The sequence below is a fragment of the Schistocerca americana genome, chromosome 3 (genome assembly GCF_021461395.2).
Source record: "Schistocerca americana isolate TAMUIC-IGC-003095 chromosome 3, iqSchAmer2.1, whole genome shotgun sequence".
Classification (NCBI taxonomy): domain Eukaryota; kingdom Metazoa; phylum Arthropoda; class Insecta; order Orthoptera; family Acrididae; genus Schistocerca; species Schistocerca americana.
This window is the reverse complement of record NC_060121.1, coordinates 243,283,231-243,515,985: the sequence shown is the minus strand read 5'-3', so window position 1 is coordinate 243,515,985 and position 232,755 is coordinate 243,283,231. Positions and strand designations below refer to the sequence as shown.

Genomic DNA, 232,755 nt, shown 5'->3' with positions numbered 1-232,755 from the left:
GTGACTCTGTACGAAGAACCAGGATTCATCTCAAAAGACAATGTCGTGCCACTCTTCAGTCTAGTGTCGGTGCTGGGCCCATCACTGTTAGCTCACCTCTCTCTGCTGATATGTCAAGAGAAGCCGCAAAAGTGGTCACCTTACTGATGGCCAATGATTCTCCAGATCCTGTCGCACTGTCTGTATGGATACTTGTCTTGCTGCACACAACTCCACTTCCTGATTATCACGTCGATGTACAACACTGCATGACTGAGCAAATTGTATGGCTGTCCTCTCGTGCACTAGTTGCTCGGGGCCACTGATAACCTACATGGTGCTGAGTATGGTCCTACTGAACCTATCGATTGTATATTCTCATGAACGCTGTGTGACCTCTGACAACACATGCAACAATATCGAGGAACGATAAACCGTCGTCTGGGCAGGCCACGACTCTGCCATTGTCAAATTTTGGCATTTGGTGGTAGAAGTTTCTCCTTCTGCAAGCAGGCGTATCACACTGTTCTCAGAAAAAAAAAATGGTTCAAATGGCTCTGAGCACTATGGGACTCAACTGCTGAGGTCATTAGTCCCCTAGAACTTAGAACTAGTTAAACCTAACTAACCTAAGGACATCACAAACATCCATGCCCGAGGCAGGATTCGAACCTGCGACCGTAGCGGTCTTGCGGTTCCAGACTGCAGCGCCTTTAACCGCACGGCCACTTCGGCCGGCTGTTCTCAGAAACAACCAACATTCAAATGCTATTTCGGAATGAGAAACTAACTGTAAAATCTTTCCTTATGTACAGAATGAAAATGTCATTGGTTCTATCTAACTTGTGCGGTTGTACTGAAATGCATAGTATGTACATACTCAAGCATATAGTACACGTCATGCCAATTTGATGATTGTTACATTTCATCTTCATGATACTGGAATTTCAATTGACAGTGTGGATTGTCTGTTACGAGGGTTAAACGAAAAGTTGTTGCAACCTCTTTGTTACAAGTGTTGTACCCTGAATAGCTCCAATACCAGGAAAAAAGCAGGTTGTTCAGTACAATAGATTGTTGGACAGCTTGCGTAAGTGCAATGCTGAGGACATGGATGCTGTTTCCGCAACTGCCAGGGATTTTATTTGTTGCGAGAATTGGATGGCCTGCACTCAGTCTCGTGATGTCAACTGAAGAGCTACTTCGTTGTGAAGTTGCGGCTCCAAGGTCTGAAAGCCGACAACGGCTGGGAGAGAGGTATGCTGCCCCCGTGCCCCACCACACCGCAACAGAAGAAGGCCATATGGCAGGTCGGTATCGCGTGGTCCACTTGGACTGATCCCTATTCCAGTACATGTCTGATAAACGCTTTTTAAGTATGCAGGATAAACATAAAATCTCTGTATCTTTCTGTGGATACACAAGATTATGAAACATGTGCGATACTGGAATTATAATACTGCATACATCATAATAGAACCACAAATTGGTACATCTCAGTGTGATGGCCCTCCAACTACAGGCATGGCTGCCAGTGCTTTTCCACAGACCGGAACATTCTGGTCAACAAAGGTGGAGAGAGTTGATCAGTTGAGTCTCTCTGATTCGTTGTTTCAATTCTGGAATGCTGTTAATCTTCACCTGCTGCAGTCTGCACTTAATAAACCCCATGGAAAGAAGCCTGTGTAGGTATGTCCTGAAGAGTGAGGGGTGGAAGTCTTTGAGAATCATGTCAAACCCACCTACTGGGAAAAAACTGCAGCCAGGTAATTACTGCAAAACGACTGAGCCCTTAATTCCATCTTGTACCAACTGTGGCTCCACAAAAATTTCCAAGATATGTGCCCACTGCTATTGCTTTACAACAAACTTAAAAGACCCTTGGATGGAGGTCCTGGTCATACCTAACCACACATTCACTTTGGAGGTGTCACGTTACCACTCTTGTAGCGTGTGTGTGGTAGTTCGTTCACTATGATTCCGCAATTATTTATTCACATGCCCAAAGGTGTAGAATGTTGCCTCATCACAGAACCCCACATTTACCATGATATTCTCATTTCCCACAGCCTGCAACAGGTCATAGTGTAGAGCATGAGATATACTTATGCTTTCCTCTTTTGAAACTTGTTCAAATGTGTGTGAAATCTTATGGGACTTAACTGCTAAGGTCATCAGTCCCTAAGCTTAATTAGCTAAATTATCCTAAGGACAAACATACACACCCATGCCCGAGGGAGGACTCGAACCTCCGCCGAGACCAGCCGCACAGTTCATGACTGCTCCGCCCCAGACCGCTCGGCTAATCCCGCGCGGCTTTTGAAACTTCCTGGCAGATTAAAACTGTTTCACATCAGGGAACACTCCGCTGCACAACGAAAAGTCATTCTTTGCTCCTTTGTTTACAAAAAGCGAAACCCCATCAGGGATTCTCAAATCGCAGACATCTGTGGATAAACTTATTTTGTGGTTAACAAGTCTGTGTGGCCATCCTCCGCAGCAAGCACAAAATTATTTACAAAACAAATATTAATTTGTGATTATTAGTTTGTCCAAGGTTGCAGGACTACAGATGCATTTTATGTTTGAGTTGATCTTTACTTTACAAAACATTATTAGAAGACTACTCCATTTTCCAACTTGCCTGTTATACAACCACTGTCATTTACTTTACGTGATTGGCTCATTAGAGCACTGTGACATTTTCAAGTGCTACTACTATCGTCGTAATTTTACCCCGTTACCTTGTGTGGGTGTATAAAATATGCATCTGTCATTTTAACTCTTTTCACTAATTATTCTTGGCAGTGCAGTAGTACATATCTGCCTCCTGTCTGACAGTTACCGACCGTACTTGATATATTTCCAGCCCAGAGCTCTGTAATCCCTGGCAAAGACAATTAGGGAAAGCATGGTCCGTAATGTCAAAGAAGGTGTCATATGGGGCAATTTGTTACAATTTCTGTGCGGTAGTTGTTTGATACTTATCTGTAACCAAACATTAAGTGGTAATGTACTTAGCAATCTTTTACAGTTTGGTTGGGGCTAGTTGGGGCGTCAGATTCAGGTGCTAGAACCCCGTTTGAAGACGGAAAGAAAAAAGATTAGGGTTTAACATCCCATCGACATTGAGGTCATCAGGGACGGAGCATAAGCTGAGATAGTTGCAAGAATGGGGAAGGAAATCACTCATGCCCATTGAAAGAAACCACTGTAGCATTGGTCTGACTGTGCGGCGGATCCCGACGGAGGTTCGAGTTCTCCCTCGGGCATGAGTGTGTGTGTTTGTCCTTAGGATAATTTATTTTAAGTAGTGTGTAAGCTTAGGGACTGATGACATTAGCAGTTAAGCCCCATAAGATTTCACACACATTTGAACATTTTTTTGAACATTGGTCTGGAGTGATTTCAGGAAATTACAGTAAACCTTAATCTGGATGAATGCATATGGATTTAAGCCAGTGTCCTCCCAAATGCAAGCCCAGTGTGCTAATCAATGCACCACCTCACTTGGTGATACTATTTGAGATCCAGTAGCTGACATCCAGCCAGGTTGTTGCAAACGTGCACTGTCAGTTCATGGTGTTAGAACACTATTTGAGATCCAGTAGCTGAGAGGTTATATCCCGTTCCCTGTTAGCTTTTGGTATTGGAATAGGAGCTGGAGCTAGTTGTTACAGTGTAACGTGCTACCCCATGTCATGTGTATGGCGCTATGTGGGGCAATTTGTTACCACTTTGTGGAGGATAGATGTTACAGTGTCACTGAATGTGTATTAAATTCAGATGTTGAAACCATTGTCAAGTACGTCATTTCATTGAAGTGTCATATAGTTTTTACTGTGCAACCACATACCACAGCATTATCAGCAGAAGATGACAAACTTTTGTACTGCAATATAAAGTTTTAACTCCAGAGTGAATTTACTATAACTGAAACTTCTACGTTTAATTCTGAAACTGCTGAATGCTACTGAACCTTCTTAGTCTTTACCACGAGATGAATTTGCTGAGTGCAACTGAAGCTACTGTCTCTTTGCTTTTTTCTATCATTTTAGCACTGACCCACAGAATTTTCCCAGACACGGAAGACCCACACTATACACAACGCAGTCTAACTGCAAATAGTTAACGCAAAAGAATGGCCCTGAATTAGAAGAGATCCTAACAATAACCCATACATTTCATAAGGCACTTACCTCACAGAAAATCTCCGTGACACGAACTACAGCAATTACAGCAAGCAGCAACTACAGCCAGCTAAATAAAAGATTCTAACTACTGTAGGCTCTAACTACTAATGGGCATGTGGTTAGCAAAGGAAAGATTTTGTTGCAGAGCAAACAATGTATTTAGCAGATTTTACCTTATTCATGTGACACCCACTTCCAAAAATTATATAATCGTCCATAATTCCATTGTCCAAGCATTGGCGAATACATCAATCATCATTTTACAACCCATTTCCTACCAACATTAAGTCTCCTTGACGGACTCGCGTCCAGACTGTCCACTCACTCACTGCTAACCTCCAACACTGCTTGCTAACTACCAACTTACAAGTGCAAGTCCGACCAGCCACAGAAACTCTTAGCGAGAGCGCACAGCGCTGTCAGGGATATTAATGCAGTCTACGGCGCTGCCAACATACAAACATATAAACGGGCTACTTACATTATATCTGGCAGACTTTGAAGTGTATTTGAAAGTGGATAGTTAAAACCGCTATAACGCACTTGAACCACTATAATGTTTTGGTGACTCTGAAAAGTAGTTCAAAGTGGTGTGTTGAAAGTACAGCATTTATTACATATGTGAACGTGCGTTAAATTTATGTGTTAAAACTAGTGTTCAGCACGCTGTTTCATCGAAGTGTCAGGGAGATTCCAGTGTCTGACAGCATAAATCAGCCCTTGCCAAGTGTACTTCAACCTGTAAGTTGTATCAGTAGTCCCAATAAACGACAGATACGTGTTTGTACTGTTCTAGAACAAATCTTTACGCATTTTGATAAATACATGGGTTTAGAAAACATCGTTCCTGTGAAACACAACTAGCTCTTTATTCACATGAAGTGTTGAGTGCTATTGACAAGGGATTTCAGATTGATTCCGTATGTCTGGATTTTCGGAAGGCTTTTGACACTGTACCACACAAGCAGCTCGTAGTGAAATTGCGTGCTTATGGAATATCCTCTCAGTTATGTGACTGGATCTGTGATTTCCTGTCAGAGAGGTCGCAGTTCGTAGTAACTGACGGAAAGTCATCGAGTAAAACAGTCAGGCATTCCCAAAGGTAGTGTTATGGGCCCTTTGCTGTTCCATATCTATATAAACGATTTGGGAGACAACCTGAGCAGCCGTCTTCGGTTGTTTGCAGATGACGCTGTCGTTTATCGACTAATAAAGTCATCAGAAGATCAAAACAATCTACAAAACGATTTAGAAAAGATATCTGAATGGTGCTAAAAGTGGCAGATGCCCCTAAATAACGAAAAGTGTGAGGTCATCCACATGAGTACTAAAAGGATCTCGTTAAACTTCGGTTACGACCGATGACCATCGCAGTCTGGTCCCTTTAATCCCACAACCCACAAACTTCGGTTACACCATAAATCAGTCTAATCTAAAAAGCCGTAAATTCAACTAAATACCTAGGTATAACAAGTACGAACAACTTAAACTGGAAGGAACACATAGAAAGTGTTGTGGGGAAGGCTAACCAAAGACTGCGTTTTATTGGCAGGACACTTAGAAAATGTAACAGATCTACTAAGGAGTCTGCCTACACTACGCTTGTCCGTCCTATTTTAGAATACTGCGGCACGGTGTGGGATCCTTACCAGATAGGACTGACGGAGTACATCGAAACAGTTCAGAGAAAGGCAGCACGTTTTATATTCTAGAGAAATACGGGAGAGAGTGCCACAGAAATGATACAGCATTTGGGCTGGACATCGTTAAAAGAAAGGCGTTTTTCGTTGCGACGGGATCTTCTCACGAAATTCCAATCAGCAACTGTCTCCTCCGAAAGCGAAAATATTTTGTTGACGCTGACCAACATAGGGAGGAACGATCACCACTCTAAAATAGGGATTTCAGAGTTCGTACGGAAAGATATAGGTGTTTATTATTCTTTACGCGCTCTATACGAGATTTGAATAAGAGAGAATTGTGAAGATGGTTCGATGAACTCTCTGCCAGGCGCTTAAATGTGATTTGCAGAGTATCCATGTAGAGGTAGATGTAGATGAATATAGACAATTTCTGGTTTCTTTAAAGCGTTGTACAGAGATCGAGGTAACGTCGTTGACAAGAGCTCTTCAACATGTCAGTTAGATCATCAGCACCAATAAACGACGAATGTGTGCTTTTAATAGTTGCAGAAGAAATCTTCATGTATTTTCGTTTCTGGATAGAGATCTATGTGGAACCTTGTCCATCATTGTCTTTGATATACACAAACCGGCCAGTATTCCGTGCATTTCGGAGTTGCACTAGTGTTTATAGGGTGAATCACGTAGGGCACAAGACCCTTTATTTAGTGAATGGTTCCAGATATCGAAACGAGGTTTCCGGCAAATGATAGTACTTTTAAGGGGCACGTACTTTTGTTACGTGATAAAGAGTGGTAACTCTTGTATCGATCGAGATATTGAAGTAAGTATAATTTTTTTAAATAGAATGATATGCTTTTTTTAACGGCATCCGAATGGGCTTGGAGAGGCGAGTACAATTAATTTTTAAGTTGAAACTATTAGTAAACGATTCCGAGAAATGTTTCAAACATTGAAAGACAAGTCAACCTGAATCACTACTGCATTGTAAATGCACTCATGCCGTGCTATGTCCCTCTATCAAGCTCTTCGACTGTTTGAGTGTCTGCACTGCAATACCAGCAGGAACTGTGTCGTCTATAGGTAGATCATTTCTACTTAATCATTCCCTTCATGCTGACATATACATCAATGAGATGAAGTTTGGCTTGCTACCTTTATACGGCGAATGCCAAGAAAATGCTTTCGAAAATGTACAGCGGTATAAGGACTTCTATGCTGATTGTCGCACAAGGCATTAGTGCAAACAGGCAGCTTCAACGTCAAACGGAAGACTGCAACTGACAGAACACACGAAGAATTTGTTCGGCTACGAACAATCCATATGGTGGCACGAGACGTGTTGCCAAGAAATGATCAACCAAACGACTGTAATTTGCATTTTGCATCGATATAAATTCTGCCCGTATCATCTATCACTACATCAGACATTCGGACGTCGAGATTTCGAAAGTTGTGTAGAATTTTGTCAGTTTGGTATGCAGCGCCTGGGAGACGACACTATGTTTTTGCAACGTGTGGCCTTCACCGGAGAAGTACGGGGTGTTCAAAAAGTCTCTCTGCAGTGCTGTAAGACTGTTAGCCGCGCGTGCCGTATGATTGTTCGCCTGCCTGGGTTACTTCCCTTCTAGTGGACTCTCCCAACATTCCACTGTTTCGTTTATCTCAGCCAGCGTCAGTAGTATCGTCAGTGTGTGTCGTTACGTGTTCACGTGAACGTTCAAGTTTAGTTCCTTTGTTCGTTTGTTTCGTTTTTGTCACTGTTAAAATGCTAACCATTGAATAACGCGTGTTTTTCGTCGAACAAGTGTTCAAAGCTGGCGGTAAATACACAATTTCGGTTCGTCAAAGATTTAATTCAGTTTTCCCGGAGACAACGCTCCCACATCGCGATACTGTGCGAGATTTGATTAACAAATTTCGAAGTGCGGGTTCAGTGACAGATGCACCGAGAAGTGATCGTCCTAGCGTTTTGTCTGAGGATAAACTACTCGATATTTCCGATAAAATATCCATGAGTCCGAACAAGTCAGTAAGAAAACTCGCCCAGGAAATCTATGTTAGTGTCCGAAAGGCCCACACAGCTGTAAGGAAATAATTAGAACTTCTCCCATACAAAGTGACCGAAGTGCAAGAACTGAAAAATACTGATCACGGGAAGAGATTGCATTATTGTCAATGGTTCAAAAATTTCGTTCAGCAAAATGGGAGGGATATTCTCAATGAAACGTTTCTCGCTGATGAGGCGTGGTTTCATTTATCCTGGTACATGAATTCGCAAAATTCTCGTATGTGGGGTACTGCAAATCCATTGGGTATTCATTAGTAACCACTTCATTCTGTGACAATAGGAGTTTGGATTGCAATTTCTAGACGTCGGATTGTGGGTCCCATATTTTTCAACGAAACAATAAACGCACAACGATACTGCAGTGATTTCTGTACCCACCCATAGGAGAACTTGTGTTAAGTGAAATACTGAACGGTTATTTTCAACAAGATGGTGAAACCGCGCATACAGCTCGCGTTTCAGTGTCACTGCTTGCTGATGTTTTTGGTGATCGCATAATTTTACAGGGACTTTGGCCTCCACGGTCACCTAACCTAACACCACCTGACTTTTTCTTCTGGGGTGCAGCGAAAGCAACTGTCTAAAAAACAGTCCAAAATCCATCGATGAATTGACAACTGAAATATTCACTTTCACTGCTTCTGTTGCAGAAGAAATGTTACAGCTTGTGTTTGGAAACACGATTAGATGAATTGAATTGTGTATTCAACAACAGGGGGGGACACTTTCAACATTGAATGTGAAAATCTGTAAGTAAAAATGAATATTCAATAAATTAATAACTTGTATTTCACTGAGTTTCATTTTGGTATATTCACTGCGGCATACGGCATGCGCTGGCAACAATCATACGGCACTGCGGAGAGCCTTTTTGAACACCCCGTAAGTTTACGAATCACTGTATTGTTAAATTAGAATTTTGACAGTTTGCTCTGCTGCGTTTGGGAGATGACACTCCGTTTTTGCAACGTGTGATCTTTGCCGATGAAGGAACAGTTACGAACCACGCTAATGTAAATTTACGTAACGTGCACTGCAGAGTACCTGAAAATCCACTCCTGCTTCGTTAGGTACAACTCCAACGACCGTGGAGTGTAATCGTATGGCGCCGCATCAAATGGTTCAAATGACTCTGAGCACTGTGGGACTTAACATCTGAGGACATCATTCCCCTAGAACTCAGAACTATTTGAACCTAACTAACCTAAGGACATCACACACACATCCATGTCCGAGGCAGGATTCGAACCTGCGACCGTAGCGGTCGCGCGGTTCCAGACTGAAACGCCTAGAACCGCTCGGCCACACCGGCCGGCGGTGCCGCATCGTAGGAAATTCCATTGCGGGACCTTACTTCATCCCAGGGGTGTTAAATAGGAATACATTTACACATGTTCTTACGAACGTTCTACTTCTTCTAGAAGAGGTACCACTGGATTTGCGACAGTGTATGTGATTCCGACATGACGGCTGCCCAGCTTACTCTCCCCGGGTTGCAAAGTAAATACTGAATGAAAAGTTTCCTGACCATTGTATAGGACGGAATGCTGTAGTACAATGATGAGCCAGGTCCACTGATTTAATTCTTCTTAATTTCTTTCTATGGGGACACTGAAATGCAGTCTATCCTGAAGCCCCAACTACGCCAGACGATATGCACTGTCGAATCGCCACAGCATGCAATGGCATACAACTTAATGTACTGTCAGGTATTCATTTATTTTTCGAATGGCAGTTGCGAATGTGCTTTGCAGTCTATGGTAAACAAAATATCAGTCGATGGTAAACAAAATATTTAGGTAAAGCCTAAAACTACGTTTCCTTAAGAAAAGTATTTATTAGGAAGGATCCAGGTTCGATTCCCGATCGGGTCGAAAATTTTCTCTGCTGGTGAGTGGGTGTTGTGTTGTCCTTATCTCCGTAAACTCACACCTGACAAGAGTGAAATGAAAGGCATGTAGCGTGAAAAACTGGTTCATATTGCTCTGAGAACTATGGGACTTAACACCTGAGGTCATCAGTCCCCTAGACCTTAGAACAACTTAAACCTAACTAACCTAAGGACATCACACACACCCACGCCCGAGGCAGAATTCGAACTTGCGACCGTAGCTGTCGCGCGGTTCCGGACTGAAGCGCCTAGAACCGATGTTGCGTGACTCACAATTTATATGCTGTTTAAGTGCATTAAAGGTATCGCCAAAACACGCTATTTTTAATATACTTTGTTGCAGTGAAGTGTCGGAAATATGACGTCGGTGGATAAACATGCAATAGATACTGATATTATTCAGTAGTATTGGTATTATTTAGTATATAGACTGTGTACACCAGTGGAACTGAACCACGGGTAGGCAACAAAAAAACTACACTGAAGTGACAATAGTCATGGGATGCCTGTTAACATCTTATCGGACCTTCTTCTGCCCTGCCTAGTACGACAACTCGACGTGGCATGGACTCAAGTCGCTGGAAGTCTCCTGTGGAAATTTTGAGTCATGCTGCCTCTGTAGCATCCATAATTGAGAAAGTGTTGCCGTTACAGGATTTTGAGCACGAGCAGACTTGTCGAATACACCCCATAAATGTTCGATGCGACTCATGTCGGGCGATATGGTTGGCTAGATCATTCGTTCGAATTGTCCTGAATGTTCTTCAAACAAATTACGGAGACCCGGTCACGTGGCGCACTGTTATCAATAAAAATTCGATCGTTTTTTTTTGGGGGGGGGGGGGGGGGAAATGAAGTCCATGAATGGGTGCAAACTGTCTCCAAGTGGCCGAACATGATTATTCCCAACATTGATCGGTTTAGTTGGACCAGAGGGCCCAGTGTATTCCGTGTAAACACAACCCATACCATTATGGGGACAGCACCAGCTTGCACTGTAGCTTGTTGAAAACTTGGATCCACGCTTCATGGAGTATGCGTCATACTCGAACCCTACCATCATCTCTTACCAACTGAAATCGGGTCTCATCTTACCAGGCCGTGGTATTCTAATCGTCTAGGGTCCAATCAATATGGTCACGAGCCCAGGATAGGTCCTGCAGGCCATGTCGTGCTGTTAGCAAAGACACTCGCGTCGGTCCTCTGTTGCCATAGTCGATTAACGCCAAATTTCACCGCTTATCCAAACGGATACCTTTGTCTTACGTCCCACATTCATTTCTGCTGTTCTTTCAAGCAGTATTGCTTGTCTGTTAGCACTGACAACTATACACAAATGGCGCTGATCTCGGTCGTTAAGTGAAAGTCATCGGGTACTGTGCTGTGCGCGCTGACAGGTAATGCCTGAAATTTCATATTTTCGGCACACTGTTGACACTGTGAATCTCGGAGTATTGAATTACTAACGATTTCCGAAATGGAATATCCCCTGCATCTAGCTCCAACTATCATTCCGCGTTCAATGTTTGTCAATGCCCGTCGTGCGGACATAAGCATGCTGGAGACCTTTTCACATGTACACATCTGAGTACAGCTCTGCCAATGCACTGCGTTTTTATGCCTTGTGCACGCTATACTACCACCATCCACAAACACTGAAGCGCCAAAGAAACTGGTATAGGCGTTCGTATTCAAATACAGATACAGTATGTAAACAGGGAGAATACGGGGCTGCGGTCGGCAACGCCCATATAAGACAACAAGTGTCTGGCGCAGTTGTTATATGGGTTATTGCTGCCGAAATGGTCGGTTATTGCTGCTGAAATGGCAGGTTATCAAGATTTAAGTGACTCTGAACGTGGTATTATAGTCGGCGCATGAGCTATGGGATACAGCATCTCCAAGGTAGTGATCAAAGTGTGGATTTTCCCTTACGACCATTTCACGAGTGTACCGTGAATATCAGGAATCCGGTAAAAGATCAAATGTCCAACATCGCTGCGGCCGAAAAAAGATCCTGCAAGAAAGGGACCAACGACGGCTGAAGACAATCGTTCAACGTGACAGAAGTTCAACCCTCCACAAATTGCTGCAGATTTCAACGCTGGGCCATCAAAAAGCGTCATCGTGCGAACCATTCAACGAAACATCATCGATATAAGCATTCGGGGCCGAAGGCCCACTCGTGTACCCCTGATGACTGCAGCACGAGCTTAACGCCTCGCCAGGGCTCGTTAACACCGACAGTATGCTGTTGACTGGAAACATGTTGCCTGGTCGGACGAGTCTCGTTTCAAATTTTATCGAGTGGATGGATGTGTACGGGTATCGAGATAACCACATGAATCCGTGGACCCTGCGTGTCAGCAAGCTGGTGGAGGCTCTGTAATGGTGTGGGGCGTGTGCAGTTGGAGTGATATGGGACCCCTGATACGTCTAGATACGATTCTGACAGATGACATCTACGTAATCATCCTGTCTGATCACCTGCATCCAGTGTTGTCCATTGTGCATTCCGACGGACTTGGAAAATTCCATCAGGACAAAGCGACACCACACACGTCCAAAATTTCTACAGAGTGGCTTGAGGAATACTCTTATGGGTTTAAATACACTCCTGGAAATGGAAAAAAGAACACATTGACACCGGTGTGTCAGACCCACCATACTTTCTCCGGACACTGCGAGAGGGCTGTACAAGCAATGATCACACGCACGGCTCAGCGGACACACCAGGAACCGCGGTGTTGGCCGTCGAATGGCGCTAGCTGCGCAGCATTTGTGCACCGCCGCCGTCAGTGTCAGCCAGTTTGCCGTGGCATACGGAGCTCCATCGCAGTCTTTAACACTGGTAGCATGCCGCGACAGCGTGGACGTGAACCGTATGTGCAGTTGACGGACTTTGAGCGAGGGCGTATAGTGGGCATGCGGGAGGCCGGGTGGACGTACCGCCGAATTGCTCAACACGTGGGGCGTGAGGTCTCCACAGTACATCGATGTTGTCGCCAGTGGTCGGCGGAAGGTGCACGTGCCCGTCGACCTGGGACCGGACCGCAGCGACGCACGGATGCACGCCAAGACCGTAGGATCCTACGCAGTGCCGTAGGGGACCGCACCGCCACTTCCCAGCAAATTAGGGACACTGTTGCTCCTGGGGTACCGGCGAGGACCATTCGCAACCGTCTCCATGAAGCTTGGCTACGGGCCCGCACACCGTTAGGCCGACTTCCGCTCACGCCCCAACATCGTGCAGCCCGCCTCCAGTGGTGTCGCGACAGGCGCGAATGGAGGGACGAATGGAGACGTGTCGTCTTCAGCGATGAGAGTCGCTTCTGCCTTGGTGCCAATGATGGTCGTATGCGTGTTTGGCGCCGTGCAGGTGAGCGCCACAATCAGGACTGCACACGACCGAGGCACACAGGGCCAACACCCGGCATCATGGTGTGGGGAGCGATCTCCTACATTGGCCGTACACCACTGGTGATCGTCGAGGGGACACTGAATAGTGCACTGTACATCCAAACCGTCATCGAACCCATCGTTCTACCATTCCTAGACCGGCAAGGGAACTTGCTCTTCCAACAGAACAATGCACGTCCGCATGTATCCCGTGCCACCCAACGTGCTCTAGAAGGTGTAAGTCAACTACCCTGGCCAGCAAGATCTCCGGATCTGTCCCCCATTGAGCATGTTTGGGACTGGATGAAGCGTCGTCTCACGCGGTCTGCACGTCCAGCACGAACGCTGGTCCAACTGAGGCGCCAGGTGGAAATGGCATGGCAAGCCGTTCCACAGGACTACATCCAGCATCTCTACGATCGTCTCCATGGGGGAATAGCAGCCTGCATTGCTGCGAAAGGTGGATATGCACTGTACTAGTGCCGACATTGTGCATGCTCTGTTGCCTGTGTCTATGTGCCTGTGGTTCTGTCAGTGTGATCATGTGATGTATCTGACCCCAGGAATGTGTCAATAAAGTTTCCCCTTCCTGGGACAATGAATTCACGGTGTTCTTATTTCAATTTCCAGGAGTGTACTTCCGCTGGTCACCAAACTCCCCAGACATGAACATTATTGAGCATAGAACTACTTAAACCTAACCAACCTCAGGGCATCACACACATCCATGCCCGAGGCAGGATTGGAATCTGCGACCGTAACAGTCGCGTGGTTCCAGACTGAATCGCCCAGAACCGCTCGGCCACCGCAGCCGGCTCAGAAGAGATCTCCACCCCTTCGTACTCTTAGGGATTTATGGACGGCTCTGCAGGATTCATGGTGTCATTTCCCTCCAGCACTACTTCATATATTATAGTCTATGCCACTTCGGTTTTGCAACACCTCCGTGTGCTCGTGTGGGGCCTACACGATATTAGGCAGGTGTACCAATTTCTCTGGTTCTTCTGTGAATATGCATACTGCTATCCCATAGCTTTTGTCACTTCAGTGTATATCAGCTTGTCAGTAAATAGTTCGTTTTTGTACCACTAGAAGCATAGTTTCATTCAGCTGTTACTGCATGCCCGCTTAGCATGTTATTTTAACCACATTTGTTTCGCACTGTTATAGCACAGCAATGTAAATAATTTAGATGTGGAAATAGCATTGCGGAACTTAGTTTGAGAGTCAATAGTCACGTTTTACGGGTAAACTGTATCTTAACCTGTAAATTTTACAACATTGTACTCCTTTGTCAGCTGACACCCCACTGTCAGCTTCTCGTGTTAGAATACTATTTCAGTCCTGAATGCCTATTTGTTTGTGTCAGCTATCATTGCTTTGCCTGCTTACTATATTATTTCAGCATGTGTTATGTGCAATTATAGAACAATAATATAGACTGTCACTATCTTGCCCGCTTAGCATATTATTGTAGCCAACATGTGTTTTGTACAGTTACAGAATAAGGTCGCAGACTGCCTATTAGTTTGAAACCGTAAACCGTCACTGCCTTACCTGCGTAACATATTACTTCAGTTAACATATTTTTATTATAGTTATAGAAGAAAAATAGAAATAACTTGTTGTTTGTTGTTGTGGTCTTCAGTCCTGAGACTGGTTTGATGCAGCTCTCCATGCTACTCTATTCTGTGCAAGCTTCTTCATCTCCCAGTACTTATTGCAACCTACATCCTTCTGAATCTGTTTAGTGTATTCGTCTCTTGGTCTCCCTCTACGATTTTTACCCTCCACGCTGCCCTCCAATGCTAAATTTGTGATCCCTTGATGCCTCAGAACATGTCCTACCAACCGGTCCCTTCTTCTTGTCAAGTTGTGCCACAACTCCTCTTCTCCCCAATTCTATTCAATACCTCCTCATTATTTATGTGATCTACCCATCTAATCTTCAGCTTTCTTCTGTAGCACCACATTTCGAAAGCTTCTATTCTCTTCTTGTCCAAACTAGTTATCGTCCATGTTTCACTTCCATACATGGCTACACTCCATACAAATACTTTCAGAAACGACTTCCTGACACTTAAATCTATACTCGATGTTAACAAATTACTCTTCTTCAGAGACGCTTTCCTTGCCATTGCCAGTCTACATTTTATATCCTCTCTACTTCGACCATCATCAGTTATTTTGCTCCCCAAATAGCAAAACTACTTTAAGTGTCTCATTTCCTAATCTAATTCCCTCAGCATCACCCGACTTCGTTCGACTACATTCCATTATCCTAGTTTTGCTTTTGTTGATGTTCATCTTATATCCTCCTTTCAAGACACTGTCCATTCCGTTCAACTGCTCTTCCAAGTCCTTTGCTGTCTCTAACAGAATTACAATGTCATCGGCGAACCTCAAAGTTTTTATTTCTTCTCCATGGATTTTAATACCTACTCCGAATTTTTCTTTTGTTTCCTTTACTGCTTGCTCAATATACAGATTGAATAACATCGGGGAGAGTCTACAACCCTGTCTCACTCCTTTCCCAACCGCTGCTTCCCTTTCATGCCCCTCGACTCTTATTTTTTTATAATAACTTAGACGTGGAAATATCTAATTTGGGTCTTCATTGAGGCTTGCAAATAGTTTCGTACAAATATTGAAGTTTGCTCGTTGTCAAGAGCAGCTTAAACTATAAGCTAGATCAGTAGTGTCTCATGTGCACAACAGTAATGCAGACTGCCTATTTGTATGTTGCTTAACAATATAGATATGTCAATCATGGATTTCTGATAAGTAATATGGTCATTTTAGACGTGGAAACAACATTGTGGCAACATAAACATCGTGTATGCGCGAGCGCGCGAGCGCGCGCGTGTGTTTGTGTGTGTGTTTTGCTGATGAAGTTGAAGTCGGTTTGTTATAGAATATTGTAGCCTGTTTTATTCTCTCATATTATGACATTTCTGCAGACCGAAATCTCCTCTGTAGGAATCAACATGGGTTCCTAAAACAACGATCGTGTGAAAACCCGCTCGCTCTGTTTGTGCACAAGACCTAGAAAGCAGTAAATACAGGCACTCAGGCAGATACTTTGTTCCTGGAATTTTGGGAATGTTCAGTGCAGTTCCATAGTCCTGCCTAATGAACAAAATACGAGGGTACGGAATATCAGACCAACTCTGCGACTTGAGGAAGAGTTTCCAGTAAAGAGAACGGAGCAAGCCATTATAAACGAAGGGAAGCTTTCAGAGGTGTTAGTAACTTCGGATGTGACCCAAAGCAATGCTTTAGTGCCACTACATTCCAGAATGTACATAAATGACACAATAGATTTCGTCGGGCGTTCCATGAGACTTTTTGTGAATGTTGCTCTTGAATACCGAGAAGTCGCAACTCTAGAAAATTGTAGTTAAATGCAGGAAGACCGGCCGAGGATCGACACGTGATGGAGGAAGTGCCAACTGTCTCTCAACATAAAAAAATGTAATGTACTGCGAATACATAGAAAGACCCTTTGTTGTATAATCACACGAGTGCACAGATATCACTGGAAGCAGTTACTTTCATAAAATATCTAGGATTGTATGCGTAGAGCCATCTGAAGTGAGACGACCGCATGAAATTAATCGCGGGGAAGGCAGATGCCAGACTGAGATTCACTGAATGCTCAGGAAATGTGGTCCGTCAACAACAAAGGTACGCTCGTTCGACCAATATTTGAATATTGCTCGTCACTTTGGGATCTATATCAGATAGGATTGACAGGGGAAATAAAGGAGATCCGAAGAAAAGCGAAAGTCTCCTTACAGGTTCATTGAGTAAGTGTGAAAGCGTCACGGAAATGCTCAGGGAATGTCAGTGGCAGACCCTGCGAGACAAGAATTCTGCATCATCGTATGGTCTACCGTTAATGTTCCGAGACTGTGCCTTCCGAGAAGAGTGAATCACTATACTGAATTCCCCTGAAAAGACCAGTAAAATAAAATCAGATAGATTCGATGATGATGATGATGATGATGTTTGGTTTGTGGTGTGCTCAACCTCGTGGTTATCAGCGCCCATACAAATTCCCAACCTTTGCTCAGTCCAATCTCGCCACTTTCATGAATGATGATGAAATGATGGGGACAACACAAACACCCAGAGAGATTCGAGCTCAGTCGGCAGCGTACCAATAATCGGTCTTCCCGCGAACTATCCGAGACTGGAACAGGAAAAGGGGGAAGCTGGTACACAAAGAATCTTCTGTTGTGCACCGTAAGGTGGCTTGTGAAGTATAGGAGTAGATGTAGTCTACATATGTTTCATAAATAACCCTGACTTTTAGACATGGAAATACGTACTGTAAATTTCACCAATATTGTCAATATCTTTACATGTTTTTGAGAAATAATTCAGGTCGTTTAGATACTTTAGTCCATGAAGCTAATTTATGCAGTACAGGCGATTCGGATAATTTTTAACTTGGCGCCAGTTTATCCAATTTATCTCGCTCCAATGTCTTTGAACAAGGTGCCAATTTACGCAGTTCAGGTCATTCAGACACTTCTGAGTACGATGGCGCTTTACACAATTCAGGTCCTTCAGATTCTTTTGAAGATACCGCCACTAGCAGGCCAACATGACCGCCGACAGCAGCGACAAGTGGGAGCTTCCTCACTCGCTTTCGTAGCAACGAACTGCAGCACCGGAAAGTGAAGGCCACCTGTGTTCGCTGGAGTGTAATAAGAACGGTATGGTACTAAGCATATGTACTGTGGACCAACACTTTGCTGTACCGCGTATTTAATTTGGGGGTCCATTATGGCTAGTAAGCACCAAGTGGATACGAAGATGGAAGAATAGTCATGTTTTCATGCAACCTTAACATCACAGATGTAACAGTAATGCTAATAAAGTGAGCCATGCGTGTTTTGTACTATTGCAGAACAAATATTCATGTATTTTGATAAATAACATCCACAATTTTTTGTTTATTTAAAGTTTTACTTTACTCTGGTACAAGGATCAAACTATAGTCGTATTTTGAAACCAAATGCATCTTGACCTGTAAGTTACAAAAGTAAAGTGTTATTTTACTTTGACACAAAGATCAAATTATAGTGTTTTGACAACATGTGTATCCTACAACACTACTGGCCATTAAAATTGCTACAACAAGAAGAAATGTAGATGATAAACGGGTATTCATTGGACAAATATAATATACTAGATCTGACATGCGATTACATTTTCACGCAATTTGGGTGCATAGATCCTGAGAAACCAGTACCCAGAAGAGCCACCTCTGGCCGTAATAACGGCCGAGATACGTCTCGGCATTGAGCTGTACAGGTACAGCTGCCCATGCAGCTTCAACAGGATACCACAGTTCACTAAGAGTAGTGACTGGCGTATTGTGACGAGCCAGTTGCTCGGCCACCATTGACCAGACGTTTCCAATTGGCCACCGACCTACTATGAATATAAACCTGTCCAGGCGATAGCAACGTCACCTGGCGAGGAATGACTGCTAGTCAGACACATGAACGGTGCTTGTAGTAGCAGTGAGCATGTGTCCCTGTAGAACGGGGAAGGTACGCGACCTATCAGTTTGACCGCGAGCAGATTGTGATGGCCCGGAGGCTCGGCAAGAGCATTTCGGAAACTCCACGACTTGTCGGGTGTTCGAGGAGCACTATGGTGTGTGTCTTCAGTACCTGGCTAAACCAAGGTGAAACAATGTCCAGACGTTCTGGCGATGGGCAGCCACCCCTCATTACATACACCAGACGTTTTCAATTAATGAGAGATCTGGAGAATGTGCTGGCCAGGGCAGCAGTCGAACATTTTCTGTATCCAGAAAGACCCGTACACGACCTGCAACATGCCATCGTGTATTATCCTGCTGAAATGTAGGGTATCGCAGGGATCGAATGAAGTGTAGAGCCACGGGCCGTACACATCTAAAATGTAAGGTCCACTGTTCAAAGTGCCGTTAGTGCGAACAAGAGGTGACCATACCATCACGCCGGGTGATACGCCAGTATGGCGATGACGAATACACGCTTCCAATGTGCGTTCACCGAGATGTCGCCAAACAGGAATGCGATCATCATGATGCTGTAAAAAGAACCTAGATTCATCCGAAAAACTGACGTTTTGCCATTTGTGCACCTAGGTTCGTCGTTGAGAACGCCATCGCAGGCGCTCCTGTCTGTGATGCAGCGTCAAGGGTGACCGCAGCCGTGGTCTTCGAGCTGATAGTCCATGCTGCTGCAAACGTCGTCGAACTGTTCCTGCAGATGGTTCTTGTCTTGCAAACGTCCTCATCTGTTGACTCAGGGATCGAGACGTGACTGCACGATCCGTTACAGCCATGCTGATAAGATGCCTGACATCTCGACTGTTAGTGACTCTAGGCCGTTGGGATCCAGCACGGCGTTCCGTATTACCCAGCTGAACCGACCGATTCCATATTCTGCTAACGGTCATTGGATCACGACCAACTCGAGCAGCAATGTCGCAATACGATAAACCGCAATCGCGATAGGCTACAATCCGACCTTTATCAAAGTCGGAAACGTGATGGTACGCATTTCTCCTCCTTACACAGGCATCACAACAACGTTTCACCAGGCAACGCCGGTCAACTGCTGTTTTTGTATGAGAAATCGGTTGGAATCTTTCCTCATGTCAGCACTTTGTAGGTGTCGCCACCGGCGCCAACCTTGTGTGAATGCTCTGAAAAGCTAATCATTTCCATAACACAGCATCGTCTTCCTGTCGGTTAAATTTCGCGTCTGTAGCACGCCATCTTCGTAGTGTTGCAATTTTAATGGCCAGTAGTGTAACTTGTAAGTTACAACAGTAGGAGCAATATCTTTACATGTTTTGATAAACAATGCAAACAATGGTTGGTTTCTGTAAAGTGGTATTTTTGTTTGGTACTAAGGTCAAACCACACCTTGTGTTCTGACCCCGAGTGTGCCTCAAACTGTAAGATGCAGCAGCAGTGTCATTGAAGTGAGCCACACATGTGTTGTACTGATACTGAACATATTTTTACATATTATGATGAATAACACAGACAATTTAAACGAGGAATGAAGTGTGACATTTAATCTGACGGTCCACTGTGCCTTTCACGAAGAAGATAGAAAGCTCGAACAAGTGTCGGGTTTTGGAGTCAAGTGAAAATACAAAAGCACGATGGCTATCTCTCTCTCATTCTTTTTTATTTTTTTATTTATTTACTTTTTTTTACAGCGGTGAAATACAGAGGTGTGATTGGTAGTACAAAATGTATGTATAGTATGTGCGTGTGTCGGCTTAGGAGCTCTTTGATTGGCCTGTTTCCTAGACAGAGGTGGGGGTTTGGAGAGCAAACTATGTGTGTGTGTGTGTGTGCATCCTCCAACTCCATTTTTATGGATGAAATTGGTGACAGCATCGAACAGCGCAGGTCAAGGACCTATTGAATCTAGAGGATATTCGGCGAACAGACTGGATTACCCGTTTCCCCGACTTATATCCTATCGAGCGCCTTTGGGATGTTTTTGGAAGACACACTTCAAAATAGTTCAAATGGCTCTAAGCATTATGGGACTTAACATCTGAGGTCATCAGTCCCCTAGACTCAGAACTGCTTAAACCTGTCTAACCTAAGGACATCACACACATACATGCCCGAGGCAGGATTCGAACCTGCGACCTTAGCAGCAGCGCGGTTCCGGACTGAAGCGCCTAGAACCGATCGGCCACAGAGGCCGGCGGAGACACACTAGAGCACGTCCACATGAACCAGCGACCATCCAACAGCTGTCCACCGGCTTGATGGAGAATTGAAATATCCTACCACGAGGATTCCATCACAACACTGCGGCCTGCATGGTAGCATGCTGCTGAGCATGAATTCCCTATTAATAACCACATCCCGCCTTGTCTAACGTCCAGGGGACTACTATAAATCGCGGTGACTTAACTGTAATTAAATAAAAGTTTCATTTCTGTTCGTCTCACTGTGTACTTCTTTCAGCTACCTTCTGTACTATACTGTACCAGTTCTTTCCATTTATGGTTCAAATTTAATCGAAGCATTTTAATTGATAGTGACACATCATGCAAAAGTTACTTTCGTCCCTAAGTTTCTCACCATTTTCCATAAGGGAAAGGTCAGCTTGAAAAGAATTGCGGTAACTACATAACTACATAGTTAGGAAACAGTTCGACAACAACTTTTACAACATTTTTTACGGAATGGAGGTAACACATGCAAATGTAAATAATACAAGTAATAACTCACGCAATACGTGGTTTACAACCACACGCGAAAAGTTTTATCAGAAGATCGTTGAACAAGAATAGACAGTTGCAGGTAAATGCTTTTGTGTAGTGTTGTTACTTTAGAGACATCCTTAAAAATGAATTACCCTAATAAGAGTAAAATTCACGAGAACAAATTCGGAGCTAGTTTTTAACTACAATAAACAGTTAATATTCCAACTACAATACAGAGTAAATACACTTATTGGATGAAATCAAGAAATTAACTCCTAAATCAATTTGCCTACCATTTTTTGGGTCCTGTACATCAGTCTCCAAAAACGGACCTCTAGTATCACTTTGTTGTCCGTCTGTCTGTCCGACTTTTAAAAACTCTTTTTCTCATATAAGGGTAGAGCTATCACACTGAAATTTATGCCGCTTAAGGTCTCTTGGCTGGGTACAAAATTGAAGTTTCTAACTCAACGAAATCAAAAGATACGGCCATTTATGATACATATTTTCGTACTCGCAAACTCACTCTTCAAAACCTATAGGGAACTTTCTGTTGACTAATAATCATGACATTTGACAAGAAGGAAGGTTTCAAAGTACAACTAAAGAAAAAAACCAAAAACTATTAAATTGTAAGAATATCACACGAAAAAAACTGTTTTTGTCATTGGTTATCCTGTGTGTCTGTCCGTTCCTCTGTTAAGACCTCGTCTTTCCAGGGACGGGTAGATGCATCAAGTTGAAGTTCATGCCACGTACTGAGATCTAAGGTAGGCTGGCCGTGTAATAAATATAAGCTACCAAGTCAATGTAAGGAAAAGGATACGGTTATTTATGCCATATATAGTGATACTCGCAACCCACTCATTAAAAACTGTAGGGTACTTTCCCTTAGCCTAGAATCATCTGTTTTCGCAGGAAACAAGATTCATAAAACAAGTGAAGGAAAAAATCCAGAAATTATTAAACTATAATTGTTGTTGTTGTGGTCTTCAGTCCAGAGACTGGTTTGATGCGGCTCTCCATGCTACTCTATTCTGTGCAAGCACCTTCATCTCCGAATACCTCCTGCAAGCTACATCATTCTGAATCTGCTTAGTGTATTCATCTCTTGGTCTCTCTCTACGATTTTTACCCTCCACGCTGCCCTCCAACACTAAATTGGTGATCCCTTGATGCCTCAGAATAAGTCCTACCAACCGATCCCTTCTTCTAGTCAAGTTGTGCCACAAATTTCTCTTCTCCCCAATTCTTTTCAATACCACCTCGTTAGTTATGTGTTCTACCCATCTAATCTTCAGCATTCTTCTGTAGCACCACATTTCGAAAGCTTCTATTCTCTTGTTGTTTAAACTATTTGTCGTCCACATTTCACTTCCATACATGGCTACACTCCATACAAGTACTATCAGAAACGACTTCCTGACACTTAAATCTATGTTCGATGTTAACAAATTTCTCTTCTTCAGAGACGCTTTCCTTGCCATTGCCAGTCTACATTTTATATCCTCTCCACTTCGACCATCATCAGTTATTTTGCTCCCCAAATAGTAAAACTCCTTTACTACTTTAAGCGTCTCATTTCCTAATCTAATTCCCTCAGCATCACCCGATTTAATTCGACTACATTCCATTATTCTCGTTTTGCTTTTGTTGATGTTCATCTTATATCCTCCTTTCAAGACACTGTCCATTCCGTTCAGTTGCTCTTCCAGGTCCTTTGCTGTCTCTGACAGAATTACAATGTCATCGGCGAACCTCAAAGTTTTTACTTCTTCTCCATGAATTTTAATACCTACTCCGAACTTTTCTTTTGTTTCCTTTACTGCTTGCTCAATATTCAGATGGAATAACATCGGGGAGAGTCTACAACCCTGTCTCACTTCTTTCCCAACCACTGCTTCCCTTTCATGCCACTTGACTCTTATAACTGCCATCTGGTTTCTGTACAAACTGTAAATAGCCTTTCGCTCCCTGTATTTTACCCCTGCCACCTTCAGAATTTGAAAGAGAGTATTCCAGTCAACATTGTCAAAAGCTTTCTCTAAGTCTACAAATGCTAGAAACGTAGGTTTGCTTTTCCTTAATCTATTTTCTAAGATAAGTCTTAGGTCAGTATTGCCTCACGTGTTCCAACATTTCTACGGAATCCAAACTGATCTTCCCCGAGGTCGGCTTCTACCAGTTTTTTCCATTCGTCTGTAAAGAATTCGTGTTAGTATTAGCAGCCGTGGCTTAGTAAACTGATAGTTCCGTAATATTCACATCTGACAACGCCTGCTGTAATTATACCACAAAAATATTTCTTTTGTCCTTCGTCATCCGATTTCAAAATTAAAATTGGAACATTCTCGAACGTCTTGGAATTTCCGGGACCGATACCTTGGCAAAATCTGTGTCGATAACAGACAAATATCGTCGAGATTCTCAATTCCCGGAATGAATGAAATGTTTCTATACATTAAGTTTGTACGGAACTACTAGTCAAGGCTAGTCCCACGCACAGCTGGCCAGTTTTTTGTTACTCCAGATCAACAAATGTCCGTGGAAACCCCACCATAAAACGTTCTCTCTGACTGCAGGCTGTATATCTGCTGTTATATATAAGGACAAGCGAACGCGTCTCTACCACAGACGTGATTCTGTCAAAATTAGTCAACTGGGAGAAATGAGTGAACTAGAGCGGAATATGATTGCCGAGTTACTGTCCTATACATAACTATTTACTGCCTAAACTGCTCGTCATTTTCATCTTGCTACACATTTTCAGACACAGGAACGCGCGAGGCAAACTTTTACTTTCAATCAGTCTTACAAATATTACCTTCGTTCTTTTTTTTATAACACAGCGTCATTTTTGTAGCAGATTACTTTGTATTGCTTTCATAGTTTGTTTTTCGTAGATATGTCATTAATTTCAACTCATTTTGGTATTTGACATGACTGATACTGAAAGCTGGCAATTACATTGCAACTTTCAGTATTTAATTTGCTATTTCACAATTCAACCATTTTTGAGTTACAATTACTGCAAAGACGCCATTTTGTACCTAATATTGGGTACAAATAACTTAGTTATCTTCAGGGTTAGTTTGTAAGCCACCCTCGAAGTATTCTTCGAGTGCCAGGTGAGCGAAACAATTAGGTCGCTGTGCACTTGCTGAGAATGATGGGGCATGGATTTAAGTAAGTACACTCGCTTGTTTTCCGTTGTGTAGAGAGAAGTACTTGGTTTCGAATGCCGCCGATTGCTGTGTTGCTATAGGGAGAGGTGGTGACATGTAGCCTGGATGCGTGCAGGAAATGCACACACGTAATGTGATTACATTAATAATACACAACATATTGTAGTTCCTTATTAACTTCCTTATTAACATGCACGTGTTGGGCTCGCATCTCGCGTATAGTTATCTGTTCTTTGATCTTTGTGAGGCGTGTATGTTTCGAGACTTGGTACAGAATCTGCGTGTTATTAATTCATCCGAGCAGTGATACTGTCAGTTTAGTCAATCTCTATTAGTAAATCTTTGCAAGTGTTCTGCAGTTTATATTGGATCACGCTTTTGTTAAATTTTCGTACATTTTGCCTATATGTGTGTGTCACGTGTTCTCTAGTCGCAAGTCATACCGTTGTCGTTGTGACTCATTCATTCTTCTGAGATCAGTTATTTGAATTTACATTTAACATCCTTTCAAATCTTTCTCCTTCCAATGAAGCGGGCGTGGCCAATTTGTACTCAACAGTTGATATACGGTAACTTGATTTGAAACGTGTTACTTTCCTACCATCTCAACTGATTTAGACACCCGATTGTGGGCGCTTGTTGTCACTGCGTCCTAAGCCACACTGGCGAGGGAACACGGCCCAGAGCATCTTGCAGTTGCCACTTGACAGCTGCTCGGAGTGGTGCTGAGGCAACGAGGATGGGGACAGCTGAGGCGGCAGCCGGTGCATCCTGATGCTGTCGGAACTCCGCGTGTGGCCAAGGCCGGCTCAACACAGCATTGCATTGCACAGGTCGCTGGGGTGCTTCCTCAGCATTGTGGGGCCCTGTGACGCAGACTGAGGTGAACGAGGGCACTGTAGTTGGAAACAATAAATCACTTAGAAAGCTTGAACGAGTCTTAATACGGTGCCTTCTACCTGTTCCCGCTACATTTGGTCATCCTGACACATTCAGTGGCCAGTAATGGATGCCAGTAATGGATGCCAACATGAATGCAGATGCTTGCCAAGACTGCAGATTGCTCTATTCTATTTGACCATGGACGGCACCTGTGCAGCTTCCTCATAATGTTTCAAGTGTCAGTCATGGTCAGAACAGTGTTTTCTGTAGTTGTAAGTGCACTGTGTCTAAGCTAAGTGAATTCGAACCTGAACAAATTATTAGTGCTCGCATGGTGGGTGGTTCCATAACCAAGGTACCCAATGTGTTTGGAGTTTCAAGGGGCAACGTGTCGAAGATTTATACTGCATACAGGGAAAGCTGAAAAACATGATCCACTCAGTCACAACACAGCCGAATGTGTGTCCTGAGTGAAAGTGACAGGCAGTCATTGAAGAGGACTGTGACAGAAAAGAAGAGGACGATAGCTATAAAAGTCGCCACAGAACTGAATGTTACATTCGGGAATACTGTCAGCACCAAAACAACGTGACTGGAGCTCCATAAGTAGGAAATTGCATGGCTAGCTGAAATTCCAGAACCATTCATCAGTGATGCAAATGCCTGTAAGAGGCTGCAGTCATAAAACACTGTTCTGACCATGACTGACACTTGAAACGTTATGAGGAATCTGCACAGGTGCTGTCCATGGTCAAATAGAATAGAGCAATCTGCAGTCTTGGCAAGCATCTGCATTCATGTTGGCATCCATTACTGGCGGTATTTACACATTTGTAGCGGCAACTTCTGCCACCGAATGTATCAGGATGACCAAATGTAGCGGGAAGAGGTAGAAGGCACCGTATTAAGACTCGTCCAAGCTTTCCAAGTGATTTATTGTTTCCAACTATAGTGCCCTCGTTCACCTCAGTCTGCATCACAGGGCCCCACAATGCTGAGGAAGCACCCTAGCGACCTGTGCAATGCAATGGAAGAAATTTAGTTGGGTGGACGAGACTTGTTTCATTCTGTTTCAAACTTCTGGCCAAATTTACTTCCTAAGAGTGAAAGATAGCGGGGTATCCATGATAATTTGGGCAGCCATATAGTGGTATTCCTTGTACCTCATGGGTAGCCTGCAAAGTCGCATTCCTGACAAGGATTATATGACAATTTCCATTCTGTAGATCAGTATTCGTTCCCCAATGGTGATGTTGTGTCCATGACGTCAGGACCCATGTTCAGACAGCTAGCATCGTCCAGGACTGGTTTTGTGAGCATGAGGATGAACTGTCGCATCTCACGTGGTCACCACAGTCACCAGATCTCAATATTATTTTATGGCTAGCTTGGTACCTAAACAACACTGATTTCATTTTCAACATACACGTTGTCATCACAGATGAAATTCTATTTCAAAATCTTATAGCTGGACTGACAGAGGCATCTGAAAATTACTCACTGTAAGAACAGAGAAATTTCCATCTGGCTAAGTGATAATTGCGAGCCAAGCAACTACTTTCCAATTAATAGTGCTGCCTGCAGTTTGTGCAGTCATTAAATGACTTTGATACATTATCAATTTTTTTCCATTTCTTCTCTGTACTTTCTTTCATTTCATCGAAAGCTCTGCAAGCTAACGGTTATATAGTACGATCAGTAAAACCATGGCAGAACGTATTTTGTATTCTTGCCCAACCGACACAGTAGGTGATGTGTGTTTTCTTTGAACCTTAAGAATAATGTGTTGTTACTTATATGGAGCACAGTCTCCTACAGTGTATGAAACAATTTGCTTGTAACTGTTCCTATACACCAAGTATTGAATAAATGATCTTGAATAGTTCGAGGAATGAAACATAAATTTATTGCTATGTGTATAATCCATTTCCTTCTTACTTCGCTGCAGCCGACTTTGGGGCACTTAAGATGAATCTCTTTTTAATGTTCTGTGCGTTCCTTCATCAGCCACATATTGTTTCACTCTTTCTGCTCTTGCTTTTGGTTCTTCTTCAGAGATCTATGTCATTCATTTGGTTTTGATTTTGAATTGGAACCTCTTTTTCTAGTCCTTTTTTTCTAGTTTTATCTGTGAGCATCGTGTGATTTGGAGCTCTTTTAAGTCCTTTTCCGTTTTCTTAAAATGATTTGGTTTCTTTTCCGGAAGTAGTCAAAACATTTTATTTGGTTAGTCTATTTAAGTTCATTCTGTGGATGCGTCCATAAAAACCAATTCTTCTCTTCCTCATTGAGTCAGTTTTTCAGTTGTTTGGTAAAGGATTTCGGTTGTGATGTGGATTAGTTTCTTGTCATGAAATTTGGGACCTAGTCCTGTATAAGAATCTTCTGATTTTTCTGGGTACTGAATACATGGAAGCAAAAATAATCTCATTTCATCTACGTATTTTAAACTTCCCTTTAAAAATGTAATGGGAATCGATCACAAACTGCTAAATTTTATATTTCTAACAAAAACAAGTGTTCTGAGCATTTAATAAATGAGGTTGTAGAAAAACGTTTTTAAGTGACAGGAACAACTTTTTCCGAGTATGTAGAGTTTTACTATGCTTTTCTTTCGGATTTGTGGTGTGTGGCAACCAAAGATTTCTTTATACACACACAAAAATAATCAACGTTTCACTCATTTAGTTGGAGTTCATGCAATGCTTTTCCAGCAAGTCGAGGAACATGGATCCAGAAGGTTGTTAGCTTGGTTGTGTGGGTTCTGTCATCACTTAAAATGTCCTGGTCTTGAAACTTTTGAATTTTATCTTCCTTCCACTACGAAGGCCATATAGAGTTTTTGTGACGAGAAAGATGACCCGAACAGCAAATATAACATGTGCCACGATAAAATAATCTTCACCACAAATATTGTTGACGCCGAGTGCTGCTTATATCGACTCATTTTCTGCATGTAGCGCCCAGTACACTTGTTTGGTTACGTTTTTATTCAAAACAAGAATTTTAGTTTTATTTAACTAACTACACTAAACAAATACTGTTACAATACACAGAATGATTTTTATGTGCTCTATTCTATTTGACCATGAACGGCACCTGTGCAGTAGTGATGGGGAGCTCGTGAATGAGTCGTTCAAATGAACGCTTCACTCCAGTGAAGTGTGAACTAACCACTCAATTTCAATGAACTGGTACTTCAAACTCTTCACAGATAGCACACTCCACACTTTTTTCTAGTTCACTCACTCTCTTCCCCTCTCCCTCTCCCACAACATCGGCGCAACGTCACTCATTCTCCCTTCACTTCAGTCTTCCCTCTACTGCCTGTCGACGAATCGCGCGGTGTTTGTGGGGAACGATAGGTTTACGAGTGGTTGGGGAGGTGAGGGGCGAGGGGAATGCAGCGTCAGCTGCTTCCTGCAATGCTGACGTCATTACCAGTGACTATTTGTGCAGTTAAACTTCGCGTCTACGGGTAGCCTACCGTTGGCAGCACTTGCAGACAAATGAATATTAAAGATACAAACGAAGAGGCTGGCTGTGTGAGCACGCACAGCCAACATGAAAATAAAAGGTTTTTTTAATAACACTGAAAGACGGATTTTACCTGAAATCGTACCAATGACTACAGGTGACAGTTAACGTTTTGAATGTGGAGGGTTATTATTTTCAACAAAAATAAAATCTACAGGAAAACTTCTGAATAATTACTTAACGTAGGTATATAGACTTTGTGACAGTGGTAAACATACTCATTCTATTTTGGATTAAATTTTAAAAGGAACATACAATTGGACTGCATTTCGTTGGTAGCCCTAGTTTTCAGTCCATGAATACAACAAATAATGTTTCATTTGGCAGATAAAGACTTTTTTGGGCGCTTCATGAGAAAATGTCGAGCAAGATTAAGTGTAATACCTTCTTTATATGTGACAGGCATCTCTGTTTATCTTTCCTTTGTCCCCTTCGACCATGTTCTATTTAAGTTAACTCAGACGCTGTATGAGCGTAAAACGTTGCGTGCACGTTACTGCATAGGTCGGCCATCTGTTGGTAAAATTATAAAGCATTACGAAGCTTTATTGTACGAGCGAGGCGAAGCGAGCGTAGCCGCGGCTGAGCGGCGAACTGGGCAACTTCACCAGGCTTCCGTACTTCATGAATGAACTACTTCATTTGAACGCTTCACGGCAAAGAGTGAAATGAATGAAGTAGTTCACGGGAATGAACGCGTTCGACCCATCTCTACTGTGCAGATTCCTCATAAAGTTTCAAGTGTCAGTCATGGTCAGAACAGTGTTTTGTGTAGTTGTGAGTGCACCCCATTTCAGAATTGTAGCGTAAGTTGTATCCTAAAAGAAAGTTCATTTAGTGGATGAAGACCTTCAAAAATATGTTTCTTAAAAGAGCAAAAGAAAAAAAATCTAAAAATTCAGAGGATATTCACCAGAATGTCATTTACGATGGTAAAATGCCATTTCTCTATGTTTAAAATAACGGTAGATGACAAAATGAAGTTAATTAACTATTAGAAAAAGGGAATCGTGGATTTGGATCACATCTTGGATACGGGTCACTGTCTGTGCTCAATATGCCCATATATGTACGTCTGATTACACAATGGGTGTATCATTAAAATGAGCTGGATGTTTGTCAGTGGAACATTCAATCTCTTTCTTGCGCTTTGGTTCATGAAAGAATACAAAATGATTTACTACATTCAAGTGTGACTTTCTGGTATAGTTATTCAAGAAGAAATATAGAACACTTAAGGAGTATGTTCAAATCCCAGTGTGAGTCTCAACTAGTTTTCACCAGCAACACAAATTTACTTTGGAATATGTTTTTAAGTCAATGATCCACATTCTGTACGAACCTGTATTCTTCATAATTGAGGGGGTAATCAGAATAGGAAATCAAAGAAACACAATGGTAAAGAGATCTGACAGGACAGCCCACTTTATGATTGTGGATGTCCTATGTCTAATGAACCAAATTCTGTATGGAAATAATTTCGCCACACATCCAACTTAAAACTCATTTAACTGTGGACTTTTGAAGGCTAGAAGGTATGCATCTCCACAGTTATTTAATGTGAAAGCATTTTAGCTTCATGAAAAGTATTTTATTCTTGCTCTTACAGTCATTCTCAAATAGGACTAGGTGTTGAACCCTATTGATAAATTTGTGTCAGACAATGACTCACACTCTGATCTATGACTTTAGTGATCAATGCTGTCAATCTGAGACGCCAATTAACGCAATATGTGGATACTCGTTGAGACTTCTTTGTCCTGTACTACTGATATATTCATGGTAACAGACTGGATGTATCTAAGTCCTAACTGAACCTTGATCATGATCGGACCACATTAACAACAGTATACATACCTGAAGGAATATTATTGGAGAATGTGAAAATATATGTAATCAAACAATCAAACTGTAGAATAATTGATATAGAGAAGCATGTGCCCTATAAACTTTTATTATTTATTATGTTTCACATAACTGACATTTCGTTTCACAAAGAGAAGTTATCATTTCTTGCTTGTTTGTAAATATAAAGTATATTGATGTGGTACATTATTTTGCAATAGTTCTTGCCAACCTTAATAAAGTCACAAGGATCTTTGCAATTTATGAGTGTGTAGGTTAACTAACTATTCAAACAAAGTACTCATTATTTATGATCTGAAATATTTATTAACCTTTTCCATTAATGTTGAATAGAGCAGAACGTATAGAACTAATTTTGGAACAATTCTGTAGTCCAATAAAATCGATACAGCAATCTGAAGGCATTAGGTAAAAGACGTTTGAACAATTTTATACTGGTGTAGGGTGTGTTGATACTACAAAAGCCATAAACTCCGAATCATCTAATTAGGAGACTCACGATGCGTCCTAACGAAAAATCAGAGTCCAATAACAGCTTAGTGTACGTCTGTGGTGTTACTATCCTCTATTACTGTGCACTGAGTGCGGTGTGGTCACTGAGCATGTCAGATGCAGGTAGAGATCATTCTTCAGATTAGCTTTGCTGCTGATGAAACAGTTTTGTTCTGGTACAGAGGTAAGACTGACGTTCTGATCCTGGAATACAGGCAAAAGTTCAAAGTGAGCATTTGGAGAGACGCTTATTGTACAGCAATATCGAATTCAGTACTCGTTGGACAAATTTTGTTTCTACTTTTATGTAGGTCTGTGCTGAAACTGCTAGGGTCGACAGCACCATTTCACATTAATGTTGAATAGAGTAGAACTTTACGCACCAGTTGCTTTTTATAGTTGGAATGTCTTGATTTTCAATTAAACATTAACACTTCAAGCGAATTCTTGGATCCACAATGCTTCTTAGAAACATGAAAAGCTAATGTGGTTCAATTTGTCACTGTAACTATTGCACGTTAGTGTGAGTGTGAACTGATATGATGATTCAGCCCATTAATCTTGAAGTGCAAATTGAAAATAAATTTGCAGCAGGAATATATTCATGGTAATATATTCTTTGTGAAACGATCGTGGTGCTGTTGTAAACAGTAGTTGATAAAATGGGTTTCATACTCAGCTACCATTGTGATGAAACATTCTGCTGTATACTAGATGGTATGGCCAAAAGTAGTATCCAAGACCTGTGGGAGCTCTATCGGATGGATGTTAAACTCATTCTGATCATTGGCACAGAAGCCAAAACACACTGTGAGAGTTTTAGAGATGTCAAGGGTATTCAGCATAGTGGGCTTTAAAATTATTTTCCAGGGCGGAAATCGTATTTCACTTTTCAGTATTCATGATTGTACAGTAGCCTTATAAGTTGAAGGTAGACAATATCAACTACAAATAAGATAGCATGACAGTGTTGAGTTTAGTGTCAGCTGAAAATGTTTCTCACATTACTGTATTGATAGGATTGTATTACTGGAAGCTCCAGTTATGAAGAAGTGCTTAAATCTCAGTGCCGCCGATCTGGCGTCTAGGCTGTAGCTCAGATCTTCCGATTAACTGAGCTTATCACAATCTGGAGCAATTTCGTATTGACGTGAACATGAGTATGGTAATACAGCATTTGAAATATTTTTGTGTCTTAGTAGATGATGAAGGAGAAGTATATTGTGAAGATTCACAATGCAATCTAAGAGATCATAGTAGCCGTGTATTCAGCAATTGAGAGACATTGTGTATAAGGGTGGACATGGATGAGCAGAACTTTCTGGTTCTGACCATGTAGTAATGGATATAACTCTTGAGTGGCTAATGCCGAGAATTCCTTGGCGTGGCCAACAGGTAGTTGAGTGAGACAGCAAAGAAAAAAACTGATGTAACTTCATGGCGGTGTACTTTTTTATTCGCTGTACATTCACTGAAATAGTTTTCCCCTTTAAAGTAGATGCTGTAGATATAAGAGGCTCCTTATAGACATTAATAATGCTTATCGAGTTCAACCCGAAGACGATCTGATGTTCACTACAGTAGTGGACTGTTGCAAATAATTAGTGTGGATGTCACTACACAGTCACAGTATGTTAAAAACTGGTAATGGTAGCGATGAATATAGTAACAAATGAAACCATTTTAACGAGAGGCAGACCAAAATGCATATCACGGTGTTTTTCTTCGTCACTGGAATAATTCAAATGAATGAGCATATATGTATGTAGATCTGCATACTGCAGTCATGCAGCATGTCTGTAAATTTCAGTGTTGCACTGAGAGACCAGTACTACATTTCTTTTTGAGCCCAAAGATTGTTATATGTGTTGTATATAATACATACTGTAGTAATTTCTTGTTTTCATGGATGTGACACTGTATTTCAGTGAGTTATTACAGGATGATACTTAAGGAGGTGTCACGTGGTGGTTTACACTTAATCAAAAATTAAGCCTAAATGTCAGAGTAGATCTAAGTTCAATAGATCTGGAAGAATTCACATTAGTGTGCATAACAATGACAGGCTGTGATGTCATTCGCGATAAGCACTGGTTGTGCAAGAAGTCCACATCAAGGTGGTGGTATGGCAGATGCTATCGGTGGAGCAGTTCCTCCAAGAGACCATTATGGGGATTAGACTTGACGTAGAGATACTAGCAGCTTGTGAAACAGTTTCATATTGTACAGATGTTACATTATATTGTTGCTAGAATGAGTCCCTACGTGGGATCATTAGAAGACGTCGGTGTAGAGCTGATGGTAGTGTTGCATGAAGTAGGTGTCAGCAATATTTAGATCACACGGCATGTTGGACGCTGAGTCTTGCACACAACACTCAGAGCAGCCAAGTAGTGCTGAGTGGTGGATGATTGCACATTGGTTTGATGGAGAGTACTCACAAGCTTTACTAATTCAAAACGTATAGATGATTTGTAGAACTGAAGCTCTTTGGTCGGCTAACGTCATCACGGGACCAAGCACAGGAGCGAGGGAGTATTTTGATATTGGGGTGGATGTGGACACTGACGTTAGATAAGGGTATCTTGAATCGACTGTGAAGTACGTCAGACTCGGTTTAGACTACTGACGGCAGTAGATGGTGAAACTGTTTCATACTGGTGAAAATGCAGCTCTAGTAATACATTATTCACACTGCGTGTCGGCTGTTCAGTGAGGCCATATCAGGATAGTGGTATGGGGGACGTTATTGGTGGAAATAATTCGTCCAAAAGGCTATCAGAGGACATCAGTCTCGCCTAGAGGTGATGGTAGGTGCCAGTACTGTGGCTAGGTCAGGCGCGCGGCCCAGCCAGCAGCCCAGAAGCGTGGATCTGTGGCGCCCCCGGCACCGCGGCGGCCAGCTCCTGGGCAGAGCAGCACGTGACGCGCCCCTTGTTGGGTCGGTTCCACTTGCGCCTCGCCCACCCCGCGTCGCCGCAAACGTCGGGACACAGTTGCGATTCTGCCGTCGTGCCCGCGGCGAACGGGTTGTTGACACCCACGAAGGCGATCGCCGTGCCCGACTTCGGGTCGTGCACCAGCTTCCAGAAGAACAGCGGCACCGCCATGCGCTCGCCCTCCGCCAGGTACAGCTCCTTCTGACGGCCCTCCGTGTCGTTCAGAGTCAGCACGCCGTGCGTCCCTGTCCATACCTGCACAACACAAAGAAAAATTCGCCATCTTTATTTAGACGCCAGCTACCCACCAGGGTAGCCGAGAGCGCTAATGCGCTGCTTCCGGGACTCGGGTAGGCGCGCTGGCTCCGGATCGAATCCACCCAGCGGACTAACGACGACGGCCGGTATGCCGGCCAGCCTGGATGTGGTTTTTAGGCGGTTTTCCACATCCTACTAGGTGAATACTGGGATGGTCCCCTAGTTCCGTCTCAGACACACGACTCACAGACATTTGAAAACGTTCGCACTATTTCATGACTTACACTAGCCGCAGACGGCTGGGGTACACTACTTCCGTCCCAGAGGGGTTCGGGGTGGCGTCAGGAAGGGCATCTGGCCACCCTCTGGAGTTAACACTGACAAATCCGTAATAAAACAAAACCGAGCCCGTGTTGGAGCGGGACAAAGGCCCGAGAAAGAAAGAAAGATTTAGACACCAGCTAAGTACCCACCCTTTCCCTGGTATGTGTGTATTTCAATTCTGTTGGTCCATCTCTTCTGTCTTTGTTCCTCTCTCTATCCACCTGCTACTCCCTCCTCTCCCTCCCCCTCTCTCTGTTCATCTTCTACTTCCCACTCTCTCTGTCAATCTCCTTTGCTCCTCTGCCTGTCTGCTGCTGCTCCCCCCCTCTCCCTGCCTATCTCCTTCTCCCCACTCTCTGTCCATTTCCTCCTATTTCCATGAACACCTCCTCTTCCTTCTCTTCTTGTCCATCCCCTCCTCTCTCACATTTCTCTCTCCATCTCCTCCTTCTCCTGCCTCTGTCCATCTCTTTTCCTCGTATCTCATGAACTAAACTAAACTGAAGCGCCAAAGAAACTGGTACAGACATGCGTATTCAAATACAGAGGTATGTGAACAGGCAGAATACGGCGCTGTGGTTGGCAACGCCTAAATGACACAACAAGTCCCTGGCGCAGTCATTAGATGGGTCACTGTTGCTACAATGGCAGGTTATCACGATTTAAGTGAGTATTAACGTGGTGTTAAAGTCGGCGCAAGAGGGATGGGACACAGCATCTCCGAGGTAGCGATGAAGTGGGGATTTTCCTGGACGACTATTTCACGAGTGCACCTTGAATATCAGGAATCCGGTAAAACATCAAATCTCCGACATCGCTGTAAGAACGGGGCCAACGACGACTGAAGAGAATCGCTCAACGTGACAGAAGTACAACGATTCCGCAAATTGCTGCAGATTTCAATGCTGGCTCATCAAGAAGTGTCAGCGTACGAACCATTCAACGAAAGACATCATCTTTACGCCAGTGACTGTCATACGTTTTTATTACACTATTGCAATTTCGGCCTTAGGCCATTATCAAGTGCTGATATTGTGGCTTTAAGCCATGTAAACGTAATGTAAGCTGACACATTTGTGTGTCGTTGGCAATCCTGCTAAATACATTCGTGTCGTTGTTACATAGTGCGAGCACACGTATACAAACAGTGTAAAATAATATAATCTGTAAATGTACATGTTCATTAACCCATCACTAGTCACACATGAATTAGACCACAGCTGCAGACTACTGTGACAAACAGTAGTCTGCAGATGTGCTCTAACAAATGGTTCAAATGGCTCTGAGCACTATGCGACTTAACTTCTGAGGTCATCAGTCGCCTAGAGCTTAGAACTACTTAAACCTAACTAACCTAAGGACATCACACACATCCATGCCCGAGGCAGGATTCGAACCTGCGACCGTAGCGGATGCTCGGTTCCAGACTGTAGCGCCTAGAACCGCACGGCCACCGCGGCCGGCTGTGCTCTAACACATCAAGGAATAACTTCCAAGGTATTACAGGGAGCGGTATAAGGTAAATGCTGTACAGGAAGACAGAGATTAGAGTGCTTAAAAATAGACATTTTCAATAAATTTAGAGGCTATCAGAATCACAACTATTACCCTTTCTGTCTGCATTTGTTTAATACCTCGTAATTTAAAAAATTGTATTATTATAAAATTGCCATTTTACTACGACATTGTCATTTTACAGTTTTCTACACTTCATATTTTGGCTTTATATATGCTGAAAACTATTAAACTATTTGTTATACATGAGATACTTCGAGGCGACGGAAGTCACGGAATAGCAATATCCCTGTGTACAGATGCTGTAGTATACGCATTATATAAGGACATTGCACTGGCGGAGCTGTGATTTATACTCAGGTGATTCATGTGAAAAGGTTTCCGACGTGATTATGTCCGTACGACGGGCATTAACAGACTCTGAACGCGGAATGATAGTTGGAGCAAAACGCATGGGATATTCCATTTCGGAAATCGTTAGGGAATTCAATATCCCGAGATCTATCAATACTCTGATATCTACAGTGTCAAGAGTGTGCCGGGAATACCACACTTCAGACATTAGGTCTTACCACGGACAACACAGAGACCGATGACTTTAGCTTAATGACCGAGAGCTGTGGCGTTTGTGTAGAGTTATCGATGCCAACAGGCAAGCAACACTGCATGAAATGACTGCAGAAATTAATGTGGGGCGTACGGCGAACGTATCCGTTAGGACAATGCGACGAAATTTGGCGTTAATGGCCTCTGGCTGTAGACGACCGACGCGAGTGCCTTTGCTAACACCGCCTGCAGCGCCTCTCCTGGTTCAAATGGTTCAAATGGCTCTGAGCACTACGGGACTCAACTCCTGTGGTCATACGTCCCCTAGAACTTAGAACTACTTAAACCTAACTAACCTAAGGACATCACACACATCCATGCCCGAGGCAGGATTCGAACCTGCGACCGTAGCGGTCGTGCGGTTCCAGACTGTAGCGTCTTTAACCGCTCGGCCACTCCGGCCGGCGCCGCTCCTGGTTCGTGACCTTATCGGTTGGACCTTAGACGACTGGAAAACAGCGGCCTCGTCAAATGCGTTCCTAATTTAGTTGGTAACAGCTGATGGCAGGGTTCGAGTGTGGCCCACGAATCCATGGACCCAGGTTGTCAACAAGGCATTGTGCAAGCTGATGGTGTTTCCATGTGAAATGGAATTGAGTGGCTCCTCTGGTCCAACTGAACCGATCATTGACCGGAAATGATTATGTTCGGCTACTTGGAGATCATTTGCTGGCACTCATGGACTTCATGTTCCTAAACAACGACGGAATTTTTATGAATGAGAATGTGCCATGCCACCATGCCAGAACTGTTCGCGATTAGTTTGAAGAACATTCAGGACAGTTCGAGAGAATGATTTGGCCACTCAGATCGTCCGACATGAATTCCATCGAACATTTACGGGACATAATCGAGAGGTATGTTCGTGCACAAAATCCTGCCCCAGCATCACTTTCGCAATTGTGGCTCAATATTTCTGCAGGGAACTTCCAAGGACTTGTTGAGTCCCTGCCACGTCTGGTTGTTGCACTACTCCAGGCAAAAGGAGGTCCAACACGATATTAGGAGATGTCCCACGACTTTTGTCACCTCAGTGTACAATAGTTAAAAACTGTTTAATTTCATTGTTTTCTCGCAAAAAAGTTGGTAAATTTCTAATAAAAATCAAATCAGCATAACTTATTGGAGATTACATTTCTATTAAAATTACCTGAATAAGAATGCGCAACTTCATACCTGTACACGCTGTTGTAGAGAGATACTTTTTACCGTGTAAAATTTAAACAGAAAACTGGCTAATATTCACATACATGTTCAAGTCTTTCAATTTTTAGGCTCATACTACCGTATCTCCTAATAACATATTGTAATTGGTTTCTAGACTCAGTATATAAACATATATACGTCTTCTTTTCAAGTTTTTGTATAATTCTGTGATATTACCGATCGTGGCTGAAGTGTGTAATTATGTGTCAATATCAGCAGAGCTGTACTCAAGAATAAAAGCCAGAAGTGAATATACTGAAATGGTGTCAACTTCGACGTTATCCAGAAGTTTATTTATTGATCTTGTAAACAGTATTGCTCCTGTAACAGTCTCTTGGAGTATGCCTGAAGCTACTTTATCTACACACCTACATCTATATGATTACTCTGCAACTCACACTTACGCATCTGGCAAAGGGTTCATATAATCACTTTCAAACATTTATCTACCGTTCCCCTCACGAATAGCATATGAGAGAAACAAACACCTCTATCTTTCCATACGAACTCTCTCTTATTTTATTACGATGATCATTTCTTTCTATGTGGGTGGGAGTGAAAAAATATTGAATTTCGGATGAGAAAGTCACTAGTTAAAATTCATGAAAAGGTCTCGCCGCAACGAAGAACCCTTTTGTTCATATGATTGCTACCCCAAACTCGCATATGACATCCGTGAAGATCACTTCCCCGTTTCCTGATAAGACAAATGAGCTGGCCTGAAAATTTCTCTCTTTTAAGAGTGACACAGTGTGGTTTATTTCCAAAGAATTCATCGCTCTACTCACAAAGCTGGTCTGATATTCTGTACGCAAGTATCTTACTCATTAGGCGACAGTGCGGCACTGTATCAAACGCCTTCCAAAAGTCAGGGAATACGACATCAATCCGGGCTCCGGCATCTGTTGTACTGATAATTTCGTGAAGAAACGAAACGAGCAGGATTTCATCGTTTGCGGCAACCATGTTGATTTTTACTGAGATCTTGGCCTCCGGGGACGTCATTATACCCGACCATAAAATGAGTTCCAAAATTCAGCAGCAGTCTGACCTCAACGATAAAGGCCTACAGCCGTGTACATTTGTTCCACGGAAATCGGTCGCTGGGCCCTGCGGTTCTAGGCGCTTCATTCTGGAACCGCGTGACCGCTACGGTCGCAGGTTCGAATCCTACCTCGGGCATGGATGTGTGTGATGTCCTTAGGTTGGTTAGGTTTAAGTAGTTCTAAGCTCTAGGGGACTGATGACCTCAGTAGTTAAGTCCCGTAGTGCTCAGAGCCATTTGAACCAAATCGGTCGTTGTTGTGTCGCTCGACTGTGACCCTCCCTGCGCACAACACGCCATCGATGCCTCGTAAGTACGCATTCTCGTCCGGGTACAGAAATCAGGATTGCATATTTGTACAATATAAGAGACCGTCAAAAGCAGCTCGTGGTCGTGCGGTAGCGTTCTCGCTTCCCGCGCCCGGGTTCGATTCCCGGCGGGGTCAGGGATTTTCTCTGCCTCGTGATGATTTGGTGTTGTGTGATGTCCTTAGGTTAGTTAGGTTTAAGTTGTTCTAAGTTCTAGGGGACTGATGACCATAGATGTTAAGTCCCATAGTGCTCAGAGCCATTTGAACCATTTTTTCGACCGTCAAAACTATGAAGGTGACGAGATTTTGCATAGCGGACAACAGAGGCCAGGGTTCCTTAGCAAGCCTAAATAATTGAGGGACAATAAGGACACCAAAAATACGATCCTATATGGAAGACGTGTTTACCATACAACAAATTAATAAAAAATGTAAGAATTAAATTTGGAAACAGCTTACTTATAGTGATTTAATTACAGCGTTTGATACCATGACCAAGGAGAAACTGTAAGACACCCATAGCATGTGCGGTGATAAGGTTCCAGTACTGCCCACGACATTATTTAATACACTCCTGGAAATTGAAATAAGAACACCGTGAATTCATTGTCCCAGGAAGGGGAAACTTTATTGACACATTCCTGGGGTCAGATACATCACATGATCACACTGACAGAACCACAGGCACATAGACACAGGCAACAGAGCATGCACAATGTCGGCACTAGTACAGTGTATATCCACCTTTCGCAGCAATGCAGGCTGCTATTCTCCCATGGAGACGATCGTAGAGATGCTGGATGTAGTCCTGTGGAACGGCTTGCCATGCCATTTCCACCTGGCGCCTCAGTTGGACCAGCGTTCGTGCTGGACGTTCAGACCGCGTGAGACGACGCTTCATCCAGTCCCAAACATGCTCAATGGGGGACAGATCCGGAGATCTTGCTGGCCAGGGTAGTTGACTTACACCTTCTAGAGCACGTTGGGTGGCACGGGATACATGCGGACGTGCATTGTCCTGTTGGAACAGCAAGTTCCCTTGCCGGTCTAGGAATGGTAGAACGATGGGTTCGATGACGGTTTGGATGTACCGTGCACTATTCAGTGTCCCCTCGACGATCACCAGTGGTGTACGGCGAGTGTAGGAGATCGCTCCCCACACCATGATGCCGGGTGTTGGCCCTGTGTGCCTCGGTCGTATGCAGTCCTGATTGTGGCGCTCACCTGCACGGCGCCAAACACGCATACGACCATCATTGGCACCAAGGCAGAAGCGACTCTCATCGCTGAAGACGACACATCTCCATTCGTCCCTCCATTCAAGCCTGTCGCGACACCACTGGAGGCGGGCTGCACGATGCTGGGGCGTGAGCGGAAGACGGCCTAACGGTGTGCGGGACCGTAGCCCAGCTTCATGGAGACGGTTGCGAATGGTCCTCGCCGATACCCCAGGAGCAACAGTGTCCCTAATTTGCTGGGAAGTGGCGGTGCAGTCCCCTACGGCACTGCGTAGGATCCTACGGTCTTGGCGTGCATCCGTGCGTCGCTGCAGTCCGGTCCCAGGCCGACGGGCACGTGCACCTTCCGCCGACCACTGGCGACAACATCGATGTACTGTGGAGACCTCACGCCCCACGTGTTGAGCAATTCGGCGGTACGTCCACCCGGCCTCCCGCATGCCCGCTATACGCCCTCGCTCAAAGTCCGTCAACTGCACATACGGTTCACGTCCACGCTGTCGCGGCATGCTACCAGTGTTAAGGACTGCGATGGAGCTCCGTATGCCACGGCAAACTGGCTGACACTGACGGCGGCGGTGCACAAATGCTGCGCAGCTAGCGCCATTCGACGGCCAACACCGCGGTTCCTGGTGTGTCCGCTGTGCCGTGCGTGTGATCATTGCTTGTACAGCCCTCTCGCAGTGTCCGGAGCAAGTATGGTGGGTCTGACACACCGGTGTCAATGTGTTCTTTTTTCCATTTCCAGGAGTGTATATACAGTGTGATCCATTGATCGTGACTGGGCCAAATATCTCACGAAATAAGTATCAAACGGAAAAACTACAAAGAACGAAACTTGTCTAGCTTGAAGGGAGGAGCCAGAAGGCGCTATGGTTGGCCCGCTAGATGGCGCTGCCATAGGTTAAACGGATATCAACTCCGTTTTTTAAATAGCAACCCCCATTTTTTATCACATATTCGTGTAGTACGCAAAGAAATATGAATGTTTTAGTTGGACCACTTTTTTCGCTTTGTGATAGATGCCGCTGTAATAGTCACAAACATATGGCTAACAATTTTAGACGAACAGTTGGTAACAGCTAGGTTTTTTTAAATTAAAATACAGAACGTAGGTTCGTTTGAACATTTTATTTCGGTTGTTCCAATGTGATACATGTACCTTTGTGAACTTATCATTTCTGAGAACGCATGCTGTTACAGCGTGATTACCTGTAAATACCACATTAATGCAACAAATGCTCAAAATGATGTCCGTCAACTTCAGTGCATTTGGCAATACGTTTAACGACATTCCTCTCAACAGCGAGTAGTTCGCCTTCCGTAATGTTCGCACATGCATCGACAATGCGCTGACGCATGTTGTCCGGCGTTGTCGGTGGATCACGACAGCAAATATCCTTTGACTTTCCCCACAGAAAGAAATCCGGGGACGTCAGATCCGGTGAACGTGCGGGCCATCGTATGGTGCTTCGACGACCAACCCACCTGTCATGGAATATGCTACTCAATACCGCTTCAACCGCACGCGAGCTATGTGCCATACATTCATCGTGTTGGAAGTACATCGCCATTCTGTCATGCAGTGAAACATCTTGTAGTAACATCGGTAGAACATTACGTAGGAAATCAGCATACAATGCACCATTTAGAATGCCATCGATAAAATGGGGGCCAATTATCCTTCCTCCCATAATGCCGCACCAGCCATCTGGTTTCCCCCTTCAAGCTAGACGATATTCGTTCTTTGTAGTTTTTTCGTTTGATGCTTATTTCGTGAGATATTTGGCCCCGTCACTATCAGTGGACCACCCTGTATATAGATTAACATGTATGCAGATGCAAAATGTTGGCTACTAGAGGTATAAAAGTTATCTAGATACGTTTCTCAAGTTTTTAGTACTTGCGGGCGATTTGCTATACTGCAGGATAAAGAAGATGGTCTACCAAGATCGTGGTATTTCAAAAGACAGAGTCAACAATAAGTAAAATCTTCATATATAAGCCTCTGGCAAAGCAGGACAGAAGATGCAATTATTCATTTTTGACAGCAGTCAGACTGTAATTACGAGACCGTGCTGTAAAGTAATGCCTGCGATTTTTTATGTGAAAAATTCCCAATTTTTTGATAAAACAAACGTTATTAACATTCCACATCTTTTGTCTTGATGTCTACATATTTATTTCTCAAAATGATCATCCTCCCAACATGAGACGAGTTCGTTGATACCGTCGCTGTAGAATGTTTGTTGACGGAGGCATAACCTCGCCTCTGCTTGTACCGCTGCATCACGATCAAATTGAAGTCCTCGAAGGTGTTCTTTAAGTTTTGGAAATAGATTAAAATCGGACGGAGCCACGCCAGGACTGTATGGAGGATCATGGTTGACAGTGAACTCAGGGAGTCGGATTGTTACGGATGTCGCAGCACTTGTGTGTGGTGTGCTGGAGGAGAGGATGCTCCATGTGTGGACGATCTCTTCGAATCCGAAACTAAGGTTTCAACACACTTTTTCTCACACACCGACATCGTTACGTTCCACACCGCCATGTCACAGATTACAATTCGGAGCCCTCTAGCGCCAGAGATCTGCAAATATACAGATGTCAAGAATAAAGATGTAGAATTTTAGTAACGTTTGTTTCATTTAAAAACCTGTAAGAGTTTTCACATAAAAACTTTGAAGGGGTTACTTACCGGCACGCCTTCGTAATCAGACACACAGGATTCAACACACAGGTGGCATGACGCGAAATCACTCAAAAATAAAATAAGAAAAATACAAATAAAAATCTGTAGAACAATAGCATTGCCATCTCGGTAAATGACAGTGAAGCTTGAGTATTAACTAAAACAGTGTCTTCCGAGTTTATTGTTACAATATTTAATCTTTTAATATACACTCATGCTCATAAATTAAGGATAATTGCAGAATGTGGTACCACACAACGTGGCACTACGTAAAACTAGCGCTAATAGCATAGGCACATAGGGAACACACACGACACAGATCTATAAGCCCACGGTATTGCTGACAAGTTGAGAAAACCGTCCCGAATCACATATGCTACAAAACGCCACTGTTTCCTGCACATGTACCAGGACATCAATATGGGATATGATCACCATGCACACGTACACAGGCCGCACAACGGGTTGGCATACTCTGGAGCAGGTGGTCGAGCAGCTTCAGGGGTATAGCCTCCCATTCATGCACCAGTGCCTATCGGAGCACCTGAAGTGTCGTAGGGGTTTGAAGACGTGCAGCGATACGTCGACCGAGAGCATGCCACACGTGCTCGATGGGGTTTAGGTCTGGAGAACAGGGAGGGCACTGCATTCGTCTGATATTTTCTGTTTCAAGGTACTCCTCCACGATGTCAGCTCGGTGGGGCCGTGCGCTATCATCCATCAGGAAGAAGGTGGGACCCACTGCACCCCTGAAAAGGCGGGCATGCTGGTGCAAAATGACGTCCCGATACACCTGACCTGTTACAGTTCCTCTGTCAAAGACATGCAGGGGTGTACGTGCACCAACCATAATCCCAAACCACGACCTCCATACAGGTCCCTTTCAAGGACGTTAAGGGGTTGGTATCTGGCTCCTGGTTCACGTCAGATGAAACCCTGGCGAGAATCACTGTTCAGACTACACCTGGACTCGTCCGTGAACATGACCTGGAACCACTGTTCCAATGACCATGTACTGTGTTCTTGGCACCAGGCTTTACGGGCTCTCCTGTGACCAGGGGTCAGTAGAATGCACCTTGCAGGTCTCCGGGCAAATAAACCATGTCTGTTCAGTCGTCTGTAGACTGTGTGTCTGCAGACAACTGTTCCAGTGGCTGCGGTAAGGTCCAGAGCAAGGCTACCTGCAGCACTCCGTGGCCGTCTGCGGGCACTGATGGTGAGATATCGGTCTTCTTGTGGTGTTGTATACTGTGGACGTCCCGTACTATAGTGCCTGGACACGTTTCCTGTCTGCTGGAATCGTTGCCATAATCCTGAGATCACACTTTGTGGCACACGGAGGGCCCGTGCTACGACCTGCTGTGTTTCACCAGCCTCCAGTCGCCCTAGTATTCTACCCCTCATAACGTCATCAATATGTATTGTTTCAGCCATTTTCAACACACAGTCATCTACAGCACGTCTGAAAACGTCTGCACACTTACTCGCTGCACCGTACTTTGACATGCACCAACACATCTCTGCGTATGTGGACTGCTGCCAGCGCCACCGTGCGACGACCGCAGGACAAATGCACCGCATTGTCATACCCCGAGGTGATTCAAACCCGCAAACCGCCCACCAGAGCGTTGTTTCACCATGTATCAGCATTATCCTTAATTTATGAGCATGAGCTGGGTCTTATAGTATTTCTTGTACACGAAGCCATGTCGAAGCCATTTAAACAAATGATAGAGAAACACAAAATAAAAAAATTAAGAGAGAGAGAGAGAGGAGCAAGGATTATTATATAGGAAAAACAGCAAACAGAACACGACGGTTACAGAGTCTTTAAAAGTTAACGCTATGACTGAAGGGTATAAGAATAAGTGGAAGACTCATATGTTACACATGGAAGACTCCAGAATCCCGAGGCTGACGTATGATTACAGCTCTGTCAGACGACGACCACTGAGAAGATAACGCGAAAGGTGGCGTGACAGCCGGAAAAGGTCGACAAGCCAAATTCTTGAAGTGGAAGAAGGAGATTCCTTTCACGTATATCTCACTAATGTGTTTCTCTTGATAAATGTACAACCAAATAAAAGCTCAAAATTACACTGAGGGAATCCGGCCAGAAATTCATATAAGGAAGTGTCCCATTTAACGTAACATCTTTGATAGAGAATAACGTATCTGTTTACAAATGTTTCAATTATATGAGAAAAAAACAAAATACAGGGTTAACATAAAACCGACAAACTTCAAGGGCGGATTCCTGACTGGAAATGGAAGGAAAAAGGTCCTACGAACATGTGTTCGGAAATGGAGAGCGTGCGAGCAACGACAACAAATCGTCCCGGAACACAGAACAGAGCTGCATCGCATCCATGTCACGAAAGGTGCTCGAAGTGGCCTCTATGGGATGCAATGTAATGCAGGATACACATAATCGTCTTTGGCTTCCACCATGTAGATAGGCGACTCGCCTGGAGCTTGTACTAGGGTTCGTCTCAATATCCTGTCGAACCGTGTCCTCCAAATCTGTTGCACTTACAGTCCACCGCCTCGCTGCACGTTTGTCTGTCTGAAAGGACGCATGATCACACAAACTCCCAAAAAGGATTTGAAATGTTGCGTCATGTGGTTGGTATCTGTGAGGGTAATTGTTTTGATATAGCCGTGCTGCCTCTCGGCCATTTCCATCTGCTAGCCCGTACACAAACACCATCTCGGTTTGTTCCCGACATGTACACCGGACCATTCTGTTGCTTACAGTACGCTGGGTCAATCACACAGCCCGCAATACACGGCACGTGGTTATTCGTCGGTGCCATCTACCATGGCAAAGATGTATTTCGGAACACATGTTCATAGAACCTTTTCTGCCTCATTTCCAGTCAGGAATCTGTCCCTGCATTTGTTGCTTTTAACAGTTTTCACCTTGTATATCAGTATTGTGTTGATTAAGTACCTGTATAATATTTCTTTTTTTTTTTTTTCCCGGCTACCAGTGTGAGTAGAGAAGGAAGCCTACAACCGGCTCATTAGCGATACACGTGCTAACTTACTCGGCTTCCACTCGTGTTGCGCCAGACTCGTGCGTCATCTTCATTTGGGGTCACTTGCTTGCAACATGCTGCTATCATGAGAGATGTAAACACACAGGCGCACGCCGAGTACACTACCGCAAAGATATTGTGACGGTCATTTTTTTGTAAAGGAGCTAAAGAACGGCTAACAGCGAACCAATTATGCAATGGGTAGGGCAACTATGCGGCATGTACCTTTAGTTAAAGGACTGTCAATTTCATTTCACCACTTTTCACATGGCTGAATTACAAAACAAAGTCGATAATTTGAAAGCATTCTCGCCAAATGATCGTCATTTAGGCACCAGGTAATGAAGCAACGTATTACAAGCACTAAAATTTCCTGTTGGGGCCATGCCTGAGTTTGATTCGTAAAATAAACCGGAAAAAATATCTGACTCCAGTAGAAAATCGAGGTTTGTATCAAGCTGCACTATGCGTTTCGAAGCTTGAAGGCTCGTTTCCAGATGCCTGACATCAGTATGTAGTTACCGTTTGCACGTAGCAGTTCCCACTGGACCGGTTCTAATATTAATTCAACTGGTTTGAGGTGTGAGTAATTTATACAGTTTTTGCATATTACATTCGCTTATTTAGAAACATTAACATTCTGAGCTCTTGTGTTGGCAACAAAACTGAAACGAATATTCTTTTATCAAGAGAGATCAGCATTTTTCCAAAGACCTGCAACTATAAACATCCAAAAATCATGTCATATGTGTACGCAGACAAAAAGTCCCGTGATTAATGGTGATAGTAGCGCCGAGCATACAATGGAATCATCCATACCCAAAAACCAACGGATGACATACAACATCTAACGAAAAATATCCTGGCAATCCATATGAAACGTGGAACTGGCCACTAAATGTCACGCGAGGCGGACCTGCCAGTATAAAAGGAGGTGAGGAATATCGTGGTTAAAGGCGCTGCAGTCTGGAACCGCAAGACCGCTACGGTCGCAGGTTCGAATCCTGCCTAGGGCATGGATGTTTGTGATGTCCTTAGGTTAGTTAGGTTTAACTAGTTCTAAGTTCTAGGGGACTAATGACCTCAGCAGTTGAGTCCCATAGTGCTCAGAGCCATTTGAACCATTTGAATATCGTGGTGTCACTACAGAAGCAGTAATAGCAGAATGAGACAATCGGGAGAGGTCTGTGACTTTGAACGTGGACTGGTGATTCGATGTTACCTGAATAACAAATTATCAGGGACATTTCAAATCTTCTACAGCTGCCTAAATCGACTCCTGATGTGATTCTGACGTCGAAACGCGAAAGAACAACCACAAACTCAACCAAGACCAGGTAGATCTCATGCACTGACAGACAGAGACCATCAAGCTTTGGGAGTGTGGATTGAAAAAAGTCGCATGAACTCAGCGTAAGGAATCACTCGTGAGTTGCAAAGTGCTACAAGCATTCCAGGTCGAACAGCTCCTCATGATCCATACAGGCAATGATAGGAGACGCTTGAATTGGTGTAAAGAGTGATGCTACCGGATAGTGGGTGATTGAAAACGAGTGGTTCATTCTGATCAGTCACGCTATACCCTGTGCTAATCCGCTGGAACGGTTTGAGTTTGGTGAGAGCCTGCAGAACGTTATCTGCCATCATTTATAGTGGCAGCAGTGAAGTACGGAGGAGGTAGTGTTACGGTATAGGGGTGTTTTTCGCGGCTAGAGTGAGATCCGCCTACTACGCTTAAGATAACGCTAAGTGCGGAAGGACATGAACATACACAGAGGTGACAAAAGACATGGAATAGGGATATGCACATATACAGATGGCGGTAGTACCGCGTACACAAGGTACACTCCTGGAAATTGAAATAAGAACACCGTGAATTCATTGTCCCAGGAAGGGGAAACTTTATTGACACATTCCTGGGGTCAGATACATCAAATGATCACACTGACAGAACCACAGGCACATAGACACAGGCAACAGAGCATGCACAATGTCGGTACTAGTAGAGTGTATATCCACCTTTCGCAGCAATGCAGGCTGCTATTCTCCCATGGAGACGATCGTAGAGATGCTGAATGTAGTCCTGTGGAACGGCTTGCCATGCCATTTCCACCTGGCGCCTCAGTTGGACCAGCGTTCGTGCTGGATGTGCAGACCGCGTGAGACGACCCTTCATCCAGTCCCAAACATGCTCAATGGGGGACAGATCCGGAGATCTTGCTGGCCAGGGTAGTTGACTTACACCTTCTAGAGCACGTTGGGTGGCACGGGATACATGCGGATGTGCATTGTCCTGTTGGAACAGCAAGTTCCCTTGCCGGTCTAGGAATGGTAGAACGATGGGTTCGATGACGGTTTGGATGTACCGTGCACTATTCAGTGTCCCCTCGACGATCACCAGTGGTGTACGGCCAGTGTAGGAGATCGCTCCCCACACCATGATGCCGGGTGTTGGCCCTGTGTGCCTCGGTCGTATGCAGTCCTGATTGTGGCGCTCACCTGCACGGCGCCAAACACGCATACGACCATCATTGGCACCAAGGCAGAAGCGACTCTCATCGCTGAAGACGACACGTCTCCATTCGTCCCTCCATTCACGCCTGTCGCGACACCACTGGAGGCGGGCTGCACGATGTTGGGGCGTGAGCGGAAGACGGCCTAACGGTGTGCGGGACCGTAGCCCAGCTTCATGGAGACGGTTGCGAATGGTCCTCGCCGATACCCCAGGAGCAACAGTATCCCTAATTTGCTGGGAAGTGGCGGTGCGGTCCCCTACGGCACTGCGTAGGATCCTACGGTCTTGGCGTGCATCCGTGCGTCGCTGCGGTCCGGTCCCAGGTCGACGGGCACGTGCACCTTCCGCCGACCACTGGCGACAACATCGATGTACTGTGGAGACCTCACGCCCCACGTGTTGAGCAATTCGGCGGTACGTCCACCCGGCCTCCAGCATGCCCACTATACGCCCTCGCTCAAAGTCCGTCAACTGCACATACGGTTCACGTCCACGCTGTCGCGGCATGCTACCAGTGTTAAAGACTGCGATGGAGCTCCGTATGCCACGGCAAACTGGCTGACACTGACGGCGGCGGTGCACAAATGCTGCGCAGCTAGCGCCATTCGACGGCCAACACCGCGGTTCCTGGTGTGTCCGCTGTGTCGTGCGTGTGATCATTGCTTGTACAGCCCTCTCGCAGTGTCCGGAGCAAGTATGGTGGGTCTGACACACCGGTGTCAATGTGTTCTTTTTTCCATTTCCAGGAGTGTATAAAAGGGCAATACATTGGCGGAGCTGTCATTTGTACTCAGGTGATTCATGTGAAAAGGTTTCCCACGTGATTATCACCGCAGGACGGGAATTAATATGGACTTTGAACGTGGAATCGTAGTCGTAGCTAGACGCATGGGACTGCATCTCGGAAATCGTTAGAAAATTCAATATCCCGAGATCCAAAGTGTCAAGAGTGTGCCGAGAATACCCAACTTCAGGCATTACATCTCACCACAGAAAACACAGTGGCCGACGGCCTTCACTTAACGACCGACAAAAATGGTTCAAATGGCTCTGAGCACTATGGGAACTTCTGAGGTCATCAGTCCCCTAGAACTTAGAACTACTTAAACCTAACTAACCTAAGGACATCACACACATCCATGCCCGAGGCAGGATTCGAACCTGCGAACGTAGCTGTCGCGCGGTTCCAGACGGTAGTGCCTAGAACCGCTCGGCCACCCCGGCTGGCTAACGACCGACAGCAACGGCGTTTGCGTAGATTTTCAGTGCCAACAGACATGCAATACTGCGTGAAAGAACCGCAGAAATCAATGTGGGACGTATGACGAACGTATCCGTTAGGACAGCGCGCCGAAATTTGCCGTTAATGGGCTGTGGCAGCAGACGACAAACGCGAATGCCTCTGCTAAAAGCGCGACGCCGCCTGCACTGCCTCCCCTGGGTTCGTGAGCACATCGTGTTGAGGCTAGACGACTGGAAAACCGTGGCCTGGTCAGATGAGTTCCGATTTCAGTTGGTAAGAACTGATGGTAGGGTTCGAGTGTGGCGCAAACCCCAAGAGGCCGTGGATCCAAGTTGTCAACCAGGCACTGTGCAAGCGGGTGATGGCTTCATAATGGTGTGCGCTGTGTTTACATGTAATGGACTGGGTCTCGTGGTCCAACTGAACCCATCATTCATTGGAAAGGTTATGTTCGGCTATATGGAGACCATTTGGAAACATTTATCAACTTCATATTCCAAAACATGTCACCAGGTCACAACTGTTGGAACTTGGTGTAAAGAAAATTCTGGACAATTCGAGCGATTGACTTGGTCACACAGATCATCCGACATGAATCCCATCGAACAAGTATGAAACATAATCGAGAAGTCGCTTAGTGCACAAAACCTTGCACCAGTAACACTTTCGCAATTATGGACGGCTGTAGAGGTAGCATGGCTCAATATTTCTGCAGTGGACTTCCAACGAGTTGAGTCCATAGTACATCGAGTTGTTGCATTATGCCGGGAAAAAAGAGGTCTGACACGATATTAGGAGGTATACCATGTCTAATGTCTACGTACAGTAGAGGAACAGCTCTGAGTTACTGATCATATCATAATGACAACGCATCTGGTCATAAAGCAACATCTGTGAGGCAATGGTTTGTGGAGAATAACATTCCTGAAATGAAGTGGCCTGTTCAAATTACCATTCTGAACCCAATCCAACACCTTTGGTATGAATTAGAACGTCGACTTTCATCCACAGCCCAGCGTCCAACATCACTACCTTCTCTGGTTTCGGCTCCTGAGGAAGACTGGGCTGCCATTACTCCACAAACATCCAGACACGTCGTTCAAGTGCCCCCAACAGAGTTCAATCCATCATAAAGGCAAAAGATGGACATATAAAATATTTATTTCCACTGAAAGCTGTCCAGATACGTTTGATCCGATACTTTAAGACAGAAAGAGTACGAAAATTTATGCGTAAGTGGCGGCTGAGAGGCAGATTCATTGAAATTACAATAATATTTATCCACAAAGAAGGTTGTTTACAAAGGGCCAGCTCTTTCGATTAATAATTTTTGTTTCAGTGGGGGGATCCATAACGAGCTGGGTTAACGGTAGAGGCACAGAAAATTCGAAAAAGGACACTTTTCCTCGTCACGTTGTTACTTAAACAACGTTAGAACGGCACAGAAATGATCAACCAGTAGGAAACGCTGTAGGAAAAACACTGTGAGCCACATCAAAGTTTAACGTTAAAAATAGCGAGCCTCTCGTTTCGAGACGAGTCAAGAGACGCAGTCACGTCACGTACTGACCATGACGATAAAGTTAGAGGAATTCTGTCTTAGAGACAGGTGCAGCAACAGCCATTCATTCCGTTCACCATACGCGAATGAACCAGTGCAGCGGTAGAATGATACTGTTTACACCACGTTGCTGTTGGCAGAGTGTAGATCCCCCGCCGAGAAGTGATTCAGAAAGTGAAGTAATCAAACGGCCACCAAACAGCTGCAGAGGCCCCAAAAGAGTAAATACGAGGGCAGTTCAATAAGTAATGCAACACATTTTTTTTCTGAAACAGGGGTTGTTTTATTCAGCATTGAAATACACCAGGTTATTCCCCAATCTTTTAGCTACACAACACTATTTTTCAACGTAATCTCCATTCAATGCTACGGCCTTACGCCACCTTGAAATGAGGGCCTGTATGCCTGCACGGTACCATTCCACTGGTCGATGTCGGAGCCAACGTCGTACTGCATCAATAACTTCATCATCCGTGTAGTGCTTCCCACGGATTGCGTCCTTCATTGGGCCAAACATATGGAAATCCGACGGTGCGAGATTGGGGCTGTAGGGTGCATGAGGAAGAACAGTCCACTGAAGTTTTGTGAGCTCCTCTCGGGTGCGAAGACTTGTGTGAAGTCTTGCATTGTCATGAAGAAGGAGAAGTTCGTTCAGATTTTTGTCCCTACGAACACGCTGAAGTCGTTTCTTCAATTTCTGAAGAGTAGCACAATACACTTCAGAGTTGATCGTTTGACCATGGGGAAGGACATCGAACAGAATAACCCTTTCAGCGTCCCAGAAGACTGTAACCATGACTTTACCGGCTGAGGGTATGGCTTTAAACTTTTTCTTGGTAGGGGAGTGGGTGTGGCGCCACTCCATTGATTGCCGTTTTGGTTCAGGTTCGAAGTGATGAACCCATGTTTCATCGCCTGTAACAATCTTTGACAAGAAATTGTCACCCTCAGCCACATGACGAGCAAGCAATTCCGCACAGATGGTTCTCCTTTGCTCTTTATGGTGTTCGGTTAGACAACGAGGGACCCAGCGGGAAAAAACCTTTGAATATCCCAACTGGTGAACAATTGTGACAGCACTACCAACAGAGATGTCAAGTTGAGCACTGAGTTGTTTGATGGTGATCCGTCGATCATCTCGAACGAGTGTGTTCCCACGCTCCGCCATTGCAGGAGTCACAGCTGTGCACGGCCGGCCCGCACGCGGGAGATCAGTCAATCTTGCTTGACCTTGCGGCGATGATGACACACGCTTTGGCCAACGACTCACCGTGCTTTTGTCCACTGCCACATCACCGTAGACATTCTGCAAGCGCCTATGAATATCTGAGGTGCCCTGGTTTTCCGCCAAAAGAAACTCGATCACTGCCCGTTGTTTGCAACGCACATCCGTTACAGACGCCATTTTAACAGCTCCGTACAGCGCTGCCACCTGTCGGAAGTCAATGAAACTATACGAGACGAAGCGGGAATGTTTGAAAATATTCCACAAGAAATTTCCGGTTTTTTCAACCAAAATTGGCCGAGAAAAAAAATGTGTTGCATTACTTATTGAACTGCCCTCGTATTTGCTCCGGGGAGACTCCTTGGTGAGCGTATCCTTTTAAAGCCGTGGACGCACAACACCCGTTCATTTACGCGTGTGAAGCACACCGTTACGCACTACGGTGGTTTTCGCCTCAAGTTCAGTATTCGACTTATATGCAATTACGACTCTCACTCTGCTTTGATCTATGGATATCTCGGTTCGCAACTTGTCATATGAAACACGCATTCATCCACTGTGGGGGTTATTCACTGGGCTGGCTAGACCAACATTCTAGTGCTAGGTCAATAACTGCCATCCGAGGACTGGAACTTCCCTTACTATCGGGAATACAAGCGTGTGGGATGCTCCCAGACTTGCATTCACGATCTGGAAAAAGCTTCCTGCCATCACCTTCCCCATCGCCAAAGCACTGTGTCGACTACTGTCAACGGCGTTTTCGTGCCAACGTCGTAGCCCCCTGTCATCTTCACAGTCTTCGTACCGCCTTTCTCACCATCTTTCATCTCGTCAGTTCTCACTCCGTCCTCATCTCCGTCGTCTTCATCGCCCTCTAGCACTTTCAGTCAGTCATTTATTAGCTCGTATTTCACACCACCTTGATCAATATGGGTGTTCCAGCACCCAACACTTTCGCGGTCGCCTATACTCACCTGAATCGAAATCCCACTCCCACAACCACATACATATTTATCCACTAGTCATTCTCCCAAATGTTTGTTTCCACATCTCCCACTTTCCCAACAACTGGGATGTCCCTTACCTCCCCTCCCCTCGCTCCTCTTCGGATGTTCAATATAAAATGAAAATTAAAACATGTGCAGCCGTCTCTTCTGTATTTAACTTATTTACGCAACCAGTTTGGGTGTTCCATTACAGGTCCCTTGACCAACGTAAAATGCGAGGAATCCAATATCGTGTGCAATCACGAGCCAATATTAAGCAACCGGCGTCTGTAGATCTTTGGTTTACATGACACTACCCCCTTCGTTCATCAAGCAATATCCTGAGTCTTCAGTTGATGAATGAAAGGATACTGTGTTGTAAACCAGAGATTTACGCGCACTGGTTATTTAATATTTCTTTTTGTTAAGATTGTACATGAGATTAAATTCCTCCCAAATTACGGTGGTCAAGGGACCTAAATATCGTGGGATCAAACACTGGAACTAGTTCCATCAATAAATTAAATGCAATAAAGAGGGGTCCAGGTGTTTCAATGTTCATTTCTCCTTTTCATTCACCACAGCCTCAGCTACATAAACTTCGCCATCAGCACCCCCTACCACACCAGCCTTATCTCAGATTGCCCTCCAGGTAAACCACTCCGCTACAAGTTCCAAGCAACAGATCGACTCACTTCCTTGTAAACATCATCCAAAGGGACCAAAATAGTGAAGAAATCATCTGTAACACTCTCATAGATTTTAAATCAATCAACCCCGGAATCTCACTCCTAACCATAGACACAGGAAAACACAAGCTCTCATATATAAATTGTCATGCTCCAACCGAAGAAAGCAATGACATCAATAAAGACATTTTCTATGAGGAACTAGAAACGGTTTTAGACAATGTGCCAAGTGAACATTACAAAATCATCCTTGGAGATTTTAATGCGAAAATAGGGAAAGAAGCAGCCTGCACGGGGATCATCGGGAGGGTCAGTTTACATGATCTGAGCAGCGATAACGGCACTAGGCTGGTTAGCTTTGCGAATGCAAAAGGCTTGTTTGTAAGTAGTACTGATTTCGACAGGAAGAGAATATATAAAGGAACCTGGGTGTCTCCGAATGGGAAGACAGTGAACCAAATTCACCACCTAATTGTAGAGACGAGAATAAAGAAGTGGATATAAAATGTCAAAACGGCAACAGGTGCGGAATGTGGATCAGACCACTTCCTTGTCATGGAAAGGATGAAAACAATACGGAGAGCCAGGAAGTACAAAAGAATGCAAAGAGTCATTTGATGTGACCTGGAGAGCCTGATTAAAGATAACATAAGAAGAACTTTCAAGGTAGCACTGACAAATCGTTTTGAGGCTTTGAATGAAGGCGAAGGAGATACTGTGGTAGCTCAGAGGCGACTGCAGAGACCATTAAAGAAACAGCCAAGAAGTAATCCCAAAGCGAACTAAGGGAAAAAGAGTGTGTTTCGATGAGGAGTGTGAGGAAGCTATCAGGGAGAGACAACGGGCTAGACACTGTGGATACAAAGTAATATGCAGGAAGAAGAAAAATCAAAGTTCGAAGAAATACAATGGCAGACACAAGCCACATTGAGGAAAGTAAAGAGGAAATATGTGAAAAGCACCATGAAGGAAGCTCAATAAGCCTTTCATGGAAATATGTATAAAGAACTTTGAGCTTTGCTGGGAAGCCAGCGGTGGAGAGAAGAAGTCTTCAGTTTTGAGCTCCCAAGTTTGACAGTCGCTCAGTATCAGCTTTTGTTGGCACAGATGGACTTGCTGTCCTTGCTCTCAGGAGATTTTATAGTTAGAACGGTTAGGCACTGTACTGGCGAACTTATACGATTCTGTACTTCGCCTACGGGTAAGGTGCCGTCGTTGAGTACGCAGCGTTCAGTGATTGAGAGCACTTCTGTGTATACTCACGTAGAGACGTTATCTGAATTCCGTCCTGGTGACTGGGAGTTCGCGTTTCTTGTCTGTATAGCACAGAGAGGAAAAGACAATATTAGATCATACTAGTCAGAGGAGCACCTTCTGCCGTCCTACCGTTCGAAATACACTCCTGGAAATGGAAAAAAGAACACATTGACACCGGTGTGTCAGACCCACCATACTTGCTCCGGACACTGCGAGAGGGCTGTACAAGCAATGATCACACGCACGGCACAGCGGACACACCAGGAACCGCGGTGTTGGCCGTCGAATGGCGCTAGCTGCGCAGCATTTGTGCACCGCCGCCGTCAGTGTCAGCCAGTTTGCCGTGGCATACGGAGCTCCATCGCAGTCTTTAACACTGGTAGCATGCCGCGACAGCGTGGACGTGAACCGTATGTGCAGTTGACGGACTTTGAGCGAGGGCGTATAGTGGGCATGCGGGAGGCCGGGTGGACGTACCGCCGAATTGCTCAACACGTGGGGCGTGAGGTCTCCACAGTACATCGATGTTGTCACCAGTGGTCGGCGGAAGGTGCACGTGCCCGTCGACCTGGGACCGGACCGCAGCGACGCACGGATGCACGCCAAGACCGTAGGATCCTACGCAGTGCCGTAGGGGACCGCACCGCCACTTCCCAGCAAATTAGGGACACTGTTGCTCCTGGGGTATCGGCGAGGACCATTCGCAACCGTCTCCATGAAGCTGGGCTACGGTCCCGCACACCGTTAGGCCGTCTTCCGCTCACGCCCCAACATCGTGCAGCCCGCCTACAGTGGTGTCGCGACAGGGGTGAATGGAGGGACGAATGGAGACGTGTCGTCTTCAGCGATGAGAGTCGCTTCTGCCTTGGTGCCAATGATGGTCGTATGCGTGTTTGGCGCCGTGCAGGTGAGCGCCACAATCAGGACTGCATACGACCGAGGCACACAGGGCCAACACCCGGCATCATGGTGTGGGGAGCGATCTCCTACACTGGCCGTACACCACTCACTGGTGATCGTCGAGGGGACACTGAATAGTGCACGGTACATCCAAACCGTCATCGAACCCATCGTTCTACCATTCCTAGACCGGCAAGGGAACTTGCTGTTCCAACAGGACAATGCACGTCCGCATGTATCCCGTGCCACCCAACGTGCTCTAGAAGGTGTACGTCAACTACCTTGGCCAGCAAGATCTCCGGATCTGTCCCCCATTGAGCATGTTTGGGACTGGATGAAGCGTCGTCTCACGCGGTCTGCACGTCCAGCACGAACGCTGGTCCAACTGAGGCGCCAGGTGGAAATGGCATGGCAAGCCGTTCCACAGGACTACATCCAGCATCTCTACGATCGTCTCCATGGGAGAATAGCAGCCTGCATTGCTGCGAAAGGTGGATATACACTGTACTAGTGCCGACATTGTGCATGCTCTGTTGCCTGTGTCTATGTGCCTGTAGTTCTGTCAGTGTGATCATGTGATGTATCTGACCCCAGGAATGTGTCAATAAAGTTTCCCCTTCATGGGACAATGAATTCACGGTGTTCTTATTTCAATTTCCAGGAGTGTAGTTTACTTTATGACTGGAGTTCTTCCATTGTCGCAGACGTGTACGATAACCATCACTCCGACGCACCGGACGCAGTACATACGGTGATATTGCTATAATATCTAATGCTATTATTACTAGGGCTATAAGGATAAATAGCTGTGATCACGTAAGTTTTATTTCCACTGAGGTTGCACACCACTGTAGATATTCTTTGAAAGTAGTGTCTTCTAATTTTTGGTACATAGATGATGTCAGTCATCTCGCGTTATTTATATTAGATCGCGTAGCCATAAAAAGGGACAAATTTGGACAATTGATCACTAATATTAGTTAGTTAGGAAATTCATTTGTGTCTCTTTATGTCCACTGGACATTGATATATAAACATTTGTAATATATAAAGGGGTTTTAATCTACAATAAATGTACAAGCAGAAACAACCTTTATCATTTTATAGTTGTTACTCCCCTTAAGAATGGTAAAAGTCCAGGAGAGGACGAAATTCCCGCTGAACTTCTCAACGCTGGAGACCTCTGTTTCAAGATCCACAAGCTAATCGAGCAAATTTGGGCAAAACACGAAATACCAGAGGAATGGAAGGTAGCTGTGATATGCTCCATATATAAAAATAAATCAGTATGTGACAACTATAGGAGCATAGCGCTGTTATAAGATCTTCTCCAACTGCCTATTAGAACGAATAAAACCTCTAGCAACAGAGATAATTGCAGAATACCAAGGAGGTTTTCAAGCAGGACGATCAACCACGGACCAGATTTTTGTCTTAAAACAGGTCTGAGAAACAATGTACGAATAGAGATACATCTCCTGTTTGCAGACTTCAAGTAGGTTTACGACAGTATACATAGACCTAGCCTGATTAGAACTATGACAGAGTTTGGTATACCAAAGAAATTGGTCAATCTGGTAGAGGTATGCCTAAAAGACACAAAACCTGAGGTTAAGGTAGGCAATAAAATGACAGAAAGCTTCCCAGTTGTAATAGGATTACGCCAAGAAGATGGGGTATGACCTGTCCTCTTCAGCCTGGCACTTGAGAAGGAAATGCGGGCTTTCAACAAAGAAAACTTCCAGGGCATTCAAACTGGCAATACATTACATATCTGGGCTATGCAGACGACATTGCACCATTAGCATGCACACAAGAAGATCTGAAAATAAGTATACAGACCTTGGAGTTATTGGCAGCCAGGCTCGGTCTACAAAGCAGCTGAAAAGACTGAGTATATGACCATAGGAAGAAAGATTCAAAACTCTCAAGATTTAATTGTATAAACATGTGAAAGAGTTTAAATATCTTGGATCAATTTTTACAGAAGTAAAATCAACCGAAGCAGGGATAAAAGCACGACTGCAGGTGCGAAACAGATGCTATCACTATCTAGACCCTATATTAAAATGTAGAAGTGTCTCTCGACAACTAAAACTACGGTTGTATAAGACATTAATAATGCCAGTAGTATTTTATGTTTCTCAAACCTGGACTACTCGAAAACAAGACCTTAATCGACTGCTTACATTTGAAAGGAAGGTCCTCAGGAAAATATTTGGACCAGTCCGAGATCAGACTACTGGAGATAGGAGAAGACGACATAACACAGAATTAGAAGAGCTGTACAAAGAGCCTAACATCTTGGGAGTGTCCGACCCGATACCTGAGTGGTCAGCGTGACGGATTGCTATCCTACGGGCCCAGGTTCGATTCAGGGCTGGGTCGGGGATTTTGGACTGGGTGTTGTGTTGTCTTCATCATCATTTCATCCCCATCCGGCGCGCAGGTCGCCCAATGTGGCGTCGAATGTAATAAGATCTGCACCAAGGCGGCCGGACCTGCCCCGCAAGGGGCCTCCCGGCCAATGACGCCAAACGCTAATTTCCAACATCTTGGGAGTGATGAGAAGCAAAAGACTGCAATGGGCTGGACATGTAGCTAGAATGGAGGCAACAAGGTGGCCCAAAATTTCAATGGACTGGATCCCGTCAGACAGCAGGCCAGTGGGTAGAAAGTGGTGGATCGGTGGAGTGAGAGAATACTTGTTGCAGCTGGGAGTCTCGGAATACTGGAGACAGATAGCAGAAGACAGAGACGGATGGAGAGCTCTAACTGTCGTGGCCTGGGTCCACTGGGCCTGATCACGTGAACGAATGAATGCTGGTATCAGCGGTCACGTGAACATTCTCATACCCATAAACGAGATTCTGGACGCCCATGCAGCACAAAAGCCCGCCAGGATCACCGTATTGAACAGGCAGCAGTGGCACATCGTACAGCTACCACAGCACAGGAAAGAGGGCTTGAGAGCCCAGACGTGTTAACATGACGAGTAGCGAAACAGTCATCAGCAGTGGGACTACGGGCAAGAACAGCTGTATCTCGTCTTCTTCTCACGCCACAGCTTCGACGTTTCGTCACAGGATCACTTGGAAGATAGAATGGCGCACCGTAGTCTTCAGCGACGAAACTACATTCTGCCTGCACGCAAGTGATAGTCGTTTGCGCGTACGACGTACACCTCGTGAACTCTGTCTCGTAGAGTGCAAAAGTCCATGACACTCAGGCCCCATCCAAGGATTTCTGGTCTGGGATGCGATAAGCCACAACTCTCGTTCACTTCTGGCGTTTCTGGGGGACGTTAACCAGTGTTTGGTACGTGCAAAATGTTGTTAGACACGTTCTTTTGCCGTTCTTCCAACAGGAAGCTGTTGTGCTGTTCTAACACGATAATGCTCATGACACGCTGCTTGTGAAACTCAACGAGCTCTACAAGACGTGCAGCAACTTCCCTGGCCAGCACGATCTCAATCTTGTGTCCCATCGAGCAAATGTGGAATATGATGGGTTGAGAAGTGACTCGCGCGACTCACCAACCAACTCTTCAGAATTACGTGAACAGTTCGAGCTGGCGTGGCATAACGTATCCCAGAATGTTCGCCATCTGTCCGATCGACAGTATGCTAGCACCTGCACTTCCGCCCGTGGAGGCTACATCACGTGCTAATATTGTGTTTTACGTGGATCGATACCTGCTACCTGTAGTGCTATTGATCTGTAAACGTTATCGTTCGATGTACTTCATATGCACTGTTAAAACAATAAATCTTGAGTGAATTGGAAATCTCTAAAAGGGTGTAATAATTTTTATTCTGGAAGTGTATGTATGGCGGTGTAACTCACCTCCAGATCCAGTAACTGCTGCTGTGCGTGGTTGCGCAACACCGATTCGACGGACAGCCAGTTGCCCTCGTTGAATATCTGCCACTGCGGCGCCGCGTTCACGTAGAAGAAGGAGGCGTGCTGCTGCGTGTTGAGGATGAAGTCTGCGGAGGGCGCGAGGTGGCCGCGGCTCAGCGTCGTCTGGGCGAGCAGTTGCCTCGCCTTCTCCTCCGACCCCAGCGTCGTCGATAGAGTCTGCTGGACGGCGGACGGCGAGTACGCGTTGCTAGGAGACACGCCCAGGAACAGCTCTCCCGACTCGCAGCCCTGGGTGAATGTCGGTCGCGGCTGCGTCTGCTGTCGCCGGAACCGCAGCAGCGACCTGAGGACAGTGTTGCCAACTCATTTCCAAACATGTCCCTACACGACATGTGAAAAGTACCTATGTTCACCTTGAAAGTGCCTGTTGTTGTTGTTGTGGTCTTCAGTCCTGAGACTGGTCTGATGCAGCTCTCCATGCTACTCTATCCTGTGCAAGCTTCTTCATCTCCCAGTACCTACTGCAACCTACATCCTTCTGAATCTGCTTAGTGTATTCATCTCTTGGTCTCCCTCTACGATTTTTACCCTCCACGGTGCCCTCCAATGCTAAACTTGTGATCCCTTGATGCCTCAAAACATGTCCTACCAACCGATCCCTTCTTCTAGTCAAGTTGTGCCACAAACTTCTCTTCTCCCCAATCCTACTCAATACCTCCTCATTAGTTACGTGATCTACCCACCTTATCTTCAGCATTCTTCTGTAGTACCACATTTCGAAAGCTTCTATTCTCTTCTTGTCCAAACTAGTTATCGTCCACGTTTCACTTCCATACATGGCTACACTCCATACAAATACTTTCAGAAACGGCTTCCTGACACTTAAATCTATACTCGATGTTAACAAATTTCTCTTCTTGAGAAACGATTTCCTTGCCATTGCCAGTATACATTTTATATCCTCTCTACTTCGACCATCATCAGTTATTTTACTCCCTAAATAGCAAAACTCCTTTACTACATTAAGTGTCTCATTTCCTAATCTAATTCCCTCAGAATCACCCGACTTAATTTGACTACATTCCATTATCCTCGTTTTGCTTTTGTTGATGTTCATCTTATATCCTCCTTTCAAGACACTGTCCATTCCGTTCAACTGCTCTTCCAAGTCCTTTGCTGTCTCTGACAGAATTACAATGTCATCGGCGAACCTCAAAGTTTTTACTTCTTCTCCATGAATTTTAATACCTACTCCGAATTTTTCTTTTGTTTCCTTTACTGCTTGCTCAATATAGAGATTGAATAATATCGGGGAGAGGCTACAACCCTGTCTCACTCCTTTCCCAACCACTGCTTCCCTTTCATGCCCCTCGACTCTTATAAGTGCCATCTGGTTTCTGTACAAATTGTAAATAGCCTTTCGCTCCCTGTATTTTACCCCTGCCACCTTCAGAATTTGAAAGAGAGTATTCCAGTTAACATCGTCAAAAGTTTTCTCTAAGTCTACAAATGCTAGAAACGTAGGTTTGCCTTTTCTTAATCTTTCTTCAAAGATAAGTCGTAAGGTTAGTATTGCCTCACGTGTTCCAACATTTCTACGGAATCCAAACTGATCTTCGCCGAGGTCCGCTTCTACCAGTTTTTCCATTGGTCTGTAAAGAATTCGCGTTAGTATTTTGCAGCTGTGACTTATTAAACTGATAGTTCGGTAATTTTCACATCTGTCAACACCTGCTTTCTTTGGGATTGGAATTATTATATTCTTCTTGAAGTCTGAGGGTATTTCGCCTGTCTCATACATCGTGCTCACCTGAAAGTGCCTGACGGCGCAAAAATCTTGTACAGTTACGACAAAAAAGGATCTAATGACGTACACTGAACAGTCCTGCCGGTCGGAGTGGCCGTGCGGTTCTAGCCGCTACAGTCTGGAGCCGAGCGACCGCTACGGTCGCAGGTTCGAATCCAGTGCGGCTGGTCCCGGCGGAGGTTCGAGTCCTCCCTAGGCATGGGTGTGTGTGTTTGTTCTTAGGATAATATAGGTTAAGTAGCGTGTAAGCTTAGGGACTGATAACCTTAGCAGTTAAGTCCCATAAGATTTCACATACATTATTATATGAGCTTGACAAATGACAGATTGTGATGACCTGGAGGTTTGACACTAGCATTTCGAAAATTGGACGCCTTCTCAGGTGTTTGAGGAGTGCTGTGGTGAGTGTCTTCAACAAGTAGTGAAACCAAGGTGAAATCACGGCCAGACGTAGTGAATTTGGGCGGTCACCCCTCATGATTGTTCTGATTGTGGTGGTAAGTTCCTATGGGACGAAACGGCTGAGGTCATCCGTCCATAGGCTTACACACTACTTAATCTAACTTAAACTGACTTATGCTAAGGACAACACACACACCCATACACGGGGGAGACCTCGAACATCCGACGGGGGAAGCCGCGCAAACCGTGGCATGGGGCGTAGACCGAGCGTCTATCCCGCGCGGCACCCCTCATGACAGATGTCGGACGTCGTCGGCTGGGCAGACTGGTAAGACAGGACAGGTGGCGAACTGTGGCGGAACTAACATCACACTTTAATGCTGGGTAGAATACAAGAGTGTCTCAACACACAGTGCACCCAACAATCCTAACGACGGGCCTCCGCAGCTGACGATCCATGCATGTGCCAATATTGACACCACGACATCGACAACTACGACTGAAAGGGGCATGTGGCCATCGGCATTGGAGGTTGGCTCAGTGACAGAGCGTTGCATAGTCCGATACCTTCTTCATCATGCCGGTGGAAGGGCGCGAATCCGTCGTCTTCCAGGAGAACAGCGTCATGGCACCTGTGCTGTGGGATGGAGACAAGCTGGTGGCGGCTCCATTGTGTTCTGGGGAAGATTCTCATGGGGAACAATGAGTTTAGTGAAGCTCGTGCAAGGCACCATGACGATCGAGGAGTATCATACACTGGTTGCACACCACGTAACCCCTTCTTGACGATCATATCTCTCGTCAGCTGTGGTACTTTTCAATATATGCCATGTCATAAAATAAGGAGTGTGGTGGAGTGGTTCGAGGAGCACAGCAGTGAGTTCCAATTGACGTACTGGACTCCCAACTCGCCAGATCTGAACCCGCTCGAACACATCTGGGATGTGATTGAACACGGCGTCAGAGCTCATCGCCCCGCACTCCGGAATTTAAGGGAATTAGGTGACTTGTGTGTGAAGATGTGGTGTCAGCTCCCTCCAGTGACGTACCAAGGGCTCATTGCTTCCGTGTCACGACCCGTCGCCGCTGTTTACCGCGACTAAGGTGAACATACCGGCTGTTAAGTAGGTGGTCATAATGTACTGGCTGATCAGAGTATGTGATCTGTTGTTGACAAAGATAGTGAACGCTCAACAACTGGGGTCGCGAATCATATTTCTGCAGCTTTGGTGTCCTCTCCGAGCTTAAGATTTGCAGTGCACGTAATAGGTTGATGCACCCACGATGAAAGCACTGAATGTTTATTACATTGTGACACTAGATTTTTGCGCGGATCGCTATTTGCCTGTTTCGAAAGTTCGCTTCTTCCAGCACACAAACTAATGAGCACGATGAATATCCTTGGGATCAACAGTTAACCACCCTTTAAATTGTTCTTCCTTATGTAACACACCGCTAAATTCCTGTTTTCGGCTTTGACTTTCTCTCTTTTGTAACCCTCTTTTCTTTTTCGGTGCTGAATCTATTATAAAACAATACTAATACTATAGTTACGCATCCCAAAAAAAGAAACTATAGAAGCATATGTTAAGGCCAAAGGAACTGAACTGATCTATGCGGCTGTGCAACCTTTATTTTTAATATGTGATCACACAAAAAAGACAGAGTCGCCGCAGAAGTTAAGAATGTAATTGTGGAAGTAACAATGGTGTAGAGATAATAGTAGACGCGCTAAATTTTGCCTGATGGTCCCTTGGTTTGGGTCATCGCACGTCGGACCCATTTGGAGCACTTCGCGTAGATTGTCGGACCGATTCGGAGCACTTCGCGTCGATTGTCTTGTATTCACGATTGTTACTACAGTCCGTGAGACGAGTGATTGGTACTGACAGTTCCGGCTGGCAGACGGCGCTGTTGCCGAACGTGGCTCACAGCACGCGGCGCCCTGTCTGCTACACGCATTCTCTAGCGGCAGAAAGAAAAGCGAGACAAAATACAAGTCGTATTGGTACGCGTGAATTATTTAAAGTTGATGCTTGAAATATATTAACTCGAAAACTGATAAGAGCTATTTAGTACAAGTATCTAAGATGCTGAAACATAATAAAGTTATTTGTTAAACTTCACAGCTGAAATGAAAACTATTTTCGCAAGTTGTTGAACATTAGCAGTTTTGGTTTCCATTGTTAAGTATTATCATTATTAATTTGTTCTACTACAAGCTACAGAATAATTGGTCAGTGTATTAAGAGTCATAATCTGAAGAAAGTACTCACAATATGATGATCTGGTTGTAGATCGATAGCAAACTCCCTCCTTACATTCCTGAATACGTTGTAGTTACTGTAATGGAAAAACACCACTCACATCACTGTCAGAATCTGATTTGACATTGTCTTCCTCAGCACTACTCGAACTATCACTGCTCTCTGCCAGATGTATAATTAAATTTTCGATGCATTCTTCCACAACCCCATCGGTTTTGGCCGCCTCTCTGATGGCACTTGCAGTGCTGTTTACAATTTTAGCCCACGTCTCGCTTGTCACTTTATTGATAGCTGCTGGAAGGAGAGTTTCCACTTCAGAGATCGTGAATTTTTTATTGTTTGCAGCAATGTAATTTTTTATCTGCGCCCACACTCCTTCAATTGCATTGAAGTGACAGTGGTATGGAGGAAGCCGAACGATTTCATGCCCGTGCCTTTTAGCAGTCTCGTCAATTACATATGTTGGAAATTGGGGTTTCTTTTGTGCCACAATTTCGAGCAGTTCCGCCTTCCTTAAATCTTCTCTGAAATCTACTTTTCGCCGTTTCAACCACTGAATGATATCGTCTTTTTTTGTTACCAAGGTTGGTGCCTTATCGTGAACAACGGAATGATAAGGCGCATTGTCCATAACAATCACCGATGGACTTGTCAGATTCGTCATAAGCGATGTCTCGAACCATTCTTGAAATACTACACTGTTCATTTCTTCATGGTAATCTCCCGTCATTTTCAAGCAGTTTGGCACAAAACCTTTCGATGTTCCTGCATGTAAGACAATAATACGCCCTCCTTTGCCAACAGGCACTGCCATTGTCCCCTCGGGCGTTCCATCATTCCAACCTCTACGTAAAGACTGGCTGGCATTGACCCAAGTTTCATCTAACCACACTATACTTTCGAATTCCACACCCATGATCCTGCGCAGAAATCTGGACCGCCATGCAACTACATCTGTCCTTTCCATTAATATTTTGCGTCCGTTAAACAGTGAATAGCTGAAGCCTATGTCTTTCAACACTGTACGCAATGAAAATTTGCTCCCTTTCAAAAGATCGTCTTTCTGAAGCGACACCTGTAATTTAGATAGAGTGGGATGTTCCCTTCTCTTATAATAGCTGTATATATGACGACGAATAGCGTCTTTCTGAAAATCGTCCAAAGCTGTCACCTGCTTATTTCTCGGTCGCTTCTTTCCTGGTGTGTGCAGCTTTGTTGTGCCACTCTCGTCACAATCTACACTATACTGTTCTTTCCCTATCTTTACAACAGTGTTCTTACTTATTTTCAATGCTGCTGCAGTTCTCTTCACAACCTGAACAACTGGAATTAAGGGCCCACCTTTGTCCTTTTCTTTCTCAAAGTAATCCCTCACAGAGCACACGAATTCACGGGCCTGGGTGTGTAGCACACTTTTCTTCCTCCGTTTCACTTCTTGTGTTGGGCTGGTACTACCCGCCGCACTAGACATTGTTTACAACGAAACATAAACAAAGAAATACTAAAAACAACAAAAACGAAATAAACTGCGAATTCAACTTCAAACGACGAACGACCGCACCGCCTGCACGCGAGACACAGGTAAGTTTCATAAGCGCGCGCGACCGGGTTTCGGAGCGGCAACGTGGCCCTTGCTACCCGCTCAGGCCGTCATTGGCTGTCTGCCTGCGGTCGCTAGGCAACGGAAAGACGCTACCGAGCTGACAATACCAAAGACTCGTCTCCCAGACTATAGCGTCATAGTATCCTCAACAGTGGCAATTTTTCTTCTAATCACTATGTTGTATTACAACAACTTTAATTTACGCTTTTTGCTACAAATAGGTACCGCATTTGAAAAAGATTGTCTCGTAATTCGGATACCAGGATCTATGTTACTTCTGTGCGCAGTTTGTAGCTTACGAGATAGCAGCTCATCGGCACGAGGAGCGCTACGCAACAAACACGTCAGTATTTCCGCTGTCACGGACCCTCTCCAGAAATTGAGTGAGATGAAAAGTCTAATGATCGACGTAAACGTATAAGCAGAACTCCTTGCCGTGTATATTGAAACATAATTAAATATTTTCATGACGATTATTTGACAGTTAAGACTCGAACAGCGCTTGATATAGTATTGAGAATATGGGAAGGGCATCCAATTCCTTCTATATTTTTTCTTACTTCTCCTTTAATTTTGTAAAACACATTCCGCTGGCCGCGTCGATGAAGTCCTCCGAAGTTGGTACTGCTTTTGTCTTCACAAAAAGCGATTAATTTATCTAATGGAATTTGAAGTTGTCTTAAAGAATCCAGACAAAACTTTTCAATTGTCTCCGATGTTTCGTAGTTCAGCAAATCAAACTTCGACAGCTATCTGTTGGATTCCGTCACTTTCAGTAAAGTATTGAATAGCTAAAGGAAACATCATCTCATTCTTATGGTTCGATGCGTCGGTTCCTATGCCGTAAAATGTCACTTCTTGCAATTGTTTTATGCATTCGAACACGGAGTGTGGTGCGATATTTCCACAATCGCTGTAGCTTTGGTCCTGGTTGCAGACTGCTTTGCGGCGACTTTGGAGTCAGGATGCAATGCGGTATTCAGTTTTACGGTGATTGACAACTTTATAAGCTGTTGATAGTTTTGCAACAGCAACGAGCAATTCTTCCTGGTTATCTTCTTTAATAACGAATGTAGCAATAGGCTTTGATGTCGACACTACCGCGAATCTATTTGTACGATTCTTCGTAGAAATGTGTTGCCTCACATCTGCCTCAACTCCGTGAGTTATTGAGATGAAACATGTACAAATCTCACACAACGCTTCCTGATCCGTACGTCGGGCCTTGACATAAGACCACTCTTTTGTGCAATCATCCGAAACGTGACAGTTTCCCTTTCCATTCTTAGAAATTTTTGTAAGCTATAACAAGATAAGTTAGTAAACTAGAATAAGATAAGTAAACAATCGACAATAACACTCTAATCATCGAAGTAGACGTCAATATTCACTTCACGCCCTATACACCTGATGGAAACACTTCAGACATTACTGACTTGCCCTCGTTGTTTTTATTAGGTTTAGAAAGAACCGTCTTATCGCATCGCTAATCAAATGGGAAATGCCCGATTCTTGCGGGTGGCGCAACTTAAATACGAGGGTAATCCCAGAAGTATGGTTCAAAAAAATGGCTCTGAGCACTATGGGACTCAACTGCTGAGGTCATTAGTCCCCTAGAACTTAGAACTAGTTAAACCTAACTAACCTAAGGACATCACAAACATCCATGCCCGAGGCAGGATTCGAACCTGCGACCGTAGCGGTCTTGCGGTTCCAGACTGCAGCGCCTTTAACCGCACGGCCACTTCGGCCGGCCAGAAGTATGGTCTCCTATTTTTTTACAAGTACATGGATCTGTTTACTTCTACAATGGTTTACATCAGTTCACAGCTTGAACATTTAGCTATTTTTCGACATAATCACCATTTCTTTCGATAAATTTTTGTAGACGCTGTGGCAGTTTTTGTATGCCCATGTCATACCAGCTCGCCGCCATGCTGTTCAGAAAGTTATGAACCTCTTCTTTTACCTCGTCGTCACAGCTGAATCGCTTTCCGGCCAAATGTTGTTTTAACCTAGGGAACACGTGATAGCCACTAGGCGCCAAGTCAGGACTGTAGGGTGTGTGTGTGACTATGTTCCACTGAAACTGTTGCAGGAGAGCAACGGTTTGCCGAGCGATGTGTGGGAGAGCGTTGTCATGGAGAATGTGTACGCCCTTGCTCAACATTCCTCTTCTCCGGTTCTGAATTGCCCGTTTTGAGTTTTTTCAGAGTCTCACAGTACCTGTCAGCGTTAATTGTGGTCCCAGCAATTCAGCTCCGACGACGAGGTGAAAGAAGAGGTTCATAACTTTCTGAACAGCATGGCAGCGAGCTGGTATGACATGGGCATACAAAAACTGCCACAGCGTGTACAAAAATGCATCGACAGAAATGGTGATTATGTCGAAAAATAGCTAAATGTTCAAGCCGTAAGCTGATGTAAACCACTGTAGAAATAAACAGGTCTATGTACTTATAAAAAAAGTAGGCGACATTACTTTTGGGACTACCCTCGTAGTTCCAGCCCCTCACTACTGGAGAAGTCTGGTATTTTCTCGAATGACGGCGCTAGATATAGATCGTGCTTGCATCGTCGATAACAAATACGCAATATGCAACGCTATCTGTGAGACATAAACATTTACATGTTGCGCGAACAGATGTCGTTACTTCAGTATCTGAGCCAAGCTGATAACAGTATTTTGCCAAATCTGGACAAAACTGGGTCTTGTCTGAAGGCTGGGACAAAAAGGTCCATAATGGTAAGGCTCCCGACATAATGCAATGGATGGCAACACCATTGTCGGTATAAAAGGAATCGGGGAGCGTTTTGCCGACAGTAACATAGCAATTACAGCAGAACGGGTCGGTCATGAGAGCTCGCTGACTTCTAACGTGGACTAGCTCTTGGACGTCACTTGAGTAACAAATAAATCTATCAGGTTTATTTCAACCCTGCTCCAGCCGGCTGTTGGCGATGTGATTGAGAAGTGGAAACGGAAAGCTAAATAGCTACATCAAGACCAAGGAGACCTAAAGTACTTAGAGACGCAGACCAAAGTGCACTGCGCAGGGTGGTTGTAAAAATCGGATGAAATCTGCAGAACGAGTCACTCGTGAGTTCCACGCTGCTAGCGGATGTCCAGCTAGTACGATGTCTGTGGGCAGGAAACTAAAAATGGGGTACAGTGGTCCTCGTAAACCAAACATTTCTGTAGTCAACGCTAAGCGACAGTTGAGGTGATGTAAAGAACGACGCCAATGGACTGAGTATGACTGGAAACGAATGATTTGGAGGGATGAATGATGCTGTATCCTGTGACACTCCGATGAAAGGTGGATGGGTTGGCGAATGCTTGGGGAACGTTACCTGTCTTCGTGAGTAGTCCAACAGTGAGACACGGAGGAGATGGTGTTACGGTGTGGGAGTATTTTTCGTGGTTAGGGAGTTCGCCTTATTGAGGTTAAGAAAACGCAAAATTTCAGAAGAATATGTACAGCTCTGCCTACTGAGTACAGTAGAGGAACACTTTCGAGACATGCATGCATGTCCGAAGGAACCTGCCATCGCATTTCTGAATAACACGGGCACTGCAGTATCGTCTCCACGATGACTGTGGACTAACTGATTTGAGCACGCCACCTAGCGGTAACGTCAGGAACTGTGTTAGGCGGAAATAAAACTTTAAAATACGCTGCATTCAATGCTCTATCAAACATTTCTGTAAATTATTTACGCTTTCCACAATTAAAGCTTACTTCTGTATAACTAATTTATAAACACACTGTATGGTTTCATCTAGACCGCTTACAGGTACAGCAAGTCACACATTCTGCCACGCGCCTTACAGTAGTCCTTGTTTAGAAAACCGTAGTGAGCTAACTAGGACGGATCAACTGTAAAGTAAGTTGGGAAACACTGACAGATGAACGTACTGTACGACTCCGGCAAGTTCACGCGATTTCATCTTGAGCCAGGACGAACTGTCAATTGTAATCGATAAGTTACTTCCGGCGATGACAGGAAATGACGTCTTAATTAAAGGGTATGAGGAAGGAGGCAAAGATGATTCAAAGTTAATTTCCCGTTGACGTCCGTGCAGACTGAGCAGCATTTCATATGAACGTGAAAGACGGGAGGGGGAGGGGGCAAGGGAGAAGGAAGAGGGGCCTTCAACCGAAGCTTTATGCGAACAATTATCCCAGTATTTTGCCACAAAAAAAATGGCTCCGAGCACTATGGGACTTAACATCTGTAGTCATCAGTCCCCTAGAACTTATAACTACTTAAACGTAACTATCCTAAGGACATCACACACATCCATGCCCGAGGCAGGATTCGAACCTGCGACCGTAGCAGTCGCGCGGTTCTGGACTGCGCGCCTAGAACCGCTAGACCACCGCGGCCGGCTTGCCACAAAAGATCTAGGAAATATATATTTGTGTACTAACAGTCGTTCGGAAATAAGTCAGTAAGTCGATCCATGTTAGTAGAGCGAAGAACATACGATTCATCAGGATGGTGTGTAAATAACTGACAGACGAGTCAGTAGTCCATATCAGTAAAATTACTATCATCACATCTAGAACAATTTTTCAGATCCTTAAATCGAGAAAACGAAATTGGTATTTTAACCTATCTGAACTACTTGAGCCTTGCTGATGACATCGCGCTGCTTGTGATTAGTGCAACCAAACAACAAGAGCGTTTGGAAGCTGAAAAGAGTCAGGAGTCTGTTTCATCAACAGTGGTCTTGTTGGTCTTAGAGGAAATCCCCAGATCCTAAAGGTGGGAAAAGTGAGAAGGAATATGTACTAATAAAACCTCTCCGAATCACTTCTGTGTCTACTTGCGACACCGCTCTGTTGTCTCTAGCGCAAACAAAGTACAACAGCGAAACAGTGCAAATTTATAAGTAAGCCATAAAATGATATTTAAAAAAGTAAAATGACGTATAAGCAGAAAAAATCACAAATGAATAACAAAGTTACAGAATCTATCGTTGTATGTAGGACAGTCGAAAACAAATAGATGGACAACAAAAGAAAAAAACACAAGAGTAAAAGTGACCTGGAATGCCAACTAAATAGAGTTTTCAAAACAAATATTCCAATGTGTCTAAATGGAAAGTTCACGATCAGTGCAGATTTCCAATACTGACATCTCAGTGATGTACTGCACGGACTTTTAATGCGATAACAATTCGAAAACTGAGAGCTGCTGAGCAGTCAGTGGTTGGGTGGTTGGTTGATCTGGGAAGGAGACCAAACAGCGAGGTCATCAGTCCCATCGGATTAGGGAAGGATGGGAAAGGAAGTCGTCCGTGCCCTTTAAAAGGAATCACCCGACATTTGCATGAAGCGATGTAGGAGAATCACGGAAAACCTAAATCACGATGGCCGAATTTAGGTTTGAACCATCGTTCTCCCATGTTACGGCGTAAAGTCGAGCGCCGGCACGCCACTCGGGGAACAATAGAGGAGAGAAGGCTGTGAGAAGGGGTCAGCCAATCGCACGCTGACCAACCTCCAGGACGACAACGCGACAGCAGCGGGCCCTAGGTGAAGAGGACATAAGCGCCATGCCCGACTGTTGGCGGCCAATTTCAAGAGCAGCTTCAAGATTAGCCACTTGGATATCAGCGTCAACGATAGCTACTTCGCCAGCAGTTCAGAACAGACTTTGGTCAGTTAGAGATCAGCAGTCACTGCAAAGACTGATTATGTCGCCCTTTGCTTGAGACACATCTGTGTAATTGACAAAGTTAAGTATTGTAATTATCTTATTGTAATAAAACTCATTAATCCGAGTTGTCTGATTGTTTGTCTAGCGAACCGATTACGCAGGAATGACGAAGAGACTGTCCCGAATGCGAGTCCAGTGTGCTAACCACTGCACCACCTCGCTCTGCTGAGCGAACAATGAAGCGTTAAATGTTGGCACCAAACAGGAGACGAGAAAACAAACAAATGACTCAGAGACAGTTATTAAGGCTTCGATGAAAAAGAAATAGAAGTGTGCTGGCACACGTATCCAGTTGAATACATGGAGGACAGACCAAGAGCGTTTCTTGCTGGATTCCAAGAAATAAGATATTAGACAACGTGCAGAAGAAACTTGGCTGCGTAAGCGTTGAGGACCTATATGCGTAGAAGAGTCTAGAGGGAGCAACAGTGGTTGTATAATCGCTGATAGTAATAAAGCTTGCAATATTTTTATCTGTGTATCCCGAAATATTCAGAGACGTGCAGCTATTCCCAGAACTCCTGTGTGGGCTATCATTTTCGTATGGCACCGAAACTTGGAAGATATTCTAACGCGTTAATGCAAAACCGATTTACGCTGGAAAAAATTAGTTATAATTTTGGTCACTAATTGCAAATCTGGCGCTGTGAAAGCAACAAAGACGTATAGAAATGATATCATATGTAATAGACTAGGAACGTGACGTGGGCAGAAAAGGTCAAACAAGTGAGAAAGGTATAGTGTTGATTTTATTATCAATGGTTAACGCTTGCCAAATGACAGCATGGATGTCATACTGTCATACAAACGGTGTAAAGCGCCAGATTTGTATCTCGTGGCCGAAACTAATTTTTTTACAGCATATATCGGTTCCATATTAACGCATTGGAATATCTACGAGGGTAATCCCAGAAGTATGGTCTCCTACTTTTTATAAGCATATTGACGTGTTTATTTCTACAATGGTTTACATCAGTTTACAGCTTGAACGTTTAACTATTGTTCGACATAATCACCATTTCTGTCGAGGCATTTTTGTAGACGCTGTGGCAGTTTTTGTATGCCCATGTCGTACCAGCTCGCCGCCATGCTGTTCACAAAGTTATGAACCTCTTCTTTCACTTCGTCGTCGGAGCTCAATCGCTTTCCATCCAAATGTTCTTTTAACCTAGGGAACAGGTGACAGTCACTGGGTGTCAAGTCAGGACTATAGGGTGGGTGGGTAATATTCTAACGCTAATGTTCCAGTGAAACTGTTGCAGGAGAGGAACGGTTTGCCGAGCGATGTATGGGCGTGCGTTGTTATGGAGAATGTGTACGCCCTTGCTCAACATTCCTCCTCCGGTTCTGAATTGCCCGTCTGAGTTTTTTGAGTCTCACAGTACCTGTCAGTGTTAATTGTGGTCCCAGCGATACAGCTCCGACGACGAGGTGAAAGAAGAGGTTCATGACTTTCTGAACTGCATGGCGGCGAGCTTGTACGACATGGGCATACAGAAACTGCCACAGCGTTTACAAAAATGCATCGACAGAAATGGTGATTATGTCGAAAAATAGCTAAATGTTCAAGCTGTAAACTGATGTAAACCATTGTAGAAATAAACAGGTCTATGTACTTATAAAAAAAGTAGGAGACCTCACTTTTGGGATTACCTTCGCTACCATACGATACCTGCAGCGCACAATGGATGTCCGTGATTAGCAGCACTTTAATTATAACCACCTGGTGTTTACCAATGAATAGCTTAATTAATGCTTTTCTGCTGGTTTCAACTAACTGTGTTCGAGTTTTAAAGGAAAGTGACGTCACCCGTCTGCGTAGGGACTCGCAGTAACGAACGTTTACTTCAGGCAGTAGCGAGCCAGGGTCCAAATTGGAGCTTCACAGAAGCTATAATCCCATTTGCAGATGTTCCTGAAAGATGGGGACGAAGCTTTGAAATGCTGCTACAAATTAATTTGGGTGCGGCATAAAAAATGTTCAAATGTGTTTGAATTCCTAAAGGACCAAACTGCTGAGATCATCGGTCCCTAGACTTACACACTACTTATACTAAATTAAGCTAAGAACTACACACACACACACACACACACACCAATGCAAGACGGAGGACTCGAACCTCCAGCGGGAGGGGCCGCGCAATCGGTGACATGGCGCCTCTAACCGAGCGTCCACTCCGAGCGGCTCGAGCACGGCGTAATAGCCCGTGTTATTTTAATAGATGTAATCTACAGTATGTGCATAGCGATTTCTCATTGTATTTATATCGGGAACCAGTGTTGCGTGAGCGACGTACCCGAGCAGCTGGTGGTGCGAGTAGAAGGTGCTGGCCTTGTCGGCGTCGTGGCACGCCTCTATGACGGGCAGCCATTGGCGGGAGACGTTGAAGCCCAGCTCGAAGACGCGCAGCTTGCCCGACGGACCGCACCGCCGCGCCGTCTTGTGGGCCTCGGCCAATGGGCGGTTCTCGCACCACAGGTTACCAGCCGTAACGCGGCCGCCGGGCGCCTGCAAAGTGTCAGTCATCTTCACAGCTCCTCTGTGCGCACTACGCGGATGGGAAAATGCAAATGCAGCACGAAGTGTACCTGCAAAGTTTGGAGTGTGCATGGAGAGCAAGTGTTAGGCAGTATGACATGTAAGGGGTCTGCCACGTGAACACAAATGTAAGAACCTTCAACATCGCAGCGCGTCAGCATTCGTTGGTTAACATATTAAAAAACTAAAAAGCCGCCTCGATTGCGAAAAAAGCTCCTAGAGTTAAGTGTTAACCCAGGTTTCGGCGTAGATAACTACACCTTCTGCATACTTTATGGCGGGTCATGGCCCATCGAACATAGGCCGGTGTGAGGTGGAGCGTACACCACTAAGTGAAGTAGTGGTTTTGACTTTGTACATATGTACTGTTTGGGTTTTCCTTTTCTTTTTCGTTTAAAAATGTATAGCTATGTTGTTCTTTTAACCATTGAGAAAGGTCTTCTTACGCACTTGTGGGTTTTATTGTTGTTCTGAAGAAGGTGTAGTTATCTACGCCGAAACCTGGGTTAACACTTAACTCTAGGTGCTTTTTTCGCAATCGAGGCGGCTTTTTAGTTTTTTAATACAGATGTAAGACTTTGACAGTTTGTTTAAACACTGGAGCTCAAAAAAATAAGAGCTGTATGTCCATGTAGTGCTTACCATCTTTTAACACTGCAAGTAGGCTGTTACGGTTTTTAGGTTGGTAACGCCACGTAGTGCTCTGTATGAAAATCGCTGACTGCGCTGTGTGCAGTCTGTGGCTGGTTGGACTCATTGTTGGAATATTCGCTTGTGTAGTGTTGGGCAGTTGTATGTGAACAGCGCGTAGCGTTGCGCAGTTGGACGCGTGAGCCGCCAGCAGTGGTGGATGTGGGGGGAGAGATGCCAGAGTTTTGAGCGGACGATCTGGACGTGTGTCCGTCAGGAAAAGGAAATTTGTTTAATTGGATGTCACTAAATTATATATATATATATATATATATATATATATATATATATATATATATATATATATATATATATATATATATGAACGCTATTAAGGTAAATACATTGTTTGTTCTCTATCAAAATTCACTTGCTAACTATGCCTATCAGACCTCAAATCGATTCGCGTCTTGCGTCGGCGACGTACATCAGAAGAAGACGACAAAAGGGTACAAAACAAAAGAAAAGAATGACATAGATTAACAAAGAATGTGAGATAAATATTGTCTCTGTTTTGCATAATTATCATCTTTTTAAGAAATAATTACAAAATTGAATGAATATTATTGAGTTACGTAATTTTCCACATATTCTACTCGTCACATTATAAGTAAATATATATATATATATATCGTGGATGTTATAGTCCGCCAGGTCGCCCATCCAGCGCTGCCTTGGTCGTCCAATGGTGCGTTTGGCGTTTGGTTTCCCTGCTAGTGCCATCTTCGCCTGTCTTCCATCTGGCGTATGGGCTACATGGCCCACCCATTGTATTCTTTTGCTCTTTATCTTCTATAGGATAGTTGGCTGTCGCATCAGAAGGTAGATTTCCTCATTTTTCCTCCTTCTCCAATCTCCGTTATCTAAAACTGGTCCCCATATCTTCCTCATTACTCTTCTTTCAAATATTAATAGTTCTTCCTTTCTCGATTAGTCATGCTCCATGTTTCTGAACTGTACATTACTGCTGGGCATATCACTGTGTCGTAGATTTTCATCTTAGTGTTCACTGAGATCGATTTAGAGCCAAGCGTTTCTCTGAGGGAATGCATGCATTTCGTTCCCACTGCTATTCTATCCTTGATGTCCATTTTTATGTTGTTAGTAGGCTGTTTAGGGTTTTCTGTTGGTAACGCCACGTAGCGCTCTGTATGAAAATCACTGACCGTGCTGTGTGAAGTCTGTGGCTGGTTGGCATTGTTGGAATAGTCGCTATTGTCGTGTTGGGCAGTTGGATGTGAACAGCGCGTAGCGTTGCGCAGTTGGAGGTGAGCCGCCAGCAGTGGTGGATGTGGGGAGAGAGATGGCGGAGTTTTGAGAGCGGACGATCTGGACGTGTGTCCATCAGAGACAATAAATTTGTAAGACTGGATGTCATGAACTGATATATATATTATGACTTTTGAACACTATTAAGGTAAATACATTGTTTGTTCTCTATCAAAATCTTTCATTTGCTAACTATACCTATCAGTTGTTAGTGCCTTCAGTACTTACAATCTTTTATTTAGCTGGCAGTATTGGCGCTCGCTGTATTGCAGTAGTTCGAGTAACGAAGATTTTTGTGAGGTGATTCATGAAAGGGATAGGTTATTGTTAGTCAGCCCATTCTTCTGTAAGGATTATTGAAAGTCTGATTGCGTTTCGCTAAAAATATTGTTTGTCAGTTTAGTGATGATCAGAATAAGTAAAGAGAGAAATGTCTGAGTACGTTCAGTTTTGCTCGGCTGTTTGAAAATCAAATAACGTAAGAGGCTTCCAGTACAGTCATGCTTAAACTTTCTAAGGGGACGTTTCAACACATCCTTTGAAAAAATGTTGATGTACGAACCATGGCTTTTTATCACACGCTCTTTTCTGAATTGCATTTTGTGACTCTAGTGAAATAAAGCATATTACTTTTATATTTACAGCATAGAACACATATCACAAAATGAAAACAAAGCGAAATTATATTTTTTGCTTGGAGTTCTTTACACAAGTATTTTTAATACAGATCTTTAAAAAGGATGTTGCTGTCATAAATAATATTTCAAAAACATTTCAATTAGGCTTATCAAGAATTTTAGTAATTAGTAAATTTAGTTTTTGTTTAAAAAATCCTCAATTTTCGAACTTAGGTCATAAGAATTGACAAGTTTTTATTTAAGTATGTTTTAAGACATTATATGAAATTGCAACACTCTTAACAGTTTTTAACTGACGTGTACCAGATCACTAAAAAAGTGAACTTTTGAGAAATTCAAGTAAAAGTTAAAACTTTTTTCTGTCTAACCGACTTAACATTAATAAATCCAACGTCCATGTTGATCTCGATGTTGATGTTGTTCTGCTTCTCTTTTCTTTTTCAGAATTCTGCTTTTCGTTCATGTTTCTTTGGGGGCTTCAACTTTGATTTCTCTGTTTCAAAGGATCTCCTACGGCCATTGGCAAATAATGATCTTTGCATGTTTGACGAGTACCTTTTTCAAACGTATTCAATGCAGCCGTGGTCAAAATACAATTCAATGTGTTGTCATTGCAGTTGTGATATGCTCTTTAACGCTGTTGAGTCCTATTGTGTCGTTTCGTGCTCTTTCCTATAGTAATTTAGTGCTGAAAAAACATGAATCGGATTAAATAGTATTATGTAAAACGCAGCCGATGGTTCAAAAGGTACTATGTCAAGTAGTATTTCCCAGCCTGCGTTACTGGTCTGCTCGTTTGTTGGCTGTTCCATTATTTTGATCTTGCAGCTCAGAATGTGGTGTTGATTATGACTGTGCTCACTCGATCACCACTGGTTGGGGGGGGGGGGGGGTGATATTTACCCGTGACCAATCAAAAGGATAGAATGAGAATCACAGCTGCGAAAACTAAATGACAGCGTGAGAAGGAAGCTCAGTAAGAAATAACACCTGATGTGCTTTACGAATTACGATGTTTAGTGAAATGTCGGTGCATTGATGTGTTATTCGTGTGGGAAAGATTGCATAAATTTAGGTTTTAATATTCTGATTGAGCTTTACTATCTGTAGTTATGATATGAGGAGGTGTATTTTTCTTTAGGTAGAGTCCAGATTTGAGTTAAATTAAGCCCCCTTGTACTCACAAAGAAGGCAGATTCAAGTGTGAACCATCCCAGTATTCCACCTGGCGAAAGCAAAAAATAAAGTTTACAGTGTACCGAAGAAAGTGGAACAAGATTTCAAAATTTTAAACATGGCTGTAGCAGCAACTGTTGAAAATCTTCACGGTAAATGATAACAACCAAACAGTTGCAGGATAAAGATTTATTAAATCCTTGACCACAGTTTCAGCATATCTAAATATACCTTCATCAGAAGCAAAAATACACCTGAACAGGAAGATACCTTCACTAGGAAAAAACTTTTCACCATAACTGAGATAGAAGAAAAAAAATCACCACTTATAATTTTAAGTAACCATGAAAATTACCAAAGTATTACAAGCACAAAAACTTTTGGTCACTTATTAAAATCACATCCTGCAGTGGAGATACATAAAACAATCGTGCCAAAAGGCGTCGTCAGTAGTTAAAATTAAAATATCACCTCCATCTGTATAGCATAATTATGAAGAGGTGGTCGATGCGAACACGGCATATTATAAGTACTTAGGCTGTGAACTAGCGTGAAGAGGGTGTGGAAGCATTAGGGCAGACAGTTTTATCGAGAGAGGGCACTTGTGGTATGCGCGAGACACTCGCGCACATTAAAACCCAGCGATACATGCTCAAGCGCATCAAAATTTTAAAGGTTGTGCTAGTTCAAATCCTCTGTCTTAATAAATAAAACATATCAAAACCATTTAAAACACCTACATACAATAGAAAATATGAACACCAATTTGCCTGTGTCCTAGTTTCAAGTAGGTGAAGCTTGCCCTAAGGAACACATCTAACAAGAGAGGGCACTAGCGTTATGCGCGAGAATCTCGCGCAAATTAAGGACTAGGATACATACTAGCGAAAACGAACAAAATGTTATAGTAAATCGAAACCATCTGTCGTCATGAATAAAAAACGTAACAGAATCATTTAAACCATTCATACACATCGAAAACCGCGAATAACAATCATCAAAATACGTAAAATCCCAACAAGTCAGGAAAGGAGCATCTAACTTCTAGTCTGCCAGACTATATTACGTTAGAGAAAGAAGGGGTTTGAAACTATACAAAAGATTTTTGTTTCGAAGCTGCACCTGTTCGTTGAGAATAAATCCATCCTTTTAAAATAGTTATGGTGCTACGTTTTTTGCTAATGAAGGTGTCTTCCTGTTCAGGTGTAATTTTCCTTCTGATGAAGGTATATTTAAATATACTGAAACCGTGGTCAAGGATTTATTAAATCTTTGTCCTGCAACTGTTTGGCTGTTATTGTTGTGTAGACTGAAGAGCCAACACCGTGTTACTATTGGAGGTCGAAATGCACGCGTTTAGCTCACGCAGGCTGGCGTGAGGAGGGAAGGACTATACTGACATGAGGTCTGGAACATGACAAGGAATGAGAATTCAGAAAGCGGACGTAATTAGTTTGATACTTAACTTTAATCCATTAACGATGAACGTCGCTCTTGACGATACATGAGTCACAATATTCTCTATGCAGAATACATTCTTGAAGAATATGGCGCCTTGCTAGGTCGTAGCAAATGAGGCAGCTGAAGGCTATGCTAAACTATCGTCTCGGCAAATGAGAGCGTATGTAGACAGTGAACCATCGCTAGCAAAGTCGGCTGTACAACTGGGGCGAGTGCTGGGAGTCTCTTTAGACTAGACCTGCCGTGTGGCGGCGCTCGGTCTGCAATCACTGCAACGAGTTAAAATTTCATAGAGTGGCTATAGGTCCGCCATGTTTGAAGCAAATTGAAGTTCTGGCCGCCATGTTTTCTTTAGTCAAGGCATTCGTCTGCTGTGTCCCGCCCCCTTGTAACTTCGTTTGACTTACTTGAAATAGCCCATACTAGCTTTATTTTTTCTAAAACAAGCAATAGACAGCAGTGATTTCAGTGTACACTGACAGCAAAAAGGGATGTTTTTGTCGAAATATGGCTAAACTTTTCGATGTAGATAACACTACAAGACAACTCAAATAAGTCTGTCCATCCACTATAACGTTACTTGTTGCCCATAAATTAATGCAATTAGAGCAGGTACCACCAGAATATTACGGTGAAACTTCTAAACATGCTGTGGTTAACTATTAGAAACAGTAACGGGCGCAGAAATGCGATATTTTTGTCGCTATTTCAAAGTAAACAGTCAAAGCCTCAAAAACCAGTATACTGTGAACGAGAATTTATTTGAAATATGTGTTACAAGTAGTTAACACAAGCATAGTAATTCAATAACAAAGTCGAAGCGTTCTTGGGTGGGGTAATTTCACAAATTTTCGTAAGTAGCTGTATGCCTTGGCAGAATAAAAGTGTAGGGTCAGGGCAAATTTCCTTATTTGCTGAGAATAATGGCATACTTTAGCACTGTACTGAAGTTCCAATAGCTCCTTCAACAAACCAACTACATGTTCACTGTTTAATATATCAGAAACTGAACTACATAGCCTTCTTCTCAAACCGCCAACTAAAGTCTGTAACTGCACTATTGTTCTCTTGTGTCGTACACTAAGTTGCTTCATTTGCTTTATCCGCTTCTTTAGTCGCACATTCTCTGCTTGTACTCTGTTATATTGTGTTTTCAACTTCTTAGGGCTTGGTAGACAGTAATTGTGGTCAGCAGAAACAGATGTGGGTCCGACAGGCACTGAAAGAATGTAGTTACATCATAAGTATATAACAGAGTTACACCATAAGATTATAATAGAAAGTATGTAATTCAAAGTAATAAGAACATGGAGTAAAATTAAATTATTGACTTACTTTGTGCTAATGATGTCACTGTAATAGCACTATCTTGCAAACTGTCGAAAGATCGCTTTCTGGGTTGTGGTCGTAATACTTTATCTTGCTTTTGTAAATGTGGTGGAAAGTTAAAGATAGTAGGTACTGGTTTTGACAAAAGGCGCCTCTGGACATTTGTGTGGTACATATATTTCTCTTCAAAATGAGCTGAACAGAGGTAACTGGCTGTAGTAGGAAACCAGTTTTCTCGCTCCATATTTATAATCCATCTTTTTGTAATTTCCTTATCTTTTAAAGGAAATCTGTGATCAACGATAAATAAATTACTTCCTGCATTTGTCTTAAGCATAATTACAGTTCCAATGCAAATGACTCTTTAATAAACATTAAAAAACGTGTGTCGTACTTCGGTACTAATATACTTACTTATAATATGAAATGTTTGTTGTTTTATCGCTGCGATTTGTGCAGTTGAACTCTGAACACACTGCAGGCATGTTGACTTTATATTTTGTAACAAAAAAGTCAACTAGAAAAGTTAAATATTGCAATAATATCACAACAGCTGACACACTGGCAACACAAACAACAGTAACGCTTTCCTAATGTTTTGACTAAGGAGAACATGGCGGCCGAGTTAGCGTTGGTTGCCGCTAGGAGCGCTGTAAGTAGTATCTCCGCCACTCTATGAAATTTTAACTCGTTGAATCACTGACAGTGGCGACACGCGGGTCCGACGTGTACTAACGGACCGCGGCCGATTTAAATGCTACCACCTAGCAAGTGTGGTGTCTGGCGGTGACACCACAGTTATCATTTACCGTGTGGAACAAGACTGCAGACTCGGTTATATGATGAAAGTTACATCTCCGAAACTATGAAGAAATACAAAGCATTATGCAGGACACTGCTGTCGAAATTCTATTGTTATGTCGTATGAGATAGGTTACAATGTTGTTTGCACTGATCAGCCAGAACATTATGACCAGCGACCGGCTATCGATATAAGCCTGTCCAGGCGATAGCACGTCACCTGGCGAGGAACGACTGCTAGTCAGACACACGCACGGTTCATGCTGTCCCTATGGAATAGGGAAGGCGCGAGACCTATCTTGATTTTGACCGCGAGCAGATAGTGATGGCCCGGAGGCTCGGCACGAGCATTTCGGAAACTCCACGACTTGTCGAGTGTTCGAGGAGTACTGTGGCGTGTGTCTTCAGCACCTGGCGAAACCAATGTGAAACAACGTCCAGACGTTCTGGCGTTGGGCGGCCACCCCTCATGTCGGACTCGTAGGCTGGACAGACTGGTAAAACAGGACAGGCGGCGAACTAACATCAGGCTTTAATGCTGGGCGGAGTGTGCCTGAACATACAGTGCACTGCAAACTCCTAACGAGGGCGTCGACAACTGAAGACCCATGCATGTGCCAATGTTAACACCATGGCATCGGCAACTACCACTGAAACGGCACGTGACCATCGGCACTGTACGTTGGCACAGTGGCGGAGCGTTGCATGATCTGATAAATCCCGATACCTTGTCAGTCATGCCGACGACAGGGCGCGAATCCATCATCTTCCTGGTGAGCAATTCCTTGACACCTGAACTGCGGGACAGAAACAAATGGCGGCGGTTCCCTTATGCTCTAGGGAATGTTTATGTAAACATCCATGGGTCCAGTGGGGCTGGTGAAAGGCACCATAACGGCCAAGGCGTATCGTACAGTCGCCGCTATTATCCGTGCCAAATGTGGACATACCGGCCATCAGGTATCATAATGCTCTGGCTGATTAGTGTATAACATTGCTATTAAAGCGTTAAATTCTTGTGGTGTTTTTGAGACATCATTATCATTCTGCAGTAAAGAGCTGAGCAGCTCATTATTGCAGAACGATAACAGTCTGGCACCTGATCCTTCTCTTGCACAAGCTAGAAGAAGTGCAAGAATGTAACACATCGATCTACTGTCTCCAGCGTGTTATCTTTCTTTTCTTACGTCATGGCTTGTGTTCAACAATAAAATCAATAAAAAACGAAATGAACGTTTCGGACCATATTGTGTGAAAACATGATCTGATCAAAACGTATTTTGTTGGGTATATTAGTTCAAAACGTATTAAGCGTGAATTAAAAACTAAAATGCACTGGGAAATGATTTCCATCATGACTAATTCTGTAACATAATCTGAATATTTAGGTCATGTCGTCGAGAATTTTGACATATTTCCTTTGGTTAGGAAGCGAAAAGTTTTTTCCCATATAATTGTGATCTGTGCACTTAATATGGTTTGAAACGTTGCTCCTCATTTAGTACAACAGACATTCCCATCAATTCCATAAGCTTATACCTTGACACTGCACCATTACTGAACACAGCAGGGCATTCTACGTACTGTCGAATTATTTAGTCCTAACAGAACAGTTTTTGGTATTCATTCCCATATACTGTTGTTAGAACATTCATTTGGTTTTTTAGTCCTACCATTTAAACACTTCTCTAGTAATCTTGTTTCACTAATATCCAAAATATACGTTTTAGAATTTCCACTACAGCAATGGCAAAAAATGCTTACGGTTGTATGTCTTACCTTGAATAATGACCCTCTAGTAGCCACATCATGACTCACTACCCGGTGGACGCTTTATAAAAGAAGGTAGTCCACTTTGTCTTTCTCAAAGGACATAATTTCATAAAGTTTAAAAGATTTCCATGACTACTGAAATACACAAAAAAAATCCTGAAGTTTTTGCTCTAATAGATACTAGGACAACACCTGTTACTGTATCATATATGTAGTACAGATAACATCATCAGTTGGTCTCATAGGTGCGCATTCAGTTTCGGTATTAGGGGGTGCTCCCTTTTCAGGCCCCTCTATGATTCTGGGTGATCACACTGATTCTGGAAATCATTACTAAATTTTCTGTAGAAGGTCCAATGCATCAGCGTTCGGTAAAACGACGCTTCTCAACATTTATGGTGTATACGGTGGCAGAACATCAACTCTACTGTTGACAAGAAGTCCAATGGTCAGATCTCGGAATCTTCCTGAGAGTGGTTAAACGCCCATAGGCCACTTAATTATTGACTTCGGAGTAGAAAGAAGTGTAACTCGGTCTCGTGGATCAAAGCACAGCTTGCGACCGTACTTTGTATTGTCAGTCTTCTGACTGGTTTGATGCTGTCTGCCACGAATCTCTCTCCTGTGCCACGCTCTTCATCTCAGAGTACCACTTGTACCCAACCTCCTCAATTATTTTTCGAATATATTCTAATTTTCGTCTTATTTTACAGTTCTTCATTTCTACAACTCCCTCAAGTACCGTTGAAGTTATTCGTTGATATCTCAACATGCAGGACGTTTCAGATAAAGTGTTTCTTCCTGTAATTCACAAAATAATTAGAGGAAGAAGTATTTACTTAAATAGGTAAACTTAAATCCGTTAATTTTTCTGCCGAGTGATGAATATAGTTTAATTTTTTCCAGGAAGCTGTATCAATGAACTATAATTTTTAGACAGAACATGTAACTGATGTATCGAAAGCAACCGTGCACAAAACAGTTTAAATCAAATTTCCATCAATTTTAGCTAGAGGGATAGAAACTTTCAAAATTTTGGAGGTGGATGCAATGTGCTGTGTGTGACTGGCTCAGTGCAGATGGATGTTCTGGCAGCGGAACGTTCAAACGTGTGTTCATTTTGCTGAACGCACAACTCAACGCACCTTCTAAACGCCCCGCAGGGATTGCAGATGAGATGTAACGTTGCTGATGTCATGGGGCAACAGACTTCCTGGACATGCTGTTTGTCATCTTCGGTTAGGTTCTAGAATGTATGTTTACACTGCAGTACTCAAGACAGGTTATTTATTTCTAGATGGCTGTAGGTGCTATCCTCAAATGCGTCTGCTGTAATTTGTTCATACATATAGTTTATTTATACACCTACATAAGATGCACTTTAAAATTTGTAAGTTACATAAAGATATAAACAGAGTTACATATACAGATACAAGCATTCAAAACAAAAATGAAATTAAATATTGATGTCTGAGTCATTTACGAGGACCGTTCAGAAAGTAACCTCCGGTTGATTTAAAAAAATACACCAAGTTAAATAAAAATATTTTAATATATGCATCTTACAACTACATCTTTGCACTATTTTTCTACATAGTCTCCATAGCGATTGAGGCACTTATCGTATCTCTTCACAAGCTTTGAAATTCCTTCTGCATAAAAATCACCCGCTTGTGCCCGGAGCCAGCCTGTGACCGCATCTTTGAGCTCTTCGTCGTCATCAAACCGCTGTGACCCGAGCCATTTCTTCAAATGCATGAAGAGGTGATAATCACTTGGCGCCAGGTCTGGGCTGTAAGGTGGATGGTTGATAACGTCCCACTGGAAGGACTCAAGAAGGGCCGTTGTTCTGCGAGCAGAGTGAGGACGGGCGTTATCGTGCAAAAAAACGATACCGGAAGTCAGCATACCACGGCTTTTGTTCTGTATAGCCCGTCGTAACTTTTTTATTGTTTCACAGTACACGTCTTGATTAATGGTCGTACCACGTTCCATGAATTCAACCAACAACACCCCTTTGGCATCCCAAAACACCGTTGCCATCAGTTTTCTGGCAGAAAAATCTTGCGAGGCTTTTCTTGGTTTGGTAGGCGAATTTGAATGTGCCCACATCTTTGATTGTTCTTTTGTCTCAGGGTTCACGTACTTAATCCAGGTTTCGTCACCGGTTACGATTCTGTTTAACAATGGTTCTCCTTCGTCCTCATAACGTGACAGAAAGTCTAATGCAGAGGCCATTCTTTGAGTTTTGTGGTGGTCGGTAAGAATTTTGGGCACCCATCGTGCACAGAACTTACGGTAACCCAATCTTGCTGTCACTATCTCGTACAAGAGAGTCTTAGAAATCTGTGGAAAACCAGTAGACAAATCCAACATTGAGAAACGTCGATTTTCACGAAATTTTGCATCAACTGTCTGAACGAGTTCGTCAGTCACCAATGATGGTCTACCACTCCTCTCTTCATCATGAACGTTTTCTCGTCCACTTTTAAATAAACGTACCCATTCACGGACAACTCCTTCACTCATAACTCTTGGTCCGTACACAGCACAAAGCTCACGATGAATAGCTGCTGCAGAATATCCTTTGGCTGTTTTCACATTTGGCGGGGTTTTCTATTGCAGCACACATTTCAAACTGCCACAAAAACTAAACTAGCGCAGGTACGACGTTCACTCGACCACGGCTTGATGCCGACTGACCTGTTGAGTGCGTGAACGCACAGATGGCGTCGCTACTCCCCCCACAACCCGCACTGTGACCAATCGGAGGTTACTTTCTGAACCGCCCTCGTAGTTAGATTCCTTTGATGTGATAAACATATATACATTGTACGTATACAGATATAAACATCGACACAAAATCAGATCAAATTTTCAGATTCGAGTCATCCCTGTTATGTGAGATATCCTTATATCATTCATACTTAAGAGGACAGTAATGGTTGTAAATATTGACACCTTCAGCTCGCGGTATAATTTCCCTTGCTGTGTGCGTCCCGCTATTACATGTTTAAATCGTCTTCTTTCTCACTGCAACAACCACGCACTGGTGAAGCTACAACTTTAATTTGAAAATGGCTACTATGGTAACATCCACGTCCCAACCGCATCCGTAGCCCTGGTACCGTTTACTCATCCCGATTCTGGTATAACACAGTTTCCTCGGCAGGTTCCACCCGCAGTTCTGGCTGAATACGGGCGTATGAAACAAAGAAGACGAGAGAGTGTCAAAAAATGGACGAAAAAGAATTTCGTGTGGTGATTAAACATTACCTTATGAAAGGCAAAACGCCTCAGGAGACTGAAGAGAAGCGCGATAAACATTAAGGTGACTCGGCACTTTCGATTAGAACAGTTTATAATTGGTTTCAAAATTTTCGGGGTAGCCATATGGGCACAAGTGATGCTGAACTTTCTGGACGCCCTGTGGAGGTTACGACTCCAGGAATCATTGATAAAATCCATAATATGGTGATGGATGGTTCAGGAAGAATCCGCAGGACTTTAAGCGTCGTTTCGTCTGTGCATGAAACATGGATACATTACTGTACTCCTGAGACCAAACAACAATCTAAACAATGGGTTACCAAGGGAGAATCTGCAACCAAAAAAGGCGAAGACCATTCCTTCGGCCGAAAAGGTTATGGCGACTATCTTTTGGGATTCGCAAGGGATAATCCTCGTCGACTATCTGTAAAAGGGTAAAACTATTACAGGTGCATATTATTCATCGTTATTGGACCGTTTGAAAACCGAGCTGCAAGAAAAACGCCGGCGATTGGACCGAAAAAAGTCCTTTTCCATCACGACAATGCACCAGCACACACATCAGCAGTTGAAGTAGCAAAATTAATGGAAATAGGATTCCAACTCGTTTTACATCCCCGCTATTCTCCAGACTTGGCTCCCTCGGGCTACTGTTTGTTCCCCAATTTGAAGAAATGGCTGGCAGGACAAAGATTTTATTCAAACGAGGTGATTGCAGCAAGTAATAGCTGTTTTGCAGTCTTGGACAATTCTCATTATTCGGCAGGGATCAACAAATTAGAGCTGCGTTGAACGAACTGTATAAGTTTGAAAGGAGACTATGTCGAAAAATAAAAAAGGTTTACCCCAAACACGTAAGTAGTTTTTATTTTTGCTCGGACTTCTCACACGCCTCTTGTAGGTTGCTTTTATTGTAGGAATTGATGTAGTCGCAGCATTATGATAATACTAAAAATTCATAATACATTTACAACGGTGACAATGATGTGGATAGCGTCTTAATCCGGTCCTCTATTGTTCCTTGATATTTGATCCTGTCTGTTATTGGTTACTTTCTGCTTTCTTGATGGGTTCTTGGACATTCGAAGGTAATGTTGAGCTGTGTTATGGGTTATAAGCTTCTCCGCAGACTCGCACGTGCACGCGCGTGAACTGTCGCTATCTCGAAATGCTGACTAACTACAGCGCCTCCACACTGAGTCACTCGTCGCCCGCTCGCGGTAAAGCATGGCGCGGACGCGGAATACGTGTCTTCTCGGCTCACTATGGAGCGTTTCTCGACGAGTCCGTAATCACCTGGTGCTAGGGCAACAGTCTCGGTGATGGTCGGTCTGTGTAGCGCACGCGGTACTATAAACTGTTTTTAGGCATAAACGGATGAAGGCTACCGTTCCTCGCGCGGCCAATGCCTAATCCCGAAAAATAGCACGTGGGGTCTTCAGCCGAGGACACAAACCCCCTTATAGTTGTCTGTATCTCTACGGCATAGTGACCTGATCCCAAGGGATAGTCGCAAAAATTCCACTGGAGACCCACAACGAGCTTTGGTGAATACAGGATTATGTCCATAGCGGACAGGCATTCTTCCGGTTTCGGAATCAATGTTGGCGTTCTATCATCAAGACCGAAGTCACCCATTATGTCAAGTAAAGATGCCCCATAACAGTCTTGGCAGCCACATCCCCAAACATAGCTGTGGGCATTAAAATCTTCGCAAATAATTGAGGGCGGTTATAAATGACGCATTAAATTGTGCCATTCACTTCTTGAGTTAGCTATTCTCTGTAGGCAATACAATAATGCTACCGATATTTCTTTGTCGATTATTCGGGCCCTAACAGCCACAGCTTGAAGACTATTAATGATCTAGAAATCGATTTTTATTTAAAGACAAATGTGAACTTAGTATGTATGTAGCATGTTCCCGATCACCTCTAAACACACATGAGCTTCTATAAACCGAATATCCTAACTTGAATCACATTACAAATATATGTCTCTTCCAATTAATTCACGCCACATGGCATCTTTATTTGCACCCACTGAACGAGCATTGCACCGCAAAATTTTGTATTTCATAATTAATACGTTTCCTTGTTCGTATATAAGAAGTTAGCAAGCAATCGGCGGATGTGAATGGCACCTGATGGCATGGACTTAGCTTCTGCAATTATATTTACTATAAACTCTGTATTTTTTTATGCAAAGGATTCGCTCATATTCGGTGAGATTGTGAGATTATGAAGTTCAGGTGCATATGGATTACGTAAGGTAGAGTGTATGGGCGACGATGTTGCATATAAATTTTTTTATTCATCTGTGCACAATCCTGGCGCCATTCAATTTTACAGCTGAGTGATTTAGGCTGGTTTCCAGGGTTTACCGGTCGGCACGATAGCTCCACAGCTCATTGCCTATACTGTTGTTGCCCTGACTGTCGTGCGGTATGCTATATTTGCTGTAATTGTTGCCGTTTATGTTATGTTATTGCCTGCCCTACGTCAGGCGAACGACGTTGAGCTACAGATGCTCTCATTGTTTGCTACACACGTGGCTGTAGGGGTCGATATTCCGGGTAACTGTCATATGCAGTAGGCTTATTTACGGTTATGTGTTCTGTTGTTGGAATGTATTTATCGTATTTCTGCTGTCGTACCCTGGGCCAAACCGTCTTATGTTTCCTATTGGCATGAGACGCGGCAGAATAAACTTCACGGCACTGGGATTTTTTGCGTGCAAACATCTACTGAATTCGGTCCGCCACCTTTACTACGCCTAGTTTGACTTCTGCACTGCGGGGCGAGATGGTTAAATAGTAAACAATTCCTGCATTGTATGAGCAAATAAGGTTGTAGCAAGCATCTTGTACCCAAGATTATCACTTGATGTGGTAATATTTGTGACTTAAATGCAATCTTGCATATCGCTAGTGGCACATTTCTTTCTGGGTCTGTACCAATTTTCCGCATGTATCGATTGACGCTAATAACTGGGTATTCACTTAGTATTTCCGTGTAGATCTCTATGTCTGTTACAGTTGTATCAATCTACGTGTACATATCTCCAATCCACGTGTATACATCTCGATTAGAGTACTCCACGACTTCCCTAAATCACTTTAGATGGAAGTCAACTGGGCCCTTCAACAAGGTCAAAGCCAGTCGCTACACTCTAACGTCACTACTTTCGATTTATTTCTTCCTTGTGTTTGTTTGATTCTTGCATTTATAACGAAGACAGAGAGGTGGTGTCTGTCTAATCACTGGGGTCGCTTCATACGCGTTGACCGTATTACTCTTCTCAGTCAATACAATCAGCGAAATCTGAAGTCTTTTCGAAGAGACGCTCCTGTTACACATTAATTTCATAGCGAGCACGAGATCCAGAAACAAAACTATGTACAGGGTTTCATCATACATTCACCGAACTGAAGACCGTGCTGGCAAAAGAAAGAGAAGAAAGTGAAAGCATTCAGCGTTTTTGGAACTTTCCGGCATCGATAGGAAGGGCCAGTCACGTTAACAGGTCACAGGCACCTGCTGCAAACATATGATGCGCACACAAGGTTACTCTGTTTTATTACCGTGTGTGCCACGCTCACTTGTGAGCAGCTGTGTTCGTTTTATAGCTTGCGTCACTGATCTGCGACGAAAACAACGGCGACTCCTTGTTTTTCGTAAACAAAACAAAATAATTTGAAATCTTGTAGACAACACGAACTGGTTGTGAAGGGAAGCCGAATATTTAGAATTAACACACCTTTTGGAATTGAACTGAAAGAAATTCCTTCGTTAATTGGGCAGTTGGCTTCACTTAAGTGAATGATACGAGTCAAAGGGTGCACCGACAAGGCTTTCGCGGTGGTTAAGAGGCTGGACCTGTATTCAGGAGGACGGCGCTTTTAATTCCGGTCTGGCCAGCCATATTTTGATTTTCTGTGTTTTCTCCAAAACACTACACGAGTATTGGACAAAAATACGCAAACACGAAAAACACGTCTATTACGGCGAAGGAAAATCGTTCGCATTCAAAACACCTTCCAGTCGTCTCGGAATTGATAAATACAAGGTTCTAAACGGTTTTAAAGAGTGTCTTACACCAGGTAACAATGCTGGAGATGGAGAGTGATAACACACCCTTCTCTACAAAGTAGACCACAAAGGCTCAATAATACTGAGATCTGGTGACTTTGGTGGCCAGGAGAGAAGCTACAATTCATCATCCTGCTCGTAAAACCAGTCCTCGAATATGCGAGCTGTGTGAAAGGGGGCCCTCTCGTCTTGGAACACAGTAGGGAACCAACACTTTACCATGGGATGGACCTGATCACTCAAAATGGTACACGATCCTTGGTAGTGATGCGACCTTGCAGAGTAACCATGGAGTCCATGGAATAAGGCGATATGGCTGCCCAGATCACCACCGAATTCCCGCAATGTTTCATTCGTGGGGCGTAAACTCAGTCACAGGTCGGATACAGTGTGAAACAAGATTCATTCGACCAAATGACTTTCCCTCATTGCTCCATAGACCAGGCTTTATGGCTTCGGCACCACGTTTTTAATTACGTGCATTTGCATCACTGATGAGTGGCTTTGGAATTCCAGCTCGCTTTGCAATTCACTCCTTACGGAACTCCCTTCGTGTTGTTTCGGTGCTGACAGCGTTCGAGAGTGCGACATTCAATTCTCCAGTGTCGTTCTTCTATTTTTCGTCACGATCCTTTTCAATGACCGTGCGTCAGGCCCACTCAACACGCTCTTTCAAAAAATGGTTCAAATGGCTCCGAGCACTATGGGACTCAACTGCTGAGGTCATTAGTCCCCTAGAACTTAGAACTAGTTAAACCTAACTAACCTAAGGACATCACAAACATCCATGCCCGAGGCAGGATTCGAACCTGCGACCGTAGCGGTCTTGCGGTTCCAGACTGCAGCGCCTTCAACCGCACGGCCACTTCGGCCGAACACGCTCTTTCGTCCGCGTTGTGACTTAGTATGGTATGACATATATGCAGTGTGAATCACCTAAAACTTGTGCCACAAATATTGCAGAAATGGAAAGTGCTATTGATGTGCGGTTTTTACAGAATGGTTTGGTAGTCAGAGGCTCGTACTGTTAGCCAATCAACAGATTGTAATAATATAAAGGGTACTTTTCTGCAAACTTAAACTTTTTAAATGGAACAACCCATACTGATATTATCAAATTAAAAGCAGGGTACATTAGAATGTCAGTGGCGTTTGTTGCAAGATTCTAATGCGAGTCGTTTACGAGATGTCGTATTTTTAAAAATTTCCACTCCTATGCTTGTTTATGCCATTCAACATGCGTAGTTGCTAGGTACGATGTAGTCATGTGTGCTTAAAGTTTCCCTGTGTGTTCCTTGAGTGTAGTGCGACTTGCTAGTCAGTTAGTGTGTGACAGTCCAGGCAGTAGGTAGTGAGTGGAAGGTGGGAATTACAACTGTGGAAAAAGCCGACATGCTCATGATGTATGGACACCGTATGAAGAATGCAGTTCGTTCTTGAACAGCGTATGCGGCAAGATATCCTAACAGACGACAACCATCTCGGTAATTATTAATCAACCTCTTCAACCAGTCACAGAATAGTGGTAGGGTAGCACCTAAACTATGTGACACAAGGAAACGTGAGGACAGAAGAGGGGGAAATTAACGCTCTAGCAGTTGATCCGCACGTTAGTTCCCGCGCTGTCGCATGAAGAAGCGGCATGAGTCAGGTAAGTTTCCTACACATTCACCGTCGAGATAGGTTCCATACTTGTCACATATCACTCCGTCAAAGCTACATGGAAGAGATTATGAGGCCACATTTCCCGATCTTGGCCATGTAAACAACCGAAACACATACTATTGGACTGTTGACAATCCCCACTGCCCCCATCAGGTGGAACATCAGCGTCCATGGATTGTACACGGGATAGTGAACCATCACCTCATAGGCTCCATTTTCATAGACTTAACACTGAGCGCGCACAACCTCCTAAAGGACCATCTTCCACTGATGCTAGAAGACTAGCAACTAGGAGGAAACTTTGATACCAATATAATGGCTGTCCACCTCATAGTGCACGAAGTACTTCAGCATGTCTTCACGAAATGTTTCCAAATCGTTGGATTGGACGTAAAAGATCTGTACTTTGGTCGAACCGTTCCCCAGATTTGGCGCTTGCAGACGTTTTTTGTGGAGAAAGTTTAAAGACTATTTAACGCCTGTAGACGTTTTTTGTTGAGAAAGCTGAGAGACGCTGTCTACAAGGACATACCAACCACACCCGACGATGTGCTGCCCGCTCGGATATCTCTGCTGAGATGTTAGCACGTGTGCAGCAATCGTTCCACTCCAGACTGGAAGCGTGCACTGCCGCTTTCGGTGGTCATTTCTAACGCAAACTGTGATGGTCAATTGTCTCGTTAATGGCCAGAATCCAGATAACTTGTGTATGGACTTGTGTTGTTCTGTAGTATGTTCTATCACTGGCATTGTACAAGTGCCGTTGTGCGAACTTTTCCCAATACGATACTTCGTAACCGACTCGCACTAGCATCCTGCAACGAACACAGATAACATTCTAATTTACCCTGTTTTCAGTTCTTTGATGTCAGTATGCATTGTTCCATTTTATAAAAGTGTATATTTGTACAAAAATTCACTTATTACAATCAGCTGAGTGGCTAACGATATAAGCCCCTAACTACTAGTCAGTTCTGTGAGAGCCACACATCAATAGCACTTTCCATTTCAGTAATATTTGCGGTGCAAGTTTTAGGTGATTCACTATGTATAGGGCGATCCATTGATCGTGACCGGGCCAAATATCTCACGAAATAAGTGTCAAACGAAAAAACTACGAAGAACGAAACTCGTCTAGCTTGAAGGGGGAAGCCAGATGGCGCTATGGTTGGCCCGCTAGATAGTGTTGCCATAGGTCAAATGGATATCAACTGCGTTTTTTTAAAAATAGGAACCGCCATTTTTATTACATATTCGTGTAGTACGTAAAGAAATATGAGTGTTTTAGTTGGACCACTTTTTTCGCTTTGTGACAGATTATCCTTCCTCCCATAATGCCGCACCATACATTAACCTGCCAAGGTCGCTGATGATCAACTTGTCGCAGCCATTGTGGATTTTCCGTTGCCCAATAGTGCATATTATGCCGGTTTACGTTACCGCTGTTGGTGAATTACGCTTCGTCGCTAAACAGAACGAGTGCAAAAAATCTGTCATCGTCCCGTAATTTCTCTTGTGCCCAGTGGCAGAGCTGTACACGACGTTCCAAGTCGTCGCCATGCAATTCCTGGTGCATAGAAATGTGGTATGGGTGCAATCGATGTTAATGTAGCATTCTAAACACCGTCATTTTTGAGATTCCCGACCTCGCGCAATTTCTCTGCAGATTAGCCGCGACAGCAGCTGAAACACCTACTTGGTAGAGCAACATCATTTGTTGCATGTCGTGGTTGACGTTTCACATGTGGCTGAACACTTCCTGTTTCCTTGAATAACGTAACTATCCGGCGAACGGTCCGGACACTTGGATGATGTCGTCCAGGATACCGAGCAGCATACACAGCACACGCCCGTTGGGCATTTTGATCACAATAGCAATATATCTACACGATATCGACCTTTTCCGCAATTGGTAAACGCTCCATTTTAACACGGGTAATATATCAGGAAGCAAATACCGTCCGCACTGGCGGAATGTTACGTGATACCACGTACTTATACGTTTGTGACTATTACAGCGCCATCTATCACAAAGCGAAAAAAGTGGTCCAACTAAAACATTCATAATTCTTTACGTACTACACGAATATGTAATAAAAATGGCGGTTCCTATTTAAAAAAAACGCACTTGATATCCGTTTGACCTATGGCAGCGCCATCTAGCGGGCCAATCATACCGCCATCTGGTTCCCCCTTCAACCTAGACGAGTTTCGTTCTTTGTAGTTTTTTCCTTTGATGCTTGTATTTCGTGAGATATTTGGCCCGGTCTCTATTATTGATGTCAGGGGCCGGCCGAAGTGGCCGTGCGGTTAAAGGCGCTGCAGTCTGGAACCGCAAAACCGCTACGATCGCAGGTTCGAATCCTGCCTCGGGCATGGATGTTTATGATGTCCTTAGGTTAGTTAGGTTTAACTAGTTCTAAGTTCTAGGGGACTAATGACCTCAGCAGTTGAGTCCCATAGTGCTCAGAGCCATTTGAACCATTTTGATGTCAGGTTATAAGTAACACTGATTAAGAGGCCAAGTCAATATGTAGAAGCAGCTCTTTTTTCTTCTCCATGGATTGACAGCACTCACCTAACAATGACATGCGTTAACCTTGCGATTGTTTCTGTACGTTACATACGTAGGTTAAATGGAAAGATCTGTTGATTCCGACCTCTGGAAAACCTCCCGTATCCTGATGTTCTCCAAACCCAACAAGAATCCATCTGATGCCTCTTCCTATTGTCCTATGTGTCTCACATCGGTGTTCAGCAAGCTCTTGGAATCCATTCTTTCCTGGCGCATCCATCACCACCTCCGCCAAAACCACCTCCTCCCCAACACCCAATGTGGCTTTCGACCTTCCTCCTCTGCCAATGACCAACTCCTCCGCCTCACTCATCTCCTCTCCCTCCAGCTTAACTCCCGTCGCTCCACCATTTTTGTCTCCCTCGACCTCAAAAAGGCCTTCGACCGTGTCTGGCATCCCGTTCTCCTGTTTAAACTCCACACCTACGCCCTTCCTGTCAACTACATCCATCTGATGGCCTCCTTCCTGTCCCGCCATAATGCCAATTCCCACACCTTCTACCCCTCTGCAGGTGTGCCCCAGGCTCTGTCCTCTCCCCTTTCCTCTACATCCTGTACACTGCAGATATGCCCACCCCCCACCAGTACACCTCTTGCAATATGCCTCGCCCTCGCTCCTACCCTCCAACAGTTCCAACGCCTTCTCCAGAATCACCTTGACCTTTTTGCCGCATGGTGTAACAAGTGGCTCCTGAAAATCAATCCTTCCAAAACCCAGGCAATCATTGTAGGTCGTACCACTCGCTCTTCTGGCTCCTGGATTTCTCCCTTACCATCTATGCCCGTCCTGTCCACCTCACCTCCACCCTCACCTACCTTCGCCTCAACGTTGACCATCACCTCACCTGGATCCCCCATCTCCGCTCCATCTAATCCAAAGCCCACAATCGCCTCTGACTCCTCAAACTCCTCTCTGACTGGACATGGGAGTTGCACCCCTCTACCATCCTCCACACCTACAAATCCTTAATCTGTCCCATCCTCTGTTACCCCAGTCCCGCCTGGATATCTGCCCCCCCCCCAAATTCTATGTCCCTCCAGATCCTTGAGCTTCATGCACTCTGCCTCGCCTTCCATATATGCCTCCCATCCCCCATGCGGATCCTCTATGACCTCATTCCTTTCCCCCATCTGCTCCTGTTCCTCGAACATATCTGCATACTCTACACCTCCCGCCGCCTTGATACCCCTCACCCCCTGGTTGCTCCTCTCCTCTCCCATCCCTGCCCCCTGCCACGTCTTCAGTATTGTCCCCCCCCCCCTACCCTCCATCTCTACACCCTTCATCTCCTTTCCCAAGGTGGCTTCCATCAACTCCCCCTCCCGGATGATGTCCCCTCTCCCTCCATCTATCCCTCCTATCAGCTCTGATCCCCATCCCCCCTCGTTTCCTCCATCCTTTCCCTGGGCTCCCTCTTCCCCCCCCTTCCATCTTGTTTTCTCCCTACCAAACCTCTCCCTACCTCCCTTCTCCCCCCCCCGAGTCCTTTTGTATTCCCTCTCCCTGCCTTCCCCACTCCCTGTCGCATCTGCCCAGCATCCCCCCACCCCTCTTATGGATCCTCATCCTCCATCAGCTCCTTTCCCGTCTCCCCCCTTTGCTTTTCCTCTCCTTCCCCCCTTTTTTATTTTCCCATCATCTGTCCAGTTTCCCCCCCACCTGCTCTTGGCTGTGGTATGTCACATTTGCCAACATTTTAGTGCAGTGTCCCAGTGACTGTTCAGTGTTGTTCGTCTTTCTCGTGTTGCGAACAGAAACCATGCTGTCGCTAGGTGTGAATTTTATGTCTTTTGCGAACAGAAACCACACTGTCGCCGTGTTTTTTTAATTGTCTGTCTATTGTTTTACCTGTCTGCTTCGTATGTATTTTATTAGCATCATCATCCCTCTGTTCTTTGTTTTAAGTTCCACGATTTTTTTTCGCCATGTTACTCTTTAAGTCTCCGATTTTATCGCCTATTTTTATTATTTATTCTCTTCATCTTTTTAACAAAGTCTGTAGGCTGAAGAGCGGCATACTAAGCTGCTGCCAGCCCGCCCCCTTCGGGGGGAATTGAAATTCAATAAAGAAAAAAAAGGTCTGTTCGAAGAAAGTTCATTGCATTTAATTTTAAGTGCCCCATGCTCCATATGCACTAAAGAAGAGATGAAGGACGTGATTCATTTTATGTACCGGTACTTTGAAGGGGCTAAAGATGCAGAAATTATTTGCAGAACGCAGCTGCAGTGTAGTGAACGCTGTCTTCGTGAAATAAAAATTTACAAGTGGATAACTCTCTTTAAAACTGGACATGCATCTATATCCAACGAAGTGCCTTCTGGTAGACAGTTGACTTCGAAAGAACATCGAAACAGAGGAGCAAATGATTCACGATGATCGGCATGCCAGAACAGATAACGTTACGTATGAATTGAACATAAGTGACAGTTCAGCACTTGCAATCAACCATGAATCTTTCAAAATGGGCGATAGTTAGTTACATGTTGCGCATATCATTTAATCGATTCTTTTATCGAAATGATGTTTACAGGATATATATTATTAATTAGTGTTAAAGTTAATGAACACATTATAATTTTGTTCCTAATCATGAAACTACACTTAAAAACAAGTTTGGTTGTTGTTACCAGTTTTAAGTAGAAATTCGTCAATGGAATAGATGGAGCTGTTGAGGAGAAATGATTTTAGATTAAATTTCCTTCGCTACCTGTTAGACATTTTATGTTATTGGGTAAATCATAAAATTTTTTTATTGTTAGATATTGAACTCCTTTGTGAACCACTGACATTGCTGGGAACACTTTCAGTGAGTTATCTCAATATCAGGAGAAGAATGGCAGCCCTTCTTCCCCCAAGACCAGAGGAGCTAGTAATGCAGGACGTCTCCAGACAGTTACTCTATTGTACACAGAACACAATTCTGTAAATTTTGTTCATATCCTTTCGCATTTAGGTGTTTTCTTAAGCGTAATAATGAGGCCACACTCTAACCATGAAAAGCATCATCATACCAAAAGACCACATCCTCCTTACTGCATTGTTGGCGCTATGCATGACAGCTGGTAATGTTCTACAGGCATTCGTCAAAGCCAAACCCTTCCCTCTGATGGTCACAGGGTATAGGGTGATTAATTTTGTCTTTCCCACCTTTTTAATTCTTCTTATTCTTTTACATCTATCGTTGGTTGACAGACTCGTTATCATTGTTCTCTCTCCTGATATTTTATCTTGTTCATGTTGCTAGTTTTGTTGTGGTAATGGAGGGTATAGAAACACTGGCCCAATGCACTGGTCACATAACATGTCCTGGGGAACTCCATTTGCCTTCTGGGCTGGACAACATTCCCACCTTCACCATTTTACAATTCTCTCACTTCAACTTGCTTCTACCTCTTGGTTCTCTCTATTCTCAGATACAGTCGAGTCCATTGGAATTTGTCTTTTGTGTCCTTCCTCTCTTGGGACTATTCCTGACTTAACAAACAAAGAACTAAGGGACCAATGACCATATAGTAGTTTGGTCCCTTTAACCTCATCAGTCAATCAGTCCATCCACCCATCCATTCCCAACTTCACCTTTTTACAGAGCTCTCACTTCAATTTGCTTCTGTCTCTTGGTTATCTCTATTCTCAGATACAGTCGAGTCCTTTGGGATTTGTCTTTTGTGTCCTTCCTCTCTGGGGACTATTCCTGGCTTGACAAACAAAGAACTAAGGGACCAATGACCATATAGTATTTGGTCCCTTTAACCTCATCAATCAATCAGTCCATCCATCCATCCATTCCCTGCTTCACCCTTTTACAATGCTCTCACTTCAACTTGCTTCTATCTCTTGGTTATCTCTATTCTCAGATACAGTCGAGTCCTTTGGGATTTGTCTTTTGTGTTCTTTCTCTCTGGGGACTATTCCTGGATTGACAAACAAAGAACTAAGGGACCAATGACCACTTCAAGCATCACTTAGCACCGACTACAGAAAGGTGTGGCTTAGGATGAGCTTCCCAAATATTGTACCCTATTCTTTTAATGTTCAACGCACAGTCACTGAGCTAGCTGGTGTGATAAACCTTTTGCATTTTCTTTATGTTTTCGTCTTCTTTAAAGGCAAAGAGAGAAGATGAAGCGGTAGCCCATCATAGAGCCTATGCCTACCGTCATGTATTTTTTGACTTTCAGTTGTTAAAAAACAGAGGATTTTTGTGGTACCAGTAGGAGGAAGGAAGGATTCGCGCTCAGCTAGTGAACGAGTGAGAAGCACGCCATTTTTAGCGAGTAATCGTAGACCGCCATTTTGGGGTCGCTATGAATAAGTGAGGAGTATGTATTTCATATGTGCACCGTTTCGAAAAATACAGTATTGTTTTATTAACAGAAAGGTCGTGTGAGTTGTTATTTCAAATAGTACAATAATTACAAGAACTGAAGCCCACCTGTGTACTTTGGAAAATTACGAAGATCCGATAAGCTTAATGGGAACACGGTCAAGACTTCAAAGGTGAACACGGCGACCAAACGTAGCATTATAAAGAATGGTAAGCACAAATCTACAGCGGAGAAAGAAACTACTTCGCCCTGCAAAATAATATGAACTAATACGAACTTATTTCCAGGCATAGCTCAGCTCAGCTTGTCATTCATGCCGAAAAGTTAATCTCATTAATTCAATACATTTTTAAAAAGCCACGCATTTCAACATTTTATTATCGTCTATTCCATTATTTTATTATATTATACTGGACTGCTGGTAACACTCTGAAACTCACAAGAGATTCTCTCTGCTTATTTCAAGAAATTTGTTACAACCACCTTCCACAATGCTCGATGGCCCCTGTTTGTCAGTACATAAGATGTGCCTGGTCTTCGTTTAATTGGGAATTTTTTTTTTCGTGCCTACATTTCGGAATCACATCGCCAACAGTCGACTTGGGCAGTTTTAAAAGGGTTGAAATGTTCCAGAGGCATTTGTTACTCACGTGCCAGCCAATGACTAGTCCACGTTCGAATTCACCGAGTTCTCCTGACTGCCTCTCTACTGACAACATAATTCTCATTGCTTCCTTGGTCATGCTGCTTGTTCGCGCGTTGCTGCTCACAGGGTCACTAAGACGAAGAGCAAAGAGTGGAAATTAATTAGCTGTCGTCCACCCTTTATTATTAATCATTGAATTCCTTGTGTTTATTGATGAAGTTCGACCAGTGGTATTTTTCTGCCTAGTGGCCGCTAACGCCCCAGTTACCTGCCCTGGAGGTTAGCTTATTTTCGCGGCAGTGTACCTTTCCTTGCCTTGCCACTGCTGTCCAGTAAGGTGTGTAGTTAGACAGCCAACTTGATTCTGGTTCGGATATTTGTTTCTTTTGGACTACTTTGGTCGTAGTGGATCCTTCTGCTTCTGGATGTTCTAAGCACTGGATTCAGAACACACCGTGCTGTCCGCCGATTCCGCTTTGCCTGGGTTATTCCGTCATTGTGATGGATATCAGACATTAGATAGAAGTTGCAAGAGTGTTCGACGGCGTTTAAGCTGTCACTAGTTTGAGTTCCCATCTGGTTAAGTGAATACAACTCTTGGCTGCCTGTCCCATCGTTTACGAAGTTGAGCGACTTTCCCAGGTTGATCATTGGAGCACTGTCTGAGGCCCACTTCTCTCTTGATTTGGTCAGATTGTGATGATTGTCAATAAGACCTTCAGCTGTGAACGCAATTTGTCTTAAAAATTTTTAATTTGATATTCCCTCTTAATATGATCGTCCTTTTTTATAATATTTTAGCAAGAATTTGCTATCTTGGCCTTCAGCTGTCAAATTGTTTTTTGAGTTATTACTATTGAGGCCTTCAGCTGACAAATAATTTGAATTTCTGGTCAATGAGGCCTTCAGCTGTGAACGCAATTTGTCTAAAGAATTTTAATTAGATATTGTCTTAACAATCAAAATTGATAATTGTTCCTTATTGCTAACCTTATACGCAATTCGTTCCAAATAAAGTGTACGCAATTAAAAAAAAAAAAAAAAAAAAACTGAGCAACCAATGGCAAGGCCCAATCCACACCAAAATATGCCATTCCCCAAGTACCAACGTCTTATTGCGAGTGGTCTTCTTTGACACTATTTTGCCAGTAGCCTGGCAATGAACCGATGCCTGTCTACGGCATTACCTACAGTTGAGCCAATGTGGTCACTCCATTTCATATCCCACATGTTTGCTAATGTGAAAAATGTCCATGTGCAAGATGATTAAGAGTCCTCATTAATCTGCAGGTGCTCCTATAAATCGCAGGGTAAGTCAGACCAAAGCTGGAGGAAAACAAGGGCATACAATCTCCGATACAATGATGTATCATAAAATACTTTAGTGTACAAAGGAACTTTCCTGTTTATGATTGCTTCACCCTTTTTGAAGCCATCTGACACACGTGTACATTGCACAGTGTGGGAAGGAAGGAAGAAAGAAAGATTAGATTTTTAACATTCTACAGACGGCACTGCCATTAGAGACGAAGCAAAAGCTCGGGTTAAGAAAGGATGAGGAAGGATATCAGCCATGGCACTGTGAAAGGAACCATTCTAACATTTGCCTCGAGTGATTCGGGAAAATCACGGAAAACCTAAATCTGGATAGCTGGACGGATATTGGAATTGTCGTCCTCGTGAGTGTGACTCCAGGGTGCTAACCACTGCGCCACCTTGCTCAGTCAGTTGCTGAATAGGCAGCGGTGTGGCGCCAGCAGATAGAGCAGTATAGTACCTGTAGGGAGCCGGTCGACGTGCAGGAGGCGTTGACGTGGGGGAGTCCTTTGTCCAACTTAAGGCTGTTGCCGGCCCCGGGACAGCCGGCTAGCACGACACCACCACTGGGCAGCAGCAGCTGTCCTGTCTCGCGATCCGGCAGCGCCAATGCGCCACCCACCGCCAACACCGGCTCGTGTCGGCTCTTCACGCGCCACACGTCCACCGAGCAGCCCGCTGCAACACAACACACACACCATCAACACTCATATGCCTCCTGCTCTCACCAGACTATACAAGAAACAGAGCCTATCTTCCTCAGTGTGCAAGGGTCGTTCTGGAAATGGTGCATCCTGTATTTTTGTGATAACTTTGAGGAGCCGAGCCATATTACACTGATAACCCAGAACATTATGACCACTGCCTGTCGCGAATTTGAATCCCACATTGTGACACTCCAGGCATGTGTCGTAGTAAGAATGGTAAACTGGAAACGATTATCTCGGAAAAGGCCAATGTCATGAGCATCTATATTAGGGTCAAAGGATGGTGAGCTCACCCATTGGGAAGATTGGTGACTTACCTGTTCTGTAAAGCGTGACAGGTGTGATGTGTGGCGGATCTGAGGATAGAGTACAATAGAGTGCAGGCACAAGTATTCTGGAGTACACCATTCAGCGCACATGAACATGTGGCACCACATCAGGTGATCCCTATGTGTTCCATACTGGTCCAATGACATAATCAATTACAACTGCACAGATTGCAACTGGCACAGGTCATCAAGACTGGGCAATGGACCAGTTCAAATGATCGAATAAATCACTTTTGTTACTACACCAGGCTGATGATTGTGTTCAGATTCACCATTGCCCAGTCGACTGGCAACTCAGAACATACTGGGGACATTCATCTGGGTTCCTATGGGATGCGCTAGTAATAAAAAGCACAATGAAGGCTGTGGAGTACTTGAACATTAGTGCAAACACCCTGCATGCTTTCACGCATGATGTCTTCCTTGACGACGATGGCATCTTGCAGTGGGATAAATGTCAGTGTCCCTACGCCAGAAAGGTCGATCATGGTTTGAAGAGCACGACATTGCATTCGTACTGATGTTTTGGCCACCACATGCGTTGGAACACCTCTAACCCGCCAGGGTAGCCGAGTGCACTAACGCGCTGCTTCCTGGACTCGGGACTCGGGTAGGCGCGCCGGCCCCGGATCAAATCCGCCCAGCGCATTAACGACGAGGGCCGGTGTGCTGGCCAGCCTGGGCGTGGTTTTTAGGCGGTTTTCCACATCCCGATAGGTGAATACCGGGCTGGTCCCCACGTTCCGCCTCAGTTACACGCGTCACAGACATTTGAAAATACGTTAGCAGTATTACACGATTTACACTAGACACGGACAGTTGGGGTACACTAACTCCGTCCTGGGTGGTACAGGGTGGCGGCCAGAAAGGCATCCGGCCACCCCTTACCATTAACATGCTAAATCCGTTTAACCATGGCCAACCCTGCGTCACCGCAGGATATGGCGCAAGCGATAGATAGATAGATAGATCCGTTGGAACACATCTCGGACAGTATCACGCACCATCTCAACGTCCACAAACCACTGGCCTGCAGCTTACGAGACTTATGAAAACATTTGGTGCCACATATATGTCTGGAAACTTGTCGAATCTATGCTATGACAAATACCGCTGAAAGCTGAAACAGCGCATCACTAAGCAAATGGCCATAATGTTTTAGCTCACTACCCTTCTAAAGCGAAAACACAGCTGGATAACGGAAGTATAATCTAAAATGTGAGAGGGTATCAACATAGCACCCATTTTGGAAGACGTAATCTTGGATGCAAGTTGTAATTTTCAAATGGAAAGTGTGTCAAGTGACGTACCAAATATTTACAGAATGTTACAAGAAAAAAAGTGGTGTCTTTCATTTGAATATACACTCCTGGAAATTGAAATAAGAACACCGTGAATTCATTGTCCCATGAAGGGGAAACTTTATTGACACATTCCTGGGGTCAGATACATCACATGATCACACTGACAGAACCACAGGCACATAGACACAGGCAACAGAGCATGCACAATGTCGGCACTAGTACAGTGTATATCCACCTTTCGCAGCAATGCAGGCTGCTATTCTCCCATGGAGACGATCGTAGAGATGCTGGATGTAGTCCTGTGGAACGGCTTGCCATGCCATTTCCACCTGGCGCCTCAGTTGGACCAGCGTTCGTGCTGGACGTGCAGACCGCGTGAGACGACGCTTCATCCAGTCCCAAACATGCTCAATGGGGGACAGATCCGGAGATCTTGCTGGCCAGGGTAGTTGACTTACACCTTCTAGAGCACGTTGGGTGGCACGGGATACATGCGGACGTGCACTGTCCTGTTGGAACAGCAAGTTCCCTTGCCGGTCTAGGAATGGTAGAACGATGGGTTCGATGACGGTTTGGATGTACCGTGCACTATTCAGTGTCCCCTCGACGATCACCAGTGGTGTACGGCCAGTGTAGGAGATCGCTCCCCACACCATGATGCCGGGTGTTGGCCCTGTGTGCCTCGGTCGTATGCAGTCCTGATTGTGGCGCTCACCTGCACGGCGCCAAACACGCATACGACCATCATTGGCACCAAGGCAGAAGCGACTCTCATCGCTGAAGACGACACGTCTCCATTCGTCCCTCCATTCACGCCTGTCGCGACACCACTGGAGGCGGGCTGCACGATGTTGGGGCGTCAGCGGAAGACGGCCTAACGGTGTGCGGGACCGTAGCCCAGCTTCATGGAGACGGTTGCGAATGGTCCTCGCCGATACCCCAGGAGCAACAGTGTCCCTAATTTGCTGGGAAGTGGCGGTGCGGTCCCCTACGGCACTGCGTAGGATCCTACGGTCTTGGCGTGCATCCGTGCGTCGCTGCGGTCCGGTCCCAGGTCGACGGGCACGTGCACCTTCCGCCGACCACTGGCGACAACATCGATGTACTGTGGAGACCTCACGCCCCACGTGTTGAGCAATTCGGCGGTACGTCCACCCGGCCTCCCGCATGGCCACTATACGCCCTCGCTCAAAGTCCGTCAACTGCACATACGGTTCACGTCCACGCTGTCGCGGCATGCTACCAGTGTTAAAGACTGCGATGGAGCTCCGTATGCCACGGCAAACTGGCTGACACTGACGGCGGCGGTGCACAAATGCTGCGCAGCTAGCGCCATTCGACGGCCAACACCGCGGTTCCTGGTGTGTCCGCTGTGCCGTGCGTGTGATCATTGCTTGTACAGCCCTCTCGCAGTGTCCGGAGCAAGTATGGTGGGTCTGACACACCGGTGTCAATGTGTTCTTTTTTTCCATTTCCAGGAGTGTAGCTTCATTCATTCTCGAGTCATGGCTGATGTTTCTTCTTTGCTGGCGACAAGCCGAGCGTACTGAGATCGTCCTGATACTAAGAGAGAGGAACACCCATGCTATCCCAGAGGATTTCAACCACATTACCAAGACAACGCAGTACCCATACTATGGTGCTGAAACTTCTCGCGGAATTCTGTGAAACAGACTCTGTCGCATACAAACGGAAAGTTGGCACGATCGAAAACGGCTACAGCAGGCCGCAGTGGCCGAGCGGTTCTAGGCTCTTCAGTCCGGAACCGCGCTGTTGCTACGGTCGCAGGTTCGAATCTTGCCACGGGCATGGATGTGTGTGATGTCCTTAGGTTAGTCAGGTTTAAGTAGTTCTAAGTCTAGGGGACTGATGGCCTCAGATGTTAAGTCCCATAGTGCTTAGAGCCATTTGAACCATTTTCTGAAAACTGCTACAGATGAATCAACATCCACTGATGTTGTGGTGCCGCCCAGTGAGAGTGCAGGGCGCAGTAATTGCTGCAACAAATGAATCACTGAGACAATTGGTATTGTTTATTTCTGTCAATCTTTTTTGATTGACTGCTGTAGCAGTTGTCAGCGCAGCGCACAACCTACCTCATTCTCAGAAAGGAAAGCTAACTAATACACACTGACAGTAGACACTTTTTTTTTTTTTTTTTTTTTTTTTTTTTTTTTTTTTTTTTTTTTGTCTACTGACTGGTTTGATGCGGCCCGCCACGAATTCCTTTCCTGTGCTAACCTCTTCATCTCAGAGTAGCACTTGCAACCTACGTCCTCATTTATTTGCTTGACGTATTCCAATCTCTGTCTTCCTCTACAGTTTTTGCCCTCTACGGCTCCCTCTAGTACCATGGAAGTCATTCCCTCATGTCTTAGCAGATGTCCTATCATCCTGTCCCTTCTCCTTATCAGTGTTTTCCACATACTCCTTTCCTCTCCGATTCTGCGTAGAACCTCCTCATTCCTTACCTTATCAGTCCACCTAATTTTCAACATTCGTCTATAGCACCACATCTCAAATGCTTCGATTCTCTTCTGTTCCGGTTTTCCCATAGTCCATGTTTCACTACCATACAATGCTGTACTCCAGACGTACATCCTCTGAAATTTCTTCCTCAAATTAAGGCCGGTATTTGATGTTAGTAGACTTCTCTTGGCCAGAAATGCCTTTTTTGCCATAGCGAGTCTGCTTTTGATGTCCTCCTTGCTCCGTCCGTCATTGGTTATTTTACTGCCCAGGTAGCAGAATTCCTTAACTTCATTGACTTCGTGACCATCAATCCTGATGTTAAGTTTCTCGCTGTTCTCATTTCTACTACTTCTCATTACCTTCGTCTTTCTCCGATTTACTCTCAAACCATACTGTGTACTCATTAGACTGTTCATTCCGTTCAGCAGATAATTTAATTCTTCTTCACTTTCACTCAGGATAGCAATGTCATCAGCGAATCGTATCATTGATATCCTTTCACCTTGTATTTTAATTCCACTCCTGAACCTTTCTTTTATTTCCATCACTGCTTCCTCGATGCACAGATTGAAGAGTAGGGGCGAAAGGCTACAGCCTTGTCTTACACCCTTCTTAATACGAGCACTTCGTTCTTGATCGTCCACTCTTATTATTCCCTCTTGGTTATTGTACATATTGTGTATGACCCGTCTCTCCCTATAGCTTACCCCTACTTTTTTCAGAATCTCGAACAGCTTGCACCATTTTATATTGTCGAACGCTTTTTCCAGGTCGACAAATCCTATGAAAGTGTCTTGATTTTTCTTTAGCCTTGCTTCCATTATTAGCCGTAACGTCAGAATTGCCTCTCTCGTCCCTTTACTTTTCCTAAAGCCAAACTGATCGTCACCTAGCGCATTCTCAATTTTCTTTTCCATTCTTCTGTATATTATTCTTGTAAGCAGCTTCGATGCATGAGCTGTTAAGCTGATTGTGCGATAATTCTCGCACTTGTCAGCTCTTGCTGTCTTCGGAATTATGTGGATGATGCTTTTCCGAAAGTCAGATGGTATGTCGCCAGACTCATATATTCTACACACCAACGTGAATAGTCGTTTTGTTGCCACTTCCTCCAATGATTTTAGAAATTCTGATGGAATGTTATCTATCCCTTCTGCCTTATTTGACCGTAAGTCCTCCAAAGCTCTTTTAAATTTCGATTCTAATACTGGATCCCCTATCTCTTCTAAATGAGACTCCTGTTTCTTCTTCTATCACATCAGACAAATCTTCACCCTCATAGAGGCTTTCAATGTATTCTTTCCACCTATCTGCTCTCTCCTCTGCATATAAGAGTGGAATTCCCGTTGCACTCTTAATGTTGCCACCGTTGCTTTTAATGTCACCAAAGGTTGTTTTGACTTTCCTGTATGCTGAGTCTGTCCTTCCGACAATCATATCTTTTTCGATGTCTTCACATTTTTCCTGCAGCAATTTCGTCTTGGCTTCCCTGCACTTCCTATTTATTTCATTCCTCAGCGACTTGTATTTCTGTATTCCTGATTTTCCCGTAACATGTTTGTACTTTCTCCTTTCATCAATCAACTGAAGTATTTCTTCTGTTACCCATGGTTTCTTCGCAGCTACCTTCTTTGTACGTATGTTTTCCTTCCCAACTTCTGTGATGGCGCTTTTTAGAGATGCCCATTCCTCTTCAACTGTACTGCCTACTGCGCTATTCCTTATTGCTGTATCTATAGCGTTAGAGAACTTCAAACGTATCTCGTCATTCCTTAGTACTTCCGTATCCCACTTCTTTGCGTATTGATTCTTCCTGACTAATGTCTTGAACTTCAGCCTACTCTTCATCACTAGTATATATTGTGATCTGAGTCTATATCTGCTCCTCGGTACGCCTTACAATCCAGTATCTGATTTCGGAATCTCTGTCTGACCATGATGTAATCTAATTTAAATCTTCCCGTATCTCCCGGCCTTTTCCAAGTATACCTCCTCCTCTTGTGATTCTTGAACAGGGTATTCGCTATTACTAGCTGAAACTTGTTACAGAACTCAATTAGTCTTTCTCCTCTTTCATTCCTTGTCCCAAGCCCATATTCTCCTGTAACCTTTTCTTCTACTCCTTCCCCTACAACTGCATTCCAGTCGCCGATGACTATTAGATTTTCGTCCCCCTTTACATACTGCATTACCCTTTCAATATCCTCATACACTTTCTCTATCTGTTCATATTCAGCTTGCGACGTCGGCATGTATGCCTGAACTATCGTTGTTGGTGTTGGTCTGCTGTCGATTCTGATTAGAACAACCCGGTCACTGAAGTGTTCACAGTAACACACCCTCTGCCCTACCTTCCTATTCATAACGAATCCTACACCTGTTATACCATTTTCTGCTGCTGTTGATATTACCCGATACTCATGTGACCAGAAATCCTTTTCTTCTTTCCACTTCACTTCACTTCTTACAAAATATGTTTACTCTGCGGCACTAGTCTCCCTAGGTACACTTGCTTCACCTACAAGTTGCACTTTGTAATGGTTCTTTATTTACGTCACCATTACAGCACTCTAACCCCAGTTCTCGATACTAGTAATATCGTACTACTTTTCTGCAAAGTAACAGACATATTTTTGTGACAATATTCACATTTGGTTTTATTAATGTATAGGTACTGCGATGCATCGATATATTACAGTGATAGGGTTCTTGTGTGTATTCATTTCTGTGAGACTGTCATAACCTTTGGCTTACTTGTAACCGTTTTGGCGCGAATGCGCACAGAGCAGTCTTTGTTTCACTTTGCAGAAGTTAAGTTGTTATTTCGCTTTGAAAAAGAACAGTCAAGTCTTGTGTTTGGTTAAAGTGGAAATCAAATATATGAAGATTGATACAAAACTGTTTTCTAGATGATGTGACAATTAAGAAGGAGTATATGTGAATTTACAAGAAGTTTAATAAAAATGTGGATCGTGAACACCAAGTCAAAAATTATTTCTACCATACCATTGTTCTGATCTGGGATTGTTTGATCATTAAGAATTTCCTGAAAAACGCATTTTTCAGGTCTTCAAATATTACTAAAATACAGATCTGGACCTTCTAGCAATCAAAGTGGAATCATCCGAGAATCAACAAGATGAGCCATAACAACTTCGACGAAATCTACGTGGGCATCTATTCAAGATAAGTGCCAAAATTAATGACTTTTTTACGGTGACTTCATTATTTCCATTCTGACGATACCATCCACAGTCAATAACTTTGTTGTTGCCCGATAAAGCGAAGATATGCTGCGTGAGCAACGTTATTAATCTGATTTCTAACCTACTTTGCAAGTAGAACCTCTATTTAAAATGAATCAAATTAAAACGCCTGCACCATACGAGGTGCATTCAAGTTCTAAGGCCTCCGATTTTTTTTCTAATCAACTACTCACCCGAAATCGATGAAACTGGCGTTACTTCTCGACGTAATCGCCCTGCAGACGTACACATTTTTCACAACGCTGACGCCATGATTCCATGGCAGCGGCGAAGGCTTCTTTAGGAGTCTGTTTTGACCACTGGAAAATCGCTGAGGCAATAGCAGCACGGCTGGTGAATGTGCGCCCACGGAGAGTGTCTTTCATTCTTGGAAAAAGCCAAAAATCACTAGGAGCCAGGTCAGGTGAGTAGGGAGCATGAGGAATCACTTCAAAGTTGTTATCACGAAGAAACTATTGCGTAACGTTGGCTCGACGTGCGGGTGCGTTGTCTTGGTGAAACAGCACACGCGCAGCCCTTCCCAGACGTTTTTGTTGCAGTGCAGGAAGGAATTTGTTCTTCAAAACATTTTCGTAGAATGCACCTGTTACCGTAGTGCCCTTTGGAACGCAGTTGGTAAGGATTACGCCCTCGCTGTCCCAGAACATGGACACCATCATTTTTTCAGCACTGGCCGTTACCCGAAATTTTTTTGGTGGCGGTGAATCTGTGTGCTTCCATTGAGCTGACTGGCGCTTTGTTTCTGGATTGAAAAATGGCATGCACGTCTCATCCATTGTCACAACTGACGAAAAGAAAGTCCCATTCATGCTGTCGTTGGGCGTCAACATTGCTTGGCAACATGCCACACGGGCAGCCATGTGGTCGTCCATCAGCATTCGTGGCACCCACCTGGATGACACTTTTCGCATTTTCAGATCGTCATGCAGGATTGTGTGCACAGAAACCACAGAAATGCCAACTCTGGAGGCGATCTGTTCAACAGTCATTCGGCGATCCCCCAAAACAATTCTCTCCACTTTTCGATCATGTCGTCAGACCGGCTTGTGCGAGCCCGAGGTTGTTTCGGTTTGTTGTCACACGATGTTCTGCCTTCATTAAACTGTCGCACCCACGAACGCACTTTCGACACATCCATAACTCCATCACCACATGTCTCCTTCAACTGTCGATGAATTTCAATCGGTTTCACACCACGCAAATTCAGAAAACGAATGACTGCACGCTGTTCAAGTAAGGAAAACGTCGCCATTTTAAGTATTTAAAACAGTTCTCATTCTCGCCACTGGCAGTAAAATTCCATCTGCCGTATGGTGCTGCCATCTCTGGGATGTATTGACAATGAACGCGGCCTCATTTTAAAACAATGCGCATGTTTCTAACTCTTTCCAGTCCGGAGAAAAAAAATCGGAGGCCTTAGAACTTGAACGCACCTCGTACTTAATGTTTGCAAATCACCTGATACCTGGCCTCACTACTTCTGAAATGAAAGGAACTGGAAGACTTCGTGTTGCCGATGCTTTGTGTCTGACCACTATCACCACTAATAATAATAATAATAATAATAATAATAGCAATACGAGGGCGGTTCAGTACACTATGCAACTCCTTTTTTTTTTCTCGGCCAGTTTCGGTTAAAAAGATGCGGAATTTGTTGTGGGCCATCGTGGAATATTTCCGCGACAGCCTCAACAGTTTCATGAAGTTCCGGTAAATGGTGGGGCTATATGTGGCATTCAAAATGGCGTCTGTACCGCAGGTACGTTCCAAGCAAAGAGCTGTCATTTAGTTTCTTTTGGTGGAAAACCAGAGAATCGGAGATATTCTTAGGCGCTTGCAGAATTTCTATGGATATCTGGCACAGAACAAAAGCACGGTGAGCCGTTTGTCCTCATCACAACGAGGTGGGGCAAACCTGTCTGATCAGCCGCGGGCTTGCCGCCCGCACACAGTTGTGACTCCTGCATTGTTGGAATGTGAGATACTCTCGTTCGAAAAGATCAACGGATCGCAACCAAACACGTCCCTGTCCCACTGGACGTCTCTCTTGGTACGTGCTGACACTATCGTCCACCAGTTGGGGTACTCAAAACTGTGTGCCCGCTGGGTCCCTCGCCTTCTGATTTACAATTATTTTGTCCAACGAAGGATGCACTCTGCAGGGGAGGCAGTGCGTGGATGATGGGGAGGTTATTGATGGAGCAAGACGTTGGCTCTGAGGTCACCACTAGAGTGGGAACATGTAGGCACACAGGTATTCGCAGTAAGGTGGTGTAAGGCGGTCTCACTGAATGGAGACTATGTTAAAAAAATAGAGTTTTGTAGTCAGAAGAATGGGGAATAATTTGGTGTATTGGAATTCTGAATAAAATCAATCTGCTTAATGTGTCGCATTACTTGCGGGACGCCTCTCGTAATAATGCTGTGTAGGTCCTACAACAGTGTAGTGGCCATTATGTAGTTACTGCTGTGTTGTACTGTCAATTTGTTGCTTTATTGTTACCAAATAAATAATTAAAACAAATCCGATCTATTGTGCGAAATCTCTACAACTACGAGAAATCATTTTTCATAAGAGATTTAAGCCGGCCGCTGTCACTGAGCGGTTCTAGGCGCTTCAGTCCGAAACCGCGCTGCTGCTCCGGTCGCAGGTTCGAATCCTGCCTCGGGCATGGATGTGTGTGATGTCCTTAGGTTAGTTAGGTTTTAGTAGTTCTAAGTCTAGTAGACTGATGACATCAGATGTTAAGTCCCATAGTGCTTGCAGCTACTCGTATTTAAACCATTTGAAGAGATTTAAACCTATGTGATACGCAACATGTATCAGGAGGAATAGTCAGTATCAGGGATATGACATTAAATCCCAAGTAAAAGTGTAAACATGAGTTATGAAACGCACATATTAAGAGCTATGAGGACTTTTTCATCTTAGACACAATGAAACAAACCTCTTCTACTGCAAGCTTTTTGCTATCCATATTTTAAGAGGTGGTACTATGCAGCAAAACAAGAAAATATACTTACATGGTGTCTGTCCTTTCGGACATGTCCGAAAGAACAGACACCATTGATGACCAGCAGCCAGCTAGAATGAAATTAGAATTATATATTTACACCTTCAGCTGCTGACGGGCGTAGATACATATCAACGGGGACGGGTGAAAATGTGTGCCCCGACCGGAACTCGAAAAGAGGATCTCCTGCTTGCACGGCAGACGCTCTATCCATCTGAGCCACTGAGAGCACAGAGGATAGTGCGACTGCAGGGACTATCTGGCGCACGCCTCCCGCGAGACACACATCCTCACCTTATATATCCACACAACACACTAGATTCATAGTATCCCTACCCAATACACATGTCCGAAAGAACAAACACCATACCCATATAAGTACATAGTTCCGCCATACCGGCCATGACCTTCCTCTCCTGTGCAGAACTCTTACGGGACTTGGTAAGAATGTCTTACACGAGTAATGAGTGTGTTGCGTAGGGACACTACGAATGTGGTGTGTGGACCTATAAGGTGAGAATGTGGGTCTCGCGGGAGGCGTGCGCGAGATAGTCCCTGCAGTCGCACTATCCTCTGTGCCCTCGGTGGCTCAGATGGACAGAGCGTCTGCCATGTAGGCCGGAGATTTTCACCTGTTGCCGTTGATATATATTAACGCCCGTCAGCATCTGAAGGTATTAATACATAATTCTAAAACAAGAAGATGTGAGATAAACATTGACTCTAAAGTGCACACTTTAAGATCTACGAACACTTGTTCACATTCGCTACTCTGAGACCACTCTTGAACTGAACAAGAGCTCATACGCTAATAGCTCTTAAGGTACACATTTTAGGACCCATGTTTACTACACCGTTTTACTTCGAACTATAATTCCTGTCATGCGCCTGAATATTGATCATTCCTCTTGGGACACCCTGTGTATGTTTACTGTCATAGATGCATGGTACAGAGAATGTGTGTAGTGCGTGGACTGTGTGCGGAAAATATTCTTACATTCTCTTCACGCGCTGTAATCTCTACTACAGTCTCACGTGCTAATGCTTGCATTTGAAAAAAAAAAAAATCCAGATAAGTGCGAGTAGAGCTCGCGCACGGAGGGTTCCATAATTATGTGCATAGGTAACTTACCCATCCCGTGAATTGAGAATCTCTACATTCTTGTCCGTCCCCGATAACAATAAAGACAAGATATACGCCTACACATTCTTGAGCAAAATGGGTCTTAAAAAAAGGACATACAGACTTTCAGATAACAAATGACCAAAAAAATATTTTTACCTGTGATACAATTACAAAATATTAATTTTCGGATATTTCCTTTGCTTTTACTGTGAAACATTGCTTCTTCCCAAATATCATGATTGTAAGTCAATGGGAAGTGCTCTAAGAGAATTAAATGTCCGCATCTTTTGATTGCATTGCTTTAGATCCTTAAATTCAAATTCGTTCAAATGGCTCTGAGCACTATGGGACATCTGAGGTCATCAGTCCCCCAGAACTTAAAACTACTTAAACCTAACTAACCTAAGGACATCACACACATCCATACCCGCGGCAGGAATCGAACCTGCGAGCGCAGCGGTCGCGTGGCTCCGGACCGAAGCGGCTAGAACCGCTCGGCCTCAGCGGCCGGCCCTTAAATTCCATACACCGCCAAAGAACCGCAGACCTTTGTATGTGACACGAATTTCAACTAGACATGTCTATATGTTTCTGAGAAATAGGGCTCTTACCAGCTGGGCAGACAGACAGTCGGATACCAATTGATAAAAAAAATGTGTTTTTCGTGAGACATAATTGTTGTTGTTGCGGTTTTCAGTCCAGAGACTGGTTTGATGCAGCTATCCATGCTACTCTATCCTGTGCAAGCTTCTTCATCTTCGAGTAACTACTGCAACCTACATCCTTCTGAATCTGCTTAGCGTATTCATCTATTGGTCTCTCTCTACGATTTTTATCCTCCACGCTTGCCTCTAGTACTAAATTGGTGATCCCTTGATGTCTCAGAATGTGTCCTATCAACCGATCCCTTCTTCTAGTCCAGTTGTGCCACAAATTCGTCTTCTACCCCAATTCTGTTGAGTACCTCCTCATTAGTTACGTGATCTACACATCTAATTTTCAGCTTTCTTCTGTAACACTACATATCGAAAGCTTCTATTCTCTTCTTGTTTACACTGTTTATCGTCCATGTATCATTTCCATACATGGATAAACTCCATGCATATGCTTTCAGAAAGGACTTCCTGACACTCGATGGTAATTAATTTCTCTTCTTCAGAAACATTTTCCCTGCCATAGCCAGTCTACATTTTATATCCTCTGTACTTCGAACATCGTTATTTTGCTCCAAAAATAGCAAATGTCTCATTTCGTAATCTAATTCCCTCAGCATCACCCGACTTAATTCGACTACACTCCATTATCCTCGTTTTACTCTTGTTGATGTTCATCTTATATTATCCTTTCAAGACACTGTCCATTCCGTTCAATTGCTCTTCAAGTCCTTTGCTGTCTGTGTCAGAATTGTAATATCATCGGCAAACTTCAAAGTTTTTATTTCATCTCCATGGATATTAGTTTCTACTCCAAATTTTTCAATTTTTTCCTTTACTGCTTGCTCAATGTACAGATTGAATAACATTTGGGGTAGGCTACAACCCTGTCCCACTCCCTTCCCAACCACTGCTTCCCTTTCATGCCGCTCAACTCTTGTAACTGCCATCTGGTTTCTGTACAAGCTATAAATAGCCTTTCGCTCCCTGCATTTTATCCCTGCCACCTTCAGAATTTGAGAGTATTTCAGTCAACACTGACGAAAGCTTTCTCTACGTCTACAAATGTTAGAAACGTAGATTTGCCTTTCCTTTATCTATCTTCTAAGATAAGTCGTAGGGTCAGTATCGCCTCGCGTGTTCCAACATTTCTATGGAGTCCTAACTGATCCTCCCAGAGGTCGGCCTCTACCAGTTTTTCCATTCATCTGTAAAGAATCGTGTTAGTATTTTGCAGCTATGACTTATTAAACTGATAGTTCGGTACTTTTCACACTTCTCGACACCTGATTTCTTTGGGATTGAAATTATTAAATTCTTCATGAAGTCTGAGGGTATTTCACCTGTCTCATGCATCTTGCTCTCCAGATGGTAGAGTCATGGCTGGCTCTCCCGAGGCCATCAGTAGTACTAGTGGAACGTTTTCTATTCCCAGGGCCACGCAATATCATAGCTCCCGTTTCACCTTCATTTAAGTCCTCTTCAATTTCCATAATACTGCCCTCAAGTATATCGCCATTGTATAGTCCCTCCATACACTCTTTCTACCTTTCTGCTTTACCTTCTTTGCTTAGAACTGAATTAAAGTACTGAGAACACCGGCGGTTTGTGCGGGGTGACGGCAGCTGGACGCCTGAAGATACAGATCTGTATGTGTGGGGTTTCTATACACCGAACGTCCCGAAGACCCATCATTCTTACGTCGTTTATCGGGCGCATGTAATATCGGATGCTGATAGCTTTCACGAAAAATTAGCGCATCTGGAGAAGGTTTTTAAAGAGAAGGACTGTACTTCGCATCAAATACGGAAGGCTATCCACAATTATAATAACGAGAAGCAACGCTCTAAGGAGACTGATGACGACTATAAATCAACTGCATTCCTTCCATGTGCCGGTGAACGTGTCTTCTAAAATAGGCAAATTGCTTAGGAAGAATAATATTGATATCATCTTCCGTGCACCAGCAAAGACCAGGGACTTAGTCGGAGCCATTAAAGACGCTTTACCATTGAGGAAGGCGGGTGTTTATAAAATTCCCCGTGAGTGTGGCTCTGCATATGTATAGGTCAGACGACAGGAACCGTCCAGGAATGCACTGAAATACAAAGCTTTGAAATCAGCAGTAGCAGAACATTGCATTTTCGTGGGACATTCAATGGAATATAATAATTTTAGCAGTGGTTTCCAGCTTCTGGGACTCTGTAATTAAAGAATCCGTGGAAATACGTCTTGCTGATAATTTAATGAATCGTGATAGCGGCTTTCAGCTGAATAAAAATTTGAATCTAATTATTAAAATTATGGGCTCACAACGGAATCGATGTTTTCAGTCGATACTCAACGATTAGTTTGTTCTTACTTCACGCCTCGCGCATGTGACCTCCTAACGCATGCTCCGTAAACCGCCAGTACGATTCGCATGCGCGGAATTCGCTATAAACACCACGACTGCATCTGGTCTCTTCAGTACTTCGTCTACTCACCTGAGGATGGCCGGACGTCTCTGGTCCGAAATATCGTGGCATGATGTTGATGGGAACCGGCTGCAAACCCGAAAATTACTGGTACGAGATAAACGCCGGGGAAATTTCAGAATTCACATTACGGCTGTAGTTTCCCATTGCTTGCAGCCGTTCGCAGTACCAGCATTGCAAGGCTGTTTTGATTAATGTTACAAGTCAAGACCAGTCAATCGTCCAGACTGTTCCCCGTGCAACTACTGAAAAGGCTGCTGCCCCTCTTCAGGAACCACACGTTTGTCTGGCCTCTCAACAGATACCCATCCGTTATGGTTGCACCTACGGTATGGCTATCTGTCTCGCTGAGATATAACTACAAACTAAAAATTTTCGGATTTATTCCTTTACTTGTACTGTGAAACTTTTCTTGCTTTCGAGTCTCATGATTCTAGTTCAACGGGAAGTACGCTATAAGTTTTAACGGGTGAGTTTGCGTGTATAATGAAATAATAAGCAACCAGTTGCATAAAAGCAACTAGTTGCTTATTATTTCATTATACACCACTACAGTTGTTGAGGATGGATGAAATACTAGAGTTTGCGTGTATGAAAATATATGACATAAATGGCCGTTACCTTTTGATTGTAACTGACTTAGAAGGCTACATTTTTTACACCACTAAGGGACGGCAAATAACATGAATTTCAACTTCAGGTGCGTCTACCCGTTCCTGAGAAAAAGGGTTTTTAACAGTCGGACAGACAGACAGAAAGACGACGGACGGACCACGAGGTGGTCCTATAAAGTTTCCGTTTTTACCGACTGAGGTACGGAATCCTAAAAAATGTAATTACTGGTAACTTCTGTACTCAGAACCACAGTCTTATGAAGTGGTGATAACAGCTATGAGCTTTTACAAAAACTAGTTTTGTGGCCGAAAAACAAGTGACCAATTTCGTTTTTACCCCTCAGAAAATTTCATTTTACCCCACAGTGGGTAACTGCCCCCATGTTGGGAACATGGCGGTGCTGCCCCAGCCCCTTTAGACGTCGGGTGTACGCAGGGCCGTTTGTACCTTTACGCAAGACTAGGTTGGCATCTAGGGCGACAAAATTTTAAGGGCGGAAAAAATTAATTCTGAAACAAACATTGCCGGCCGGAGTGGCCGAGCGGTTAAAGGCGCTACAGTCTGGAACCGCACGACCGCTACGGTCGCAGGTTCGAATCCTGCCTCGGGCATGGATGTGTGTGATGTCCTAAGGTTAGTTAGGTTTAAGTAGTTCTAAATTCTAGGGGACTTATGACCACAGCAGTTGAGTCCCATAGTGCTCAGAGCCATTTTTGAAACAAACATTGAAAAAACTGAGGATAAGAAAATGAAAATGAGGAAACATTCAAACGCTGAATTGTTTTCAAAAGCATACGAAACAGTTACTTAATAAGTCTTTACTCACTTTGACGAAAGTAAACACAATTCCTCAACCTACCTTAAAACTAAAGCAGGTGCTACTGAGTACGGAACATAAACAAACATGACACTGACTCATCTCGATGAAGCGGTGAAGCGGACAACGTGCGCTGGCTTGCGACCATGTTGCGACTTGGTACTAGGACTACTGAGATTTTTAAAAATATTGTGAATTCGATATATCGATATTTAGAAACATATCATTATCGGCTTTCGAGATACAGAAAAAAGTATCGACGTACAGGCCTATAAAATTATCGGCTGCACATTGCTGCACATTGTACATATATTGCCGGTTTTAGAGCTGTATATTTAAGTATTGATTTATTATTAGATATTCCGTAAATCAATAAGCTAGCAGCCTGCTTATGCCCCTTAGAGCAATAACTGAAAGGGGAAACGATGCGCGTTCACGCTTGGCGATAACCGCTTTGCTAACAGTGGTAACACAGCATGTAAATAGCACAATGAAAGGTATACGGCGGGGCCATCGTTCGTTCGGTATCGTCACGTATCGAAGTTGTCTGGAACACTTCATATCGACTTCCCTGTCTCTCTCTCTCTCTCTCTTTTTTTTTTTTTTTTTTTTTTTTTTTTTTTTTTTTTTTTTTTTTTTTTAACGCCAGCGAGCTGGCAGCCGTAGTGTCAAAAAAAATTGCGTGGTGAACTTAAACGTTGCAGTTTCTGTTGGTAGCGCTGAGCGCCGAGCGCTGATTACGTCAGCTTTTCCTCTCACACGTCTCCGCCCACCGCAAAGGCCACGCTTGTCATTTACATTTTTGTTCATCATTTTGGTGTTTTTGAAGAAATCAGATCTGCAAAAATAGCACACTACTTGCGATAGAAATTGTTTTATAGTTAATTGCCGGGCTATTTCTTCACATCGGAAATCTTGTTGTTCCACTTATATAGCCACAGCCAGGGCAATAGGACTTCTTCTTCGTGCCACCTGCACTTGCTTCACATAGTCAAAGAGAAAGACTGGACGTGATGAAAGCTCAGAAAGTATGAGGGTCACTCCAAAACAAATGCACATTAGTTTTGTAAAAATACAGTTTTCATTCTTCATGTGTGAAAGTTTTGCAGTGCGTAGATACATCCTTCCCGCTTGTTTTGAAACTTAGTTCAAACTGTTCCCGTGAGTGTCGCCGTCACAACATGTCTTCAAGGTGGCTGCTACACTTGACATTCGCCAGAAGCAACGTGCTGTCATAGAATTCCTGTGCTGTGAAAATGAGACAGTGGGAAACATCCACAAGAGGTTGAAAAAGGTGTATGGAGATTCTGCTGTCGATCACAGTACAGTTAGTCGGTGGGCAAGCAGGTTACGTGATGAAAGCGGGCACGGCAATACTGAGGATTGTCCTCGCAGCGGCAGGCCTCGTACTGCACACACTCCAGACAATGTGTAGAGAGTTAACGAATTAGTGATTGCTGATAGACGCATCACAGTGAACGAATTGCCACGCTACGTTGGGATAGGAGAAGGAAGTGTTTGCAGAATACTGAAAGTGTTGGCTTTAAAAATGGCTTGTGCCAGGTGGGTTCCCAGGATGCTGACAGTGGCTCACAAAGAAACAAGAAAAACGGTATGCAGCGAACTTCTGAACAGAAAGAGAATGGTGGAGATGAATTTCTTGGAAGAATTGTGACAAGTGATGAAACATGACTCCATCATTTTTCACGAGAGACGAAGAAGTAATCAATGGAGCGGCATCATGCAAATTCACCCAAGAAAAAAAATTCAAAACCACACCTTCCGCTGGAAAAGTTACGGCTACGGTGTTTTCCGATTCCGAAGGACTCTTGCTTGTGGACATCATGCCAAGTGGAACCACCATAAATTCTGATGCATATGTGACGACACGAAGAAACTTCAAGCTCGACTGAGTCGTGTTCGACCACATCGGCAAAAGCAGGATGTTTTGCTGTTGCACGACAATGCACGGCCACATGTCAGTCAAAAAACCATGGAAGCGATCACAAAACTCGGATGGACAATGTGGTGTCACCGCCAGACACCACACTTGCTAGGTGGTAGCCTTTAAATCGGCCGCGGTCCATTAGTATACGCCCGACCCGCGTGTCGCCACTGTCAGTAATTGCAGACCGAGCGCCACCACACGGCAGGTCTAGAGAGACGTCCTGGCACTCGCCCCAGTTGTACAGCCGACTTTGCAAGGAAAGGTTCACTGACAACTACGCTCTCATTTGCCGAGACGATAGTTAGCATAGCCTTCAGCTACATTTGCTACGACCTAGCAAGGCGCCGTATTCAATTGATATTTATTATGTGAAGCATGTATCATCAAGAGCGATGTTCTACAAATGTGGATTAAAGTTAAGTATTACAGCAACTGCGTCCATTTTCTAAGTTATCATTTCCTTTTAACTGTTCCAGACCTCACACCAATCTGCGTGAGCTTAACGCGTGCCTTTCGGCTTTCTCTCGTTGTGACTTGTCTGTCTTGCTAAGTCACAACAGACAACACTGAAACACCCGCCTTACAGTCCTGACCTGGCTCCATGTGACTATCATCTCTTTGGAAAACTGAAAGACTCTCATCGTGGAACAAGGTTTGAAGATGATGACTCACTTGTGCACGCTGCCAAACAATGGCTCCAACAGGTTGGTCCAGAATATTCTACCACAATTTCAAAAGAAGAGCTTCAAATATTTCCCGAAAATTCCGAAAAAAAATAATGTAAAATAAAAATATCTACACTCTATATTGCTATCTCGATATCGATATATCGGTAGAAAATATAACGCCGTTATATAGCTATGTATCCTGGAGAAAATATCGATATATCTATTTATTTTCAACAGCTCTATTTGATACCAGCCCCTTTTTTGCTTTTGTCTCTGCAGATCAACTGTCAAGCGTCAGTTGAATTGAATGGTACTGTTCATGTTTCTAGTTCCACTATTATATCTTCTAGACAATGTATCGCGTATTCACAAGCTAGGTTTTGTACTTGTCTTTCAACATATCTAAAAGGAGTAAAAGGTAAGTGCAGTTCATCATTTCCATACATAGAAATGAGTCGGTGTCTGTAAGTCTGTCTCCATCTGAGTGTCCCAAGAAAATGAAGACTTCTGGTTGATGACTGGAAGAGTTGCGATGCTGTGCGGTTGGATGTTGGTGGTGGGGTGAGGGGGGGGGGGGGTATCGGGGAGACCGATTGAACTAAAAAAAGTGTTCCATTTATCAGTTCTCGCCTATGGTGGCAATATACCTAGCAACGGCCCTGGGTGTACGAAACTACCCTGAGAGGATGGCACGTGATCGGGGTATGGCGTGCACGGAAACGGACGCTCTGCCCGGATGTCCTCGGTGCCGACAGCGGCAGGGACGAGGTCAAGAGGGCCAGAGAGCTTCCTGCGACAGCGCCGTCCGCCCACAGGTCACAGTTCCTGCGTGCCCGCTGCGAGCTTCTGGCGTGACCAGCGCGGGGACCCTGTCTGCCATAGCGGTACCCGCACAAACAGCTGCGAGCGGGCTGCTCGTTATCTCGCCACGGCACTGATCTCCTTACCGGTCACTGACTTGCCGCGCGAGGCGTCTTCTCGCTAGAGGCGCACTGCGCACTAGTTAATGTGTTTACACAAGACGCAAATGCAAATGGCGCTCTAAATACTGAAAACGTGACAGTGGACGTGACTCACATTCACGGTCATCATCAACCACAAGAAGACAAAAGTGAACTAGAGGGTGACACAGGGAACTAATGAGGTGCATAGTGACCGCCATATACAGCTGACAGCACTGCGGAACTGTGACCTTGAGGTGCAAACAACTTTGCCATTTATAGTGGCCGCTTGAAAATAGGCACCTCACAATCTTTCCCTCTTATAGCATTGCTAGTTAGTGATAATTTCAGAAGTTCTTAAAAACTCCGAAACATTTTTAGATGCCTCTATTTTTACTCTAGAATGTGATGCAGTACTTCCTAAAAGAAAATTCTTGTCAGCTGCTACGAAAAGAGTAAAAAATAATTTTACAAGAGATTTTAAGGAAAATTGATTTTTGATTCAAGTTGTTGATTAAGACACAACCACCGAATTATTTGGACTGAAAAAAAAATGTATTAACATTCGGAAATTTTATAGATGCATATGATACATGTTTGCCGGCCAGAGTGGCCGAGCGGTTCTAGGCGCTACATTCTGGAACCTCGCGACTGCTACGGTCGCAGATTCGAATCCTCCCTCGGGCATGGGTGTGTGTGAAGTCCTTAGGTTAGTTAGGTCTAAGTAGTTCTAAGTTCTAGGAGACTGATGACCTCAGAAGTTAAGTCCCATAGTGCTCAGGGCCATTTGAACCATTTTTTTGATACATGTTTTATCGTGGCACTACAAAAGCATACCGAGCTGAAAAATAAAATACCGTAACAGGTGTGGAACTGTTCCGCCTGTGTTAACGAAAAATGTCGTCGCTGATGAACCTGCATACTGTTGGAGCTTGTAGAAACTTCCCCAGGGAGAAAGTAGTTGTTGTTGTTGTGGTCTTCAGTCCTCAGACTGGTTTGATGCAGCTCTCCATGCTACTCTATCCTGTCCAGGCTCCTTCATCTCCCAGTACCTACTGCAACCTACATCCTTCTGAATGTGCTTAGTGTATTCATCTCTTGGTCTCCCTCTACGATTTTTACCCTCCACGCTGCCCTCCAATACCAAATTGGTGATCCCTTGATGCCTCAGAACGTCCTACCAACCGATCCCTTCTTCTGGTCACGTTGTGCCACAAACTTCTCTTCTCCCCAATCCTATTCAATACTTCCTCATTAGTTATGTGATCTACCCATCTAATCTTCAGCATTCTTCTGTAGCACCACATTTGGAAACCTTCTATTCTCTTCTTGTCCAAACTATTTATCGTCCATGTTTCACTTCCATACATGGCTACACTCCATACAAATACTTTCGGAAACGACTTCCTGGCACTTAAATCTATACTCGTTGTTAACAAATTTCTCTTCTTCAGAAACGCTTTCCTTGCCATTGCCAGCCTACATTTTACATCCTCTCTAATTCGACCATCATCAGTTATTTTGCTCCCCAAATAGCAAAACTCCTTTACTACTTTAAGTGTCTCATTTCCTAATCTAATTCCCTCAGCATCACTCGACCTAATTCGACTACACTCCATCATCCTCGTTTTGCTTTTGTTGATGTTCATCTTATATCCTCCTTTCAAGACACTATTCATTCCGTTCACCTGCCCTTCCAAGTCCTTTGCTGTCTCTGACAGAATTACGATGTCATCCGCGAACCTCAAAGTTTTTATTTCTTCTACATGGGTTTTAATACCTACTCCGAATTTATCTTTTGTTTCCTTTACTGCTTGCTCAAATACAGATTGAATAACATCGGGGAGTGGCTAAAACCCTGTCTCACTCCCTTCCCAACCGCTGCTTCCCTTTCATGCCCGTCGATTCTTCTGCCATATGGTTTCTGTACAAATTGTAAATAGCCGTTCTCTTTCTATATTTTACCGCTGCCACCTTCAGAATTTGAAAGAAAGTATTCCAGTCAACATTGTCAAAAGCTTTCTCTAAGCCTACAAATGCTAGAAACGTAGGTTTGCCCTTCCTTAATCTAGCTTCTAAGATAAGTCTTAGGGTCAGTATTGCCTCACGTGTTCCAACATTTCTACGGAATCCAAACTGATCTTCCCCGAGGTCGGCTACTACTAGTTTTTCCATTCGTCTGTAAGTTGTCAACAAAACTATAAAATTAACTTTGGTAACTTCTAAGGCATCATTACTGTATCGTGTCATCTCACTGAAGTGCCAAAGAAACTGGTATAGGCATGCGTATTCAGATACAATGTAAACAGGCAGGGGTTGGTTGGTTTTTGGGGGAGGAGACCAGACAGCGAGGTCATCGGTGTCATCGGAGTAGGGAAGGACGAGGAAGGATGGCCGGATGTGGGATTAAACCGTCGTCCTCCCGAACGCGAGTCCAGTGTGTAAACAGGCAGAATACGGCGCTGCGGTCGGTAACGCCCATATAAGACAACATGCGCCTGGCGCAGTTTAGATCGGTTACTGCAATGGCAGTTTATCACGATTTAAGTGTTATTGAACGTGGTGTTACAGTCGGCGCGCCAGAGACGGCACACAGCATTTCCGAGGTAGCGATGAAGTGCGGATTTTCTCGTTCGACCGTTTCACGAGTGTACCGTAAATATCAGACATCTGACATCGCTGCAGCCGGAAAAATATCCTGCAAAAACGGGACCAACAACGACTGAAGAGAATCGATCACAGTGACAGATGTGCAGCCCTTCCGTAAATTGCTGCAGAGTGTCAGCGTGCGAACCATTCAACAAAACATCATCGAAATGGGCTTTCAGAGCCGAGGGCCCACTCACGTACCCTTGATGACTTCACGACAGAAAGCTTTAACCCTCGCCTGGGCCCGTCAAAACCGACATTGGACTGACTGTTGATGACTGGAAACGTATTGCCTGGTCGGACGAGCCTCGTTTCAAATCGTATCGATCGGATGGACGTGCACCGGTGTCGAAACAAACTCATGAATACATTAATCCTGCACATCAGCAGGAAATTGTTCAAGCTGGCGGAGGCTCTGTAATGGTGCGGTGTGTGTGTAGTTGGAGTGCTGGGGGATTCCTGATATGTTTAGATACGATTCTGACAGTTGACATGTACGTAAGCACCCTGTCTGATCACCTGCATCCATTCACGTACATTGTGCATTCCGACGGACTTGAGCAGTTCCAGCAGGACAATGCGACATCCCACACGTCCAGAATTGCTACAGAGTGACTCCAGTAACACTCTTCTGAGTTTAAAAACGGCCGCTAGTCACCAAATTCCCCAGACATGAACATCATTAAGCATGTCTGGGATGCCTTGCAACATGATGTTCAAAAGAGATCCCCATCCCCTCTTACTCTTACGGATTTATGGACAGCCCTGCAGAATTCATGGTGTCAGTTACTTCCGGCACTACTTCAGACATTAGTCGAGTCCAAGCCACGTCGTGTTGCGGCACTTCTGTGTGCTCGCGGAGGCCCTCACTATATTAGGCAGGTGTACCAGTTTCTTTGGCTCTTCGGTGTATGAACACATTTTGTTCGCATGAGACTCAATGCGCGGCAGTGCCAAGTACTTTTGTGGGACTTTAGTTCCGACGGCTCGTCTTAATACAACAGTGAATATTCCCTTGCCTCCCGAAAATTTATTATTTGCGGCTCTTACTACACTTCGTCACTACACCCATCACCCAAATCGCCGATATACGTATACGAAACTCGGTACTTTCAGGCCGCTACTTCCGTTTGATGTAGACCAAAATATATTTGTGCGTATGCTTTTCTGAAAGCTCTGTTTCCTCAAAGTACACTACAAGACTATTCTTCTCAGCAAGCAGTTAAGTGCATTTTACGCAAAACTTCGTTCTTGCAGCTGCAGTGTCTCTGTATTCCATTGAAAATTTTCGTCCAGCATAATACTTTCTGACTCAAAAACCATGTGAGCGGAGAAGACAAAGTACGCAGGTCTCTGAACCAGAACAATTGTTTTCACTGAGATCACTCTCTATCTTTGTAGCCGTCGGGTAGTCTCATCGTGGTATCTAGGTACAGTTTTACGAACTAAAACGTTTTCGCAAAATTGTCAGATTCCATAGATTTCCGTCTTCGTTTACATCCCTTTCTTGGAGATTCAAAACACAAGCCCAAATCTAGAGGTTTTGCCAACGTTACAGCACTGTTAATGTGGAATACAGCCGCTCCCGATATACCAAAACGTTTTGTTGTCATTTCGTGAACTTAACGCAAAATTTATCGTTGCGGTAGAAACTTCTCACGAAATTCCAGTCACCGACTTTCTCCTCCGAATGCGAAAATTTTTTGTTGACGCCGACCTACATAGGGGAAACGATCGCCATAAGGGGAAACGACCACTATGATAAAATATGGGAAATCAGAGCTCGTACAGAAGGATACAGAAGTTCGTTCTTTACGCGCGCTTTACGAGATTGGAATAACAGAGAATTGTGAAGGTGGTTCGATGAACCCTCTGCCAGGCACTTAAATGTGATTTGCAGACTTTCCATGTAGATGTAGATGCAGAAAATTTTATATTATTCCGAGTTTCTGCACTGTTAGCCAGTTCAGTAAAATACAACAATTTTAGATTATTTTCGAAAGTCCTTTTCGCCCTCTATGCAGGCAGTTGCTGAGCCATGCTGCGGCTCGCGTTGGTGCTGTTTGTAGGTTTCTGTCCTCTGTTGGCGGCCACACCGTATCGTTTAGTTGGCATGGTTGCGGTTGTTTGTCGTCTTCTCGTGTTGACTGGCGCCACTTGGTTTCGCAAGCTTTGCCTGTCTGCTAGTAGCAGCAGCGGCGGTTATTGATATGTAGTAACTGTAGCCCTGTGTTTGGGGCGACGTCGTGGTTATTCCTGGTCCTGTCAGTGTTCAGTTCGGTTTGGGACTCAGGAGGAGGAGCCAGGTCCACACAGTGCGGGAAAACGCCTGGACTGCTGGCAACGTGCATGGACTGCCGGATCGAAGGCCTGTGGCCACGAGGGTGCACGACCTCGTCGTAAATCGGATCCTGCAAGCTTTAAGATGAGTGCATTTGGATTCAAGTAGAGTAACCTCCACCATTGTGAGATCTTGCGATTCACCAGTGACTTGGGTTCGTGTTGCAGCTCGTAGTGTTGCCGAGGCGAAGACCAGCGAGTGGAGCACTTGGGAAAGGCGGATGTGATTAGCTTTCCTGGACTTGTAATGACTATTTATTGTGTTCAGTTTGTTGCTATCTGTTAGGTCCAACCTGCGGTATTTTTTTCCTGCCCCGTGGCCGCTAACGCCCCAGTTACCTGCCCTGGGGGTTGGTGTATGTAACAGCAGTGTACGTTTCCTCGTCTTGCCACTGCTGTCTGGTGAGGCGCGTAGTTTTGACAGTTTTCTTGATTGTAGGTTGGTTGGCGATTCTTCTACTCTGGTGGTAGTGATTCCTTTCTCGTTCCGGGCGCTCTAAGCACAGTATTCTGCGGGCGGAGTCCAAGACTGCCAGTTCCGGCTTTTGCGTATTTTTACATTTAGTTTATTGGATGTCAGGTAGCCCCAGCAAGATTATCATTAGTCATTCATTAGACTGCCACTAATCTGAATTACCATCTTGTGAAGTGAATGCAACCATTGACTGCCTATCTCATCCTCGCAAAAGTGTTTTTTTGCCGGACCTATTCAGAGGTCGATTCCTGGTGCACCGTCTGTGACTGGCCCTTGTGTTTTATTATTGTATTTGCTGTTGTATGTTTCTAAATTTTTTATATAATTACCATTCTTGGCGTTACAGCAGGTTTAAATGATTGTGCTACCAAGTTTACCATCATTTTGTCTCACCTGTTTGGCGATCAGCTGCTTGTCCTTTTAAATTAACCTTTGCATTGGTGTTTTACAGCATGTTTGTAAAATTTTGTTATAATTGCCGTTCTTGGCGTTAAAGGCCTTCAGCCGTGACCTTGGTTACTTTGGTCACATTGGCTTGTTTTTAAAACATTATTTGCTGTGTCTGTATTTTATTCTCATCTAGTAAATTGTAACGCACTGAAATCACTATTAATTACACAGTTGTTTATTCCTTCATTAATAGCGTGTGACATCTTTATTTATTGCTGAGTCTGGAATTACCGTTTTAAAATAAATGTGTGTAATTGCAAAAGGGAACCAATGGTAACTGATTACGGCCACGTCCACAATTGTAACCGAATCCTGTCTTCCTTGACTACCAGGTTTCAGTTGCTTCTGCATTTCGCTCACTACCGAACGCAGGCACTTACTTACTAGTGCATTTCGCTCAGTACTAAAGCACCAAACAAGCCAATGCACCGTTCCACGGAAGACTGAAACTACACGTGTACACACGATATCGGCGGAAACAAGGAACCTGGCGCTGACCCACTGCACTGTTAAGTGAACATGCGGCAACGAAACTTTGAGGCGGACGAATCACAGCGCTTAACGCCTATGTACTACAGGCAGCGGGTGTGACAAATGGCACTGAGCACTAAGGGAGTTAACATCTGAGGTCGTCAGTCTCCTAGAACTTAGAACTTCTTAAACCTAACTAACCTAAGGACATCACACACATCCATGCCCGAGGCAGGATTCGAACCTGAGACCGTAGCATTCTCGCGGTTCCGAACTGAAGCGCCTAGAACCGCTCGGCCACCACGGCCGGCGCGGGTGTGACCCTGAGGTGTGTAATTTTGTGATGGCCACTCTAGTATTCACGGATCAGTAGAACGGCCAACAGCGTGCTTTTGCATAAAAATGTTTTGATAGTTTTGAAATTGTACAGAGGGAGTTCCTACGTTTTTTTCAACTTAGGGCCTCATCGTCGGATTCGATCTTGGGTTAAGAAGTTTGAAGAGACTGGAGCTGCTGTAAAAAAATGAACCAACAGGATGCCCGAGATGTGTTCATACGCCACAGAATATCGAAGTTGTAGGCGTTTCAGTCTCACGGTGACCACGAAGTGTAGGTGGTAGGCAAGCAGCTCCGGGCAGTGTGTCCCGGAAGTGACTTCGCCGAATACTCCATTTTTAATCAAAATTCCATCCTCACAAGTTGCGTATCGTGCGGCATCTGAAGGAGAACGATTACCCGTTGCGATTAAGATTCTCTCAACAAGTTATAACAAACATAAACAAGGACTGCGGACTTCTGGACATGCTATGGATGTCAGATGAGGCGGGTTTTCATCTCACAAGTAACGTGAAGAAACAGATCCTCCGTTAGCAATCCTAATGAAGTTCATGATCATCATTCACAGGTCTACAAGGTGACAGTTTGTGCGCAGTTTCGTCACACGTGGTCATCGGGCCTTACTTTTTCGTAAATGAAGAACGAATCACAGTGAATGCCAGTTCGGATCCGTATTTTGGAAAGTTCCCATCTTTTGTTGCACCTTGTAATTGGACACCCTCCTCTGACATTACTTTTCTTTATAGAAATAGCCGATACAAGGGATGTTTTCGAATCTCGTATAGGTGAACATTATCTCGGCTGTTTCTCTGAAAGAATTTCATATGATTTTGTATACGATGTGTTGTATTTCAGGCTAAAATGTATAAAAAGAAATTAATTTGTTACTAGCTCTGTTTGTATAGCTAAAATTATTCTTCTTTTACAAATATTTGAAATTACGAGATATCTGGCATACTTAAAATTCATATTACTCAATTAATTGCACAATCTAACGTTAATTATTAAATTTATTTCTGGATTCTTTTAAAAAACAATGATATAACTTAGTGATGATTCTTCTTTTCTTAAGAAAGTTTGTAAACTCTTTAGTTTTGCAAGCTCTTTGGAATGTGTTAGTATCGCAGAATGAGTTGGTGGTAGTGGGCAGGCCTCTGGTGCAAATTTTAATTTTGGCAATAATAACGTAATTTTTTGTTTTATGAAAATGGAGATTGTGAAGTCAGTGTTATATAGAAGAATAGACTAAAATAAAAAAGTCATAGAAACAAAGTACTTCATCAATTATTATGTCAACTGGAACCCACAAAGTCAAAATTGCAGCCTCACGAATCTACTCGTAGACCCACTGCCAACAACGAGAAAATGAAGATACGTAACAAAATTTTTTGTATATCTTACGTCTCTCGAAGATTTTGAGGCTTATGAAGAGACTGAAAATTTAATGGTGATGTATGGGAAAGTAAGATTACAACCTGCATTGAAAAATATAACACAACTTCACGAGACGTGGTTTCAACAGCGTGTTACGACATCATGCACTGCAAGGGAATAAATGGCAGCAGACAGAGAATTGTTTAGTAACCGTGTCATCCCAAGGTTCAGTCACATTCCCTGGCCGTCAAGATCACCGGGTTCGTCCGTTTGTGGTTTTCTGTTGTGGACTACCTTAAGTGTCGAGTCTACACGACTCGGCCAAGAATAATGGCTGAATTGAAACAAAGACTTCAAGGCGAAATTCGTGGTATTCCATCTGAGATGTTGCAGCACTCAGTGAGGTAGTTATCCGGAAGGTCGGCGCCCGAGCCCTGTTCGTGCCGGGCGAAAAAATTAGGATCCAACGTTATGCCTCCTGTCCTCTGTTGGTAGCCACGTATACTGCACAGGAAAGGGCCTTTGGATTGTCCTACCAAGCAGTTTTCGGATTCTGAAGTAACTACGCTTCGCAAAGACGCTTTAAATTATTTATGTTCTGTGTTGTGTCCCTTACTGCTTTCGTTCGGCTTCCTCTGTATTTGTTAGCCCAGTGCTCGCGCTCTAAATACTTTTGACATTGGTAATTTCGACGAAGCGATGTTTTCAATGGCCTGGAAGGCGAAATCGAATATTCTGCTTTATTAGGCGAAGTGGATCATACATTTATCAACCCAACATTTTTTTTTCAACACATACTAATCGTACAGGAATGAATGAGGTATCATTACAAAGGTTTTTTGTAACTTTTTAACCGTCTTCTGACATTGCATACCGATTTTGCGCTAAAACTTACTATTTGATGAGAATTTTAACAACAAAATGTATTACAGGCAAAAGGGCATATTTTACGAAACTATCTCATTAATCGCTTTTCATATTGTCTTATTACAAATACCATTTTAGTTCTGTTAAGGATAATTTGTATACCTTATTGGCACAGATAATAACCGTGACCACTGCGGTAGTCCATTATTACTGCCCGTCGTACTTTTCTAAACGAATATACCTTCCGAAACGGCAAACATATTTGTCATTGTTGCCAGCTACCCTCATCCCAACGACTACACTTTTCCAGATACTGTCATTATTTACAACTGTAAAAATTCGAAAGTCTTTCACCGGTTCCTTGTTTACAATTAATGCCCAGCTGTTTGACACCGGGAAAGTTGCTGTAGTACCACGGGTAAACTGATCCAAGCATGTCTTTGACCAGAAGACAATTGCTTACTAAAAGTGCATTTGCGATCGTTATAAACAGGATTGTGTTTGAAACTTCCTAGCAGATTAAAACTGTGTGTCGGACCGAGACTCGAACTCGGGACCTTTGTTTGTGTTTACCAAATCCCGTCTTTACTTAAGGGCAATTTTACATGCGTAACCTTTTCAAGGAAAACTAAATCAACTAACATTTTTGTAGCCCTTAAAGAAAACGAGCAGCGCAGGGTAGCCGCGCGGTCTCAGCGTCTTGCCACGGTTCTGAAAATTATATCAGATAACATGTCGTATCTAGTATAACCAACTGTTATTCCTCCAAGAACGCTAATGGAGTGTAATTAAAACAAGAGACACCCACAGAATCACGATAATATATGGATGTCAAACCCATCTGACATACGTAACAAATTTTATAGTCACATTTTCTAATTAATATTCACCTGTAATATTAGAAATATTTTACAAGAATTAAGTGCCATTTACTAACAGATAATCTGGCGATGGCTGTGTGCCGAAATAGGCCTATTGTAACGAATAAAACGATCTGACTTAGCTGCGTTTGTGAAATCGTAATGACATAATTTAGTTTTTTGTCAGTCGGTCCTATAATCGTAAGAAATGAAATGAAATGACAGTGTGCAACGAACGATGTCAGAGAACAGCACGCTGTCTGAGCTTGAAGGATAGTGCAGGTGATGTCGTTGTGGTGGTGGGTGTTGGCAGCTGAGACAGGCTGCTCTTGTTGCATCTCTCTTGGGACTGGCTGATAGCATTCTCTTGCCCGTGTGTGAGCCTCACCCCGCTACTTCCAACGGTAGGGCTCTTCTTTCATTTTGAAAGTAGCTGACAAACGCAGCTTTGGCGGAGTATTCATTTTGCTAATTTCCTGTTAGAAACAAAAACACAAATATGAGCTGTGTTTGCAGTGTAATATCCCGGACAGTTTTTGTAGGATTGACGCAGCTGCTTTCTACAACACGATTTTGTAAGCGTGTCTATGACACCGTCTCTAGATAGCCCTATGAATATCGATTGTTTTCGCCTACAGCCGGTTGCGTTTCGCAATTGAAAGCTGTCTAAAGCGCTGTAAGGGGTCTGGGATTTACTGATGTTGACTCGACTGTAGGGGACCACACGCCGCCGCCCTCTCCCCTGAGGGGGTGGGGGTGGGGGGCATTTTAACACTAAATTGGGGGAGGGGAGTGCTTTCTGAAAAGAAAACAATACGAATTCAGAAATTCATTAATTTACTGTGAAAGGAAAGCAAAACAAAATGCATTCTGAAATAATAAATTAAAATTCACATTTACACTGATATAATCCACTTATAAATAGGCCTCAGTCAATACTGCACAATGAATTTAATAATTAACTTTTCAATACTGAATCAAAAATTAGTTTTGTACTTACTAGAGACTCTCTCGGCCTGGCAAGCAGAGCAAAGATTTTCGAAGGAGGATTTAATGTTAGAAATAGATACTCTTGAGTTCTTTTTCCATGTTTAGCTGAGAGCTATACTTTGTCTGTAAAGCAGACAACGCAGAAAATTGGCAAAGATATGATTTCTAAAATGGTAATAGTACACGAAATGCTCTTGTTTTCAGTGCAGAAAACTCATCAATTCATCCCTGCCCAAAATCCAGTGATTTCAATTGCTAAATAGTCTTCTGACTTCCATAATTGTTATGAAGTCTTTCTTCTTCGGCTATTGCTCGCAGAGCAACAGAGGTACTCTGATCCTGTTGTTAATGTACCGGATCGGTATTGCGAAATGGCAACAAACTTGCATATTCGGTTTGTAAGCTTTGTACCTTGTGACAATTACTGAACTATATGAAACAAAATCGCCTTAACTCCCGAACGGTTTGAGTTAGAACGTTCAAACTGCACGGTAGGCCGCAAGGCGTGATGGGAATTAGTATTCGCGTACGCATTTGGTTTAGCGACGAAGCCCACTTTCGTTTGAATGAGTTCGTCAATAAACAAAATTGGGGCATTTGGGGGGCTGATAATTCGCATTTCGCGATCGAGAAGTCTCTTCATCCTCAACGGGTGACTGTGTGGTGTGGCATGTTCAGTCAGGGAATAATCGGTGCGATATTCCTTGATGGCACCGCGACGACCGAACGGTACGTAAAGGTTTTGGAAGATGATTTCATCCTCATTATCCAAGGCGACCCTGATTCCGACAAGATGTGGTTCATGCAAGACGGAGCTCGACTCCATCAAAGCAGAAGAGTTTTTCATGTCCTTGAGGAGCACTCTGGGGACCGAATTCTTGCTCTGGTACGAGCCTCGATTGACCGCCATATACTCCGAATCTGAACACATGCGACTCCTTTTTGTGGGCCTATATTAAAGACAACGTGTACAGCAATAGTCCCAAAACCATTGCTGGGCTGAAAACAGCCATTCAGGAGGTCATCGACAGCATCGATGCTCCGACACTTCAGAGGGTCGTACAGAATTTCGCTATTCGTCTGCGCCACATCATCGCCAATAATGACAGGTATATTGAACATCTCATGACCTAAATTCGAATATCTGTTGTGAGATTTACATGTTGGATGAAGTCTATCCAAGCCGTAGTTTGTAAATAATTTACGTTTTTTCATATAGTTCAATAATTAACACCCTGTATCATTAGCGTCAATATTTTATTATGGCACGAGGAAAAGTGGGGGAGGGCGCAAGGTGCGATGAAATTAGGACTGAAAATTTGGTCGCGAATACTGAACGACTGAGAAACACTCTTCTATAGCACCACATTTCCAAACCATCAATCCGATGACGATCCGTCGTCTTCATTGTAGTTTCTGCTGCATAGAATTCGGACGAGGGTGAGCATTGTCGTGGAGGTTTCCTTTCAGATGCGAGCAAGTTTTCTTGTGGAATGTCACGCAATCGAGAAGCGCCCTACGGATCTCACTGCAGTATCAGTATCAACAGACCCTAAAAACTCGAAGCGACTGTCGACCTCTTAGCCAGCAATTTTTGTGATGTCAGGTTTGTTGTCATTAGGGAGATCTACAACAGGCTTTGTGTTATTGATTTCAAGACCATACTCTCTGCTTCGTTCCAGATGTTCTTCTCTTGCAATAATCAGAGCGTCGTCTGCGTACCTGGGATTTATAATTTTTCTGCCACCAACAACGATGCCGTCATACTAGTCCTCAAGAAGCTCCCTCATATAAATTAATGAAATGATATGTGCGTGTGGTTAGAGCCTCCCGTAGGGTAGACCGGTCGCCTGCGATAAGTCTTTTTAGCTGACGCCTCTTCAACGACTTGCGTGTGGATGAGGATGAAATGATGATAAAGACAACACAACACTCGGTCCCCGAGCGGAGAAAATCTTCTACCGGGCCGGGACTCGAACTCAAGCCCCGCGAATGGCATTCTGCTGCGCTAACCCATTAGCTATGAGGGCGCACGTCTTTAACGTGCTCACTATATACAACTAACAATGATGGAGAGAGAGGCAACCTTGTCTTGCGACCACATTATTACAAAAGATGAACGAGAAGGTGTTCCTGACTGCTACTGTCGCTGTGTTCGAAAAGAACAGTTGCCGGATCATCTACACCAGGCATTTCGGCGTAGTCACCTCGATAAGGATAACCCACAGCTTTGATCATTTCATAATAACCATCGTATAATCTAGAAATTACGTACCGTCTCATTCTGAGAGTAGTTTTCATTAAACCATAACATGTAAGTCAGTTATCTGTCAGAATTATTAGAATTGGCATCTCGAGTGTCACAAACGGACTTTTCTTATCAGTTAGTGTTGAAATCTCTTGTCGACTCATTATTTCACAGGGAATTTCTTGGAATACTGGGATAGAACGACGTGAAGTCCCGATTCCAGTGCTTTGGAGTATCTGCATCACGTGATTGGAATGACGTAGAAAGTCACATGACTCATCGGTTCAGATTACAAGCTAACTTCAGAATTAGGGGAATTACAGGGCGTCTTATCTTTCGATGATGCTATCGCTGCAGTAGCATAACGATGTGTAAAAATTCCAGTCTCGTTACCACCAGAACATCTGATGGGCGACACCGTTCAGGACGTTTCAGTTTATGCAAGCATCCGCTTAGAAATGCGGTAATACTCAGGCCAGCATAAAAGCAAATGAGAGAGAAAACTGTTCGGATTTATGCATCGAGGTGCTACGGAAATAAAAGTGACTTTTTTAATTTTTTGACTGTATGTACACCACTTCGATTGGCAACTATTTTAAAGAAATATTTCCAACTATCACTTTTGTAATAGCTACACCATTTGTTATTCGAGGCGCGAACAATCTTCACTGCTCTATATATGTATTAATAAAGTAAACAGCTGAATACTGCAATAGCTTTCTGTATAATTCAGTTTTCTCCTGGTTTTGAAGTTATAATTGTAATACGAGATTTCAACAACCACTTTCTTACACGAACGATGACGGTCGAGTTTATGCTTGTTCTGCGCGCCTACGTCACGCATACTCCGACAGCCCATGAGCGTTCAGTAGCGTTTTGAGTGCTCTGTTCTGAAAGCCGTAGCTAATACGAGCATTAAACGTGATCTTGGCGAGTTGTTCCGTGGATTTCTATTTCATTTGTTGCTGATGTTGGTGGTATGTAATGTACAGACAAGCGAGAGACGTAATTTGCAAGATATACGTACGCTTCCTTCAAGCGGAAAGCATGCCCATCTCGCTGCTGCTACGGTCGCAGATTCGAATCCTGCCTCGGGCATGGACGTGTGTCATGTCCTTAGGTTAGTTAGGTTTAAGTAGTTCTAAGTCTAGCGGACTGATGACCTCAGATTTTAAGTCCCATAGTGCTTAGAGCCATTTGAACCACGCCCATGCGCGTACCGCAACCGTCGCTGGGAATCGTCAACAGCGTCATCCCGCTTTGTGTCTCGATATGCGCGAAGCGCCGTCGTTAGTGGATCGGACTATAACACCTTCCGCAGAGCATGGGCGTTTCACAAATCAGAATATTGCATCAACAATGCCAGACGGAATCAGCAGTCGGCTGTACTCGCTGCACACTAGGAGTTCGTGTGTTCTGTCCCTGCCGACTACTTCTGATGTATCTGGAACGAGGAGATCTGTAGTTGAGTGCTTTAGCCCTCAAGAGGCCAAATGAGGAGCTGCTTGAATAAATAAGCAGCGATGTTGACACATTTCGCCGCCAAAGTGTCGTGAAGCCGACTCGGCAAACTCATCGAGTCGGAAGCTCAAATATCTGGATGACGACGCAGACGCTGATCGGGTACTTATACTGTAGTGACAAAAGTGATGGGATAGCGATACGCAAATATACAGATGGCGGTAGTATCGCGCATACAAGGTATAAAAGGGCAGTGCACTGACGGAGCTGTCATTTGTATTCAGGTGATTCATATGAAACGGTTTCCGACATGATTATGGCCACACGACGGGAATGAACAGATTTTATACGCGGATTGGTAGTTGGAGCTAGACGCTTAGGAAATTCCATTTAGGAAATCGTACGGGAATTCAGTATTCACAGATCCACAGTGTCAAGAGCGTGCCGAGAAAACTAAATTTCAGGCATTACCTCTCACCACAGACAACACAGTGGCCGCCGGCCTTCACGTAACGACCGACAAAAAAATGGTTCAAATGGCTCTGAGCACTATGGGATTCAACATCTGAGGTCATCAGTCCCCTAGAACTTAGAACTACGTAAATCTAACTAACCTAAGGACATCACACACATCCATGCCCGAGGCAGGATTCGAACTTGCGATCGTAGCGGTCACGGGGTTCCAGACTGAAGCGCCTAGAACCGCTTTTTTTTTCATAAAACATTTATTAAAAAAAAACAATGTTACACATTCCAGATACATACTAAGTTATACATACATGAAATTATTTAAACAAAACGGTTTGATCATTTCAATTACGCTGACGTTAAGGAAAGACAACAGAAGATTGTGTTACTGACTAATTACCAGAAAGAATTGAGTTAAACATCAAGAAAAAATTTTTTAAAGACATTCAGACTTCAACTTGAAGAAGTAAAATCTTCACTTTGAATTACATGAGCTGCAATCTTTACAGAAGCATAATTTCTTTATGATGGATATCAGGAAGTTGGTGGGATAATTTTAAATATAAAACAATTTAATAATCATTTTAGACAATTTCTGAAATACTTGAGAATGGCGGAAAGGAGATATATAATAAAGTTGACTAGCCTTCCAACTACACTTTCTGGACATTAATTGAATCTTAAGTATCTTAAGTAATCAGATCTATATAATCAGTATTTCACTGCGAAACTGACTTACACATCACAGTGCAAAAATGAACAGGGCAATGTGCCAGCCATTGAATATTACATTTATCAGATAGAATTATGGTTTTAACCAATCGACAAGGACATTTCTATAAAAACTGTCTATTTCCAAATTTCTAGTATAAGCCAACAATGCACCTTTAATGTTTTGTGTTTTGACACTATTAGACACTCAACCTCAATGTCACATAAGTTCTGTTCATTAGCTTATAAATTTCAAAAACTACTCTCTGAAGTATAAAAGGCACACATCATAAATATACTGTAAAATCTTAAATAGTATCCTTAAGGTAACTACAATACATCACTGTCAACACAGTCTTCTTTTTTATATTAACCAACGCCCATTCTTTCAAATACAATTTTTAACATATTACCGAACTTTTTCTTGTGATTCGAATAGCTTCTAATTTTGTGGAACTCACACAGCATGTGTACCTTGAACTCTATGATGCTATCAAATCCTAATTTGTTAAGGACGTAGTTAACAAAATTTCCCAGCAACCAGTACACAGCGTTATTTTTTGCTTCTGGGAAATAGCGTGCTTCAGGCTTGTGTATCAATGACAGCGATATGTACTCAGGGGATGTTCTTGTAATCAGAGCTATTTGCTCCCGGATCCACTTCCAACTATTCATGTGACCACTGCAAGTATATCTATGAATTACTGTCAACTAGATGGCATTGTTGGCATAAATTTGTTTCACAGAGTCCGATTGCGTGCAGTCTTTCATTGGTGCTAACTATGTTGTTAACTGTCTTGTATCATGACGTTTTTATATTAGACGTGAGCACATTAGAACTAATGTTTTTCCAAATCTCAGTCCACTCAATGTTTGGAAACTGTCGTTCTATTTTGTTTCTTCCTTCGCTTTTCTTTCGTTCCCGCATTATGGCTCTCGATGTTAAGTGTCGGGACTGCCTGAGTTCGACACTGACATAACTGAACTCAACATAGAAAATCCTCACGTGCTGTAAGGGACTGTTGATATTCTGCACGTCAATCGGGGGAAGCAGGCTTGGAGGTTTAATGATCTCGAAAAGTTGGCTGGTTATGCTTTCTCGCGAGTCTCTTATTAACTTGCCTTTTGATAAAAAGAGCAGAGGCTTTATCCGTTATATCAGTTAATCCTAGTCCACCATTTTTGGGATCTAAAGTGGCTACTTTAGCAGGTACTCTGAACACTTCACCTCTCCACAAAAAGTTGGTGATTTTGGACATTATTCTCCTCGCTATCATTCTCGGTATTGGAAACAGCTGGGCAGTATAATAAGCCTTAGCAAGGATGCATGAGTTGATATACTGTGTTCTTTGAACTTGGTTCATATATCGAGTTAAATTCTCTACAATGGCTCCTTGCACTTTATCTGCTGAAACTTTCCAATTTAAAGCCGTCATTTTCATAGGGCATGCTGTCAGGGTGATCCCAAGTGTTTGATGTTGTCGGACTAATTTTGCTCACTCGACGTTGATATTATCAAAACCTCTGAGATTTAAAATCTTACTTTCTTTTTCGTTTGCATTGGCTCCAGATGTTCTACAGTACGAATCAATCACTGTTGCTAGCGTGGTTACCTCGTCATTATTCCTTATAATGACCCCTATATCGTCAGCATAGGCTCTTATAACTGTTTTATTTCCTGATTATGTTAAGCCTTTTAATGTAGCATGGACATGTCGGAGGAAAGGTTCCAGCGAAATGGCGAAGAGCGACATGGACAGAGGACTTCCTTGCGGAACACCTCGTTGTATTTGCATCGGCCTGGATTGTTGACAATTCACCGCTATTTTAGCATTTATTCCAGTTGCTATGTTCTTAATCAACTGTATGACCCTATCGTTGAAACCTATTTTCTTCAATGTCTGTAGAAGATATTCATGATTTACTACATCGAAAGCTTTATAAAAATCTAAAAACAATAAAGCACACTTTATATTTGTTACAGAAGTTATTGCAATTATATCTCTGAATTCCGCTAGATTTTGAAAAATCGTTCTGCCTTGCGCACAGTTCTGATGTTGACTAATAATTTTATCTGTAAGGAATGAAATTCTCTTGTTTATTATTCTAGCTATTAATTTATAATCAGAATTCAGCAGTGAAATTGGACGAAAATTATTTAAATCTTTTTTTCCATTATTTTTTGGCAGCAGAACAATTTTACTCTCCTTAAACTCAGCCGGAATCATTTTACCCTGAATAACCTCATTTACAATGTCCGTGATTTTCGCACCTACTATTGGCCAGTAACGGATGTAAAACTCTGCTGGCAGACCATCCGGTCCTGGGGATTTTTTTGGTGGTGAGGCGCACAGAGTCTCATACACGTCTTCTTTACTGACAACCTCGAGAAAATTTTCGTTGTCATCTTCTGTCAGCTGGGTGGCTAGAATGTCAAGGAATTCTTCCAAGGAAGCATCTCTACTTTGATGTACAGAATATAGCTCGCAATAATAGCGATAAATCTCGTCCATGATATCCTGCTGGGTTCTGAGAATCGTACCGTGTTTTGTTCGAATTTCATCAATAAAAGTCCTTCTCCTGTTTTTCGTATGCTTCACTAAATGATATAGGGAAGTAGTTTCATCTTCTGACACCGAATTTGCCTTCGATTTTATTGTAAATCCTTCCATTTGACTTCTCTTGATATTAAGTAACTTGGCTTTGACTTTTTTGATATCTGCTATCCGAAGTGAGGAACCTGCTGAGACTTGATCATATAGATCTCTCAAAGCAGAATAGTAATTATAGCGCATTTCATTTCCCTTGCGCTCTGGACACTGTATCGAATAAGAACTTTCCTCAACTTTGGCTTTGCTATTTTAACCCACCAGTCAGTAGCAGTGGCATATCTATTACGGAATCGCAGGCATATTGCCCATGTTTCTTTCATCAGATCTTCTAAATCATGATTTACTAACAAGGAAGTGTTCAAATTCCACTGATTCTTGAATCGGCGAACCGGCTGTCTTGTTAGATTTATGCAAGCTAAGACACTTGAATGGTCTGAAAAGTACGTAGGAATGGTTTCTACTTTTGTCACGGAAGTTTCAAGATTTTTAGAAATACACTCCTGGAAATGGAAAAAAGAACACATTGACACCGGTGTGTCAGACCCACCATACTTGCTCCGGACACTGCGAGAGGGCTGTACAAGCAATGATCACACGCACGGCACAGCGGACACACCAGGAACCGCGGTGTTGGCCGTCGAATGGCGCTAGCTGCGCAGCATTTGTGCACCGCCGCCGTCAGTGTCAGCCAGTTTGCAGTGGCATACGGAGCTCCATCGCAGTCTTTAACACTGGTAGCATGCCGCGACAGCGTGGACGTGGACCGTATGTGCAGTTGACGAACTTTGAGCGAGGGCGTATAGTGGGCATGCGGGAGGCCGAGTGGAACGTACCGCCGAATTGCTCAACACGTGGGGCGTGAGGTCTCCACAGTACATCGATGTTGTCGCCAGTGGTCGGCGGAAGGTGCACGTGCCCGTCGACCTGGGACCGGACCGCAGCGACGCACGGATGCACGCCAAGACCGTAAGATCCTACGCAGTGCCGTAGGGGACCGCACCGCCACTTCCCAGCAAATTAGGGACACTGTTGCTCCTGGGGTATCGGCGAGGACCATTCGCAACCGTCTCCATGAAGCTGGGCTACGGTCCCGCACACCGTTAGGCCGTCTTCCGCTCACGCCCCAACATCGTGCAGCCCGCCTCTAGTGGTGTCGCGACAGGCGTGAATGGAGGGACGAATGGAGACGTGTCGTCTTCAGCGATGAGAGTCGCTTCTGCCTTGGTGCCAATGATGGTCGTATGCGTGTTTGGCGCCGTGCAGGTGAGCGCCACAATCAGGACTGCATACGACCGAGGCACACAGGGCCAACACCCGGCATCATGGTGTGGGGAGCGATCTCTTACACTGGCCGTACACCACTGGTGATCGTCGAGGGGACACTGAATAGTGCACGGTACATCCAAACCGTCATCGAACCCATCATTCTACCATTCCTAGACCGGCAAGGGAACTTGCTGTTCCAATAGGACAATGCACGTCCGTATGTATCCCGTGCCACCCAACGTGCTCTAGAAGGTGTAAGTCAACTACCCTGGCCAGCAAGATCTCCGGATCTGTCCCCCATTGAGCATGTTTGGGACTGGATGAAGCGTCGTCTCACGCGGTCTGCACGTCCAGCACGAACGCTGGTCCAACTGAGGCGCCAGGTGGAAATGGCATGGCAAGCCGTTCCACAAGACTACATCCAGCATCTCTACGATCTTCTCCATGGGAGAATAGCAGCCTGCATTGCTGCGAAAGGTGGATATACACTGTACTAGTGCCGACATTGTGCATGCTCTGTTGCCTGCGTCTATGTGCCTGTGGTTCTGTCAGTGTGATCATGTGATGTATCTGACCCCAGGAATGTGTCAATAAAGTTTCCCCTTCCTGGGACAATGAATTCACGGTGTTCTTATTTCAATTTCCAGGAGTGTATATAGTCTATCAATTCTGCTACGTAACGTTGCCGTGACATAAGTGAACTCAACAGTGGAGGGGTATTTGATTTCCCAGATATCCTTTAATTCTAAACCAGTAACTAGTTGTTTTAGTTCACTTGAGAAATTAAAATTAGGTAACTGATCTTTTCGATTTAAAACACAATTAAAATCACCTCCAAGTAATAACTGTCTTGGCGATTTCCTTAACAAGTATATCAGGTCATCTTTGAAGAAACGTGCCCTGTCAGCTCGATGAGAACTTCCTGAAGGGGCGTACAAGTTGATGATAGTCACATCATAGATATTTAGTCCTATTCCCCTTCCGGATTCCAGTCGTTCCACCTCGCTTACTGTAATCCCTTCCCTCACCAAAATAGATGTTCCAACACTTGTTTCGGGAGACACATTTATGTCACTGACAAAACCGGGAATTACCAAATCCGAAATTAGAACTTCTTGTAACAGGGCAATATCAGTCGCGGATTCGTACAAAAATTCCTTAAGGGCTGATAATTTCAAACCGGTCGTGATTTTATTTATGTTTATAGTGGTGACAGAATAAGACTGCGTCTTTATGCAGTCACTATGTAGTTGTTTTGATGAACTTATTTAGTTTCCTGTGGTTCAGGATTCAGTTAAGCTGTAACAGTTTTCTCGGAAGGCTGAACATGGGATAACACTTTAATCAGTTTATTAGTTACTGTCCCGTTTTTTTTCTACTTCTGATGTTTTCTCTTGTAACGCAAGCAGACTGATTTCCTGGTAAACTTTCTGTTTTTTCCTCCAGTGATTCGTGTACGACCGTTTCGGACTGAAAATTCTTTGGGCTTGGGTCGCCCCTACCGGATTTTCCCTTCCCTTGGTTACGAGCTACATTCTCATTTGGTTGCGTCGGTATTTTACTTCGCAGCTTATCTGGAGCAGCAGCAGACGCTTTCGCAATTTCGGTTGCCAGCGCCTGCCCTGACGTGTAGACCGTGATTTCAGTTTGGCCACCACTTCCTCGTTCTTTATTAATTTCACTCACTTTCTGATCGAGGGAAACAAATGGAGACTGCAGTTTTGCAACCTCTCCCTGAATTTGTTTATTAACAGATAAATTCTGATCTTTGCAATCGGCAACTGCACCTGTTGTTTCTTGCAAATTAATGCTGCTTACACCCCCTTCATTTTCTGGTACCGTATGTGTATTATCTTTCTGTTCATTAGTTTCCATTCGCATTTTGCCTTCAGGTTCCTCTGCCTGCTCATCGCACTGTTTTTGCTTGCGAAGTGAGAGAGTGGGACAAGACAGCACGTCCTCTGTACAACTATCAGTTATCTCCAGAGGTCGTTTTTTCAGTTGCGTTTCAGTTTCACGAGTAGTGGCAACAGGGTTTCCTTTTGTTGTTAACGGGGGAAATTGACTGTTATCGTGAAGGGAGACATCAGCTTGGCCCGCTGCGTTAACATCCTCAACCAGTTGTTCCGGGCTATTCTACGGTAACAGATCATTTAAGGTAAGCTTCTGACGCTGTATCAAATTACTTTTAAGAACAACAGTTCGCCGCGGACATTCCTGTCTGAAGTGGCCGGTTTCGTTACATATATGACATGTAGCTTCCTGACCTGTATAAACAATTTGTGCCTTATATCCACAAACAGTTATGTGAGACGGAATATTCGTCTTAACGTCCATCTCTACGCAGCGGACCCCGCTAAAACACTGCAGTTTAAAGCGAGGCGACCATCTTTCATTTGCAATTGATTTAACGTCTCCGTAGTTTGAAAGAGCTTCCTTAATCTTATCATTTTCAATTTCAATGGGAAGACTCAAGACACGAACGGTTTTGTAATGAATGTCCGCTCTATAGATGGAAACCTTACTTTTATAACCATTTCTATGCACAAAATCTACTTCATAGCCCCACTTTCGTAACACTTTATCAACAGTCGAAGCACTGATTACCTTGACAAAAACACAGTATTTTTCCTGATCCAGTTGCCAGGTATGAACGGTTTCAGAATTTAGACCAATTACCTGTGTAATCCAGTCATCTATTTCCAGGGATGTCAGCTGAACAGGACGGGATTCCTTGTCAAAAGCAAATACCAGAGTATTCTTCCTGAGGTTTGTAGCCATGGTTAATCCAGCGAAGCAATTTCGGTTAAACAACCGAAATTCCAAGTAGCAGCAGCAAGACCAGAAAGAGCGATCAGATCACAAGGAACAGGAACGAACACGGAGAATAACGGACGGACGGCACTCGGCGAAGCACAAGTACAGCGATGTAAACACTGAAGTGCAGCGCAACAGTTAACAGCGGCCACTCGCGAGTGCGGCTGAAACGGAACCGGCTTTACTCGCTGTTGACGAGAAGTTTGTGTGTTCTGTCCCTGCCGACTACTTCTGATGTATCTGGAACGAGGAGATCTGTAGTTGAGTGCTTTAGCCCTCATGAGGCCAAATGAGGAGCTGCTTGAATAAATAAGCAGCGATGTTGACACATTTCGCCGCCAAAGTGTCGTGAAGCCGACTCGGCAAACTCATCGAGTCGGAAGCTCAAACATCTGGATGACGACGCAGACGCTGATCGGGTACTTATACTGTAGTGACAAAAGCAATTGGATAGCGATACGCAAATATACAGATGGCGGTAGTATCGCGCACACAAGGTATAAAAGGGCAGTGCATTGACGGAGCTGTCATTTCCACTCAGGTGATTCATATGAAACGGTTTCCGACATGATTATGGCCACACGACGGGAATTAACAGATTTTATACGCGGATTGGTAGTTGGAGCTAGACGCTTAGGAAATTCCATTTAGGAAATCGTACGGGAATTCAGTATTCACAGATCCACAGTGTCGAGAGCGTGCCGAGAAAACTAAATTTCAGGCATTACCTCTCACCACAGACAACACAGTGGCCGCCGGCCTTCACGTAACGACCGACAAAAAAATGGTTCAAATGGCTCTGAGCACTATGGGACTCAACATCTGTGTTCATCAGTCCCCTAGAACTTAGAACTACGTAAACCTAACTAACCTAAGGACATCACACACATCCATGCCCGAGGCAGGATTCGAACCTGCGACCGTAGCGGTCACGCGGTTCCAGACTGAAGCGCCTAGAACCGCTCGGCCACAGCGACCGGCTTAACGACCGACAGCAGCGGTGTTTGTGTTGTCAGCGCTAACAGACATGCAACATTGCGTTAAATAACCATAGAAATCAACGTGGTACGTACGACGGACATACCCGTTAGGACAGTACGGCGAAATCCGGCGTTAATATTCTACGGTAGCAGACGACCGACGCGAGTGCCTTTATTAACATCACATCGCCTCTTTTGGGCTGGTGACTTAATCGGTTGGATCCTAGAGTACTGGAAAACCGTGTCCTGATAAGATGAGTCCCTAATTCAGTTGGTAAGAGTTGGTGGTAGGAATGATACGATAACTGACTTGAAGTGGTTATGTTCGACTACTTAACCCATAACTTCCCATCGTGTCCGTATGGACGCAATTGTTGACTAGTTTTGTTTTTACATCATTGTTGACTTACAATTATTTTTAGCGTTGGCGGTCACATATTGTTTTCAGGGAGGGTTTGAATTTTACGTACATTGTCTTAATACTTCATTGTTACCATTTACACTGTGATTGTGACAGCCTGTATTTCAGGGAGTTCTTTGGCATCCGCAATGGAGCATGTTGATGTAAAGTAAGTAATGTTTCGTAAAGAACTTCTTCATTCTGGCATGTGAAACTGTTTGTAGTATATCTAAATATGTTTATAGAGATTTTTATTTGAGAAAAGTTGTTATCCATCGATTCACTTTCTGTTTATGAAGTGATTATTTCAGCCGTGTCCATATGGACACGCTGGGCAGTTTCAGGGTCCAAAATGATTTCGTTTCTTTTTCTCTTTTCATATCATAACAGAGGTCTGGCAGAATCTTTAGAGCCTGGTTTGACTGTGCAGGATGTTTTAGACATCCTGTTTGAGGATTCAAATGCTCCTCAGACTGATGGAATTTACATCACGATCCCTGATCCAGCAGTCCTCACGGATGAGGATTCGGTTGATGAGGATGAAGGAGGATTAGCAGATAATATCAATCCTAGACAACTCCGGGCTGAAGCTGAAATAAGATTAACAGACACACACAGAAAAAGATTTCAGATATACAGATTACAGGAACAGAAATATGCAAAAGACCTGGGTTCATGGTGCAAATTTGAAGTCTTTTCCTGATCAATGCTTTGACACGTATGTTGATAAGTCTGCAGTGGAAATATTCAAATTATTCTTTGATGACGATCTGATACAATTCCTAGTTTATGAGTCAAACAACTACGCACTTTTCAAGAACTTTCCAAATCCTAACATAACTTGTGAAGAAATGAGGTGCTTTCTGGGGATCCTCATTCTAAATAGTTATAACTCTCTCCCTAATAAGAGGTTATACTGGGATTCCAATTTAGACACACGAAACGATTTTGTATGCAATGCCATGAGGAGAAATCGTTTTGAACAAATTCTTTGATTTCTACACTGTAACGACAATAACAAATTTGATGAAAAGGACAAGATGTGGAAAATTAGACCCTTTATTGAAATAGTAAGAGACAAATTTAATAAGCTGTTTGTTCCTCAGCAACATCTGTCTTACGATGAATCAATAATAAAATATTTTGGGAGACACTCTTGCAAGCAATTTATCAGGGGGAAACCGATACGATTTGGATATAAAGCATGGTGTTTATGCACTACTTCTGGATATCTGGTAAATTTTTCCTTTTATCAAGGAAAATCACACAATCCAAATACAGTATATGAAGCACAGTTTGGTAAGGCTACTGCCCCACTCGTTCAGATGATGAATGGTTTGACACTGGATGTAAAGCTACTGCCATTCCACTTTCTATTTGACAACCTATTTAGAGGTATTTCTCTTCTGTCATACCTGAGAGAAAAGGGCTATGGAGCAACAGGCAGTATCAGAGAAAAAAAAGAAAGCGCTAGTTAAAAAGGAAGGGGGATATTTTGAATCCTCACTTTGCAAGGACGATGGTGTTATAGTCACAAAATGGGTGGATAATTCAGTGGTTACTGTAGCTTCTACCTGTGAAGGAGCTGAACCTGTATCATTTGTAAAAGGATATTCCGCAAAAGAGAAGAAGACAGTTCAAGTACAACGTCCTCAAATTATCACAGCCTATAATAAACACATGTGAGGAGTGGATAGTATGGATGAAAACATTGCCAAGTGCAGAATAAACATTCGAAACAAGAAGTGGTACTGGGCTTTACTTTCTTGGCTGGTTGACGTATCTGTACATAATGCGTGGCAGCTGAAGAAAGGAACGGGAGCTAGGACTACTCAACCTGAATTCAGAAGTGAAACTGTTCAAGTTTACCTAAAAAGATATACGAATCCCGTAAAAGGAGCAGGCAGGCCGTCTATCAGTCCTATGTGTGGATACAAATCGTGTGTTCCAAGTGATATCAGATATGATGGTATAAAGCACTATATCAAGAAAACTGAGAAGAAGAGAAGATGTGTAGATTTGTACTGCAAACAGAAATCATCAGATGTTCACTCAAAATGTGGGAAATGTGATGTAGGACTCTGTCTAGAATGCTTGAAGTGTACCATGAAAGTCAGTAAAACAAATGATTGTGAATTATTTTGTGTATGGTGTTATAAATTGGTTTGTAAGGATTATTTTGTTCAAATTTTTCCTTACTTGTATTAAAAATCTGATTAATAAAACATATCTTCAAATGTATTTCAATACCACAGAAAATATTTCAAATATGAATCTGAGTGCCCAGCGTGTCCATATGGACACGTTATGTTACAGACTAACTAAGACAGAGAAGAGTCAAATAATAGCTTATATGCACTACTTAGATGCACAAGAAGTCAAAAAACTGAAAATAAATTTAAATATCCAATTTTGAAAAATTCGGGCAGTTAAGGGTTAAGAGACCATCTGCAGCCATTCATGGACTTCATGTTCCCGAATAATGACGTTATGTAATCGTGCCACAATTGTTCGCAACTGGTTTGAAGAACATTCTGGACAATTTGAGCGGATGATTTGGCCACCCCGATCACCCGACATGAATCCCATCGAATATTTGTGGGACGTAATCGAGAGGTCAGTTTCTGTGCAAGATCTGGCACCGGCAACAGTTTCGCAATTAAGAACGGCTATAGAGGCAGCATGGCTTAATATTTCTGCTGGGAAAGAGACCCAGTTCTTATTTTAGAATTCTGTAAGTGGGGTACAGAACCTTAAAGTGCCTTTAATCACGAGCCAACGTATTTTACGCAATGTTTAAACCGAATGGTTCAAAAAATGGCTCTGAGCACTATGGGACTCAACTGCTGAGGTCATTAGTCCCCTAGAACTTAGAACTAGTTAAACCTAACTAACCTAAGGACATCACAAACATCCATGCCCGAGGCAGGATTCGAACCTGCGACCGTAGCGGTCTCGCGGTTCCAGACTGCAGCGCCTTTAACCGCACGGCCACTTCGGCCGGCCTAAACCGAATGCATGGGTACTTTATGACCACCACAAAAAATTTAAAAACTATATAAATTTCGTTCATTTTCATTCTCAACATAGAGTTTAAAATTCAGTAGATGTGTAAGAAGGGAACTAAACCTTAAAATATGACGACATTTGTTGCGGAAAGTCACAGTTACTACTAGACTTAAATTTTTGGGTTACATTTTACTGGAAATTTTAAAACACTTACGGAATTTGATATAAGAAATCATTAAAAACAATTTTAAAATATAAAGTACCATACTAGATTACCAACCCCGGCTGTTGTAGTGGAAACAGAAAAAGACCCGCCAGACACTTTAATTACATTTCCAGTGTGTCTCCATTATTCGGTTGATTTATTTAAACGTAACAAAACTGCTAAAGTTGAAGCAGGTTACGAAGAGTGAGAATGTCAATCAACACACAAATAATGAATTATTTACCAGTCAGAGAAAGAACTGATAAAAAAACTAAGATACTAGAGAGTATTGTAAGGTATCTGAGCAGCTTGTTTCAGACAGGCGTGTACCGAGCATGGCAGGTGTCTAGAGTTAACAGACTTCGAACGTAGCGTGATAATTGGTACAAGACGCATACGTCATCGCATTTCGAAGATTACTCAAGAAATGTGGTTCCCGAAGGCAGCACTGTCTAGTGTGAATCTTCTTCTTCCACTTGTTCTTAGTCTCTTCCTGTTTCTCTAACGGGCCAGCATTGTTATATGGCCGACAAAGCACTGGACCCATTCACTCGAGGCTACCGAGAAGCGCTTTCCAGCGACGCACGGGGCCTTCACACGGCACTTGGCGGCGTAGCGCTACTGCAAGGAATAGCGGCTACTTTCGTCGTCGCGCTATGCCGCTTTGATCTGCCGCGTCTCCGTGTTTCGGTTCCATCATGGAGCCTGATCAGCACGATGCCTCTATTTTACTTCTCATACTGAACAAAAAAATGAAAATGCGATAATTTGAAAGAAAATCCTGGGTGCCACCATTTCTCGAAGGAAGTACTGTTCAAGGTTTATTAGAAAGGCATCCAATTTACCCAACTTTGGTACAAATGATAAAAGTATACTCGTCATCAAGACAGTTGACTGTGGGTCGCTTTATTACACCATAGCCGGCCGCGGTGAACGAGTTATAGGCGCTTCAGTCCAGAAGCACGCGGCTGCTAAGGTCGCAGGTTCGAATCCTGCCTCGCGCATGGATGTGTGTGATGTCCTTAGGTTAGTTAGGTTTAGGCAGTTCTAAGTTCTAGGGGACTGATTACCTAAGATGTTAAGTCCCATAGTTCTCAGAGCCATTTGAACCATTTTATTACACCATAAACATTTTCTCGATAGTGTTATTGGACATATGGGATTCCCACAACTGATGTTCACTGACGTTGAAGCAACAGAAGGTCGCCTGATTGATCTGTGATCAAGAACTGATAGCATCCGAAGAAATTTACTGACAATGAAACTAAATTTCTCCAAAGCAGGCTGTTACGTGACGGCTGTCATTTCTTTCCTGTTGGTGATTAAGCTTTCGGTTTGTCATCTTTCTTATTGCGTTTATAGAGCGACAATTTCTTTTTAAAAAATTTTCAGGCACAGTCTCTGCAGGGCTGGAAGACAAGTTGAATGTATTTTTGGTATTCTTGCTAAAGAGTGCAGAATTTTTGATCGGCCTCCGAAAGTGTCTCCATAATTTGCAGATGATATTACAAAACCTTGTTGTGTGTTGCACACTTTTGTTCGTGATCGAGACGTACAGATCGGAGGACACTTTGCATAACTGTATGTTATGTTACATGTCAACAGACCTTACACAAGCGGGAAGAAATGTGAGTAACGCTCGTGAATGGACGTCTTCTCTGAAGAACGTTTGCGTTCGTCATCTGGTGAAAATTTTAATTTCAGTCTTCTGTATTGATTTTCATCTTTGGCAAATAGTGGAAGCATGACAACACGGCCGTACTACCAAATAACAGTGAGCAGCAATCCCAGTACGTCACGAGGCGACTGTTAACAAACGGCGTTACGCTGCTTGGCCGGTCAACGGCACCACCGAACTGGCGTCGTGTTGAGGCCGCTGATCTGAAGCAACATTCCGCCAGCCGTCTGAAAGTGCCCATTTAAATCAATGCTTGCCAGCGCTGGGAAGTTCTCTGTGGCTCCGTGGGAAGGCGGTCTAGGTGGCTGGTGCCTGGATGTTGCTTCTGGTGCCACCCACTCTCCCCTCACCCCAATCCCTCCCGGGATTGTCTGCGTGTACTGAAAATCTCATGCTGAAGCGTGAGAACGTTTTCTGAATGATTGTGTAACTTGTGTTTGATGCGGAAGGTAGGTACCAGCATTTTAGTTGGATGTGCGAAACCACCCAGCCTTTTAGGTGGATGTGCGAAACCACCTAAAAGCCACATCCAAGCTAGCCGGCTGCACCAGCTATTATCGCTAGTTCGATCCGGGGCACGTTCGTCTCCCCGAATCTCGCAAGTTGCGCGTTAACGCGCTCGGCTATCCAGACACGGTGGAGTGATTGTTCAACATCCTACAGATAACGTTTCTACTTGCGTAAACCACAGCACAGGACGACTGCAAGTGTTGACGTAGCCACGGCTGAGGCATACCGGCGATAGACACTCAACGAATGATATCAAGACCGATTTGACGGTGCGGCAACCTGGGTTGTAGGAGGCAAATGCAGCGCATAGAGTGCACGGTAGTCGACTATGGGCATCACAGACACTGCCCTCTAACGACATTCGGCCGATCAGTGGAGACATCGTTGATCTATGAACATGAACAGACCGGCAATAACGTATATATTGTAAACCAAGCAATGCACAAGAATAGGAAGAAGGATACGAAGGAACTAGCTCAGGAAAAAACTTAAAAAGTTATCACATAAATCTGAGGGCTGTAAATTCAACTAAATACTTAAGGGTTACAGTTACAAATAACCTAAATTGGAACGATCATATAGATAATATTGTGGGTAGAGCAAACCAAAGACTGCGATTCATTGGCAGAACACTTAGAAGGCGCAACAGGTCTACCAGAGAGGCTGCTTACACTACGTTTGTCCGCCCTGTTCTGGAGTATTGCTGTGCGGTATGGGATCCGCATCAGCTGGGACTGGCGGATGACATCGAAAAAGTACAAACAAGGGAAGCTCGTTTTGTATTATGGCGAAATACGGGAGATAGTGTCACAGACATGATACGTGAATTGGAGTGGCAATCATTAAAACAAAGGCGTTTTTCGTTGTGACGGGATCTTCTCATGAAATTTCAATCACCAGTTTTCTCCTCTGATCGCGAAAACATTATGTTGGCACCCACCTACATAGGGAGAAATGATCATCACGATAAAATAAGAGAAATCAGGGTTCGCACAGAAAAAATTAAGTGCTCGTTTTTCCCGCGTGCCGTTCGAGAGAGGAACGGTAGAGACAGCAAAAAAAAAAAAAAAAAAGGTTCAAATGGCTCTGAGCACTATGGGGCTTAACTTCTGAGGTCATCAGTCCCCTAGAATTTAGAACTACTTAAACCCAACTAACCTAAGGACGCAAACACACCCATGCCCGAGGCTCTGCCGGCAGAGACAGCATGAAGGTGGTTCATTGAGCGCTCTTCCAGGAACTTTATTGTGAATAGCAGAGTAATCACGTAGATGTAGATAACAATAAAAAAAAAACAAGGAGATCAAATACGTTCAAGCCGAACAACGTTGAAATATTTTTACAGCAGAACATTTTAATGAAACAGAACAATAAGAGGAAGTAGGAGGACTTAGTATGAAAACTCAAGTGTATACAGTGTACAATGTGCAGCGGAAGATATATTGGACAAACAGTGAAGGCGTTCTCGACCAGACAGAGGGAACGTACTGTCAACTCCAGGCTATGTAATTATTGCAGGTCAAAGTAGCTAATCACGTGTACACATCTGATCAACTGTTAAAGGGAACGGAATCATTTGCCATACACGGTCATACACACAAAAACATTGGGTCAGTATCTACTTTACTAAAACTAGTAACTAGATTATTGCTAGTGTTTTTGTGTTGTCAGTGTCTTCATTAGAAGCAGATCGTTTGCCTCCCTACATTAATGTCTAAATTGTTTTAAGTGGGATTATGTAGCAAAGTTCCTACTTGTCGAGAGCTAGCCGAGCATCTGTCTCCGTTTTGTAGCACTTTTCTACACTGTTACAGAAATACTTGTAAATTTTGCTCTTTGAAAGGAAATGAGAAAAGTTTGACGTACTGGACGCAGTCGAAATAACTATTCATGAAACTAAGGACAGATATGTGCTGAACACGTTAGCAGGATAGAGAAATACTAGATATCTGGAACGGTTTTACAGGCCTTTTTTTGTAAACGCGAAGACAAAACAATGGTATGTTCGGATTTCACAGATGTAACAGGTAACGGGAGCAGAAGAACTGCAAGCTGTGTAGTAGTATCTTTGGAACTAGACAAACCGCAAGTAATCACTTGAGCAACATGTGTTTTCAGGATTTAGCAAAGCACAGTCACACACTGCTTCTCCTGGACGCTTTGTGTTGGCACCAGGTGGTTTCGGCACCAGGTGCAATAGGTGATGAGGTTGACGGAAACCGATGCGCAAGCGCCAGTTGTGATGAGACTGGCAAATGGGACAGAAGTACACTGTTACATAGTAAACAGAAAAGTTTTTGTCCAACACATGTTGTGTTACTACGGCTACTATGCGTGTTTTACAAGTGTTTGTGACATGTATAGAACACTGTCAGAGCGGCGGCGAGAGCGTTGACCTTCACAACGCGTTTACTGTGTTTGGAGAACATTACTTAAGTGTGCTGAAAGTTGGTAAACGCGGCTTACCATTACGCTGGGCGTGGGCGAAGTACGTCAAGCACAGTGACAGCAAACAGGTGACAGCGCGCATTTCGCCGGTTGGTCTGGCAGCCAGTAGAGCGAGACAGAGATATGCTCATGCGAAAGAGTACGACGCGACCGTGGCGCCGGCAGCTGTACTAATGCCGCCCGCGTCACCTCGGCTGGAACCTTTCCGTTCCCCCTCCCCGCCCGACCCTCGCAGCCTCATGACTCGATCTCTCGCGAGAGCTGGTCTCGCCTCTCATTTTGCGAGAGCCTGCCTGGCTGAACAGATGTGTAGTTGGCTGGCAAAATGAGCACTCCTCGGATCAGGAACAGTGGGCGCAAGGTCCGTTTTCGTTTGACATGTTCCCCTGATCAATACCGCGCGAAATGTGATGATGAAGGTGAGGCGGCGCGGTTCCTCCAGCTCCTACCTGTGAACTCGTCGCAGCAGACCGCCGGACAGTACTGCAACTCGCACCAGGCTGCATTCTAAAAATCGGGAGAAGTTTATTTTGAATGAAAGATGGATATAATGGCAAAACTTCGGTATATTCTGAAGTTTAGAATTCCAAGTTCGCTGCCAAGCCAGTGCTAATCGTAACACAGTCATGCACAAACCCTTTCATTCACGTTAGGAAGTTTACGGTAACGTATTTGTCGAAATCTGAACAGCTAGTAAGCACGGATTGTTCTTAAATGAAAATGCCCGCTATACTATTAAGTTTATCAGTGACTAATGCATTCAAATTTTTTGTCACCGATCTTCCCAATATGCCACACGGAATTACAGTCTTTTCTCATACACAAAATTACTTAAAAAATCCGTACTTCCTAAAAAAACACACCGTAATAAATATGCCTTATCTTTAATGCACTTTTGAGGCATGTAGCACAACTTAACACCGGCAAACTACAATTCATACTACACACGACTGTACCATTGAAAGGCTGTGCTCCGACTCTTTAGACTGCAATAAGCGTTCTCAATCTCATAGAGAAAAGACGCGCGAAGAATACTCCGTTCTGATTGGTCAATTTTCTTTAAGTTCAATAGAAAAATATTATTCTCTCGCGTTAGCCCGCGCTTTTCACGACTAACCAATCAACAAATAACATACCTTCGAATTGTACTTTTTCATGAAATAAATATTTAACATTATGATGTTTTATTTATACTTTACGTTATTAACTATTTTCATTTGCACTCGAATCAGCTTTCCTTTAACCATAAACTTACTTAACATGTTCTGAAACAAAATTCCCCATCGTCTGCATTCACACTGTCTTAAAAATTTCTCACGGTAGTTCATACAGCGTTTGTCGTTATAACAATGATCTACACATTTACTTTAGACCGTATTCACGCATCATTCACACCATTAAAAACATACATAAAACTGTACAAACGTAAATAAACAAAAAAGCCTTCAAGAAATAGACAAAACAATTCACAAAATCATTCTCTTGATCGGTTTCTTGAATGTTCTGTCCGCTACTGTACTTTGGTGGACGAAAATTAGAACTATTAGAACTATTTACAAGTTCGGGTGCAAGAAATCTGGAACTAGGATACATTAGCATTACCGGAGGTCCAATGTGGACTGTAATTACCATACGACAGCGAAACTTGATAGATACGCTAATGCATTAATATATAACCGATTTACGCTGGAAAAAATTAGTTCTAATTTTTGTCACCATGTGCAAATATGGCGCTGTACAGCACATCGTCGACGTCTCTGTGTTCATATAGAACGAACTGTGTAAGCAGTGGTTAATAAGAAAATCAACATTACGCCTTTCTCACTTGTTTGACCTTTCCTGCCCAAGTCCCACTCGCAATGCATTACCTGTGGAAATATTTCTACAGGTCTTCCTTTCATTCACAGCGCCAGAGTTGCACCTGGTGGACAAGACAAAAACACTAGTCTTTTCCAACGTAAATCAGTTCCGCGGTACAAATACTACCAAATTTCGCTCCCATACGATTATTACAGTCCGCACTAGACCTCTGTGTTGGCGTAAGCGATATTGATACCAAATACTGACATGAAACTGAAGTGTCAATGCATAACAGGCACAGAATATCTAATTTTAACGTGCTCAGTTCAGCGTGCATAAGCTAAAACAGTACATAACCATTTATAGATAGTTAAGTATTATTACAGAATTGTTTCCTGACAACTGCTAGTCTCTGTTATCGAATAAAGTGACTTGTGTGAAGGTTTTCATTCATGAGCCGGCCGATGTGGCCGAGCGGTTCTAGGCGCTTCAGTCTGGAACCACCCGACCGCTACGGTCGCAGGTTTGAATCCCGCTTCGGCATGGATGTTTGTGATGTCCTTAGGTTAATTTTTCCCGCTCACTTATGTCTGACAGGGCAGGATTGAGATCGCGCCATTTTCAGTACCTTTCTGTTAACTCTCCAGCAATTAGCTCCAATTATTGTTGGCTTTCAGTTACGAAAGATACATTGTTTATGAAACATTATTATTGTCTGGAGGACACCAGTCATCCGCGCGAGCTCTGCTGCCACAGTCTGAAACAAAGTAAGTAAGTAAGTCTGCATTACTTTATTGCTTTCCTAGATTCAATCGATCTTTCATGTGGGTAAATTTGGACTTAATGAAACTGACTGCAGTTACCTAGTATTCTCTATATTTTTAGATTGTGGAAGAAATGTCAAAAGCAAAAAAACCTCGGACAGAGTTTAGTAGAGATCCTAATGTATGGTTGGAATGGTTCAGTGAGCTGAGTGATGCTCACAGTGATAGCGCTGACCCAGAGACTGAGGACTGTGTTCATGAATTCAGGAACAGAACAAGAAGTGCCAGAGAATGATGAATATGAGTCACAGGACGACGTAACTCAAAAAGATGCATTTCTTTTAGGGAAAGGTGGAATAACTAAACGGAGGAAAAATAAATATCCTACCATTGGTAGAAGCAGATCTTGTAATATTGTTACGCACTTGCCTGGACCAAAACATCAAGCTCGTATAAAGAAGACAGAAATAGAAATTCTGAATTTGTTCTTGGATGAAAACACAATAAGCATTATCGCAACATGCACTAATATATCCATCAGTGAAGTTCGTGGTAACGTCTCTAGGGAAAGGGATGCTAAAGAAACAGATGCGATAGAGATCAGAGCTTTCATTGGTTTGTTGTATGTGTGGATCTTTGAGATGTTCTAGGAAGAGTATATCGAAATTGTGGGATAACTCAAAGGGAAACGGACTTGAATCACGTTATTAATGCATAAGTGAAAACCGATTCAGGTTTCTGTTGAGGTGTCTTAGGTTTGATAATATCCGTGATAGAGGTGTTCGCAGAAAGACTGACAAGTTGGCTCCTATCAGAGAGGTATTTGAACTATTCATAATAAAATATTTCTTACGTAGTGAATATCTTACTGTTGACGAAAAGCTTTTGGCATTTAGAGGAAACTGCCCATTGCATTCAGGCAGTATATCCCTAGCAAACCAGCAAAGTATGGGTTAAATGTGTTTGCATTGTTTGATGTAAAAACAGCTTTACACTTTGAATTTAGAAAATGGTTCAAATGGCTCTGAGCACAAGGGACTTAACTTCTGAGGTCATCAGTTCCCGAGAATTTAAAACTACTTAAACCTAACTAACCTAAGGAAATCACACACATCCATGCCCGAGGCAGGATTCGAACCTGCAACCGTAGCAGTCACGCTGTTCCGGACTGAAGCACCTAGAATCGCTCGGCCACCGCGGCCGGCACCTATACTACAATACATGTGAATTTTATTAAAATAAATTCATCTGTACTTCAAAAAGTTCTTGTAATCTTACTTTCCGAATTAGCCCAGTAGGTTTTCATAACTGCTCTTTGTTCCTTTGCAATTTACTTTTTGTAGTTTGCCAAGCTTTTCGGTGCACGAAGTTCTTTGAGAGTTGAGTGACGTGAATTAAATTAGTATGATTTTAAATAAATGAAACTACGTAAATGGGTCTCTTTTATCTGTCTGCGAGCTACAGCAGAGGAGATCAACATTGTGTACTTCCTTACAAGGGAAACTCTATGTCGCATCCCATCAGATTTACAAGGGGAGGCCGCCAATTGTGAAATTCAGATTCGATTCATACTGCGCATAATAAAAGCTCATGACCAGAGGTGTAATGTGGCAAAGCACCAAGACGCACTTCTCAGCCGCTGTCGAGAAAATCGACAGTTAAAAGAAACCGTTGCGGTGAAATACTCTCTACGATTAACAATTTTCTACAGCGTCGTGGCGCAGCGGTAAGCGCTCGGGTTCGTAATCCGAAGGTCGCTGGATCGAATCTCGCGCCATGCAATTTTTTTTTTAGTATTTGTTTTTCGTAATTCAAATATATATATGTATATATATTCGATCCTGCGACCTTCGGATTACGAACCCGAGCGCTCGGCAATCAGTTGCAACAATTATGCATATAATAAGTTGTTGAAAGTAGTTTGTCGTGGAAAAACTGGCGACTTCGAACATCATTATGTTTTCCGCAAACAAAGTTGTATTTCACAAATGTTTTTAATTATCTTCGTAATGTTATCCACGTATAGTTGACGGAAGACGTAGAAACGATATTCCGAAACGAATATGTATAGCGTAAGTCAAACGTTCGAATTAGAATAGAGACACCACGAACACAAATTTGCTGTGGCAGGTATGAAATATAAACTCCGTTACTCGCTCGTTACACTTGAAGGACAGATGTTGAATGGGCCGATACGTGCCGCCGCATAACAGCGTAGTTGCGTGCTAACTCCGAAAGAAGGTAGATGCGGTCCCTAGCGCAACTTATAACATCGTCGAAAATCAGTGCGGACGGGAGAGCTTTGGTAAACCCTGTTAAAAAAAAAAGGGAAAAATGGAGGCGGTACAATTGGAGAGCGATCCGCCTTCACCAACATGCATAAGCAATTCATTAATAGTATATATATATATATATATATATATATATATATATATATATATATATTTGAATTACAAAAAACTAATAATAAAGAAAAAAGTCGCATGGTGCGAGATTCGATCCGGCGACCTTCGGATTACGAAGCCGAGCGCTTACCGCTGCGCCACAACGCTGTAGAAAATTATTAATCGTAGAGAGTATTTCACGTCAACGGTTTCTTTTAACTGTCGATTTTCTCGACAACGGCTGAGAAGTGCATCTTGGCGCTTTGCCACATTACACCTTTGGCCTTGAGCTTTTATTATGCGCAGTATGAATCGAATCTGAATTTCACAATTGGCGGCCTCCCCTTGTTAGTGGTAAAACGGCCCAGTGGCTAGCCTATCAAAAAATGAACTCAGATCAAGCATAAAAACATGGAGAAGGGGTACTGATCTGTGAAAAAAGAAGCAAAATAGAAACAGTGAACTGGCCAAGCTCAAGATCTGCAACACTGAGTTCATTGCAAGGATCCCGGCGGCACGATTGTTTGGTCACGGTGTTGGACTTTAAAGTGGGAGAACCATGTTTTAATCTCTTTTGTGCTGGGGATTTTTTTTTCACAAAATTGTAAACTTTCCGCCCGGCCTCTGACGTTTCTGTCCTCCTTCTGTAGTCTTGGCAGTTGTCATACTGTACATTGCTAATAAAATGTGAGTCATGTGGTAACAATATATTACCGTCGCAAGTTAATGTGATGAAGAGTGAGTGCAGGCGAGAGATCGCATACATCTGTCACGGAAATGAAAACAACAAATAATCGGAGGTGAACTATGGAACAACCAAGCACTTCAGGAATCAAAACTTCTAAAAACATGTGGCACTTGTGTAGAACAAACAGGAGGTACGTACGTCTGTAGGTCCCTTCCTTATACCTCGCTGTTGCAAAAGGGACGGACAGTTCATAATACTGTAAAAAAAGAATTATTGGGCACGAGGAGGATTTCAACACGTCGCAATCCAACATCGTGACAATATAACGACCACCCCACGGCTCCATGCGCTCGGTCAGTGTTGCACATCTTAGTGTTCTACCGTTCACAGTTTCGAGTGTTGTTCTTTTTTTCACAGTTCATTATACATTTTTTCTGTTTTCATGCTTGATCTGAGTACAGCTTTTGACGGGCTATCCACTAGGCCATCTTACCACTAAATCTGAAGGGGTTGCGATGGGAGTTCCTCTGGTTAGTAATGGTGTTATAGCGCCACTCGAGGTAAACCTGTAAGACCACAGAACCTGTCCTTACAGCAGCGTCATCACTACATTAATAGCAATGCAACACTTGAGGCTGTTATCGTGAAAGAACCTCTCAACGTTCTCGACAAGACAGTTATTACTCAATAATTTTTGATCCGCAGACAATGTCACAAAAGATAATAACTGAACTTTTCCGGAAATGTCAGCGCTTTCATCTACCTATAGAGCAAAGTGGGTTTTTGTTAATTTTTCTGTAACATTGCTTTGAGTATCAACTGACATGTTCATAATGCGCTAATGAACTTTATCATTTGACAGAGGTACTTTTGAAACCTTTTGAGCTGCTTCCGGTCCCAACATAGTAGCAACAATTTCTTTACATGCTGTAAAATAAAGCTCTTCTCGGATGTGATAATGTTTTTGTTTCCCCAAATATTTCAAAACTTTTGAAGGATGCCAAAGGGGCTTTATCTGAGGGCTTTACGTGTTTGCATCATGACAGTAGATGATTAAATGGAAATATACAGACGTTGAAAAAACTCTCGCGGTTTTTGAAAGACGCTGTGGTGGTGGTTTCGTTCCAAATACCTTTTCAGCTTTTTAGGTAGAATGGACTCATTTGACAACATTGTGCCGCAGCCGGCCGTGGTGGCCGAGCGGTTCTAGGCGCTACAGTCTGGAACCGCGCGACCGCTACAGTCGCAGGTTCGAATCCTGCCTCGGGCATGGGTGTGTGTGATGTCCTTAGGTTAGTTAGGTTTCAGTAGTTCTAAGTTCTAGGGGACTGATGACCTCAGAAGTTAAGTCCCATAGTGCTCAGAGTCATTTGAACCATTTGAACTGTGCCGCACACCAAACATTTCCGTGTAAGTTTGCCTTTTTCGCCTAGCCAAATAAATCCTAAGTTTATATAATTAGTATTCTTTATATTAACGGTTACCGGTTCCCGTCAGGTTACCGAAGTCAAGCGCTGTCGAGGTTGGACGGCACTTGGATGGATGACCATCCGGGCCCATGCGCTGTTGCCATTTTTCGGTGTGCACTCGGCCTCGTGATGCCAATTGAGGAGCTACACGACCGAATAGTAGTGTCTCCGGTCAAAGAAAACCATCATAACGACTGGGAGAACAGTGTGCTGACCATCTGCCCCTCCTATCTGTATCCTCACTGAGGATGACACGGCGGTCAGATGGTCATGGGCCACTTGTGGTCTGAAGACGGAGTGCTGCTGCTGCTATATTAGCTGTTATGTTCGACCTTATTTTATCCTGGTTTTGTTTCTCTGTATAGAAGGTGAGGAAGAGAGCATAATTTTTATTCCCTTTCGAATTGTGGTATATTCATCTCCACTTTCCTGAGATGAAGATGAAGTGTCGACGGCTAAAGCTTTCTTAATTCTTTTTACAGATCTGTCCATGATGAAAAGAGCGCACTAGTAACTTGTAAACGCATGAAACTACTGAACCTAGTACAAAATTACACCGAACAGCGAAACAAATGACGTGCTTGCCTGATTACCAAAAAATAAAACGACAAAGCGAACTGAAAGAGGGATAATTCAGAATTTCCGGAAATCCACTTTGAGTATCCACCCTAGTTTTTTACTGACGCAGCCGACCACGGCGTCAAAGAGTCAAAGATAACGGCCCCTTGCCGATAAAGATGAAAAGGTGCCAACGGCGGCAAATATGGAGCTTCTTTTGGTGAAGATTATGTATGGAATGAGGGAATCAATGTTTTGGAGTTGAATACAAAGAATATATATAGTTATTATGATAAATACATGTTTAAATGTGCATAATTACATACAATGATGGACAATTTATTGCAAATTGGGCTACTCAAAGAAACGATTTGGCGATAAACTTTTTGTCATAGATATCTCATCTGCAGAAGATTAGAAGACATTAAAAATTTCGCGACACACCTGACATGTATTCATGACACGCCAAATCTCACGACATGGCGGGTGAGACGACATGGCGGGTGAGAAATATTCTTTTACCAGTGATACCAACCGATTTACTCTTTCAGTTTCAGCGAATCAAGTTTTCGTTTGCAGTAGCAATAGAGAACGCTCAAGGTTGGGCATTTAAATACGTTGGAACTGATTCATACTCGTAACATACAGTATCGAAAAAAGCGAAAAATGATGTATATTCGTAAGTTTTGAGTTTGTATTGTGTACAAAAATTTGAATACAAAGAAACACAAAAAACGAAAACAAAAGAGTCCTTTTCATTCACATTCTAATTAATTTATTATAAATACGAGTTCCATATCTTCAAAGTGGAACAAGTCGCAACGAAGTGCCGAAATTTGCGTACTGACACCGTTCCCAGCAATATCCCATATTAGGAGGAAATATTCAGTTCCCGTACATATTTAGCAATTGTGAAGCATTGTTGAGTGCGCTGGTACTTGTGTAAGCCAAAATTCTGTGATAACACATCGGCTGTAATATGTTACCATCTATGGAACGTCTTTAGAGCAACAAAAATAAGAGAATCGCTGTACATTTCTACTTCTAGAAAAATCTTAATACTACGAAAAGAAAATTTTTAGTGACGAGAAGTTTTCTCCTCCCATTTTAGTAACTTGGCAAGCGCGTAAGAAGAACCCGTGATGCTGGACGAATAGTACTTCTTTTGTACTTTTTCACCTACGTTAGTAAAGAACTAACTGTCAAAAACAGTAGTACTCCTTTGTAGCGCTTCACACGTCTACCGAACATGATGGGTGACTTTTTAAAAGAATGGATGAAGGTAAGGATGGACGTAAGATCAGGGGCGGTGGTAAGAGGGGGGCGGGGGGGGGGGGGGCTATACCCTCTCCCTGATGTACTCAGCACACTTGATGATGGCAACAAGGTCGATTGCCGAAATATTGTGTCCTTTGTACACTCACACCAGGCTGTTCACCCGAGATTTATTTCGTTACGTTCTGTAATGTTTGTAACGATGCTAATTTTGTATGTTTTATAAAAAAAAGAATAATCCTCTGACGATGGAGACGTCGCTGAAACTAGTTTGTGGACGAAAATAAAAACAAAACAAAAGTGTTTGTATCAAGGCGGACCCACGTAAATTTTGGTAACTTCGGGTGAGCAGTAGTTTTCTGATTCTTATTTAGAAATCGATCTCAGTAAATTCCCAATTCTCTGAAACAATTAGGTTGCGAAGTACGGAATGGTATCACTTGTCGAAAAATCTCTCTAAAATGCTACCGGTACCTATCAACAGTTACGACATAGTAAGTAGAACCTAGAATTTGAGAACGCACCATATCTAAATGCACTAAACTTCTTTTGTTCATTTGTTACAGTTTGCGATATTTTTCTTTTCGTGTACAGTGATATCCAAGCATTTTACTTAAGTTTTTTTGTCATGTTCATTCACTGTAAGAGCACTTCTACACATTACGCTGTTTGAATATACGAGGAAACTTGAAAAGAGAGTTACACATTAATATTGCAGGCCAACTAACATGTATAGATGACACTGTTTTTCAGCAGTTGTAGAGTCTTGTACAACGGTCGCATCGTTATCGTTGTATCAATCGTTCAGTCCCTCGAAGGTAGGAATCCGCTCCTTGGTCATAGACAGAGCCATTAGAGAACCGCTATGTGAACGTTCTCAACGCTGGAAAACTCTCTGCCCTGCCCCCTCCCCTCCCCCCACAGATGTTAATTCAGATTGCTGAAGAGAAAGACACCGCTTGGTGCAAGATCTGGACGGTATGGCGTATGTTTCCAGACCTCACACCGAAAACACTCAAACAAAGCTCAAATAGTGCGCGCCGTGTGGGGTGCTTCATTATTGTGCAGAGAATAATGCCTTTGCTTAAATTTCCACGCCACATGCCTTTGTTCGCAGGTGTCTGTAATGTAGAAACCCAGCGTGAGCACAGGTTTCTGCTAGTGCAGAGTCTAGGACTTTTTAAAAATATCGGGAACCCGATGAATCGATATTTAAAAAATATGTCGACGAAAGAAGTATCGAGTACCGGCCAATGAAAATATCGGTTGCACATTGTAGTTATGCTGCCGACCTTAGGTCTAAACAATTAAGTATTGATTTATAGTCGGAGATTCTGTACGTCAACAAGCTAGCTGCCTGCCTGTCCCCCTAGAACAAGAATTGAAAGGAAAACGATGCACCTTCACGCTTGGCTCTAATCAATTTGCTAACAATGGTAACTGCATGTAAGTGGCGCAATAAAAGATGTCGAAAGGATCCGTCGTTACATTTCGTCACATATCGGATTGTCTGGAACACTTCATTCCGCCCGCATCTCGTGGTCGTGCGGTAGCGTTCTCGCTTCCCACGCCCGGGTTCCCGGGTTCGATTCCCGGCGGGGTCAGGGATTTTCTCTGCCTCGTGATGGCTGGGTGTTGTGTGCTGTCCTTAGGTTAGTTAGGTTTAAGTAGTTCTAAGTTCTTGGGGACTGATGACCATAGATGTTAAGTCCAATAGTGCTCAGAGCCATTTAGAGCCACTTCATTCCGATTTACCTGTTTCTTCATTTCTGCAAACGCAAGCGACCTAACATTGTAGTGACAAAATTGTGTGCTGAACTTAAAACGTTGCAGTTTCTGTTGGTAGCACCGAGCGCCGCTTACGTCACACTTCTTTACCTACCGCAAAAACCAATCTTGTCATTTGCATTACGGTCATCTTTTTCCGAAACTGTTTTTGTAGAATGCCGATGTTAAGTAATAGCACACTAGTAGCTTCAAAATTTTGTTTTTTAACGCAACTGGTGTGCCATTTCTCCACATCGTAAATCTTGTTCCATTCACACCGACACCACCCCAGTGCAATCGAACTTCTTCTTTACGTCATCTGTACTTGCATTATACAGTCATAGAGGAAGACTGGACGTGATGGGAGCTCAAGAAGTACAGGGTGACACATGGGAGACGGACGGTTTTTAATGAAATAATACTCAGCCAACTTTAAAATTAATGCATGTTTATTTACACAAAATCAAAGCTCATTATCTGCCATTTTAATTAAGAAAGTTATTTGTGAAAAATAATGTCGCCAAGGTGATGTCCATCATTTCGAATGCAGGACCCAAGTCTCTTCTCAAAATCCTCCATCACACGGACTAAAATCTCTGCAGGGATGGCAGGAATTTCTTGAATGATTGCATTCTTCAGCTCGTCCAAATTTCGTGGTTATAGACACAGTTCTTAAGATATCCCCACAGAAAAAAGTCACATACTGACAAGTCGGCAGACCTGCGAGACCAAGGAACATTGCCAAAACGTGAGATAATACGGCCAGGAAACATGCGTCTAAGAACTGTCATTGAAGTGTTTGCGGTGTGCGATGTTGCCCCATCCTGCTGGAACCAAACGCGTTTCAAGCCTACGAATGTAACGAACCGAATTAACAGTAACAGTGGCCCCGTTCTCTTAAAAAAAAAAAAAATGTCCAATAATGCCAACAGAACCAAGAGCACGCCAGACTGTTACTTTCTCTGAGTGTAAAATGGCTCTGAGCACTATGGGACTTAACATCTGTGGTCATCAGTCCCCTAGAACTTAGAACTACTTAAACCTAACTAACCTAAGGACATCACACACATCCATGCCCGAGGCAGGATTCGAACCTGCGACCGAAGCAGCCCCTCGGTTCCGGACTGAGAGCATAGAACCGCTAGACCACCGCGGCCGGCTCTGAGTGTAGAGGACGCTGGTGGATAAGGGGTGGATGCTCTGGAGCCCGGACCCGTTTAAATGAAATAGAGCTTCATCGCTCATCAATAAAATTTCATTTTCATTCGATCCCAAAATCACTTGCATTCTGTAAGCGAAGCCTTATCGTACAGCTAAATCAGTTTCCTTAAGTTCTTGGACAATGAGCATTTTGTAGGGATGGAATTTTAATTCTTTATGCAAAATTCGCCTAACCGATTCACGATTGATTCGTAACTCACTGCCGGCCGCGGTGGTCTAGCGGTTCTAGGCGCTCAGTCCGGAAACGCGCGACTGCTACGGTCGCAGGTTCGAATCCTGCCTCGGGTATGGATGTGTGTGATGTCCTTAGGTTAGTTAGGTTTAAGTAGTTCTAAGTTCTAGGGGACTCATAGTGCTCAGAGCCAACTCACTAGCATGACGTCTAGGTGACCGTCCTGGGCTTCTGACTGCCGCTTGCCTTACCCTTTCAACATTTTCTGGTGTCGTTACTCTGCGTCTCGGACCAGGATGCTTCTTATCCAGCATGTTTCCAGCTGATCTGAAGTTTTCCACCTATCTGAGGATTGTGTTACGGCTCGGAACAGCTCCATGTCGACTGACATTAAACCGCGCACGGAACAATCACGAAACTATCATAGACAAACACTCGACGTTGCAAGTCCCACTGCTCCATAGGGACTAAGTAAATGAAATGGCGTCTTGTGTGGATCGGAACTATCCCCACCACGACCACCTCCCACCATCGCGCCCTCAGTACTACGCAGTTCAAAACCGTCCGTCTCCCGTGTGTCACTCTGTATTAAGATTCCTTCACACAGTGAAAGTAAAATTATGTTCTACTCCAGTTTCAAAAGAACAATTTCATAAATTTGCCCAAAATTGCGAAAAAATATAATATAAAATGAAAAAAATTGACACTTGATATTGCAATTTCGATAACAATAGATCGGTTACAAAAATGTCGCCGTCATGACGTATTCGAAAAAATATCGATATATCGTCAACCGCCCAAATAAGACGATCTCGGATGCGCATCTGCTCACCAATGCCTGCGATTGTTGCGAATGAGTTCCTCGATTTCCTGGATATCGTCGTTTGAGGTCGATGACGGTGGCCTTCCATCCTGATCAGTATCGTCCACGTCTGTGCGGGCTTGGTCAAATTGCCGGCACAGTTTCACTACGGAAGGACGCTACATTACATTTGGTCCATATACCGCCAGAATTTTGCTGTGCACTTTAGTGTTTTTGTCCAGAGGAACGTACCGTCCCGGTTATTCTTGTTGCGCAATGGTCTTGGTGTTGGACAACATGTGTAACTTATTTTATGAAGTCATTACGCAGTGGAATGAACTGAAGACAGCAACAGAGTTTGACTGGTTTAGGTTTTGTGTCGTACGTCTCTTGTGATAAAGCCAGATGCGAATGGTACAGAGAGGAAGGAAAACGGAAGTTTAGAGCTTAACGTGCCGTCGACTGTGGGGTCATTAGAGTCGGAGAACACAAGCTCGGATTATTAAAAGATGGGGAAGGAAATCGGCCGTGTCTTTTCCAAAGGAGCCATACCGCCATTTGCATGGGACGATTTAGAGGAACCACAAGAACCAAAATCTTGGTCGCTGGACGGGGATTTGAACCTCGTTCTCCCGAATGCGACTCCGGTGTCCTAACCACTGTGCTACCTCGTTTGTTTGTAGTGAGACGGTACTCTTTACTCGTTGAACATTATGCTTAGGCGAAAGTCATCATGTACAAACTTCAAGAAATGCATGACACTATGCTGTCTATAATAATTTTGTTTGCAAACAGACTAAATGTGACAATGAAAATAAAACATGAAATCCACAGAGAATGTAGTAACAAACAAATACGAAAAATATTACAGATGTATCATATGTCATATATGTCTCAGATAAAATTAACGAGGAATACATGAACTGACACTAAAATCTGAAAATATTATATGAATCAACTTCTGCAACGAATGTGACCAAACCGATGATTAACATGAGGATTGAGTGGAAAAGTGACAGCAAGTGACTTATAAGCTGAATGCAAAGCAAGTCAGACACCTTAGGAGACAAATAAGAACAACATGCCAGATCCTAGGAAGTTGTCTTAAACGATTATGTGATTATCAAATCACATTGTACAAATTTGTACAGTTCTAATTGTGATTAATATTTCACAACAACAAGAATGAAATAAAGTATAAAATCACGTATAAATAAGATTGAATGCACAAAAAAGACACAAAATAGTCTTCAACATTTCAGTAAACGTAAATACATGTGGAATACAAAGTAATGTGAGTATATAAATTTAAGTGGATCAAATAATGTAAAATGGAAATACTCAATAAACATAAAAGTAATGGGAAGAATACATATTTTCTGCATCAGATGCAAAAATTCAAAAGAAACATAAAGCATGAAGATGAAATGGTTCTTAAACTGTATGAATACGTCAAAAAGCCAACAATATGAAAATACCATCTAACAAAAGTCTGGTGCAGAATTTTGTTCCCGCATGGAACCGAAACGATAGTGAAAGTGGCTGGAACTTTTAAACAGAAAGAGTATTTCGAGTTATCGTAGAGCTTCTGGGAGGACAGATATTCTTTCAAAATCTGTTATTCAAAGTAAAAAAACTCTGTTGACTAAGTGTCCTGAAGTGTTGATGTGACAGAATTACAGGTATTATTTCAGCGTATTCTAATCAGAGTAATAACATGTTTGAAATGCCATTGTTTGTAAGAAAACTGATTTTACAGGCGTTAAGGACTATCTTTCCTCTAACAACGTGTTACCTAATGTTTACATTTACATATGAATCGATTGCCATATGCACCTTTTTTAGACTGAAGTCAGCTGATGGTTATCCCCGCTTACGGGAAGTCTCACTAACAAAGGACCCATCATGTACTGCTACATCGTTCGTACCGATGTGTATTTTATTTTAATTTGTAAATCAGAAGGTAAAACGTCGACGAAGAAAAGACGCAACCATTGGCAACAACAAGAGTGGTGAAAGTACACTCCTGGAAATGGAAAAAAGAACACATTGACACCGGTGTGTCAGACCCACCATACTTGCTCCGGACACTGCGAGAGGGCTGTACAAGCAATGATCACACGCACGGCACAGCGGACACACCAGGAACCGCGGTGTTGGCCGTCGAATGGCGCTAGCTGCGCAGCATTTGTGCACCGCCGCCGTCAGTGTCAGCCAGTTTGCCGTGGCATACGGAGCTCCATCGCAGTCTTTAACACTGGCAGCATGCCGCGACAGCGTGGACGTGAACCGTATGTGCAGTTGACGGACTTTGAGCGAGGGCGTATAGTGGGCATGCGGGAGGCCGGGTGGACGTACCGCCGAATTGCTCAACACGTGGGGCGTGAGGTCTCCACAGTACATCGATGTTGTCGCCAGTGGTCGGCGGAAGGTGCACGTGCCCGTCGACCTGGGACCGGACCGCAGCGACGCACGGATGCACGCCAAGACCGTAGGATCCTACGCAGTGCCGTAGGGGACCGCACCGCCACTTCCCAGCAAATTAGGGACACTGTTGCTCCTGGGGTATCGGCGAGGACCATTCGCAACCGTCTCCATGAAGCTGGGCTACGGTCCCGCACACCGTTAGGCCGTCTTCCGCTCACGCCCCAACATCGTGCAGCCCGCCTCCAGTGGTGTCGCGACAGGCGTGAATGGAGGGACGAATGGAGACGTGTCGTCTTCAGCGATGAGAGTCGCTTCTGCCTTGGTGCCAATGATGGTCGTATGCGTGTTTGGCGCCGTGCAGGTGAGCGCCACAATCAGGACTGCATACGACCGAGGCACACAGGGCCAACACCCGGCATCATGGTGTGGGGAGCGATCTCCTACACTGGCCGTACACCACTGGTGATCGTCGAGGGGACACTGAATAGTGCATGGTACATCCAAACCGTCATCGAACCCATCGTTCTACCATTCCTAGACCAGCAAGGGAACTTGCTGTTCCAACAGGACAATGCACGTCCGCATGTATCCCGTGCCACCCAACGTGCTCTAGAAGGTGTAAGTCAACTACCCTGGCCAGCAAGATCTCCGGATCTGTCCCTCATTGAGCATGTTTGGGACTGGATGAAGCGTCGTCTCACGCGGTCTGCACGTCCAGCACGAACGCTGGTCCAACTGAGGCGCCAGGTGGAAATGGCACGGCAAGCCGTTCCACAGGACTACATCCAGCATCTCTACGATCGTCTCCATGGGAGAATAGCAGCCTGCATTGCTGCGAAAGGTGGATATACACTGTACTAGTGCCGACATTGTGCATGCTCTGTTCCTGTGTCTATGTGCCTGTGGTTCTGTCAGTGTGATCATGTGATGTATCTGACCCCAGGAATGTGTCAATAAAGTTTCCCCTTCCTGGGACAATGAATGCACGGTGTTCTTATTTCAATTTCCAGGAGTGTATATACAGCTGTCCTGCACAGAAATTATGAATTGAAATAAGTTCAATTTATTTTGCTGTGTAACTGGTTTTACTGCGTCGGAGCCAGATCTCGTTGTTGGTACACGGTAAGTTTGATGAGACAAAACTGTGTATTGTCAGATTTCAATACAGAGGAATGGCTTGCATAATAGGAGAAATAATGCTCGTTACAGGGTCAACTTACAGGCACTGAAATGCATGAACGATAGCGTGCTTAAAACGCGCAAACAATGCACCACCAAACCGTCCACTTCCAATGTATTTAAGAGGATCGTTCATAAGTAATGCAACACATTTTTTTTCTGAAAGCAGGTTGGTTTTATTCAGGATTCTAGTACACCCTATTGTTCCCCACTACTTTGACTACAAACTTCTGTTTTTCAACGTAAGCTCCGTTCAATGCGACGACCTTGCGCCATTTTACTGGGAGGGGGACCCGCAGCTACCACTCTATTGGTCGACGTCGGAGTCAACGCCTTGCTGCATCAATAACGTCATCATCAACGTACCGTTTCCTGCGGAGTTCATCTTTCATTGGTCCACATAAGTGGAAGTCGGAAGGTGCGAGATCTGGACTGTAGAATGGATGAGGAAGAACAGTCCATAGGATTTCTGTGAGCTCTTCTTGAGTGCACAGACTTGTGTGAGGCTTTGCGTTGTCGCGGGGAAAAGGAGAAGTTGGTTTGAATTTTTGTGGCGACAAAGACGCTGAGGTCGTTTCTTCAGTTTCCTGAGAGTACCACTATACAGTTCAGAGTTGATCGTTGCACCATGAGGGAGGGCGTCAGTAACATGTTCAAAGTCCCTGAAGACCGATGCCAAGACTTTACCGGTTCAGGGTGCGGCTTTGAACTTTTTCTTCGGAGGAGAGGTGGTGTGGCGACACTCCATGGACAGCCGTTTAGTTTCTGGTTCGAACTGATGGACCTATGTTATGTCGCTTGTGACAGTGTTCGACAAAAAAGTATCAAGATCAGCCTCGTAACGCGCAAGCAATTCCGCACAGATCACCCCTCGTCGCTGTTTATGATCTTCTATTAGATAGGGAGGAATCCAGCTGGTATACAGATTTGAGTAACCCAACGGGTGGTTGACGATGTCAGCGCTACCGACAGGGACGTTCCAGCTGTGCAGTGAGGTGTTTCATTGTGATCTGTCGATCACTTTGAGCCGCGGGGGATGAGCCGTGCGGTCTTAGGCGCCGCAGTCATGGACTGTGCGGCTGGTCCCGGCGGAGGTTCGAGTCCTCCCTCAGGCACGGGTGTGTGTGTTTGTCCTTAGGATAATTTAGGTTACGTCGTGTGTAAGCTTAGGGGCTGATGACCCTAGCAGTTAAGTCCTATAAGATTTCACTCACATTTGAACATTTGATCACTTGGAACAATAGTCTTCGTACATCCATATTTAAGCTGGATGAAGGCGAGACACAGCTGGTATAATTTTTATTAAAATGAAATCCCTCCAGCTGTACTTAAGATTTTTTATTTACTTCGCTACAAGTTTCGGCTTTGCGTCAACGACATCTTCAGGCCCGTAAACTTTGATGAAATCAGTTGAGTGTGGCTCAGTCTAGAAGTCCGCAGTGAGATCAACACGTGCTCCACATGGATGGCGGGCCTGTAGATGGCGTTGACGCAACGCCGAAACTAGTAGCGAAGTAAATAATAAATCTTGAGTACAGCTGGAGGAATTTCATTTTAATAAAAAATCGAATAAGAGTGTCGGCAGGTTCCAACATTGGAGGACTGACAGCTGTGTGCGACCGGCCGCTACGCGAAAGATCGGACAGGTTTGCACGACCTTGTTGCGATGATGACAGACGCCTCGTTCAACCATTCACCGTGCTTTTGTTCACTACCAGGCCTCCGTAGGCATTCTGTAAACACCTATGAATGTCTGTGACGCTCTGGTTTTCTGCCAAAAGAAACTCAATGACACCTCTCTGCTTGGAACCTCCGTTGCAGACGCCATTTTGAAGGCTACGTACAGCGCCGCTACCCATCGGAACTTCGGGAAACTATACGGACTGAAGAGGGGATATTCCACCATATTCCACAACAAACCCCCATCTTTTCAACCGGAACGAACCGAGAAAAAAATTGCGTTCCATTATTTATTGAACGCCTCTCGTAAAAGGCTGAAAAATATACCGATAAATGATTCATCACTTTAATACATGACCTTCTCGCAGCGAGGCTCAAGCCGGAAGAAGGAGACAGTTACGCCGTCTTCGTATGTCATAAACATGAACACAGATAATTATATAGCTATATGAAGATGCCCGAAAGAACAGCTGCCATTGGTGACCGTGCAGCTGTCTAGAATGAAATTACAATTAAATCAATACCATTAGCTGCTGACGGGTGTTGATATACATTAACGGGGACAGCTGAAAATGTGTGCTGCCACCGGGACTCGAACCCGGGATCTCCTGCTTATATGGCAGACGCTCTATCCATATGAGACACCGAGGGCACAGAGGATTGTGCGACTGCAGGGACTTATCGCGGGTACGCTGCCCGTCAGACCCACATTTAGTGCCCCTACCATTATACCCATTACTGGCGGCAGGCAATCCACCTAGTCCCGTTAAAAGTTCGGGCAATTCGTGTGCATCCGCATTGTTGAAGGTCGTCAGCCGGTTACCCTTAACGATGTGAAGATCCGAAAGAACAGATGCCATCTTCATGGCATAATGGGTATAATGGCAGAGGCACTACGAATGTAGTGTGTGGACTATAAGTTGAGAATGCGGGTCTCACGGGCAGCGTACCGGCCTTAAGTCCCTGCAGTCGCACTATCCTCTGTGCCCTCGTTGGCTCAGATGGGTAGAGCGTCTGCCATGTAAGTAAGAGATCCCGGGTTCGAGTTCCAGTCGGGGCACACATTTTCAACTGTCTCCGTCGATGTATATCAACGACCGTCAGCAGCTAATGGTACTGATTTAATTGTAATTTCAATAATTATAGCGTTGAATTATATTTCGTGTGATGAGATACAGCTTCATTGCTGACTTCACAAAGGTTTCTTTCAACCTTCAAAAAGAGGTCAGACGTCCAAGTGATGAAGGAATTTGCATATTTCATCAAAATTTAAGACACATTAGAGATAGTGTTCTTGAACTGCTTGTTTATGTTGACTCCGACTTTCTTGGTATATCAGAGCACCACTTAAACCCCTTGACAATTCAGAGGCTTCATATACCGGGATACAGATTAGCTGGCTTTTTTTTTTCGAGTTCTGTGGAGTGGAGGAGTGCCCATGTACATGAAAAACGATATTACATTTGAATCAGTTGATGAGCGAATGCGCTGCACTGTACAGGTAACGGAAAGCTGTGCATACTTAAAGAAAAGACAGCAAAAGTTCATACTACATAGAAACGAGGACGGATACGACGTGACGTCTGATTGGGGCAGGGTTAAGTGAGGGGAGCCTCAGTGGTCAGTGCTGGGACCGCTACTGTTTCTTACATACAGGGTGTTTCAAAAATGACCGGTATATTTGAAACGGCAATAAAAACTAAACGAGCAGCGATAGAAATACACCATTTGTTGCAATATGCTTGGGACAACAGTACATTTTCAGGCAGACAAAGTTTCGAAATTACAGTAGTTACAATTTTCAACAACAGATGGCGCTGCGGTCTGGGAAACTCTATAGTACGATATTTTCCACATATCCACCATGCGTAGCAATAATATGGCGTAGTCTCTGAATGAAATTACCCGAAACCTTTGACAACGTGTCTGGCGGAATGGCTTCACATGCAGATGAGATGTACTGCTTCAGCTGTTCAATTGTTTCTGGATTCTGGCGGTACACCTGGTCTTTCAAGTGTCCCCACAGAAAGAAGTCACAGGGGTTCATGTCTGGCGAATAGGGAGGCCAATCCACGCCGCCTCCTGTATGTTTCGGATAGCCCAAAGCAATCACACGATCATCGAAATATTCATTCAGGAAATTAAAGACGTCGGCCGTGCGATTTGGCCGGGCACCATCTTGCATAAACCACGAGGTGTTCGCAGTGTCGTCTAAGGCAGTTTGTACCGCCACAAATTCACGAAGAATGTCCAGATAGCGTGATGCAGTAATCGTTTCGGATCTGAAAAATGGGCCAATGATTCCTTTGGAAGAAATGGCGGCCCAGACCAGTACTTTTTGAGGATGCAGGGACGATGGGACTGCAACATGGGGCTTTTCGGTTCCCCATATGCGCCAGTTCTCTTTATTGACGAAGCCGTCCAGGTAAAAATAAGCTTCGTCAGTAAACCAAATGCTGCCCACATGCATATCGCCGTCATCAATCCTGTGCACTATATCGTTAGCGAATGTCTCTCGTGCAGCAATGGTAGCGGCACTGAGGGGTTGCCGCGTTTGAATTTTGTATGGATAGAGGTGTAAACTCTGGCGCATGAGACGATACGTGGACGTTGGCGTCATTTGGACCGCAGCTGCAACACGGCGAACGGAAACCCGAGGTCGCTGTTGGATCACCTGCTGCACTAGCTGCACGTTGCCCTCTGTGGTTGCCGTACGCGGTCGCCCTACCTTTCCAGCACGTTCATCCGTCACGTTCCCTGTCCGTTGAAATTTTTCAAACAGATCCTTTATTGTATCGCTTTTCGGTCCTTTGGTTACATTAAACCTCCGTTGAAAACTTCGTCTTGTTGCAACAACACTGTGTTCTAGGCGGTGGAATTCCAACACCAGAAAAATCCTCTGTTCTAAGGAATAAACCATGTTGTCTACAGCACACTTGCACGTTGTGAACAGCACACGCTTACAGCAGAAAGACGACGTACAGAATGGCGCACCCACAGACTGCGTTGTCTTCTATATCTTTCACATCACTTGCAGCGCCATCTGTTGTTGAAAACTGTAACTACTGTAATTTCGAAAGTTTGTCTGCCTGAAAATGTACTGTAGTCCCAAGCATATTGCAACAAACGGTGTATTTCTATCGCTGCTCGTTTAGTTTTTATTGCCGTTTCAAATATACCGGTCATTTTTGAAACACCCTGTACACTGAGGAGCCAAAACATCTTGAACACTGCCCACTGCGAGTTTATATGTTGCCTGATGGCGCTGAGGTCCCGTGACGCGGTAAGAGAAGTGTGTGAACGGAGCAGAGACGAGTGGGGATCATCCTAGCAACGATAAGTGGCGCAAATTCGGAAATCCACCGACAAAAGCAACTTTGAGAAAAGCCATATTGTTGTAGTGAGGTACTGGGAAACGTTGAAGTTAGTCGGCTGCTCGCGTGCTACTGTTGTGAGAAACTACGGAAGGTGGTTAAAGAATGCTGAAACCACGAGCAGGTGACAAGAAGTTGGACGACCATACCTCATCACAGGACATAGGGATTGGAGGCTTCCCCGCTCTCTAAAGCACAATAAGCGGCGATCTGTGGCAGATCTGACGACAGAGTACAGTGCTGTCGCAAACAAAGTGTTTTGGAGCACATCGTTCAGAGCTTAGTGTTGAATATAGTGTTCCGCAGCAGAGGACTTCTACGTGTTCTCATGTTGACCCAACGACATTGCCAGTTATGATTACAATTGGCGCGGGAATTTCGAGACTGGACCGCGAATCCATGGGATCATGCTACCTGGTCGGATAAATCCCGTTTTTTGTTAAACCAGGTCAATGGTCAAGTCCAGATAATCCGTCATCCAGGTGAACGGCGACTCGAAACATGCAGCGCGCCATGTGTACAGGCCGGTGAGAGCCGTATTACGTCATGGGGGACATTCATCTGGGCGTCCATGGGACCTACAGTAGTAATCGAAGGTACCATGACAACTGTGGATTGACATTACTAGGGACCTTCTGTAACCCCTTATGCTCGATGTCTTCGTCAACAGCGATGGAATTTTGCAGCAGGATACCAGAATCGCGCTGCGATGGTTGGAGGCACGTGATAGTGAACTCGAATTGATGTTATGGTCATCAAATTTGGCTTACCTGAATCCGATGAAATCCAACTGCGATGCTATCGGACGCCAGATCCGCGGCCAAAAACCAACCGCCCGTAAATTACTGGAAGTGTGGGACTTGTGCGTAGGAATCCGGTGCCATAAACCTCTGGGAACCTATCAAGTACTTGTCGAATCCATAGCACGTAGTCACTACAGAATTATGTCCCAGAAGTGGACCAACACACTTTTAAATAGGTGCTCATAATGTTTTAGCTCATCAGTGCATACATTACTGGCCATTAAAATTGCTACACCAAGAAGAAATGCAGGTGATAAACGGGTATTCATTGGACAAATGTATTATACTAGAACTGACATGTGATTACATTTTCACGCAATTTGGGTGCATAGATCCTGAGAAATCAGTACCCAGAACAACCATCCCTGGCCGTAATAACGGCCTTGATACGCGCGAGTATTGAGTCAAACAGAGCTTCGATGGAGTGTACAGGTACAACTGCCCATGCAGCTTCAACACGATACCACAGTTCATCAAGAGTAGTGACTGGCTTATTGTGACTAACCAGTTGCTCCGCCACCATTGACCAGACGTTTTCAATTGGTGAGAGATATGGAGAATGTGCTGGTCAGGGCAGCAGTCGAACATTTTCTGTATCCAGAAAGGCCCGTACTGGACCTGCAACATGCAGTCGTGCGTTATCCTGATGAAATGTAGGGTTTCGCAGGGACCGAATGAAGGGTAGAGCAACGGGTCGTAACTTATCTGAAATGTAACGTCCACTGTTCAAAGTGTCGTCAATGCGAACAAGAGGTGACCGAAACTTGTAGCTAGTGGCATCCCATAGCGTCACGCCGGGTGATACGCCTGTATGGCGATGACAAATACACGCTTCCAATGTGCGTTCACCGCGATGTCGCCAAACACGGATGCGACCATCATGATGCTGTAAACAGAACCTGGATTCATCCGAAAAAATGACCTTTTGCCATTATCGCACCCAGGTTCGTCGTTCAGTACACCATCGCTGGCGCTCCTGTCTGTGATGCAGCATCAGGGGTAACCGCAGCCATGGTCTCCGAGCTGATAGTCCATGCTGCTGCAAATGTCGTCGAACTGTTCGTGCAGACGGTTGTTGTCTTGCAAACGTCCCCATCTGTTGACTCAGGGATCGAGACGTGGCTGCACGATCCATTACAGCGATGCGGATAAGATGCCTGTCATCTCGACTGCTAGTGATACGAGGCCGTTGGGATCCAACACGGCGTTCCGTATTACCCTCCTGAACCCACCGAGTCCATATTCTGCTAACAGTCATTGGATCTCGACCAACGCGAGCAGCAATGTCGCGATACGATAAACCGCAATCGCTGGAGGCTACAATCCGACCTTTATCAAAGTCGGAAACGTGTTGGTACGCATTTCTCCTCTTCACACGAAGCATCACAACAGCGTTTCACTAGGCAACGCCAGTCAACTGCTGTTTGTGTATGAGAAATCGGTTGGAAACTTTCCTCATGTCAGCACGCTGTAGGTGTCGCCACCGGCGCGAACCTTGTGTGAACGCTCTGAAAAGCTAATCATTAGCGAATCACTGCATCTTCTTCCTGTCGGTTAAATTTCTCGTCTGTAGCACGTCATCTTCGTGGTGTAGCAATTTTAATGGCCAGTAGTGTATAAATGTATGTCTGCTAATATGACGCGTGAATCTAAAACATATCTGTTTGCTAATAAAATGGAAATGTCGTGTGGCTAGGGCCTCCCCTCGGGTAGACCGTTTGCTAATGATACTGTCTTGGTAGTGAAGGATACTGAGTGCAACACAGGTAATGCATAAAGTAGTGCAGTTCAAGACATACGTTCGTGGCTTCAAGGCATAAGTTCAAGACGTAAGTTCGTGGCTAAATCACAGTAAGACTGTTTTTACAGTCTCTGACACACAGTTCAACTAAAAATGACATTTCGCTGAGACAGAATGGGCATATGATCAGTGAGTCTGAACCATTCAAATTTGTAAGTGTTCAGATAGACATTAAATTGTCAAGGACAGTGCATTTTCAGGATGTTGTTCAAAAATTGAATGCTGCTATATTTTTACCAGTATTTGCAATAACTAATAGTCTACTTTGCTAATTTTCATTCGCTTATAACGTACGGCATTGTATTCTGGGGTAACTCTTCCCTTTCATAAAGGGTATTTTTGGCTCAGAAATGTGCAGTTCGAGCAATATTTGGTGTGAGTTCCCTGTTCCCTGTTCAAGGGTCTGGGAATTTTGACATTGGGCTCTCAATATATACGAGGGTAAGTCAATTATTATCCGCAAAGTAGATATAAAATTTTATTGTAATCAAATAGGAAACTTACAACAACATCATTTTTCGACATAGTCTCCTTGCGTTTGAACCCACTCGGTCCATCGTTGTACAAGATTCCTGATGCCCTCATAAAAGAAGGTTCTCTTTTGAGCTGCGAGCCAGGAATGTACCGCTTGTTTCACTGCTTCGCCCGAGGCAAATCGACGGCCCTTAATGCCTGTTTGAGTGGACCAAACAAGTAATAGTCAGAAGGGGCAAGATCGGGACTATATGCAGGATGATCCAGTACTTCAAATTTGAGTTTCTGGAGCGTTTCAGCAGTATGGGCAGGAGTATGCGGACGGGCATTGTCGTGCAACAGCACAACACCTTTTGACAGCAATCCTTGGCGTTTGCTTTGAATTGCAGACTTTAGCCTGGCAGTAAGCATCTCATTGTAACGTACCCTGTTTATTGTTGTGCCCTTTTCGCCACAATGTTTCAATACTAGACCTTGTGCGTCCGGAAAAACCGTAAGCATCAATGTTCCTGCGGACGGTTCGGTCTTTAACTTTTCCTTGCACGGCGACTTTGGATGTTCCATTGCATACTTTGCTGTTTATTCTCCGGCTCGTAATTATGGATCCATATTTCGTCACCAGTAACGATCCTGTCTAAGAAGTTGTCCCCTTTGTTACCATAGCGATTCAAATGTTTTATGCAGATGTCCAAGCGCGTTTGTTTATGCAAAACTGTGTGAGTTGTTTTGAGACCCACCTTGCACAAACTTTATGAAACCCAAGTCTGTTGGTGATGATTTCGTACGCAGAACCGTGACTAATTTTCAGACGATGTACGACTTCGTCAATAGTTTATCTTCTGTATAAGAGAATCATTTCACGTGAAAGTTCAGTGGTTTCTTCATTTGTGGTGGTAAACGGTCGTCCGGCTCCTTCGTCGTGCGTAACACTTTTGCGACCATTTCGAAATTTTTAAATGAATCCGTGGACGCTCCGTTGTGGCAAAACACCGTTACCGTACTGTACCCAAAGTCTTCGATGAATTTCTGCCCCTGGCACGCCTTCCGACCACAAAAAACGGATCACTGAACGCTGCTTTTCTTTGGTGCAAATAGACAGCGGATCAGCCATGATTAACAGCACGGCAGCGATAAAGAAACTAACCTAGCAGCTTGAACATTGCAAAGATTTAACAACAAATAAACTAAGCATGCGTGATCAACACTTCGACCATAGATACTAGTAGACTCGCCTTGCTGTGCAGAAGCTGTGGCTCCAACATAAACCACGTGACTGTTGGCAAAACGTGGCGGGATTTCAAATCAGCGGTCTGCCATCCTATGTTTGTATCGGATTTTCCCCACATTTCTCAATTGAGTGCCAAACACTTCCAACAAAAACTACTTTTTTATTTGTGAAAAATTATGCCAGAACTACATTTGACCTGGATTTGTTCAAAGGACCATTTATAAAATCTAACAAATACATCGAACGCCACTCTGGTGGGCAGCGGGACGAAATTACTATAAACTATCAATTATAGTAAAATGTCGTTAAATTTCTTTTAAACAGTAAGAGTGGGCTCGTGTCAAAACTCTAAACATTGTATTCGCCACGTTTCGAGCTCTAGTCACTTATAAAAGAAAATGGGCTGCGGGAATTATGTCAACTATAGGTGTCAAAATTGTTTACTTTAGGAGCAGGTCCATTTTAGAGTGTCAATTTTAGGTGCACTTCAAAGGTTCAGTTCCCACTATTTTTACAAAAGTTTAAACTATCAGTTTTTAAAAAAATGATATTTTAGATGAAAGGTTAGACATTGCAGTTTCAGAAAATAATTTTGGAGCCTAGGTTTAAAAATGACAGACGCTGTAAATAAAAATTATAGATATACATTGTAAATAATAACTAACCTATCAAAACACTTCTCCGCGAAGTGCTTCGAACAAAGGCGCGTATGTGCAAACGGCTTAAAGTTTTTCCGTTTCAGGGCCTGTATCCAAAGCTGCCTTCGGTTTTCATCCTTACAGAACCTATGAGTAGGAACGAGAAACGATTATACTTACTTCTGTAACCGAATTATCACAGATACTTTCCAAAATGTAATATGAGTCTGACTTTACAGGCAACACTTTCAACACTTTAATTTACGTGATACTCTATTTCAAGTGTAAAAAACATATAAAAGTCACTTCAGCAGATTTCAATAAACGCATCTGCACTATCATAGAAACACTTACACGTGAAATGTAATGCCATTTCCCCGATAAAACGCTGAGTACAGCCATAAGCGCAACACGAAACAACCACGTTTTGCGAACATTCACGTGACTTCAGCGTAGAGATGTTGGAGCCACGAAAATGACGTCAGGGCCAGTCTATTATATTTATGGTCGAAGGATCAACATAAACGAAAATATAACCTAATTGCGTATAATAATTTACTTACCCTAGTATTTTCTTTAACGTCGTTTGTTGTTAACAATATGAGCTTATTCCCAAGAAATATCGGCTTTATCTCAGTTGGTACTGGACAGATGCAGAAAGGCGTGCAGTATTCTGTTGCATCGATTTCTAATAATCTACCACAAGGATTGTAAAAGCTCATTAAGTTAATTCCTATGTGATGTTGTTGGTTATGCTAATATATTCTCGCAGCTTGTGGTCTGATTAGCATTTGTGCATATGTTACTATCTGTTATTTCTTTTACGATGTTAATTTCATGTACTGATTGGTACAATAACCATGAATATTCGCTCCTCAGTTTGGTGTAAAATAAAATAAAATAAAATGGTGCAGTATTCCCAACGAGTATCTTGTGGTACCAGTTTAGCATAGCATACGGCAGCACCACCAAGTGGCTAGAAAACCAGCATGGAAGCTGTATTATGCAGGTCACACAGGAATCGCGCTGATCACAATCGTTCGGGTACTTTTGCGTATGTTAGTTCCAGTAATAGAAAAGAACTGGATGTAGCATTGCCGCGAGGAAATATGAAGAGCTGTACGTTTCAGTGGATTCTGACGGGAAGCAGTTGCCAAATTTCTGCTACCGTGAGGCAAGATGCAGGATATTTTCGACGCGGACCGCCTCTGTTTCGTCAGAGGTGTGACAATTCTGGCGGATGCGGCTTTCTTCTACTATTTTCGTGGCATCAGGGGCATTCGGGATGTTTGCTGTTGGGAAAAATATGAACGAGTGTGCTCTGCAACGGAAAAAAAACTTGAGTGCGATTACCTGATTGTTATGTAGGAAAGTGATATCGATGTCACCAAAGATCACATTAGCACTCTTTGGATGTACCTCATACATCATACGATTTGAAGGAACAACTGCAGCTACAGTTTACTCAGAAGACATTGAATACGTTTTAGAAGGACGTTATCAACGTCATCTGGGAATTTGGTGATGTTTTTGTGCCTAACCCGTATCGCATTTTACTCATTACTAATCTAAGCTAAATCATGTATTATTCAGAATTTTAATGTTTAACACACAGAACTACTACAGATATTTTTGAGATACGAGGCACTTGGTAAATTATAATCGAAATAAGATATATGTTGCACCTTGCCCGTTTCGACGTTAACCTTTTGCTGATGTATATTCTGTGGTCAGTTTCCAAATAAATAGCAGGATGGATAATAGTTGGCACTTTTTCGTGTACATTAAAAGATAAAATCCGCCAAACTGCCTCTTCACTACAAAATGATGTAGCGGCTCGACTGAAATTGCCCTAGCCCATTGGTCGATTGAAAGCTAAACGTAACTTGATAAGAGCTCGTGCACTGCTTGACGATGGCACATTGCATCCAGCATTCTCAACCATGGCAACAGTAACTTCTTCAACAATATGTGGCGCAGTTGGCCGTCGGCATCTCTCAGTAGCAATTCCCAAACAACTAGTAAATTTGAACTTCCGAGTCATGTTCTTTAACAGCTTTACGAGTAAAGCCCTGCTCACGTTGTCCAGACCCATGTTGACTATCTGCAACCGTAATGCACGCTGATGCTTGTGTTTCAACCCTACGTCGTCGTGCCAGGAGAGGCGCCTAATGGTAAATCATGACACTAACATTACTAACAATGCAAGTCCTGCAGCGCAGTCTAAACATCATTCCTGCAAAGATGAGTACCCTTACAATAAATAGTTTTCCGCCTGCACTGGCGCAAGTAGCGAAAGCTTAATTACAGCCACCCTCTAATTTGTGACATATTTGATCGATTTCACTGAACTATAGAGCTCCACATTTGTTTGCGCGTCAATTCCTTTAAGTAAAATTTATTGTGAATCCTTCTGTTCACAATTTCGTAGTTTCGGATGGCAGTCTTTTGTTAACATTTTTCAAGAGATTATCGTCTGTATTTTGGGTATCCGTCATAACCAGGTGATGTATGATTCTGAAAGACTTTTGGAAATTTTTTGAGCAGTTTACTTCATTCGTGCTTGCCAGTTTAGAATTTGAAGTTCCACGTGTGTCATGAACCGTGTGTCTTACCACTGACCTATAAAGTACCTTACCACTGACCTATAAAGTACCGGGTCTTCCCCTTTATTCGGTATCTCTACTGTGTTTACACTGTAGATGTAGCTTGGTCTGACTTAATGCTTAGTCATAGAAGCAGATGTTTGTGTGACAATCCGCGTTTTTGCCATCCAGATGCGTACATGTGGCAGCGGAGTTAGATTTCCATACCGCACTGTACACAACATAAAGACACAAATTACCTCCGGGAATACGAAACTAGCAGTAGATTCATACCCTGGCGTATACAAAATTAATTATAATGACCGCGAAAAATTCTATATAGGCCAAACAGGCAGAAATTTCCAAATCAGATACCGAGAACATACCAGAAACAGTGACACAAACCCATCTACATCATTTAACCACGTAAAAACTGAAAATCACAACACAGACCAGATTGAAAATCCGATGCTAATTCTGCACATAACACCAAAAGGCCCGATATTGAACTTTCGAAAAGAGATAGAAATCTATATACACACCCGCAAATATCCAGAACAAATTTTAAGCGAACAAACCGACTTAAAACATAAAAACTATTATGATAACTTTACTGGCTAAACGCAGTTCATTATTTTATTTATTTTCCATGAAAGTGTGAAGACTGTTATTATTTGTGAATCATAAAGCGAAAGGTAATTGTGCAGTTTCTCGTATTCTGACGGTCAGGGTGGACAGCAATCTGCGGATAATTTCATAAAACGAACACCAATATACAGCTCCAAAGATTTTACTATCACACAACTCCATAGATTTATAAAAACAAATCTGTAACCATGTAACATATCTGACATAGCTCGAAGCTGTCAAACTTGCAAAATGTTAACAAGATCTTAACAATACTGACCAACAAAGATAAATTCCACTGCTGAGACATTACTTAGCGAGTAATTTATAATTTCGCCTTTGCTTCGCTTAAAAACGCACCAAGTTAAGATATCTGACAGCAAGAGCGTCAACGACGTAATATGGAAGTAAGTTTTACGCCAAATGTACAAAATAATTATTTATTACGAAAACGGACAGATATATGATCTAAATACCGTACTATATGTTGCAGAGTGCTTGAAAATGGCCTTTGAGCCGAAATAGGCCTATCGCCAATGAAAATAAAGTCGAAATACTGACAACTGCTACAGAAAGCAGCGTTTTGGCTTAATGTACAAATAACAAGAAATACTTCAATTTTTCGATAAAAGAATAAAATGCAAATACATGTAGGAAAGAAAGAAAAATAGCGTTATAAGCTAATTACGAACGAAATCAAGGTAAATCAAGATGACTACAAGCAAAAATGAGAGTAAATAGAAAGGGAAATCAAACGGATAGATTTACCTTACAGGAAAGCCAAAATAACGTCCAATGAAATTAAAAGCAAGTGTGTCGACATTCACACTTAAACATGGAGGCAAGAGAGAATGGGTGGGAAAGGAGAAAGGGTGGTGATGTGAGGTAGACAAGTGTACGTCAGGAGTGCCTCAGGGAAGTGTGACAGGACCTCTATTATTATCTGACGGTCAGGGTGGACAGCAATCTGCGGTTGTTTGCTGATGAAGAGGTGGTGTACGTGAAGGTGTCGAAGTTGAGTGACTGTAGGCGGATACAAGATGAACCAGACAAAATTTGTAGTTGATGTGATGAATGGCAGCTGACTCTAAATGTAGAAAAATGTACGTTAATGCAAATGAGTAGGAAAAACAATCCTTTAATGTTCGAATACAGAATTAGTAATACGGCTCCTTGACACAGTTATGTCAATCAAATTCCTAAGACATAAAGTAAAACATAACGTAAGCGATATGAAATGGGATGAGTATGTAAGGATGGTAGTATGGAAGGCGAATGGTCGACTTCAGGTTATTTGGCGAATTTTAGGAAATTTTAGCTCATCTGTAAAGGAGACCGCATATAGAGTACTACTGCTACCCATTCTTGAGCACTGCTCAAGTGTTTGACATCACCACCAGGTAGGATTAAAGGAAGACATCGAAGCAATTCAGAGATGAGCTGCTAGATTTGCTGCTTGTAGGTTCGATCAACACGTAAGTATTATGGAGATGCTTCGTGAACTCAGATGGAGATCTTCGGAAAGAAGACGACTTCTTCTTGAGAAGCACTACCGAAAAAAGTAAAAGAAATGGCGTTTGAAGCTGAATGCAGAACGAGTCTATTGCTGACAAGGTACATTTGGCGTAAGGACCACGAAGATATGAGAAATTAGAGCTCGTACAGAGGCATATAGACAGTCATTTTTTCCTCGCTCTTTTTGCGAATGGAACAGGAAAGGAAATAACTATTAGTAGTACAAGATGCACGCCGCCATGCGCCATACGGTTGCTTGCTGAGTATGTATGTGGATGTAGAGTGGAGGAACTGTCTACCGACGTGAAAGAAGAAGAAATGAGTGTCGATGTAGAAGACATAGGGGATCTATTTATTAGAGTCAGAATTTGAAAGAGATTTGGAAGACTTGGTGATCAAATAAGGCAAAGTAGATAGATTACGTTCCTTAGGTATTTCTAAAATCATGGTGTGAGCGGCAATCAACGATTAGTGAAGTTGATGTGTGCAGTATATTATGGTGGAGATATTCCATCACACTTTAGGAACAATACCATCTACACAATCCCGAAGATACGAAAAGCAAATAATTGCAAGAACTACAATTCAGTCAGCTTAATAGCTCAGGAATTCACGTCGATGACAAGAATGATATACATAGGAACGGAAAACAAAATTGGAAGTCTGTTAGTTCACAGGCAGTTCTGCTTTTATGTAAAGGCACCAGAAAGGCATGTCTGACATTGTGCTTGTTAATGGGAACAAAACTTTAAAAAAATCGACACACATTCATAGGATTAGTCGACCTGGAAAAAGTATTCGACAATGTAAACAAGTGCAACGCGTTTGAAATTGTCAGAGAATTAAATATAATCTATGGGGAAAGAATGGTAATATACAATATGTACAAGAAGTAAAAGGGGACAATAAGAATGGAATTGAGCTCGAATTAAAAAAGGCGTAAGGCAGGTCGCATTCCTTCTCTGCTCTTGTTTAACATGTACAATGAAGAAGCAATGAGGAAACAAATACAGTTTCAAGATGGTTTTAAAATTTTTGTTGAAACGGTATTAATGGTAAGGTTCGTTGATGACATTTCCATCCTCAGTGAAACTGAGATTTACAAAACTTCTTGTATGGAATGAGTAGTCGCCTGAGCATGGAATATGGATTGAAAGAAAAAAGACGAAGGTACGGGGGCGCAGAAGAAATATGATTAGCGATAAAAATAACTTCATGACTGCGAGCCGTCTAACAGAAGAAGTGAAGGATTTCTGCTTGCAAGCAGAATTAATCGTGTCGGGCAAAACGTGGAAATTGAAATAGATTGGCATGGGGAAACTGGTCATTCCTCGCTAAAAGTAGTTTACTAGTATCAAACTCAGGCCATAGTTTGAGGAATGAATATCTGAGAACGAACGTCTGGAGCACAGCGATATAGGGAAGTGAACCATGGGCTACGGAAATACCAGAAAAGAAGGGAATTGAAGCGTTTTCGATATGGTGTTACCAGAATATGCTGAAATATAAGTGATAAAAGATGTGGATGTTCTCCACAGCATCGACGGAGAACAGCGACAAGAAGAAGAGGCAGGATGATATTACGTACGTATAGACATCGTTGGCATGGTGGGAGCTGCATAGGGAAACACTGTAAGGGAATATAGGAATCGCAATACATCGAACAAATAATCGGCAACATTGGATGTAAATGCTACTCTGATATTATTGAAAGTGAAAGAGAGAGTGGTATTAACTGCGAGAGGAATTTACGTGTGTATGATAAATCCATTCCCCTGAAAATTTCCTTCCTTCATACTTCCTCTTTGTACCCACAGATGATGTGTCACTGATCTCATATGTACTAACACTGCACTACATGCGAGGTGCATAGTTGCTTCCACCGCCCTGTGTGGGATGCATGAGTTCCGGATAAAATTTCACCAACCTGCAGTTTACTATAGGTGTTGTCCCCTGCGCAGAAAACAGCACGTAGGTCGTGAGTCCGTTATCTTGAGGCTGTAATAAACAGTTAGCGAGGAAGTGGTATTGTGAAAGTAATTACATTTTGAACAGGTTTCTTTAAACGGGATGCCACTCGCTTTTTATTAGCAGAATACGAGAAACTGCACAATTACGTTTCGCTTTATGATTCACAAATAATATTCAGTCTTCACACTTTCATGGAAAATAAAATAATGAACTCCGTTTAGCCATAATTACTATCAAACTGTTCTCAGTTACATATCCAAATAATAGGAGATTGCTAATTAAGTTCTTAACCGATACCGACCAAGGCGTACAACATGTCTGTCGTCCGAGACTGCCGAATCAGCTCTGATCTTAAGCCGAACCACTTCCCCCAACATCCAAGCGATGGTGGGCGAAGATCTCCGATGTGCTTCATCTGCCTTTTCGTTTCGCAATTGTTTATTATTCTGCTGGTAATTAATACTTTTGGAATAACGGAATGATGGCCTGCTATTGAGAGCTGCTTTTATATGAAAGGCAAGTAAATTCGCTTTTTAGTTTTTCTAATATTAATTACAAAGTTTATCATTTTGGCGTGCAACTTCCGAACGCAGCAGCCAATCGCGGAGGAGGACCACAATCCAAGCGGTCTTTCTCACGATGCCCGTATCGAACAAACCACCTGTCATCGGTACCTCACACAAAATTACGTCATCTTGCCACTGCTGCCTTCTCAGCTGCTCTAAGAAGAGCTTCTTGTAGCTGAGTATGATAGCTGTAAAGCCAGAAATGTTACACATCCACTTCCTTCTGAGATTACCAGAAATTGAAATCTCGCAGACGGCAATCAGTTTTGGAAATAACCAAGCTCTTATAAATTTTTCAGTTATCATCAGTAATTCCATTATATTTGTGATCTACTACGTTTTTCAAAAATTGATTCTGCTTTATTTTTCATTCTCAAATTATTAATTAACTTATACAATCATAGACTTCGTTATTTTATGATTAGAAAAGCAAATTGTTACCATCAGTGAATTCTTTTAAAACCTTGTATCTAAAATCATTAATCTTTAGTTACATTTTCTATACTAATTGCATCATTCTGTTCATAGTACAGATTTTCAAAGTAGCATTCTTCTGCACCTTTATGGTAGTCTTTTATTAACTTTCAGTCTATCATTTCTGCTAGAATACTCCGTATCAATACACTAGCTCCAAGCCAAGTTTCAATCACAAAATTTTGTACTGCTGTTAAGTTAATATCGGTGCATTGCCTACCATTAAATTCAACAAAATATTTCTCATGAGAAGTGAATTGCTATAACATTACTATCTACGCATTGCCGTTCTCTAGATTGAACAAAATATTCGTCATAATGTGTTATATGATATACAATGACTATTGGCGAATTGCCGTGCTTTCAATTCGAAGAAACATTTGCATCATCAGATGCCTTTAACGTGCCATTTTCTACACGTTACACTCTTCCTTAATATTTTGCCGTCACCATGCTGTTTTAAACTTGTTTATATTTGAATGTGTTTTAAAGATGTCCACTTCACATGGTTACAAATAAAACAAACGCATCACCTATACATTTCTCAAACACGTTGCGACAGATATTACGCTCATACCTTTTATCAGAATGTACGCAAGCAGGGCATAACAGCAATTCATACTGATGATTCTGTTGTCCAGACATTCCCATCTGGAGCTGAGTTTAACAGCAGTCAGTCCATTCTCCCACGTTCAACCCCAGCGTACAGCTCCAGCACGATTCCCTGTAACAGTAAAATAACGCCTTTAATTAGTTTGCTAATAAGTTTAAACAAAATTTAAATAAACACATTTTCATATACTATTGCAACATTAATACATGATACTAGGTGTTTTATTTGATTTTGGCTGTTTAAAACAAGACTACTGTTTCCATCCTACCACGAGAGTGGTTTATCATTGTCTCCGTTTTCACCAGAGCTGTATCCACTGTTTACATACAGCTGAGGCATTGCCCTTCGCATTCTTAAGAGCTCGGTGCTTACTCGCACCATCTGTTACTACTGACCCGTTTCGAGAATGACTTCGCGGCGCTAGCCAGCATCTCCTGCTAAACTCTTTAAATCTTACATACGAAGGCTTACAGTTGTGATTCAGAGATTCACTGCAAACTTCTAGAATCTTACTTCAAGCACAATGCACAGACACTCATTTACGAATGTAACGGGTGTATCAGAACTCTCCATTACATCGATTAAATATTACATTGTGTATCGAAAACAATATAGCCAACTTTAGGTTATTCATTGCATTGACTAAGATTCTACGGTTCTCTAAGGAAATAAATAAGCACTCAGATATCGACGCAACAATTTGAGGGCGAAACATAGGAGCGAGATTCTAAGCATTGTTGTGAGACACGGTTTGTCTGCGAGAGACCGAGAGTAATATTTCAGTAGTGTTGGTCGAGAGCTCAGAGAGAGAAGACGTGCCCCATAAGAAAAGAGAATTTTATGTAACATTTATACTACTGTTAGTATAAGAACTAATCAATTTTTTTCAAATGAGAAGACAACAGAGAACATTATACTAAACAGTATTCCACAGTGAATACAGGAATGAAAAAGCTAACTATGCCGTAACTACAATACGTATCCTGTAAAAAGATGAATCCAGTTTATGTGTAGTATAGATTCCTGTGTGTTTTGTGGTAGATAGGGTGATGGTAGGATAGTACTTTCATTCCCCGAGAAAAGTATACTTCTGATCATACAAATAACTGCTAGAACAGTACGATATTATTCAATATATGATTATTAAGACATCAAGGTTACTTAAGTAAAACAGTGATGTATGTCACTGTTAAGATTTTTAATCAATATGCACCAAGTACTGACTGTGCAGAACAATATTTTTCTAGCATTCTTGCGTATAACTGCATCAAGCAGCATATCCTATGTCCATATATACAAAGCATTTGTTACGCAGTATAATATTTTTGTGTCATTTTGTGTATGACGCTGCAATATGCAAAGCATTTCTTGGGCAATATAAATTTTTTTTGTTCATTTTCTGTATGACACTTTCTTTGATGTTTATATTATAAGCAAACACTGCCTGTGCAGAATTACTTAATATTTGATTAACACTTTATATGTTTACCTTAATAAGCTTCATGAGCAGACATCCTAATTAGTAATCAAACAGTTCTCATAATGATACACATATGAGTTTGATGTACAATAATTTTAGATTCATGTTAATATATTTGTGTCTCATATGAAACAATTTACAAACTTTCATTCATATAAACTGCATGTGCAGTTACTTACTTAACTGTTATCACTTATGTTTACAGGAATGTGTAAAACTTTTTGTAAAGTTGTTTCGATAAGTATTTTCTGTTTTTAGAGTACCAAGTAACTGGGATCTGCCAGGGCACAAACAAATTACAAAATGCACACCACGTGATGCCTGCAACAATGATGTCACTTCCAGTGATGACAGCAACCAAGGACGTCTGTCATAATGAAGGAAGTCTGCAACTAAAGATGTCATGCAATAAACACCTGTTCTTGAGTGGCAATCAACAACCAATTCTGAGCTTTGCCTTCGAGAGCCACAATTACACAGTGCTGTCTCAGTGAAAGGACACTGACACTGCTCTGGCAGAGCACGCCCTGTGTGAGACCGACCATGTAGTAAAATTCGCCGACACGGAAGTTCTGGCTGTAGAGAAGAACTATCACACCTGCTTGTTCAGAAAAGGCACAGAAATACACAGACACGATAATAGTTTCAACGGCAAAGAAGAAAGCTTAAAGGTGAACGGATCCTGGCTTGCCATGCTGTAGCGAACGACCGTCGCAGGTAGCAAGAGAACCGCAACGGAAATGACCGCGGAGAAGCCCTTGGGATGTTGGTGCGCCAGATACAGTCTGCGGCTGTGAGCTCGGCTCCAGTCCACCACCGGCAACGGACGGAGAAACTTGACAATGCAAGCCACTCGTGCTAGCGAAACGTCAGAAAAACCATAAGACGAACGTTGGCCGAAGAACCGGAGACAGAAGTCAACAAGCAGTATGGCTAAACTGTTAAATTTTAAGTTTTCTGCTAATATTATGTCTCAAGTTTGTTGTGGCTTCTCCCGTTTTTAATCTTTTAAAGCAAATGGAGCATTGCATATCACTAATTTTGCGCTTCATAAAATACTGCTAACTAGGGATGGTGGCGTTCTGTAATACCAACTTATGTCGGACGACGACAGTGAGAAACTACAATATAGACAAGACAGGGCAATATAGGCAAGACAGGGCAAGTGCACGCATACCGTCTAATAGGCCACGTTCGATATGGTTCAAATGGCTCGGAGCACTATGGGACTTAACATCTGAGGTCATCAGTCCCCTAGAACTTAGAACTACTTAAACCCAACTAACCTAAAGACATCACACACACACATGCCCGAGGCAGGATTCGAACCTGCGAACGCAGCAGTCGCGCGGTTCCGGACTGAAGCGGCTAGAGCCGCTCGGCCACCGCGGCCGGCTCCCACGTTCGATAACTTATTCAAAAATCGATTGAATCCTGATGCTTTTCCAGTATCATTCAATACACTGTATCCACCAAAGGCAGTATCACTGCGAGGGGAACACCTAAGGTTAGGACCAGTTAAATAAATCAAGAGCGTATGAAGGCTAAATTCGATGTACAGGTTACTATGAATCAAAACTGGGTGCAAGAACCGGTCGCGAAATGGAGGGGAGCAGAATGGACGTTCCCTTTCGTAAAAGTCTGATTGTCTTCCGCTCCCTTTGGTAAGAAATTAGTTTACGTCTCTGCACGTTGTTTTTGTCACTAAGCTTTCCATTGAGGTAGGAAATGGATTATTTTACCTTGAGTTGGTCAAATCGTAGACTACGTTAGCGTTCCCTGTCGTGAAAGTTCTGATTTAACCGGTTAGATTAATTCCGTTTCGTAAAAATGTCCATTTCGAGCCGTAGTTGTTACTAGCATCTCGTTACGTGTTTACTTGGTTTCAATATGGCGTCGAGGTCAACGCTTGATTTCATACAAATCAAAGGAAGCGCCCTCTGCTTTCTTTTCTGTACACACGCTACTCTGAGGCGAGGCTGTACCTAACCACGTGACCAACGAAGCTGTTCCCCCATCCCTTCGGCGTGTTGTACGGTTCGCGTTGCTGCGTAATATGTCTCGGCTTTTGCAAGAGCAGCGTCCGCAGAAGTCTTTCGAGTCTTAATAACGTGTGCGATCTTTCTTCTACTTCACTCTCCGCCGCCAGATACAGAGCAATGTGTCATGCGCAGCTGCAACTCCCGATTAGGCACTTATCATATGTTTTGCAGCCTCCTCAAGGCGGCGTATCATGTTGTACGGCGGTGCTTCCCACGGATACACGGATACTCTGCTTTGTTTACGAAATGTTTTTTTTTAACTGTGCAGTAAGTGTTGCGGACGTTTTCGTGCCAACGTATGTACGAAATGCTAAGTGAAAGCATTAGTTGAGCAGATGGTGCGAGAGAGGGCAGGAAATAAACGGTACCTCAGTCTACGTCGCGTCGCTGCGTCCCGTTACACCTCTTGCTGCATTCGTAATCTCACGTGGCCAATATTGCCATCTGACAATGGAAAGTCACGCCAACTTCTGTGGCGTCATTCCTGTTTCTTCAGGTCCGGGCATGATGAGAATCGTCGGCTCGGATCTAGCATTTATTTTATTTCTGTGGTCGGTAGTCGTTCCCGTTGCAACAACGTCAAACGAACCGGAAATATGGCTTAAACGTATGCACGCCATCTAATTTCGAATCGTGTAGCGTTTGAATAGTGCGTTTTCATATTATCACTGTTTCTGTGTTGTCTTTGTGGCATAAAATAGGGGAATCAGCCGACGTTTGCTTAGATGGTCGTAACAGACTGCACTCAGGCTGATGAGTGTAAGCAGATCAATGCTGTTAATTCCACAAATGGATACAATCCTGCGTTAAACTTCCTGCTCGGCAAACTACTGCTCTACACGATAACCTACAGGTTGCTTGTCAGAATGAAATATCATAAGAAATCAGTTTCTTCGTAAAGTCAAGAGTAGCCGAAAAAAAAAGTTTATATGCTGCTAACTGGAATGTAACTGGTGTTTCATAATTCCCTCTTGAAACATTAATTTAAAATGTAAAATCGAAGATAGCGAACCTTAAACGATTTCTGAGTTACATATTCCTGACATTGCGCCAGGTTGGGTGCGATCTGAAGTGTAACAAACGGAGGAGAAAAACTTAAAAAAGAATTTATTTCGATAACCGGTTTCGGTAAAACTACGTTACCATCTTCGGATCTGCGGTGGATAGAACCAAGTTGACAGGGTAATAGGATTACAAGCTAGTTTCTGAATTTGTTGTCCCAAACACAAATTTGGAACCTGTTTTATCGATGTATGTTATAGACTATGATGAATGTTTGGCTTGATTACTTACTGGATTACGCCATTAATTGATTATGTAAACTAGTCTTACATTGTAATAAAATGGAGTCTTCTATTTTAAAAAAAATGTTGTTTTAAGATCACTATGATTTCTGATTTGGATTACGCTTTGTATATAAACAACGTTGTTTTAGAAGCTCTTTTTTCAATTAGTATATTAACAATTATTTGGTATTGTATATTAATGTCTTTACTTGACACAAAACGATTCCAAATTATGCTACCACAGAGCCACCTGGTGGGCATGTGGGTTAGTTGTGTTTACTCTCCATCTCTGTCTCTGGTTAGCTGTTGTGTGAGTATAAGCACTTGTATTCCGCACACTGTCATCTTTGTCTATATTGCTTGTATTGTGTGTGTATTGTGTATTGAACTGAGGACCGATAAACGACGGAGAGGCTTTGTCCCTGCCGTAGCCCTCAGTGGTTCACAACCCCACAATAGGCAGTCCACTCACCCCACCGCCGCCCCACAGCGAACCCAGGGTTATTGTGTGGTTCGGTCCCCAGCGCCCCCCCCTCCCCCCCCCCCCCCCCCCTCCCGGGAACGTCTCATACCAGACGAGTGTAACCCCAAATGTTTGCGTGGTAGATTAATTATGGTGTGCACGTATGTGGAGACAGTGTTTGCGCAGCAATCAGCGACATACTGTAAATGAGGCGTAATAAGGGGAACCAGCCCTCATTCACTGAGGCACATGGAAAACTGCCTTAAAAACCATCCCAGACTGGCCGGCACACCGGACTTTGACACACCGCCAGGCGGATTCGTGCTGGGGACCGGCACGCCTTCCTGCTCGGGAAGCAGCGCGTTTAGACCACGTGGCTAGCTGGGTGGGCACACATATTGCTTCCTTTAAATTTTACAGGCCGGTGTCTAGTGGTCTTCATGCACTTCACATGCCTATTCGTGATATGACCCAATACATAGCACAGACATAGAAAGTGACGTGAATTTCTAGGGCGTAAGGTATGTTACTTTTCCAAATGTATGCACATTAATTTTGTACACTCTAACACATGACTTGAAAACCTATTACCCTGTCAACTTAGTTCTATTCATTGCAGATCTGAAGAGGTAACGTAATCTTACCGAAACCAGTTATCGAATGCTTTATTAGGTCGGTTTCTGAGCGATTCATTAATAATTTTGTGAAAATCTGTTGCATGTATGCTGCAAAGAGCGTCCGAGCTGCGGTGCAGAACAATCGCCAAGGGGCTAGAGGCACTGCAGAGCCCATACCTGCGGATGATTTTTAAAAGCACGAAGTAAAACTGGATACCGAAAGATGAAATCTTGGTATCGGATACATTCTGGACTGGTATGTTTATAATAGATCATGGCGATTGAAATTATCGTTGGCAGTTATTTAAGTTGTGCTCTGGTATAGAAGCACAGTGCACATACAGGGTGTTTCAAAAATGACCGGTATATTTGAAACGGCAATAAAAACTAAACGAGCAGCGATAGAAATACACCGTTTGTTGCAATATGCTTGGGACAACAGTACATTTTCAGGCGGACAAACTTTCGAAATTACTGTAGTTACAATTTTCAACAACAGATGGCGCTGCAAGTAATGTGAAAGATATAGAAGACAACGCAGTCTGTGGGTGCGCCATTCTGTATGTCGTCTTTCTGCTGTAAGCATGTGCTGTTCACAACGTGCAAGTGTGCTGTAGACAACATGGTTTATTCCTTAGAACAGAGGATTTTTCTGGTGTTGGAATTCCACCGCCTAGAACACAGTGCTGTTGCAACAAGACGAAGTTTTCAATGGAGGTTTAATGTAACCAGAGGACCGAAAAGCGATACAATAAAGGATCTGTTTGAAAAATTTCAACGGACTGGGAACGTGACGGATGAATGTGCTGGAAAGGTAGGGCGACCACGTACGGCAACCACAGAGGGCAACGCGCAGCTAGTGCAGCAGGTGATCCAACAGCGGCCTCGGGTTTCCGTTCGCCGTGTTGCAGCTGCGGTCCAACGTCCACGTATCGTCTCATGCGCCAGAGTTTACACCTCTATCCATACAAAATTCAAACGCAGGAACCCCTCAGCGCCGCTACCATTGCTGCACGAGAGACATTCGCTAACGATATAATGCACAGGATTGATGACGGCGATATGCATGTGGACAGCATTTGGTTTACTGACGAAGCTTATTTTTACCTGGACGGCTTCGTCAATAAACAGAACTGGCGCATATGGGGAACCGAAAAGCCCCATGTTGCAGTCCCATCATCCCTGCATCCTCAAAAAGTACTGGTCTGGGCCGCCATTTCTTCCAAAGGAATCATTGGCCCATTTTCCAGATCCGAAACGATTACTGCATCACGCTATCTGGACATTCTTCGTGAATTTGTGGCGGTACAAACTGCCTTAGACGACACTGCGAACACCTCGTGGTTTATGCAAGATGGTGCCCGGCCACATCGCACGGCCGACGTCTTTAATTTCCTGAATGAATATTTCGATGATCGTGTGATTGCTTTGGGCTATCCGAAACATACAGGAGGCGGCGTGGAGTGGCCTCCCTATTCGCCAGACATGAACCCCTGTGACTTCTTTCTGTGGGGACACTTGAAAGACCAGGTGTACCGCCAGAATCCAGAAACAACTGAACAGCTGAAGCAGTACATCTCATCTGCATGTGAAGCCATTCCGCCAGACACATTGTCAAAGGTTTCGGGTAATTTCATTCAGAGACTACGCCATATTATTGCTACGCATGGTGGATATGTGGAAAATATTGTACTATAGAGTTTCCCAGACTGCAGCGCCATCTGTGGTTGAAAATTGTAACTACTGTAATTCCGAAAGTTTGTCTGCCTGAAAATGCACTGTTGTCCCAAGCATATTGCAACAAACGGTGTATTTCTATCGCTGCTCGTTTAGTTTTTATTGCCGTTTCAAATATACCGGTCATTTTTGAAACACCCTGTACAAGCAAAGTTGATGTTAACCTAAATCAGGCAATGACAGTAATTACTGGCACTACTGAATGTACACTACTTCCATACTATTTAATTCTGCACCATCATCAGTTAGACGAGAAGCAGCAGGTGCAAGAGAATGCCAACACTGTACAAATGAGTCTATGAGAACAATTAGTGGCACTACTAAATGAACACCACTTCCATGGATGCATGTATTATGTAATGCTGCACCGCCATCATTTAGACGAGAAGCAGCGAATATCAATATGTACTACACCAGAACCAGTTACAGAATACAGGGTGTTCCAGAAAGATTTTAACTTGTAATAATATTGAGACAAATGTCACTACGTGCCTGAAATAGCGCTAGATGTAATCGGCATGGTCTAGAGTTTCAGAAAATATCCCCTAGATGTCGCTACGAGAGCTGACCTGTAGAGAGCCTATATAGTAGGCTCTGTATGACCTGGAACGTGTCCCACCTACCCTCCATCTCTACACCCTACATCTCCTTTCCCAAGGTGGCTTCCATCAACTCCCCCTCCCGGATGATGCCCTCTCTCCCTCCATTTACCCCTCCTTTCCTCTGTCCTTTTCCCGGGCTCCCTCTCCCCCCTTCCATCCTCTTTCTTCCTCACCTCCCCTCTCTTTGCCCCCTTCTCTCCCCCGCGTCCTTTTCCATCTCCCTCCTCTGCCTCCTCTCATTCCCTCTCGCGTCTGCCCTTCTCCCCCTTTATTAGTCCTCTCCCTCCTTGGTTCCCCCCTTTTCGTTTTTTCCTCTCCTCCCTCCTTGTTTTTCCCCCTCCTGCAGGTCGCCCCCCCCCCCCCCCCCCCATCTGCCTTTGGCTTGGGAGTGTCGTCTTTGTGCTGCCACTTTCGTGCAGTGTTCTACAGTGCATGTTTTACAGTGAGTGTTCCGTGTTGTGTTTTTTGGGACTTGTTGCGAACGGCCATCATACTGTCGCTGGGTCTTGCGAACAGAAACCAGACTGTCGCCATGTTTTTTACTTGTCTGTCTACTATGTTACTTGTCTGATTCCTGTGTCTTTTATCTGCATTGCGCACCCCTTTTGCTTTCTGTTTTAACTTTCCGCAATTTTACGCCATTTTACACTTTAAATCACCATTTTATCGCCTATTTTTCCTTGTTTCTTTCTTCTTCCTTATTTAAAAAAAGTCTGTAGGCTGTAGAGTAGCGTAGTAAGCTGCTGGCAGCCCGCCCCCTTCGGGGGGAATTGAGACACAATAAAGAAAAAAAAAAAAAAACCTGGAACGTGCAGCCAGTCTCGCGCAATATGGCGTCCGCGCAACAGAAGGCATGTAGTGTTATTGAATTTAGTCGTACTCAATCAGTGATCGCAGTTCAGTGGGCGTTTCATACCCGATTTCGTGCTAAACCACCGTCACCAAAGAACATTCAATGGTTGTATAAACAGTTTGAAGAAACAGGGTGTAAAGGCAAAAGTCCTGGCTGGCCACGAGTTCGTGAAGAGACAATGGAACAAATATGACGAGCATTTGAGCGGAGCCCCCGCAAGTCTACACGTGGTGCTAGTCGAGAACTTGTGTTACTGCGCATGACAGTGAGACGTGTGTTACGGCGTCGTTTAGCCCTCAAACCATACCGATTACAACTGGTACAAGCTCTTCGAGATACTGACAAAGTGAAGCGTGTGGACTTTAGCAATGCTATTCTAGAGGACATGGAAGATGACACTTTTCTGTCATGGTTGATATTCAGCGATGGGGCAACTTTCCATGTTAGCAGTAAGGTTCACCGTCATAATATCCGTATATGAGGGCTCGAAAATTCTCATGAAACAATTGAATACAAACGTGATTCACCAAAAGTGAATGTTTTTTTTGTGCTGTTTCGCAAAGCAAGGTTTTTTGGCCCACCACGGCCTATCGCTCCCCCTTTCCTATCCCAAGCCTATCCTCACCATGTCCTTTTCCTGTCATTTCCTGTTATATGTATAAGACCTCAACGGCAGGTACAGCGGAGAAAGAGTCTTTCGGAACGGTGAAGCTGGCGGAAGAGGCACCTTTTCTCTTTGTTCACAAAAAGAGTACAAGTAGCGACTGTACCCCAGAGGGGCGGCTACAGACAGCGTCTGACTCACAGTGAGCGGCCGATTTTAGGCTGGGCCTATTTGGAAAGTAACGGGAAACTACCACATTACATTCCCAAGCAGTACATGGTATGTCTCCCCATGTGAAAGATTCCAGAGTTAAAACTTCCCCTCATTCGGATCTATGGGAGGGGAACACATTGAGAGTTGACATACTTCAAAATGGTTCAAATGGCTCTGAGCACTATGGGACTCAACTGCTGAGGTCATTAGTCCCCTAGAACTTAGAACTAGTTAAACCTAACTAACCTAAGGACATCACAAACATTCACGCCCGAGGCAGGATTCGAACCTGCGACCGTAGCGGTCCTGCGGTTCCAGACTGCAGCGCCTTTAACCGCACGGCCACTTCGGCCGGCGGACATATTTCAAAGGAAGAAAGAGACAGTGAAGGAAGGAAAGATAAGTATTGGAACATGGAATGTGAGGACACTACTGCAAGTCGGAAAGCTAGAGAATGCAGAACTGGTCATGAAAAGGAACAGATTAGATGTCCTCGGTTTGTGTGAAATGAGATGAGGAGAGAATGTGGAGATAGAAAGTGGAGATTATAAGCTCTTTTACTCAGGGGAAATCAAGAGTAGTGAAAACGGAGTAGAAATATTGATAGGGCAAAAGCTGAAAAATAAGGTAATGAAAGTATGATCTACTGATGGAAGACTAATGATGATACAACTGAAGGGTAATGCAAAAGATTTTGTGTTAATACAGGTATATATGCCAACCAGCCAGCATAGAGATGAGGAAGTGGATGAATATTAAGAGAAGAGACATGAACTCATCGAGAAAGAAAATAGAAATGCCTGCATTATCATCATGGGGGACTGGAATGCAGTCATGGGTGAAGGAAGAGATGAAGATACAGTAGGAAAATTTGGGTTAGGAATAAGAAATGAGAGAGGTGAGTGACTAATTAGTTTCTGTAAAGAAAATTCATTAGCAGTGGGTAACACAATATTTGAACACCACAAAAGGAGACGTTGCACATGGATATCAAATTTGAATAGGGAAAGATATCAGTTGGACTACATCCTGATACAAAAAAAGGTTTAGGGTTGAAGAATGCCAAAGTTTATCCAGGAGCGGATATAAATTCAGACCACAACCTAGAAATACAAGCGAAGTTGAAAAAAGTCTGGAGAGGTAAAGCAAAAGAAAGACTAAACATAGAAAGACTAAAGAGGTAGGAAAGGCATCAGACTTGGAAAACAGATTTATGGAAAAATGGGAAAGAGGTAGTTTTGATGAAAGTGTTAATGACAAGTGGATAAAAATGAGGGAAGGTCTCATGGACTCTGCCAAAGAAGTACTAGGAATTAGAGTATCCCAAAGTACCAGGAAAGAACAGATAACAGAAAACATGTTGAAAAAGATGGAAGAGTGGAGAAAGTGGAAAGATGTAGAAACTGAAGAAGGCAAAAAGAGGTACAGGAAACTGAATAATGAATTAAGAAAAGAAACTGAGGAAGCAAGGGATAAATGGATGAAACAGAAATGCGACGAAATAGAGAATATGGAGAAAGAGGGAAAGTATGAAATGATGTATAGACTAGCTAGCGAGATAGTTTTTGAACGTAAAAGAAAGAGAAATAACATGGAAATAGAAAGAGCGGATAGTACTCTAGCAAAAGAACCACAGGAGGTTTTGAACAGATGGTAAGAATATATTGAATGTCTGTATAAGGGGGATGAAATAAAAACCGAAATTAAGGTTGACGAGCAGCAATATGTGCCAGAAGATGGAAAGGGGTTCACCATCATAGAAGTAGAAGTAGAAAAGGCGCTGAAGGAGATGAAGAATAGGAAGCAATATGGAATTGGTGATTTGCCTTCAGAACTGTTGAAGAGTCTGGGAAACAAGGCAAGAAAAGAAGTAGTCTACCTCTGTAACGAGATACATGACAAAGGGGAATGGCCTGAGGACTTCCTTGCAACAGTTATGATACTAATAGAGAAAAAGAAAACACTAAAAACTCTGAAGAGCATAGGACCATCAGTCTAATTTCTCATGCAGCTTAAGTCTTGCTGAGAGTGTTGAATAGAAGGCTATATGGCAAGCTGGATAGAGGAATTGCAGAGAAACAGTTCGGATTTAGAAGAGGAAAAGGAACAAGAGATGCTATTGGCCTGTTAAGAACTACAGGGGAAAGATATGCGGTAAAAGGTAGAGAAATTTTTGCTGTTTTCATAGATTTTGAAAAGGCTTTTGACAGAGTTCAGTGGAACAAGATGATGGATATTTTGAAGAGGAAAGGAATAGATTGGAAAGAGAGACGACTGGTACATAATCTATATTTACACCAGAAAGTAAGGATAAGGATTGGGAATTAAATGTCAGAAGGAAGTAGCATTGGTTGTGTTAGAAAAGGTTGTTGCCTTTCCCCACTGTTGTTTAAAACATACCTTGAAGAGATTATTGCGAAGGGCTTAGATGGGAAAAGAGGAATATGTAATGGTGGAAAGAGAATAGAATGTATAAGATTTGCTGATGACATGGTATTAGTGGCAGAACAGTGAATAACAAGCTGAAAGATTTGAATGAAGATTGTGTGGAATATGGGATGCAAATAAACACAGCAAGAACAAAGAGTATGGTCATCAGTACAAGACGCAGACTGTCCAATATTAAAATAGGACAATCTACCATTAGCCAAGTAAGTGCATTTAAATATCCTGGAAGCACAATAACTGAAGACTTGAGATGTCACCAGGAGGTGAAAACTCGAACTGTCATAACGAAGGCGGCATTCAACAGAAAGAGGAGACTTCTGTGGCAAATTAGATAAAGGTATAAGGAAAAGGCTTGGCAAATGTTTTGTTTGGAGTGTGGCACTATGTGGAGCAGAAACATGGACGCTGAGACGAGAGGATTAAATGAAGGTTAGAAGCATTTGAGATGTGGATGAGGAGGAGAATGGAGAGAATAAGCTGGATGGAAAGAGTGAGCAATGGAAGAGTATTGGAAAGGGTTGGTGAGAGAAGATGTCTGCTGAAGGCTGTATGAGAAAGGAAAAAGAACTGGTTGGGACGTTCATTGAGAAGGGAGTGAATGCTACCAGATGCTTTGGAAGGATTGGTTTGTGGGAGAAGACTGAGAGGAAGGAGATACAAGATGATAGATGACATAAATGGATGGGGACATTATGCAGACCTGAAGAGGATGGCAGAAGACCGGACAGCCCGGAGAACTACTATGTGAAAAACTGCCTTTTGGCAGAACACTGATGATGATGATAGCTTTAAGGTTATTTTAATACAACGAAATATTTTTCTAAAAAAATTTCATACCGTAATTTACCTCTTTAGGAGTTGACTTCCCAAAAATATTGAAATACATATTATTTTATATCAAAGTTAGAAGTCAAATACTAACTTTCATAGATGCAACTTTAACAATGTTATAGTTCTTCTTGAATACTGATTTATTAAAAAAAAAACTTTTCACCCACTATTTTACCCTCTCAGCAATTTAATTGCCAAAAATACTCAAAAAGTATTTCATTTAATTTTAACAGAGAAACCAAATACCAGTTTTTGTAGTTCTAGCTTCAAAAGTGCCTTAATAGCGACATATATTAAAAAAGTGTTTCATAGCCTTAGGAGAGGAATTTCGACAATCTCTTCTTACATGATATCTATTTTATGAGATCCTCACCCTCTGCACATCTGAAGTTTCTATCCTTAGTGGTTTTGGCGGGGCAATGATAGTGAGCCAGCCTGTTGGTACATTGCTTTTACATATAGAGACAGATAATGAAAGCCCACTGATGAAGCTGAAACTTCAGCGAATCATGACTGAGAAATAAATGGAAACGTAAAAATTGCCGTACTCAAGTCGGACGCTCCCCATTGCGAAAACCCTTGTATTGTAAAAAACGCAGTTCATAGTTAAACAACAACCATTTACTTATCATGGACTTACCACATTTGAAAACCAAGATTACCCATTGACAAACCAAACCCTTAACCAACAGATATATTCTTATCACAGATTTACCACGTTTTAAAGTCTGGGTTACCCACTAACAAACAGAACCCTCCACAAACAAGGAACCATTTTTGATAATTCTCTCGACCGCCTATACGGGGTAAGCACAACTTGTTTGTTGACTGTTAGAGTTCGCTTTCGTATACTGCTTTCGAAGCTCAACCTTACGTTACCTGCCACGTTTCCGATGGGTGAGAGCCCTTCACCGCCGTGGCTTTGTGCAGAGGTCTGCGTTCATCTTGGTTCATTTCCCAAAGACCCTACTCTAGATTCGATCTATCGCTGTTAAGTTACTTGAACTTTGCACGCAGCTTGGAGAAAGCACCTTCGTCTATACTGAATGCTCTAACAGCAACTGTGGTGTTGTATGCACCTTTGTCATTGACAACAAGCATTTTATATACCGGTTTCTAGACCAGTGCTCGATATTTACTGCAGAGCTTTCCGCTCTCTACAAGTCCGCCCAGTTCATCCAACGGCAGAGCCTTCTCAATATTGTGTGTCATATTCTGATCTTTCTGTAGTGCCCTGCAGAGCCTCTCTGTACTATACACGTACCACCCCTTAGTATAACGAATCCGCAAATGCCTCTACTCGCTCGCTGATGTTCATGTGGATCCTTGGTCACGTCGGGGAATGAAGCTGCCAATGCTGCTGTCCGACTACCTAGGCCTATTAGCTATTCTGTCCCTGCAGATGATCTCTATGTCGCTGCAACCTCGAGCATTCTGATACTCTGGTGTGAACGCTGGTCTTCTTCGTATGGGAACAAGCTCCGGGAAGCCAAACACTTGCCGACGGCTTCCTCTCGCCACCTCTCTTTGTGCGGAGATACTTTTAGCTCGGCTGCGTGTTGGTCACTGCGGTGCAGTCACAGCTATTTCTTAACTGGAGACTGCACCGCTCTGAGCTTACTGAAACCGACTATTGAAACTTACAATACACGAACTCACACCCCTTTTACGCCTTCAATCATCAATGACGAGCATATTACGCTTTCAACACATTTCATGGGTTAATTTGCTTATTAGCAACCAAACCCTACAAAAATAACACTATATTTGCAGGTTCATACAGCGCAAGTGTGAAACGTGGGTACATATATAGCAATCATTCTGATACACGTCAAGCGAGTATGAAATATATTCACCATCCATATTTCGGTTCCACGTTCATTTATAGCCACATCATAAACGACCAAGGCACGTGTAGTCATGGGTATGAGTCTGTTATCTATGGTCACAAAGATCTGAAAAATAGAAACTAAAATTAATTTCCGCCTTTGGATACATCAGACCAAATGCGAAACAGCAGCTGCTCGCCATGGTCAACAGATGGCAGAGCAGCGGTGCAGTCTACCATCATTTGCAAATAGATGTTGTAGTGCACTTCTGTGTTTGTCCGTTCATTAACGTGATTTAACACTGATAGATGCTGCAAATCGGATGTGCAGCCATAATCTTCAAATTAGATTAACAAACCAGCATTTGTAGACTAAATGCAAGATGGCCAAATTTCTAGAAGTCGAAATTGGCGCCAATTTTAAAACTGTTTACAATTCGTAATGCAACAATGCTCCGTTATTGGAATACGTTACTAAAGCTTAAACGAAATGAACAGCAGGCGCAAAATGATAATATAACAAACATAGTACAAAGCATAGAGACATGCACAGTCACTGTATGATTATAATACCATAAAATAGACCAGCTTTTGCCCACTTCTCCTGGTTTTTGAAAATTAAAGTTTATTATGTCCGACATTTTTGCGTAAAAAGTGCAAATAAATTCTGTGGGAAAAGTGATGGTTTCTGAGTGCATTTTAAGTCACAGTGCATAATTAATCATTAATGATTGGAAAAAATTGTACTCCTAAATGGGCTAATGTTATCCCATTGTAGGACGACTTTATTTTTTTTACAGTTTTATGTTTTGGTAAATATTCTTTGATCAGTTAGTCAATATTCTACATAAGTAATGAGGAAATAATGTTAATACAACTTCTGAAAGATAAAGTAAGGCCAAAAACGGACAGTTAAAGTAATGAACTAGTTCTAAATTGAATATTTTATTGAATGAAAATGTTATACATAGGAGTGTAAGTCACATAGGGAATGTATATTTATGAGATCAGAAAAGAGTAACGTTAGCTAGTTCCAAAACAGAGTAAAATCGTCTCATAATGGGGCTGGGCTCATTTATTGTCATATTTTCATCTGAAAAATCGTAGGTCACTACGTCTTCTTTCCCTTCTGTTGGACACTTCCAAAAATTCATAGTTTTCTCCACACATCATTATAACTTTCTTAGATCCCTCTGCTGTCAGAAAAACAACAATTTTGCTGGATAGAGTAGTCATTTACAAATGAGTGCAACATAATTGATTTCTTTCAGGTCTTCTTTCCACAACTGATCCTCTCTTTGAGTAGTGTTCTCATCAGTGTCACAGTCCTCCAGTCACATTCCAGGCCATCACTTGCAGAATCATTAACACTGAAGTCAGACTCCTCACTAGGCCAGCTGACACACCAGAAAATTTTTGTTGGTCTTGCCACCTTCTTTATCTTCTCATTTTCATGTGACTCAAGCATTTGCATGCAAGTGAGCAGGGATGATTCCTTTCCAGGCTCCACGGTTACCAATTTCCTTTTTCTTCTTACAACAGGTGTAGCCTCTGCTCTCTTACCTAATTCCCATTTCAAAGACCTCTTCACCGGCATTTTCAACATTCGCATACCTTTCAACGCTATGTTCTCTTTCCAAAACTCCATTTGGGTCGAAACCTTTCTCAAAACCTGAAGCCTTGTTTTCTTATTTATCTTGAAGACATTCTGTCATGGCTTGTTAAGCAATCTTGGAAACACGTCCTTATGCCGTCTTGATTTTTTCTCGATTTACAATTTTGCTCCATGAGTAAGCGTATTTAATTGAAGAATTTTTAACATCGTGCAGCTCTGTCATCAGCTGTGATAATTAAACATATAACATGTCAACCTCTGTTGCAAATAGAAACCAATGTTTAGCTAGGTTTCAGCCAAAATAATTTGGCCTTCTTCAGAACCTATTGACACTAAACCACGCGTGCCATCACCATGTTTCCTGGGTATATGTTCTCTAACTACTGTTATGCATCTACATTTCCACACGTGCATGAGCATGACTGTCACCGGTGCTCGGTACACAGCTGCTCGCTGCTATTAGTTTCGGCGCAGTTTTCGCGGCCTACCGACCTCGTCCGCGCAGTGGGGCCTGCTGTTTCTCCTCAGATTATTGTAGATTTATGAGTGGTTACTACGGTGCTATAGTTTTATACTTGACATGGCCAAACTTTGGCATGCAGTAGTTTAGTGTCAATAGCTTCTGAAGAAAGCCAAATTATTTTGGCTGAAACCTAGGTAAAGATTGGTTTCTATTCGCAGCTGAAGCTGATGTGTTATATGTGTGTATTTAATTGAAACTGGGCACCTATGGCATAGGACAATGTTATCGTATATAAACCTTCATAGCGAAAACCGCTCTGATCGCGGCCCCATTGCGTAGCCTGCGTCGCAAAAATGTACCTTTTATGTGGACTAACGGCTGTCAAGACGCATTTCAGAAACTCGAAAATGCTTTGGCTAGTGACAGATGTTTAGTGCATTTTGACCCTGCCACGCCGGTAGTTTTGCAAGTCGACGCTCCTTCCTACGAAAGCCAGACCTATTGTTTTTGCCTCAAAGTTCTTAACGCAAACTCAGTGCAATTGTTTTCAAATAGACAAAGAGGCCCTCGTTATTTTGTATGTTGTGACCAAATTCCATGACTATTTGTACGGTCACAAATTCTATTTAGTGACAGATATGAAGCCTTTGCAGTCCTTGGTTGCTCCGTCACAGCCAGTTCCTACACGCACAGCTCAAAAATTGTAACGCTGGGCTGTGTTGCTTTCACAGTATCAGTATGAAATTGTGTGCAGACCTACGACAAAGCATGACAATGCAGATGCCCTATCTCGCCATCCGATTGGCCCAGACTCTGATTTTGATGCATCTGTCGCGTCTCGTTGCCAAATTGATGCGCAGGGCTCTGAATTGCCGGAAAATTTTCCCTTGTGCTACAGAAAAATTGCACAAGCCATGGAAGCAGCGCGAGGTAGCCGCGTATTCTGATGTGTCTTGTCACGGCCCAGGCGGCTCCCCCCATCGGAGGTTCGAGTCCTCCTCGCTCGGGCATGGGTGTATGTGTTGTTCTTAGTGTTAAGTTAGGTTAAGTAGTGTGTAAGCTTAGGGACCGATGACCTCAGCAGTTTAGTTCCATAAGACCTTACCTTAAGTTTCCAAGTTCGAATGGAAGCAAACCCAGACCTCAAGATTTTGTTGCATTACATTCGCACGTCTTGGCCTCGTTCATTGAACAGTATCCAGAGCTCAGTTGCGCGCCGATACTTTGCTCGTCGGCATAGCCTTTCAGTTCAACAGGGGGTGATTCTAGTTCAAAATGACAGTGGAAAATCACGTAAGCTTATTTCCAAAGTGTGGCAAAAGGATGTATTGCGATTGCTCGACCAAGGACATTGGGGAATGGTTCGCACTAAGAAGCTAGCGCGCTGGCACTGTACTTGGCTGGACATGTGCGCCCACATTAAACAGATGGCGTCACAGTGTCGCGGATGCGCGGAAAACCAATCAGCTCCTCCATAGACCTTCTCAACTTGGCCTATGACTCAATCGCCATGGCAACGAGTGCTCATTGACTTTGCAGGACCATTTTGGAACACTCGTTGGCTCATAGTGGTAGACTCTTGTAGCAAGTTCCCATTTGCGGTGCTTATGAACTTGACGACGTCACATAGCATTCGTGAGGACGACGGTTCAATCCAGCGTCCGGCCAGCCTGATTTAGGTTTTCCGTGATTTCCCTAGATCACTCCAGGCAAATGCCGGGATGGTTCCTTCGAAAGGGCACGGCCAACTTCCTTCCCTATCCTTCCCTAATCCGAGCTTGTGCTCCGTCTCTAATGACCTAGTTGTCGACGGGACGTTAAACACCAATATCCTCCTCCCACGTCACATAGCACCATTCAAGCGTTGTTCTTCATCCTTTGCATAGAAGGATTGCCAGAAGTACTTGTGACGGACAACAGACCACATCTCACTTCACATGATTTTGAACAGTTTTGTGAATGAAATGACATTCGCCATCTCACAAGTGCTCCATTTCACCCTCAGAACAGCGGAGAAGCAGAACGTTTAGTATGCGCTTTCAAATAAAAGATGACAAAACTTCACACCTCCCACACATGGGAAAAGGCGATGCAGCTCTTTCTCGCCTCCTATCGCTCCCACCTATGAGATGGACCATCACTGGAGAAACTTCTGCATGGCCCTCCTACGGACACTGCTCCATTTGTTACGCGCACTGCAGCATCTGGCGCCACCAATAGTTCACAGGTATGGTTTTGTGCCATACGATCTTATTCTTTCCAGGTTTCATGGCAACGGTGGGCGCTGGGAAAGAGGTGTGATCCAGAATTCATTGGCTCTTCTATGTATTTGATTTCAGGTCCCAATGGTTTGCACCACTGACACCAGAAGGAAATTCGTGCGTTTCATTTGCCCCGTCATTCTGCTGCTTCTCTAAACCCTGATTCATGGCCTCACAGGACTGTGCGGCCTTCGCAGCTCCCCCTCCCCCCCCGCACTGGTGCCACTAGGAGGATTGGATGGACGTTGTGCCCTCGCCACTGCCGTCCCCACTCGCCAACCCAATGGACCTAGACCCACCATTGCCATTTCCGTCATTGCCCCACGACGCATCCTCAGATCTGGACGTATGCTCTGGAGCAGTTTTCCATAGGATGTTCCTGTTGGTTCAGAAGCCAGATGGTAGGGTACGGTCAGGAGTATGTCGTCCTCCACAGCTATGGTTCCTGGCTCGTCTCTATGTCCAGCAATCCGTCTCCCTCCCCGTTGTCATTCACAGCCTCACTACACGACAATGGCGAGGCATTTCGTGGGGGAGGAATGTGCTGGCCCAAGCTGTCGCCAGCACATCAGGCGGCAAAGAGGTTGCGAGAAGATCGATAGAGGCCAAAGACAGACTCGTAAGAAACGCACCGCCAATGTCCTCTCGGCCGCCAGTATTTAAATCGCCACTGCGGACCGGAGGGCCCAGTCAGTCATCCAGTGAGTCAACGATTTGAGGCATCAGACGCAGCCCAGTGGGAGTCGCAGACACAGTTAGCTCAGCCTCTAGCTCGGAGTCAGTCAGTACCTAGCGACCAGAGTAGTGTGCATAGCGCGACGTGTACTTCATCAACAGTGACGCTAAAGTGTAAAGTGGACTCTTATGGAAGAACTTGTTTAACAACAACTAACTTAAGTAGCTTTCTTATTCTTATGAATACAGAATTCTATTAATATATGCGTGCAGTTGTGTTATAGAAAGAGGATACTGGCCACCAACAACACCCTCTCCTTGCTTCCTGTGCCACAAGCCTACAGTGACAACGAGATGACACTAAAGACCGCGAGAGTCATAACATGTTGTACTTGTGTATAATAAATAGGAAGACCCTTCGTTACACGTCGCTGTTGCAAACGGACATTTCAAAAAACGGTTCAAATGGCTATGAGCACTATGGGACTTAACTGCTAAGGTCATCAGTCCCCTAGAACTTAGAACTACTTAAACCTAACTAGCCTAAGGACATCACCCACATCCATGCCCGAGGCAGGAATCGAACCTGCGACCGTAGAGGTCACTCGGTTCCAGACTGTAGCGCCTAGAACCGCACGGCCACCCCGGCACGGACATTTCACCACGACACAGACGCAAATTTGAATATAGAGAACAGATAGATCAATGACTGGGTGAAAAGCTCATAATTTTGTGAAAAAAGAAAAAAAAATGAAACACGAGTGAGATTTGAACACGGACCTTAGGGACCATTCGTAGTCCAACACCGTGATCACAAAAGCAGGAGACCGTGGTTGCTCAAGTGCGCTTATATTGCACGTCCAGAGCTTGGACCGTTCATTGTTTCTATTTTGCTTCTTTTTTCTCAGTTCAGTACACCTTATCGCTGTTATCATGCTTCATGTATGTTGAGTATCTGACGGGCTATCTACTGGGACATCTTACCACTAAATCTGAGAGGGGTGCGATGGGGAATTTCCCTTGTCAGTGGTGTTGCGTCGCGTGTGCACATAGGCAAGTGAATCGGAACTGTTAAACAGTTCAAAAATGGTTCAAATGGCTCTGAGCACTATGGGACTTAACATCTATGGTCATCAGTCCCCTAGAACTTAGAACTACTTAAACCTAACTAACCTAAGGACAGCACACAACACCCAGTCATCACTAGGCAGAGAAAATCCCTGACCCCGCCGGGAATCGAACTCGGGAACCCGTGCGCGGGAAGCGAGAACGCTACCGCACGACCACGAGCTGCGGACGTCAAATAGTTTCCGATCAAGCCACCAGGGTGCTGAGGTTTGTTTATGTTCTCAGGATATCTACATATGAGTTTTATATGTTTTTGTGTATTCCATGTTTATTTGTTCTGTACTTAGTATTATTCCGGGTTACTACTCTCCTGGTTTCAATAATAACAAGTAGCCTGCTTTTCACGAAATATTCTTAAGCTAAGGAACGTTATTGCTGTGGGTAAAGTGTTCTTGATCTTCTACTTGTCTCCTGTAACAATCTGTTGTACGAGCTAGTAAGCAAATGTAGTAACTGATCAACAAAGAGTTTAAATACAGCTCAGTTCTTAGTCTCGGACGGAATACGCTATTTCAAAGGTCGGTCAACCCAAATTACGCAGATCCCGAAACCATTGACAGGTTTTAATGTGTGTTTTTTTATACCGTTTTAAACGATTACCTGGACTAGCGCCTTGTTTTCTTGTTTTTCTTTAATCGCGGTGCCAGAGATCTTTATCTGCATTTGTAGCCTTTCCTACTAGTGTCAAATACAGAATACACGAAAAGCATCTGCTTCAAATGTAAGGTTAAACAGAAAGCTTTATTGGTATGTATACGAGCTAATTTGACACACGCGTGGCTGCATATGATCGAATTTGACAGACAAGTTTGCGGCTTTACGATTTTTTACAGGTCATTAAAAATTTCGTTGCTCATTCGAAGAAAGCTGATGTAAATATCCGTTTCTGAGCGTAATGTTTCCTTTAGATTTTCGTGGGAAAATCCTGTGATCTCTATAGTACCTGGATTTAGAACTATGATCATAGAGCATGGAACTTTGGCGTGCTTGCAGAAAGTTGCCTTTGCTTAGCCCACCATGTTGTAGTTAGGCCAAAAGACTTCCATCGCTGTATGTGACAGATAATTCTTTACTTATTTCTAGCTTTCCACTTCATATCAACGTCCAATGTAATAGGCTGATGTGGAAACAGAATCGAAAAATATTTTCATTTTGCGCTCTCGTGACATTTCGTGGCAGCCATGTTGTAATTGGGCAAGAAACGTGTTCTGTGCTTCTTTAGCCGTCATGCTCAGACAGCTGGAGTTCGACATCCAAATAGTACGGAGGTCACTGGGTAAATCCACAGGCTATATACATCTACGGAGTGAGCATAGCCTACTGCTCATGTTCTCAGCATCAAACCGAGCTTGTCACGTGATTTTGGGATACGCTGCTTGTCATCATTTTGCGCTAACAGCAAAACTTGAACATTACGCTTATCTGCGTTGTATTATATTACGTTCCTGCACGTTTGAACATCAATTACAGCTACTGTGCATCGTTGTTGCTACTGGTGTAAAGAGAATTTTGTGAAAGGAGGTCCAGTTACTTTTCATAGGTATGTACAACAAATGTATAGTTGTAAATGTCGTATTGATATGAGGCACTTAATATGTTGAAAAATACCGAGACACGGTATTATAAAGCCTTGTATTGTAGAGAGCTAACTTCTGGGATTTTTAGGCCATGTGTTTAGGAGACAAGTGCTATTTAAATTTGCAAGTGTGTTTGAAAAACTGGCAGTCAACGTATACATATTCGAGCTACGTTCATATACAGATAAAATTTATACTTGATAGTCTGGTTAGTTTTCTCCAGTTTATGCATGTTCTCAAACCGTTGTGTGTATTTCAGTACTTCTACCATGAGACAGTTCCCTACATTACGTGGTTTTTGTAGTCTAGCTTCCTGACAGATGAACAAAAAGTCAAAATATTGCTCCACAAAGTAAAAAGGAAGAATTTTATCCCTACAAACATATTCAAAACTGTGCTCTAAACACTTCGGAGAAGATTGTTTTGACATGTTAGGTAACGTGAATCGCTTTTCAGTTCCAGGTACCAAACTGTTATTATGTTTCGAGAATGAGATTTTCACTCTGCAGCGGAGTGTGCGCTGATATGAAACTTCCTGGCAGATTAAAACTGTGTGCCCGACCGAGACTCGAACTTTTTTTTATTATTTTATTCACCAAAAACAGTAACAAAAATGGCTACAATGAAATGACATAAATAAGGTGACAGATAATTGCAGTCATAAATTACAGCATTCAAAAAATGAGTCTTTAGCAGTAGCACAATTTAGCACCTTCACTGTCACCTTCAACCGGTGGCAGATCAGCATGCACATTTTCTTCTTCTGCAGCCTGAGGTTCCTCATCATCATTTCCCAGACCCAAATTACTCATTCAGTAAATCCTTGATGTGTGTTCCTTCCAGGGTAAATTACGTGGACAGAAGGGCAGTCCCGAACAGCGACATCGCAAAATACTTCACTGCCTTGTTATTTTTGTCAGTTCCAGCCTTCTAAACGCATCTATAGGGAGTTCAAGATCTTCCTTTATATCAGACACCAGATGTTTCTCGCCATATTCTTGTATCTGCTGTACTGCTGATTTATTTTTCATGTGTGACTTGCAGGTGAGGTTAGGGTCGGGAACGTGGCCCAATCCATTCCCTCTCTACTACGAATCCAGTTCCTAACCTATACCCATTCGGTTGAAGACAATTCGGAGCATGTTACCATATTTCTTATTGTGATTCTGATATTTGAGTATTTTCTCGAATTCATTTTCCATATACATCTTGTATTCAATATGTTCATCGCTCCCAATATTGTTAAAAACATAACTTGTATATTTGCCCATTAACCAAATCACTGCGTTATTTTTTGCCTGAGGGTAGGAACTTTCCTCTAGTCTGAAGAAAATGTTAGTCGGTACATTGTTTGCTGAAGTTCTTGTTATTTGAGCAATTTTCTCCCTGGTCCACCTCCAGTTGATAATCCGATCTCCACAAGTGTAACGATGCGGCACACTATCAACGAGGTTGGATTTGCTGCAGAGGTTTGTGTCACTTAAACCGATGGCAAAGAGACGCTCATTAGTGCTGATGATGTTATTGAATACCTTGAACCACGCTGTTCTCACGTCAGACGAAAGAACATCACAACTGATGTTTTTCCAGACCACATTCCTTGCTATTCCAGCATATTTGGCTTCTATGTTATTTTTCCTTTCATGTTTCCGTCTTTCAGCTAAAATCGCCTTTGCTGTAACGTTTTTGAAGTTTAAAATCTTTTTGCTGAGATAACTTAGTTCAAGATAATACTCCCTAATGTGTTTCAGGTTAAAACTTATTTTTTGTATATTTATCGGCGGCTCTACACTTTCTGGCCTGACAATATCGTATAGTTTTGCTGTAATGCACCCTGGATCATTACACATTATGCTCCATGTTCGTTTGACATACAATGCCATCGCTTTAGACTTGATGTCTGTTAGACCCATTCCTCCATTGCTTGGATCCAAAACTGCTGTCTTCACCGGCACTCGAAACAATTCCCCTTTCCACAAGAGCTTTGCTAAGGTGGACATGATCGCCTTCGCCACCATTGATGGAATGGGGAGAACCTATGCTATGTAGTAGGCCTTGGATAAAATATACGTGTTGATAAACAGTATTCTCTGGAACTGGTCTATGCTACGTTGACAGTTTTCAATCAAAGCTCCTTTCATTTTTCTTGCCACCTCCCGCCAATTTATTGCCATCATTTTTAAAAGGGGCATTGTCAATGCCATTCCAAGAGCTTTGTGTTCATTAACATGGTTTGCCCACTCAATGCGTAAATTAGCAAGCCGCTTTATATTTAGAAATTTACTTTTATTTTCATTTACCCTCGCACCTGATGCGGAACAGTATTTTGCAAGTATCATCTCTAGTTGTGTCACATCTGTTTGGTCTCTGATGATTACGCCTACATCGTCCGCGTAAGCACCAACCACGGTCTTTGTTCCTTGAATGGTAATGCCTGTCAGCCTGTGCTGTAGCTGTCTCAAGAAAGGTTCCAGCGATATAACGAACATCAGCATGGATAAGGGACTTCCTTGGGTAACACCCCTTTTTATTTCAATTTTTTTTGTCAGTTGACAGTTAACGGAGATTTGTGCAGTAACACCCATATGATGATGTCGATGGTTTTTGGCAGGAAGTCCATTCGGCGCATTATCTCTATCAGGTATTTGTGATTAATTTGATCAAATTCCTTATGGAAGTCTATGAAAAGCAGTCCACATTTTATGTTACTAGCCTGCGCTAGCGCAATTACATCGCGATACAAAGCAGCAGTTTGTAAAATCGTTCTTCTAACGAATGAGAATCCCCCAGGCTGTGGCTAAGCCATGTCCCCGCAATATCCTTTCTTTCAGGAGTGCTAGTTCTGCAAGGTTCGCAGGAGAGCTTCTGTAAAGTTTGGAAGGTAGGAGACGAGGTACTGCCAGAAGTAAAGCTGTGAGTCCCGGTCCTGAGTCGTGCTTCGGTAGCTCAGTTGGTAGAGCACTTGCCCGCGAAAGGCAAAGGTCCCAAGTTCGAGTCTCGGTCGGGCACACAGTTTTAATCTGCCAGGAAATGTTATTATGTTATAAAACACATAAAAAGTTCACGGTACTTCTGAAGGTGACGTATATCTACTAGCGAAGTAATAAGAGCAAAATACGCTAAGCATTCTATGGCCTAAAATGCGCTGTCTCAAAATAACGTGACTTCATCTGCTGCAGATGTCGCGTACAGTATTCTCTTTAGATATTTATACTTTATGAGTAAATCTCTCTCTTATTTTAAGCCAGTCCCTGGACCAGAGTCTTGTTTCTTCTTCTTCCTCTTCTTGCCAAAGTCAATGCCAAAAGTGCGCCTGCATTTGTGGCCATTCTCACTACTGTCGAAGTACTCAGGAACACGAGCAGCGTCTGCTTCAAAGTGAAGTTAAAACTGACAACCCTATATGAACGAGTACAAGCGTGTTTGACAAATCCGCAGCTAGGTAAGGGCGTATTTGACAAACGAGTTTGCTCGTTTATGACCAGGAATGTGTCAACAGAAAAGTCATAGAACACCTGCATACAACTAAAATATAATAATATTTACATAGGTACATGCCGTCCTTTTACAGGAATTTACAAATCAACAATCATACAAAAGGTTTGTTTTTGGAGACGGACTGCCTTGACCAAAATCCATATTTTTATCTTTCCTTTATTTTCCTCTATACTACTTGCACGCACATGAATTTGAATTTTTAAGAAAGTATTTACGAATTTGAAGAACAGTCAAAGTTTTGTATAGATATCGTACCTTGTTAGTAGCAAAAAAAAATCATGAAAACTTCAGCATGTAGTAACGAGGTACATATACAAAACTTTGTTTTTCAAATTTGCAAACATTGTCGTAAAAACTCAAATTTCAATGTATGGAAGTACTAAAGAGCGTTTTTCCTGTTTCATAGAAAGCCTAGCGCCCACTGCGTCACTCGCAAAGACTACATCGTGTGCACAGACCTTTTTTGTTTCTCTGTAATCGAATTTTTATGTTTTTTTTCCCACAAACTACAAACTGTATAAGCTTTTCAGGCTAATTAAGGCCACCGAAGCATCGTCTTTCCAGAATGTACTACTGACCAAAAAAGCGATTCTGGTTTTTGTTAATCATACCTTTTGCGTTCTTGTGGTGATATTTCCATAGAAAATTTCTTTTCCTGACACATATTTCTTTATATCTAATCTAGAATTGAAGTAACAATTTTCATTGATTTTGCATTAAAGTTATTTTAAGACAACGAAATATTTTCCTAAAAATTTTCATACCCTATTTCAACCCCTTAGGAGATGACTTTTCAAAAACATTGAAATACATATTATTTTATCCCTAACCCAGAAGTCAAGCACCAATTCTCATAGATGCAACTTTAAAAATGCTTTAGTACTTCTTTAATACTGATTTGCTTTCAAAAAAACTTTTCACCCACTATTTTACCCTCTCAGCAATTGAATTTCCGAAAACGCTGACAGAGAGACCAAATACCAATTTTTGTATGAGATCCACACTCTCTCCACATAAGACAGTGGGTCAGTCTGTTGGTAGATTGCCTGTTATAGAAAGAGATAATGACAGCCCGCTGATGATGCTGAAACTTCAGCAAATCATGTCTGGTAAATAACTGAAAACTTAAAAATTCTTTTACTCAAGTCGGACCCTCCACATGGTGAACCTACTTGTATAATAACAAATGCAGTTCATTGTTAACCAAGCATTTTCTTATCACGGAGATACTTGTTTTCTTTCAGATCTTTTTTCCACAATTCATCCTCTCTTTCAGTAAAGGCTCACATAACCAACAAAAATTTTTTTTGTCACAGACTTACCATGTTGTAAAGGCGGGATTACCCATTGGCAAACCAAACTCTTCAAATCAAGCAACCGTTTTTGGTAATTCCCTTGACCACCTATACGGAGTAAGCGCAGCCTGTTTGCTGCCTCCCAGAGTTCGCTTTCATATACTGCTTTCGACGCCTAACCTTACATTACCCGCCACGTTCCCGATGGGTGAGAGCCCTTCACCGCCTTGGTTTCGTGCAGAGATCTGCATTCATCTTGAACTTAGTTCATTTCCCAAAGACCCAACTCTAGATTCGATCTATCGCTGTTAATTTTCTCGAACGTTACACACAACTTGGAGACAGCACCTTCGTCTATACTGAATGCTCTAACACAGACTATGGTGTTGGATGCACATTTGTCATTGGCAGCAAGCATTTTAGATTCCGGCTTCTAGACCAGTGCTCGATTTTTACTGCAGAGCTTTCCGCTCTCTACCAGTCCACCCAGTACATCCGACGACACAGGCTTCTCAATATTGTGTATTATGATCTGATCTTCTGTAGTGTCCCCCAGAGGCTATATGTACTATACACAACGAATCCACGAATTCCTCTATTCGCTCGCTGATGTTCATGAGGGTCCCTGGTCACGTCGGGGAATGAAGCTGCCGATGCTGCTGCGAAGGCTGCAGTCCGACTACCTAGGCCTTTTAGCTATATGTGAACAAGCTCCGGTAAATTTGGCAAATCCCGACGGCTTCCTCTCGCACCTTCTCTTAGTGCGGAGTTATTTATAGCTCGGCTGCGTAGTGGGCGCGACGGAGTCGGTCACCGTTATTAATTGAATTAAAATTGCACTTCTCCAGATTTACTACAATCCGTCACGGAATCTAGCAACACGTGCACCCATCATCGTATCTCTATGTAACGCGTTAATCACATGTTGTGAGAGTTCATTTGCCGTTCGGCAAATACTCCCCACAAAAATTGATACTCAGAAGTTATTTCATTGCACACGACACCAATTAAACGAAGGTAGATGCCTAACAATCGTTATGATAAACGTCAAGCGAGTATGAAATATATTCACCATCAATATTTCGGATACACGTTAATTTATAGTCACTCCATAAACGACCAAGGTACCTGTAGTTGTGAGTATGAGTCTTACTTCATTTATGGTCACAAAAAACTTCAAAATAGAAACTAAAATTAACTACCGCCTTTGGATACAATCGAACGGAATGCCGTATAGCAGTTGCTCGGCTTGGTCAACAGATGGCAGAACAGCGGTGCAGTCTACACTTTGGCAGCAGTACGACAGTTCGCTGTTGTCAATGTTCGCAACGCTATGGCATAATCATTTGCATACAGAAGTCTTAGTGCGCTTATCTGTTTGCTCTGTCGCTTCATTAACTTGATTCAGCACCGATAGATACATCATGCAGCAAGTACGGATGTGTAGCGATAATCTTCGAATTAGATTTACAAACCAGCATTTGAAGACTACATGCATGGTGATTATATTTCTAGGAGTCGAAACTGACGCCAATTCTAAAACTGCTTATTACTCGTAATGCAACAATGCTCTGTTATTGGATTACATTACATTACTAAAGCTTAAATGAAATGAACAGCAGGCGCCAATTGATAATATAACAAACGTAATACAAATCATAGGCACATGCAGTTACTGTATGATTATAATATCGTAGAATAGACCAGCTTTTGCCCATTTCTCCCGGTTTTTGAAGATTACAGTTTATTATGTCTTACATTTTTGCCAAAAAATGCAAATAAATTCTGTGGAAAAAGTGACGGTTTTCTGAGTACATTTTAAGATACAGAGCATAATTAGTCATTAATGATTGAAAAAATTGTACTCCTAAATGGGCTAATGTTATCTCTTTGTAGGACGACTTTATTTCATTTACAGTTTTATGCTTCGGTAAATATTTTTTGATCAGTTAGTCAATATTCTACATATGTAATGAAGAAATAATGTTAACGCAGTTTCTGTAAGATAAAGTAAGGCAGAAAAAAGACGGTTAAAGTAATGTACTGGTACTAAGTTGCATACTTTATTGAATGAAAATGCTATACATATGAGTGTAACACAAACAAGGAAAGTACATTTATGAGATCAGAAAATAATAACGTTAGTCAGTTCCAAAACAGAGTAAAATTGGGCTTGGCTCATTTATTCTCATATTTTTATCTGAAAAAGAGGCGTGTCCCTTGTAACAATGTTTCTAATATGAAAACAGGCTTGAAAATAAGTGTGATGGACTTAAACTGAGATTATACCTACTACCAACAAGTACAGAGCAGCAGGTTCAAACATATTCAGCATAATCTCTGGAGAAAAATAATTTATATTATTTCTGTATGTGGGAAAAAGTTATGCCAAAGGGCCAAAGTTGGCTCAGTTTTGATCTTAAAAGTTAATAAACAGGATAAAACACTTGCTTAGGGAACGATACACCGCTTTTTACACTTGTTCGGCTTCTGCGCCGAACGACTTTGATTCAGAAAACGTTTCTTTCCCTTTAAGAAGTCGTAGAATTCTGAACAACTGTATTTCAAACAATTTTCATCATCAGTATTGCTTTCAAACTCTCTACTTTCATTTGACTTTTCTTAGAAGTCCATATCTTATTCATCAAAGAAAAGACACACGCGACTTGTGCATTTGTAATGGGAAGAAATAATATTAATTCCATAATTTAGAAATATTTTCATAAGATATATGGGTGTCAAGTGCTGGACCTTTTCCTACCCAGCATATATTGGTGACAGTTTTTTCTATGCTTCGTTTCTCTTTTTGCTGAGGTGTGACAAATTGCTGAATATTAACACACTCTTGAAACTAGTCATTGTCATTACTTGTGCAATTTGGTAACACATTTCTAAGAGACTTGCAGCATTTTTGTACCTCATCCCATGTAGATATATTGTTCAAAAGGCTCTAATTATAGTCTGAAAAGGCATTAACATGATATCTTTCCACTTCTCAGAGTATTGTGCTCAGCTATCATAAAATTCACAGACTGTTTTAGTGAACTTAGTAACATTTATATTGCACTCTTGTTTAAGTTTACTTAATGGGCTCCAGAAAGCCGTATCTTTCCAAAGTTAAAACCGAGCTTATAAATTACATGTCTTCTCAGAAAGTATTTGAGCTAGGAAGCTGAAATTTTTACAAGTTATTTATTGGAGTATTGGCTCCTACTTAACATGGGGATTTTTAAAAATTTGAATTCGGTTATTAGAGATTTTTTTTCTATTGTGATGAAAATACACTATTTTTTGTGCCACTTTTTGTTTATAAGATCAACAGTACTCAGGTTTGCGGAAAAAGCCTAAGTTAAATTACACAAAAGGGACTGAAAATTTGAAGCAAATTGAATTGGTAGATCCTGAGAAAAAATGTAGTTTATATGAAAAAATAAAAACTTTTGGGAATCGAGCGACAAAGTTAGGATTAACTTTCTGCAAACCCCTCCTCCAACTTCTTCTTTGTCCTCCTCCTCTTTACTGTGGCTTGTATTTCTAGGTTATTTACAGCTCTGTCAGCAGCCTGAAGACGTCCCTTATGTAAAGCAAGCATCGTTCGTACCATGTTGAAATCTATCTTCGTTTCCATATCTCGAAATACTTTGCACTCTACATTGTCATTACTGAAAATAGTAACATCATGATACACACTAAAGTGAAGTGTTTCTATTCCAACAAACACAGTCTTGGGGTCTTCACTATACGACTCCTATTTACACTTTCATTGGGTTTTTGAGTTTTTCCATGAACACACTTTTTCAACAGTTCAGCTGCTGCTAAATTTTTGAAAACAGGTTTTATCACTTCCATTAACAGATCAGCCAGACTACGTTTATGAGTGTGCACTTCACCAGTGAGCAATCCCTTGTTGTACTTACACTAACTGTTGTCTCCTTTGAGATACAAGTGATGATGGGGACTTTCATTGATTGAAGAAGTGTGAAAAAATAGCCGAAACAGCCTTCTTCATTTCATCGACACTGCATGTGTTTTGCTAATAGCCATTCCATAAAATTTCTTAATTTTGTCAATTACACTATCAGTTAACCATCCCTTCCCATCCAATCCTTTACCATGACTGAGTTTTTGTGTTTGAAGGAACTTTCAGTTGCCGAAGTCTTGATGCCATTCGTTTTTATATGTGTCCAATACACCCAAATTTCTCAACTACAACATCATCACCATAGGTTCAGTTCTTCAATATGTTTTAAACATTCAGAATGACCATCACCAAGGTAATTCAAATATCTTACTTTATCACATGGAACAGAACGTTGAAATATACTAGCAACACCAGCCACTTCCATTCCTCCACTACTGCCACTATAGTTAACTGTGCAACTATTTTCAGATGTACCTTTATTGTTTTAGTGGACAGCTACAATATTTAGATATTACTGCTACATCTAAAACTGTCGCTGTATACATACTGGTGCCAGATACTACACCATAAAGAGATGTGCGTCCCCATTTATCCCAGGTACCATCGAATGCTGCAGTCAAGTCTCGGTTACCACTGTTTTCTATTACTGCCTCTTCCACAGCTTTCTTCATTGATTCTATACAGGTATCTTCTACTTTAGAGCCTATAAATCGATTACAGTTCGTAAACTTGATTGGGGGATTTCGAAGATACATCATGTCACAGATAACTGCACCTGCAGTAGCACCCTTACCAACTGTACGCAAGGCATAAACAAAACTAATGTAATTTTGCTGCCATTTTCTTCATTTGGAGTTACTGCAACACTGTTCCAAAAGGTGGTCATGTATGAACACTTACCACACTTCAGTTCCGTTTCACTGGCAAGTCCTACATGAGTTTTTATAGAGAGTTCTAGAGAGACTTCACCACACCGAACACATCTTAACACAGTTTGCAAAAATACCATTGAGAGCTGACGCATCAAATATTTCATTCACATCCGATTCGTCCATAAAACATTCGTACTTTTCACTAACTGAACCAAGCTTCCTCTGTGAAGTACTTTTTTTTCTCACTTTCACTGCAATGGGCAGGTATACCAACAATGTTAGGTTCACACACTTGGTTATCGTCTTTATTGTTTACGGTAATAACACCTACCTTTGGCTTCCCAAAATTTCTCCTTTTCTTAAAAGCCTTCAGAGGGTTTCTAGTCATTTTGTTTATCCATGATTATCCTTCAATAAAACAGAGACTTCAATGAACAGAATTCATTACGAATATTTTCAGGATTACCAAAGAGAAAATAAACGTGAAACACACGACAATCGAGCGAGAGATGTATATCGAACTACCACAGGTTAGGCACAACACTTATTTTGTAACATTTACCTTCTCTTGCATCACTAAAATGTACATGATGAGCATATATTCATGAGTACAGCATTTCGCAGCATTTAAACAGCATTTAAACAGCCACAGAACATATTTCAAAAATATTTTAGAAATGGTCTTCTGAGCTAAATAAGTTATTTATCAATCGAAAGATGGAAGTCTGTAAATTTTTAAAATACAAAAAAGTAAAAATTGAATATTTCATGATTTTGAACATTTCCGGAGCCCCTTAAAGCACTTGTAGTGTGGCATGAATATGGTTTTTCATTTTCCTGTAATATTCATTCTTAAATCACTAATGCTTCTCCAGCCTCTACAAATGTAACATGCTATCCTTCAACTATCAATGCTGCTGCTGAAAAGTTGATTCCTGATTATGTAAAAACATAAGAAATTCAGAGCATGGATTTGATTAGATAAAAGTCTTACATATTTTTAGGCATTTTCCTTCACTCCAAAATTATAATTTTAGTGGTCCATACATTTGCAAAACTCTCTCAACTACTGCCATCAAGACCACCTACCTAATATTGTTGTATCCAAGCAACCGTTTGTTCTCTGTGTCTAAAAAGGTACAGAAATGGATTGTACCTTTCATTGAGACAAATTTTGACTCTCGGAAAGTGTGAAAAGATGGCAAACTTTGTTTGCGTAGATGTTTCGCCGCATAGGTTTAGTGAAAGACTTTTTTTTTTACAATATACCTCTCTGAATTGCGAGTTATCACAACTATGGAAATTACGATCGGGTACAGAATCGAAACAGCACTGGCAATTACCAAGATGGTAGAGGTGTCACATATTTCCCAACCATATTCTATGCGTTACATATAAGCAGGAATGCAATGAAAAATAAAAATCGAAATTATCCGGTTATTCCACAAATGATGTGCGCCATATCTTCCTACATTGTGATATTATAATGAACTATCTTTAGACGACCAAGTAGAAGAGAATCTTCGAATATTTGTGCTGTCTTTCTCAATGTGATGGCGAAGTAGCTCTACACAAGCTATTAAAAGTTTTACTGTCGATCTGCAGAAAGCTGATGTAATTATCAGGTTTTGATTGCATCATTTCTCTAGTAGATGTCTGCTATGAAGGTCACCGTGTCAATCAAGTTTCGGGCCAACCAATGACATTCTGTGTATTCAGTGGTTTAGTATCACGTATGCATGATAACAATTGAACCGCTGTCAGGCAGTTTCCGCAGGGGTGCTGTGTTGCCTAGTTTTCTTATGATTTCTATGTGTTATTTATTCCTTCACGTGCGAAATTTGATAGTAACGAGTATGCAGCTTGTCACGAAATATTATTGTGCTCAGGACTGTTATTGCTACCAGTAAAGTGCTTCTGATATTCTACACGTCTCCTGTAATGATATGTTCTGCAAGCTAGTAAATAGACGCAGTTATTCATCGATAAAGAATTTAAATCCAGCTCAGTTTCTAGTCTCAAATGGAATACATTATTACAAAGCTCGGTCGTCCCACAGTACTCATATCCCGACAAATGGTGAGTAGTGGAACAAAGTATGTGTCACCCCAGTCTCCACTGTTACCAGCTGTATCCAAGCTGGCGGCGATGACATCATCCATGATGGCGCCCTGTAGACTTGGCAACAGCACATGACGTCATCCAAGATGGCGGATGTGTCATCAGCTGATGGCACGAGTACCATTTTCCAAGATGACAGCTTTTGGCGGGAAGTTTGAATTTTGACAGGAAGATAGGTCAATTGAGCTACCTCCACTAACCTAAACCCCTTCCCTCCCCTCCACCAGAAAATAGTGGGAAGCTCAAATTCCGTCAGGACAATGCAACACATCACTGCTACCTCTACGAATCTAAGGATATGGCGGGAAAATAGGTCACTTGGGCTACCTCCACTAACCTAAGTCATCTGACTGCGACGTCTTCCTAGGAATTAGCGGGAAAACGACTTAGAATGTGCTGGACATAAGTCGTTGTTTTGCATGCAGTCTTTATTTAAAGAAATAGAGGCAGTACTACAATCAACTGTGTTCACTACAAGCTCCAGAGTCCAACTGACTTGGAACACAGTACTGCGACCAGAGAGTGCTGTCATCCCTTCCATGACGTAATCCAAGATGGCGATCTGGGGTGGGGGAAAATGGCAGGAAAAGGACTCAGCCTGTGGTGGACGTATGTCTTTATTTAAACAATTAGAGCCAGTACCACTATCACATGTGTTCACCATGAGGTCCAGAGTCCAATTGATCCAATTGACATAGTACACAGTACTGCTGTCAGAGGGTGCTGTCATCCCTTCCATGACATAATTCCAGATGGCAGTCTGGCGTGGAGGAAAATGGCCGTCATGCTGCTGCCGACAGCATGTGAAATTCACATGTACAGTTAAATTTCTTTCAGTGTTATACTGACATCACATGTCTATCTAAATAAGCGCCAAACCATCCTCTGAGTCACACAAGCGTGTGTTTACCGTTGCTGACGCGATATCTGTGGATACTGACGTCACAGCTGACGCTGTAGAAATCTGTTCAACCACTTTCTCTCCATTGCGATCCTATCGAGACATGCGAGACGTGTATAGACTGCGCGTGCGTCACCTTTAGATACTGAGGTCACAGCTCACGCTATAGAAATCTGGTTGACTGTTTTCTCTGCCTTGTGATCTTTATGGGACATACGAGACGCGTCTACCCAGTGCACGTGAAACCTTTGTATGCTGACATCAAAGACCGCGCTGTAGAAATCTTATCGACTGCTTTATCTCCCTTGCAATACTAACGGGACAAGCAAACTGGTCTAGCCCTCGTGCATGAAACCTGTGGATACTGACATCACAGCCTGCACTATAGAAATCTGATCAACTGCTTTCTATCCCTCGCGATCCTAACAGGACCTGTTCATGAAAATAGCCCAGAATAACACTGATTACATTCTTCCTGATGGTCCTAACGAGCCATCACGAGAAATCGTAATATCCACAGTTGCGAAAATACAGTTAATCATAAAAGCATTCTTTTTACTCAGAGAGAGAGCGAGAGAGAGAGAGGGGGGGAGGGGAGGGGGGGGGGGAGAGATAGAGAGAGAGAGAGAGAGAGAGACAGACTACCTCTTTCAGAAATAGTGACGTTCGCTAAAAACTTCTCATTGGCTGTACATTCAAATGAAGCCTTCTCACTGGTCGCCTCAGTCTATATAAACCCACAATCAACTTCCATCGTCCTGAGTCCACTGCTGTCTGTTTCGTTGTGCGTTCCATCGTGTCTGTGTGTGTTTACTAGTTCTTTTCTCTCCACAAGATGAAGAGAGGTAGCTGCAGCAACACCTCAGAGTGTAGCGGGAAATTCTGGAGACAGGATTACCAAGTGAGTAAATAATTTCTATTTTGAGTGTAAATTTTCGTATGTATGTTAAATTTGCATTATTAATTCCATCTCCTCATTACAGTACAACAGCAGAATTTTGTCTTGTAGTGTGAAGAGAGAGAGGAGGGGGCTGGATCACAACAGACTCTGGGTCCAGCCTCCTGTGCTGGGTTCACAGCTGGCCCAGAGGATGACTTGGCACTTATTTAGATACATATGTGACGTCAGTATAACAATCGAAGAACTTTAACTGTACACATGACTTTCACATGCCTTCGGCAGTGGCGTGACCCACCATTTTTCCTCCATCCCGGACCGCCATCTTGGATTACATCATGAGAGGATGACAGCGTCCTCTAGAGGTGGTACTGTGTACTAGGTCAATTGGACTCCGGACCTTGTGCTGAACACACTTGGTACTGCCTCTAATTGTTTAAATTAGATTTCCTGCCATTTCCCCCCACCCCAGATCGCCATCTTGGATTGTCATGGAATGGATAACAGCACCCTATGGTGGCGGTACTCTGTACTAGGTCAGTTGGACTCCGGACACCCTGGTGAACACACTTGATACTGGTACTGCCTCTAACTGTTTAAATAAAGACTGCATAAAAAAAGACTTACGTACAGCACAGGCTGAGTCCTTTTCCTGCCTATTCCTAGGAAGAGGTGGTGGTCGGATGACTTAGGTTAGTGGGGGTAGCCCAAGTGACCTATTTTCTCGCCATTTTCTTAGGTTAGTAGAGGTGTGTTGTATTGTACTGATAGTATTTGAACAGCCCGCCATTTTCTGCGGGGGGGGGGGGGGAGGGGAGGGGTTTAGGTTAGTGGAGGTAGCCCAACTGACCTATCTTCCTGCCAAAATTCAAACTTTCCACCAAAAGCCGTCATTCTGGATAACAGTACTCGCATCATCAGCTGACGTCACGGTCGCCATCTTGGATGACGTCATGGGCTGTTGCCAACTCTACAGGCTGCCATCATGGATGACGTCATCACCGCCATCTTGGATACACCTGGCAACAGTGGAGAGTGGGATGACACATACTTTGTCCCACTACTATGGTGAACCTAATGTGAACAGAGCTAAACAATGTGAGCTGAAGAAGGCTAAACCACTACTGAATTTACTAGTTATCGAGATGGCCTGCGAATCAAAGATGTCCAAAGTATCGGTCCGTTTGCCTCCCTTCTGGGCTAACAAGCTGGTGCTGTTGTTTCCACAAATGGAAGCAATCCTTTGCTAGGCGAGAATCAAGGCTGACTTGACGAAACTTGCTCTCAATGTGAGCGCAGACATTCAGGCAGTCATTACTGTGTCACCACCAGAAAACTCATACGAGAAACTTAAATCCGAACTAATCTGGTGAGTTAGAGCATCACAAGAGGCTGAAATGGGGCAGGTACTGAAGCAAGAGAACACAGGTGATCTCAAGCTGTCACAATAATTACGCCAATTACGATGCAAGGTAGACACGGTAACTGTTCCAGACAAGCTACTAACTACCCTGTGGAGCAGTCGACTACCAGCACAAGTCAAAGCAATCGTGGCATCTCAAACGGAGCAGTCATTGGACGACGTGGCGGTTCTCGCAGATCGCATCTGAGAGGGCATTGCACCTGCTCAGATTAATGGCACGTTGTAGTAGAGCAGTGGCTGCCACAGTCACACGTGCATATTTGGACTCCTTTGTGTCAAACATGGAGTTGTTATGCATGCATAGTGGCACACTTTTGGAAAAGTTAGGGGGCGTTGTCGTTGGATTTCCCAGAGCCATTCAGCATCCAAGGCTACATTGTGTAACATAGAACAACCTACCTGCTAGTATCACCATATGTTTGGTGAACAGGCACAGAAATGTACAAGAACCTGCTGATTCCCTAACGCCAGCAGCAGTCAGTCAGCTGTAGGTGGAACTGATTAAATCACAACACTCTTCATCAGTGACAGAAGATGCAAACAGAACTACTTAACAAACAGCAGCTCAGACTTGAACATCTTACCTCACACTTCAGTGCATAGTTACAGACCGCTGACAGAATTCTGCTTGTCCAACACTAATAACCCCTCCAACTCTATGTACGGAACACAGTGGATTGAACTAAATTTTTGATGACGCCACCCAGTCATGTGGGATTTCATATTCACGGACATTGTGGAGGACATTATAGGAGCTGATCTCTTGTCACTTTACCACCTCGTACCTGAGGTAGCCAACACTCGGCTGGTCGATAGCATTATGGACTGACGGCTGTAGGATTCCATCGTGATGCAACTGTGCACACTCCCAAGCTGATAAAGGCATATGATGAGGGGTACACCTCCCTATGAAGATTGTTCCCTGTGTTTACCAGACCTGCAGGTGCACCTATGCAAGTGTCTGACAATAAGGTGCAGCATACACAGGGTGAATCAACTAAAACTTGCACCACAAATATTGCGGAAATGGAAAGTGCTATTGGTGTGCAGTCTTCACAGAATGGATTGCCAGTCAGGCACCCTATTGTTAGGCACTAAACAGATGGTAATAACAGTTAGATGCGTATTTTTTTGGGCAAACAGACCCTTTTTAAACGGAATAATGACTATTGACTTTAGTAGACTAAAATTAGGATAAATAAGAATGTCAGTGGTGTTCGTTGCAGGATTCTAGGGCGAGTCGTTTACGAGACATCGTATTTTGAAAAGTTCCCACATTTACACTTGTATAATACCTGTGTGGCATATACACTATGTGATAAAAAGTATCGGGACACCTGGCTGAAAATGACTTACAAGTTGGTGGAGCCCTCCATTGGTAATGATGGAATAAAATATGGTGTTGGCCCACCCATGATGGCCTTGATGGTAGCTTCCACTCTCGCAGGTATACATTCAATCAGGTGCTGGAAGGTGTCTTGGAGAATGGCAACCCATACTTCATGGAGTGCTGCACTGAGAAGAGGTATCGATGTCAGTTGGTGAGGCCCAGCACGACGCCAGCGTTCTATAGGATTCAGGTCAGGACTCTGTGCAGGCCAGTCCATTACAGGGATATTATTATCGTGTAACCACCTGTGCTGTGATAGTGCCATGCAAAACAACAAGGGGTGCAATCCCCCTCCATGAAAAACACGACCACACCTTAACACCATTGCCTCCGAATTTTGCTGTTGGCACTACACACGCTGGCAGGTGGCGTTCACCGGGCATTCGCCATACCCACACCCTGCCACCGGATCACCATAGTGTAAACCGTGATTCGTCACTCCACACAACGTTTTTGCACTGTTCAATCGTCCAATGTTTGCGCTGCTTACACCAAGTGAGGCGTCGTTTGCCATTTATCGGCGTGATGTGTGGTTTATGACCAGCCGCTCGACCATGAAATCCAAGTTTTCTCACCTCCTGCCTGTCATAGTACTTGCAGTGGATCCTGATACAGTTTGGAATTCCTGTCTGATGGTCTGGTTAGATGTCTGCCTTATTCACATTACGACCCTCATCAACCGTCGGCGGTCTCTGTCAGTCAACAGACGAGGTCCGCCTGTACGCTTTTGTGCTGTACGTATCCTTTCACGTTTCCCCTTCACTATCACATCGAAAACAGTGGACCTAGGGATGTTTAGGAGTGTGGAAATCTCGCGTATAGTATGACACAAGTGACACTCAGTCACCTGACCATGTTCGAAGTCCGTGAGTTGCGCAGAGCGCCCCATTCTGCTCTCTCACAATGTCTAATGACTACTGAAGTTGCTGATACTGAGTACCTGGCAGTAGGTGGAAGCACAATGCACCTAGTAATACGAAAAAGGTATGTTTTTGTGGGTGTCTGCATACTTCTGGTCACATAATGTACTAAAGACCAACACAAGTGTATACACTAGTTAACTAGTTATGTGTATTCTGACCAGTAACGAGACAATTGACCACCACAGGTTGTGTTGAAAATGACCACCATCAGCGGCAATACGTGCTTCCTGTCTAGTATGGAGCGACTGCTGCACACTTGCCAGCATTTCAGTGAAGATGTTCCAGCGGGCAGCAGTAAAACTTCGTTTCATATCGTCGGGAGTAGTTGGCATGTCCTTGTAGATGACGTCTTCCAGTTTTCCTCGCAGAAAAAAGTCTACAGGCATCAAATCTGAAGAACGGGCTGGCCAAGGTACAGGTCCTCTGTGTCCAATCCAACGATTTAAAAACAGTTCGTGAAGACATGCTGTAGTACTTCGTGCACTATTGGCTGGACAGCCACCATATTTGTACCACATGTTCCTCCTAGTCTTCATAGGAATGTCTTCTTGCATCCGTGGAAGATCGTCTGTAAGGATGCTGCAACACGTTTGCATATTCAGTGTTCTTTCTATGAAAAACGATCCTGTGAGCTGACGGTTCACCGTCCTACACAATTTTTACAATTCGTGGACACAGATGTTCCACCTGACGAAGCTAATGGGGATTGTCAACAGACCAATTGTGCATATTTCGGCTGTTTACCTGGACATGATTGGTAAATGTGGCTTCATCACTAAACAAGATACATGATACGTCTGGATTGTCATGTCTTAGTGCCCTTGTACAGAAGTTAACACGATTCTCTTAGTCGTGTCCATATAGCTCCTGATGGAGAGAGATGTGATAGAGGTAGAATTTACATTGATGGAGAATGCATAGGACACTTGCCTCATTCTTGTCACTTGGAAGCTAACGTGGGGATCAACTGCAACAGCAGCAAGAACATTAATTTCCCTCTATTCTGTCGTTAGGTGTTTCCTTCTGTTATCTTGTCCAGGTGTTACAGTACCACTTTCATATAACTGATAGAAGAGGTTGACAAATAACAGCCGAGATGGTTGACGTCTATTAGTATTTCTTACCGCAATACCGCACAAGAATGAACTACATTCTTCCTATACTCTCCATATACAATCACTAAGTCAGCTCCTTCTGCATTGGTAAATCCCCTCGTCCACTCACGACCTACTGCTAGGACTGTCACATATTAACTGACTAGCACCTCACAATGCACTCACGGAACACACAAGCACACTTTAAGCAAACATACGAGTAATAACATTGTACCAAGCAACTACGCAGGTTGAGTGGCACAAACAAGTGTCAGTGTGAAAGTTTTTTCAAAATGCTAATCTCGTAAACGACTCTCCCTATAATCCTGCAACAAACACTACTGACATTCGAATTAACCCTACTTTTAGTTTGTTAATGTCAAGAGGCATTGTTCCATTTATAAAATGTGTGTTTGCACAAAAAATACACTTTCAAAGAATTATTACAATCTGTGTATTGGATAACAATACGAATCCCAGATTACCAATACATTCTGTGAAAACGGCACATCTGTATCACTTTCCATTCCTGAAATATTTGTGCTGGAAGTTTTAACTGATTCAGCCTGTAGGAACTACAGATGGTCTGCCGATATCCTGCAGACCTAGGCACTTAACATCTGACCACCTGGCCATTGCCAAGGCTGAATTTGAGACAATGTTCGAGAAGGTATAATCCATCTGTCATGTAGCCAGTGACAATTTGTGTATTTGGCTACCGTGTATCAACACAACTAGCATCTTAAAGAGGTATTTAAGCAGCAGTACATGTTTGACCAACCCGAATCACATTCCTAGACCACTGGGTATCTGCTACAGGCTCCCCACCGTTAATATACAAGGTGGAAGCCATTCTGCAGGTACCAAGTCCGACCACAATTAGATAATTACACCATCTCCGAGGGATGGTAAAACTTTTACTGCAACCATCTACAGCACTCAGCGGAGCTGCAGGCACCATTAAATGCGGCACTTACCGCTCTAAAGGGCAGAGGCAGTACCCTAGTGCAGTGGTCTGAGAAGATGTGCTCTGCTTTGGAAGCCGCAAAGCAGGGTATGGCGAACACAGCACTTCACGCACACCTCAGTTTTGATGCACACTTGGCGTTGCTGGTAGACTCAAGCCAAACGCCTATCGGTGGGACACTGCAGCAGTTGTCAGATGTTTCGTGGCTACCACTTTCGTACATCTCGCAGAAATTGTCACCATCACACCAAAAGAGGGGCATATATGTCCATGAACTCCTGGCCGCTTACTAGCTAGTTAAATATCTCCGGTCACGGACTGAAGCGAGAGAATTCACGTTTTAGATGAACCCCAAGCAGCTAATATACACCTTCAGGCGTAACACCAACAACTGCACTCCTATGCAATATGACAATCTAGAGTTTCAATGCGATTGCAGGCTTTCTTAAGGTAGTCCAGTAACGAACTCTTCTCGGGTGATCAGCCGAGTGGTGGCGTCGTCGCAACGTTTCGATGAGTTTCGTACCTCTCATCCTTAGGCGAGGTGTTGGCATGCTCCTCCTTGCTCTCTATGACTGACAGCCTCCCAGAGATTGCCTAAAATGTGGAGCCTTTGTCATTTGACATCTACTCCAAAAATGATGGGGTGAGGGTAATTACTGGGACTAGGGAAAAGACTGAACTTGCCTGAGCAAGGCAGGATTGAATAAGTGGTTGTGCTAGTGGGACTTGCGATTTTTCTTCTTAGTCCTCGCTCTTGGCACCACACCCATGATGCATTGCCAATCCCGGGGCGAGAAGATGGGATGAGAATTGATCAGGGCTAGGTCTTCCTTGGAAACGATGTTGTGCAGGTTTGCGGCTGCCCAACAGAAATCGTATGGTTGGTGGGGAAGAGAGGGTCTGGGAGCATCGAGAAGGGTAAAGGGGTATGGAAGGTTGAGGTACAGCAGGTACGAATAAAAATGGCTCTGAGCACTATGGGACTTAACATCTCTGGTCATCAGTCCCCTAGAACTTAGAACTACTTAAACCTAACTAACCTAAGGACATCACACGCATCCATGCCCGAGGCAGGATTTGAACCTGCGACCGTGGCAGTCGCGCGGTTCCGGACTGAGCGCCTGAACCGCTAGACCACCGCGGCCGGCACAGCAGGTACGTACCACCTCGCAGTGACTTCGCTAACATGACCGTCACCATCTTCGCTGCTTTCGGGTTTACCGGCAGCTGCAGGTGGTCGCGTTTGGAAGCCTCTTCTTCAACCGTAGCAACGACTTGTGCTGCTTCTTCGCCCTCTTCTTCCAGCTGCTGCGCCTCCTCCTCTGTCTCCTCAACCACCTCTCCAGCAACCTGCGTTTCAGCGTCGGCCAGGGAGGCCGTCGTCTGGGTTTCCGCATCTATCCCTTTCCTGGTGAGGGTCGGCACTTCTCCTTTGCAAGTTGCGAGAGTCAAGGCTTCCGTCAATTGGCACATCTGACTGCGCACCTCTTCCAGTTCCGCCCTCAGGGCCGCCCTCTCCTCCACCATGGCGGATTTGAGCGCAGCGACGGCATCGTCTGTGGCTTTCTGTAATGATTCACGAAAACTATCGTAGTCGTCTTCTTCTTCGCGGCGGCACGGCCCGCTTCCCCTTCTTGGATAGGGGGCGGGGCGGCCGCTTTGTCTTGTTGGGCCACCTCTTCAGGTTTAATGGCCCCAGTCTTTTTGTTCTCCTTGCTCCAATTCTTGAT

At 43.3% G+C, this 232,755-nt stretch overlaps 1 protein-coding gene across 1 annotated transcript; it reads right to left on the bottom strand.

Moving 5' to 3' along the window:
- Positions 1-32,818: 32,818 nt before the first annotated feature.
- Positions 32,819-154,300, bottom strand: LOC124605683. The gene is made up of 5 exons (XM_047137539.1): positions 154,159-154,300; positions 102,639-102,856; positions 74,909-75,120; positions 60,785-61,145; positions 32,819-34,582 (listed from the first exon to the last, which is right to left on the bottom strand). Exons 1-5 carry the CDS (start codon positions 154,220-154,222, stop codon positions 34,223-34,225), a joined length of 1,215 nt encoding a protein of 404 aa, XP_046993495.1. The 5' UTR covers positions 154,223-154,300; the 3' UTR covers positions 32,819-34,222.
- Between the last annotated feature and the right edge of the window lie 78,455 nt (positions 154,301-232,755).

What these genes read in the sequence shown, in the direction of transcription:
- LOC124605683 (XM_047137539.1), bottom strand. Translation starts at nt 154,222, where the DNA reads ATGCGCGCTGTCACCTGTTTGCTGTCACTGTGCTTGACGTACTTCGCC. An exon ending in CGTCGACCGGCTCCCTACAG is followed by an intron (nt 75,121 to 102,638) that starts GTACTATACTGC and finishes GACACTTTGCAG; the next exon opens with GCGCCCGGCGGCCGCGTTAC. An exon ending in TCGCACCACCAGCTGCTCGG is followed by an intron (nt 61,146 to 74,908) that starts GTACGTCGCTCA and finishes CACTGTCCTCAG; the next exon opens with GTCGCTGCTGCGGTTCCGGC.